The following is a 271,596-nucleotide window of genomic DNA, read 5'->3' as shown; positions in this document are numbered from 1 at the left end:
ACCAAGAGGTACAAAAAAGGTGTTCAACATCACTTATCATGGGGAAAATGCACATCTAAACCGCAATGAGATCTCAGCTCACATTGTTAGAACAGCTATTATCAAAAAGACAAGAGATAACAAGTGTCTACAAGGATTTGGAGAGAAGGGAACCCTTGCGCACTGCTGGTGGGAATGTGAGTGCCACCATATAGAGGCTCCTCGAGAAATGAAAAATAGAAATACCGGATGATCCAGCGATCCCACCTGTGGGTATATATCGAAAGGAAACAAAAACATTCTCTTGAAGAGACATTGGCATCCTATGTTCATTGCAGCATTATTCCTAATGGCCAAGTTATAGAAACAACATAAGTGTCTGCTGATGCATGAATGGATAAAGAAAATGTGGTGTATATGTACTTGTGCGTATATGGTATACATATACTCACATACATACACACAACGAAGTAACTATTCAGCCTCAAGAAACAAGAAAATTCTATAATTTACAACAACAAGGATGAACCTGGAGGGCATCATGCTAAGTGAAACGAACCAGACAGAGGACAATACTGCATGGTACTTCTATGTGAAATCTGTAAATCAACCAGTCAAATTTTTTTAAAGTCAAAATCATAGCAACAGTAGAAAAGTGGTTGCCAGGGTTTGAGGGGTGGGGGAAGTAAAAAAAGGCAGGTTGGTTAAAGGGTACAAACTTTGAGTGACAAGAAATAGACTGTTTCTATTCTTACAGATAATAAACCAGAAGTAGAGAGTTTAAGCCAATAAACCAGAACAGATTTATTGAACTGTTTACTGAAGATGTATTTGAACTGTTGAATAAAGCAAATGTACCTGATGTGGGAAACAAAGGAAGAAGAAAAATGATTAAATTTCCTTACTATCTACAGCCTATTGACAAGTCCTTGAAACAGGCAGAGTGACATTTCTCTTAAGGACTGAACTGCCTCAATGTTAATACTTTGCTAAGGGCAAAAAGCAATCTTAGCCCAACACCCAGGACGCTGTAGGTCTACTTTAACACATAAAAATTTCTTTGGAAACCTCCTTTAGCTCTACCTCCCAAGATACAGGTTGGCAATCATCTCCCAAGCATATGGCCCACTGATATACATCTGAAGGGTCTCATGACTCAGGTTTTACTAGACAGTAATAAATGACCTTTTCCCAACAATAGCTAGCCCCCTCAAGGTCCTGAAAACCTTGCTTACAAATTCTTTAGAGACTTACACTATCCCTAACCCCCTCCCAACTTGAAAGTATATAATCAGGGGCTCCTGGGTACCTCAGTCATTAAGCATCTGCTTTCAGCTCAGGTCATGATCCGAGGGTCCTGGGATTAAGCCCTGCATCGGGCTCCCTGCTCGGTGGGGAGCCTGATTCTCCCTCTCCCCCGCTTGTATTCCCTCTCTGTGTCTCTCCCTCTCTGTCAAATAAATAAATAAAATCTTTAAAAAAAAAAAAAAGAAAGAAAAGTATATAATTAGCCACCCCTCACAAACCCAGGGCAGCTCTTTCTGTTCTGTCCCTGTCCCCGTGCTTTATTAAAACTACCTTTTTTGCACCAAAGACATCTCAAGAATTCTTTCTTGGCCCCCGGCTTTGAACCCTGATGTCTTTTCCTACATCATACCCAGGCAGGAAAACTGGCTCCCAAAGACTTTCCTGTACTCTGAACAAAGTCAAGCCCCTTGAGGCTCCGTCCAGGTATAAATAAATACTAGTGCAAGACAGACCCCAACTTTTCAGTTCTGTTTCTGTGATTTGTGGGAGAACTGGTAGTGCCACATCTTGACCTCAAAAGTTTTTAGTTCTTATTTCTGCCATGTTAAGTGGAAAAGGTAGCTAAATTATTTGGAAAAATAAGACAAGGCCATTCCCTAGTTACTTCTATTTCCTACCTCTCCCTTCAATGCTAACTGAAATTTTTCCAAAAGAAAGCAGCTTAAATAAAACCATAAGAGAAAGAAAACTTTAAAAATCTCTAAGCTCGGGGTGGCTCAGTCAGTTAAGTGTCTGCCTTTGGCTCAGGTCATGATCCCAGGGTCCTGGGATTGAGTCCTGCATCGGGCTCCTTGCTTAGCAGGGAGCCTCCTTCTCCCTCTGCCTGCCACTCTCTCGCTCTCCCTTTTTCTCTCTCTCTCTCTCTGACAAATAAATAAATAAAATCTTTTAAAAAAATTTTTTTAAAAATCTCCAAGCTCAAAAGTAATACAAGCAGATGACTTTAGAATCAGAGTTGCCGTGTAAGGCTGTCCCGGCTGTGCACTGCACAAATCTATGCATTGCTATTCACAGAGGTTAAAATAATCACAGTGTGATGTGAATGGTGCCACCTAGAGCTTTGCAAACTGTTCAGAGCATAGCCACCTGATTGTGCTGGAATTCTTCTCGACAGCCCATAAGCAAGTCTCCTCAAATGTTTCACCAAACATTCCTTAAATTTGCCCCCTTCTACCTGATGAGGGAGCAGAAGGCAAGCTGAAGACAAAGCACAAGCTGACACCCCACAACCTCCCCCGCCTCCTGGGCGGGATTTGTGTGACATTCCTCCAGGAAACTTCCAACTATCTTAATGTTAATGCTTTGCTAGAGGGAAAAACAACCTTAGTCTGATAAAGCAAGGCCTCCAGTAGCCTAAGGGCCTTCTTTAGCATATTAAAGCCCTTTTGGACACCTCCCTTTTTCCTTACCTCCCCCAACCTCACAGAATATAATCAGTCATTCTTCACAACCCCAGGGCAGCTTTGCTTTCTGCCCCCGGTCCTGTCCCCGTGCCTTCATAAAATCACCTTTTTGCACCCAAGAAGTCTCAAGAATTCCTTCTTGGCCGTCAGCTCGACCTCACTAACATTCCGGAACTACATCGTACCCACCCACACATCAGGGCCTCACCCTTTCTCAGCTGGACTATTAACAGATTTCTTGCTTCAACCTCCCTCCCTTTCTCTCAGCCCATCTTCCATGCTGCAGCCAGAGTGAGCTTTCAAAAAAGTGTAAATATGATCCCTTACCTTTGGAAAACCTCAGCAGAACAGGCCTGAAAACCGACCTTCTCTGACCTAATCCTGCACCGACACTGCAGTGTAATTATGCTTTTATCCCCTCTCAACACTTCAGCTATGACTATTACAAATCCCCAGCTCCCTAAAGGTGCTATTTCTCCTGGCTCTGAGGCTAGGCCAACTTTGAACCCATGTGGGTCCTTATTCCCCACTTTTCTGCTTAGGGCATTTGTTTTGCCCGAAAAACGTTCTTGGCTCAGTCTTGCTGACCCCTCCACCGGGCCTCTTTACCTGGAGCCCCTTGATTGTCCCATAATCTCAGCGTATGGTATTTCTTCTTCCCCGCACGGATGGCAGTGGGAATTAACTAGTCTAGAGTGTGTCCTCTCTCCTGGGTTATACACTCCATGAGGACAGAACTGCGTCTCCCCCATTTACTGCCGTAGCCCCAGCACTGAGCACAATTCCCTGCACACAATAAGGGCTCCATAAATGTCAAATGAATGTGTTGTGGTTATGGGTTTACCAGTGTAGCCCAAATTAATTTCAAAAAAATGCCGTTCCAAAAATGTTAACAAGAAATGTAAATCTGAAAGAAAAATGGTTGGCAGGGGAGGGTGTCAATGAAGGGTGTAGAGAAGGGGAAAAATCATTTTCCTTGACTCACCTTGGATTGTCAAGTTGGGGTCCTATAAATCAGACTGACAAAAGACAGGAGCATGTGACTCTTGATCTTGGGGTTGTAAATTTGAGCCCTAAGTTGAGTGTAGAGATCACTTAAAAATAAAACCTTAAAAAAGACTGACAAAAGACAGATTAGCATGAGAAAAACAAATAGAAGTTTATTAACACATAAGCATGAACATGAACACGAGGGAGGACCTAAGGGTGAGTTACCCAAAGGGGTGGTTGGAATTTGGGCTTCGGTACCATCTGAGGTTTAACAAAAAGGCAAAAGGTTTTTGGCCTCCCAGGCAGGATAGGCAAGTTTTGGGAAGGTGACCAGGAGAAGGATCATGAACAGACTTGTTTAGTGAAGTTTGTAATGCAAATTTGTTACTGTCCTCTCCCCCAAAAGAGTTGTTAAATCCTCTTCCTGGTCGGGGGGGGGGGGGGGGAGGTATCTCTACAACTGGAAATTTCCTTTAGAAATGTCAATGTGTGTCCAGTTTATAGAGTGTTTCCTGAGTCAGCTGATTCTCGCTGGCTTTCAGCCCAAAATAATCCGTACACCAAAGAGGCCTATTTTGGAGTGGCATATTCTGGGCACACTGTAGGGGCCAAGGGTAGGCCGACCCAAGGTGGGCCACTTTGGCATAAAAATTATTTTGAGTTAAAAAGCAATCAAAACCCAGGAGATTCAGGGGCGCCTGGGTGGCTCAGTTGTTAAGCGTCTGCCTTCGGCTCAGGTCATGGTCCCAGGGTCCTGGGATCGAGCCCCACATCGGGCTCCCTGCCCTGCGGGGAGCCTGCTTCTCCCTCGCTGCTGCTCCCCCTGCTTGTGCTCTCTCTCCCTCTCTTTGTCAAATAAATAAAATCTTTTAAAAAAGTACAGAGGTCGAACCATGAGAGACGATGGACTCTGAAAAACAAACTGAGGGTTCTAGAGGGGAGGGAGTAGGGGGATGGGTTAGCCTGGTGGTGGGTATTGAGGAGGGCACGTTCTGCGTGGAGCACTGGGGGTTATGAACAAACAATGAATCATGGAACACTGCACCAAAAACTAATGATGTAATATATGGTGATTAACATAACAATAAAAAATTAATTAAAAAAAAGTACAGAGGTTTCCCATATGCCCCTTGTCCCCTCCCCCCCAGGACAGGGACAGGCTCCCCCATTATCAACAATCCCACTGGGGTGGTTGGTTTATTACGACTGATGGACCTACAGTAACAGGTCATAGTCACCCATGGTGTACATTAGATTTCAGTCTTGCTGTTGTGCGTTCTATGGTTTTGGACAAATGCATAATGCATTACAGTGAAGGAGTTGAGGACAACTCAGAATACGCCCCTGTGGCATAATGACTATTTCGGGCACAAGGCACTTGAAAAACAGAAAAGGCAGGGAGAGGCTTTCTTTGACCTCCCCCTTATCTGTCTCCTTTTGTAGTCAGGAGAAACTCCCTTGTCATAAATCCCCTCCCTAGGAGTTTCATCACCCAGGGAGGTTTGACTCTTATCTCAGGAGAGGAGACTAGAAGATGACACCACACCCAGACAGACTTTGTCACACTATCCTACCTCCCATTGATTGTTCCTGAGGGCCCACCTGTCTTTTCTAAAAATTACTCTCCCCTAAGGGACCTATAGCCCCCGTCTTCTTCCCCTGGAAGATCTTATATATAAAACTCAAATCTCACTGTTTTGGGGTATTCACTTTTGTTTTGCGATACCCTCACATACATGACAGTAAAAATTAATAAATTTATATACATTTTCTCCTGTTAATCCACCCGCTGTCAGTTTATTTCGTAAACCCAGCTATTACACCAGAGGAAAGCCTCCCTCCCCTACATATTTTATTTTGAAAGAGAGAACCACATGTTCAGAATGGCATCACTTTGGCCAAGTCACCAAACCAGGGTTATGCCTAATCTAATTGGAATTTCAACCTTTCCCAGAATTGCAGTCTTAACTGGTCAGTCAAGAATTTTTGGCTCAGGGGCGCCTGGGTGGCTCAGTCGTCAAGCGTCTGCCTTAGGCTCAGGTCATGATCCCAGGGTCCTGGGATCGAGTCCCACATCGGGCTCCCTGCTCCGCGGGAAGCCTGCTTCTCCCTCTCCCACTCGCCCTGCTCGTGTTCCCTCTCTCGCTGTCTCTCTAGCTGTGTGTGTGTCTCTCTCTCTCTCTCTCTCTGTCAAATAAATAAATAAATAAAATATTAAAAAAAAAAAGAATTTTTGGCTCAGTATCGGTGAGGTGACCCGCCACAAGGGCCCTCCCCGTTCTCCAGAGGAGGTCATCTGCTTGATAAGACGTGCCCCTCCCGACCTCTGCCCTGAGGGAAGGTGACCTTGCCCGGAACAATCCTTTCGCGCCTCGTCTTCCTTCCTATAAAAACCTTCCAGGGTGTGCCACTCCTGGGAGCCCCACTCTCCTTGACAGATGGGATGGCGCCTGAGCTTTAATGAAGCCAATTAGATCTTCAAATGTACTTGCTTGAACTTTGTTTTTTTAACAGTATCATACAGAGTACTTTCACTGTCCTAAAAATCCTCTGGGCTCTACTCCAAAAGGGGGTCCTGGAATTTTTTTTTCAGTTTGGAGCCACTGCACCATCCTATCCTAGAAGTGATCGCACAATCCCACCCCAGTTTTCCGAATTTCTAGAATTAGCATTAGACTCCAATTCCAGACCCTCAAGGGCCTCTGACAGCATCCCCTAAGCTGTCATTGAAGACCCTCTCCCTATTTGGGTTTCCTAATTTTTCTTCTACTTTTAAGGTCCCTTTGGTCCTTTGATCCAATTTTGTGCATCACCTGCAGGGTACTGCTGCTTCCAGATCTGGTACTAGTCCCTTGAAACTTAAAGGGACTCTTCTGTGTGGCACAGGGGCTGGAGGAGGAAACGGAGAAGAGCCTTCTCACGGGTCTGCCCTCAGGCTGAGCTATCCATAAGGTAACAGGAGCTTTATGAGGACCTGACCCTTATTTATCCTGGGCCTGGTGTGTGCCCAGCTCTGGGAGGAGGAAGTAGGGAGCAGGAAAATGAACCCTACCTCCTGCTCCAGTTTGGCAGTGTCTGGATGGGTAGGGGGTTCTACCCTGCTGTCTCCCTCAACATTGCTTCCAGTAGGGGCTTCCCGCTTTAGTAGGCTCATTGTCCTTAAAGCAAGTGAAGCTCTAGTGCGTGGGGTCTCTCAGGGGTTCTAGAAAAAACTAACAAGGGGCACCTGGGTGGCCCAGTTGGTTAGGTTAAGCTCCCAACTCTTGGTTTTGGCTCAGGTCATGATCTCAGGGTCCTGGAATGGAGCCTGGAGCCTGGCCCCGCACTCAGTACGGAGTCGATTGCCCCTCTCCCTCCCGCTCTGCTCTTACCCCCCCCCCACTCATGCTCCAGTGTTCTCTCTCTCTCTAAAGTAAATAAATAAAATCTTAAAAAAAAAGAAAGAAAGAAAGAAAAACTAACAAGGGGAAAGTCAAAAGATTGCAAGATGCTATCAAAACATCACAGTGAACATCCTTCCAGACGCTCCCTGGACTATAAGTGGGCCTCAGCCTCCTTCCCTTCACAACTGATCTGATCCTTGGCTTTGTGGTTTGTGACCATTATGTGACCCAGGCGACAAACTCCAGCTTCTGGTCTGGTTGCTTTTCCCTTTCTTGGGATTTTTCATCAATGTTTAAAAACATTTTGTCAAGTCCACCCCACGCCTGAGGTAGACCATGCACACGATAGAAAAAAGGTAAAATCGGGGCACCTGGGTGGCTCAGTCATTGGGAGTCTGCCTTTGGCTCAGGCCATGATCCCGGGGTCCTGGGGTCAGTCCCACGTCATCGGGCTCCCTGCTTGGCGGGGGCTCTGCTTCTCCCTCTCCCTCTGCTGCCACTCCCCCTGATTGTGCTCTCTCTCTCTCTCAAATAAATAAATGATTAAAATCTTAAAAAAAAAAAAAAGGTAAAATCATCAGACTCCCAAGGAGAGTTCACTCACCATACAAACCCCCTGGACAAACTCTAGGGGCAGAGCAGAAACTGGCATCTTTGACCGACTCTGGAGTCCCCAAAGGGATTCCCACTTACAGCAGGAGGGAAATAACAGGCCATAGAGTTGCTAAAGGGGCTTATTTCGAAAATCAGAGCCCCCACTGATGGAGGGATGCAGGCAGGGCAGGGAAGGAGGGAGGAAGCAGTAACTCCAGAGGCATTTACTAATATCCCCTCTCTCCCCCATCCCCTCCTTGCCCTCACCCTACCCACGACCAAGAAAAAGGAGTTTCTGGGGCAGCTTGAAAGGAAGGAGACATTCCCAGGGGCTCTGGGAAGTGAGGTCACGGTTGGGAAGGCAGGACATTCCCAGTGGAAAGCATTCAAGACTGCTTTGGGGCTGCAACCCTATAAATACATTCTTGTCTAAGATCTGACACATGGGTTTAGAAGACAGGCCATTAAAAAAACAAACAGTACTAATAATATTAATAATCAAGAGTGTCAGTAGTGTTGAAATTTTTCTGGAACCCTTTCTTGAGTTGCCTATGCCCGGAGAAGGAAAATAACAGTGTTTAGTCATAAATTACAGGATCAGTGCACATAGCTATCAAGATGATGAGCCAGGGCTTGTAAATTGGTTTTGTTTTGGTCTAATTAGATGTTTGTCCTCCGTGTGTGTGTGTGTGTGTGTGCGTGCGTGCGTGTGTGTGTGTGTGTGTGTGTGTGGTTTCATCACTTTTTTTTTTTTAAAGATTTTATTTATTTATTTGAGAGAGAGAGAGAAACAGCATGAGAGGGGAGAGGGTCAGAGGGAGAAGCAGGCTCCCCGCTGAGCCAGGATCCCGATGTGGGACTCGATCCCAGGACTCTGGGATCATGACCTGAGCCGAAGGCAGTCGCTTAACCAACTGAGCCACCCAGGCGCCCTTAAATAAAACCACTTTAAAGAGGTAGGACACGGACACACCCGATCGGTATTAATTTTTTAAAAACTGGCTTACTAAACGTGCTGCGACGGGGAAACTGTTAAGGGCAGTGTTTTTACCTTTATTCAATGATTCATTCATTCAACTGACTTTTATTGATTGCCAAGCCAGAAACTAGGACCCAAGATGAACAAACACATTCCCTCCACTCAAATAGAAAAGTAAACAAATAAAATGTATTGGGAAGAGTTCTGATCACCGAAAATTTTAAATAGAGACTGCCTCGTATTCATACAGACAGATGTAAGATACTTTTTAATTTCTAAAAGGTAGTACCGTTGACCCTTGACCAACACAGCTTTGAACTGCGGGGGTTCACTTATGGGGATTTTTTTACAGCACAGTACTGTAAATGTATTCTCCTTTCTTTCTTTTTTTTTTTTTTAAGATTTCATGTATTTGGGCGCCTGGGTGGCTCAGTTGGTTGAGCGACTGCCTTCGGCTCAGGTCATGATCCTGGAGTCCCCTGATCGAGTCCCACATCAGGCTCCCTGCTCAGCGGGGAGTTTGTTTCTCCCTCTGACCCTCCCCCCTCTCATGTTCTCTCTCTCTCTATCTCATTCTCCCTCTCAAATAAATAAATAAATAAATCTTTAAAAAAAAAAAAAGATTTCATGTATTTATTTGACAGAGAGAGACACAGCGAGAGAGGGAACACAAGCAGGGGGAGTGGCAGAGGGAGAAGCGGGCTTCCCGCCGAGCAGGGAGCCTGATGTGGGGCTCGATCCCAGGACCCTGGGATCATGACCTGAGCTGGAGGCAGATGTTTAACGACTGAGCCATCCAGGCGCCTCCTTATGATTTTCTTTCTTTCTTTCTTTCTTTCTTTTTTTTTAATATTTTATTTGACAGAGAGAAACACAGCGAGAGAGAGAACACAAGCAGGGGGAGTGGGAGAGGGAGAGGGAGAAGCAGGCTTCCCGCTGAGCAGGGAGCCCGATGCGGGGCTCGATCCCAATCATGACCCGAGCTGAAGGCAGATGCTTAACGACTGAGCCACCCAGGCGCCCCCCCCCCCATGGTTTTCTTAATAACATTTTCTTCTCTCTTTCTCACTCTATTGTGCTAATATGGCATATAACATATACAACATACAAAATATGTGTTAATCCACTGCTGATATTACTACTGAGGCTTCCAGTCAGCATTCGGCTAGCTGTAGTAAGTCTGGGGGAGTTAACAGTGGTACTCAGATTTTCGACCACATGGGGGTTGGCGCCCATCACCCCTGCATTGTGCGAGGGTCAACGGTACACTGTACAAACTGCTTTACATCTTGGGTTTGTTTTTTTGTTTTGCTTTTTATTGTACAATATGCCCTGGAGGTCATTCTATCTAGTAGTTGTGCTTTTTTAAATAGATGCTATGACCCGAAGTGAGGGGTGGGCAGGAGGATTTGGGGCTGTGGAGAGGGAACACCAGGCCAGCATGTCCAGGGCTTGGTGCCTGGTTAGGAGTGGGAGGCATCCAGGGTGGTGCTCCACCTACTGGAAATTTCACTCGCCCTCTAGAACTTCTCTCTCTTACAGTCGCTGTAGCAGAAAAGGGCAAAACCTAGAAGCTATTGTATTTATGCTGCGGATATGGTGGGCTAAGTGTTCAATAAATCACTACTGATTTTCCAAATGTGACTTATTGTAAGGCTTCAAATACAGGTGTATAAATCCATAGGAGGATGTGAAGCATCTGTACTTCTGTGATGGAGTGCTTAGAATATTTAAGACCTGAAAAATTGTCATGTCTAGCATTTCCCACCTTTCCTACCTTCAACTCTATGATTCTATAATTCTTTTTTTTTTTTTAAGATTTTATTTATTTGACAGAGAGAGACACGGCCAGAGAGGGAACACAAGCAGGGGGAGTGGGAGAGGGAGAAGCAGGCCTCCCGCCAAGCAGGGAGCCTCATGTGGGGCTTGATCCCAGGACCTCCCCTCTGGCAACCACCACTTTGTTCTCTATAGTTAAGAGTCTATTTTTTGGTTTGTCTCTTTTTTCCCTTGTTCCTTTGTTTCTTAAATTCCACATATAAGTGAAATCATATGGTATTTTTGTTTCTCTGACTGCCTTAATTCACTTAGTATTATACCCTCTAGATGGCACCCATATTGTTGCAAATGGCAAGATTCCATTCTTTCTTATGGCTGAGTAATATTCCATGGAATATATATATCCCACTTCTTTATTCATTCATCTATAGATGGATAAAGAAACCTGGGCTGCTTCTGTCATTTGGTTATTGTAAACACTGTTGCAATAAACATAGGGGTGCATATATCTTTTCAAATTAGTGTTTTCGTATTCTTTTTTTTTTAAGATTTTATTTATTTATTTGACAGAGAGAAAGAGAGCACAAGCAGGGGGACCAGTGGCAGGTAGAGGGAGAGGGAAAAGCAGGCTCCCTGCTGAGCAGGGAGCCCGATGCAGGACTTGATCCCAGGATCCTGGGATCATGACCTGAGCTGAAGGCAGACACATAACTGACTGGGCCATCCAGGCGTCCCAGTGGTTTCATATTCTTTGGGTAAATACCCAGTGGTGGCATTACTGGATCATCTGGTAATTCTAATTTTTTGAGGAACCTCCATACTAGTATCCACAGTGGCTGCACCAGTCTGCATTTCAACCAACAATACATGAGGGTTCCTTTTCCTCCACATCCTCACCAACACTTGTTGTTTCTTGTCTTTTTGATTCTAGTAATTCTGACAGGTGTGAGGTGATATCTCCTTGTGGTTTTGATTTGCATTTTCCTGATGATTAGTGATGAGCATCCTTTCATGTGTCTGTTGGCCATCTATATTCATGTCTTCTGGCCTTTTTAAAAATTGGATTATTTGTTTGTTTAGTGTTGAGTTTTATCAGTTCTTTATATTTTTTTTTTAAAGATTTTTATTTATTTATTTCAGAGAGAGAATGAGAGATAGAAAGCACGAGAGGGAAGAGGGTCAGAGGGAGAAGCAGACTCCCTGCTGAGCAGGAAGCCTGATGTGGGACTCGATCCTGGGACTCCAGGATCATGACCTGAGCCGAAGGCAGTCGCTTAACCAACTGAGCCACCCAGGTGCCCCTTTATATATTTTGGATACTGTTTATCATTTATATCATTTGAACATATCTTCTCCCATTCCAGAGATTGTCTTTTACTTTTGTTGGATGCTTTCTTTGCTGTGAGAAGCTTTTTGTTTTGATGTAGACCCAATAGTTTATTTTTTATTTTGTTCCCCTTGCCTCAGGAGAAATATCTAGAAAAATATTGCTACAGCCCATGTCAGGAGAACTCACTGCCTGTTCTCTCTTCTAGGATTTTTATGGTTTCGGGTCTCACATTTAGGTCTTTAATCCATTCTGAGTTTATTTTTGCATATGGTTAAGAAATGGTCCGGTTTAATTCTTTTGTATGTAGCTGTCCAGTTTTCCCAACACCCAGTTGTTGAAGAGACTGTCTTTTTACCACTGCATATTCTTGCCTCATTTGTCAAAGATTAATTGACCATATAATCATGGGTTTATTCCTGGGGCTCTCTATTCTGTTTCATTGATCTATGTGTCAAGATCAGATCTATGTTTTAAAAAGATAACCCAGATAACTCTAGGACCAGTGTTGAGGATAAATTGGATTAGAGTGAGAAAAACTAGACATGGGAATACTGGTTTCAGACCTAGCTTGTTTGCTTGCTTGCTTGCTTTTTTTTAAAGATTTAAAAAAGGGCGCCTGGGTGGCTCAGTCGTTAGGCGTCTGCCTTCGGCTCAGGTCATGATCTCAGGGTCCTGGGATCGAGTCCCGCATCGGGCTCCTTGCTCCGCGGGAAGCCTGCTTCTCCCTCTCCCACTCCCCCTGCTTGTGTTCCTGCTCTCGCTGTCTCTCTCTCTGTCAAATAAATAAATAAAAAATCTTTAAAAAAAAAAAAAGATTTAAAAAAAATTTTTTTAAAATAATCTCTACCATCCAATGTGGGGCTCAAACTCACAACCCTAAGATCAAGAGTCACATGCTCTAGTGACTGAGCCAAGCAGGCATCGCTGTTTGCTTGCTTTCACTCATTCATTCTGAAAGCATTTAGGAGTAACTACAATGTGCTAGGCACTGTTCTGGGCATCACAAATACAGTAATGAAGAAAACAAATAATGCACTGCTTTTCTGGATCTCCCTTTTGTCTAGGGGAATATAGACAATAGATATAGAAATCTACAGTGATGATTTTTAAAAAGTACTAAGAAGAAAAATGGGGGCACCAGGCTGGCTCAGTCAGTAAGGTATATGACTTTTGATCTCAGGATCATGAATCTGAGCCTCACATTGGGTGGAGAGACTACTTAAAAAAAAGAAAAATGAAGATGTTGATAAGGCTAGAACATGCTGGGTAGAGCTCTCTTTCTTTCTTTTTTTAAAAAAGATTTTATTTATTTGACAGAGAGAGAGCGAGCACAAGCAGGGGGAGCAGCAGGCAGAGGGAGAGGGAGAAACAGGCTCCCTGAAGAGCAGGGACCCTGATGTGGGGCTCGATCCTAGGATCGTTCCAATTTTAGTATATGTGCTGCCAAAGCAAGCACTCGATCTCAGGATCAATCCCGAAGGCAGTCACTTAACCAACTGAGCCACCCAGGCACCCCTCTTTCTTTCTTTTTATGAGGTTTCTGGAAAACCTTTTTATTTTATGTATTTATTTAGAGTGGGGGACAGTGGGGGGAGGGGCAGAGAGAGACAGAGAGAGAGAATCTTAAGCAGGCTCCACACCCAGCAGAGATCCTATCTCAGGACCCTGACATTATGACCTGAACTGAAAGCAAGAGTCAGATGCTTAAACAACTGAGCCACCCAGGTGCCCACTTTCTTTCCTTCCTTCCTTCCTTCCTTCCTTCCTTCCTTCCCTCCCTCCCTCCTTCTTCCCTGTGGTAAAATTGTATGTAACATAAACTGTACCATATTTACCATTTTTAAGCCTACAGTTCAGTGGCATTAAGTACATTCACATTGTTGTACAACCATCACCTACCATCCATCTCCAGAACTTTTTGGGTGTAGTTCTTTTCAATTGAATAGTTGAAGTCCTCTCTAACATGGCAGCATCCGAAGCCAGAGTGAAGAGTGAGAACAGGCTTTGGGCTCAGGGATCATGTTCCTCTCTTTGGAAACAGCTAAGACCATTGCAATAGGCCAAGCAAGAGTTGGTACAGTAAGATTTGGTGTAGCTGAAACCCCACGCCCAGAGCACAAAGGAGAACAGACTTGGGAGTCACTTTTCTCCCAGAAGTAAATTATTTAGTGGAAAGGAAAGGCCAATGCAGATCCATGAAGAGAGACAATTCATTGCTAAGCACAAGCTCTTTAATCACAGAAAGGATTATCATATCTGTATTAAAGAGCATGTGGTATCCTGTGTGTGGAAATTTATGAAGCTGTGAAGTCTACTGAGTTTCCTTTTTGTTATAGGACTTCCTTTCAGATATGAGTAAGGAGTCATGAGTTTGCTCTGGAATGTCCTTTAGCTTTGTGAAACTGAAGAAAGGAAGCTTCATTGAAAATGAAGTTGGCTATTTTTCTGAAGCTGTTTCAAAAAATCGAAATGGAAGGAAAACTCCCAAACTCTTTCTTTCTTTTTTTTTTTTAAGATTTTATTTATTTATTTGAGAGAGGGAATGAGATAGAGAGAGCATGAGTCGGGGGAGGGTCAGAGGGAGAAGCAGACTCCCTGCTGAGCAGGGAGCCCGAAGCAGGACTCGGTCCCGGAACTCCAGGATCATGACCTGAGCCAAAGGCAGTCGCCCAACCAACTGAGCCACCTAGGTGCCCCCAAACTCTTTCTATGAGGCCAGCATTACCTTGATCCTAAAACCAGACAAAGACGTCACTGAAAAGGACAATTACAGACAATATCCCTGATGAACATGGATGGAAAAATTCTCACCAAAATACTTGCCAATAGGATCCAACAGTACATTAAAATGATTATTCACCATGACCAAGTGGGGTTTACTCCTGGGCTGCAAGGCTGGTTCAACATCCACAAATCAATCAATGTGATACAGTACATAAATAAAAGAAAGGACAAGAACCATATGATCCTCTCAATAGATGCAGAAAAAGCATTCTTTCTTGATTAAAACTCTTCACAGTGTAGGGATAGAGGGTACATACCTCAATATCATAAAAGCCATCTATGAAAAACCCCACAGCAAGTATCATTCTCAATGGGGAAAAACTCTCAGTTTTGTTTTTTATCCTAAGGTCAGGAACACAGCAGGGATGTCCACTATCACCACTGCTGCTCAATATAGTACTAGAAATCCTAGCCACAGCAATCAGACAACAAAAAGAAATAAAAGGCATCCGAATCGGCAAAGAAGTCAAGCTCTGTCTTTGCAGATGACATGATATTCTATGTGGAAAACCCAAAAGACTCCACCCCTAAATTGCTAGAACTCGTATAGGAATTCAGTAAGGTGGCAGGATATAAAATCAATGCACAGCAATCAGTTGCATTTATATACACCAACAAGGAGACAAAAAAAAGAGAAATTAAGGAGTCAATCCCATTTACAATTGCACCCAAAACCGTAAGATACCTGGGAATACACCTAACCAAAGACAAAAAGGATCTGTACTCAGAAAACTATAGAATGCTCATCAAAGGAATTGAGGAAGACACAAAGAAATGGAAAAACGTTCCATGCTCATGCATTGGAAGAGCAAATAGTTAAAATGTCTATGCTACCTAGAGCAATCTACACATTCAATGCAATCCCTATCAAAATACCACCAACGTTTGACACAGAAATGGGACAAATAATCCTAAAATTTGTATGGAACAAGAAAAGACCCTGAATAGCCAAAGGAATACTGAAAAAGAAAACCAAAACTGGTGGCATCACAATTCCAGACTTCAAGCTCTATTACAAAGCTGTAATCATCAAGACAGTATGGTACTGGCACAAAAACAGACACATAGATCAGTTGAACAGAATAGAGAGCCCAGAAATGGACCCTCAACTCTATGGTCAACTCACCTTCGACAAAGCAGGACAGAATGTCCAATGGAAAAAAGACAGTCTCTTCAACAAATGGTTCTGGGGTGCGCCTGAGTGGCTCAGTTGGTTGGGTGACTGCCTTCAGCTCAGTTCATGATCCTGGAGTCTCGGGATTGAGCCCCGCATCGGGCTCCCTGCTCGGCGGGGAGCCTGCTTCTCCCTCTGACCCTCCCCCCTCTCATGTGCTCTCTCTCTCTCTCTCTCATTCCCTCTCTTTCAAAAGGATAAATAAAATCTTTAAAAAAAAATGGTGCTCGGAAAATTGGACAGCCACATGCAGAAAAATGAAACTGGACCATTTCCTTACACCATACACAAAAATAGACTCAAAATGGATGAAAGATGTAAATGTGAGACAGGAATCCATCACAATCCTAGAGGAGAACACAGGCAGCAATCTCTTTGACCTTGGCCACAGCAACTTCTTGCTAGACACATCTCCAAAGGCAAGGGAAACAAAGGCAAAAATGAACTATTAGGGCTTTGTCAAAATAAAAAGCTTTTCCACAGCAAAGGAAACAGTCGACAAAACCAAAAGACAACCAACAGAATGGGAGAAGATATTTGCAAATGACATATCAGATAAAGGGCTATCCAAAGTATCCAAAGTATCCAAAACCTATAAAGAACTTATAAACCTCAACAGCCAAAGAACAAATAATCTAATCAAGAAATGGGCAGAAGCCATGAACAGACATTTCTACGAAGAAGACATCCAAATGGCCAACAGACACATGAAAAAGTGCTCCACATAGCTCGGCATCAGGGAAATCCAAATCAAAACCTCAATGAGATACCACCACACACCAGTCAGAATGGCTAAAATTAACAAGTCAGGAAACGACAGATGTTGGCGAGGATGCGGAGAAGGGGAGCCCTCCTACACTGTTGGTGGGAATGCAAGCTGGTGCAGCCACTCTGGAAAACAGTATGGAGGTTCCTCAGAAAGTTGAAAATAGAGCTACCCAAAGGTAGTGATCCGAAGGGGCACCTGCACCCCAATGTTTATAGCAGCAATGTCCACAATAGCCAAACTATGAAAAAAGCCCAGATGCCCATTGACAGATGAATGGATAAAGAAGATGTGGTATATATATACAATGGAATATTGTGCAGCCATCAAAAAAATGAAATCTTGCCATTTCCAACAATGTGGTTGGAACTAGAGGGTATTATGCTAAGCAAAATAAGTCAATCAGAGAAAGACAATTATTATATAATCTCACTGATAGGTGGAATTTAAGAAACAAGGTAGAGGATCATAGGGGAAGAGAGTAAAAAATGAAACAAGATGAAACCAGAGAGGGAGACAAACCATAAGAGACTCTTAATCACAGGAAACAAATTGAGGGTTGCTGGGGGTGGGGTGGGGTGGAAGGATGGGTAACTGGGTGACGGACATTGGGAAGGGTATGTGTTGTATGAGCACTGGGTGTTATATCAGACTGACGAATCACAGACCTGTACCCCTGAGACAAATAATACATTATATGTTAATTAATTGAATTTAAATTTTAAAAGAATTTTAAAAACCCTTTTACATATTAGAAAAATAAAATGAAGTTGGGAGGCCAGTAGGGAGAGCTCTCACACCCTGCTGCTCATTGTCAAGTGCAGACCCAACTAGAAGAGAAGGACCTTGCATTCCCAAGAAAATTTATTACTCCAGCAGGAGGAAGGAAGCACTTCTCCTTGCCCAACAACAAGTTCAGCCAATAAGAAAATACCACAACTCAGCCACTGAGAAAGCATCATCACCCTGATTTCTCACTTTCTTCTAAAAGACTTTAGTCTAAAGTAGCCCTTCTTGGAGTGCCTGGGTGGCTCAGTCAGTTAAGTGCCTGCCTTTGGCTCAGATCACAACCTGGGGTCCTGGGATTGATCCCTGCATCGGGATCCCTGCTCAGCAGACGGTCTGCTTCTTCCTCTCCTTTTGCTCCCCCCCCAACAATCTCTCTCTCTCTCTCTCTCTCAAATAAATAAAATCTTAAAAAAAAAATAATGTAGACACTCTCAACTTAACCCTTCTCTGTATAAAGTAACTTTCTTCTTTGATCTCCAGACTTGCATGTCCCAAATTGCAATTCCTCTGCTGTTCCCAAAAAAACCCATTTTGCTGGCTCTTTTACTTTTAAGGTCAACAGCTTGTTGGTATATATTTTGTCTACGACAGGAGAAATTAGTCATACATTAATGAGTACATTCCATTTTTCTGTATACAGAGGACAATAGGGAAAGGCCTATGTCTCTTCCCCAGTTGGTCAACAGAAATAACTCTAGACGTTAATCCATTAATCCAATCTAATAATTTTGTCATCCATGAAACCTTCATGTGTTCTGTATGCTGCAGCTGATTCCTGTTCAGTTAAAGATCCTGTGGGGGAGGAAAATAATTTTCTCTCTACCCTTCTAAGTTCTTGGCTGAGACCCCTCCCATGTAATAAAAGACAGATTAATGGGAGAAAAATAAACAGAAGCTCAATAACATGTGTATCTATTGTATGGAAGAGACCCAGGAACACTGAGTAACTCTCTGAAATGGTCCAAGCCATCACATTGTATAATCTCCAGTTATACACAAAAGATGTTGGGGGAAAGGGTAGAGGATGGGGGAGGTCACCAGGAAAAGCATAGTAAACAAGGATAAGGTTGTTGTGCAGATTAAAACTTTGTCTTCACTAAGAATTTCTAGAGATTTAGAGACCTCCTTCTCTTCTTGGCACAGAGAGGAAGACAAATGTAAACCCCCCCTACAAAACCAAGTAACTTCTACTCAGTTTTCAGGGCTTCTCTCCTGCCTGCTATTTTTTAAAAAAAATGATCACTCTAAAATAATCCTTATGCCAAAGAGACATACTCTGGAGTGGCCAACTCTGCTTCCCTTCAATCCAAATCATGATTTCTGACTTATCTGGATATTTGAGATTAACTTGCTACGATAACACCGTGCAGAAGTCACCAAACCAAACCATACCCCACAGCCACACAAAGGAAATTAGAGGATACATTTAAAAAACTGAACATGTTCTCCTTTGAGTTGTTCTTCTAATTTGCTTTCCCTGGAAACTTGCAAAGAAACAAGTATATTTGCTCCAGGTGGACACTTGTTTTCTTATTGATATGAAAAGCAGTACGAGGAAATGGAGTTGTTTTTCCTGTAAGGAGGGGCAATCATTGTAAATATTGGCAGAGCCAGTGCAAATTAATAAGGTAAGAACTTTGAGGTGTGTATAATGAGTTTGCAAAATTTTCTACAAGGCTCAGAGAGCGCACAATAGTTAGGGTTGGATAATATATGTTTGGGGAAGGAAAGCCATGGCTCTACAGTTTATAGAGAAGCAATAAATGCACTGTGACCTGCTGAAAACTCATCAATAACGGCTCATCTCCTGGAGGTTTATTTTTCCCATCCATAATCCTTTATCTGAAACACTTGAGCCCTATGTTTTGGAATTCAGTTCTTCAGAGAATATCATGTGCATACTGCATAGCATTGCAGAATACACCCAGTGGTCTGAGGCAGTACTCCATAATTAAACCCATGGATATATCCACAGGGAAATGATTACTTATACCAAGTAGAATAAATAAGGATCATAAATAGACTTAGATCATCAATTCAGGCCAGATTTTGCTGCCAAATTTGTTTAGCGCCAAACTTTTGGTTTCAGAGACAAAACTCTAGAATTCCAGAATTGTGGCTAAGGGATTGTGGACCTGTATGACCTTCCTCTGTGTGATTCCAAAAAGCAAGCCATTGCTTGAACCCATCTCGTGAGTGGCTACACGGCTATGAATCAAGAATCTGGATCTAGGTAGGAATGAATTGCTCAACATCACATCCTTCAACACTAAGTAGATACATCTGTAATAGGAGGCCCTTTTTTGGGGGGGGCGGTATTTAATGTATATCAGTGAGACCTGAAAAAAACACAAGTAAGAACTAAAATGTATTTGCTGGGTGCTTTTATCTGGCTCAGCAGAAGGCAGAAACCCTATGAATCATATCCATGTAGGCAGGTGCAGGCCACAGACAACCGATATCTCCCAAGTGAATCTGAAAGGATCTTATTACCCTGGATCCTAAGAGGGTTGTTGCCTTGTTGCCTTGGAAACCATAGGTAAGGATAATTAACTCAGCTCCTCATTTTAGTGACTCCTCAGCTCTTGATACAATTTCTCACAGACATGGCTGCCTAACAGTTGCCAGACTCACATTTGGGACGTGTTTCTCTTGGACAGTTGACGTGGTACCTGTGGCTGTTCCATCCGTGGCACAGAGTGTGGACCATGCGCTCCAAACAGCCCACATGTTGGACTACTTCTGGTTTCTGTCTCCTGGGTTTCAGATTGGCAAGTGTGATGAAAAGCAAGGTGGATAATGTGGTTCTTAGGATGGCTTGGGAGCCAGGTGAGTAGCTTTTGTCTGTTCCTCACTGTGGATATTCACTACAGAAGGTTCAGGACAGGAGCATTTAGTTACATCGAGTCAAGAAATTAATATTTTACTTTTGATTTATTATTTTATAGGGAATCATACTTCGATGAGGAGACAATTTAATGTTTCAGCTTAACACGTATTATTTGTTGAGCACACATTACGTGTTTCTGTGCCAGATATAAGCTCTGTCTACAGAGTTGAGGTGCTAGGCTACAGTATGTGGGGGGGGGTATGTGTAACTAGGAATAGCCATAGGAACCTACTTTGACTAATGTAAGCAAAAAAGCTTACAGGAAAGCCTGTTGGCAGCCTCAGTTAGCGTGGGCTTTTGCCTACACAATGCCCTAGATGCCTGAAGGTGGAGGACTCATCTCGGACCTATGAGGGTCAAAACCACAGGCAAACATGGCAAAGCAGAAAGACTGGAAAAGGCTTGTCCCCTGTTTTCATGTCAGAGCTGCTATACCAAAACGAGACTGCCTGCCTCCAGATATTTGTGATGTAAAAAATAAAACAACGAAACAACAACAACAGAAAAACAGAGGTCTACCTTGTTTGGCCACTGTGGTTGAGCTTCTGTTCCCTGTAGCTGATCGTAATTCTGAAACCCTATCTCAGAGCTTTTCTCTCTGCATATATGTGTAATTTCTAGCACTAAGAACAATCACTGAGGCAGATAATATTATCCTCATTATTTAAAAATTATGATATTATCCTCATTTTTTTAAAAGGGAAAACAGGGTGCCTGGGTGGCTCAGTTGGTTAAGTGTCTGACTTCTGCTCGGGTCACGATCTCTGGGTCCTGGGATTGAGCCCCACATGGGGTTCCCTGCTCAGCGGGGAGTCTGCTTCTCACTCTCCCTCTGTCCCTCCCCACTCTCTCTCTCTCTAATAAATAAAATTTTTTTTTAGAGCTTTTATTTATTTATTTGACAGAGAGAGACACAGTGAGAGAGGAAACACAAGCAGGGGGAGTGGGAGAGGGAGAAGCGGGCTTCCCGCGGAGCAGGGAGCCCAATGCGGGGCTCGATCCCAGGACCCCGGGATCATGACCTGAGCCGAAGGCAGATGCTTAATGACTGACCCACCCAGGCGCCCCTAAAATCTTTTTTTTTTAAAGATTATTTAGCTGTTTGAGAGAGAGAGAGCGAGACAGAGATAGGGAGGGAGAGCATGAGTGAAGAGGAGACGGAGAAGCAGGCTCTCCGCTGAGCAGGGAGCCCAACGTGGAACCTGATCCCAGGAGCCTGGGATGATGACCTGAGCCGAAGGCAGACACTTAACTGACTGAGCCACACGGGCACCCAAATAAAATCTTTTTTTAAAAATTTTATTTATGCGATCTTTCTCCACCTGTACCAGGGGCCTCTCTCCAGGGTTCTTGGACTAGCAGAGCGGGAGATTCCTCCACGTCTCTTTTAAAAGTACACATTGTTACAGGACCTTGAACCAACCCATGAACATGCACTTGTTAAAAAAAATAATTGAGTTAAGATCAGATCCTACTACTTTTCATAATACTCTTCTTTTATGCACCATTGTTTTCAATCCCTGTTCATCAGCATGCAGAGCCCCAGCTATTCTTTTTTTTTTAAGATTTTGTTTATTTATTTGGCAAAGAGAGATACAGCGAGAGAGGGAACACAACAAACGGGGAGAGGGAGAGGGAGAAGCAGGCTTCCCATGAGCAGGGAGTCCGATGTGGGGCTCGATCCCAGGACCCTGGGACCATGACCTGAGCCGAAGGCAGACGCTTAACGACTGAGCCACCCAGGCGTCCCAGCTAATAGTATTTCTTGATGTTCTTATACATCCCACAATATTTTAAATTGCAAAAATCCCGAATGCAATCTGTAAAATGCTGAAAAGGGGAGGGAAATTATCTGTGCTATCACTACCCCAAATAAAACAAATACACAGTATGCATTTTGGTTTATTTTGTTCCCGTCCTTCTGCCCGTGTGTTTCAGTTTTGCATAGTGGCAATCATGGTACGGGAATTCTGTATTCTGTCATTTACAATGAATATTACACCATAAGTATTATCCGCAAGTTCCATGAGGGCAAAACCTCCATTTTTTGTGCATCATTGTATCACCTGAGCTTAGCATGATATGGTAAAGCTGGCTCAATAAGTATTCGTTGACTGAATAAATATTGCTACATACTCTTCATAGTCAACATATATATGCCCACATAATGTACCTTTTAGTGGATATGTCTTAATTTACTTAACTTTCCCTAATTATTGGATAGTTTCATTGTTTTCCATTTTTTGCTCTTATGACTAATGTGTTGATGAAAAGTTCTGTGCATATAGTCTTCTCTGTATTTGTACTTTTGTCTGAAGACAGGAGCCTAGGGTAAAGTCACAAGGTCAAATGATTTGAACATTTTTTATGAGTCTTGATGCATTTTATGAAAATGCTTTTTGAAAGGGTGGGAGCAGTTTACAACGGCAAGCAGTGTAGCAGTTTCTTCTCACCCTCACCTGCCCTGGTTTGTGTTGTGTTTTTAAATTGTTGGTATTGATTTCAGTTGAAGAATCCCTCAATCAATTAGCATGCTTACATGACCTCACTTTAGTATCACGGGCACAATGTGCCAAATAAGTACTCATTAAAATGTGAGCCCATTGGGGCGCCTGGGTGGCTCAGTTGGCTAAGCGACTGCCTTTGGCTCAGGTCATGATCCTGGAGTCCCTGGATCGAGTCCCGCATCGGGCTCCCTGCTCAGCGAGGAGCCTGCTTCTTCCTCTAACCCTCCCCCCCATGTACTCTCTCTCTCTCTCTCATTCTCGCTCTCTCAAATAAATAAATAAATCCTTAAAAAAAATGTGAGACCATTATTTCGGTCATGTCCCTAATACTCCCATTATTTCCCAGTGCATCATAAGCACAGGTGCAATTCAATTGTATCTCAGCCTTTAATTTCTATGACTGGCCTATACATGTAAATACCAGTTATAATTATGTATTATTATTTTGTTTACATCTTTTTTTTGTTTAGAGCTTTTTGAGCATCACAATAAAAAAGATGGTTTTTACATTAGACCCTGTAAGTAATCATATCCTTGTTTTCTACAAAATTGTTCAATGAATTTATCGCTATCTATATCTACCTATGTTTCTATCTCCCTCTTTCTCCCTGGAAATTCACAGGCAATCCCAGCTCCAGGGAAACTATACTTTTCATGTATGTTTAAAATTAATATTCACCAGAGGCTTAACTGAAACTACAGTAGTCTTTGGACTGTTAACAGGTGATCATCGGAAAGTATTATTTCTTTCTGAGCTGTCTGTCAAAGTCCATCACCGAATGCCATATAGCAGGCAGTGTGCCAATTACTTAAACTGCTGTTTTCTTAGAAAAACTTCCCAAAGCTTTGGCCACAGAAACTATCTAGAGGTAACCCCTGCCTCTAAACAGAGTTTAGGAAGGACTTAAAGTATCATGCCAAAGCCAAGCGGACTACAAAGTGCATTAAAGGGGTTCAGAGTAACTGACGCAGGGATTGCTGAACATAGAGAAGGGATGGTCTTTGGCTACTCTTCTTGCCTTTCTTCTCCATAATCTGACAGGTAGCTACCCGTGAGGTATTTACCTGCCCCATTTCTGCCTCTGCTTGGGGAGAAGGTGGGGCTGCTGCCTGCCTTGCCCCATGGAGGAGGGACCTGAGGTTTCTCCAGGCCCAGGAGCAACCCTGTTCTTAGGCCAGACAGGTGTGAGTGGGGGTAACACCAGGGTAAGGAGTGTTGAAAGAACACTCAGCGGCCACGTGATCCATGCAACTGTGGCCAGGATGTCTCTGAGAGCTGCAGCTGCCCCTTTCAATCTGCAGGACGCACCAGGCCCCATGACCACTACCTCTCATGAAGTCCCCATGAAGACAGGCATCCTCCTTCCCATTAGGATTACTATAAATGTCAGCCAGAAGATAGCTGACAATCGTCTAATTCATCCCATGCATTTATTCTACTTTGCTTTTTTAAAATTTATTTGAGAGAGAGAGAGAGTGCAAGTTGGGGGGCGGACACTCCACTGAGCAGGGAGCCCTGACAGGGGGTGCTTAATCCCAGGCCCTCGGGATCATGACCTGAGCCAAAGGCAGACGCTTAACCAACTGAGCCACCCAGGTGCCCCTTAATTTTCCTTTGCTTTTAATTACATTCAAAACAGTACCCCCGAAAAGCAGAACTGTCTTCACTACCATTTTCCTATTGCCCTAAATCAGAGACTGTCCCACTCACCTTTTCAGTTAGCTTGTTGCCGAGATGCAGAGCATCCTTCTAACCATTTTTCTATTCATTTGCATGTATATATATATACGTACACGTACGTATATATATACATGTATATACATATACACACATATGTGTATTAAATGCATAAAGAGGCCCATACCATATGTATTGCTCTGTACTTTGTTTTCTTCCTTAGCAATGTGTCGTGGACAACTTTGCATATTGGGTCACACAGAGTACTTGTTTTTACCTGATAGCATTCCTCAGAATCAGTGTAGATATACCTTAAAAAGATGTGACTCCCAGGGCGCCGGGGTGGCTCACTCAGTTAAGCCATTGCCTTCGGCTCAGGTCCTGATCTCAGGGTCGTGGGATCGAGCCCCGCGTCGGATTCCCTGCTCTGCGGGGAGTCTGCTTCTCCCTCTCCCTCTGCTGCCTCTCCCTGCTGGTGCTCTCTCTTTCTCCGTCAAATAAATAAGTAAAAATCTTAAAAGAAAAAAAAAAGATATGACTCCCAAATCAAAGTCAAAAAAGGACATACAAAATTCAGTTTATTCGATCCCTCACCCTCCCCACATTTTTATATAGGAAAATTTTCAAACATACAAAATAATGGGAAGGCGAGTACGGTGAACTCCCATACAGAGATTCTCTCTCCCCACTCCCTCTGGCCCTCCCCACCACGTGTACACGCTCTTTCTCTCCCCCTCTCTCTAAAGGAAATAAATAAGTCTTTAAAAAAATTTTTTTACCCAAACATGTACCTCTTCCTAAACAATATATTGTTTGGATTCGTTTGTTTTTGAGCTTTATAAAAATAGAATCACACTGTGTGTGAATCCACTCGATTCAACGGTTGTTACCGCTTCGTTGGCTGTCATTCCAATACCTGACAGACTTGTGTGGTTGTAAAAGGAGAAGCCCAGGAAAAGAAGCAGAATTCATCAAGGCCCAAGGTCTTTTTTTTTTTAAGATTTTATTTATTTATTTGACAGAGAGAGAGCAGGACAGCACAAGCAGCGGGGCGGGGCAGAGGGAGAGGGAGAAGCAGGCCCCCTGCTCAGCAGGGAGCCCGATGCGGGGCTCAATCCCAGAACCCTGGGATCATGACCTGAGCCGAAGGCAGTCGCTTAACCTACTGGGCCACCCAGGTGCCCCAAGGCCCAAGGTCTTAAGAATTATGAAGGAAAGACGTTTACAAATCCGAAGGGCCAAAGGAAAGTGAAAGCCACCCAACAGATTAACCTAACCTGGGAGGAAGATGCAGATTTCAATGAATTGAAGGAAGAATTAGGAATCTAGGCATGTGGGCTAAAAGGTTATCCATTCTTGGGGCGCCTGGGTGGCTCAGTCGGTTGAGCGTCTGCCTTCAGCTCGGGTCATGATCCTAGAGTCCTGGGATCGAGTCCCGCATCAGGGCCCCTGCTCAGTGGGGAGGCTGCTTCTCTCTCCGCACTTCCCCCGCTCATACTCTCTCTCTCCAATAAATGAAATCTTAAAATAAATAAATAAATAAAAGTCTACCCAATTTTGAAATTATGGAGCGACTGGTGTGAATAAAGAGAGGTTTGGTGAGCTGTACTTTGATGCATTTTCTGGTAGCTATGCAACATCAAACATACCTTGAAGGCAAAACCCTCCAAATGACATGGGGTGATATGTGTTTCCTTGGTGGGTGAAATGAAGAAACATTCTTGTCTATAAATTCTGCTCTTGCAATGATCTAACAGCTTTTCTCCAAAAATCACCAAGAAAGTAACTCTTTGCCTAGAGGGGGGATATCTTTTTATTCCAAAGGAAAATTTAGAATCAAATATGGAAATGGAATATTATACAGCAGGAAAATTGGATGAAATACAGCCATATTCAACAACTCAAATAAATCTTAGAAATATAATTTGCAGTGAAAACTTGCTGGTTACAGACCACACACAGTGTGATTCTATTTTTATAAAGCTCAAAAACAAGCAAATCCAAATAATATATTGTTTAGGAAGATGTATATGTTGGGGTAAAAAATTTTTTTAAAGATTTATTTATTTCCTTTAGAGAGAGAGAAAGAGCGTGTACACATGGTGGGAAGGGCCAGAGGGAGTGGGGGAGAGAGAATCTCTAACAGACTCTGTGCTGAGCATGGAGACTGACATGGGTTCAATCTCATGACTCTGAGACCATGACCCGAGCTATAACCAAGAGTCAGATACTCAACTGACTGTGCCACCCAGGTGCCCCTAAAAAAAAATTTTTTTTTAAGATTTTATTTACTTGAGACAGAGAGAGTGAGCGAGAGAGAGCTCACAAGCAGGGGGCACGGCAGAAGGAGGAGAATGCTGAGCAGGGAGCTGGATGTGGGACTCGATCCCAGGACCCCAGGGTCATGACCTGAGCTGAAGGCAGCTGCTAAACTGACTGAGCCACCCAGGTGCTTCCTTAAAATTTTTTTTTAATGAACGCATTATTTTAGGATAATGATTCCCTTGAAATGAATAGGGGCAGTTGAAAGCACATGGCGTTATCAAAAACATTGGTAACTGGGGCGCCTGGGTGGCTCAGTCAGTTAAGCATCTGCCTTTGGCTTGGGTCATGATCCCAGGGTCCTGGGATCGAGTCCCATGTCGAGCTCCCCGCTCAGCGGGGAGCCTGCTTCTCCCTCTCCCTCTGCCCTTCCCCCCTGCTCATGATCTCTCTCTCTCAAATAAATAAATAAATAATCTTTAAAAAAAGAAAAAAAATTGGTAATTGTTCTATTGATTAATTGTATGGTGGGTTCATGTATTCATTTTATTATATGCTTTCAAGGTTATTTAGATGTTACTTACAGTATCTCATTTGGATCAAATATTACATAATAAAATTGTGTAAGGCGAAATAAAGGCTAGACTTACAAAATAGAATAATGAAACACGTAGTTATGGACTGTTTATGCAGCCATTCTTTTAATGGCATTTAATTTTAATTTTCTGCTATTCCAGCACATAGGAATAAGCATTACTGAGTATATTTCTTAAAAGTTTTTTTTTTAGATTTTTTAAATTTTTAAATTTTTTATTTTTTGACAGAGAGAGAGAGAGAGAGAGACAGAAATGCAAGCAGGGGGAGTGGGAGAGGGAGAAACAGGCTTCCTTCTCACTGAGCAGGGAGCCCGATGCGGGGCTCGATCCCAGGACCCTGGGATCATGACCTGAGCCAAAGGCAGACGCTTAACGACTGAGCCACCCAGGCGCCTGAGTATATTTCTTTCATTACTTGTGGGGGTGGGGTAGATACATAGGAGGGGGATTGCTGGGTCAAAGGGTGAAAACACTGAAGTTAAATGCAAAACTAGGGAGGGAGGTGCAGGGAGAGGGACTTGGAGGAAGGTGGTCAAAAGGTACAAACTTGGAGTTATAAATAAGTACCAGGGATGTCATGATGACTTATATAGCTAACACTGCCATATGATATATAGGAAAGTTGTTAAGAGGGTAAATTTTTAGAGTTCTCACCACAAGGGGAACATTTCTTTTTCTTTTTTCTTTTCCTCTTTAAAGATTTTGTTTTAACTTTAAATAAATTCTACAGGACATAGGGGACTTGAACTCACCTCCACTGACTAAGCCAGCGAGGCATCCCCTTTTTCTTTTTTTTTAAAGATTTTATTTATTTATTTATTTATTTGAGAGAGCGACAATGAGAGACGGAGAGAGAGCACAGGAGAGGGGGGAGGGTCAGAGGGAGAAGCAGACTCCCCGCCGAGCAGGGAGCCCGATGCGGGACTTGATCCCTGGACTCCAGGATCATGACCTGAGCGGAAGGCAGTCGCTTAACCGACTGAGCCACCCAGGCGCCCCTCCCCTTTTTCTTTGTACTGTATCTATATAGGGTGATGGATATTAGCTGATTCTGCTGTGGCAGTCATTTCACAATAGATGTAAATCAAGTGATCCTGCTGTGCGTCTTAAATTTATACAGTGATATAAGTCAATTATTTCATAATAAAACTGGACAGAAATACCAAACATACACAGGCAGCGGACAGCAAATCAAGATTAGAAACAAAGCTCTTTCTGGGCTCCGTGGTGCACCTGTTGCCAGTAATGAAAACACCTGTCTTATCAAGGCAAGTGTCCCACTTTAGACTGTGATTTGACCCCTTCCCCATCATCCTGTCTGCCCAGCCTGAAGGTGAAGCACAGGATCGATTTCAGAACCTCAGGACATAGAACACAGAACTCCCTGTCCTGAGAGGCAGCAGAATAGGGCTTTGTCTCCCAGAAAGGCAAGATGGTTTCTGTGGGGCTGCCTTGGGGCCAGTGCAGGAGGGAACCTCTGCTGAGCTCCAAGTCAGAACCCAGAGTTCTTGCCCCACTTTTCACTACTGCCCCTGGGGCCCATGGAGGCGTCTCTTTTTGTTTCTCTGAGCAGATTTTGAAATGTGTAGTCTTCAGAGTGGAAATGTTTATGAGTTACTGAAAATGCTGTTTTGTTGATTACAGGAAAGCACAAACAAAGGAATCCATACAGCATGTACCCAGAATGAAAAAAGTGGGTGGGAAAAAACAAGATAATGTCAGTTACTAGCTATGCCAGCCAGAGTCCCTTTCTTCCTACCTGAACACATTCAAAGATAATCCAAATCCAAGTCTTTGAAATGTTCATTTCAATTCAGATACAGAAAGAAATTAAACATCTATTTTAGTGTGTGTGTGTGTGTGTGTGTGTGTGTGTGTATGTAATATGCCACTCAAACACATGTAGTAGCAACATATACTAGATTAAATCAGTGGCATGTGATTAAAACATTTTAAAACTTAGGGAATATCAAGTTTTGCCCAAATATCTCATCATTTTTTTAGTGGTTGGTTATTCTGAATCGGGGCCCAAACAAAAATCACATGGTATTTCATCGATATTACTTAAATCTTTTAGTTTATAGGTTTCTTCTCCCTTCATTTTTAATGCTTGCTCGTTGTTGTTGAGGAAACTGGATCATTGGACTTCTTGAGTTTCCCAGATTCTGGATTTGGTTGACTGTACCCCACAGTAGTGTTGTTTAATATATCCCTCTCTTTTAGTAATTCTTATAAACTGGTAGTTGGATCTAGAAACTTGTTCAGACACAGGTTTGCTCTTTTTGGCAAGAATGTGCCATTTGTGGTGTTGTATATTCCCATCAGATGGCACATAACGTCCGGTGATCTTTTCTGTGATGTTAGTGGCCATCGATGACTACTGCCTTGATCCACTATTTTATTAGTGCTTTGGAAAATGCTGATATTCAAATTTTGTCAATCCTTATTTGTTGGCTAGAATAATTTCTTCATCAACTATTTAGTTTATCCTGAGTCACAGTTTGTACATGTCTTAGCCTGGATTTCCCAGGAAGCAGAGCCTTGAGTCACGTGCTTTACTGGGGAAAGTGATCGCGCAGAAAAAAGTGAGGGATGGGAGAAGCAGAGAAAGCCAGTTGAAGGGAGACTCACTCAGTAGGCTGCTGCTGTAGACACCTGATTGCTTGATCAGTGTGACTTGATTTCTGAGAAGCAATAGATACTGAGTCTCAGGACAGTTCATCTTGTGGGGGGGAAGAAAGGAATATTCACATCTCAGCTTCTATCCCTCACTGGTAGAAGCTTAGACAATGAAGCATTAACTTCAGGGTGGTATATGCATGGGCATCCCCACCCTGGCACTGACAGAGAAGCACTGGGTGGGAGGGAGGAGATGAGTCTATTCTCAGGTTGTCCCTGCATGAAGCTGGATAGAGCCCACCTAAACCTTGTTGCTGCAGCAGTGGCTAGAGTAAGGGACAGGGGAGGCAAAGAGCATCTGAAGTAGTACATACCTGTTAGATACAGTCCAGAAAAGGCAGGTGACATGTGTAATTCTTTCTCTTACAATTTATCAGCTTTCAAAATAATTAATTAGTTCTATTGCATCTGCAAAGGTAATCAGTTAGGGGTTTTTTTGTTTCTGTTTTTGTATCATTATGACTCCTGGATATATACATACTTGGTATGTCTCAATTCATTGCAGTTATTTTTTCTTCTTCTTTTTTTTAAAGATTTTATTTATTTATTTGACAGAGAGAGAGAGAGAGAGAGCACAAGCAGGGGAGAGGGAGAAGCAGGCTCCCAGCTGAGCAGGACCTGATCATGACCTGAGCCAAAGGCAGACATTTGACCAACTGAGCCACGCAGGCGCCCCATTATTTTTCTTCTTATTTATTTATTTATTTATTTATTTATTTATTTATTTATTTATTTGACAGAGACACAGCGAGAGAGGAAACACAGGCAGGGGGAGTGGGAGAGGGAGAAGCAGGCTTTCCGCTGAGAGCAGGGAGCCCGATGCGGGGCTTGATCCCAGGACCCCAGGATCATGACCTGAGCTGAAGGCAGATGCTTAATGACTGAGCACTCAGGCGCCCCCCCATTATTTTTCTTCTTCTTTTTTTTAAAGATTTTATTTATTTATTTGAGAGAGAGAGAATGAGAGATAGAGAGCATGAGAGGGAAGAGGGTCAGAGGGAGAAGCAGACTCCCCGCCGAGCAGGGAGCCCGATGTGGGACTCAATCCCAGGACTCCAGGATCATGACCTGAGCCGAAGGCAGTTGCTTAACCAACTGAGCCACCGAGGCGCCCCCCATTACTTTTCTTCTTGAGGCTTAAAATTTATCCCACTTTGGCTGGTGGATGCTTCTACAGGTTGGCTCCAGATTCCATTTGATGTCAACCTTAGTTTTTGATGGCTTTACTGCTTCCTGAATTGATAAGATATTCCAGGCTGATTTTGGAGATTTCTTGCCTCTGACAGAAAATCAACCACTTCTCCAAGTAGATCTGATTCTTTTTAGAGAAATACGGTATTTAGAGACCACAATCTGAAATCTTGGAGTCCTTATTCCTACCAGGCTAGTAAATGTTTGGTTGGCATTTTGAGTAAATAGACCTTGGAATTTTTTTTTTAATTAGAGAGAGAGAACAGGAGGGGAGGGGCAGAGGGAGAGGGAGAGACATAATCTTAAGCAGGCTCCATGGATCTCATGACCCTGAGATCATGATCTGAGCCTAAATCAAGAGTTGGATGCTTTACCCACTGAGCCACCCAGGTGACCCTGTAAATATATTTTTTTAAAAGATTTATTTATTTATTTGAAAGAGAGAGAATGAGAGAGAGAGAGAAAGAGGGAGCACATGAGAGGGGGGAGGGTCAGAGGGAGAAGCAGACTTCCTGCTGAGCAGGGAGCCCGATGCGGGACTCGATCCCAGGACTCCAGGATCATGACCTGAGCCCAAGGCAGTCGCTTAACCAACTGAGCCACCCAGGCGCCCCTATTTTTTTTTAAGAAAAGTATACCATAAGGAGCACCTGGGTGGCTCAGTTGGTTATGCATCTGCCTTTGGCTTAGGTCATGATCCCAGGGTCCTGGGATTAAGCCCCACATCAGGATCCCTGCTCAGCGGGGAGGGATCCGCCCTCCCCCAGCTTGTGCTCTCTGGCTCTATCTCTCTGTCAAATAAATAAATAAAATCTTAAAAAAAGAAAAAAGAGAAGTATACCATGAGTTCTAAATGATCATTCTAATTCAAATTTAATATTGCTTAACTACTGGGATGCCTGGGTGGCTCAGTCTGTTGGGTCATGATCCCAGGGTCCTGGGATGGAGCCCTGCGTCAGGGTCCTGGGATGGAGCCCTGCGTCAGGCTCCCTGCTCAGCGGGGAGTCTGCTTCTCCCTCTCCCTCTCCCTCTGCCGCTCCCCCTGCTTGTGCTCTCCCTCTCTGTGTCAAATAAATAATATCTTTTAAAAAAATATTGCTTAACTGCTTTGATTTTTTTTTTTAAGACTTTATTTATTTGACAGAGAAAGACACGGCGAGAGAAGGAACACAAGCAGGGGGAGTGGGAGAGGGAGAAGCAGGCTTCCCGCTGAGCAGCGAGCCCCATGTGGGGCTTGATCCAACAACCCTGGGATCATGACCTGAGCCGAAGGCAGCTGCTTAATGACTGAGCCACCCAGGGCACCCTCTTGATTTTATATTTATTTTTTTATACTAAAAAATCTTGATTCTTAAGGCCATTAACATAATTACTTCTAACATTATCATCACTAAAAAACAGTTTTTGTTCTTTTTTTTAAATTTTTTTAAAGATTTTATTTATTTATTTGACAGAGAGCAGGAACACAAGCAGAGGGAGTGGGAGAGGGAGAAGCAGGCTTCCCGCTGAGCAGGGAGCCCTATGTGGGGCTCAATCCCCAGGACCTGAGCCAAAGGCAGACACTTGACGACTGAGCCACACAGGTGCCCCAGTTTTAGTTTTTTTTAATGTTTTCCATCCTTAGGGTATACACCTAAGGGATGTGGAGTAAGATAATTGTTTTAAATTCATCTGACATAATTTCCCCTTATGTGGGAAATTAACTGTTCTCTTTTTAAAAATTGTCCTCTAGGCTCAATCTACTCACTTGTTATGAATTAACTTGTTGACAGGTATCCCCAGAAGTCTAAACTAAATGAACTTGGGGCTTTATCAGAAGCACTGTCATTCATTCCATTACTTATGGCAGAGGTTTGGGTGGGAAGGAGGGCAGGAGGCTTTGGCAGTCATGTGCAAAGGTATCTTCAATGAAACTTCCTAGGAGGTTTTTCTTTGTGTGTGTGGTAAAATATACATAACATAAAATGAGCCAGTTTAACCATTTTTAAGCATACAATTCAGTGGCATTATGTACATTCACACTAATGTGCAACCAACATTCTCCCTCTCCAGAACTTTTTCATCATACCAAATTGAAACTCTGCACCCATTAAACAATAACTCCCTATTACCTTCCCAGGATTTTTTTTTTTTATTAACATATAAGGTATTATTTGTTTCAGGGGTACAGGTCCGTGATTCATCAGTCTTACACAATCACAGTGCTCACCCATAGCACATACCCTCCCCAATGTCCATCACCCAGACACCCCATCCCTCCCACCCCCCACCACTCCAGCAACCCTCAGTTTGTTTCCGGAGATTAAGAGTCTCTTATGGTTTGTCTCCCTCTCTGGTTTTTTGTCTTGTTTCATTTTTCCCTCCCTTCCCCTATGATTCTGTCTCGTTTCTCAAATTCCTCACATCAGTGAGATCATATGGTATTTGTCTTTCTCTGATTGACTTATTTTGCTTAGCATAATACCCTCTAGTTCCATCCACATCATTGCAAATGGCAAGATTTCATTTTTTGATGGCTGCATAATATTCCTGTGTGTGTGTGTGTGACAACTTCTTTAACCATTCATCTGTTGATGGACATCTAGGCTTTTTCCACAGTTTGGCTATTGTGGACATTGCTGCTATAAACATTGGGGTGCACATGCCCCTTCGGATCACTACATTTGTATCTTTGGGGTAAATACCCAGTAGTGCAATTGCTGGGTCCGGAATTGTGATGCCACCAGCTTTGCTTTTCTTTTTGAACATTCCTCTGGCTATTCAGGGTCTTTTCTGGTTCCATATAAATTTCAGGATTATTTGTTCCATTTCTTTGAAAAAAGTTGATGGTATTTTGATAGGGATTGCATTAAATGTGTCGATTGCTCTAGGTGGCATAGACATTTTCACAATATTTCTTCTTCCAATCCATGAGCATGGAACGTTTTTCCATTTCTTTGTGTCTTCCTCAATTTCTTTCATGAGTATTCTATAGTTTTCTGAGAACAGATTCTTTGCTTCTTTGGTTAAATTTATTCCTAGATATCTTATGGTTTGGGGTGCAATTGTAAATGGGATCGACTCCTTAATTTCTCCTTCTTCTGTCTCCTTGTTGATGTATAGAAATGCAACTGATTTCTGTGCATTGATTTTATATCCTGCCACCCTTCCCAGGATTTTTAATGTGACTAAACGGAAGGAGCACCTGCTTGCCAGTTGCAGGCTTGGGCACTAAGATGTTGCCTTCCAGGCTAAGCAGGGGTTCTCGCGGTGACTAACACGGCTCTCGGGTTAAAGCTCCCGCCCTCACCTATTGTCCCAGCGGGAGGAACCGGTATTTCCGGATTGGGGCCTCAGACCCAGAGATCCCGGCTAAGGGTGAAGTTCATGGGGGAGGGGAACGGAAGCCGATCATAAAAGTTAAGTTTCCACCAAAAGACCAACCTGCTTCTCACCCCACCCCCAAGCAAAAACAAAGACCCCAGCACCACCAAGCACCTACAATAATGGCCCACAACCATCCCTCCCCTGGTCTTTGAAAGGGTACCATAACCGCATCCTAGCCCACACTCCTGGAGAGGATCAGAAAGCTGACCAGAGAACGAATAAAGCAAGCAGCACATCGAATCCCTTTTGCCCTGGGGCAGAAAGAAAGCACAGCGGCAGTTTTGCAGAGAAGGGAAGAGGTAGGGGAATGGATGTACCTACTGGGGGGACTAGGTGGTCCCTGCGGCCACAGTCCCTGCCCCACCGCTGGGTGGCGCGTGCGTGCCCTCCTAGACGTTGCCAACACCCCAAAGTAGAGCTGCAATAAGCTGCGTCTCCTGCCCCAGACTCGGGCACCTGGCACCCTTGGGGTCTCGAGGAAGCAGGTGACGGCCGCTGCCCACCCTACCCCACTCCGGGCCGCGGTTCTCTGGCTCTCCGCCGCCCACTCCCCCTGCCACCACCCTGGATTTTTTTTTTTTTCTTTCTCCCAAACCTCCAAACAGGAAATAGCTTGAGTCCACAATAATACACAGGAGCAGCGACCGAGGCTACTCGTGCCCGCCCACTCCCTGGGCAGCGTCCCGCACTCCGGCTCCGGCCAGGCGCCGCCAGCGACGAGCGCAGGCAGCGCAGGAGATACCCGCCCAGCAGCCGGCGCCGCGTCGGAGCGCGTCCCCGCGTCCCCGGGAGCCGCCTTCGTCCAGCGCGGGACCCCGCCGACTGCGGCCGCCCCCAGCCCGCAGGCGAGTACCCTTCTCCCTCCCCTCCCCGGGCCCTGATCGCGCGCCCTGTGCCCGCCAGGGCTCGGGCGTCGCCGGGATGCCTCCCACCGGTCCGGACCCTGCGAGCGAGGGATTTGCGGGGTGTGGCGGGGCACTGGCGCCTTGGATCGGCGTGCGAGCGGAGGTGAAGGGCAGCGAGAGTACATGCAAGTTGATGCCCCCCCCATCTCCCTGTGGATTCGGGGTGTATTTTATTGGGCACTGATTTTTTTCCTCTCTGGGGGTGCCTAGCGGACTTCTGCCTCCCCGTCCTCCCGGGGGACGACAGCGCATCATAGGGTTTCTCTTGGGGGATCGTTTGGAAGTGGGTTCTGACCCCACCTGTGGCACCTACAGGTGCCTGGGAGCCACCGTCTTTTTCCTACCTGGCCTGGCGCCTTCTCCCCCAAGGAATAGGGACCGTTTCACTTTCTGTTGAGCTTCTCTTTAACCAGGATAAAAGGGCCTCTGAGTTTCTGTTGGCGCAGCCAGCGTTTGCGGTAGTGGAAGGGTCAGGAGCTGGTGCCATGGGGCCGAGGGAGGCGCTGGTTGGTTGCAAGCAGGTGGGGATTGCCAGCAGAGTCTCGGGCGGGTCTCAGCCACGGGGCTTGCAAACCCCGCACAAACGAGAGCCCGGAGCTGCCCGCGGGCCAGACCTACCCGCGAAGCCGCGATCTGTGCCCCGAGCGCCAAAGAGCCTTCGAGGGTTTTAACCCCCTTCCCTTTAACATGCGGGAAGATGTCAGTGTTCTAGGCTGCAGGGCTGTTCTATAGGGAACTCAGTCAAAACCGAGTTGGAGATCTTTCTGTTGGATAAAGGCCACTGAATTCCAGGCATTCTTCGAGCTTGAGTATTCTCAAGACTGTTTTGAAGTCTGCGGGAAGACTTTCTGCGAAACTGCCTCCCTGTCAACTCTCCTTGCGGTCTGTGGCAGCTTCCTAGTCCCGGAGGTGGGTGGGGACACTTGGGAAGCCCCCTGCGTCAGGACGGCTTTCTGTGTAAGTGTCTGAATGCATTTTTACAAACGGTGGTTGGCAAATAATTTCCGTCCTTAACCAGTTCACCTGAGAGGTGTGATCAACCCTCATTTCCCGGTGAGGGGCCCGTGGTTCTTGAAGGTTAGATGGATAGGGGCTCTGGGGCCTTGCGGGTTAAAGTGAGGTCCAGGGCACCAGCGGCTTCACCTGGGGGCCTGTTAAAAGTGGGCCCAGACCTGCTGGTTCAAGACTCCCCCGGGGATCGTTTGCACAATAACGTTTGAAAAGCACCGGCCTAGGGTATCTTGGGGTGAAGTATTCGTCCAGTGTGAAGAAGTTATTTACAATACGAACATTTTCATCAAGTCCTACATTTGAACCTTCATTTTGCCGAAGCAGGACAAACACACTTAAGCCGCATGGGTCACAGCCCCTCCACCTCAGTGTCAGGCTCCTCAATGAGATTTGGACATGTGATTAGCATACTAGCCTGTGAATTTTTTGTTTCTGGATACTTTTATTCTTTGACTGTTACTATTTTTTTCTTTTTTTGAAAATTATTTTAATTCAGTTAATTAACATATAATGTATTATTGGTTTCAGAGGTACAGGTCAGGGATTCATCAGTCTTATATAATACTCAGTGCTCATTACATCACATGCCCTCCTTAATGTCCACCCCCCAGCTACCCTATCCCCCCACCCGCTTCTTTTACTTATTATTATGATAAGATATATATAACATGAAATTCACCATTTTAATCGTTTTATTTTTATTTTTTTAAGATTTTATTTATTTATTTGAGAGAGAGAGAAAGAGATAGAGAGCATGAGAGGGAAGAGGGTCAGAGGGAGAAGCAGACTCCCCGCTGAGCAGGGAGCCCGATGTGGGACTCGATCCCTGGACTCCAGGATCATGACCTGAGCCAAAGGCAGTCGCCCAACCAACTGAGCCACCCAGGCGCCCATTAATCGTTTTAAATGTATGATTCGGTGACCTTAAGTACACTGATAATTCAACCATCCCGACTCTCCATTTCCAGAACTTTTTTATCGTTCCAAACAAAAACTCTACACATTAAACAATACTGCATTCTTCCTCTCCTCAGCCCCACAACTTCTGGATACTTTAAATGATATGTTTTTGTAGGGTGGAGAAAAGGCTGAATCGGAATGTAAAGTAAAAGTAAAAGTAAAATCATGTTCACAGAATATATATAAACATGTAAAGATTCCTGGGCCACTGTCCTGGTGGACATGGCACTATAGCTCCAGGTTCTTAGAGTACATATGCTTTCTTTTTTTTTTTAATATTTTATTTATTTATTCATGAGAGACAGAGAGAGAGGGAGGGAGAGAGAGAGAAGCAGAGGGAGAAGCAGGCTCCCAAGGAGCAGGGAGCCCGATGCGGGTCTCGATCCCAGGACCCTGGGATCATGACCCGAGCCGAAGGCAGACGCCCAACCATCTGAGCCACCCAGGCGCCCATATGCTTTCTTTTAACAAACAACCCGAAACTCATGAGGGTTTCCTTTTTATTTTGGCTGCAAAGGAATGGAGCTACCAGGGCTCAAACTCACTGATTAACTAGATGCACATTAATAACTAGATGCCTGGTGACATTTATCTCTATGTTTCTTTTAACTGGCTTTATTTTAGGTATCCCGTTTTTTTGGGGTTTATTATTATTTTTTTTAACAGTGACTCAACACATTTTTGAAAGTAGTTGGAATAAACCTTAAGGAAAAAGTTGGTGCGGGGCACCTGGGTGGCTCAGTTGGTTTCGAGTCTGCCTTTGGCTCAGGTCATGATCCCAGGATCCTGGGATTGAGCCCCGCATTGGGCTCCCTGCTCGGTGGGGAGCCTGCTCCCTCTCCCCCTCCTCCCCACTCATGCTGTCTCTCTCTCTTTGTCAAATAAATAAAATCTTTAAAAAAAGAAAAAAAAGGAAAAAGTTGCTTGGTAAATATAGGAGGAGGTCACAGCAAGGCTTCAGAAAGCAGATTTCAAATAATTTTCCCAAATACCCCATACTATGTATTTTGTTTCTGCTTTCATGTTAAATGGGTCTAATGGTCCAACAACATTATTTCTAGTTATAAAAATGTTTGTATAATTGAGGAAAGACTTGTAATAATGAAAGTCATTTGCCTGCATCTGCTTAAAATTGGCCAGCTTGTGATTTGGGGACATGCATTTCAGTGAGAACATAAATATGAATTGGCAAACTAATAAAAGTGGTTTCGTTCATGAGCTAAGAGAGTCATTGTTATGGGTCAAGGATGTGGTTTCAGGATGCCTGGCTGGCTCAGTAGGTAGAGCATGTGTCTCTTGGGATTGTGAGTTGGAGCCCTATGTTGGGTGTAGAAATTACTTAAAAATAAAATCTTATAAAAATTACTTTAAGAGGGTGCCTGGGTGGGGCGCCTGGGTGGCTCAGTTGGTTGAGCGACTGCCTTGGCTCAGGTCATGATCCTGGAGTCCCAGGATCGAGTCCCGCATCGGGCTCCCTGCTGAGCAGGGAGTCTGCTTCTCCCTCTGACCCTCCCCTCTCTCATGTGCTCTCTCTCTCTCTCATTCTTTCTCTCAAATAAATAAATAAAAATTTTTAAATAAAAAAAAAAGAGGGCGCCTGGGTGGCTCAGTTGGTTAAGCGACTGCCTTCGGCTCAGGTCATGATCCTGGAGTCCTGGGATCGAGTCCCGCATCGGGCTCCCTGCTCAGCGGGGAGTCTGCTTCTGCCTCTGACCCTCCCCCCTCATGTGCTCTCTCTCTCTCAAATAAATAAATAGATAAAATCTAAAAAAACTATTTAAAAAAATTACTTTAAGAATCTCTAAAGATAAAATCTCTTAAAAAAATCTCAAAAAAAAAAGAATGTGGTTTCGAATACATAAGTGATCAAGGATATTGGGAAGATGTACTAAACAGCTGAGTAGTGGGAAATCCTTCAAATTCTTCCCAGATTCTCTTTTCTTTTACTAAGATATTTGACTTTTCCTGTGTTACGACCTTTATCGGAAAGAAGCTATTGACTTGTAGGAAGGAACTTACAGCTTCCTTTCACTGAAAAATCCCTTTGAAATGATGAATAAAAGATAATTCAAATGGGCAAAATTAGACAAAAGTTCTCCCTTTTGAGGATATTCTTGTATTCGCAGAAATTCAGATTGTTGTCTCCTTGTAATGGTAGTAAGGCAAAAGAGAAAAGGTTTTCCTTCCGCTGCATTCTCTTCTGAAATAGCAATATAATTCAGAGTTTTATTTGGTGAACAAATGCTGTTTTGTAGTCCACACATGAGAAAAAAATTCCTTAGAACGTGTCCAGTGAATGGTTTTTTCAGTGATGCCAGGGGAATCATTTGGAGAGTTTAGTAAAAATGGATGACGTTGCTCATCATTCTCAAGATCTGAGGTTTTAGTAGCCTGAATGTTTGAAAGAACCCACTGGTTTCTGACTATTTGATTTATTTTTTATTTTTTTAAAAGGAGAATTTGAAGTGTTTTATTATTTTTTTTATTTTTTCCCAAAGATTTTATTTATTTATTTGTCAGAGAGAGAGAGTACGCGAGCACAAGCAGGGGAAGCAGCAGGCAGAGGGAGAATTTATTTATTTATTTGAGACAGAGCTAGCACAAGTAGGGAGGAGGGTCAGAGGCAGAGGGAGAAGCCGACTCCCCACTCAGCAGGGAGCCTGACCTGGGGCTCCATCCCAGGACCCTGAGATCATGATCTGAGCTGAAGGCAGACCCTTAACCAACTGAGCCACCCAGGCGTCCCTGGACTATTTGATTTAGAGTCCATGCCTATTGCAAATTAGGTACTTTCCAACATATTTTCGTTAAATCTTTATAATGACCTTGAGAGAGGTATTTCTTTTTTCCCTTATTTTACAGATGAGAAAAGTGAAGCCAGTTGTGGTCTTCCTACTCTAGACCATGGTTCTTTCCACTGTTCTTCCATGTAGAATCAACCCTGTCTACAAATCCCCCTTCACCTCCAAGAAGCTATGTATTCATTAATATCTTTTGGAACATCAGGTACTACATGCACTAGGTAGGTCCTTAGGCAAATAAAAAGATGAGCCAAAACTGAAATAAATTCCCAAAGAGCAAAGGATTTAAAAGTAAGACCTCTGATGAGTGATCAGTTAGATTAGACTTGGCTTGGGGCGCCTGGGTGGCTCAGTCTTTGAGCATCTGCCTTCAGCTGGGGTCATGGTCCCGGGGCCCTGGTCTCGAGCCCCACATTGGGCTCCTTGCTTGGCAGCCTGCTTCTCCCTCTCCCTCTCCCCCTGCTTGTGTTCCCTCTCTCGCTGTCTCTCTCCCTGTCAAAAAATAAGTAAAATCTTTAAAACAAAAAAGATTATCCTTGGGTTGAATGTAGCATTATTGTAGCTGGGCAAGATGTGGGCATTCTCCTTACTGAGATAGTCAGCCTTGCCATCTCTGTACATAGGCCAGTCAATATCTGTGTGGCACCCTGAGATGCTACAGAGTATAGAAGAAAGGGCACAGGATTTAGGTGCAGGAATAACATCTGCCCTGAACACCTGACTAGGGGGAGTAAACCTCATATATTCTGAGTGTCCACATTCCTAAATATAAAGGTAGGGGCATAATTATCTCCCTTTAAGATTATAGTAAGGACTGCAAAGAACCTTATTTGTAAAAGTGCTTGTAAATTTTATTTATTTTTATTTTTTTTAAAGATTTTATTTATTTATTTGACAGAGAGAGACACAGTGAGAGATCCACAAGCAGGGAGTGGGAGAGGGAGAAGCCGGCTTCCCATGGAGCAGGGAGCCCAATGTGGGGCTCGATTCCAGGACCCTGGGATCACGACCTGAGCCGAAGGCAGACACTTAACGACTGAGCCACCCAGGCACCCCAGGTGCTTGTAAATTTTAAAATCATAGTAGAAATCTATCTCTTATTTTCATTTGGGAGAAATTTATAATGCAAAAAAGACAGAAGAAGCTACATATTTGAAGTACCTAATACTTTTTAGTTAACTGAATCTGTAATTCTCTTCTTGCTTTAGGCCATTAAGAAAGTAATTTTATTGGGACCCCTGGGTAGCTCAGTCGGTTAAGTGTCCGACTCTTGAGATCGGCTCAGGTCATGGTCTCAGGGTCGTGAGGTTGAGCCCCATGTCCGGCTCTGCACTGAGCGTGGAGGCTGCTTAAGATTCTCTCTCTCCTTCGCTATCTGCCCCTCCCCCCGCTCACACACACTCTCTTTCTCTCTCTCAAAAAAATTAATAATTTTACTGAGATATAATTCACATGCCATACAATTCACCTATTTTAAGTATACAATGCATTGGTTTTGAGTATATTCCCAGAGTTGTGCAACCATTACCATAATCAACTTCAGGACATTTTTATTGCCAGGTATTCTAAAAAGAATACCACTCCTCCATGAACCTTTTCCATCTCCTAGCTGGCATCTCCCAATCCCTTTCCTTCCCCGTGCTAAAAACCACTAATCTACTTTCCATCTACAGATTTGCTTATTCAGGACCTTTCATATAAATGGAATTACACAGGATGTGGTCCAGTATATCTGGCCTTTTTTTCATTTAGCCTAATGTTTTCATGGTTTATCTACACGGTAGCATGATTCAGTGCTTTACTCTTCTTATTGCCAGTTAATGGTCCATTGTATATGTATGCCACATTTTATCCATTCATCTGTTGATGGACACTTGGGTTGTTTCAATTTTTTGGCATAATATTATGAATAATGCTGCTGTGAACATTCATGTACAGATGTTTTTATGTGGGCATATGTTTTCATTCCTTTTGGGTACATACCCTCAAGTGAAAAACAGATAATAACTCTGTATTTGACATTTTCAGGAACTGCCAGACTACTTTCCAAAGTAGCTGTACCACTTTAGACTCCCACCAGCAATGTAGGACAGCTCCAATTTCCCAACATCTTCATCAACACTTACTGTTTGTCTTTTTTATTTTAGCCATCCTAGTTGGTGTGACTTTTTTTTTTAAGATTTTATTTATTTTTATGTATTTGAGAGAGAGAGTGTGTGTGTACATGTGTGCAAGCAGAGGTGGGGGGCGGAGAGGGAGAGGGGCAAGCAGACTCAGTGCTGAGGGCTGAGCCTGCCATGGGGCTCTATCCCTCGACCTGAGATCACAACCTGAGATCACAACCTGAGACCACCACCTGAACCGAAATCAAGAGCCAGAAGCTCAAATGACTGGGCCATCCAGGCATCCTGTGTGATGTGGTTTTTTTGATTCATATTTTCTGATGGCTAATGATGTTGAGCATCTTTTCATGTGCTTATTTATTAGGCCATTTGTTCCTGACTTTTTTTCCTTTTATTCTTTTTAATTTTTATTTATTTATTATTATTTGAGAGAGAGAGAAAGAGAGAGAGCAGGAGCAGGAGGAGGGGCAAAGGGAGAAGCAGACTCCTGGCTGAGCAGAGAGCCTGACACGGGGCTCGATCCCAGGAACCCCAGGATTATGACCTGAGCAGAAGAGAGACGCTTAACTGACTGAACCACCCAGATGCCCCACTTTTATTCTTTTTTAAAGGAAAACTAGACAGAAAGAGGAAAATCAGTTTTTAATAGATTCCCTAGTTTCCATGGTTTAGAACACTGAAAATGTAAATTGAGCCCATTGCTCTTTTGAAATTTTGAAAGTTTTGGCTCATGCTTTTATTTGCCTTAGAGCCTCGTGCAGGTAGTACCTGATGTTCCAAAGGATTTGAGTGAAGAATTAATGAATATGTAGTTTCTTCGAGATGAAGGGGAGTAAGCAGACAGGCACCTATTATTCTACATGCTGATTTAATGCACACTAAAAAATCATGCTCCTCTCAAATGTTAATAACACACCAAATGTCTGCACATCACACCACACCAAAAAACAGGATTGGTGCTAATAATGGACATTTGAAACACTTTAACTAAAATATTGTTTGATATTGTGCAGGTTAATATTTGTCCATTCTACTTATTAAAATATACAGTAAAATGTTTTAAAAATCCTATTAGTAAATTGTTTATATATACAATATATTGTCTGTATTTTATTGGGGTACTCTTCATGTACCCCCAAATGGAGGATACACTGATAGACATTTTTGCCTGAGTTAGTTCATTTTGGTTTTTCTTTCCCAAGCTGCACGGCAATGTTTTGCTCTGTAGTCATGTGAATTACCTTCACGCTCTACAGTCACAAATTAATCATTTTTAAAAATACCTGTTGCATTTTGGAGGCCCACCATATCGAACTTGGGTTGTGCTGTTTTGCTCTAGTATTACTGGGAAATGTAGGCAGCATTACGAGAAATAGTGAATTAGGCTGGATTTAGAAACATTTGAGAATTGTTTGAGACAGACATAGGATAAGCAAGTGCAAGTGTGTAGTGCAGAGGTTCTCAAACATTAACTGCATCTGAATCGCCTGGACGGCTTGTCCAAACACATATCTGCAGCTGCACTCCCTGAGTTTTTAGCTTCTGATTTGGTAGGTCTGGGGTGGAGCTTGAGAATCTGCCTCTCTAACAAGTAATTAGGCAATGCTGATGCTGCTGGTCTGGGGATTGTGTGTTGAGAACCAGTGGTTTGGAGGCATTTGGAAGTAGTGACCTTGAATTTTACTTTTCTTCCCTTCATGGATTTGCTGTTCAGCTTAATAGCTTTAGGATCTGTGCTACTAAGTGTCTAGTCTCCTTAGTGTAACTGGGCATAAGCCGATTCAGAGCAGGGGTGCTGACGTCTGGGTTATGAAGGTCGGGTTTGCTACAGAAGAGAAAGCCAAGAAGGACGGTGGCAACCCAGCGCTCTGGGGTCTTCTGAAGCTGAGCTGCTCTCCACCCCTCCTGCTGGTTTCATGCAGTTCAGACAAACATCCCCTAATTTTATTTTACATTTACTTTTAAAAGAATCTTCATTGTATCTGAGGATGTAGAGCATTTCTTTTGAGTTTTGGAAAAAGGCCAAATACTGCCCAAGGTGTTCTAGGTTATCATTTGGGGGTACCTGTCGTTAGCAGAGAGGGTTTACTGTCAGTGGCTACGAACTAGCTGCTCAGCTCTGCCTGGCACTTGCTGGTCGGCCAGGAGCTGAGTTAGTCCCTTTACTCTACTTTAGACTTGTCTGTTTGTCCCTGATCCCACTCAGCCAGTTGCACACCTTTGCATTCCTGCTGGGCCCCTGTGGGCTGTCCTCCTGTAACAGACAGAACTGGACAGGAGACATTTCGCAATGCTTCTCCCGTGCAGAGACAGTGTCTTGGCATCCCAGGACCACCCCCAGCTTCAGCGATTTGTAAGATGACTCACAAGACTTAACACAGAGTTATCACTATGATTATTGTAGGCATGGATACAAAGCAAAATCGGTAAGGGGAGAAGGTGCACAGAGCAAAGTCTGAGCCCTGGGCTCAGAGGTGCTCGCTCTGCTTACTGGTCTGAGAACACTCTTTGCTGTTAATGCTTCTTCTGGCTCTTGGGGATACTTTCCTTTCTGCCTGATGCTTCAGATCTTTTTGTCAGCCTAAGGGATATCTGCATATTATTAAGACCTAACCCAAGTACCTTCCCTATGAAGGTTTTCCCAAGCTAGGATGCTCAGACAGAATTGTCCCCTCTCCCTGTTGTCCCACAGTCACTCACATCCCTATTACAGCACACAGTTGTCCCTCTGTTAGACTGGGTGATTCTTGAGGGCGGGGAGGCCTGGGTATTGTCTGTATGTCCAGTGTCAATCAGTGTTGGATAGGGAGTGGTTCAGTGGTTGTCCAGCCAGTGAATGAATGAGTGAGTGTTGGTTGGACTAGAAAACTCAGTAGGAAATCGACATAGTGTCAGCAAAATAGGCCTCCACCCTCAGAGCAGAGCTTACAGTCTGGAGGGGGAGGCAGATGGTAAACAGGTAAATACAAATACGTAATTAGAGACCGAGAAGTGACACAAGACAGCGGTCTGGCCCAGCTGCAGGCACAAGGGCGGCTGGAATAGGGAGACAGACGATGTCTGAACGTTAATGCTCTGAGCAGTGTCCACTCACCTTCTGGAGCCTGGCTGATGCTGGAGGCTGGAAGGACTGGTCAGGCAGAGGGCCCCACCAGGAGAGCCAGGAGTCCTCCGGATGGGAAGACATAGGCAGATCAAAGGCTAGCAGTGCCTCAGCAGCCAAAGGGCAGGACCGAGAGGAGATCTAAGTGGACACTTGGGGAGTCAAAGTGGTTCACTCCAGAGCACTGCAAATGGGTTGAGGAACCCAGGGCTGATTGACGGAGTGGCATCCATTGAGCTGAAAGACCTGTCTGAGCTGGATCTAGGACCTTAGTCCATCCAGGCTTCCATAACTGGATGCCATAGACTGGGGGGCTTAAACAACAGACATTTATTTTTCACAGTTCTGGAGGCCGGGAAGTGCGAGAGAAGGGTGCGAGCAGGGTGGAGTTCGTGGTGAGGGCCCTCTTCCTGGCTTGTGGAAGACCACCTTCTCACTGTGTGCTCCCATGGTTTTTCTGGGGTGCATGAGCGTGGACAGACAGAGTGATCTTGCTCTCCTTCTTCTTGGGAGGGCACTTATCCAGTTATGAGGATCTTGCCCTCATGACCTCATCTAAACCTAATTTACCTCCTGAACACCTCACGTCCCCATACCGTCACCCGAGGGATTAGGGCTTCAATTTCAGAATTTTGGAGGGACATATTCAGTCCATAGAACCTGGGCCAGTAAGTATTTGCTGAGTAAAGAATAATAGCACTTCATGTGGTCCAGGCCCTAAGAGTTTTGCCTATGTTCATAAAATTTAATTCTCACCCAATCTTAACAAGTGGGTGCTACTATCATTCCCTATTTACAGATGAGGAGACTGAGGCTCAGAGAGTTTAAAAGACTTGCCAAGGCCACTCAGCTAATTAAGTATGAAGCTGGGATTCAAACACAGGCAGTCTGGTTCTAGAGTGCAGGGTCTAAACCATTATACCTTGCTGCCTCTTTTTTTTTTTTATAGATTTTATTTATTTGAGAGAAAGAATGAGAGAGAGAGAGAGCACATGAGAGGGGAGAAGGTCAGAGGGAGAAGCAGACTCCCCGCCGAGCAGGGAGCCCGATGCGGGACTCGATCCCGGGACTCCAGGATCATGACCTGAGCCAAAGGCAGTGGCTTAACCAACTGAGGCACCCAGGCGCCCATCCCTTGCTGCCTCTTAATAAGGAAGTAAACCCCAGTATTATTAGGTGTCTGTCATATGCTGGTTCCCGAGCAAGGAGAAGTACTAGAGATACAAAGATGAATGGGACATCGTACCTACCTTCTGGGCCATCATAGAAAGCTCAGGGAGACAGACCTGTAAAAACATAATTTTTCTGAAGCCAGTTAAAATGTGTTGAGCCCAACAAGGAACTGTCTATCACTTTTCCTATGGGACATAGAACCATCAGCGGAGGGAAGTGTTTTCCTATTTCAAATATGTCCAATGGCTGAAGTGCTCACAAAAAAAAAAAAAAAAAAAAATCTATTGTTTAGGAAATAGTGGGCTGATTCATCAAATTAAAATTTGCTCTTTATTTTAGTAGCGTGTACAGTATAATGAAAATAATTACGTGATGGTAACAGGTACCCTAAACTTGATGATACTGTCAAGATACAGGTTGGGAAAAAGCAGAACCAGTTATGTAAAAAAAACTTTTTTAAACAAAAATTTTGGATAATTTCAAAATATTTTACAGGAAATTTGTTTTTTTTTTTTTTAAAGATTTTATTTATTTATTTGACAGAGAGAGACACAGCGAGAGAGGGAACCCAAGCAGGGGGGAGTGAGAGAGGGACGAGCAGGGAGCCTGATGCGGGGCTTGATCCCAGGACCCTGGGATCATGACCTGAGTCGAAGGCAGATGCTTAACTAAACTGAGCCACCCGGGCGCCCCTTACAGGAAAGTTTTAAATGAGAAGCCGATCTTGAGTGAGTGAGTGCTCCAGCAGTTACAGCAGACCCTTGCACTGACTTTCCACATGGGCAGAGTGCTGTCTGCACAGCCCCGGTCTTTCTCAGTTGTGCCTAAGAATTTGAAGTGCGATTCAGCTTCTTGAATTCCCCTTTTAATGGATTCAGCTTCCGCTACCAGAGACCTGCTCATTCTGACACTACCAGACATTGGCGCATCTTGAACACGGAGGATTTTTTTCCTAGCTGGTTTGCTATGGAGCCTGGGCTAGACCAAACCGCAGGCTGGACATGTCCAGGCCACCAGGTACTTCTGGGCTTTTGTCTTTCTCCATCACAGGGCAAAACTTCACAAGAGTTTTACATTTTTTTCCACTTTAGGCAGCGTTATGAGTTGAATTGTATTCCCCCCCCGCCGCCCCCCAAAGTTCATATGTTGGAGTCCTAATGCCTAGTCCTTCAGAATGTGACCTTATTTGGAGATAGGGTCTTTACAGAGGTAATGAAGTTAAAATGAGGTCATTAGGGTGGGCCCTAATTGAATACGACTGGTGTCCTTATAAGAAGAGGACGTTTGGGGACGCCTGGGTGGCTCAGTCGGTTAAGTAAGTGGCTGCCTTCGGCCCAGGTCATGATCCCAGGGTCCTGGGATCGAGTCCCACATCGGGCTTCTTGCTCAGCAGGGAGCCTACTTCTCCCCCTCTCTCCCTCTGCTTGTGCTCTCTCTGTCAAATAAATAAAATCTTTAAAAAAAAAAAAGAGGAGGTTTGGATGCAGACATGTACAGAGGGAAGATAATGTAAAGTCACAGGGAGAAGACAGCCATCTACAAGCCAAGGAGAGAGCCCTGCCTTGTGGTCCTCAGAACGAACCAACCTGTCAACACCTTGGTCTTGCACTTCCAGCCTCCAGAACCATGAGCTGAATAAATTGTAAGATTTCTGCTGGTTAAGCTCCCTAGTATGAGGTACTTTGTTATGGCAGCCCTAGCAAACTAATTCGGGCAGAGTAAGAAATTCTGCCTGAAACCAAGTGAACCGTTAAGACAGCTGCTATCACGACACATTCCACCTTCTCCCCCTGATATCCCGGGAGAGTGAGCCTGGGGCTCACGTAATCGGGTTCTTCTGCCTTAAAACTCCACAGTGTCTTCTGGGTTCATCAGGATGATAGCTTCAGGGCTGGTTGAGGCTCCTCCATGGGGCCCCACTCTGAGGCTCTGCGCCCAGCTCAGCTGCAGCACTGATTGCTGAGCAGGGCTCTGCCTGGAACCAAGCCTGTATCTGACAATCAGGCAGACCATTACTGTAGAGGGTTGGGGGCAGGCCCAGATAGATGGGGAAGTCAACCCCCTCAATTGCCAGGATTCCTTCTTTCCTTTAATTAATCTCCTTCCATGGCCCAGAGGACCTACCCTATCTGCACATGCTTAAACACATAATTTAAACTCTGTGTTTCCAGTTTTGATAGATTTAAGCAGGAAGTATTTGAGAGGCCCAAAGAAGGAGTAACCTAGCCGGGTCTGGGGGCGGTGGTGGGGGGGGGGGCTTCAACCAAAGGGAACTTTCTGGAAAAAATGAAGCCGCAATTAGTTAGCAAGGAAAAGAAAATAACACACACTTTCATGGTGTGCATTACATGTGCTAAATGCTGTGCATTACATGTGCTAAATGCTTTACACATGATGACTGATTTAGTTTTTAAAACAACCCTATGAGGTCAGTGCTATTATTAACCCCATTTGCTATGTAAAAACTGAGGCAAAGAGACATTAAGTGACTTGACCAAGATCACAGAGCTAATTAGAGGGGGAGCCGGACTTTAGTCCTGGGCAGTGTGGTGCCCTCAGTCATGCTGGGAGTGGAGGGTTGTGTCAGCAGTGGGATCGCGGGATTGTGTGAACTACACTTGTCAAAGCTGATCCCTGCATCTCAATGCTTCTGAGCTGGTGCAGTCCCTACCAAGTTCCAGAGACGCTGTCCCTTCCTGAAATTGCAGAGCAGAAGGGACTAATACCCTCCTAACCCAACTAGTGGCCAAGCCCTTCTTGACTTAAGCCAGCTCTTGTCAGTATTCTAAATTCTGTGCATTGCCTCCTCACTCATCTATGCCCAAGCAAGAGAACCGCTAGAATCCTACAACTCTAGGTTCAGAGTAGACACATAATACAAACACAGTTTCTTCCAAAAGCAACAGGGAGCAGATTTCCCGCACATGAGGAGTGGAATGTTTTTTATTTCTTAGGGATGAGGAATCCATGAATTATTATGTATGCACAATATTTGGGAGGAGTAGTTAATTAAGTGATTTTAATGTTGGCTATTAATTATTCCGCAGCAGAGGTTAAAAATGTGGGGACTGTTACAAGGAAGAACTTCTGTAGTTGGTGGGTACCACCTATGTTCTCTTTTTCAGGGTTTCCAACTCTCACTCCAGCCCCTGGGTCCTTGTTCCTTTCAGCCTGCCTGTTTTTTCAGTCTCTGTTTTTTTCCCCACAAAACCACTCAGCCTTGGGCTTTTCTGGTTCTTTCACTGTGTGTTGAAGGAAGTTGTGGGGGCATGGGAGGGTCAGAAGTTTGTAAGTGCACCTTGTGCTTGCCTGTAGAGAAATGAGGATTGAGGAAGGTTTCCTGAAGAGGTCTTGGGAGTGGAAAAAGGACGGATCACAGAGGTGTCAGGGAGGGAGGGAAGGGCGAGATGATAGGGATTGAATGCATATACATCATCCAAAACCACCCCCGTGTTGTGGTCTGACTCCAGTTTTACTGATGGTAAAATAGGTTCAGAAGGGTCAAGGAACTTGTTGGAGATCACTAGGTGTTAAACAGCAGAGGTGGGACTCAGATCGGCCTCCCCATGTACACAGCTCTCTTCCCTTCGTCAGGGGGCTAGTATGAGTGCGCATCAGGGGACCAGGTGAGGAGGGCTTCCAGGTCTCATGCCCGGCGAACCGGGCGGAGGATGCAGGAACCAGAAAAAGAGGCAAGAGGCAGCTGTGGCTGCAGGCTGGGCAGGGGTGATTTCAGACACGTATTGGGTTGGGTGGAAAGACAGGATTAGAATGACAGACTTGGGGGCATCCAGTTGAAGGTAATCGTTTAAATAAAGCCAGGAGTGCGTGCATTCTGAAGATGGCTGTGAAGAGAGCAGGCTGGTTTGGGCAGAGGTGGGTGAATCTAGGAGAGCCACAGCTCATGTTTGAGAACCCTTTGGTGATTCTTTTATACCATGGAGCCTGTTTTTCTTAAGTGTTCTGATAGATCACCTGAGTAGCAAATATGTAAATATATATTATATATGAAGATACTAAGGGGGCAGAAAATACAACCACGTGCATAAAGTCATATTTGCAGTAAAGCTTTAAAAAAATAGTGGTTTCCCTCACTCTTCTACTTTTAGTTAGGGTTTTTCTGGCTCCCTGAAAAGCAGACCACACCCTGTAAAACAGCCCGTTTGGGACATTAGTTCATTTCCATTTTTATACTTCTAAAGCACAGGAACAGTTAAAATACCCAGGGAAGAAGGCTGTCCGCTGTTTTCCTCCAGCAGAAATAAAGTAGAAATAATCAGTTCAAGGGAACACACCACTCTGATCTGTGAATTTTTATGTTCAACTTCAGTCACTCAGACTAAAGTATCCTTGAGTATCCTGACTTAAAAGCTCTTTGGGATCATGTAGACTTAAAGTTGTTTTTTATTTTATTTATTTATTTTTTAAAGATTTTATTTATTTATTTGACAGAGAGAGACACAGCGAGAGAGGGAACACAAGCAGGGGGAGTGGGAGAGGGAGAAGCAGGCTTCCCGCCGAGCAGGGAGCCCGATGCGGGACTTGATCCCAGGACCGTGGGGTCATGACCTGAGCTGAAGGCAGATGTTAAAGTTGTTTTTTAAATAGATCAGCGATTTTGGGCGCCTGGGTGGCTCAGTCGTTAAGCGTCTGCCTTCGGCTCAGGTCGTGATCCCAGGGTCCTGGGATCGAGTCCCACATCGGGCTCCCTGCTCCGCGGGAAGCCTGCTTCTCTCTCTCCCACTCCCCCTGCTTGTGTTCCTGCTCTCGCTATCTCTCTCTGTCAAATAAATAAAATAAAAAATCTTTAAAAAAAATAGATCAGCGATTTTTAATCAGATAGTTATAGTTGTAAAGAATTTCTAGAATTCGGGGCGCCTGGGTGGCTCAGTCGGTTAAGCGACTGCCTTTGGCTCAGGTCATGATCCTGGAGTCCCGGGATTGAGTCCCACATTGGGCTCCCCCTTAGCAGGGAGCCTGCTTCTCCCTCTGACCCTCTCCCCCTCTCATGCTGTTTCTCACTCTCTCTCTCTCTCTCAAATAAATAAATAAATAAATAAAATCTTTAAAAAAAAAGAATTTCTAGAATTCTAAGGGAATTAACTAAATAAATACCTATTTCTGAAGGGTTTCTAGACTTATAAAGAAAATGCCATGTAAGTATATATCTGGATGGGGGTATCTTGGCTAGATTTTTGTTTTCTGTGTTATCGTCCTTAAGTACTCTTACGAAGTCGTGTGCACAAAGAGGACAATTTTTTAAATGGATAAATAAATAAATCATAAAACAGAACAATCTCATTTATGGAAGAAAAGCAAATTCTTTCAAATTATTTGCAGAGACAGAATTCTTTTCCTCGTGAAAGACCCAATTTTAGTTTCGTGTGAGTTCATCATAGATAAGGATCACTTCGTAAGATGTATGTTAAGTGCATAAGAACTTCCTATAGAAAATGGGACTTTACAACGCGCCATTGGTAGAGTACCGTGTCACTTCCGCCCGTGTGAAAGGGTGACGAGGGCTAGACAAGGACTAGCTGCCCGTGGGCGACGAGTTTAAGTTGAGTTTTTGTGTTGCTGCCAGCTCAGCCTTCACTTCTTATTTGAGAGGGCTGTATAGTAGTTTTTATCACACGTCATTAGAAATACAATTTGTTAGAACAAAGACTTGTGTAAGTATAATTACATCTCCCTGTATGATTAAATGAGGGCTGTATTGTAGCTCTTTTCAGCAGTGGCCGCTGTAGCAAAACCAAGGTCAGCCCATAAAAGAATTCCTGTGACTAACTAGTACTAATTGTTTACAGAACAACCAGTGGGAGTAATATTCAGGAATATTATGGAAATGAAATATTCCGAGACCAAGTGGTTTATCCCTTGTTTTCACCACTCTGTTGGGGTTAGATTATATTAACTGTTTAGTCAGGCAAGTGAAGTGGCAGCTCTTAGTCTTTTGTTGTTACTGAAATAGAACTCTGCATTCGTCTGGTCAGGCCTCTCATCTTCTAAATGGGAAACTGAGGCTTAAGGAGAGACTGAAGGGTTGTTTAGGCCACCGACCTTCAAACATTTTTGCTCACATACGCTATTCACTTTTTTTTTTTTTAAAGATTTTATTTATTTATTTGACAGAGAGAGACAGCGAGAGCAGGAACACAAGCAGGGGGAGTGGGAGAGGGAGAAGCAGGCTTCCCGCTGAGCAGGGAGCCCGACATGGGACTCGATCCCAGGACCCCGGGATCATGACCTGAGCCGAAGGCAGACGCTTAACGACTGAGCCACCCAGGCGCCCCCATTCACGTTTTTAAGCACACCCTACAATAGTAATTTATAACTGGCATATCTTTGTAACTTTAAAAAAAATTTTATTTTTATTTTTGATAGTTAACATATAGTGTATTATTAGTTTCAGGGGTAGAATTTAGTGATTCATCAGTTGCATATAACACCCAGTGCTCATCACATCACGTGCCCTCTTTAATGCCCATCACCCAGTTACCCCATCCCCTTGCCCACCTTCCCTTCAGTAAACCTCAGTTCTATAACTGGCATATCTTAATGTAATTTAAAATATATAGTTCTCAAAGTAAATATTATGACTATTTCAAAATAAGCACTCAAGCTAAGTTTTTAATGGATGAGAGAAAATAGGAAACAGATGGTTTAATTTTTTTTTCCATACCCCAAAGACTTTTGGTGTGTACACTCCACTTTGGAGACCACTGATCAAGGCCATTCAGGTTAAAATAAAAAGACAAAGACAAAGAAACTTGATATTGAGGAAAGAGAGAATCTGTAGAAGAAGGGTTCAAGATTTGGCAGGATGGGGAAGAGTTTGGGACACTTATTTACTATGGATATCTAGGTTAATCAGGATTAACCCATAATGCTTCCCTCCTCTTTTACTTCCCTTTTATGTCTGAGTCTGTTTAGACAAGGACTAGCACAACTCCTATAGCATAATCAATGGAAAAAATATAGCTCGAAGAAGTTGGTCAGGGAGGTGGATAAGTCAGAACTTCTGAGGGACAGAAAGGCAACTAAAACGAAATTTCACAGGGGCGCCTGGGTGGCTCAGTCGTTAAGCGTCTGCCTTCAGCTCAGGTCGTGATCCCAGAGTCCTGGGATCGAGCCCCACATCGGGCTCCCTGCTCCGCGGGAAGCCTGCTTCTCCCTCTCCCACTCCCTCTGCTTGTGTTCCCTCTCTTGCTGTGTCTCTCTCTGTCGATAAATAAAATCTTTAAAAAAAAATGAAATTTCCCGAAAGTCAATTATTAACTTGGATAAAAGTATAAGTGGGATCGCCTGGGATGACCGTGGCCTTAGGCATCGCTGGATCCAGAAGCTCAAGTGAAATCATCGCATCTCTGTTGGTACAGTTCTTCCTAAGTGCTAGTGATGAGCCCTGTCACGCGGCATGGAACATGTGCGCCAACAGGCCTGGCATCCTATCTCCCCTGGTTTGCAGCTCGGACTGGAAGGGGGCATTTTGCTGATTGTCAGATTTTCGTCCCAGGAAGACCATGACTCATCAGGTGGGCCGCTGTGATGGACAGCCCGCCGTTAGCCCATGGAAAGAGGGCAAGAAAGGTCTTCCAAGCTGAGGGGAGACATTTGCAACAACAAGGAGGGGGTAGAGTCTGACCATTGTTGTGTTCTAGAGGTATTTGAAAAAGATATTAAAAAAAAAACTCAAACAGAATTGTTTCTCTATTAATTAATTAATCTTTGCTCTTGACTCAAGCAAGGAGTTTACAGCATTTAGAAATGCCTTGCTAGAAAGTGACGACTGGAACTCCTTATTTGTCAAAGCACAGCTTTTTGGGTAGAGGTATTTGTAGAAGGAGCAAATCAGTTTCTGATTTTAGTTCATCCAGAGGCATGCAGGCTTTTTGGACCAATTATTTCCAGACCTTGAGATAATCACCTCCTGTGCCATTAGTACTTGAAGGATTAGCAGCCTCAAAGACTTATGGGCGGATTAATTGGGGAGTGTACTTTAGATTGCTGTGTTTAGAACCATGGTTGTCCTGCAAGTCATTTTCATTAGTGCTTATTCAAAATTCTTTAGCCTTATATAATACTGACGTTGCAGGGAAATCCGAACGAGCCTTTTCTTTTTTTTATTTATTTGTCGCTTGGCCTCAGCCTTGCCACTACCCTCACCCCACACTGTAGAGTTTAATAGCTTGAGCTAGGGGGACACAGAACATCTAAAAATGCAGGGGCTTTGGGCAGTGCAAAGATTCCTTCCTTTGCTTCCGCTGATCAGTGCCTGAAATTTACATTACCTTGCACTGAGAGAGACAAGATGAGGTACAAGAAATACATGGCTATCTTGGAAGCCGCAGTTGGTATCACCCCACTGAATAAAAGAGAGCTTCTTCCTGAGAGCAGAAGACATGTGAACCTCTGGCAGCACCCCGGGTAAGCAGAGGAGGGCAGAAGATGCTTTGTGTGTGTTTGGGGGGTCTCGACGGAGGAAAGGGTCATCCCCGTCTTAAGGGTAATAGATGGTGAGTTCTTCACTGAGAACTTGTTTCTTCCTGGCACATAGGGCCTTGCCAGACTGAATTAAAATAGTAATAAAATTCATGGTAATAATAACTCTAAGAAAAACTCTAGTCTAACAGCCAAGAAGATGCGGTAATAGGTGTTTTTACATTCGGATATTTTAATTTTCTGATTTTGACTTTTTTTTTTACATGGTCTGTACATATAGCAGTTCTTAAAGATGAATTAAATGTGCCTTATTTTTTTCCTACGATGTAAGTATTTTTCTGACTAAAGTGCACATGTGGAATGTTTTAGGTAAATACTTTTTATTTTACTTTACATCTTTTTCTAATGCCCCACTAATTTACCATGCTGAAGAAGGGTTTAGATGTTTTTTTCTGAATGGTTAGAGGCCTCGATCCCTGCTTTCTTGTCTAAAGTCCCTTCTTTTGTGTCTTTTACACATTGAAGAGAAGTTTAATTTAAGGTGTCTATATGGCAGATAGTATTTTTAAGGACTGAATTGAATTTGTTTTTATTTTTACATTGTTTTAAAGATTTATTTATTTGAGAGAGAGAGACGGTGTTTGAGCATGGGGAGTAGGAAGTAGGGGCAGAGGGACAGGGAGAATAGAATCGCAAGCTGACTCCCCACTGAGCAGGAACCCAACATGGGGCTTGATCCCATGACCCTGAGATCACAACTTGAGCCAAAACGAAGAGTTGGATGCTTGACCTACCGAGCCACCCAGGTGCCCCTGAATTGAATTTTTAAACTGAATGAACCACATATTGGCACTCACTCAGGGATCAACTTGAGGCATCTGTGTAGCTAATGATATTTCTTTTTAAAATTATTTATTTATTTATTTATTTATTTGTCAGAGCGACAGAGAGAGAGCACAAGCAGGGGGAGTGGCAGGCAGAGGGAGAAGCAGGCTCCCCACTGAGCAAGGAGCCCCATGCAGGACTCCATCTCAGAACCCTAGGATCATGACCTGAGCCGAAGGCAGACGCTTAACTGACTGAGCTGCCCAGGCGCCCCAGGTCACTAGCTTATTTTTATCATATAAACAATATACATTCATTAGACAAGATTTAGAAAATACAAGAAAGGGGGTGCCTGGGTGGCTCAGTCGTTAAGCGTCTGCCTTCGGCTCAGGTCATGATCCCAGGGTCCTGGGATCAAGCCCCGCATCGGGCTCCCTGCTCAGCGGGAAGCCTGCTTCTCCCTCTCCCACTCCCCCTGCTTGTGTTCCCTCTCTCTGTCTCTCTGTCAAAATAAACAAAATATTAAAAAAAAAAAAAGAAAAGAAAAGAAAATCAGGGGAAATATCATCCGTAATCCCATCTCCCTAAGAGAATTACTATCATCATTTAGGTCAGAAATTTTCAATGGAGGCGTGGGAGGGGGTGGGATTTGCCCCCCAGGGCACATTTGGCGACATCTGGGGAGTTGCTACAGGTATCAAGTGGGTGGAAGTCAGGGATGCTGTCCAACATCCTAAAATGGATAGGACAGCCGCCTTCCCCCCCAACAAAGAATTATCCAGCCCAAAATGTCAATACTGCTACTGTTGAGACATTTGATTTAGGTAGATTTTCTTCCCACCTGTAAAAGGTAGTTTTTATTATTAGAAATACAGTAGCTATTTCTTGAAGAAATTTTAGGGATGCTTTCGAATGGAATCCTGAGGCATCATCATCATTATTATTCATTGTTTTACTGTGTCTTGAGAGGGAAAGGAAGTGTATATAGGCACCAAGAGGGCAAGGGGTATATAGTGACCCTGGGACAGTCCATGTGAGTTAATGTTTAGTGAGGGCCATGGAAAACGTCGTAATGGCCAAATTGTGATTCTTTATTTTTATTTTTTTAACCTTCTAAAAATTTTTAATTCAATTAATTAACATTTAATGTATTATTGGTTTCAGAGGTACAGGTCTGTGATTCCTCAGTCTTATATAATACCCAGTGCTCATTACATCACATCAAATTGTGATTCTTTAAGTAGCCCCTGGAGATGGGACATACCGTAGACTGGACTTCTGTCCCAGAATGACAGAAGTTTAGAGCTGGGAGGACCTTTTGTCAGGGACAGCAGACAGGTTTCCTGTGGCATGCCAAAGTCAGTTGATGTGTGGGTTGCTGAGAGTGTCGAGTTAGAGGGGGCACCCAGGTCAAGTCTGGGCTTAGCAGAAAAGAAATATTGTGATTGGTGAGGGACGTACTAATACAGAAAATTGGAGAGGTGCAACACAAGGTCTATATCTTCATCACTCCCTAATTCTAATTCGGTCTTTGATTTTTACAAGTGTGAAACCAAGACTCATTTGAGTCACCACGACCGAGGGCTTGGCCCTCAGATAGCAACTGAATGTTCTTGGTTTCTGGCTCAGGATCAGTCCTTAAGGGATTCTCCCTAAACAGACCCACACGATTCAGATGTGTAAATGGATTGCCACATTATTCATTTCTTTTAGGAGATAACCTTTTCTAGCTATTGGAATGAGTAAATACCCTAAGTAGAACCACCTTTACTTCTCATTTCCCCAAGTCAAGCCAAACAGAAGTCAAACTATTCACTCCAAAGTGATTCTTAATAAAGTTGAACGTTGTCTCTCTCTCTCCCCTTCTCCCTCTCTTTCTCGTTCTCTCTTTTTTTTAAGAGAACATTCCCTGAAGCCTGATGAAAGAGCACTATGTCACAGGACAACGAGATCTTTCTTTTATCTGTAATACTTTGAGTACTTTAAATACACACGAACTAAACATTGTTTTGCTGGTTCTCATTCTTTTGTTTGCTGACTCCCTTTTCACCTAACAACAGTCTTCCTTTGGACATGGGACTATCCTTCACTAAGCTTTTAGTAAAATCTCTTTTCTGGGTAACCTAGCAGGGGCTCTCTCCTACTGATGAATTTCACTAATTAGTTCTCAATCTTTCAGAGTCACTCTGATGTCTTATTTCTCACATCTTAATGTACGTACGAGTCACTCTTAAAATGCAGATTCTAATTTTGTAATTATGGTGGGGCCTGGGAGCCTGCATTTTAATTAGCTTCCAGGTCCTGCTGTCAGCCCAGGTGATGACTGGTGGATTGTCCAGGTGATGATGATGGTTCAGTCCATGACCCACACTTTGAGGAGCAAGCACCTTGAGAAGTGCTTTCCATGAGCATACTTGCTTTCATCTTGACTTCAAACTTTTTTTTTTTAAGTTTTATTTAAGTAATCTCTAGACCCCACGTGGGGCTCAAACTCAAAACCCTGAGATCAAGAGTCACATGGTCCTCTGACTGAGCCAGCCAGGCGCCCCGACTTCAAACTTTTCTGATCTTCCTGAGGGCTTGCAGTCCCAATACCTCCGCCTCCCCCCACCACCCCGCCCCAAATCAAGCCCATCTTGATTTGCTGGCCATTTATTTATCTTTGGAAGTAATAATAGAAACCATGCATGGGCCGGGCTCTAATCCTGTTGCTTGCTTTGTAGGATGTCCTTAGAGATGACACTGGTAAGAAGGCAGGTGGCTGGCTGTACTTCTGTGGAGGGAAATCTGCCCATGCGCCTTCTGACCAGAGATCCCTATTGGGCTGGTTGACTAAATAAGGAAGCTGATATTTTTTTCCAAGAATTTAGGTCCTTTCATTCTTTTTAAGAAATATTACAATTGCTGCAACGTGTAATACTGCATAATATTCAAGAGCAGCTGCTTTTGCATTTTAAAACATAATTGGAAGTCGGGTCATGATTCAGTTTTCAAAACCTCAAGGAATTCATTGGCCACCGGTGTCCTCTTTTGAGTACTTTGTCTTGCTGTCTGCAAACAGGGCTGTGCCTGGACTTCTCCTCTGTAAACTGTAGGCACATGATAGGCCCAAACCACCAGCTACCCACCAATTGGCTGCATGTTGCAAGTTCACTGAAGCACAGTTTGGATGGCTTCTGCAGGTGTGTGTTTATCCCGATACCCAGCACATGGTAGGTGCTCAGCAAAGATTTGCCTGTGCTTAACTCAGTGTCAGTATAGCCACAAATAAAGAAAAAAAAAATGTTTAGAGGAATTAACATTCAAACACAAAAATACTGATCCGCCTATGGATTTTCCTTTTAAAACTTTGTCAAGTTTTTCATGTTACCTGACATTAATTTTACGTATCTGTCAATACTCTTGAAAACAAAGAATATAATTTAGTTCTTTCTCAAGCTATTTCTAAATTTAAAAGTAGCCCTAAACCAATATTGGTATATTTTAGAAATGGTTGATTGTTATTGGTGGCTCCAACACATGTCAAAAACCTTGGGAATCTTATCAAAGAAAGTTAAAACCAAGATGTTTTAGAAATGCAGAAAACTGATTTAATTAAAAAGCAATCTGATTCAATACAAGAAGCAAGCACTTTTTGGAGCTGATACCTGTAGAAAAATTTATGAAGGCCAAAGCATAACCAAGCCCATCTTGATTTGCTGGCCATTTATTTATCTTTGGAAGTAATAACAGAAACCATGCATGGGCTGGGCTCTAATCCTGTTGCTTGCTTTGTAGGATGTCCAGATGGCCTTGCTTTAGCCAGTGTCTACATTTCCTGCTGATCCTTGTAGGAGAAGGGAAATGTGTCCCCTGCCTGTATAAATAAAATCGACACTATTCTTTATTTCTATTTCATTGTGTAGGGAGTGTTTTGCATAGATACCACAATATCACTTTGTCTAGCAAACAGAAGAGTATGTCCAGAACTGGTGAGAAGCCACATTCTTCCTCCCACTGGACATGACTGCCCTGTGTGAAGCTGCCGGGGCCCAGGCCTCGCCCAGAAGTGAGCTTGCCTTCTTGTGCGGTTTAAAAGGCATATGTAGGATTAATAAAAATGTGCAGAAGGGATGTTTGTTGGATTTCCTTGGAATGAGGGGTCAAAAAAAAAGAGTATCTGGCATCTTTTCGAATTGTGGGCAATCCACAAATATTAAAGTAAAGATGAGCCAGTATCATAAATGCTGTGAAAAAATGAGTTCCCTTTTAGTTTAAAATGTTTTCTCTTTTGTTTACTTTTTTAAAAAGATTTATCCATTTATTTGAGAGAGAGCGAGCGAGCAAGCCCCCCGTGCACAAGTGGGGGGAGGGGCAGAAGGAGAGGGAGAGAAAGAATCTCAAGCAGACTCCCTGCTGAGTGTGGAGCCTGATGTGGGGCTAGATCTCATGACCCTGAGATTTGTGACCTGAGCTGAAATCAACAGTCAGATGCTCAACCGACTGCACCACTTGGCGCCCCTCTATTGTTTACTTCAAAATGGCAAATTTTATGTTAAGTGTATTTTACCATAATTTAAAAAAAAGTTTTCTCTATATTTTCCCACCTGCTGAGTATTTTTTTTTTCACCTGAAAAGTGAATTCTCACAAGATTTTGTTCCTCAGGACACCCCTCAGGTGGATTGGTGGTGCCAGATTTTACATGGGTACTGATTTTCTCCATTTTCTGAAGGCTGAAATTATTAGGAACAGCAGTTCCACTCCTAGATACACACTGAGAGAAATGAAAACTGCCTGTCTAAACACTTGTGCATAATAGCCAAAAAGTGGAAACGACCCAAGTGTATGTCAGCTGATAAAAACATAAACTATAGTATATCCATACAGTGGAATATTATTTGGCCACAAAAAGTTCTGAGACGTGCCAGAGCATGGGTGAAACTCCAAAACATTATGCTAAGTAAACAAAATCAGTCACAAAAGGTCACGTATTATATGAGCTTGTCTTCTGAAACATCCAGTGTAGGTAAATGTGTAGAGACAAAACTTGAATTCGTGGTTGCCAGGTGGGAGGAGGGAACTGGAGTAATGGGGGATGAGGCCTAAGGGGTGCAGGTTTTTTTCTTTTTTAAAGATTTATTTATTTACTTGAGATAGAGAGGTGTGTGGGGGAGAGGGGAGAGAGAATCTCAAGCCGACTCCCCTGCTGAGCAAGGAGCCTGACATGGGGCTCCACCCCATGACCATGAGATCACAGCCTGAGCCAAAATCAAGAGTCGAGGCTTAACCGACTGAGCCACCCAGGTGCCCCAAGTTTTCTTTCTTGAAGTAATGAGAATGCTCTAAAATGGATTTTGGTGACAGTTGCACAACTCTGTAAATGTATTAAAAGCCATGTTATAAATGGCTGAATGGCACAGTATGTGAACTTCAGTGCGTTTCCCAAGATCTTATTGTGCTGGGCGTGACCATGTTGGATTTTTAACCACGCTGTCTTTTTCAGGGTGCAGAGCACTGCATTATTATCATCTCCCTGTGAGTGGGATTGGCACACCAGCGGTGCCTCCTGGCACGAGCTCTCCACGAAGCCCAGACGCGTGCCGGCGCACAGCCTGCTTTACCAGGTACTTGGTTTTTCTCCCATCAACCTGGTTACCGGCTTTCCTGCACCTAAAGTTTGATGTAAATTGTTTCACATCCTAGAGGTAGTCAAGGCCTCCATTTTGAATGTTGCTGATGGAGAAATTGTTCAATATCAGAGAAAGTTTAACTGTAATGTCGTATTTACCGAGGGACAGAAACATCGTACCTGCATTTATGGTCTGAATTGATAGGTAGAACTTTGCCACAATTGGGTGAGAACTAATTGAGCTCCTTCCTGACTAGAGCATATAAATCCACCTCCCGAGGTTCAGAATAAATGCCTGGCAAGGTATTTTAGTGTCTGGGGTTATAGGTCATTCTGGTAAGTCATGTTTTTTCCATTATCTTTGAGGTAGCAGAATTATGTAACAGTGGTAAGCACTTTGCTGAAAATATTAAAGACATCGGTTGCACCAGCTTCTAAAGATTAATTATGCACAAGCTTTTAGTGAAAGAACTAAGAGTGAGTATTATCTATTTACTGATTCAGTTTTAAGTAGGAATTAAATGAGATTTACAAGGCATTAAATTTTATTTTGACAGATGCTGGGATGTATTTTTTCTTAGTTACACTTTAACCCCTGATTATAGGCCAGTCCGTGGTCCACTGGAATAGGGTTGGAATTTTTTTCATGTGCTTGTTTCATAATTCCTGTCTTTTTAAGCTTAAAACCCCTGCCTGAGTGGATTCTAGCTATGTGTCAGAGCTTAAGTTTAATAGAGTGTGAATGGCACACTCCAGGGCAGATAGCAAATCCCAGTGTGCCTGCACGTGCCTTAATGTTTCTGAGTTCAGATCCATCATCTGTGAAAGAGAGCGTCAATATGATGCTAAATAAGTTAAAGTATAGCAGGAGCTAGGCACATGCCAAGCTCTTTCTCAGAGTCTCGTTGTCCAAATGCGGACACTTGTGTGGGGAAGCCCTTAGTTACCACTGAACTGACAGGGCTTGGGGTGGGTTTTGTTTGCTGAGATGCTCTCTGTGGAGCTTTTAAAATTTCCAAACGTAAGAAAACAGATGCTTACCGAGGCTCCAGCAGTAGTTTTCCTGAAACTAGACTTCTGGGTCGGATCTATTGATTTGGTCAAATGAACTGGTGGAGGCAGTGTGGAGTGTGGCAAAGGGGGATGGTGCTGGCGTTGTCTGTAGGAGGGAAGGCTCTCTGTGACTCGAGCAAGTCCCTTCTAATAAACGCTTCCCTGGTTCTGATTCCCTGTATTAGTGACCACAGGTCCTTTGACGTCATTTTGTTTGCCCAAGTCAGAGTCTTGCTCCAAAGCTCTTTCCTGTGTAAAAACTTAAGCTTGGCTTTCTGGGATGACTTAGCCTCAGGTGCTCTTGGGTGGTGAGGATTTTTCCCAGAGCATCTCACATCACCTTAGTTTCAGATACAGCAAACATTTGCTTCCTTCCTTCCTTCCTTCCTTCCTTCCTTCCTTCCTTCCTTCCTTCCTTCCTTCCCTCCCTCCCTCCCTCCCTTCCTTCTTCCTTTTCCTTCCTTCCTTCTTCCTTTTCCTTCCTTCCTTCTTTCCTGCCTTCCTTGTAGAAGAGAAGGAGAGCATGCAGGCTGGGGTGGGCCAGAGGGAGAGAGAAAATCTTAAGCAGGCTCCACGCCCAGTGCGGAGCCTGGCATGGGGTTCGATTTCATGACCCTAAGATAATGATGTGAGCCAAAACCAAGAGCTGGACACTTAACCAACTGAGGTGCCCTGAGTATGCATTTCTAACAAGTTCCCAGCCAGGCCATACTTGGTTTCTCTGCCTGATCTAGTTCTACCATCCAGTTCCTAAAGCATTTTGATTCTTGTTCTAAGTCTTGGGAAAGTATCTGTCCTTCTTGTCACATTTGTTATGCTGAGCTAAAGCCATCAGAAAAGACAAATTTAAGTTTAACATCCTACAAAGACTCTTTCAAAGCATGTTGACAGAGTTAATTATTTTAGTTAACTGGACTTAAGATCTGAAGTTGACTTTTTGAATTTGAGTAATTATATTTCAAATATCAGTATCAAATATTAAGAGTAATTATAATCAAATAATTATGTATATTATTAAAATCAATAATTTTTGGGGCGCCTGGGTGGCTCAGTCATTAAGTGTCTGCCTTCAGCTCAGGTCATGATCCCAGGGTCCTGGGATGGAGCCCCGCATCGGGCTCCCTGCTCAGCGGGAAGCCTGCTTCTCCCTCTCCCACTCCCCCTGCTTGTGTTCCCTCTCTAGCTGTCTATCTCTCTGTGTCAGATAAATAAATAAAATCTTTAAAAAAATCAATAATTTTCAAAATATCAATATAATTATGATTAAGTGGGGGAGATTCTGTCCAGGGTGTTCTGTCTAATCTTGCTATACAATCAGATTACCGCCAAACAAATCAAAATTTGGCTGACCTGAAAATTGCTTTCACCAACCACTCTGTTGATAAAAACGTGACAAAGTACCAAAAACTAGGGATCCAATGATAACACCCCTTCCAAGCAGAAGTTAGTTGCAAATTCTTTGTCTCAATCTTAGCAGGCTAATGGGAATCATAAAATGAGCTGCCTCTAGGTTTCCCCACACAGCCACAGCACCAGGGGCCCGAATCAGGCAGGACACACAGCAACATGACTGCTGATTACAAGTAAGACTGAACTCCTAGCTGGGGAAGAGCCCCTTATCCATGTAAATTTCCCTAGACAGTGCAGTGCCTGGCCCATGGGTACTTGACACCACTACTGGACCCCTAAGTGGCTGGAATAGATAGAGGAGAAAGTGTTGGAGAGAAGGGCAGGTGGTGGTGAGGAAAAGGGTTGGTAAGTACAGAGAATCCTTCTAAGAAACCTGGCTGTGAAAAGTAAGAGATAGATAGGGTTCTGGGTTGGAAAGTGCCTAGTCATCTAATCCCCAGGTTCTGGATTCTTTTAAACATGCACGAGTATGATTAAATTTATGCTTCAGAACCTAGCTTCAGGATTACTCATCTGTGTGCTATACTTAACAATGTCCAGATATCTCAAATTTCCAGAGATAGGCCAGATGACCACCACTTTGTCTTGTTGATTTCACAAGTAAACCACCTGCTCTAATTTTTGTTTGGAAAACATGTCAGACTGTAGCTAAAGCATTCAAAAGTAGGAATAAACCCTCCTTATTTTTATTTTTTCTTTCACTTAAGTAGTATACCAACTTCTTATGATGAAAGTTTGCTCGAATTGCTAAAGTAACAAAGTCTTTATAGATAAGTATTTGGAGCAGTGCTCTTCTATTTTAAATACTTAGGAAAATATGGAATTATTGTGTGGCTACCAACAAAACTCTTTGAATCTTTACAGATAGACAGTTAAGGTGCTTGAATCCCTGAATACTGAAATAATTCCAAGTAAATATACTTACAGTGCAAGTTTAAGGGCTAACACATTGTTTACAAACATTTAGGCTGTTCGAGAAGGACATTAAAAATAAGACAGCTAGGCGCCTGGGTGGCTCAGTTGGTTGAGCGTCTGCCTGTGGCTCAGATCAGAATCTCATGGTCCTGGGATCCAGCCCCGCATCAGGCTCCTAGATCAGCGGGGAGCCTGCTTCTCCCTCTCCCACTCCCCCTGCTTGTGTTCTCTCTCTCTGTCAAATAAATAAAAAAAATATTAAAAAAAAAAAGAATAGAAGAGCTGTATTCAGATAAATTCTGTATTTATAGGTATTTCACATTTTAACAGCAAAAAGAGCACATCATCTTGAAAAAGATAGAGCCTTTCTTTCATGAATTTTAAATGTTTCATATACTCTAATAACTTCCCACAGTCAAGCGGGTAAGATAGAAAACTGAAATCGAAGAATATCTTATCCAGAAACTAACCGGCTAGCCGTTTGGCACCCCGGTCTCCAGGCCACTGCGCTCCCAGGGAACCTTGCAGAAACATGGTAGAAGCAAATGCTAGAAGCCAGGAAAGCCCTGGGCGACAGAGCTCTGCAGTCAGACAGGCCTGCGTCAACAAGCCCCATTCTGCTACTTTCCAGGTTTAACCTATGACCACTAGTCAACTGTTTTTTGTTTTTTTTTAAAGATTTTATTTATTTATTTGACAGAGAGAGACACAGCGAGAGAGGGAACACAAGCAGGGGGAGTGGGAGAGGGAGAAGCAGGCTTCCCATGGAGCAGGGAGCACAATGTGGGGCTCCATCCCAGGACCCTGGGATCATGACCTGAGCCGAAGGCAGACGCTTAATGATTGAGCCACCCAGGCGCCTCTAGGCAACTGTTTTTGACCTCCCCAAATGGCAAGTGTGACTTGGGCAGCTTACTCAAACTGTCTGAGCCTCCCTTTCTTCATCTGTAAAATGGTGTTATGGGTTGTATTGTGTCCCCCACAACATTCATATGTTGAAGTCCTGCCCCTCATTACCTCAAAATGTGACCTTATCTGGAGACAGGGTAGTCAAGTTAAAGTGAGGTCTTCAGGGTGGGCCCTAATCCAATACAATGGTGTCTTTATAAAAAGGGGAAATTTGGACACAAAGACAGACACACACGGAGGCAAGACAAGGCATCTACAAATCAAGGAGAGGGGCCCAGAACAGACCCTGCCCTCACAACCTGCAGAAGGAAACAAGCCAGCCTCCAGCTTGATTTCAGCCTTCCAGCCTCCAGAACTGAGACAGTAAATTCCCATTGTTGAAGCCAGCTGGTTTGAGGTACTTCATTCTGCAGCTCTAGGAAACCAATATACATCGGGAGTATAATTAGACCTACAGCTCATAGGGTGGGTATGAGAATTAAATGAGACAATGCAGATAAAACATTAAGCACCACACCAACTCCATTAGAGTGAGCACTCAAGTAAACATAAAGCTTCCACCGTCACTATCACAGCCTGATGCTTCACTTTGTATCAGAATTATGGTAGGATTCTCCCCACACACCATAACTTTTCTTCTAGCCTCTGCTGCATCTTCAAGCCCAGTGCTGTACAGTCTCCGTTCCCCGAGTTCCTCTCCCCGCTCTGTCCAGGTGGCCAACAACTTATCATCCTCAGGTTGCCTCTCAAATATCACCTTCCCCAGGAGAACCCTCCCCTCACATAGTCACTGCCTCAGGCCTTCTGCACCCACCCACATAAGGCCCGGGGTGGGGGGTACAGGCTTCTTCACACAGCAATGCAGTTACTGATTCCAAATTAGACTCCCAGGTCCCCCACGGATGAGCCTTTATATTCCTTTAAATTTCCCTCAAGTACTGCTGTGTGAGATGCTCATTAAATGTTTGAGGAAACAATCCTTTCACCACAGGTAAGGAAATTGGCTTCATATACCATCTATAAACAAGCCCATGCTCTAAACCAGCTCTTTCTAGGTTAGCGGTTCTCAAAAGTGTGGTCTGGAAACCAAATATGGCCTGGCTGGGAACTTGTTTAGACATGCGTACTCCTGGGCCTCACCCCACACTGACCGAAGCAGAAACTCTGGGGGTGACCCAGGAATATGCTTTAACAAGCCCTCCAGGAGTTTCTGTTGCCCTAAAGTGTGAGCACTACCGCTGTGGGTCTATGCAATTCTGTAGGAGATTTGGCTGCAGCTGTGAGCTCCCTACATAAGCTTTTTTTTTTATTTTTAAGATTTTATTAATTTATTTGTCAGAGAGAGAGAGAGCAAGTGCAAAGCAGGGGGAGCGGCAGACAGAGCAGGCAGAAGGAGAAGCGGATCCCCACTGAGCAGGGAGCCTGACATGGGACTCGATCCCAGGACCCTGGGATCATGACCTGAGCTGAAGGCAGATGCTTAACTGACTGAGCCACCCAGGTGGCCCCCTAAGTATGCTTATAGACTGGGGAGACAGGACTGCAGAGGGTTCCCAGGTGCACAGAAGTCAAAGTTTTAAGTTTCACTTTCAGCTGGCTTTTCTAAGCCCGTATTATGGGGTGAGTCCATGATAACTCTGAGGGGCCAGAATTGGACATAAGGAGTGTCACCAATAGGGTGGTCAGTTTAGGGGTGATATAACTGCCAATCCAGAAAGAACATGAACCAGGGTTTATTATATAGTATTCATATTTTGTTAAATGGGAAATCTTTTTTTTCCCCAAGATTTTCTTTATTTATTTGTCAGAGAGAGAGAGAGAGAGAGCAAGCGAATGCAAAGCAGAGGGAGTGGCAGGCAGAGGGAGAAGCAGGCTGCCCGCCAAGCAGGGAGTCCGACGTTGGGCTCGATCCCAGGACCCGGGGGTCATGACCTGAGCTGAAGGCAGATGCTTAACTGACTGAACCACCCAGGTGAGCTGGGAAATCTTTTTAACAATATAAATGATAAGTTATAAAATATTTTATATTGTTATTATTTTTTAAAGATTTTATTTATTTATTTGGCTGAGATGAGCCACCCAGGTGCCCCAATATTTTATATTATTACTATACATTATATCAAAATAAATACAATTATAACTTATTCATTAAATTTACTAGTGTTTTATTAAATATTATTACTATGTAAGATTTATTTTGTCTTTCCATCTCCCCCTTTTTAAAAGATTTTATTTATTTATTTAAGACAGAGCACAAGCAGGAGGAGGGGCAGAGGGAGAGGGAGAAGCAGACTCCCCACTGAGCGGGGAGCCTGATGGGACTCCATCCCAGGACCCCGGGATCAGGACCTGAGCAGAAGTCAGTTGCTTAACTGACTAAGCCACCCAGGTGCCCCCTTCCATCCCTTTCTAAATAACACTGTCATTTGTTTAAATCTTTTCATCTATATTTAGCACAGAAATGGTCCATTCATTCTGCTTAACACATCTTACAGGTTACTAACTTACTATTTACATTCTACATGTCTTACAGATTCTGCTAGGGTTTTACAAGCAACATACTTCCTCAGTATCTATGTGAAATAAATCTTAGGAGTTTCATCCATCTGATTTTTTTCCTTGTCCTCTATACCAGTTTTTTTTTTTTAAGATTTTATTTATTTATTTGAGAAAGAGAGCATGAGCAGGGAGGAGGAGAAGCAGGGAGCCTGATGCGGAGCTGGATCCCAGGACTGTGAGATCATGACCCGAGCCCAAAGCAGCTGCTTAACCAACTGAGCCACCCAGGTGCCAGTCTGTAGCAGTTTTTTAAAAAGAACTTTAAACAGAAGTATTTATTCAGCAAATCGTAGTATATTCATACAAATGGAATATTACGCAGTTAGAAACATGATATAGATCTATATTGCTGTGAAAAAAGTCAAGCAATATTCTTATGTGGAAATAAAAGTAGCAGAAGTGCATGCCTAGTATGGCCCCAGTTGTGCAAAGTTGTATACGGTATCAGTATGCTTACCTGCAGAGAGGTACCTGGAAGGACACGCATCTAGTTTCTAATAGTTTGCTCTGAATGGTGACAATGTAATTCTATTTTGCTAATTTTTTTTTTTTTTTGAGAGAGAGAGAGTATGTGAACGTGCATATGTGTGCACAAGACAGGAGAGGGAGAGAGAGAATCTTAAGCAGTCTTCACGCCCAGGGAGAACTCCATCTCATGACTCTGAGATCATGACCTGAGCTGAAATCAGGAGCCTGATACTTAACTGACTGAGCCACCCAGGTGCCTCGTGTTTTGCTAATGTTCTAAGATCTCCTGTATGGGGGCGCCTGAGTGGCTCAGTCTTTAAGCGTCTGCCTTCGGCTCAGGTCATGATCCCAGGGTCCTGGGATTGAGCCCCGCATCGGGCTCCCTGCTCCGCAGGAAGCCTGCTTCTCCCTCTCCTGCTCCCCCTGCTTGTGTTCCCTCTCTTGCTGTGTCTCTCTCTGTCAAATAAATAAATAAAAATCTTAAAAAAGAAAAAAGATCTCCTGTATGGTTTGGGTAAATAAACAAGTATCATGTATACAAAAATAATTGAAATACAAATGATATGTGTATATGCAAATATATATATGTAAATAAATATAATAAAGAGAATGATGGGACCAGATCCTTTCTTTTGCAAACCAAAGACAGCATTTTGCAAATGGAGAGAATTATTTTCTGACCTTTTGAATGTTTTACCTGCCTTCAAAATGGTAATCTTCCTGTCTTGTGTCAGAGCATTAAAACAATGTCCCTAAGGGCCCCTGGGTGGCTTAGTCGGTTAAGCAGCTGCCTTTGGCTCAGGTCATGATCTCAGCGTCCTGAGATCAAGCCCGCACAGGGAGCTTGCTTCTCCCTCTCCCTCTGCTGCTCCCCCTGCTTGTGCTCTCACTCACTCTCTCCTCTCTCTCAAATAAATAAATACAATCTGAAAGCAAGCAAGCAAGCAAGAACGAAAGCCAAACCTCCCTGATAATGAGGCTCACTTGTGTGGGGGGAGATGCATGCTCAAAACATCCATTCCCCTGCCCCTTCTCAGACCCCTCTGAATCAGCAACTCAGGGAGGGACCTGGGAGGTCTCAGGTAATTCTTGTCCTCAGAGAAATTTAGCAGAAGTCCCACAGGAACATAAATGTTGTGAGCCACATCTTCAACTTGGGCTGCGCGCCTCCTGGAAGTGCCTTTCCCAGGCCTGGCGTCCTTTGTTTCCAAGACCCGCGCTAATTTATGACTGCCCTGGAAAGCTATCTGCTTGCAATGTTTTTCTAAGGCTCTTCCAGGTCTGAGAATTCTCTGAAAATCTAGGAGACTCTTCAGCAACTTTAATCTGTGCTGATCAGGGTTACCGAATTCTTCAGACTAGAGAGTTCTGGTGATAATTTTTTAAAGCAACTCTCGTGTTGCCAGAGGCCCCTCTGGTTCCCTGGAGGACCTGTGTCCCTTGCAACAGTCCCCTGGGCCTCTGTCACCTCAGGTTCCCTCCCGGCCCTGTGAGATGAGGATCTTTTTACGTGGTCCAATTTTTAACCTATTAAAGTGCTTTTTCTTAAAGTACTTGTTCAGGGAAAGGGTGCTGTGAGTCCAGTTAGACACCAGATCATATTTGTATCAAGGATTCTCACTAACTAGCTCATGGCTGGAGTCAGATGCATTTGTGGCGTTTACCTTCTTCTTTCTTTTCTTTTTTTGAAAGAGAACTTTTTATTACTTTTATGTACAGAAAATTCAACAGCATACACTCAGCCCAGTTTGGCGACCAGTTCTTTAGCCTTTGCCTTTTCCATCTTGGCGATGTGAGCCACCGACTTTGGACCCAGGATGTTGCCTCCCCAGTGTCGGAGGATCTCATCATATCTGTCATTGTCATTGGTCCTGATGGCTTCCACCAGCTTAGCCAGAGATCCTTTGTCTTCCGAGTTCACCTGTGTGATGGCGACAGTGGTGCAGGTCTTCCTGTGGGCCAGACGCCCCAGCTTGGCCTTCCCCTTGATAATGCAGTAGGGAACCCCCATCTTATGACACAGGACAAGAATGAAGACAGCCAGCTCAATGGGATCCATAGCATGTGCTGTCCCTACTAGCTGAGCCTTCTTGTTGTCCATCAAGGTGGTGACAGTGTTAACCCCAGCTCAAAGGACAGGCCTCTTAGTGGGGACCTCCCCTTTGCTGGCAGCTTTCTTCTCAGCCTCGGCCAACAATCTCTGCTTCTTCTCTCGCCTTGTCTCTGGTCTGCACTTGTGGGCCAGCTTAACGCAGCCAAGGAGCTGTTTGGCCGTCCAAGGCCTGGGTGAGCTGGTTCATTGCAGGAGACACTTGCAGACGTTGACAGAGAACAGCCCTTGGCCTGCTGCAGCCGGATGTAGAGGGGCCATTTGACAAAGCGGGTGAGGTCCCTTTTGGGTGAGATGTCCTGTCCGATGCCAAAATTCTTGGGCCTTTTCTCAAACAGGGGATTGACCACTGTCTTGGCCTCCTGCTTCTTCACGACAGAGGCTTCGGGGCCACCTTCTTCCCCTTCCCCTTCTTCCCTTTTGGCATCTTGGATGGCCAGAGGAGAGAGATGTGGAGCCTACCTTTTCAATATTGCATGGAAGCAGTTTCACAAACATGACTCCCCGACACTTGGTTCAGCAAAAAGCCTCCTGAGTTCTGTTAAAAGGCGCCATGAGGAAGACAGCAGTAGCAACACCAAAACCCCACCAGTCCCTGGCTCCGTGAAGTTGTCCTGCTGGGGTAGAGGCAGTGAACACGGGTCGGAGAGCACTGAGGAGGATAGGCTTCGATCCAACAGACCTGTGTCTGGAGTCTCCTCCGCTTCCTACTGGAAGGGACCTCAGGCAGTAGCTGTTTTCCCCTCTCCAAAGCAGTTTCCTCATCGGTAAAGCAGGGCAATAACCCCAAATACACCAAATACAGAGGGGGACGCTGTGAGGACTTACATGAAATGAGCTAAAATCGTGTTTTGAAAGATTTCTGGCACACATAGTATGTGTTTAATCCATCTTTGTTTATCAGGGTTTCTGTTTTTTTGTTTTTTTGTTTATTTTTTTAATTTAAGTAATCTCTATACCCAGCGAACTCAGTACCGAACTCAGTACTCCGAGATCAAGAACCACTCGCTCGCTCCAGGGACTGAGCCAGCCAGGCACCCCCTGTTGGTACTGTTTTTTAATGGAGGGTTAACAAGTGGCATCTGTCCCTGGAAAGAGTATGGATTTTGTATACTCTGCAGTGTAAACAGAAGTTCAGTAAACCCCGCCTCTGAGGCCCCAGGGCACCCTGCCTTTTGGAGGGGAGGATCCTCCAAAGTGTGGAGCACTCTCCCTGGCAGGGCCTGTCTAGACCAAACTGTGCTTCAAAAGGTGCTTCTAGGATCTCCAGGCCTGGAGCTGGATTATGCCCTGTCTCGACCCACTGTCCAGCAGGCTGAGTGTACCTTGACCTTGCCTGCCAGCCTGAGTGCACTCAGACCATCCCCGTAAGTGTCTTGGGAGCGGGCACGTGAGCCTGGCACCACGAGGTCTGCCTACTGTCTCCCCAGCACCAGGCCAGTGCCTCCTCGGACCCGTCACCCATGCGGCCCACAGCTGACTCTGCGGTGCATCACCAATTCTCCCGTCAGTTCTGTGGCTAGCTAAACCCATCATGCCCAGAAACATTGCCAGGAGGGGGGAAACATCGGGAGGAAAGGCTGGGGTTTGGGATTTGTGTCAATGGCCGAAAGAGGAGAGGGTGAATTGAAAGCCGCCATCCACTGAGAACTGAGAATTTTCTCCCCGGACAGTCTGATGTTTTTATCACTTTGGCACTCACTCCTTTTCATCTTTTCATTGTAGTAATAACAGCATCCTTGCCAGTGTCTTACCAGTAGTAATAATAACAATAAAGTTAAAAAGGGAGAGCCGTGGATACTAGGGTCCTTTGCTGTTTTGGGCTGTGGTTCCTCTCTAGGCTTCCCTTAGCACAACCACACCATCCACCACCCTCACCTTTTCACACCCCTGCACTCTGCTCTCGGAAACACTCAGCTGGACTCCGTGTCCTTGCTTCAACTTAAATTTGACTCTCTCCTGAGGGCATCCCTTTCTGGTTGCCACCTCTAGGGATGCTTCCAGCTTTAGATAGAGAAATCTAAGCAGAAGCTGGCTCTGTGGTCCAGGCAGAGAAGCTCAAACGAAGGCTCTAGGGCAGAAATGCGCTTGGCAGGGTCTCGAGAGCAACAAAGAAAGGCCAGTGTGGCTCCAGGATGTGCGCTTGGGAGAGAGCAGGATGAGCTGAGTTTGGAGGGGGCAGCAGGTTCGATTCGACTTGGAGGCTGTGTTAACCAGCTTGTGCTCTGTAACAAAAAGCCATAGACTGGGTGCTTTGAACAACGGGCGTTTATTTCTCACAGTTCTGGGGACTACAAAGTCCAAGATCAAGGTGCTGACAGATTTGGCTCTTGGTGGGGGCCCTTCTCCTGGCTGGTAGGCAGCTAGCTGCCTTCTCCGTGTGCCCTCACATGGTCTTTCCTAGGTGTATGGGCCTGGAGAAAGATCTCTCTCTTCCTCTTACAAGACCACAGATCTCATTATGAGGGTCCTACTCTCATGACCTAATCTAAACCGAATTCCCTCCCAAAGGCCCATCCCCAGATAGCACCACTTTGGGGGTTAGGGCTTCAACCCCTTTGGGGGGCTGGGAGGGACACAAACATTCAGCCATAACACAGGCCAGGACAAGAAGTCTGGATTGGCGACATTTTGAGGGTTTAAAAGGATAGAGTTATGAGATCTGATCTGCCTCATGAAAAGATCATTCTGGCTGTTGGGGAGGATGGATTGGGAGCGGCAAGGTTGAATACAGGGAGATAGCAAAGAGACAAGTCCTGGAGGAAGAAAAACTTTCTAAAATTAAAACATAGTTTTAAAAAAAAGATTATTTATTTATTTGAGAGAGAGAGAGAGCAAACTCACAAGAGCACATGAGTTGGGGGGGCAGAGGGAGAGGGAGACAGAGAATCTCAAGCAGACTCCCCGCTCAGCATGGAGCCCGACTCAGGGCTCAAATGTTCTTGACCCTGAGATCATGACTGAGCCGAAATCAAGAATTGGATGCTTAACTGACTGAGCCACTCAGGCACCTCAAAACATGTAATTCTTTATCAATTAAAATACTAATCTCTTAATGTTTTAGAAGTGTCTTTGGAAACTCATTACTGAAGATTTTTTCGGCTAAGTTAATCTTTACTCTTTAGATGATCTTTTAGGGATAAATATGTTGAAGAAATATTTATCCTGTGCTCATGAATTTTTTTGTTTTATTCAATTTTCTTTTTTTTCTGTCAATATCAAACAGAATTTTATTTACTATTTTTAAATCAAAATATCACTGTAATAAGATCTCATTTTTGTTTAAATTATTCTGGTCTCGAACCATGAGAGACTATGGACTCTGCAAAACAAACTGAGGGTTCTAGAGGGGAGGGGGATGGCGGGATGGGTTAGCCTGGTGATGGGTATTAAAGAGGGCACGTTCTGCGTGGAGCACTGGGTGTTGTATGCAAACAATGAATCATGGAACACTACATCAAAAACTAATGATGTAATGTATGGTGATTAACATAACAATAAAAAATAAATTATTCTGGTCTCTGCGGTAGTCTTGTAGGTAGCCTTTTATCTGTATCTGCAAATGTCTGGAATGTTCACTTAATGTTGAAGCTGGTTATTAGGATTTTAGATGATTTTTACATTTCTTTGTGCTTTTCTGAGCTGCTTTGAATGCTTTTTAATGAGCATCTTATTTTTTTGTAAAAACTCACTGATCTAAAAAATGAACAAAACTGAAAATAGTTTTCTTAACTATGGAACAATATAAATAGTGTTACACACCTCAGTTTCCTGAACAGAAGAATGGCTGTGTGAAAATGGGTATTGCCCTTTGAGACACTAACATGTAGATAAATGGACATTTTGGAAAGTGGCAAACAAGAGACAGCTTTCTGCTCTTCCTACATAATATTAAGATATGGGAACAATCCTGAAGACAGGGACTCTGCAAAGTGCTTGTCAGTGAACCAGAAACATAGTGTTTCCAAAGGTAAAGCAAGAGTCTTGAGCTACCCAAAAGGTTGCGGTGAACCTGAGAGGTTTTCTTGTGGATCATCATGCATTCATCTGTTTGTTTGCAGGATTCCAAGTGCTGGAGGCTAGCCTGAAAATAATTTGCTCTCTCTGCAATGTGTACAAACCTATGACTGTTACACTTGAAGTGGACTTCGTTCCACTGTATCGTATTTCTATGACCATCATAGATCTGGATGAGGAGAATCTCAATCAGAAGTCTGTTTTTCTGTGGGGCTTTGGGGGTCATGAGGGAATATATGGTACTAGGTGCAGTTCCATACACAGGTATCAGTGCTTTCACTAGAAACTTAGGAGTTGGGATACTTAGGGTAGCTAGTCACCCTGACCCTCTCCCGCCCCCCCCCCCCACAAAAGAGAAGACTACTTTAACAAACTTTGGAAAGTGAGCAAGAGTAGTATTAAATAACAAAAAGTAAAGGCGTGAAGGGCAGAGCAGAACTTTCCATGCCTTTCTCCTGGATGTTACTTTAGGGCCTATGGCAGGTGCTGATGGAAAGAGTCTTTTAAGTGAACAAGCATGGTTACTGGGATGGCTGTTTGGACTAAGAAGGGTGGGAGAGGGCAGCAGAGAAGAGGTCACTGCAGGGGAGGTGATGGCAGGCCAAGCCTTTTCTTCTGAATGGTGCCCCTCCCTTGGGCAGAGTGTTAACTGTGGCCTCCGCATGTTAATCATTCCTGTACTTGGGCAACTCTCCCACCTTATCATTTGTTTACTTGGTTACGTCTTCATCATGCTGTGAGCAAGCCCCCCAGTATATATTGTCTTTGTCTTCTCTGTATGTGCCCCAGGGTACATGGGAGGTGTTCAGGAAATGTTTGTTGTGGAAAAGTGTCTCTATGATTGCAGTCAGCCTTTCTGTGTGCAGGCCAACTAAACTGCTCAGTTACCATGTCAGCTTTTCAATGTCAGATCCCTTTGTTCCCACTTAATGACACTTTATAACTATACTGCAAATTTATATGTATGTATACACATATACGTGTATGTCTATATGTCTATGGGTGTGTGTGTGTATCCAAATTTCAATATTCTTGAGGAAATTTGATGGAAAGTGTTTAGTTTATCACATTGATTTGAGGTCTTCTGACCAACTTATTACAAAGATCTTATACATTGTGATGCATACTGAAAAGTATTGAAAAACTGTCCATTACACAAATAACATGGCACAAACAGTAACTACAATTTGAAAAGAGAAAGACACACAGTCTTATCCTGTCATCAGATCATGTTCCCATTTGCTTTCCAGTTCGTTTATATGTTTTTCATAGTTTCTTCATTGTCATCATAGGGTAGATAAGATTTGTGTTTTTTCTTTTTTTTTTTAAGATTTTATTTATTTGAGAGAGAGAGAGAGCTCGTGAGCATGCACAGGTCAGCGGGGAGGGGCAGAGGGAGAGGGAAAAGCAGACTCCCCACTGAGTGGGGAGCCGATGCGGGGTTCGATCCCAGGACCCTGGGATCATGACCTGAGCCGAAGGCAGAAGCTTAACCGACTGAGCCACCCAGGCGCCCATTTGTGTCTTTTTCATTGGTTACTATATCATTATTTTCCTTGTTGCTTGACAGACTTGTAATTTTAAACGACAGCTTGCTATGCCAATTCAGTCGATCGGCTGTAATTCAGGAGCCCTCTATTATTGGACATTGATGGTTTCCATCCTTTGTTATCTGAAGTGCCTCACCTACCAGTCAGCCATGGGAGTCTGACCTCCAGTCTCATCTTCCCACTGAAACAGCTCTGGCCAAGATGAGCACTGGTTCTCTTCTTGGTGAGCGTCTTCTGTTCTTACCTTAACTGACCTCCTCATTGGTGTCTGTTGTTGGCTATTCTCCCCTGCTTGAAATTCATTCTTCCCTTGACTTTGTGGATACTGCTCCAGAGAGGTTTTTTCCTTTCCTTTTCCTCTTTGGTTTCTGCTCAGGGGATTTGAGCTTGCCCCCTAATAATTGGCATTTCCAGAGATGGGTCCTATCTTTTTTTTTTTTTTGCCTATCATAATAAAGGTTATTATGAAAACAGGCTGGATGGGTCCTATCTTTAATCCTCTGCTGCCTCAATCTACATAGTGTCTCTGAATAGTCTCACTTCCTCCCCTGACCTCATCTTTCTTGATACATTGACAATACTCAGATTTCTTCTTCTATCCCAGAGCTCTCTACCCAAGTACTCAATGACTAGTGCGTAGTAGACAACTGAACATCTCCACCTGCATGACCCATAGCCCTTGAAACTCAAGCAGTCCTTAACTAAACTCACCTTCTTTCCTCAAGCCCCTCCCAAGATCTGCTCCCACTCTTGCATTCTCTGGTAAAGATACTGTCATCTACTCAGTTAAGCCAGAAACCTGAGAGTCACCTTAGACTCACTTCCCTCTTCCTTACATCATTTATAATCAGGCAGTCAACCAGCCTGATGATTACTCTCCCTTAATTTCTTGAGAAGTGGCTCCTTTTTGTCTAACACGGCCTGATAGCCATGTCATCTCTCACCTGCCTTACCACAAAAACACATTTTTTGCTGGTCTTGTCATTCTTACTGACCGCCCCCCCCCCCCCCGCCACAACCTGCCACATTCATCTTCCTCCAGAAGCTGACAGAGTGATCTTTACAAAATGCCAATCTAATCCCACTTGTACTGTGTTCATAGGAGAATACAGCCCCTGCCTGCCTGGGCAACCTCACTTCCTGGCACTGAAGAGCAAGTCTGTGGTCTCTTCATTCCTGTTTCTCCACTTGTATTTATTCCCTTCACCTGGAAATCTTTCCCCCTTCTTTCTGACTCACAAATTCATTCCTGTAAGCAACCCCACATCTGGAAAGCCTTCCCTGAACCCCATCTGGGTGAAGAACCCCTCCCAAAAGTCCCCTGAGTCCCGTGAGCTTTCCAGGAATCCCAGCACTTACAGTTTCTTATTATTTACTGGGCATCTGCTGTAATAGACTGAGCTCCCCAAGTTGAGAGCCTAAGTCTTTTATCAGGGGTCTGGCTTGATAGAAGTGGGTCAGTGATTGATAGAATTTCTTCCGAGAAACAAATTCTAGGAGTGGGGTTCAAATGTGCAACCCACATGTGAAAAATATGTACTATGAATTCCTTCTCCAAAGAGTTAGTATTTATTTATAACTGCCACCAGCAATGCTAGCGTACTAACTGAATCATGTTTTTCAACAACTATTTATTGTTAATCTGTGTCAGGCACTGTGTCAGAAGAATAGTATTTCCAGTATACAACTATTTCATTATTTGGAGCAGTGTAGTCCAATAGAACTTCCTGCAGTGGTAGAAATACTCTATATCTGTGCTGTCCAGGATGGTAGCCATTAGCTGCATGTGGCTACTGAGCCCTGGAAATGTGACTAACGTGCCCAAGAAACTGGAATTTTCATTTCCTTTAATTTTAGTTAATTTAAATTGAAATGTATTAAATACCTGCATGTGGGAAGTGGTTATCATGAATCATGGACAGTGCATCTCTAGAGAGAAAAAGGAAATCATTCAGCAGATGTTAGTGCTACATTCTGGATTCCTTTCTTCCTTTTTAAATGCTAATGAAGCTCACATCACTAAGGTGTGACCAGTTCACTCAGGCTATCACTGTTGCTGTTTGTAGGCACTACCTAATTTGGGAAACATTTTTTTAAATTGGTGCTTAGGTCAGGAGAGTAACACCTTACATCAGGAATACTACCCAAACATCTAGGTCTGGAGACTTGAAGGAAAGTGGGAAATGTTACTCACAATGCTTTTTGTCCAGAGGCATGCACTTAGTTACCCCAAAGGAGGCCAGAAGCCTAACACTTTCAGAGCGGCATCTGCTGGACTTGTTTTTCCACATAAACTGCCAAACTTGTTTTGATTAGGCAGGAAGTGAAGCAATTTTTCAGGGAGAGAGCCCAGCATCTGCATCTCGTCAGCGGGCCAGACCAGACCTTTTACCTCTTACCTTCCACTTGTGAGCCTAGGCCGAGTTTTGCTTTAAGGGAAAGCGATTTTAAGGGAAGAGCAAGGTGGTCCGCACTTCTTTCTCTTACAACGTGGTTCCCTTAGATTTCAAACCCAAAATTTTATTTTTAATCAGTGTACCTGTTTTGAGTCTCCGAATAATTTACATGCCTCTAAAATAAGGAAGCTTTTACTTCTCTTGTGCAGTTCTTTGTACATAGGACTCTAAAACGAGTAAACGTACTGAGTTGAATTAAATCCTACTGGCTAAGCATTTGTGACCTACTGGTAGCCTTTTAAAATGAGAGAGGGGTTCCTATCTTTATTGGAGTTGTTGGAAATGTGCCAAAGAGATAACCTGGAGTATATTTTCCTCCTAAGTCATGTTTTATTTAACACCAACATCCCAACACCCTCGGAATTCGGGTAATCAGTTGTTGAGCTGAGAAATGTGGGGTACAATGCCGTGTTTGTGTTGGCTGGCTGGGCAGGCCTCTAGGCAGGACAGAAAACTTTGGGGTTTCCCCTCTTCTTCCTTTAGGAAGAGAGCTAAAGAGGCGCCGCAAACCTCTCCAAAAAGTGTTCGTACCGGATGCGCAACCGACCTCAAAGGAAGAACCCCGGGACAGACAGACCAGCCCCAAGCCTCCTGCTACCCTCCCGGCGTTTCCCCCGCGCGCGCCCGGAGCGGGACCTGCCGGCCTAGTGCGCGCCGCGGAGCGAACCATCGCGCCGCCCGGGACGGGGGGTAGGGCGTGGGGACCGCGGGCCGCTCGGACCCCGCCGTCCCCTTGCCGCCGCCGCCGCCCCCTCCCGCCCCCTGCCCGGGAGTCGCCTGTGAAACGGCCAGTGGCGGGAGCCTCGAGGATTGGCCCTGAGAGCCCTCCCCGCACCCCCCGACCGCGCGGGGGTGGTAGCGGCCCATTTGAGAGTTTCCCGGGTCCGGCGGCCGGCGCAGAGGCGCTGCGCTCCGGCTGGGGGGGTGGTGGGCGGCGGGAGGAGGGACAAAGGGGTGGGCCCGACGGGCCGGCGGTGCCGCAGTCCCGGCTGCGGGTCCGAGGACTAATCGGCTGCGCGGACAACAAGGAGGAGCGGAGCCCAGGCGGGACTTGCGCCCGAGATGCCGGTGCGGGGAGATCGCGGGTTTCCACCCCGGCGGGAGCTGTCAGCTTGGCTCCGTGTAAGTGCCCTCTCGAGTCCGCTCGGTCGGGAGAAAGGTCTCGGGGAATGAGCGTGGGAGCGCGTGGTGGGCTTCCTGCTGCGCGGTAGGTAGCTGTTACTCTCCCACCTGAACGTGGGGCCGAGGGCGGGGGGTACATTTCACCCGACCGGGCGGTGGCTCATGGCCTCCGCGGCTCCTTGATCCTTTTCTCCTCTCTGAAGTCACTTTTCAGAGTAAGTCTCCAGGAGGGAAGGGGAAACTGTCCTGAACTCTGTCCTGGATCTCTGCTACCTTGAAGGCATCTCGTCCTGCCTGTGATGTACCCTGCTGCATGCCTTGGTGTTTTCTTTCTCTGTTTCAAACCACATACTTTTACTTGATGCAGAGCTACAGGCATGTGTGTGTGAGACAAACTGACAACTCTTTGGAGACCAGGAGCTTCGTTTTCCCTTTTAATCAGCTGCCTCTGTAATACCAGTAAAAGTTGTTTTCAGTAGGGACTGGGAGATGGGGTTTTGGAGGAAGCCACAAAAAGGGAGTGATGAGTGCCTTCTACTCTGGTATTATCTTAACCTGTCACCATTCCCTTTCTTTTATGTCTTCATTTGTCAAGTTTCCGCTTTTACACAGTAGTTTAAGTTATAAATAATCAGGGTTTTGACTACAGGGTTTTAACATTCTTGAAATGTGGACGAACTTGGGAGTGAATACTCCAGGGCTTAGTAATGGAATACAGCCTCCCACCTCTATTTTAGCTTAAGTTCTTCAGCGCTGCTTCCCTGGCAGCTGTCTGGTCTGAGTAATAATGGTTGTGGTTTCCCTGCAGTTCCCAGCGAAGACTCACCCCATCATAGAAACTGCCCTGTGATTCCACACGCCCTCCCTCAGCTTGGGGAATCCTAGCAAAGGGGGAAAAGAGGCCCTTTGCTTCAGAGCTTCTGGTGGTCTGTGCTAGGTGTGCTGACAATCATTTTGGGAGAACTACCCGGCTCTGCCAGAATCATTCCTGGGAGGGACGGTGTGTGTATGTGTGTGGGGGGGCTAACATCTACACCCACACCTGGGAAGGATGTGTTTTAAGTGAGGAGCAGGAGTAGTTGCATTTGTAGCATTTAATATCCTGTTGAAGGATGAAATTTGACTATTCATTAAATTTTCCTCAACAGCTTCACTTCAGCGTGGGCAATACCCATGTTAAAGAGCGTGCCTCTGTTACACTGTCTTGTCGGGAAAGCATGCACATAATTAAGAATGATGAGTTCCAGTTAGAAATAAGGGTGCGATGCTGTGGCTTCTCCTTTCCGGGGAGATGGGAGAAGGGGCGCTTCACTCAGGCAACGGTGGCTTTTGAGGTGTTCCTTGAACTTTCTCAGAGCTGCTACCAGATTGATGAAGGGGGATTTCTTTCCTTGAAATGGCTGCCGCCACCTTTTCATGACCACACAGCTAGTAACAAGCACCTCCCTACCTGCGGCGGTCTCTGTGAGGGGTACAAGATGAGCAAGACTCAGCGTCTGCCTTCTGAGTCTGTGAGAGCCAAACATGTTAGACTGTTTGAGACTCTGGACTCTGCTGGGATACCTGTGGCTGGGGTGGGGGGTGGCGGGTGTGCGATACCCAGACATACTTTGCGGTGCAGAACTACGGGCCAGGTGGGACTGCGTTACACACCCTCCCTGTAGGGATTGTTTTGGGGAAGAAAGGGCCGCATTTGAACAGGTACCTCACAGCGCAAGCCAGTAAAGAAGATGGGGCTGATAACACACCCACCTCATAGGGTTGAGTGAAGACTGCATGAAGTGATGTTAGGGTGTTGGGCATGTGTGGGTGCCAGGTAAATGGTAGCTACTAATAAGAACCAAGACAGGTGCTGAAAGTGGTGGGTCCTGGGAGGTGGTAGGATCTAGAAGTACAGGTAGGAGGTACCAGGTAGGTGTCGAGGCAGGAGCCGAGGTAAACAAAAAGTTGCTCACACTCTCGAAAGGCCTTGAATGCCAGCAACAGAATTTGGTGGGGAGGGAGGAGTCCTAAAATCCCTAATGTATTAATGACTGAATTTCCCTACAAAGTGAACCAGCTTCCCGCTAAAAATTTCACCCTACCCCTACACAGGGAATATTACTATTTTTGAGGCACTGAAATGCCTAAGACCAATGAATTTTAACCTCGGCCCCCCCCCCCTGGGGAATTCTGTTTGCAAGGACTTCTGCCTACATTTGTTTAACTTTTGATCTGATTCTTTGTACATTGACAAAAGGTTACAGCCAGCCATTTATCTTTTGCAGAAGTGCCTGGGAATGCAAGGGAGATGTGAAAATCCCTGCAGTGACTTAAGTTTAGAAAGGGTTTCTCTTCTGAAGGTATTCTTTTTTAATAGACAGGTGAGTTCTTGAAACTAGGCGGGGCCACTTGAGTCCTGTGGATAGTAGTAAGTTCTGTAGTTGACAAAGTCATGCAGATTGGGGCTGGGAGTGCCAGGAGGTGTGGGTGGCGGGGGTGGGGTTAAGAGGCAGGGTTAGTAATCACAGCTGAAACTTGCAACATACTCTTACCCAGAATATGAGCTGTCAGGGAATTCCTTGCCTGATCCCTAAAACAAATCCCTTAAGGAGTTGTGGCTACAGATTAATTTATTTAGGTTGAGAGCTGACTCCCTATAAAATGCCTCATTGATTAGATTCTGAGCAGTAATCAGGGGGCCAACAATTGTTGGCCAGACGGCCTTGGAGTAGCCAGCCTTGGTGTTGAAAGGCATTTTCCATTGAAGGTGATTTGGGATGTAGTCACATAGGAGGGTGTGATTGATGTGCATGTGTGTTGGGGAGTACAGTTCGGGGGCAGAATATCTCACGTTTTACTGAGTTAATTTCTTGCTCCTAAATCCAGGGGTTGGGGTCAGAAACAGACTTAGCGGTCAGATTTAACACCTGTTTAGGGGGTTAAAAACGCCAGAGTTTTTGTGAACTTCTCGGGGTTAAAAAAGAAATCTTCCCTAAAACTATTAATGACCTACTTCACCCCCACAGGAATTTTTTTTTTTTTTAAAGATTTATTTATTTGAGAGAGAGAGCGAGAGAGGGAACACAAGCAGAGGGAGTGGGAGAGGGAGAAGCAGGCTTCCCTGCCGAGCAGGGAGCCTGATGCGGGGCACGATCCCAGGACCCTGGGACCATGACCTGACCCGAAGGTAGCCGCCTAACCGACTGAGCCACCCAAGCGCACCCCCCACAGGAATTTTTATGATGACCCTTGTTAGCAGAAGCCGGTATAGCTACCAAATTTATGTGGGTCTAAGGTGATATTACCATTAAATTTTTTTTAAAGACCATGTAAGAGCAGTGGGAAAAAGTTTCCAGGCACTCAGTCCTAACATTAAGTACTGGCAATAGCTAGTTCCTGGTTTGAAGGGTACCTGGGAAATACAGCTGGCTAAGCTTGTACACCACCAATGTTATTGCACACGAAGCAGAGCTTAGAGTTGGCAGGTGTCTGCTCTCACTCTTTCAGCTTGATTAGGAAGTGCACTTAATTTGGCCTCTCACTTCTAGAGCCCAGGTAGGCCTGCAGAGGCCTTTGCATGACGGTGATGGTTTCATTCTGTTTTTAAGGGATCTAGAGCCTTTATCATCCAGCGGCCACAGCATCCAAAGTTTCATCAGCCTTGATAACCTATGAGCCCAGAAGAGAGACTGTCGTATTGAAAAAATACCTGATATGTTAATTAAGCATTTTTTCTGCCTTTTTTTTTTTGCTGTTCCCTGAATAGTGTTATTCTAAAGCGTGCTACACAGACTTACAGGTGGCACGTTATTTTTCAGTTACTGTGCCCGAATACTGTACTCCAAGGATAAAAAATATAAAGCCGGCTACCAAATTCACTTATTTTTAGATAGGTTGCTTAGAACGAGGCACAATAAGTATTAAGTAAAACAGAGTTTGATGTAGGAGAAATAAATTGTGGGAATGAGTGATAGGAAAATAAGGGAAAAATTGTGAACACAGCCCTTGAAATCTGAGACTTGGTAATGCTGTTTATAATATGAGTGTGGTGTTTAGTTATGGAGAGCTCCCTGAACCGTGACCCACCTTCAGGAATGTCAGACAGAGTCTGCTGGTGTGAACCTGTGATAGGATGGACTGAAAATGGAGGAAATACTTTGGCACTGCAGGGGGACATCACTCTGCTATGGAGCACAGCTTGCTCTCCTGATCTAGCAGTGCTGGAGAAGGCAGAGAACCAAATAGCACCCAATTTTTTTTTTTAAAGGTTTAATTTTTAAAGTTATCTCTACACCCAACGTGGGGCTTGAACTCAAAATCCCGAGATCAAGAGTCGCACACTAGTGACCAAGCCAGCCAGGCGCACCGAAATCCATTTAATTTTTTTAAAAATGTAGCTTATGTTGGTCTGTAATGTAGGCTTTAAACAAGGATTGTAGTAGGAATTGGAAGTCTTGAGGTTTAAAAAAAAAACAAACCCTGCCTTGACCTAAAAAAATGAGCAGCTGAAGTTCATGGTCATGGTAGGTAAATAAAACCAGAATAGAAGACACTTTGAGTCACCAAAATCCTTAATCTGTGTGTGCATGCACACCTTTTACGTGAAATCCTAAGCCTTCAATTAGTAACTTGTACTTTAGTCGTTTTAAATCCATGCAGATATTTGTTTAGTGCCTCGGCCAGATGGTTATAGTTAAATCAGGTCTTTAACCTTAAAAACATAATGCAGTCTTTCTTAATCACTTATACACCTTGTACTTTTTGTTTTGTTTTGTTTTTAAGTAAGCTCTACCCCACAACATGGGGCTCAAGATCATGAGCCCAAGATCAATAGTTTATGCCTACCCACTGAGCGACCCGGGTGCCTCCCCACCTTGTACATTTTAGACCATTAGCAATATCATTTTTGTAGTTTATTTTGACTTTCAGACTAATATTTAGCCTAATTAGAATATTCATGGCTTTTAGTTCCTCTTTGTCTTGTCCCAACATTGCATGTGTGTGGGAGAGATTTGGGGGGGTGGCAGGAATGCTAGGAGTGAATAAAATATTTGTGATTTAGGAAGCTGGACTGACAAAAAAATTTCAAATTATACCAATAATCATGGCAAAGATCCCATGTCCCATCCCTGAATGCAGATGTTTTCTAAATTTTACCTATGTGCATATATAAAGATGGGCTTCAGAATTAATTAATAGGGCAGTTATTTTTTGTTGTAGACTTTAATCAGCCATATGAATATATACTTTATGTTCACAAGAAAAAAATGGCATCACCTTTTGAAACTTAATTACGGTATGCCTCATCTGATAGACACCGTGTATGAGACTAAATACATAGTTACACATTTGTAGTTAGTGACAAGCCAGAGGCCTTGGAGGGGGATATACATAATACATTTTGAGACAATTATTGGGATAGTCTTCTTGGTAGGTAATAGTTATTAGGCTGTAATTAACAGATAATGATTAAAGTCCAGTTATATCTTTGCCATTGTATTAAAGAAAAGCTTTGGTAGAGATGAAAGAACACTGCAGATACTCTACATTTTGTCATTCGAGTTGGAGGTGAACAGGGGAAATAATGCTTTCTAATCATCAGTAGGAATAAATGAACTTTTCTCAGACTTGTAGCTTCTAAGACCTTCTTTCCTCTGAGGAGGAAGTAATGGTCCAAAATGGCTTTTTTGGGAACCATTTTGGAGAGCCATTTATTGTCACAGCAATAAAGGCAGTGTTGCAAGTTCTAGGTTGTGGGGTTTCTTTTATGCCTTATGGAGTAGAACACACCTGAGACCCTGAGTCTGTGTTGGGAAGGAGGGTAGTGTATGCTCTGAGAGGCAGCCAGCTCATTCTCAGTCCATAGAAGACGGTTCGCAAATATATATGGCAAAAGCAGAATGAAATTATTTGAGGGAATTAATTAGCAAAACTAACCATTTCTGTTTTTGAAAAGAATGACTTGTTTAGAAGGAATGTCCCTGTGAGCTCATTTTTAGAAGTGTGGTTCCTCCCTTTTACCCTTCTTCACTCAGGCTGAATCAATTTCCTTCTTGCCCATGATTGGTTGGTGTGCACATGCCAGTATTTATTAGAGCCCTTATCATGTCTGCTCCATGCCAGTCACTTCCCGTCTGCCGTGAGCCCCTCCTTGGTCTGAGTCATCTGGGTAACCCCAGAAGCTGACAGGACACCAAACATATCCACTAAGTTTACCACAATTGAACCGACTGGATCTGGGGAAGGCTTCTGTTGCATAAACCAGTAAGAATTGAAGACTCACTGGGAACCCAAGAAGAGTGGATTCTTGACATGTATATAGTGAGTGGATGGATAGTTTGTGAGTAAGGAAAAACCTGTAGAGTTCTGTACTGACCTTTTCTGTGGCAGTGTATTAGCTGTCCTAATGAGCTGGGTGACTGCAGCTAAGGCATGTAAGTGGAAATTTCTTTATAGGGAAATGAGTAGTTGTATTTGAAGGCCTCTGAAGTCTTCTCTAGTGCTTACGGTTCTAAGTAGTTGGGTATAAAGCCGAGAGAACATTCTAAATAATTTCTATTGGTTCTTGTCGTCTTAAAGTGCTTTCATGCTCCTTAAAAAACTTGGGTTTGTTTTCTTTTGTTTTTTTTTTTTCTTTTAAGAAGAGGTCCCAGTGGGTTGTCTCGGAAAGATACTGTTCTAAAGGACAAACAGAACCCAAGAGTGCCAGGAGTTGTTGAGCTCATGAAGTGCTGGGAAGGTCTATTATTCAGTTGCAGCTTCAACAATGTACCACCACGGTGTGTGCCGTATTCTCCTCCTTGCTCTGCCGCCCAAGACAGTATCTGCAGTCATCTCGCATCGATTCCGGAGAATCGTTTTCTCTTTCTTCTTCCCCTCCACTCTTCCCAGTAAGAGCTGCCTACTGGGAGTCTCCAACACCCCCGTCTTTTCCCGTGGCCTTCTCTTTCGGGGGCTGTCTTGCCTGTAGCAGAAGCAAGGTAAGGCCCAGAGTTGAGAGTCTGGTCTTCACAAGGTGGGCTGAAGATGAGCCTCCTGGTTACTGCTGCATGCCCTCATTGTTCACTAACACAGAATCACTCACTGTCGCTTGAGTTTTACCATCACTCAGGCACTTGTGAGTTTTTCAGCATAACTTGAGGCAGAACACTTTGCCTACCTTGGATGGTCTGTTTAGTGTCTGCGTGAGTTTTAAGAGAGGAGAGAGATTTGTGGCATCTTAGACACCCATTGAGATTTTCCAGAAATGGAACTGGAAACATTTGTGCTTTTCCTTCTGGTGTTATTGTTGGAGTCTAAAAACAGGCAAACGGCGACACACTGAAATAAAGAGGCGCTGGGTTCATCTGGAATACCAGTGGCCTTCTTTCTAGCAGACCTAATCTGAATTTTAATCAGAGGTCTGGGAGAAATAATCCACTTATACTGCTTAAGTGCACAGTTTGCAGGTGTCTTTACCCAAGTCAGGAAGAAGCAGGAAAGGTGGACTCAATTTACCAAAGAACTGAGATTAAAAAAATGTGCAGGAAACTGAGAAAAATTTTCCCATAGAAACAGTTGTATCCAGGGTCTGTCCTTGCAAACTTGTTTACTCATAATGAAGCTTTTTTTATATTGTTGTTTTTCTCGTGTCTTAATGAAGTATAACAGTAAAATGCACAGATCTCAAATGGACGGCTTGGTAAATTTGTTTTTGTTGTGGTAAAGCACATAAGATCCACCATTCTAACCATTTTAAAGTGTACAGTTCAGTGGCATGTAGCACACCCACAGGATTGTGCAGACACCACTATCTGGCTCCAGAGCTGGATGAACACTTATATGAATGTATTCACTTCTGTGATTACCACCTAGATAAAAAAACAGGACTTTCCATCACTGTAGAAGCTTCTCTCTTGCTACTTTTCCTGTTACCACCCCACTTCCTCTTTTCTGACTTCTCTCACCATGGGATAGTTTTGCTTGACTTTGGGAGGATCTGGTATAAATGAAGTCAACATTTTGTGTCTAGCTTCTTTTGCTCAACATAACTTCTGTGAGATTCATCCGTATTGTCATCTGATTCCGTAGTTCTTGTTTGTTGCTGAGTAGTAGTCCATTTATGTGAGTTCATCAGTTTGTTTATCCATTTTTCTCTTGATGGATATTTAGGTTGTTGCCTGTTTGTGTTTTCCTATTATGACTAAAGCTGCTAGGGAAGTCACCCACACTTTGCTTTGTGGACTTATGCACTCATTTCTCTTACCTAAATTCCTAGGAGTGGATTTGCTGGGTTGTATGTCAGGGATGTGTTTGGCTTCCCTTCTGTCACCCTGAAGTCAGGCAGACCTGGGTGTGCATCCTTTGTCCTCCCACTTGCTTGCTTTACCTCAGGCAATTTACTTTTTTCATGTTCAGTTTTTCTCAGCTGTAAAATGGGCACTGTGTACCAGATCAGTCAGGGTTTGGTGAGGAAAAGGGACACCATTTTAGCTATTTCAAGGAGAAAGGAATTTAATGGAGAGCATTAATGCCTACAAAACAAGAGGCTGGACAGACAAAAACCAAGGGCCCACCACTGGCTTTCATATTTGCACCCCAGCAAGTTAGAAAGCTGCTGTGGTGCAGAGCCAGGACCCCAAGGTCTTGCTCAGCCTCTGCAGCCCAGAGGTGGCTGAAATGGTAGGGAGCTAAGTGAAAAGTGCAAAGCTCAGGTCTGGCAAGTTCGCCTCGCCTGCAACTGCTGCTATGGAAAAAAAGAAAACGAACGGCATCTGCTTTCCTTCCTCCTTCTAGATCTTAAACAAGTGCACCCTGTTGGCCAGGGGGCTGGGGGTTTCTGGAAGTAAGGGAAGAGGAGTGCCAGACAACAAGAAATGGGATAGATGCCCCCTGGGGTGGCACTGGTGACCTAAGTGGCAGTGGTTGTAATGTACTAGGATCATCATTATTACGTAAGAACATTTGCCAGAGCAACCCTACGACTGCTTTCTGTAATGCACATTCAGGGTCTGTCCTTTGACTTTACAGTCACCTGCTGGAGGACGGATGCTGCTGTAAGACCTACCTGTCACATAATTGTTTCTCTGAAGGGCCTCGGCTTCTTCAGCTACTAATCTGTGATTCTAGGTACTTTTCTTTATGAGTAAGCTTAAGAAGTTATAATTTGCAAGCCTACCAATTAATACAGAAACTGAAAGGTGACTTAATTCTAAGAACACTGCTTTGATGTATACTTTATAAAAATTTATGAGTGTTTTCTTTTTGAAGTCATTCTGATTTGTTAGTTTTTAATAAAGTAAAAGGTGATACATAAATCTTGTTAATAGGTGGGCTAAAAAGGATGTTCCCTTTTTCTGTCTTTATCTTTTGACAAATGAAATGGAAAGAAATTAGATTTTTATCCTGTTTGGTGCCAAGAATCTCATGCTGACAGCACATGCTAGTCTACTAAAACATTTGGCAATAGTGACTGTCCTATTTCTAGCTTTTATTATGAAATGTGAGCTGCACTGTACTGCTCTTGAGACATTTAAACATTTTCAATCAATTGAATCAAGTTTTTACTTCCTAGGGACCTTACTATTATTGCTTTGAGGTGGGCTGGCCAAATGATTTGTTGATTGACATTTTATTTTAGGCTTCTGTCTCTAGTGCTACTTCTGAAGGCTCCTTGCAGAAAAATTTGAAGTGAGAGGAACGCAAATATTCTAAATGCCAAGATAAGCGTGACCAGTAACTTCATTTCAGCCACTGGTGTAGCAGTTAGAATGAGCTGGCTCTTTGCAAAGCTTGCTTAAATTTGATTGTGTGAGAAATATATTGACAGAATCCCATTTTCTCTCTTTTTAGCCAGACTAATCCAGTTGGCCAGGGCTAACAATGGATGTCCAAACAGTTTACAGTGGTTAATACAATGGACAAAGGGTTTCACTGTTTGGAGAGTAGAAAAGAGAGCTGATGGGGAGCTTCTTAAGGGCACTGACCTAATTCACTCCTTCAACAAAAATGATATAAATATATATGTATTCTGATCCAGGTGTCTATAAATATTTCAGCTAGTACTATTACAGCCTCAGGAAGGGCCCTGTGGTGCTGCTTTGTGTGTTTTGTAAAGTATAGCCTTTATTTTTATTTGACAGTGGCCTTTAGTTTTGTTTTTTTTTTTTTAAATAAGCCAAGTTCTGGCATGAACTGCTGATATTCCACGAAAGTTAGGGAATTAAGAGAGGCAGCTGAAATCACACATCACCCTCCTCAGTCCTGAAACCTCACATTCAGGAATTTTAGTTATGCACTTATTTAGAGATAAACTTCTTTGTGAGCCTTTCTTCTGTAAAATGTGGAGAAACAGAACTGGGTTAAAAATAAAGTTAGTTCAGGCATTGTGTTTATGATTTACTTTGTCCAGAAAACATAAATTGCCAATGTTTTTGCTATTTATTACCACGAAATATTTGCAGTCAGTATGTACTGCCTCAAAGAATATCTCTCACCTGTTAATAGAACAGGAGCAAAGGAAGAGTGCACATGTCACTATGGGGTAAAAAGCTCATTGGGCTTAGTTCTAAATTCCAGGTAACCAATTGCATTGTGGGTTTTTTTGTTTGTTTTTTTAAGATTTTATTTATTTAACAGAGAGAGACACAGAGAGAGAGAGAGAGAGAGAGAGAGAGAGAGAGAGAGACAGCGAGCATAAGCAGGGGGAGTGGGAGAGGGAGAAGCAGGCTTCCCGCTGAGCAGGGAGCCCGATGCGGGGCTCCATCCCAGGACCCTGGGATCATGACCTGAGCCGAAGGCAGATGCTTAACGACTGAGCCACCCAGGCGCCCCAAGTAACAATTGCATTGTTGTTCTAAAACAAGTGGTCTTTGAGTGTGATTGGATGATTAAATATAAATGTTGACCTGATTGGATTATATCCCAGCCATGAACGGTCCTGAAAAACTGTAGTAACCTAGCATTAACCTATCACTCTGGATAGTTACCATACATGTTCTTTTGCCTTTATATTTGGGATAATGATTTATGCAGTGAAATATCATAGAAACTGGGGTGCTTTCATATCTGTCTCTTTCATCTGTTTCAAGTTGGATATATTGGCTCTCTTTGTGTAGTCCGCGCTACATGGATAGTCCATTATCTTCCTAAGAAGTAACATAAGCCTTTTGATTGGGATGAGCTTAATCAAAATGAATGCTTGGAAACAGAACTGCAAAAAAGGTCCTCAAGTAGATCTAATCTAAATTTCAGTGTGTATGTTTATCTTTTCAGAAAAGCAGGGTGTTTTCACTGGGGCCTGTGTTCTGCCAAGTGTTGGGAGGGCTATCAGTGTCAGTGTTGGGGGTGATTGTGAGTTCTTGAGAGCGGGTCTAGATCTTTGCTTTCCTAGTCCAGACACAGCGTAGTTGCTCAGGCAGTGGAGGAAGGTGAAAGGAAGACAGTGGAGCAGGTAAGTCTCAAAGGACTGAAATGGGATCCGCATGAGTGTGTATTTTCTCCCTTTTCTTACTATATTCCCAACCCAGCAAAAAAGTATTTTGCAGGTGGCTTGGAGACTGTTAGAAACAGCAACATTCCATCACTGGAGCAACAAATCTAAAATATGCATTCATAGAGCTTGTAGAGCAGTTCTGAGTCTGTGTCCTTGATTTCTACTCTGGGTATGCTGGGGGCAGGCTCACTCTGCTCAGTTCCCAGGTGTGCGGCAGAAGTCCTGATGTTTGTGAAAAATGCCTAATCATGAGGGAGCCCACGACACCAAGCGAGATGCCGTGGGTTTTGCTCTGTACTGTTGGACTTCTCATAACTTTCCTGTAGTGAAGTGAGGGAAGGAGGCGTGTGACTGACAGTGTTAGACCCTTGGTGCAGATCTCACTGACTAATCCTGCCCAGTTGGGGGTAGGTGTTAAAACCTGATTTAATAGGTCAGGAAACTGGCACAGAAATGTTAAGTATTTTGCCCCATGTCACACAGCTCGTGTGGTAGGCAGGGCATTTGAGCCAAGGTCCACTTGACTAATTCAAAAGTGGTAGGTTCTTCCAACTCCACCTGCCTCTGCTTTTTAGAATCAGATGGGCAGAGACATAATAGGAGAAGCTAAAGGCCCTCTGTTGATTTTTAGGAGTTTAAACATTGAAAGTGTATAGAAGTTTTTCTCTCCAGGGAATCATTAGTAACAATAATATATCGATTTTTTTTTTTTGAGAGATCCCATGCGTGCGAGTGGGGGAGGGGCAGAGGGAGGGGTATGAACTCAAGCTGACTTCATGCCCAGTGCAGAGCCCAGTGCCCCAGTGCAGAGCCCAGTGCGGGGCTTAATGCGGGGCTTGATCTCTCCAGTGCGGGGCTTAATGCGGGGCTTGACCTCTCCAGTGCGGGGCTTAATGCGGGGCTTGATCTCTCAACCCTGAGCTGAAACGCTCAGTTGGACGCTTTAACTGACTGAGCCATCCAGGCGCCCCACAGTAATATATCAGTGTTTTTAAGAGATGTTTTCATTTTTCAGTGACTTGTTTGTGTTCATTACTGTATGGGACCTCAAAGACTCAGATGAGTAAGACACAGCCTTATGGGGAAGTAGATTATATAAACAACTAGCTAAAACCACAATTTATTATAGAAATATTAAGAATATGTCTTGTCTGTGAGAGTCTTTCTTCAAGTCCACAGTCTCTAGTTAGAAATGACTGTTATCCCACCAACCTCCCATCAACCCCCCCGAAAAAACCACCCACAATTGTTAATGTCAAGAAAAACTTCTTGTGGCTACAAAGCACATGGGTTGTGGAATTAGAACATCTTAGACTTGCTGCGTTTGGGAATTTGGCTATTACGGGTCAGAATTCCATCATAAGTTGCCTGAGGATCAAAGTACATCTTTTAAAACATCACATACCTCCAAGAAGTTTAGGCTAGCAGATACTCACACTTGCTGTGAAGTAGAACAGTTAAGTTTTCTTTTAATATGTAGCCAAGACCATATGCATGGATATAGTGAAAATTTTGATTTAGGATCAAGATAGAGTGGGAATTTTGGAGTTAGAGCATTTTGGTGGTGGAGCAGATTATAGAGTGCCATGTGTTCACCTTTGGACAGGCTGGGGTAGGAGGATGTTGAAAACTGGAGCAAACAGCCCAAGGGGTAGAAAGAGCTGGGAAGGCTCTAACTACAGACGTTTCTTTCGAATTTCCTCCCAGAATCCTACTAAGGGTGCCTTTTCTCCTCCTCACTGTCTCACCACATAGCTCTCTCCCCCCAGAACCCAGAATTGATGAGTAAGATGCGCATCCATGGACAGTCTGTTAGGGCTGATACTATTTGAACTGTTGATTCTTGGCCCTAGGCTCAGTCAGCCACAACAAATGCTGGCTATATAATTCTGACCAGATTCTAAGTTAGACTTCAGGGTGGACAATGGAAGCTTCCAGTGTTTACACCCTCTTTTCAAAATAATTAAAAAAAAATTTTTTTTAAAGATTTTATTTATTTGTCAGAGAGTGAGAGAGAGCGCATAAGCAAGAGGGAGAAGCAGACTCCCGCTGAGCAGGGAGCCCGATGCGGGACTTGATCCCAGGACCTTGGGATCATGACCTGAGATGAAGGCAGACGCTTAACCAACTGAGCCACCCGTCCCTAAAAGATTTTTAAAGCAGCCTTCGCCTTGGGTTGTGGGTGCCACATCCTTGTTACTTTTTTTGAGGGTGCACAGAGAGCGTTCCAGCTTGAGATCAGGAACCAGAGTTTTTACTTCTGTTTGTCTAACACAGTTCTTCACAAAGTGTCTTGCTCAATGTTGATAATACTAACACATGTAGTTAATGATCTACTTTGAGGATTATCTGAAGCAAGATTTTGATCATAGGCCAGCTTCCCCTGTGGTATGTGATTGGAAATTGTGAACAAGTTCAGAATTTAGCTTAGGTAAATTACAACCAGGTAAGTTCTATTGCTACCAAAACCAAGTGTAGTTCACTTTGAATTGACCTAACTTTCGGATTACGTACCCACTCAGAACTAACCCCTTATTAATTAAAAAAAAAAACAACAGTAAAGAAGCAAACAGAACAGTATTATCCCTCAATAGTGACTGGATGCTAAGGGCAGTCCTAAGGTTTATTGAAGATTAAAATGAAAACCAAGGTGAAGGAAAGCAAGAATCGGGAAGTGTGTGTACCTGTCTCGATACCGGTGTGAGCACCTTGCAGGTAAAGACTGTGTCTTGCTGAACAGGCACCTGCACATCAGTAGGCCATTACTAAATTTTGCATGAGTTGAGACTAGGGGTTGGCAGAGTATAGTCAACTGCCTGTTTGGTTGGTTGTGTTTCCCCCCCCCCCCCCCCACTTACTAGCAAAGATTTGTTCTTACCTTTTTAAGTGGGTACATTCTAAATTGGTTATGTAAGTATTTATGTAATATCCTCTTGTGGCCCTTTAAGGAAACATTGGCTGGGCCATGGTTTAGAACTCTCAGGAGCAGGGTGCTTGGGCTTCTCACCCGTTCTGCTATCTGGAAACAACGCCTGTCGCAGTGCTGACTTGTGAAAGATTCTCGCTTCATGAGGACACTCCTGTCTGACGTCCTTCTTGGCCGTGGAAAAGCGAGAGAGAAGGGGTTGGGCCAGTTTGCTTTCTGGTTTCAGTCCAGGAAGGTGATGGATAATGGGCCAGTTGAGAAGTTTTGAGTGTAGACTTCCTCCAAGTTAAGCAGTAACATAAGCACAAGAAACTGTGGAGAAAGTATACTTCAAAGCACATTTTGTTTTTAGGATGTAGAAAGGCCATGAAACTGAAAGGTCCCTCTACGATGAAACATTTCTGTCTGGGTTTTGGATGTTCTTATTTCCCTGGATTCCAGCCTTGGAACAGTACTGTTTATTGTGTTTCTACATTGTTGACTATTTCAGTTCCAAGCAATCCATTCTTACCTGTCAAGGAAACCTTCAAAATTATAATAAAATGTCCTCATGGGTTAAAAGTCTTGAAGAAATGTAGTGCAGAAAAGGAGTTAATGACGTTCCCTCAGCTTAGGAGATTTGGAAAGGCTTTGGACTGCTATCAGTGACTGACGACTGACGCTGAGCTCTTAAGGCTTTACAGTCACTGTTCTCTGTACTATTCCAGGCCTTCCTACATCCTAAAAACAAGCATCCCTGGAGGGTGGGGACTGTGTCCTATGTTGTTCGGTCTTTGTTTGCAGAGCCTGGTACACAGACTCTTAAATGTTGAATGCAATCTATTTTTTAAATCTTATTAAACTTAGGCCACATTGCCCTTTTTTAGGGTGGGCCTTACTTAATATAGGAAATACCCCTCTTGTGTGGTACTTCAGTATTTATAAAAGCTCCCACATAAAATTCTCAGTCTTCACAAAAACCCTGGGAGATGGGTATTAATCACCCAAGATGCTTATAGAACAGCTGGTTAGTGACAGACTAGGGACTTGAGCCACTTACGAAGTAGAACAGCTAGAGAGCTTAGTGTGTTACTCTGTTTCCCTGACCCCTTTTTCTTACCTGCTCCTCAGTAACAAGCCTGCAACCATGCCTTTGGGACCTGGCTTGGAAATTACAGTTCACTTTAGTCTTTCCTCACAGTAGAAGGGGGTCTTGGCTGGAGCTTAAGCCCCTGAACGGACGCTTCGGCGTCAGCTGCCCTGAGGAGCCACTACTGCACGTGGAATCGGTGTCAGGCCCCGTGCCGTCGTCCTTCCCCCTCCCATGTGCAGTAACCTGCTGCGGCTGTCGACCCAGACTTGTATTTCTTCTCTGGTTCTCAGTAAGATTAGGAATTTAGACTCAAATATATAAAAATACACATTTGCCTGTGCCATTGACCTGCCGCAGACTTTTGACTCACTCATAGATGAGACCAAGATCCTTACTGAGTCCCGGGCTCCCCCACCTGCCTCCCTCTCTGTGCCGCAGATGTGGTGTCTCTCGTTTGCCCTTCAGTGAGCTGCATACCCTGCTTCCACAGGGTAACTAAGAAGAGCCTTCCTTCATCTCCCGAAGAGGCCAGTCCTTTCTATTCTAGACCTGTGTGTGCTTTCCCTTCATAGCACTTGTCAGCGCTTTAGTTTTGCAGCTGCTGACTGACTCCTTGATTTACATTGACCCTCATGAGTCTGTGAGCTCCCCGAAGGCAGGGCTATGTGTGTTACCCTTGTTGTTTAATCTCAAGTGCTCAGGACAAAGCCTGGCATGAAAGAGGTGCTTGAAAAATATGTGTCCAATGAACCAATGAATGGATCCCACCTTTTACGTGGAAACTAACTCCTGTAGGTCTGTCATCTAGAAATTATGTTCCTCTATACTAATTAGGTCCAGTGATTAACAATTAGAAAGTGCTATCTTCTGCTTTCCAGAGGGCTTAAATTCCTTTGACTTTCCCACAGCACCCAGAGCCAGGTTAGCAACTTTGTAGGGTGAGGACGTATTGTAAACACTTTAGTGTTTTTATTATGTTAATGAATGACAGGTAAGTGTTATTTTTTTTAGCTCCCCCATTTGCAAAATTTATCTTGCCTCTTATAAAAGGTATAGTGGAAGGATTTTATTGTAATTATTAAAGTTCATTTCTAATTTCCTCTAAATGGCATTTATTTTGAAATTTTAAATTTAAGGGAAAAGCATTCTTTTTTCTGCATCATTGCGCCACCTAGTGGGCTATGTCTGTTAGTACGCAGTGGCCTTTTCTGATTTCCTGACCATCACCAGTTCCACAAAAGGGAAATGTTGGGTGCCTTTTTATGCTTTTAGATCGCATACAATTTCTACCAGCAGTTTCTGTTACTAGGCAATGATGGATTTTTCTGAGAGGAGCTCAACATTGCTGCCTTCAGAATTTAAAAAAATGTTGACCCATATCTGAGATTTTTCCATGTCACCAATAAAGGACCGGTGCAGAGTGGGGGACGGGGTGTCTGCACACTATATTTTGGACTCAGTTTAGCTCAGTTTATATAATAATGACATATAAGATACTAGACCAAAGAATGAGATCTTTTTCTAAGTTTAGAAACAAAACTGTTTCAAACATCTTAACTTTTTCTTTATTTAATAAATTTGTCATGAGAAGAAAACATTAGGAGAAGCCTAATGTTTTTGTATAACTTGATTCAGTTACATCTCCTGTGTTTTATTAAGTCAAAGTCGTTAGTAAGGCTTGCTGATTTGCATTTTCAGTATTTTTAATAGCTTGGCTTGGTCTCCCACATTGCCTTGGTGTAGGAGGTGGATGCAGGAAACCTCACCTTTCCCCTTCCTGTCTCTGGTCTTTGCCGCCCCCTCCCCTTAATGGAGTGTGTTCTAGTGCAACTGAGAGTTGTTTTTCTCCGCTGATTCCATGCGATGCAGTGGATACACACTGAGCTAAATGTACCATTCAAGCACACTTTCAGTTATCAAGTTTGATATTTTAAATGTATAATAAATACATAGCAGTTGAAACCATAAATTGAAATCTTTTAAATCTTAATAGATTAATGGTTTAATACAAAATTATGTCTCATACTGAGAGCTGCTTAAATTAGTGTTTTCAAAGTATCAAAAAATGTGTCTTGTAAAAAAAAGGAAGTTTAATAAAATAAATTTCCACTAAAGACCTAAAAAAAAGGGCACCTGGGTGGCTCAGTGGGTTAAGCGTGTGCCTTTGGCTCAGGTCATGATCCCTGGGTCCTGGAATTGAGCCCTACACGGAGCTCCCTGCTCAGCGGGGAGCCTGCTTCTCCTTCTCTCTCTGCCCCTCCCCCTGCTCTTTCTCTTTCTCTTTCTCAAATAAATCTTGAAAAAGACCCCAAACCCCCAAGTATCATTTACTAAGTTTTACTAAGTGTTATTTTTCTTATATCTTTCTTATATCTTCTATATATCTTTCCTTATGCCTACATAAGGAATTAAAAATCTTTTTTCATTCTTTTTTTCTCAAAGGAATTTTTTTTTGAAAGAAAAGAGTGCATGGGGGCGCCTGGGTGGCTCAGTTGGTTAAGCGACTGCCTTCAGCTCAGGTCATGATCCTAGAGTCCCGGGATCGAGTCCCACATCGGGCTTCCTGCTCAGCAGGGAGTCTGCTTCTCCCTCTGACCCTCTTCCCTCTCGTGCTCTCTATCTCTCATTCTCTCTCTCTCAAATAAATAAATAAAATCTTAAAAAAAAAAAGAAAGAAAGAAAAGAGTGCATGCCTGAGTGGGGGAGGGGCAAAAGGAAGGGGGAGAGAGAATCTTAAGCAGGCTCCACACTCAGCCTGGAGCCAATGCAGGGCTTGATCTCATGACCCTGAGATAATGAATACAGCTGAAATTAAGAGTCCAGTGCTTGGGATGCCTGGGTGGCTCAGTTGGTTAAGCATCTGCCTCTGGCTTGGTCATGATCCTCGGGTCCTGGGATCAAGTCCCACACTGGGCTCCTTGCACAGCGGGGAGCCTGCTTCTCCCTCTGCCTGCCGCTCCCCCTGCTTGTGCTCCGCCCCCAATCAATCAGTCAATATATATCTATATATATCTTTTTTTTTAAGATTTTATTTGAGAGAGAGAGAGAATGAGAGATAGAAAGCACGAGAGGGAAGAGGTCAGAGGGAGAAGCAGACTCCTTGCTGAGCAGGAAGCCCGATGTGGGACTCGATCCCGGGACTCCAGGATCATGACCTGAGCCGAAGGCAGTCGCTTAACCAACTGAGCCACCCAGGCGCCCCTTGCAGGAAAACTTAAAAGGTTACCAAAAAGAATCCTTAAAGTATGAAAGCAAGTACTGTTTCTGTAAATAAGTAGTATTTTTCTTTTTTCTCCTCAAAATGGCATTTAAAAAACATGGCATTTGACTCATTTTGATACAGCACTTTGAATTGCTGGAACTTGTTTTAAAAGTAATGGGTCAGTACATATGAAGATGCTTGGAAATGTTTGTGGTGTTCAATTCAGAAATACTATAAAATATGGAGAGGGCTCCATGCACTCCAGTTTTGCCACAGTATTTGTTATAGTAGCCAAAAAAAAAAGATGGAAACATTAAATGACTGCTAGGGATATGGTTAACAAATTACATGCTAAATGTGGCTATTTATAAATTTAAGTTAAACTTCCTTAATTGCAGTAGCCGCATTTCAAAAGCTCAGTAGCCAGATGTGGCTGGTGGCTACCATATTGGGCAATACAGGTACAGAACATTGTCGTTACAGCTCAGTTCTGTTGGAGAACTGTTAGACCAAAACTTCTCTGACTTGTGTGTGCGTTAATCACATGGGGGCTCTTGGTAAAATACATATTCTTTTCAACAGGTCCAAGGTAGGGCTTTGGGATTCAGCATTTTTTTTAAGATTTTATTTATTTATGAGAGAGAGCGAGAGAGAGCACGAGAGGGGAGGGAGAGGGAGGAGTGGGCTCTCCGCTCACATGGGACTTGATCCCAGGACCCCGGGATCAGGACCTGAGCCAAAGGCAGATGCTTAACTGACTGAGCCATCCAGGCGCCCCAGGATTCAGCATTTCTAGTAAGCTCCCAAGTGTTAGCAATACAGTATCTAAACATGAGGTCTTTTAAGTTCCTGCATTTATTTCCCAATTCTGATAGAAAAAGCTTGTCTTTGAGGCTTCAGACTCTGTAAGGCTTACTGGCTTTCTGGGAATTAACCAGGGATATTGATATGTGGTGGAAGCATCGCGTCACTCTTCTGTGTGAGCCATCCTCTGATTGTGCCTTGGGTCTGGGAGGGACAGTTTATTCTGTATTTCATTAGGGCCAACCCTGCTATCAGGATTTAGCTGAGCACTCTAATAATTGGTTTTCTAACATGCCTTTTGACAAAGCAGTTTATAATTTTCTTTATCTTGGTACCTGTCATGGGGTGGTGGTTTGTATGTATGTATGTTTTTTTTTAAGTGAAGTTGTGTTTTAATGTTGTTATGTGCTTAGTCACATTCAAAATCATAGAGTAGACAGGCCTTTGTCCCTGTTGCCAAATGAGCACCTTCCTTTTTAGCTTATTAATGGTTTCTATGTAATTACAAATAAGGGTGGTCTGTTTAAATTACAATTATACTTCATAGCTCAGTGTATCAGAACTATGAACATAGAGGTCTGAAATGTAATTATCTGATTTTTTCCCCCCTCATGTCTTATTAAAATTGGACTTGTGCAGATCTGGACTCAGATTGTGACCAGCCACCTACTAGTTGTGGAACTGTAAGTTCCTTAATATTTCCGGTTTTTTATATATATATATATATATTTCTTTTAATTAAGGTTTAATTTTTTTTTTTTTTAGAGCAGTTTAAGATTCACAGCAAAACTGAGGGGAAGGTACAGAGATTTCCCATATACCCCCTGCCCCTACACAGGGTAAAAGCCTTATATCATCAGTATTCCCCACCAGAGTGGTATGTTTGTTACAGTTGATGAACCTACACTGACACATCATTACCACCCGAAGTTCATAGTTTACGTTACAGTTCACTTCTGGTGTTGTACATTCTGTGGATTTGGACAAATGTATAATGACATATACCTGTCATTATGGTATCATGAGAGTATTTTTACTGCTCTAAAAATATACTCTGTGCTCTGCCTATTTTCTCTTCTTCCCGATAACCCTGACAACCACTGATCATTTTATTGTTTTCATAGTTTTCCTTTTCCAGAATGCCATATAGTTTGAATCAAACAGGATATCACCTTGTCAGATTGGCTTTTTTCACTTAGTAATATGCATTAAGTTTCTTCCATGTCTTTTCATGGCTTGAAAGCTCATTTCTTTTTAGTGCTCAGTAATATTCCATTGTCGAGATGCATCACATGTTTATTCATCCATTCACCTGAAGACATCTTGGTTGCTTCCAAGTTTTGGCAGTTCTCAATAAAGGTGCTGTAAACATCTGTTTTTGTTTGGACGTAAGTTTATAACTCCTTTGGGTAAATACCAAGGAGCACATCTGCTGGATTGTGTGATAAGAGTATGTTTCATTTTTTGTTTATTTTTTTAAAGATTTTATCTTTAGTAATCTCTCCACCCAACATGGAGCTCGAACTCAAAACCCCAAGATCAAGAGTCACAGGTGCCACCGATTGAGTCAGCCAGGCGCCAAGAGTATGTTTGGTTTTTAAGGAAACCACCACACTGTCTTCCAGAGTGGCTGTACCGTTTTGCATTCTTGCCAGATCCTATTGCTCTACATCCGCACTGCATTTGGTGTTGTCATTGTTCCAGATTTTGGCACTTCTAATATGTGTAGTGGTATCTCTTTAATTTGCATATCCCTGATGACATATGATGTTAAACATCTTTTCATATACTTATTTGCCATCTTTGGATCTTTGGTGGGATGTCTGTTAAGGTCTTTGGTCTGTTTTTTAATCAGTTTTATTGTTGAGTTTTTCGTATATATTTGTCTGATAATCATTCTTTATTAGACATCTTTGCAAGTATTTTCTCCTACTAGTTTTTGGTTAGTCTCTTCATTGTCATTCACAGAGAGAAGTTGGTAATTTTAATGAAGTCCAACTTATCAATTCTTTGTTTCATGGCTCATCAGACCTTATATTTTCATAAGTAAAAAGGGAGGAATTGGGCTTTTGGACTGTTTAATGGTTAGCAGCCATTAAACACTTAGCACAGTGTCTGGCACTTTGTAATATTCAGTGAGTAATGATATGTTTTAGGTCCCCTGGTTTACACATGTGTTCACAGAGGTGAAGCCCTAAGGAATTTATACTTAGCTGGCCATTGAAAGAGCCAGAAATAAAGTCTGACCCGGTTCCCTTCCTGCACCCTCTCCTTCCCAAGTCACCAGGGTTCTACAGTCACTTGGAAGAGTTGGCTGAGCCAGGTTGACTGGACCCAGACCAACTACTTGGAAATGACTGTCAGGCTTGTCAGAGGGACTGGATCTATCACTGGTCTGGTGCCCAAGCACCAACACCATGGCTTCTTTTTCTTTTTTTTTTGACTGAAAGGCCAGGAACTGAAAGGCTCTATCGGTGTACAGGGAAAGAGGCAGCGTTCTTCAGTGGAAAGGATACAGGCTTTGCAGCCACACTGACCTGGGTTAGATCTGTCCTCTGCTACCTTTTACTTGTATGAACTTGAGCAGGTTACTTTACTTCTCTGACTTAAGTCTTCTTTTCTGTAAGATGAGTCTAATAATTATGATATTGCTAATAGCTAGAAATAATGGAGCATTTACAATGTGTCATGCACTACCCTGAGTTCTCTACATGCATTGTCTAATTAAATTCTCATAACAACCTTAGAAAGGTTTACAGTTGGGGAAACTGAGGCAAAGACAAGTTAATGTAATTTGCCTGAATTAAGTGGTGTGCAGTAGAGACCAGAATCTCCACTTTCTGATTATGGAATCCATTATGCATCCCTTTAAAAAAAAAACAAAAAACTTCTTTTGAGATATAATTCACATACCATACAATAAAAGTGTACAATTCAGTAGTTTTTAATATATTCACAGAATTGTGCATCCACCACCATATTCATTTTAGAACATCTTTATCACCAAAAAATAACTCACACATCCCTTAGTTAAATCACCCCATTTCTCCCTGAATAGCCACTCCTAGGCAACCACCGATCTACTTTGGTCTCTGGATTTGCCTCTTCTGGACATTTTACATAAATGGAATCATATACAGTATTTGTCTTTTTGCATCTCTCTGACATCTTAAACTCTACAAGATTCATCTATGTCACACCGTGTATTGGGACTTCATTCCTTATTATGGCCGAACACTAGTCCGTTGTATGGATAGACCACATTTTGCTTACCCATTTATCGACTGGTAGTCATGTGGATTGTTTTCACTTTTTTGCTATTTTCAATAATGCTGCTATGAACATTGATGTACAAGTTTTTGTGTGGACATATACTTCCAGTTCTCTTGGATTCCATGATATGTTCGTAACTATTAGACTGCGCTCTTCCAGGAGACAGAAAACAGGCAATTCTTATTTGGGAGGGATCTTGTTATATTGTTGCTGCAGGGCCTTTGGTGGGTACCTTTATTGAGAGCGCTAATTCTGTGATGAGCCCTGAGCAAGGCTTTTCCAAATGCTGCTTCTTTCGGTCCTTACAGAGTTTATAATAGGGGAGACATTGTGTGCCCTGTTGTACAGATGAGGCACCTGAGCCTCACCAAGTGAGCTGCTCAAGGTCACAGAGCTTGTAGAATGTGTGGGGAGCTGAGCTTGGACCAGGTGTGTGTGATGGCCTACAAAGCTCTTACTTAACATTATATGGCTGCCATTTCCAGGGCTATATTTATGAAGACCCTGTCTCCCACTTGGAGGTTTGTTGGCCCGGATTTTATAGAGTGCTTTCCACAGGAGTTTGCTTCATTTCACCCTAAGAAGTAGACAAGGATACTCTTACTCCTTATTTGTATCAAGTGGCAACAGAATTCACTGTGTGCCCAAGGTCATGGGTGGGTTGGAGGGTCAGAGTCTTGGTTGTAAGTGTCTTCTTGGAGTCTAGGTTCATTGCTCTTTACATTTCAGCAGAGCTGCTTTCTAAACAACAGTTGGGTCCCCTAGCATACCATCATTGTCTCCCAATTCTTTCTGTCTTTTAATGCAGACTAAACTTTTCCCTTAGGTAAATAAAGGGTGATGGGGTTGAAAAAAAATCTCAGTAACTCTGGTACCTTTCAACAGTGGGCCTAGAATCTAATCATATGAATTCTGATGACCTTTCAGGAAGCCCTCTTGTAACTTGTGTATGTTACTTTTTTCCTAACTGTAAACATTGTACGGTGTGTGCTGTGAGCACGTTGTACCCACGGTTTTCACTGTTGCCTGTGAGCACTTAGCCTCTGGAGCTGTGAAGTGAGGGTCAAGAGCTGTAGAATGTGTGGGGAGCTGAGCTTGGACCAGGTGTGTGGGATTGCCTTGTTATCCCATCAGAAAGTGAAATACTTGTGGAATAAACGTTGGACGATTTTTATTAGTAAACCAAAAATTACTTGAAGACTTGCTTAATTCACTGCTGACTAATTTACTGCTGTAAGAAAGGGTTTACTTTGAGAGACCACAGGCAAGTGGCCCAAAGCCAAGGATTTGGTTTATAATTTTAAAAATTAGTCATTTTAGGAAAAGAGACTGGAGCTCATTTTCTGCCTTCCCTGGGAAAAAGTGGTTCCTGCTTACTTCTTTGATAGGTGTCTTGAAATTGTGCCCAGCGATTGTGACTTTTACTAAATCCTTCACAACCATTAAAATAAGACCAATTTCGTGAGGCAGTAGAGGGGTATGCTCTTTGTAACTGCTATTACCTCATCACTCACCTTGCTCCAGCCCCACATGACCTTTTTTCTTCCTTGAACATAATGAGATTCTTTCTTACGTCAGGGTCTTTGTACCCTCTCCTTGGAGAACGGCTCCGATATTTTTAGGATTAGTGCTTTCCAGTGTTACAGCCAATGGCACTTACTGCTCCTGCGATTATAATATATGTTTATTTGTTTATTATTGTTCCTTCTTCCCATTAAAATCCTTCCTGTGAGGGAAGGACTTGGCTTGTCTCCCACCAGCGTGGACAGTGAGGCTTTATCTTCATCTGCTGTGGCAGAAAGTAGCACTGAGCCGTTGTTACTGCTTACTGTCCTACTTCCTTACTGGACTGTGACTGCCTTGCACAGTGACTTTGGGTAATTTGCCTTTCAGGCCACAGGCCGCTGTTCAGGAAATGTTTCTCGAATATATGAATATGGAGGTTAGACATCTTTGGGAAGGTAAATTGCTAAACTTGATCTTTTCTTTGAGGCAGCTGTTCTGCCACAAAATGTCCTTTTGATGCCCCCGGTAGAACCACTTCTAGGGAAAGGCTGCAGTGGTGCCAATGGCCACTCTCTACACCACTGTCTTTTTCAGGGCCTTCGCTCTGTGCTGTTGTGTGCATCCTGCACAACTCTACCCTTGCCCCAATCCCGCTCATTCTTCAGACCTCATCTCAGTGTCACTTGCTTAGGGGAACCTCCCCCTGCCGGTCAGGTGCTGACTCTTGCCAAGCTTCCCGAGGGCAGTGACGTATCTCTAAATGCCATGCTTTTTATTTATCCATCCATCCATTCATTCATTCATTCATTCATTCAGTAATCTCTGTGCCCAACGTGGGGCTCGATCTCACAACCCCGAGATTAAGAGTTGCATGCTCTTCAGGCGAGCCAGCCAGGTGCCCCCCCCAGTGCCGTATCTATATCATTTCATCCTCAGAGTCTAATAGGCTGCACTTGGTAAACATTTGCTGAGGGAATGAGTAAAGAATTAGTGATAGTGTATTTGCATCTCCATGTTCCACAGTGGCATCGTTCACCATAGCCAAGAGGTGAGAGTAACCCACGTGTTCATCCATGGATGACTGGATAAACAGAATGTTGAATACACATACAATGGAATATTATTCAGTCTTAAAAAGGAAGGAAATTCTGACACATGCTACAAGAATGAACATTGAAAATGTTATGCTAAGTATGCCCCACACAAAAAACCAAATACTGTAAGACTCCACTTATGTGCAATAGCTAGTAGTCGGATTGATAGGAACAGAAAGTATTATAATGGTAGTTACCAGGGGCTGGGAGGAGGGAGCAGTGGGGAGTTGTTTAACGGTGTAGCGTTTCTGTCTTCCAAGATGAGTCGTGGAGACTGGATGCACAACAATGTGAAGTACTTAACACTACTGAACTGTACACTTAGAAATGATTAAAATGGTAATTTTGTTATGCTTTTTTTTTTTTTAGCACAATTAAAGGAATTAGGGCAGAAACTGTGACGTCTGGAAATCACTGTACAAGAATCTGGAATTCTTAAGTGGTAGGATGCCTGTGAATTCTGGGCAGTATGCATAAATTAGGGAAAGAAGTATTTATTTCCTCATCAGGGAAGCTCAGGTATTTTCGGGAAGACTGACAAGAGTCAAGGAGGGAATTGCTTGTGTCTGCCTTCCTTGCCTAGGTTCTTGTGCTTCTCTGCTCCAGGGGCCCAGTGAGCCAGTGAGCCCTGGGATGAGCCTGGCTGGTGTGTAGGGAGCTTGCCTCCATTTGCACAGCCCAGCTGAGTACTGGGCGTTGTACTTCCTGCCTTTCTCGGTGTTAATATTTGAAGCAAACTTCTATTCATTTCCTACCCTATTTTGCTGTTCTAATGCTTATGAAGAGCTTAAGGGAGAGACATGAACATTTTCGAGTGCCTCTTCAGCATGTGCCCTTTGTAGCGGGTATTTCATTTCAGGCTGATGGTGGCCCTCTGAAGTGTAAGTGGTATTCTCTCCATTTTGTGAAGAAGGAGACGCTTTATCCAAGGCCCCACAGCTAAGTGACAGAACAGAGACTGCACCCCAGATCTTCTGCCTTTATAGCTTTGTTTCTGCCTCTGCATCATGTTGTTTCCTCTGTGGTCTCCATCTCATGGTCCATATTTATCAAACGGTTCCAAGGGTGCACTCTTCACATTTACAAACTACGTGGTGTGAACCCTTGGTGTAACATATAGAGTAGTGGCAAGAATGATGACTGGATCCCCAAGACCATGCTTCTGAAATCCCAAACCCAACTTGAAACCCCAGACATCCCATAAAGTCTTTTCTAGATGTTCCAAAAACCTAAAATGTACTTTTCCACTCTCCCCCACCCCCACCATGGGTAAAAACAGAAACAGATGGTAAGGCTCTTTGTTACTCTTTTATCTGCTAAATTTACAGAAAGGTTAGGGAGAAGAGAAAACTCTGCTGAGTGAGCACTCTGTCCCCCAGTTAGCTCCAGGCTTCCTCCCGCCTGCAGACCTCTTTATCTCCAAGGATGTGAAACATCTTATCTTCAGGCCTTTAATTTCTGTGTAACATTTAGCAATTCCATTCCCACCTGAAACTTTCTAGCCAGTTTATACCTTTTGTGTATGTGTGTACGGGAGGGTCTGTATAAATAAACACTTCTCTAAATGTTCATTTCCAAAGTTTTGCTCCAAAATGTCCTATTTGCTTAATAATTTCTACTTTGATACTGAGTCACTCAGTGTGTCTAACAGGAATATTTGCTCCGATTCTCTCGTTCCCTTCCCTTGCACGGGAGAGAGGGAGGGAAAGAAAGCTGTTCAAGTGGTATAAATCCCGACTGCTTTCTTATTTTCCTCACAAGTGGTGCTTTTCAAAGCGTTCCGGCATCCCTGCTGTATGGATGTGTCACTGTGCGAGATGACAACAGGATTTGCTGGGAATGTGGGCCACTATTGTATCTGTCTTACATAACCACGTGGAGTGATGGCAATGGGTGAGCAGCCTGGGGTGTAGGCAGTGGCCTGGCTGATTAATCTCCAGAGGCTATGAAGACTGCTCAGGTCCTCCAGAGGATGTGGATCCAGGCTGTTAAAAAGTTTGGGAGATTGAAAGGCCATGTGAGTCCCTCTGCAAGCTCCCCCGCCTTTTCTTTCCCAGCTTTTCTTTGTGTGAAATGGTTGGGGAGCAAAAGCTGTCTCACAGTGACTTCTTTCTCTTCGGATTTATTTGCGCTTCTGGAAGCTTTCAGTAACAAATTGTGACATGTAGCGTGTGGTCAGTGGTGGGTTTTAAAAATACTTGGCTTATTTTTAACAGACGTGTGAAACTGATAGCCTCTTATGGGACTTAGGAATCAAAGGCTGCTGTTTTCCATGTGTTGGGAGTCTGCAAGCACTGTGTTGCTTCCTGGGAATGACTTAATTTTACTGCCTCGTAGAAGATGTTTGAGTTTGGGAATTTCTTGTTTTGGGGTAAAACTTTTTGCTTCCTTGTTCTACAGAAATCTTTATTCTTATATCTAGGTTCCTAAAATACAGGAAACAGTTTCTCACATGTTCTTTTTTTCCTCTTAGAATCTGAACGGTAAGTACTACTGTAATATGTTTACTTTTATGGCTTGGGGTTTTTATCAGGCAGCTCCCTTAATGGGCTGAGTTTGAATAATCTTTAGCTTTAGCTATGGCCTCCATCTCTGGGAAGCAGCAATTTGTGGACCAAAAGCCTAAAAGTTAGTTGCCTCTTGGGGGAGTAGAGGCAGTGAAGACTTTTGGTTATCTGCCTTCTGGTTGGTTTTTAACATGTTTATGTAAAATGTAGGATTTTACCTGTTTGGCCAAGATGTTTCGGAGGGAAAAAACAACTTGAGGACATTTTAAAAAGACAGATCAAATTTAACTATTTGTCTTTGTCCCTTTCTCTTCATTCTTTATGTAAATACCTTACTGTTAAATAGAGTTTATTTATTGTAGAAAATTAGCTCCCTTTAACTTTCCGTGATGTCTAGGAATGACTCATTATAATATCAAAGGAGTTATAATTAACACAATTTACATGAAAAGTGAAAGTAACGAGGGACTGGGGAGAAGCACACTGAAGATGCTCCTGGTGCATGGGGTGTTGACTGGGGTGGAAAGGAGACCAGGGAGTTGTGCACCCCACTGCTCCCCTAGAGCTAAATGATCTCTCCCTCGCCTGCCTTCCATGCATCTCTCAAATTATTACCACCACCCTCTTTCCCTTTTCCAGTCGAGTGATCACACTTTCTTCTGCTCTTTTACTTTGCAAAGTCTGGGCTTAAAAAATATTTGGTATAATGTCCCTGTCTAGGAATCGGGTACACCTTGATGTTAACTCATATGCCCCCCTCCCCTGTTTTTGGAACTTATAAAATGTTTAGGGCACATAAAGGAATTATGTGTCTAAATCACAGAGCTGAGTTATAAAACAAAACTCGTGACCTTGAGCCCATCATGCACACCATGGAGCCTCACCAAGATGGATACAAAATCCTTTCTCTGCCTCTTCCCCAGATCACTTCATCCTGAAGTTTGTGGTTTTCATTCCCTTGCTTTTTTTTTCTTCATAGTTTTACCACACACATACACATATGCATCCCTAAACAAAATTTCCTTAAAGAAAAAATTAGTTTTGTTTGCGCTTTATTGTGGTTAAAAACAAAACAAAACAAAAAAAAAAACCAAACCCACAGAACATGAAACTTAGCATCTTAACTATTCTCTATTTTTTAATTTTTTTTATTTTTAAAGATTTATTTGAGAGAGAGCAAGAAAGAGAGAATACGAGTGGTGTGAGGGGCAGGGGGAGAAGCAGGCTCTCTGCTGAGCAGGAAGCCCCATGTGGGGCCCGACCCCGGGAGTCCAGGATGGTGACCTGAGCCTGAGCCAAAGACGACACTTAACCTACTGAGCCATCCAGGCGCCCCAGCATCTTAACTATTTTTGAGTGCACAGTGCAGTAGTGCTGAACATGTTCACATTGTGAAACACTGTTTGCTTTCTGAACTATATAAGAATGGTATCACGCTCTGCACATTCTTCTAGGATGTTTATCACCCAACATTCTGTTTGAGTTGCATCTGTGTTGTGGTATGTGTGGCTCTAATTTTTCATTACAGTATATTGCATTTTAATAATATATTACAATTTATTTGTCTCTTCAGCTCTTGATAGGTATTTGGGTTGTTTCCAGGTTTTGGCTGTTGAGAATGTTGCTGCTGTGAATGCTCTTTGTGTGTATCCTCGTCACTTATTCATACATTCCCCTCGGGCCTCTGTCCCGGAGAGAAATCATTGCAGCATGGAGTATGTGTGTCTTTGACTCTGATACATGTGAGTCCTTCCTGGGGTCCTGTATGTAAAGCTCCTCAGAGCTAAACAGCAGCCTGCTGGCTTTCACACAGAGAGTGTCTGAATATTGATAGCATTTCTGGGATCTGGGCATAGCCCAGCACAGGTTGGGTGGGGCCCAAGCCCAGTGGCCCAGTTTGAGAGGCATGAGCTGAAGCCCTCAGCTAAGCTGCTGTGCTGGCAGCCTGTCCCTGGGGGTATCCCCAGAGATGATGTTCTGAGGAATGTGTGACTGTGTGGGGTGCTCTTTGTTTTCCAAAAGGTATTTAGATAGATGAGGCAGGAAGACACTCAGTGATTTTCTTTTTGGGCACAACATGGTTTGTAAACACTCCATGGGCTTTGGTGTTTTTTAATTTGCCAGTGTATCAAAAGGGCCACAAATCACATGCTTGGAGCTTAGTAAACATTTTTGAATGAATGAATGAATGACTAAGTGAGCGAGTGAATGAAGGGTTTTCTCTCCGACCTTCATAAAAAGTCATAGTTCTGTGGGCCAGTAAGTACACGGTTATGGTATATATTAATAGCTTTCAAAAGAGCTATTAAAATGTATTTTTACTTCAGTTTCCTCACCTTTAAAAAAGAAGGTTTTAAATTAATCACTTACTGTAACAGAATATATATTCTTTTAATATTATGTTTAAGTAGTTAATAGTTTATGTCACAGCCCACTAACCCTAGGTAAGGAAGAAGCCACTTGTAATCTGATTAGTTCATACAAGTTGGTGAACTCTTTGGACACCTGGCAAGGTCTGATTGATAAATACTTAGTTCAGTCCTGTTGGGGTGGTAGTGATAGGAATAGGGGTTTAATTCTCTTTCTGATAAATCTAATTTAAATTACTCCTGTGGGCAAGGGTGCCTGGGTGGCTCAGTTGGTTAAGCGTCTGCCTGTGGCTCAGGTCTTGGGATGGAGCCCCACCTGGGCTCCCTGCTCAGCGGGGAGCTTGCATCTCCCTCTGCCTCTAACTCCCTCCCCGCCCCCCGACTCGGGTTCTCTCTCACTCGCTCAGCTCTCACTCAAATAAATAAATAAATAAATCTTAAAAAAAAAATTTACTCCTGTGGGCAGCATAGGAATACATAGATAGTATAATCTCATTATGGAGGAACAGTGAATTTCAAAAGCCAGGTTCATTCCACTTGGGAAACATTTAAAAAATAAAGTTTTGTAGCAACTCATTCATTTGGCTAAATGATAATTTTTTTTTAAGATTTTATTTATTTGACAGAGAAAGACAGAGCGAGAGAGGGAACACAAGCAGTGGGAGTGGGAGAGGGAGAGGGAGAAGCCAGCTTCCCGTGGAGCAGGGAGCCCGATGCGGGGCTCGATCCCAGGACCCTGGGGCCACGACCTGAGCCGAAGGCAGACGCTTAATGACTGAGCCACCCAGGCGCCCATTTATTTTTTTTGAAACCACTAGTTTTTCTTAAATTATTTTAATTTGTGTATTAGTAAGGCCTTTTATTTATATAATTATATTTCTTTGTGTCCTTATGTTTTAGAAATTTCCTATTAAAAAACGTAGCTGGGGGTACCTGGGTGGCTCAGTCGGTTAGGCATCAGACTCTTGATTTCGGGTTAGGTCATGGTATCAGGGTCATGAGATTGAGCCTTGCCTTGGGTTCCACATTGGGCATGGAGCCTGCTTATGGTTCTCTCTCTCATTTTCCCTCTGCGCCCTCCCACCTGTTCACTCATACTCTCTCTAAAATAATTAAACAGCTGCACCTTCTTTGTTTTTAATCCATCCTTACAGTCTGCCTATATTTATTGTGATTACTTTTTTATATTCATCTATATTCTAGTTTATGTTTTATATTTGTGCTGTTTTTTCTAAATTTCCCCTTTTGCCTTTTTTGGATTGACTTTGGTTTTTTGTTTCATTTTTCCCTCTGCTATGTTGGAAGTTATGTACTTACTATAAGTATTCCTATAGTGGTTACCACAGAAAACTTAAGTAGATTTAACTCAGTGAAGTTCAGAATTAATTAGTTTAATTCTGCTCCTGAATAAAACATTTAGAATAATCTAATTATGTTAAAGTCTTCTGGATTTACATGCAGTGTTGCCCAGTGCTTTGGTTCTATCTTGTTTAACCCTAAAAAATTACACATTATTATTACAGTTGAATATAGCCAGTATGTTCAGGTTTACTCACATTCCTTCTTGCATCTTGGGCCTTACTTCTGGTATTATTTTCCTTTTTTCTGAAATATCCTTTGGAAATTGTTTTATTGCTGGTCTAGGGTAGTAATCTCTCCCAATTTTTATTTTTTAAAACATGTCTTTTCTGCCCTTTTTAAATTAACATGTATTGTTTTTAAAAATATTATTCTATTGATTTGGGGCTTCCATCATTGCTGTTTAGAAGTCTGCTGTTAGGGGCACCTGGGTGGCTCAGTTGGTTAAGCGTCTGCCTTCAGCTCAGGTCATGATCAGGGATTGAGTCCTGCATCAGGCTCCCTGCTCACAGGGATTTGTATTTCCCTGATGCCAAGTGATGTTGAGCATCTCTTCATGTGTCTGTTGGCCATTTGTACATCTTCTTTGGAGAAATGTCTTCTGCCCGTTTCTTGATTGGATTATTTGTTCTTTGAGTGTTGAGTTTGATAAGTCCTTTATAGATTTTGGATACTAGCCCTTTATCTGATAAGACATTTGCAAATACCTTCTCCCATTCTGTCAGTTGTCTTTTGGTTTTGTCGACTGTTTCCTTTGCTGTGCAAAAAAGCTTTTTATCTTGATGAAATCGCAATAGTTTATTTTGCCCTTGTTTCCTTTGCCTTTGGAGATGTGTCTAGCAAGAAGTTGCTGCGGCCGAGGTCACAGAGGTTGCTTCCTGTGTTCTCCTTTAGGATTTTGATGGATTCCTGTCTCACATTTACGTCTTTCAGTCATTTTGAGTCTATTTTTGTGTATGGTGTAAGGAAATGGTTCAGTTTCTTCCTTCTGCATGTGACTGCCCAATTTTCCCAACACTATTGTTGAAGAGACTCTCTTTTTTCCATTGGATATTCTTTCCTGCTTTGCCGAAGATTAATTGACCACAGAGTTGAGGGTACATTTCTGGGTTCTCTCTTCTGTTCCATTGATCTGTGTGTCTAAAATTTTTTTTTTTAAGATTTTATTTATTTGAGAGAGAGAGAAGCAGACTCCCTGAGTCGGGAGCCCAAGTGGGGCTCAATCCCAGGACCCCAAGATCATGACCTGAGCCGAAGGTAGATACTTAACTGACAGCGACACCCTGTCCCCTTTTAATTTCTTATGATAAACTTCATATTGTACCTACTTCTCTGAGTCTGTGACTGATATTTCCAATATTTATAGTCTTTGACTCTGAGGTTTTCTGTTTCTTTCAACTCTCATTCATAATAACTTGTTATGTGTGTATGCATTCAAATTGTGAACTCATGTTCCTCAGATACTTACCTGGGGGATTCTCTGAAACCTGTGTTTTAGTATGTTCCTTGGAGAGAATTTGCATTTGCCTCTCTGTACCTGTGTGGCACTACCATGCAGAACCACTTTGAGTGTGTTTTGAGGAGGTATAGTTGTGTCTGTAATATGAATTGTAGTCCCAAACTTGCGTGAGTATAGGTCTTTTGATAGGAATGCTCCAGAGAGATATTTTTAGTTATTTCCACTCTGCTCAGAGTCGAGGATGAGTTAGGCGTGTGTCCCTGCCATCTCCATCAGCCTAATGGTATTTTTTCCCCCACTACATCCAGTCCGATTTAATCTCCACCCTGTTTGGATCCTACATTTTCTCTCTCTTCCCAGCCTCCTGTTCAAATGTCTGCTTCAATGCTGGTTTATCTCTCTGGCTTTGAGCTCTCTTGGTATTTCTAGCCTTTAAGGATTTCTCCCCAAAGGCAGCCTGCATTTAATGGATTATTATTAGTATTTTTAAACTGATAGCTACCAATTTCAGGCCTTTCTAGGCATGTATTTTGGAATATTGTCAGAAACTGAAGCCTCCATTGATTTATGCAGGCATTTTCATCTTTCACGTCCAGCAGTACTGATGGAGAAGAGGTTACCCAACTGGGGACTCTCTGAGAAGGCCAGGGATTCCTTTAGACATAAAAATGTGTAAAATTTGCCTTAGAGATCACCCTTGACAGGAAGGGAGGGAGCAGTGATTTAAAAAAAAAAAAAAAAAAAAGAATAAAAAAAAATCTGTTTGAAACTCTAGATTTCAGGGCGCCTGGGTGGCATAGTGCGTTAAGTGTCCAACTCTTGGTTTCAGCTCAGGTCACGATCTTGAGGTCATGAGATTGAGCCCCAATTCAGGCTCTGCGCTCAGCAGTCTGCTTGGGATTCTCTCTGTCTCTCCCCATGCCTCTGTATGCTGGCTCTCTTGCTCAAGTAAAGGAAGGAAGGAAAGGAAGGAAGGAAGGAAGGAAACTCTAGATTTCTTTTTTGAGGGATTTTATAATGATTGTTTTGGCATGATGATAGTAAAAAAGCCCAACACTTAATATTTATATATCTCTTATGTATTTCACTAATTTTCTAGTATTGTTAAGACTGCCATTTGATTGAAGGAGTGTTTGAAAATCGGTAATACAATGTTCCTTAAAAATACCAACTCTTTTTGGTTTGTAGAATGTATGAACTGGACTTTATATTGAGACATTTTACTTGATAGCTTTATTTCTAGCATTGAAATGTTTGTGGTTTTAATCAAATTGGTCTTACTGTTTTAAAACAGGCTCCAGGCATGGAAGAACTGATATGGGAACAGTACACTGTGACCCTACAAAAGGTGAGTGCGGTACAGTTCATATACGCTACAATTACGTCCTTAAATTTACAGGTCATGGGTCTTACTCATTTTTGCCCAAACAGAGTTATTCCCCCTTAAGGTGGATGATGCATTGTAGCTTGCAATAATTACTGCATTATCAAAGATTTGCATGCTATTTATATTTTTTGGTTAAGGTCTGTATAATAGAAAATTATAGAGGTTATTTAGTGTATTCACTTATCTCTAAACAGAATAGGCTGTGAAAAAAGAGAAAAGGAGGGGAGAAATGGAAATAACTCGTACTGTTTAAGGATGTTGAGGTAACTTCTACAACTTCTATAACTTTTTTTTAAAAGATTTTTATTCATTTATTTGACAGAGAGCACACACAAGCAGGGCAAGCGGCAGGGAGAGGAGAAGCAGGCTCCCCACTGAGCAGGGAGCCTGATGCGGGGCTCGATCCCCAGGACCCTGGGATCACGACCTGAGCCAGAGGCAGACACTTAACTGACTGAGCCACCCAGGCACCCCAATTTTTTTTTTAAAGATTTTATTTATTCATTTGCGAGAGAGACAGAAAGAGAGCACGAGCAGGGGGGAGAGGGAGAGGGGGAGGGAGAAGCAGGCTCCCTACTGAGCAGAGAGCCTGATGCGGGTTCGATCCCAGGATTCCAGGATCATGAGCTGAACTGAAGGCAGCCACTTAACCAACTGAGCCACCCAGGCGCCCCAGGTACCCGAGCTTTGATAATTTTAATTGTAACATATGAAGTCCAAACTAAATTTTGAAACATTGGTTTAGCAGTCAGGAGACATGGTGTATTCCTTGTCCCACTCACGATTATATTAAGAGGTGCTGAGTTAATTAGATTAAAAAAAATCTTCCCCTCTTGCCCATGGTATTGAAAATAGAAGTAGTACCAGATACAAATGTATTTCACTTAATTTTTAAAGTTATTTCACAGGTATTGCTCCTCTTGATTAAATGAGGTAATACAAACAGCTTCTAGTACATGGAGTCCAGCACATAATGGTTGCTTAATATATGTTCTTTTCCTTTTTATTCTTATGACAGCAGAGTTTGAGGTAGGCACGACAGGTGTTAGCCCCACTGGAGATAAGCACAGCCACGGAGAGTCTGTATGTGATCTGTGTGCAGCTGGGCTGACCTGAACAGTCCCAGGGTCTTATTCCTTCAGCTGCCCGGTCAGCATCTCTGTGACTTTTGTGGGCTCCGCTGGGATCTTGGTCCTGCTCTGAATCCCTCCAGGCTCTGGATTCTAAAGTTCCTCAGAGAGAGTTTTCCTTTGACCCATAGAACTGTGAACTTTTCAAACCCTGACTTCGGTGAAAAGTTAGTTCCTGTATAAATGAATTAAATTAATCCTGGCAGAAAAAAACCCAGATCAGTGCTTAGGTGCCGAAACTTCTGGAGCAGTGACATAACACGATTTCTGCTGGTGAGTGGTTCCCCCCTGAGTCTTAATTTTCAACTGTAGTCCTCTTCTGACTCTTTTCTATACCCTGCCTGCAGCATTTCACATACCCCTTGAGTGGCAAAGATGAGCGACATTTTAGGTCTAGTATAGAGGATGGAGCTACCTATGTATAAACTAGCCACCTAGGTGATAGTGCTCCCCCATCCAAAGCCATGTAATTAAGGGACAATCGGCTAGCCTGTTTGGTGTTGCTAACTGTTGGTCTCCAGTTGGCACAGTGGGTCCCATGTGGGAAGTCTTCCATGGAGGCGGCGGGGCAGAGACATGGACTTTCTTTTATTCTCTGAGTACGTATCTGTAGTTATAATCACATATAGCCATATCATCTGGATGAAACCTTGGGAGCTTAGCTTTATTAAAGGTTTTATTTTTAAATAATCCCTACACCCAACACATGGGGCTCGAACTCACAACCCCGAGATCAAGATTCACATGCTCCACCAACTGAGCCAGCCAGGTGCCCCGGGAGCTTAGCTTTTTTAAATACTGAAATGAATTAGGGTTATGTATTATCTGGGTTCACTGTTTTACATTTCTAGACCAATCATGATGTAATTAATCTGTATTTTCTGTCTTATATGCATGCAGGAAGGAGTTTAATGCTTTGCTCTCTCATAAGGTTTTTTAAATATTTTATTTATTTATTTGAGAGAGAGAGAGAGAGAGAGAGCATGAGAGGGAGGAGGGTCAGAGGGAGAAGCAGACTCCCTGCTCAGCAGGGAACCCGATGTGGGACTGGATCCCGGGACTCCAGGATCATGACCTGAGCCGAAGGCAGTCGCTTAACCAGCTGTCTCTCATAAGGTCTTAAAACTATGTTTATCTTCAGATTTTATGTTTAAAGTCCATTTACTTTTTTTTTTGTCACCCTATGTTAAAATGAAACCACCAGTTCGCCTAACTTGAAAGTTAAAGGTATACTTTAAAAATAGGGTTTTAGCACAGATGCAGTTGTGACTGAAGCTGTTGCAGCCCAGGCCAGGATATGAGAACAGGTATGACTGGCGGTTTGAATAGCACATCCCGGTTTGGACAGAAGATGTTATTTCCCACCCCCTGCCAGCTTCTACTGAGACCTCCAGTCTATGCTATCAGTCTTTTATGGCTTTTCACAAGACTGTTTCTTTTAGATAAGGAATTTCCCTTTATAAACCTGTCAGCTAACCATGATGGCTTTATTTTGTTTCTTGTTTCTGGAAGCCCTCTGTTCCTGAGCTGTCTCTGGTTATTGGTTTGACCTTTATTTTATTGAGTGCTTGTAATAAATCCTGAAAGCCACTTACGGAAGGACTTTTATTTTTTAATTTTTCTCTTAACTCCAATGAACAGGATTCCAAAAGAGGATTTGGAATTGCAGTGTCTGGAGGCAGAGACAACCCCCACTTTGAAAATGGAGAAACGTCAATTGTCATTTCTGATGTGCTCCCGGGTGGGCCCGCTGATGGGCTGCTTCAGTGAGTGTCCTTGTGCCCCAGCCCAGCCCCTGCCCGCCCCACTGGTTGGTTCTAGACAGGGTGCTTGGGGGGGCGGTGCACTTAAAAAAAAAAAGAGCTTTTATATAAACAGACGTTTGATGGGAGGATGGGGTAACTGGGTGAAGAACATTAGGGAGGGCCCGTGATGTAATAAGCACTGGGTGTTATATAAGACTGATGAATCACTGAACTCTCTACCTCTGAAACTAATAATACACTATTAATTGAATTTAAATTAAAAAAACCATTTTAAAAAAAGGTAAGTTTTTAAGTAAGAATTGAGACCGTAACACACCATGTTTTAACAATCCCCAAACCTTTGGAAACATCCAAACTTTGGAGGGAGGAGAACAGTCATTTCCACAGGGAAATAGTTATAACTATCACAGCTATCATTCATTTCTGAATGTGAAGTACAAAATCAGCATGTTTTCCCCTTATCCCCAACACGTTATATTTATTTTACCTTATATTCATTCAGAATTTAATGAGGATACTTTGGCTTAATGATGATCTGATATGTAAGAAGAATGTGGAAATTGGGAAAATTTAGTACATGAAAACACAGATTTTCCAATTTCCACCCTTCTGGTCTGAGGAGATTATGCCATTTTAAAAGATGCATATCTGAGTTCCCTTGGGATAATTTCTCAGGGCAGAATCTAAAATTAATTATATGACTGCCTTGGCCAGAGAGCTTAAAAGTTTAGGTTCTGTTGGCATTTCATGTCTGTATGGTCATTTCTGAGTCAGCAGTCTTTCATACAGAGGGCAGTGTAGAATTAAAAAATATTTGGGATGAGATAAGTAAGGTTTTAATGACTTCAAAATTTCTTTAATAATCTGAGGCCAACTCCTGATCTCTTCCCCTCCCCTTAAAAACACAGGTGGGTATCAACCTGCTTTGGGGGCTATTTATAGACTTCCTGAAGCCCACCATGCACCTTGTGTGGGCAGGGAGGGCCTGATGCAGAAGTTCCTTTTGTGCCTAGATCTTGCCACTGCTCAGTGCCTCCTGGAAGAACCCTTTGGTGTGGGTCATCCCCCGCCGGTTTCCAGTAGACAGTGTCAGAAGTGGGCTGAGCCTCTCATAGGTTCCTTCCTAAGAAGGGCTTACAGTGAATTGACTGATTTAGACTCAGGAGTCATGACACTGAATCTTTTAAGCATTTGGGTCAATTTGCTTCTTCTGTGTGTTCCTAAATAAACAATTTACAGTGAATAGATGGGAGTATTTCACATCTTGTTTTTATTTTTTGTTTGCAGAGAAAATGACAGGGTGGTCATGGTTAATGGCACCCCCATGGAGGATGTGCTTCATTCATTTGCTGTTCAGCAGCTGAGAAAAAGTGGGAAGATCGCTGCCATTGTAAGCTCTGGGTTTGCTTTCAGCTTGCCTCAACAGCATCTTGTTTCAATGCTCAGAAGAAAATTACCACTTGCTTTTAAGCACTTGACAGAATTATATAATTTAGGGGCTGCTAATTTCTTGTTTCCTCTACTTTGGGGTGACGTTATGAATGATACTAAGATGTAAGTAATCTCTCCCTGCGTTTTCCTCATCCTTCTCCTAACTTTCAGTGATTCTCTTATCTCAGGAACCGGGCTAGACAATCAGAGGATTAACTAGATTGAGAACACTTGTAAAACAGCATTAATATAGAAAGTAAATTTCAGCTCAAAAACCCATTTGTAAAGGCCCAAACAAGATCTGTCATGTCTCAGTGAACTAAACTGTCTTAGGAGATATTGGCAGTCTGTAGCATTCATTCAATTATTTGCTCACTCATTCATTCAGCAAACACTGGTTGAGAATCAGCTATGAGCCAGAGCTTGGAGCAGGGAATGCTTACTCCAGCCAGGCAAATGGACACATGCAGCAAAAATTGGAATACAGTATGTTTTAAAGGCAGTGCTAGGGAGATGTACCGGGTATGTGGTATTTTTTTTTCAACTGTATATTATGAAATTTTCAAACAAAAAGTTCAAAGATTAGTGTAATAAACAATATATCTTGTACAGTTGTACAGTGTTAATATTCTACCATCTTCACCTGATTTTTCTATGTATACATATTTCTGGTGAACCATTTGAAAGAAAGTTGCAGAGAGGACAGTGTCAATCCTATTTACTTTAGCATACATGTCCTAAATAAGGACATTCTTCTACATAACTATAACACTATCATCCATTCTAAGGACATTAATAGTGATGTTAAAGTATCATCTAATATCCAGTCCAAAATCCCAAGACATGTTTGAGAAAAGACTTTTCTTCCCCATCCAGGATCCAGTCAGAGCTCAATCACAGCTCAATCACTGCACTGGGTCCTTATCTCTTTAGTGCCTTTTTAATCTAGAAGGGTCCTTCTTTCTCCTTGCCTTCCCACGTGCACAGCCACCCCCCCCCCATTAATGACATTGACTTTTGGATGAATCTGGGCAGTTGTATCTAGAATGTCTCAATTTCTGGACTTTTATAACTTAGTGATTTAAAGTTCCTTGATGCTATTCATACTCTTGAGTAGAAGCAGATTTTCCGAGGCACTGTGTTCAGAGTTAATACTCATTGCCTTATACTCAACCCTGTGTGGTATTTTTTTTACCCGAGGAACCAGAGGCTTAGTGAGTCGAGGGGGACAGAGATTTACTGAAAAGAGAACCAGGGCTGGGCTCTTAACCACTCTATTTAATTGTCATTGTCCTGCATTCCCACCGTGTTTGGGTGACAGGTGGTCAAGAGGCCGCGGAAGGTCCAGCTGGCCCCACCCCAGGGCAGCCCACCTGTTGATGAGGATGACCGTGCTTTTGAGGTGATGGACGAGTTCGACGGCCGAAGTGCCCGCAGCGGGTACAGCGAGAGGAGCGGGCGCGGCAGCCACGGTGGGCGCAGCCACAGCTGGGCGGACAGTCCCGAGAGGGGGCGTCCCCACGAGCGGGCGCGGAGCCGAGAGCGCGAGCGCAGCCGCGGCCGGAGCCTGGAGCGCGGTTTGGACGCCGACGGCTACGGGCGGGCCCGGGAGCACAGCCGCGGCCGGAGCCTGGAGCGGGGCCTGGACCACGACGAGTGCGGGCGGGCCCGAGAGCGCAGCCGCGGCCGGAGCACTGACCGGGCCTATGACCAGTATGACCAGGCCTACGACCGGGGCTATGACAGCGCCTACGACCGCACCTACAGCCCAGAGGCGGACTACGGCCACAGGGCCCAGCCCGATGCCCGGTACTCGGCGCCCCGGAGCCGCAGCCGTGAGCACTTGCACTCCCGCAGCCCCAGCCCTGAGTTGAGGCGGCGGCCGGACCACGCAGGCCCCCCCGACTCGGACAGGCCCATCGGGGTCCTTCTGATGAAAAGCAAAGCGAATGAAGGTGGGCATCTCGATGAAGAAAAGCACTATTACAACAGCTAACTTCTTACGTGGCACTTACTGTGTGCCAAGCACTGACCCAAATGCTTGCACTGATTGGCTCATTTCTTCCTCATGACCACCATGTGGGAGTTTCTTATATCATTACATAGACGAGGAAAGTGAGGCACAGAAAAGTTCATTAAGTTGCGCAAAGCTGTCATTACTGGCAGAACCAGACTGCAGAAAGGTGGCTTTAAACTCCTAGGCCAGGGGTTCTCTACCTTGCTGTAAATGCAGATTCTCAGGCCCCAGCTCAGCCCCACAGAATCAGAAACACTGAGGAGAGCCCTTGGAGTCTGTGTGTTAGCAAGCTCTCCTGGTGAGCCTGGTGTAGCTAAGTGGTAAAACCACGGGAGTGGATAGGACTCTAGCTGATCTTGAGTTTTTGCTCTATGTCAGGCCTGTGCTGAATAAATACTCTTACTCCTCACCAGAAGCCTGTGTGGTAGGTAGGAGACTTCATTCCTGTTGTACAGTGGGGAGGACCATGGTGCAGAGAGGTTTTGGCCCACAGATGAGGTGGGCCCTATCCCAGGCTGCCTGTCCCACACTGCATTCCTTGGAGCACTTGCACACCCTTCATTTCATCCAGAATTCACTAAAGTCCCATGTGGCAGCTAGAGAAGCCAGCAGTACCTGTAGTTTAGGTGACAATCTGAAACTCTGAGAAGGGAAGTGACTTGCCCACATCTTGAAGCCAGTAAGTACGTGGTGGAGCCAGAAGTTGAACTCCATCTCCCGGAAGTAGGTATCAGAAAAAAGTAGGTGAATGAACAGGGCTTTAGAACCAGTGCAGGGATGCTCCTTGCATCACTTCTTGGTTCTGACTTTTTAAATTACTTGCAACATATCTTTTCTCTCCTTTTGTTCTCTAATTCTCCTTCCAAGAGGAAAAGAGATGAAGAGCACCCCAGAAGGCAAAGGGAACTTCTTGCCCTTTAGATTGGGAATTTGCATTTCAAATGGCCTGAGGAAAGGGTTTGTTTTGTTTTTACTTCTAATGGAACACAAAGTCAAGTTATAGAACTAGGTGTCCATTACAATACCTGAAGAATAACACAGGGTTGTGAGTAACGGTGCGCAGAGGCCAGTCCCAGAAAACAAAGAAATAGAGGTTGCACTATCTGTGAGTAATATGCATCTTAGGAGGTTTAAGGATTCTATAGAATCCTTCTATCTATAGAATGACATACTAATTCATCAGCTCCCAAGAACTGTACAGTAGCAACAGCTCTGCTCCCAGACTGAAAGGTGGACTGTAGAGAAATTTTGGGAATGACTTGGCATGAGACCTCTTTCAGAGAGGCCTGATGCACATTCTATAGGACTGGTACCCCAGGTTTTTGAGTTACCCAAGGCAATGCTTTTCAAACTTCTCCTCCTCCCCTTTCTCTTCCTCGCCTCCTCCCCCTTTCCCTTCTTCCCTTCTCCTCTCCTTCCACCACAGAAGACCCACATCTTGCAAACAATCATGGATGCACCTCTGTATCAAAAACTTGAACAAGCCTTTCATGGAATAGTACTTATTCTCTGTGATGCATTCTGAGAGGTTCCATTACATGAAATTTTTAAAATGCTGTTCGTAACTAAACTGATTTCAAGACTCACTAATGAGTTGTAACCCAAAATTTGAAAAAATCTTGTCTGTTTTAAGAGATTGCCCAAGTCATGCCTGGTCTTAGGAATATTACCAAGGATAAAAGGGGCTTATGCCTTTGCTGCGATAGCATTTTACTCCTCCTAGGTCATTTTGTTATTTAAACTTGGAATTCATTGGGAAAAAAAAAGTTCCATTTTTTTTTTTAAAGCTATTTTGCCACCGTTTGCTAGGATTCACAATAATTTAGCTATCACAGGCTAGGGCTGCACAAAAATTAAAGAAATCCAGCAGTAGGCAAGACCTATATTTAAGAAAAATATGATCCATTTATATGGCCTGCTGTTACATTTCATGGGCACCAGATAGCTTTGCTGGTAAATATCTTAGAAACTGGTCAACTTATTTTTTCTCCATTTAAGAGATGCCCCAAATAAACCAAAATAACCTATCTGCAACTGTACAGTAAGACTGCAGCTTTTAAGAGGATAGAGGAATTGTTGATACATGAGAAAGAAGTCATCATTCAAGCTGTCTCAGCCTTCTGTTCTGGGCTGTGAGGCTGTTTAACTAGTAGGGAATTGTCATCCATGAAGAAGATGCTGTTTTACCCTTCATTATTCTTTCTTGTCAGCTTCCTAAAGGGGTGGGGGTGGACCTCAACACTTTTAATCGTTGTAGTAAGATCTGATGCTTACTGTAAAGCACTTGAAATTTATCTCAGAGAACTGGTGGTCGCCAGAGGGGAGGTGGGTGAGGGGATGGGTGAAATAGATGAAGGGGATCACTTACTGTGATGAGCACTGACTCATGTATAAAATTGTTGAATCAGGGGCACCTGGGTGGCTCAGTAGGTTGAGCTTCCTTCCGACTCTTGGTTTCGGCTTAGGTCATGATTTCGCAGTTGTGGGATTGGGCCCCGTGTTGGGCTCTGTGCTCAGCTCAGAGTCTCCTTCAGATTCTCTCTCCCTCTCTCTCCTGCTCACTCTCTCTCTCAAATAAATTAATAAAAATAGAATCTTTAAATTGTGGTATCATTGGGGCGCCTGGGTGGCTCAGTTAAGCGACTGCCTTCAGCTCAGGTCATGATCCCGGGGTCCTGGGATCAAGCCCCACATCGGGCTCCCTGCTCAGCGGGGAGCCTGCTTCTCCCTCTGCCTCCCCTGCTTGTGCTCGTTCTCTCTCTCTCTCGCCCTCAAATAAATCTTTCAAAAAAATAGTTTTATCATAATATTGTATACCTGAAACTAATATAACATTGTATGTTAATTATACTTGAATAAAAATGTATCTTTAAATCTACTTCATAACTTTTCTAAATGGTAGAAAGTTACTTTGTTTTGGAATTACAGGATTTTGAGTCGAGAACAATAATAATAAAATTTGAATGTGCCTCTTTTAAAACCTGCTAGGTTGTGGTAGCTTCCTAAAATAACCAAAATTTATGCTTCTTAGATATTTTTACAAGTTTCATAAGTAAAATCAGAAGAGTCTGAATAGTATTTAAAATACTTTTAAATATGCATACTTAGTAAAATACAATGTGTTTTCTTTTGAGAGTAATTCAAAGTTCACAACCCCCCCGAATATGCTGGTTTTAGTTAAATACTTTATTGCTTTGCCTGGCTTACTGACTCTTTTTCTTTGCACACTGAAATTTTTTCAGTGCCAAACCGCACGTCTCAGTCGTTACACATGAAGGGAATACTATTGGCAGTGTCTTCCTGTAGGCAACAGGGTTGTCAGAACATGTTTACTGAGATGTACTGAATTGGTTTTTTTTGTTCCCAATTTAATGTTAAGTGTAGTGTTAATTTTAAAGCAGATATTCATACAGCCTTCACCTAGTTTTTCCATTTGTTAACATTTTGCCACATTTTTCTCCTTTGTCCCCCTTCCTCCCCTCTTCCTTTCCCACACTACTTCTCTCTCAGTGGTTTTTTGGAACTGCTTGAAAGTAAGTTGCAAGGGTGGCCCTTTACCCCTAAATATTTCAGCAGGTATCTCCAGAGGATAAGAACATTCTCCTGTATAATCGTAATGCCATTACCGGTTCTTAAGAAAATTAACATTAATATCCCTTTTAATGTACTGTAGTATGGTTCATTTTGAAGTTGCTTCAAAATAATGTAATCTACCCCACCCCCACCTCTGTCCCATACTGGATCAAGTTCTAGTGAAGGTTCATGCATCACATTTGGTTTTTGTATCTTTTTAAATCTAAAACAGTCCCTCTCTGTCTCTTGTTTTTTATGACACTGACTTTTTCAGTGAGTCCAGCCTAGTTGTCCTAGAGTACCCCACAGGCAAAATTACTTTTTCATAAATATTTTTAAATTCACCTAGAACCCAGACTAAGTGTTCTGCACAAGTGGATGAAATATGTGTATGGTTTGTCCCCTAGAGTACGGTCTTCGGCTTGGGAGTCAGATCTTCATAAAGGAAATGACCAGAACTGGTCTGGCAACTAAGGATGGCAACCTGCATGAAGGAGACATAATTCTCAAGGTGGGAGTACCAGGGTCGAAAACAACTGAATTCCTGTTTGGCTTTCTAGTCCAAATTTCACATCTGAGTGCCGACATGGTGAAGCTTTGTTGAGATGGGAGTCAATAGTAAGACAAAAACTGGGAGGGGCCAGCAGGGTGAGATTTTTATCACAAAAACCAGACATGGAAATTTGTAATAGTGTAATTTCAGTTTAAAAAAAAAAAATGAATACCTTCTTCTTCCCTGTTTAAAGTTTAAGCTCCCATTCCCTAAACTAAGGAAAGATGAGGTGGAGAGTTGGTAGTATATGAATGCTGAATGTTTAATAGTTTTTTAAACCTCTCTAGTCAGGAAACATGTTCCAGTAGGAAACCAACCATTATCTTGAGCTTGGAAGTTAAATAAATTAGCAGAGTAACTTAAGTATACCACAGCTCTCTCATGCCTGTTATTTGGGATCCAGCCATGCAGGGTTATATTTAATTTGAAGGATAATTCATGTTTATTTAATCAGTCATCCTAAAGCCCATATCTGAGTAGTTGAGCAAAAGCCTTTACACTTTTAGAAGGGGAAAATACAAACTTTCTACTTCACTGTGAGTAGTTGTATTGCGTGTAACATGACCGTTACTCACGAACACAGATAAATGGAACTGTAACTGAGAACATGTCTTTAACGGATGCTCGAAAACTGATAGAAAAGTCAAGAGGAAAACTCCAGCTAGTGGTGTTGAGAGACAGCAAGCAAACGCTCATCAACATCCCATCATTAGATGACAGCGACTCAGAAATAGAAGGTAAGGAAGGGGGAGGCTTTGAGCTTAGCTGGAAGCAAGGAAGGCTGTTGCTTTTGCATTCTCTACGGAGTTTAGCATAGCCGTCTAGCTGGAAGCTAAATTTCCAACAAAAGCTTCTCTTTTAAACTTTAATTCCGGGGTGCCTGGGTGGCTCAGTTGGTTAAGTGACTGCCTTCGGCTCAGGTCATGATCCTGGAATCCCGGGATCGAGTCCCACATCGGGCTCCCTGCTCAGCAGGGAGTCTGCTTCTCCCTCTGACCCTCTTCCCTCTCGTGCTATCTCTCTCATTCTCTCTCTCTCAAATAAATAAATAAAATCTTAAAAAAAAAAAACACTTTAATTCCAGTAAGTAGTGGTTATTTTCTTGTTAAAGTGTCTGTTGAAATTAGTTTTCCAGTATGACATTCGGGTGCACTCATGAACTCCTCAGTGGACTGAGGCCACTGAAAACAAAACTTATTAGTAAAAAATGTGTGTATGAGTGGTTCAAAGACCTAACCACATCCATTTGTAAATTGCTCATTATTGCACTTTCTTATAGATTTTTAAAAAGTAGATATGAATATTTCCAACAGAGAGGGTCATATGGAATATAGCTAAGATAGATAGTAAAGAATCCATCAGAGTGGCTGAATATTGTGGTATTCATTGATAAGCAATCTGTATCACCTCTTTTGTCTTAGGAAGCAATATTCATTTCTTGAATATGAATTATACATGGGGTAACATTTTAACCATGTATAAATTACCAATAAAAATAAGTAGGCATGAAAAAAAATAGGCATGATACTTCCTAATTACCTAGTACTGCCTTTGGGCAGAAGAATTTAGAAAATATTAAGTTCTCAAGTTTAAAGACAGACGTGTTGATTTTTTAAAGAATTACTTTATAAAATCTTAAGACTTAGTTTAGCTCCCATTTTATCAAAAGTCTAATCATTTGGTTACTGCTATGAGTGCAGTGCGGAAAACAGAGCATGAGAAATAATCCCAACATGCTGGGTGCTTATAGGTTACTTCCTTGCTATTCCGTATGTGGAGCTCAGCCCGCCAGCTGCATGAACATCTAGGAGCTTGCTGGAATCACAGAATTGCAGGCCCTGCCCCAGAACATCTACATTCTAATAAGACCCCAGGTGATTCATATGCACATTAAAGTTTGAGAAGCACTGTTCTGTGTGGTTAAAAATGAGTGTATACGTATATGATCCAGTAATTGAATTTTGATTCCTCAGTAGCAGCTTTGAAGGAAAGTGTAACGAAAGAGGAACATAAAATTCTGAATTTGGCTTCCTCTTGATTCATTAAAGCCTTTCCCTTTAGAGGCTCAGATTTTCTTCAAGGGAAGACTGTTAGACTAATAGCACAGTTACTGCCTGCCTCTTTTCCATTTCCCATGTTGCCTTACCCAGAGAATAGTATCATTTCTGGTACAGGTCTTAAATATTTTAATAAGAAGTCTTTTCTTATTTTTGAAACCAGATATCTCAGAAATAGAGTCAAACCGATCATTTTCTCCAGAGGAGAGACGGCAGCAGTATTCCGATTATGACTATCATTCCTCAAATGAAAAGCTGAAGGAAAGGCCAAAGTAAGATGATGTATACTTCCCCTCACATGTGACACCGTGAGCATACACACATACATATTTGTGGTGACGTTATGAGACATTAATGTGATATGTGCTTAAGTTCAAGAGAGGACATGCAGAACAGATGGTCCAGGATGGGCGCCACACCCACTCCCTTCAAGTCCACGGGGGATATTGCAGCTGCGGTTGGCACAGAGAACAGCAAGGAACCCAGATACCAAGAGGAACCACCAGGTGAGGGTCCTTTTAAATGTGTTCAAAAGTGTGCTCTTGGTAATTCCAGAGGGTGGCCAGAAGGAGAGAGAAATTTTAAAAAATCATTCTTATACATGGAAGAGGGACTTCAGTCTGTGTCTTTTAATACTGAAAAAACATAAAGAATAACAGCCCTTTCCATATGCCAACAGATTGGTCACATTTTGTTATATTTGATTAGTTATGGTCCTTGTGTCATCCCTGATCCCGACCCAAACTGCTCTGCTCGTAACATTTCTGACTGCAAATGTGTGGGTTTTTTCCCCTACTCAGCTACCAATTCTCAAATTCTCCAGACACCAACTGGTTGTCTGTTCTGTTCAGTTCTGGCACTGTCTACCCAAGATTAGTGCAGACCCTGCAGGTGAAGGATGCTTCCAGTAAGAAGTCCAGTAAGTTGCTTCCACTTCAGACACCACTCCCAATTCCCAGGTGCCACCTGTACTTTTGTCCAACCAGGTCTGAACAAAGGGATCCCACAAGCCCCTCCTCACTCAGGTTTGATAATTTGCTAGGTTGGCTCACAGAACTCAGGAAAGCCCTTTACTTACTATTACCAGTTCTTATAAAGGCTACAACTGAAGAACAGCCAAATGGAAGCAAGGTACACGGCAAGGGGCACAGAGCTGCCATGTCTGAGAGGACATCTCCAGGCATACCACACTTCCCAGTATCTTGATGAGTTCACCAATCATGAAGATATGGAGTTTCTGTCATATGCGTGATCAATGATTACCTCAGTCTCCAACCCCTATCCCCTCCCAGATGGTGGGGAGGTAGGCTGAAAGTTTCAAGCTTCTAATCATGGCTTGCTCTTTCTGGTGACCAGCCCCCATGCAAGGCTATCTAGGAGTTATCTCTTTAGAACAAAAGGTGCTCTACCACCCAGGAAGTTCCAAGGGATGTAACAGTTCTGTGTCAGGAATTGAAGGCAAAGAGCAGAGAGCTGAAGATGCTTCTGGCACCCCTACCACTCCTGAAATTACAGGGATTTTAGGAGCTATGTATCAGGAACTGGGGGCAGAGACCAAATATATCTATTTCTAATCCTGTCACAGTCACATTTTCTCTTAATTGATTAGTTGAAGTCCTTTTGTCTCCTGCCTCTGATCTCCACCCCATCTCCCAGCCCTGCCCCATCACCCTAAAATTATGATTTTACATGCTTAAGTATTTGTTGATGGAAAAGACAGATTTATGTGGTTTTTAAGTTATAAAAATACTCTCTTTTGCATCTGATTGTGCACCTTGCATTTTGGAAGTTTCATTTGTTACCCTGCTTATTTTGAGAAACCATTGGTACCTGCTAATGCCTCAACAATAAACTTCAAGACTTAACTTTTGTTGATGTGATGGCTTATATGTAACATAAGGTTACAGACTTGAATTTTGTGGATTTTATGATCTTTGTAGAGACAGACTTACTCCTGTTAATCCAGGTTGATAATGATAGATTTTTTTTTATTCGCAGCTCCTCAACCAAAAGCAGCCCCAAGAACTTTTCTTCGTCCTAGTCCTGAAGATGAAGCAATATATGGGTATGTATTTCAGTCTCTCTCTTTTCCTTTCTCCTTCCACACACCTCAGTCTCCTTAACTGAAATCCAGAAGAATGGTGTTTTTTAACTACAGATGATGATTTTGCACATACTTAGCCACCTTTAACCTACCTCTATTGCTGGTGTTTACGAGAGAGAAAGAAACAACTTGTAGGAACGTAAAATGTGGAGTTGGGGGAACTTTGTAGTGTTAGCTTTGAATGCTTATCTCCTTATCTGGCTACTTTCCCAGAATGTGATTCTGAGTATTTGAGTTTACCAGATCAGTAACTCCCACATAGGTGAAGTACGGCTTTCGTACAGGGCCTCTGTAGGGGCTGCAGTATCCTGATGATCCTAGTGTGTGGAGGGAGGGGAGAAATGATACAGTGCTGTGCTCTGGATAATGAGAATCCCTGGTTCAGTGGTGGTCAAGAGCAGCAGCTCCTGGAGTAGGATCTGGTCTTGCTGAGCCGAGGCTGTGGTGGCAGCAGGCTTTCCTTTGGAAGAATCCTGAACTGGGAGTCAGATGGCCTAACCCTGCCTTTTATTTGCTTTCCAATCTTGAATGAGTTTATTTAAGCATCTGTTACTTACTAACCAGTTAAGTGGGCCTACTGATACTCATCTCACAGTCCCCCAAAAGATAAAGTGATAAGAAGGAGAACTTTTTAACATGTAAATCTCTGTACAGATAGAAGAAATTAAATCTTTCACTGCTAATGTTGGTTCTCTCTTTACAAAGAAAAATCTCCCTTCTTTCTTTTCTAAAACTGAACTCATTGTAGTCCCAACACCAAAATGGTGAGGTTTAAGAAGGGAGACAGCGTGGGCCTCCGGCTGGCTGGTGGCAATGACGTTGGGATATTTGTGGCTGGCATTCAAGAGGGTACCTCGGCAGAACAAGAAGGCCTTCAAGAAGGGGACCAGATTCTGAAGGTAGGAAAGACCATCCCTGTTTCTAGACATTACTGGGAAGGAGTGGGGTTTTCTGGGGTCTTATGAAAGGGAAGAGAAAGTAGTCTAGCTTGTGAAAATAGACCAGTTGCAGGTTTGTTGATGCCATGTGTAAGGTCTGTTTCCCTCAAATGGGCCCTGTCTTCTTAGTCCTGGAACCCAAAACTCATCCCTATGTCTGTTGGAATTTATAGTGTTCAAGACCCTTGCAAAGATTTTTATTAGTTTGTTTAACAAAAAAAAAAACAGATTCTAACTTAAGGCCTGGGAGGAAGATCTCCCAAAAGGTCTTACTAATGTTTGGTTTTTGTTGATTCCTTGTCTGGTTGTCACTCTTAAGGCCATGTGCTGTACTTGAACAAAGGTGGGTATTGGCTTAGATCTCTAGACTTGAATCCTGTCCCAGCCTCTCATTAGTTCTGTGACCCTTGTTCAACCCTGAGACTCAGGTTTCTGTATCTGTTCAATGGGGATGAGAATACCTGCCTTGTAGGGGCCCTGGGAAGATTAGAATGGATAACATTCACAAGGCATTTAGCAGAGTTTCTGGCACAAAATAGGAAGGACAATGTCTTTTCTTCTCGCCATTGGAAAATAACAAGCTGCTGCCACTCACTATGTTGTTTACATCTAAAATTGACCAGGAACAGTTAATCAGTTAATCATATATTAAGGTAACTGTATGTATGTTTTTTAGAGAAATACATACTGTAAGTATGTATGTTTATATAATCTATTGGTTTTGAAAAACAAACGGGCGCCTGGGTGGCTCAGTTGGTTAAGCATCTGCCTTTGGCTCAGGTCATGATCTCAGGGTCCTGGGATCAAGCCCCTCCGTCGGGCTCTCTGCTCAGGAGGGAGCCTGCTTCTCCCTCTCCCTCTGCCCATCCGCCCTCCTTGTGCTCGCTCTCTCTCTCTCGCTCTGTCTCAAATAAATAACATCTTAATAAATAACTCACCCTTGACATTTCATGAGATACATATATTGTCCGTTGACTTCTGAATAAACATTGAGAATGTCAGGTATCTTGTGATTATATAAAAATATAGACAGTTCCTAGGGAACTGTCTTTACTGGAATTTCTGCTTCTGTAAACTTGCATTTCTTACGAGTTATTAGGGGGGCTCTGGTAAAGCATCTCAGTTCAAAGGAGAGGGGAGAAAAAAACTTGCACAATTCCCAAGGAAGCAGGCAACAGAGCACAAAAATAGGTGGTCCTTTTCCTTCTTGGCCTCATTGCAGTAGTTCAGATTTCATTTCTGGAGCAGATGAAGGGCAAAACTTGATGAGCTTTGCTGAAGCTTTCCAGTGATATTCTAGACCCTCTGGCTCTGGTCAGGGTCCCAGAAGACTAAGTATATCTGAGTGAACCTCGTGGTACCACATGATCCTAGGAAATATCATTTACTAAGTGCCTACTGATAAGAATCCCATCAGAGTGCCAGCTCATACCAATTTACTCTTGAGCTGATGCCAAAGAAGAAAAGCATCATTTCCTAGTGTGGGGCCATAGGAAGTCAGAATTTGGAAGCCTTTGCTTATGAAGGTTCAAGGATAAAATATTTTTGTATCCTGGGGAAGAGAGATTTTCTGAATTTCCATGAAAAAAATAGTGACTTCACCTCCGGGCTTGACAAACTTTGTTAAAGATGGCGAGAGTCATTTCCATGGGTAAAAGTCATGGTATGCAATGTTTATACTTACAAACGTGTCTTGTTTCCTGTTATTACTCTGGTGAAAGACAAGGAAAAAAATATGGGAACTGTCCCCCCATCCCATCTGAAAGTCGGACAATAGATAGATGGTCCTGGTTCTTGGGCGTAAATAAATTTTCTGTTAAAGGAGCCCTCAGTTCTACAAAGGGTTTAAAAATATTGAGTTCGCCTACTGGGGCAGAGAAGCTGCTCTACAGTCAAAAGCTGTAGCTGATACCAAATCCTTTTCAGGATCACAGAAGACATGGCTAGCCCCTGGAGACCACTAAATAGATAATGAAAGAGGGTATTTCTTGGAGAGGACTGTCAACCTAACCTTCCAGTATCAAAGTGCTGTCATAGCCTTTTTTTTTTTTAATTTGACAGTGAGAGAGGGAACACAAGCAGGGGCAGTGGGAGAGGGAGAAGTGGGCCTCCCATGGAGCAGGGAGCCCGATGGGGGCTCTATCCCAGGACCCTGGGACCACGACCTGAGCCAAAGGCAGACGCCTAACAACTGAGCCACCCAGGCACCCCTGTCCTGGCCTTTTTAACTATAATTTGTTTCGATGTTCCTTTTCATGGCCAGATTGAATGTATGTGGTGAAGTCTGTACATTTACTAATAACTTTTTTCTGCTGAGGGTTTTTAAGTGCAGCTCTTCCCTTTGTAAAGGTGGCAGCCTGACAAGTGGAGCGAATGCACTAGTGTGCTGTGGCAGGATGTATGCCTTACCAGTAGCAGAAGTCTGTGTGTTTTCATGTTTGGCTTGATTGTCTCTTTGCTTATAATTTACCTGGTATGGTTCTTACTTCTCTTTCAGAAACTTTTATGGGATGGAAAAGAGAAACTCCTCTAAGTTTTTAAGTAGTTATCACGTGTGACTTAATTTTGACCACTGTATTTTTTGGCTTGATGGAAGGTCTGTCCCACATGGCCATAGGATGGACAAAGGGACCCTCAAGGTCTTCCCTCAAGCCCTATGGCCTTGTCTTCTTCAAATAAAAGCACATACAGTACATATGAAAACATGTGGCCATACACAGATTCAGGTGTAGATAGATAAATGGCACAAGAAAGGATTGGATTCTAAAGTGTGATGATCCCTAACTGGGGGATAGAGAGATGGGAATGAGAGATCTTAAATGCTAAATATTGTTTCAAAGGAAAAGTTAATGAGATTGCTTTAACAAATTACTTCATTTCAAAAGCACCAAGTGTCAACCTAATGCCTATTTTTACTTAATCACAAATTCCAACCTTAAATTAGGCTCAATTATTGACTTTTTTCAGCGATAAAGGATTCTATAGTCCTCAATGATTGAAAAAAATATTTCATAGGAATTTATCTTTTTACTTCATTATTAAAATATTAGGTACTTTAAAATAATTGTTATACTATTTGTAACTGTGTTTTAAAATGGTTTTAAAGGGGCGCCTCGGTGGCTCAGTTGATTGAGCAACTGCCTTCGGCTCAGGTCATGATCCTGGAGTCCCGGGATCGAGTTCCGCATCGGGCTCCCTGCTCGGCGGGGAGTCTGCTTCTCCCTCTGACCCTCTTCCCTCTTGTGCTATCTCTCATTCTCTCTCTCTCAAATAAATAAAGTCTTAAAAAAAATAAAATAAAATGGTTTTAAAGGTACTGAACAAAGATTCCAAAATGTCTTTTTCTTTGTGCCACATTTCAATTTTACTTGCTTTCTCACATCTTTCCAAAGCTATTTACTGTGTCCTCTCTTTGGTCAGTGGGGGATAAATATTGTGGTTCCTTGCCAGAAATAAGTGTGTGCCTGAAGCTTAAATATATAAGTCTATGTATTAGGCTAATGCTCTTCAATTTCATAAACACATATTAAAAACCTTTTAGGTGAGAGAAGCTATAGGAGAAAGGTAGATTGGATTTTTATTTTCAGGCTTTTCTTTGAATCAGTTTAAAGTGTTAATACCTTAAGCTGGGCCAGCGTGTCTGTTTGCCATAAGACCCCACCACTCCCTATAGCATTATAGTTATGTTTCATAATTGTATATTACCTCCCTGACCACCTCTGAGGGAAACTCAAGAAAAGACAGACAAACATAGCAAGAAATTTTAATATGATTCAGTGACAAATCCTTGATGGAATGGCATATTTCTAAGGGACAGTTAGCAGTGTGGGGAGACAGGAAGGTGTGGTGATGCGCACACTGCCCAGGCCCATAGCAGGTACTGGGAGGGCCTGTGTTGGGACACTAAAGACTCTTACATCTGGGTTTTGCTTTGGGCGGGCCCTGATAAAAGCAAACAGATAAAAATCTTAGGTGGCATCTTTTAAAAAATTACTTCTTTTTCGTTATTTGTTTTTGTTTTGTCTTTCTGTTTGACCTTCCTATCAGGTGAACACACAAGATTTCAGAGGGCTGGTTCGGGAAGACGCTGTTCTCTACCTGCTAGAAATCCCCAAAGGTGAAATGGTGACCATTTTAGCTCAGAGCCGAGCTGATGGTGAGCAAATCTGGTCATTAGTTTAATTTGGGGAGTGGGGGAAGGATGAGAGAGCTATCTTGGGACCAGAATAGGTAAGTCTGGGTATTAAAAATTTGAAGTATATCTTCACATTCAATTTCTGGGTCACAGGTATGTGGAGAAAATTTGGATACCACTTAATGTTCTATAGAAATGTTTTCTGTGCACCAAAATAATTTTACCAGTTGTGTCAATTTGGAATAAAACTGCTTTTCTGAATAGTGATCTATCCTTAACTATTGTCTGGAGTATACTGACTTTTCCATATGAAAGATGCAAAGGGCCACATCTTTGGGTCAGCTTCCACATTAATGCTTACTAGTCTGACAAGTTGCTACACCCTTGCAGGCCTCATTGTTCTCATCTGTAAAATGGGGGTTGATAGCATCTTCCCAGTCGGCTTCAGAGGCTGATTGGCAAGTGTATTCGGGTTCTCTAAGAGAAACAGAATCCATAGGGGGTGTGTGTATATGTAGATAGAGGTTTATTATAAGGAACTATCTCACATGATTATGGAGGCTGGCAAGTCCCAAGGCCTGCAGGGTGAGTTGGCAGGTTGGAGACCCAGGAGAGCCAATGATTTGGTTCCAGTCAAAGTCTGGAGGCCTGACAACTGGAAGAGCTGATAGTGTAGTCACAGTCTGAAGGCTGGCAAGCTCACAATCCAGGAAGACCTGATGTTTCCATTTGAGTCGGAAGGTAGGAAGAAAGCTGATGTCCTAGTTCATAAAGCAGGAAGAGTTCATTTTTTTCTTACTTGGAGAAAGGTTCACCTTTCTGTTTTATTCAGGCCTTCAACTGATTGACAAGGCCCACCACACGAGGGAGCACAATCTGTTTTTTGTTTTTATTATGTTATGTTAATCACCATACATTACATCATTAGTTTTTGATCGGTGTTCCATGATTCATTGTTTGCGTATAACACCCAGTGCTCCATTCAGTACGTGCCCTCTTAAATACCCATCACTGGGCTAACCCATCCCCCCCACCCCCTCCACTCTAAAACCCTCAGTTTGGGGGTGCCTGGGTGGCTCAGTTGGTTAAGCGACTGCCTTTGGCTCAGGTCATGATCCTGGAGTCCCGGGATCGAGTCCCGCATCGGGCTCCCCGCTCAGTGGGGAGTCTGCTTCTCCCTCTGACCCTCTTCACTCTCGTGCTCTCTATCTCTCATTCTCTCTCTCTCAAATAAATAAATAAAATCTTTAAAAAAAAATAAAATAAATAAAAAAAAAATAAAACCCTCAGTTTGTTTCTCAGAGTCCATAGTTTCTCATGGTTCGTCTCCTCCTCCAATTTCCCCCCCTTCATTTTTCCCTTCCTACTATCTTCTCGCCTTTTTTTTTTTTTAAACATATATTGTATTATTTGTTTCAGAGGTACAGGTCTGTGATTCATCAGTCTTACACAATTCACAGCACTCACCATAGCACATACCCTCCCCAATGTCTATCACCCAGCCACCCCATCCCTCCCAGCCCCCACCACTCCAGCAACCCTCAGTTTGTTTTCTGAGATTAAGAGTCTCTTATAGTTTGTCTCCATCTCAGGTTTTGTCTTGTTTCATGTTTCCCTCCCTTCCGCTATGATCCTCTGTCTTGTTTCTCAAATTCCTCTTATCAGTGAGATCATATGATACTTGTCTTTCTCTGGTTGACTTATTTCGCTTAGCATAATATCCTCTAGTTCCATCCACGTCGTTGCAAATGGCAAGATTTTGGGTTCTTTTGATGGCTGCATAATGTTCCATTGTATATATACACCACATCTTGATCCATTCATCTGTTGATGGATATCTTGGCTCTTTCCACAGTTTGGCTATTGTGGACATTGCTGCTGTAAACATTGGGGTGCACGTACCCCTTCGGTTCACTACATTTGTATCTTTGGGGTAAATACCTAGTAGGAGCACAGTCTGTTTTACTCAGTCTACCAATTTAAATGTTAATCTCATTCCATAACACCCTCAGTTACACACACAGAATGTCTGACCAAATATCTGGGCACTCTGTGGCCCAGTCAAGTTGACACACAAAATTAACCATCACAGCAACTAATGGAATCTAACTTCTTCCTGTCTGAGTCCTGATTCCCATACGGCCTGTCCACTGAGTTTATTAAATGAAGAGAAGTAAAAAGGGTGATAGAAATAGAAGAAGCTGGTAACTCTTCAAGAAAAGACCTCTGGCTAAGCAGACTGCAACATATAAGAATGCTTTTGTTTTTCAGTGTATAGAGACATCCTGGCTTGTGGCAGAGGGGATTCATTTTTTATAAGAAGCCACTTTGAATGTGAGAAGGAAACCCCACAGAGCCTGGCCTTCACCAGAGGGGAGGTCTTCCGAGTCGTAGATACGCTGTACGATGGCAAGCTGGGCCACTGGCTGGCTGTGAGGATTGGAAATGAATTGGAGAAAGGTTTAATCCCCAACAAAAGCAGGTATCTGAGATCACATACTCCCATACACCTCCCTTAAGCTTTCCCCCCATAAATCAATTACAGTCCCTTTCCTGCTCAGAGAGGAAGCCCCACATGACTTCATCATTTGTCTTTGTGTCCTTTCCCATCACCTACTTCTGGTTCATGAGAAATGGCCTGGGACTGTGAGATAGCCACCAACTGGTTTGCTGTGTTAGCATCATGTCATTGGTTGTTGCCCCTGGCTGGTGTTTTAAACAGTTGGCTATGGAGTGTCTGCTACCTTGCACAGCATACAAGCAGGTGCCAGAGTGGCTGGAGTGTATCGAGACAGCTCTCAGAGACAAGTTGCGCTTGTCCACTGTCTGGCCTTCAGCCTTGGGAGAGGCTTATGCACCCCAGTTAACACTTGTTAGTTGGCTGACTGGGGAAAGTAAGAAAGATAATTGTACTTTGGCAGGGATTTTGGTTATGTTTACTGTATACCAGCCTACCAGAATGAGCCAAATTTATTGTGTTTGTTACTGAGCTATTTCTGGTAGATTTTATGTGCACCCAGCCTTTCTGTGCTTCCACTGGGTAAAGAAAGTTCCCACATTTCCCACTCCGTGAGACTTTTTCCAATCTCAAGCTGCATCTTCTCTAATCCAAGTTCATAAACAACATTGACTGGTTTTGGCTAATTTTAACTTTATTTGTGCATTTTCTGGCTTTAGAGATTTACTACCTGTGGTTTCTTCTCTCAGAGCTGAACAAATGGCCAGCGTTCAGAATGCCCAGAGAGACAATGCTGGGGACAGAGCAGATTTCTGGAGAATGCGTGGCCAGAGATCTGGTGTGAAGAAAAACTTAAGGAAGAGTCGGGAAGATCTAACAGCTGTTGTGTCAGTTAGCACCAAGTTCCCGGCTTATGAGAGGGTTTTGCTGCGAGAAGGTGAGAAAGCCATTTGGGGCCAGGAAATGATCTGACTGGGCTTTGAGCCTGTTTTTCTTCATTTTCAGACTGTAATAGGATCAAACTTACCATACTACTTAAACCAAAGCCAGGCTAGAGTGTTATCATATTCATACATGAAATAAGACTTTAAAAAAGGGAGCTGTGTAGACTCCTACATGGCGGTGTATTTCCACGTCTTCAGTTACTGTTTTTAATACTGCCATTCAGAAGTTTATATATATTACCTATAGCAAAGTTATTTTTGATCCTGGGGAGAGGAGTGAGGCATGTTCTTCAGAAAAGAGCGGGGCTGAATTGGGGGAGGGAGAACACAATTTCATTTAGTCATGTTATCACTAGCCTATAAAATACTTTTGCTTCTTATCTTAGTAGCTGAGGAAATGCGTTTCCATGGCCTTTCTTGTCTCATTTCAGCTGGTTTCAAGAGACCTGTGGTCTTATTTGGTCCTATAGCAGATATAGCACTGGAAAAGTTGGCAAATGAGTTACCGGACCTGTTCCAAACTGCTAGTAAGTCTGTTGATGATTTTTTCTCTCCCAATTTTTATTTTGAAAAATATCTAATACACAGGAAAAATGAAAAAAAAATGAATGCTCATATACCCTGCACATGGAGTCACTGTCACCCATCAAAAAGTTTGCCTTATACATCCCCTACCATAGACATAGACACTTACACAATTTAAAAAATTTCTTTTGAACTGTTTGAAATTAAGTTGCAGACATTATAACATTTTTTACCCATGTGAATCTCCTCGGCACAAGGACATTGTTCTCCTATACAACCACACTACATCATCACAGCCAGGAAATTTAACAATGATATAGTAATACTTAGTATATAGTCTGTTTATGTCTTTCTAGAATCCTCCTTTTTTCTACTTTGTTTTCTGTCTTGCAGAGTCCAAGCCCCTGTCTCACCTGTCAGACTGCCTCCTTCCTCATGGTTAGATTTCATTTAAAGAGGTGGTGTGGGCCCTTCTCATGGTCTCTTCAGGGCGGCTCCTGATGTCAGATATTCCATCATTGCTGATGCTGGGTTGGAGTCTTTGGTCCTGATTTCTAAAAAAATTAATTAGCTCTTTGTTTTTTTTGCTTTTGCAGAAACAGAACCAAAAGATGCAGGATCCGAGAAATCCAGTGGGGTGGTGCGATTAAATACTGTGCGGCAAATTATTGAACAGGTGAGGAAGCTCATCTAAAGGCCATGTTGTCAGAAAGAATTGGGTCACAGTTTGCCGCAGTCCTTTTTGGAACAGAATCTGTATTTTAATAATTATTAAATGTTAATGATAAAAAAATGAATATAAACGTAAGCTGTTGTATTGTGTGGAAACCAGTCGATGTTCAGTGGCAGTGATACACTGTTTTTTTCAGAGTTCTCAACATTATACCAAATAACCTGTTAATTCATTTACTCAGAAGTGGGCATAATGTGGAGGAAAATGTTTTCTTTTTGATTTAAACTGACAAGTTTTACCTGATGTATCCTTAAGACAAACTCTTTGCTGCTCTGTGACTTTACATACTCATTTACATAACTTTTCCCCATTTCTAACAGGATAAGCATGCACTATTGGATGTGACTCCTAAAGCTGTGGACCTGTTGAATTATACTCAGTGGTTCCCGATTGTGATTTTCTTCAACCCAGACTCTAGACAAGGTGTCAAAACCTTGAGACAGAGGTTGAATCCAACGTCCAACAAAAGTTCTCGGAAGTTATATGATCAAGCCAACAAGCTTAAAAAAACTTGTGCACATCTTTTTACAGGTACGTGAAATTTAAAATGTTGTCTCTTTGCTCCACAGTGGGAAATAGAGAATTGAAGAATGGAAGAAATAAGAAAATAATCTGAACAAAGAAGAGTAATCTGAAATCCTATTCATGACTCTTTGAAAAGAAACTAATCTTATAAAATGATAACTAGACTCATGGCATTTATAGATTGAAAATGATGGTAAAGATCCATGACATGCAAAAATTGGTCATTTTGATGGGTTCAGATTTTTGTGTGGGACTGCAGGCCAGTGATTGAGCCCAATGCACCATCTAGCACTCACATCTCTATATAGATTCTGTCACTGTTCTCTATTTACCATGCATGTGTACACTAACAGAGTGGTAGGAACTTGGTTTCATTATTTAAAATGGTCCCCAAAATAGAAACTTGAACACTCTGTGTATTATGATATTGAGGATTTATTACTCTTATTTTTAGGATAATAAATGATACTGTAATTATGTTTAAAAATAGTCTTTATCTTCTAGAAATGTATACTAAGTAAAATATTCATGGATGACCTAATATATATTTATGGATGACCTAATATGATGCCTAACATTTGCTTAAATTATCTTTGGTGAGGAGAGTGGGTGGGGATATAGACAAGACTGGCCAAGAGTTGACAGTTGTGGAAGCTGGGTAATGTAGACAGGAAGTTCATGTTCTCTCTACTTTGTGTATGGTTAAAATTTCAAATAGAATTTTTTTAAGTGCCTGAAATGAAGACCCACTGCTGCTATTCCTTATAAAAGTAAAATAATCTAAGAATGTAGCATGTTTAGTACCTGAATATATGCAATACCTGTATATGTGACTAGTTCTGTGAATGTGGTATAAATCAGGGTTTAAAAGGCTTATATCAAGTGTTTGGTCAGGCAGTTTTGTGGGAGCAGCATGAAGGCACTGTATGGATAGAACATCCTTAGGATAATGATAGCCTTCCGAGTTCAATGCTGCTCTCCCTCTACTTAGGTCATTTTTAGCGTATCTGACACTGGGGAGGGAGGGAGGGAGCGAGTAGATGAATGTATGTCCACATTGGACTCTTGTTTTATTGTCACTGGCTTCTCTTGTTAAAGAGATACACTATTTACCACTGTGGTGAAATTCTGAAACTGACAGGTAATTTAGCCAAATGTACAGGAGAGAGTGGTCTGTAATAAACCAGGTTTTTATGAATGTAGAGTCTTAAGAGCTTGTGTTTTTGATACATTCATACATAATCTTTCCTGTTGTTTTTACTTCTGCTACTACTTACAGTAATAATATTATTACTATTTTTATTATAGCAGTAGCTAACAGTGGTCAGCCTTTCATGTTTGCTTATTGGACCGTAAGAAAGGCCAGCAACTTCTACAAGGTCACACATCTACTGTATGGCCGAGCCCAGATAACACTGGTGTCTCTGTGTCCAATTTTCTATATGTTACAGCACAGATGTATTTTTTAATGCCAGAAAGGGTCATAGAGTGTAATTCCTCCATTTAACAGATAATTCATCCACTTAACCAAGACCTGCAAGATTGTTATGATATTAAACCTACCCCCCTTCATCCCTTCCACCCACCTTTGCTTAATTCCATTGAACAACTAGGGGCTTGCCTTAGAGTTGAATTTGGGGTTCATCTGAGGATAGGAGGGAGATACCAGGAAGGGAAATAAACTTACGACATTTTTTTACTTAAGAGTAGGAAGAATAGAACTGATCTGATGAATACAGTAATTCAAAATCCAGGTTGCGGGTGGTCTCCCCAGGCTCAATATCCTATTTTTCCCTTGTTGCACAGGAACGAGAAGCTCCCGTTTCCCGCAGAGGAGTATTTAATTATGACAGTACTAAAATGACTCCCCTTGCAAACTCAAGGTACTCCTCCATTAAGTGGAGATGACAAGGGAAGCTTTATTCTGAGATCTGCCCCTAAGCGAGTTAAATTTTTATCATTGTAAGTTAAAATGTTAGGCTGCCCTTCCTTACAGAATGCTTTAGTGTGTGCTTGTCACAGTTATTTTTCAAACATAAGGTTTGAATTACATGTTTTCTTGAAATTCCTGAAGTACTCAATTCATGGTTTGAGGACCAATGAAATGGAACTGTGGACTGAGAAACCCAAGCAGGGCCACCATTTATGTGAAATTGTGGGATTTTTCAAGTACCACAGGATATTCTCGCCCTTACCAGCTTCCCCAAGTTTCAGTAATGTGAAATGTTTACAGCTCAGTCCTGGGACTCTGTAAGTCCTAAACAAAGGCTACTGATTATTAGTGATATTAAACCTATTTTATTATCTTTCAATATTACATATTTAAAAAAAAAATAGTTCCGTGTCATTATACAGTCTTTGAAAAGGCTTGAGGGAAAAAGTGAAACTTGTACCACCTGAAAAAACCCCAACTGCAGTAGCCAGTTCTTGGTTTCCCAAGGGAATAGAGAGACTGGTAACCAGAGGAAGCAGATGGAAGGTGCTATATTCTGGCTGGAGCACCTTGGTTAATGGTTGCTCGTTTAGAGGGGGTCCCTGCCACATGAATAGGTTTATTGAGATTTAATTTACATACCCTATAATTTACCCATTTAAAGTGTACAATTCAGTGGTTTTTAGTATATTCAGAGCTGTACAGCCATCACCACAATCAATTTTAGGATGTTTTCATCATTCTATTTTTTTTTTTTAGACTTTTTTTTTTTTAAGATTTTATTTATTTATTTGAGAGAGAGAGAATGAGAGACAGCACAAGAGGGAAGAGGGTCAGAGGGAGAAGCAGACTCCCCGCTGAGCAGGGAGCCCGATATGGGACTCAATCCCGGGACTCCAGGATCATGACCTGAGCCGAAGGCAGTCGCTTAACCAACTGAGCCACCCAGGCGCCCTGTTTTCATCATTCTAAAAAGAAACCCAGTATCCTTCAGCAGTCATTCCACTTTCTCCCTACCCATCCAGCCATATATACCACCTTCTGCTGTTGCACTTGGCACTTCCCAACACCCTCCTTGGCTGGGGAGGGAGTAATGACCATACTTGTGTTGGGGCTGGGAATGGATGCCCTCAGGGTCCCAGGGCTCCCAGCCAAGACAGAGGCTGAGTGCAGATTCTTTAGATATTTCACTGTCTGGAGTTTGAGAGATGCATTAAGCCTATCCAAGGGATTTAGGCCTAGTCCAGAGGTTGGGAGCAACAGGAATTAACTCATAGCATATTAATAATGCTCACAGTCAAAGATTCTGAAAAACCTAATGAGCAAAAGCCAATAGTAAACCAAAGGTACTTGATTGCAAGGGAAGGCAATATCAAGTTGTGCCACCCACGTCTTAAAAGTAGGTCAGGTGCATGAATTGGATGGTACCAGCTTAGTCTGTGTTACCTTTATAGGGGGCTTAAGAAATTAGCTACTATGAGGGTTTGGTTTGGTCTTTTTTTTCCATGTACTTGATTCAGTGTGAATTCAGTAAGGTCTTAATGACTTCTTCATTGTATCAGGAGGCATGAACATATTGTCTACATTTCATAAATGGCCCTTTTACCTTTAGGTTTTCCTCACGATAAATACAGATTATATTCATTTTAAATAACTCCAACATAAAGCTCAAAAAGCAGCTTAATGTATACATTTACTGCAAACCACTCATTTTGTTTCTGGGGTGTAAAATCTCACTTCCATATTTAAATACTCTGGCATCATATTTTAAAACCCAAGAGCACAATAATCTTTGCAAAGTGCAGGGGTGCCTGGGTGGCTCAGTTGTTAAGCATCTGCCTTCGGCTCAGGTCATGATTCCAGGGTCCTGGGATCGAGCCCCGCATCAGGCTCCCTGCCTAGCAGGAAGCCTGCTTCTCCCTCTCCCACTTCCTCTGCTTGTGTTCCTTCTCTCACTTTGTCTCTGTCAAATAAATAAAATCTTTTAAAAAAAAAACTTTGCAAAGTGCAGTGATAAGGATACAAAAGCCCAAGGAATCAAGGTTAATTTTTCTTGAGTTGTGCAATGTATCAGCTTATTCTAATGCTATAAATAACTGATAATGAAGGAAATTCTAAGCCCATTCAGGACTTTCCATGGTCAGGGTTAGAACGTTTACAAATTGCTTTATGGTTCTTTTTTGGCTGTGTGTGTGTGTGCGTGTGTGTGTGTGGCATTACACAGACTTCAGGATAGATGGACCAGGGGGCCTAACTTTTACCAAGCCCCAGTTTTCTTTTGGGCGCTACACATAATGCCATATCCTTTAATAAAAGGCTATGACACAGTTTAAAAAAATATCCTAATTTACCTGCAGTCTGATCATTTTAGGCCCAACTTTTTTTTTTTTTAAAGATTTTTTATTTATTAGAGAGAGAGAGAGAGAGCGAGAGAGCGAGAGCAGGAGCACAAGCAGGGGGAGTGGGAGAGGGAGAAGCAGGCTTCCTGCCGAGCAGGGAGCCCGATGTGGGACTCGATCCCAGGACCCTGGGATCATGACCTGAGCCGAAGGCAGACACTTAATGACTGAGCCACCCAGGCGCCCAGGCCCAACTTAATTTATTATTCTGGAGCAATTTGTTTGACCAATTTATCCCTGTTAGGTCCATAAGTTCATATTGCTGGAGAATGACTGCATATGTTTTACTTGGTTGGTATTTTGTATTTGTTTTTATTTTTATTCTTTTTAAAGATTTTTATTTATTTATTCATGAGAGGCAGAGGGAGAAGCAGGCTCCCCAAGGAGCAGGGATCCCGATGAGGGACTCGATCCCAGGACCCCGGGATCATGATCTGAGCCGAAGGCAGACGTTTAACCATCTTAACCACCCAGGTGCCCCTGTATTTGTTTTTAGATGGGCTATGCTGTATGGTGGCTAAGGCCACAGGTTCTAAAAGCAAACTTCTAAGCTTGTATCTAGGTTTCTTCACTTGTTTGGTGTGAGGCCTTGGGCTAGATACTCTCAATATTGTGCCTCAATTTCTCTTCTGTAAAATGGGGACAGTAGCAATACCTACTTTTTAAGGTTTGGATAAACAAGAAATGAGCTCATCCATGTAAGGTATTTGGAAAAGTGCTTGGTTGATCCATAGTACTATTATATAAGGTATATTTCGTTCTGAGTAGAAAATACATATTCCTTAAGTACACACCTGTAGAGTTTAGTTAATCTGTATATATATTCTAAAATATTTAAGCCTATCAAAATTATATAACTTAAATGTTACCTTTAGTATTTTTTTTGGAGATATCCAACAGTAAATTTGTGTATGCTTTTCTTATTTATAACATCCATGCCTATGTAACGATCTTAAAAATACAGTACTTTTAGGTTTGTTTTAGATGTGTTTTCTTTGCTCCTAAAAACACAGTTGTTAAACATACCTTTTAAAGGTAGCTTTTCTGAAAAACAGACATTCTGAAAAGAAAGTAATTCATTTTTAACTTTAGAACATTCATCTGTAATGTAAACTCCCAGCAGCTAGACCAGTAATGGTTTTAATTACATTCAACTAAAGGGATTTATTGTTCAAATATGTGTGTACTTTCTCTTGGATTTGTCAAAGTTTTAATTCAAATATGACAAAAATGAGTAAAATTATGTAAGGTTAACATTTTTAATAAACATTCCTCTGGAAATTGATGCAAACCTTTTGTTTACATTTCTATAGCTACTATCAACCTAAATTCAGCCAATGATAGCTGGTTTGGAAGTTTGAAGGACACAATTCAGCATCAGCAAGGAGAAGCAGTTTGGGTCTCTGAAGGAAAGGTATGTGGCATACTCTGCTACGAGGTGAGAGTCCATGTTCTGAATCTTTTCTCAGGAGGGTAGTGAATGTAGTCAAACCATGCCCATTTGAAGTGATTCCAGCATATGTGCTAATCAAGTTTGAAATTTTATAAATTCTCTGAAAAAGTAATAAAATGAAGGGACTTTTCAAAGAAAAGTAGAATGTGATGTATGTGACCCTACATTCACTTCCCTTTTACTTTTAACGTAGTAACTAGTGTTGTATTCCAAGCACACTAATCAGAGCTTACAAGATCTTGTGCTGAGCTCCACAGCTTTCTTACTAAGGATATGGAAAAGTCAGCATGGAAGGGAGAGGTGAAGATGAGAGTCATGAAGAATATATTTGAAAATTAATTTTAAAAAAAGAAAAGAAAAGCTAGCAGAGTTGGAATCATTTGAAGATTGGAGGAGAAGGTGTCCTAGGATTTCAGAATTCGAGTAGGTTGGTAAGAGGATGCTCAGAACCTTGTGTAGGCTTTTAAAATTGGCTAGCTTCTCATCCTTGAAGGTAGTTTACCCACAGTTCTACTGAAGGGAGGAAGCAAAGAGATTATACAATTTCCTGTGGTTCTAAGGCTTTGGTGCTAGTATTCTGTAGTCCAGCTGAATTTAAACTAGTTTGTGAGAGGTCAGAGGAAGACTTTGTTGCGAAAGTGACTCAATTACCAATTGGATTGTTGAGCCCTAGTCTTGCCCTTTGGAAACTGCATATTTAGTCAAGGTGTCTAGCATCTTCTGAGTGCTTATAGCCTGCTGAGGTTCTGTGCTATAGCCTCCTTTGTGAGAACAGGTTGAACAGGACACAGCTTCCTTCCTCAAGGATTTGAGAATCTTGCGGAGGAATGGAGAGGTATGCAGCACCAGGCAGTGTATATTATTACAAGAGACAGTATTAGCAGAAAAAGCTTGAAAGGAGCCCAAAGTCTTGAAGAGAAGCACAACAATCTGAGGAAGCATGGCTCAGTATTGGGATACAGGATGTTAGTAAATAGGGTGGAGGGTTCCTAATTTGAATCCCTGCACAAAAAGTTAACAATCTCAAGCCAAGTGATTTAAGGAAAATAAAGATGACTTCCCTTTCTAGAACATGTCAAAGTTTCAGTCACTTGGCTGTGCCCTTGGGAATTTTCTTGAGTCCCCATTCCCAGGAGCCATGTTGACCCCACTGACCCTACGAAACAAATTCCTCTAGATGGAAGGGATGGATGATGACCCTGAAGACCGCATGTCCTACTTAACTGCCATGGGCGCAGACTATCTGAGTTGCGACAGCCGCCTCATCAGTGACTTTGAAGACACCGACGGCGAAGGAGGCGCCTACACTGACAATGAGCTGGATGAGCCAGCTGAGGAGCCACTGGTGTCTTCCATCACCCGCTCCTCGGAGCCGGTGCAGCATGAGGAGGTGAGGCGAGGCAGGCCACAGGCTGTGAGGCCATGAGCAGGAAAAGGAGTTTCTGCTGTTTCACCTGAATTCTTCTGGACAACTGTTTATTCAGGGTGCTGTGGAAGGTATTCCTTAGAGTTGGAACAGATGACTTTTAGGGGGTTTCTGATTCCAAGTCAATGCCTGTACGATAGCATTTGTGGTCCATGGGGAAGCCAGCCAGGAACGACGTGCTGGGAGAGGTTAAGTGATCAGCACTCATCACACTGATGTTCTCGAGCATGATGAATTCACTCAACAGCTTTATGTGCCAGCTGTCAAACTACAAGTGGAACATTATTTTTAAATACAATTTTGTTGTATTTACTTGTAACCTTTGATTAGGTTTCTTTGTACTTTTAGGTATCCTTGCTTTTTCTTATCTATCCTACCTTTAACCTTTCTAATCTTGCCAAAACTCCTGAGTATTTCCCCATCAGTTTCCCTCTCTCTTGTACTTCAATTTTTTAATAGAGTTTATGATCAAATATACATCTGATCATTCCAACAGTGAATAGACCGCTTCTGTGATCCAAGAGATCGTGTCAACAGGCACTAAGTTAGGACCAATTAGTAGTTACACCTCAGAGAATACTAGGATAATGTAGATGAGGTTATCCCTATATTTGAATAATTATTCTTGTGGACTTCTCTTTAGCAAGGCAGCTCATTTTGGGGAATGGCTTTACTCTTTATGAAACAGAAGTACCAAAAAATAAGCTGAATGGGGGATAAAACCCACCAAGGCCAAAAAATTAGTATATACCAGTGGACAAGTTATAAAGAATAAACTCCCTAATAGCTACAGGGAGATGAGCTTATGCTTAAAAATATTAACAGCTGTAAGTGATAAAAGAGATTTTAGACTTCAGGAGGACTTTGGGGGGGATTATTTTAAAGGAAGAGACTACTACAATGGATGCTAGTTAAAAAAAAAATCTCAAGCATTTGCTAATGGGAATATGCTGATATCTGCCTTTTCACTAAAGAAGCACTGGGTCAGTATCCTAATTTATGCAAGTTGTGAACCTCAACTTCTGAATTCTTGCAACTTGGCAGAAGTCCAGCAAAGCAGATGAGTGTTCTCTTCTTTTTGCTGGGATCTTCTTGTTGTGAATGAATCTTTATGTCTTGTAGAGCATAAGGAAGCCCAGCCCAGAGCCACGAGCTCAGATGAGGAGGGCTGCTAGCAGAGATCAACTTAGGGACAGTAGCCCACCCCCAGCATTCAAGCCAGAACCACCTAAGGTATGTGGCTGGGAAGCCCACGATGGGGAGGAAGAATAAGCAAATACCCGACAGCTTCCTGCATAGACAGGAAGAACACACACAATGAGATGGTGTTGAATTACGGTTTTGGCTCACTCTTTTGGTATTAAAACATGTCTTTTGGTTTGTTGGGTGAACCCCAAAATTAGGGAAGAGTGAAAAGAAGGAAAGGCAGTTTTAGGGGAGCATACAGTTTTAGAACTGTTGGTATTTTATTTATTTATTTACTTATTCATTTATTTTTTACTTAAAATTTTCTTTTAGCAAGAATAAAAGTTTGACAAATACTGAATGTCCAGAAGCACCGATCTCAGAATCTGTTTTTCTTTTTCAGTTAGAGTTTTCTGCCCACAGTCTGATTTAGAGATACCAGAAAATCCCTACTGGTGATTTATTATAGAAAACAATCACCACCACTGTTTATGATGTCTCTCATTATGAGGACAGCTTAATTTAATTTTTTAAATTAAATCATTACTCAGAACAGAATCAATAATAAGAACACATGGTGTATGTCATATGATTTTTGACCCCCTTTCTGAATCTAATCTATAAATGGAGGCTTTCCCTAATAACCCAATAAAATTTCTCCATTTAACTCAATACTTTAGATAGGAAGAAAGTAATCACTGATTATGTGAGCTGTCAGAAATAGTGACCTCATAAAATATATCACTGAAAATGTACAAGCAGGCCTAGGATTGAAGTTTCATTCATGGCTGGACAGAGGCCTTCCCTCTGGGCTAGGGCATGCACCCTTGGTATGTGAACTCAGGACCCCACTCTTCGATCCTGAATCCCCCTGACTTGTTCTGAGGTCTTCTCCAAGATACTAATCTTAATCTCCTCTAGTACAAAAAGAGGTCTGATCTGCTTCTACACTTGCAGGCCTCCCAACCCTTCCCCAACACCCTCCTGGTTTCCTAGAGCTCTTAATACTTTTTTGTAGGAAGCAAGGTAGGGCTCAGGATGCCCAACCAGTGGCTGTTTGTCCTACAGTATTTGATTCCTTGTCAGAATGGTATTTGTTGACCATCTCTGGAAACTGATCAGGAAATGGGAGTGTATTAAATCACTAATACAGATTTGAAAATAATCGGAAAGCCCAAGGTAAAAATATGTTCATTGTTCTCTGCAGGCCAAAACCCAGAACAGAGAAGAATCCTTTGACTTCTCCAGATCCCATGAATATAAGTCAAGCCCTTCAGCCGCTGCTGGTAATGAAGTTTCTGGGGCATCTACCAAAGGTTATCCCCCTCCTGTTGCAGCAAAACCTGCCTTTGGAAAGTCTATACTGAAGCCCTCCACTCCTGTCCCTCCCCCAGAGTGTGAGGAGGTGGGAGAGGGCAGTGAGGAGCAAGAAGGCACTCCCAAGTCTGTCCTGGGCAAAGTAAAAATATTTGAGAAGATGGATCACAAGGCAAGATTACAGAGAATGCAAGAGCTCCAAGAAGCACAGAATGCAAGGGTAATTGTTTTTAAACCACGAGATTGCCTTAGCATGTCAAGAGTAAAAAGGCTCAGTTTCATTTCATATAATGATTTGCAGTCCTTTTTTCCCTGGTAAAGACACGAAGAGGATGTTCATGTGCCCAATCCCACGGGCACGTGCTGTGTGTATATCATTTGCAGATGACCAGCTATCACCGTGTCCCTCTTTCTTCTAATCAAGAAAGCCTAAGAGTATAGGTGAAAAAGATTCTGCTTTTCATACCTCAGAACTTTAGGTCAGGTCCTGGAATGGGGAAGTAGGACAAGAAAATCAGTGCCTCTCTCAAGCTATTTTTCCTTAGAACATTTGTTGTATTTGTTTGGTAGCTGAATTTTAATTTGCTCCCAGATTTGCGATAGAAACCAAGCAAACCTTGAATGCTAAAATGAAAGGCCCATAGATTGTACTTTTTGATACTGTTTGAATTTTTGTACCATATACACATCTAACCTTTCACAAGTCAAAGAAGAACGTAAGTAAAGACTCATGGAACATACTCTGCCCAGTGAATATGGGAGGTTTTCTTCATTTAAGACTGTCACAACAGCAGCAGTGCTTCTGAGCATTTTTCTTTTTCTGTTTGTTTTGGCTGTAAAATATACATAACATTTACCATTTTAACCATTTTTTTCCATTTTAACTATTTTTTAAGTGTTCAGTGATATTAAGTACATTTACAATGTTCTCCAATCCTCATCACCATCCATCTCCAGAACTTTTTCATCCCTCCTCATTGAACCTCCCCATCAGCCCCTCCCCCGTCCCTGGTAATCACCATACTACTGTCTGCATGAATTTGACTACTTAGGAACCCCATTTAAATGGAATCATACAGTATTTTGTCCTTGTTGTAGCAGCATGTGGCAGAATTTCATTGCTTTTAAACATTTTTCTTATTTGACATGTAATACTAGGCAATCACATACAACCATAAAAACTAGAGAGTTGCTTCTGTTTTTCCTCCTCTATTTAAAATAGGATTGGAAAGTGGGACCAGCAAGAAACCAGCAAGCCACCCAGCAATCATTCATTCTTTCCCTCTTGTTCTTTTTTTTTCCCTGTAATTACTACAGATTGAAATTGCTCAGAAGCATCCTGATATCTATGCAGTTCCAATCAAAACACACAAGCCAGACCCTGGCCTTTCCCAGCACACAAGGTAAGGGCTGCTCAGCAGTATTAGGTCTAAAAAGGGGGCCTGGACTCCTGAGAAAGAATTTCTTTGCCTACTTTTCAGTGTAACAAGACGACTTTTTTTCCTGGCCAACTATTTACCTTATTGAGTCCAAAAAAATTTTAAAGATTTACTTGAGAGAGAGAGAGAGCACAAGCAGGAGGGGCAGAGGGAGAGGGAGAGAGAATCTCAAGCAAACTCCACACTGAGCACTGTGCCAGACACAGGGCTTAATCCTAGGAACCTGAGATCACGACCTGAGCCGAAACTAAGAGTCAGACGCTTAACCAACTGCGCCACTCAGGCGCCCCCTTATTCAGTCAAATTTAATTGTAAAGATTATAGAGCCAAAATTTCATAGTAAGTAAAACTGACAAAGTATAATCACTACATTTCAAATTAGTCCCCTTTGACACACTGAAGCACAGATATGCTAAACTGTATTGGGATAGCACATGAGCAAAATTCCTGGGTTTAGATGCTAATTGCGGCTCTTATTCAGTATATTCTGGCTCTTAGTCAAGCTCTTTAATTCCTTTGCATCACATAGCAAAGTCAGGCCACTTGTGCTGAACTGCAGTCTGAAGGAAAGGTGACAATCAGTTGACCAGTGTTGGTAAGATGCTTTATATTTAAAATGCTACATAAGCATTAGGAATTATGGCAGTGTCTTTCTGTTGAGGTTTTAATACTGGATTGTCCTGCTTCTGAGAATAGGAAAAAAAAAAAGTCACATTTTCTTGTGGCCAATCTGACTAGAAGCTAGAGTTTAGTTTTACAGCATTAGAAAACTAGAGGCAAATTTCTTCTTTAACAATTGAACCGTGGTACAGCCAACCAGGGGGCCCCTAGTTGACTGAAACTAGAAGAGAAGTCACTCTGCTGGATGAGCTTGTAGCCAAAGACACGGGTGGGGAAGGCACCCTCTGTCCAATGGGGGAATACCTAGGTCAGGGAGCACAGGGCTGGCTTCCTCACTCACTGCCCACGTGGGCACTGGCCTTAACCTGTTACTCCCTGACGATGAACCTGCAGCGGGGCCAAAAGTGGCCCTGGTCTGTCAGCAGAGTGTGGTGTGTGTCTCAGAGGTTTGCAATCAGTCCTGGGCACGTGGCCGTACTTCCACGGGGCAGTCAGAAGCCCTGGATGAGCTGTGATGCATTTAACACTCTCACTTTGTTAGTTCCAGGCCACCTGAGCCCCAGAAAGGTCCTTCCAGACTCTACCAGGATCCCAGAGGAAGTTACAGCAGTGACGCTGAAGAGGAAGAATACCGCCAGCAGCTGTCAGAACACTCAAAGCGCGGTTATTACAGCCAGCCTTCCCGGTACCGTGACACGGAATTGTAGAGGACTGCAAACCGACTGTTCTGTCTCTCCGTGGCCACCGCTTCAGAGCAGTGCTCCCACTGAGCCACGGGATGGTTCTTTCTAGTGAAAACGCACTGTGGAGATGTGGGACCTGAACTCCCGTCCCCTCAAGGGGAGCCTGGGGGCAGCCAATGCAAATTAAGGACTGAAGGCTCTGTGGAACTGGGTCTTGGGAGTTTATGACCTTTTGCTCAGAATTAAGAAAAACACTACAGTCTGATCCTGTTACTTGTTTCAGTGGACCAAATTCTGTATTAATTTGTTTGCATATTTTTAACATGTATATTAAGAAGTGTTAACTATTTTCCCTCATCAATGTCTGACTTAGAGGACTGTTTCAGTGAGAGACAGAATGTGGAAAAGGAATTAAAATACTGTTGGACTCAAACTAAATTCAAAGAAATATTACAATTCTAAGTGCCTTTGATGAGAAGTGTCTTAAATTTTCTTCCTCTGAAGCTTCATGCAAAGCCATAATGGACTAAAACATTTTGACTAAAGTTTTTTACCAGCTTATGAGCTATGGTTTTCTTTGTACTGTGTCATCTTTTCAAGGCATTTGTCTTTGTAATATTTTCCATAAAATCTGACTGTATATATAGTAGCTATACTTGGTAGTTCAGATACCAGTGCTAAATAGCTTGAAGACCAAGAAATTGGTATAGAAATTTTTTGTTCCTTTAAAACCATGTGCTCCACAAAAGCAGATACTTCGAAAAACCGTATTTCCAAAAGTGTGTGAGTTGACTACAGTTTTATAATTTAATAAAAAGGATATTGCAATCAATAATTTGCTTTGTGGTAGATTTCTACACTTGTTTCTATTTCTGAAAGCAACTTTTATTTCAATTAGTGATCATGAAATGAGAACACACTCCTTGCTGAACATGAAAATGGAGACCCATGTGGAAAAGAAAATGAAACTTACCCAGCATCTCATCCTTCAGATAATTTCAGTGCATTTCCTCAGAGTACATATTTGTGGATGTCTGTATGTGTTATAATTAGGGGTATACTGTATTTGTAGTTCTGTTTTCTACTTTTTTTTTTTAAGGATTTTATCCATTCATTTGAAAGAGGGTGAGCACAGCGGCGGGGGGGGGGGGGTTGGGGTGAGGGATTGGGGAGGGACAAGCAGACTCCCTGCTGAGCGCGGAGCCCCATGTGGGCTTATCCTCATGACCCTGAGACCACGACCTGAGCCAAAATCAAGAGTCAGATGCTTAACCGACTGAGCCACCGAGGGGCCCGTTTTCTACTTTTTCTATTTAACATTCTATCATGAACATTTCTCACAGATAGTTAAAACTCAGGTATGCATCATTGCTAGTTAACTGCAAAACAGTATATCCTGTGACTTCATTACTAGACAATTCTGCTATCTTTAGTAGTTTGGATTGTTCCCAGTTTTTTGTTTTTACATGAGATGTACCTCTGTATAATCCATTTATGTATTAAATGATCAGCATTTTAATCCTTTTCTGCAGGTAGCTTCTCAGAAGTGGAATTACTGAGCTAAAGCATAAGGAACATTTTTAAGGCTCTTAATATCTACTGCCATATTGCTTCCTAGAAAAGTTGCATTAATTTATACTCCCACATTCACTCTAAAGGTTGTTTAGATGTTTAGAAGTTAAACAAGACGACCTAGGAATTTAGGCTTGCATGAATCAAAAGTACACTGAATTTAGGAAAGAAGAGTCTCGGTTTCCATTAAGAGTCTTTTATAATATGAATTGCCACAAGGGTGTTTAGCTTTGAGTTAGAAATTCAGCTTACTCAAAACAGAGTTGTATTATAAATATGTCCTCGATTGTGTCTCTATCAATCTTGGTGCTAAAATTTATAAACCATTTAGTGCAATACCATGAATTTCTAGGCAGTCCTGAAGACACTGACTCAAATCTGTGTATTTGGTAAATAAAAGTCACCTTTTGTGGATGGAAGAAGATACACTGGTTATATGATGACTTAGTTTGCTTGTGTCCTTTAACTACCCGAATGAGCCTTTGGAAAGGAGGCTTTTCATCAGGAACTGGGCTGTCATCTGGCTCTAGCACCTTTGTGGTACATTAAGTGGTGCAGACCAGCAGGACCTCTGTTCCCCATAAGGTCCCACGGTATGCCTGACGGACCACTAGTGCCTGCCCCACCCATTTTTCATTAATACTCTGTTCTGGAAAGGATTTAAGGCTGCCTATGATATATGTGGATTGTAATTAAGAAAAAAATGGGCACTAGGCAAATGAGGAAAGAAGGGAGAAGAATGTCAGAATAGGAAAGACAAAGCCACGAGTGAGGGTAGTGTTCACTGTACACATTGTCTGGGGTCCTCTGCTTTCCAGAGGTCCGTGTAGGACACAAGATGACTGCTACCTGATTTGATTCAAAATGTCCATAAGGAGGTGGGGAAATTGTTCTGGAATTCTCCCCCTACTCCCATTCTTTTTATTCTGTGGGGCTTTACACTGTGTCCTGCAACCAAGTCCACTTGCTTGCAAGGATGACTTTGGAGGTCTGTTACTTAAAAATATGTTTTTAAATTAATTATGTTTAAAGGTTTTATCTATGTATTTGCCAGAGAGAGACAGCGAGAGAGGGAACACAAGCAGGGGGAGTGGGAGAGGGAGAAGCAGGCTTTCCGCGGAGCAGGGAGCCGGACGCAGGGCTCCATCCTAGGACCCTGCGATCATGACCCGAACCGAGGGCAGACGCTTAATGACTGAGTGACCCAGGCGCCCCTAAAGATTTTATTTTTAAATAATTTCTACACCCAACATGGAGCTTGAACTCACAACCCCGAGATCAAGGGTCACATGCTCCACTGACTGAGCCAGCCAGGCCCCCGCCAGAGGTGTTTCTTACCGTGTTCTTTCATGTAAGCCAGTAGCACAATTCCCAGGGCCCTTTAGTAAAAATTCTGGAGAAGGCACCCAAAAAGTGCGGGGGAGAAACACCACCCTGGAGCCTGGTCTAATCCAGACATCAATTCTAGAGTATCTGGGGCCAATGCCTCCCAAATAGCCATATGACAGGCATAAAGCCTCAAGAAAAATATATCCCCACCTTCCCGGAAAATCCATTTTACTCAAAGACGGGGCGGTGGGGGGGGGGAAAGGGGGTGTTTAAAACATAGGGCAGATCATGCAGCACAATGCAAACCTCACACGAACTAGTAGAATAAAACATGGCACTTACCTGAACCACTGCATCCTCAGCAGGAGTGCTGCCTCCGGCCTCCACGCCTGACCCGGGCCTTCCGGCGTCCTCCACGCGGTGGTGCGGCCTCACAAGCAGCGTGCTCAGTGTCTGCCGGTCAGAACAGTGCTTCCTAACTCCCCGTCCGTTCCCAAGCTTCCTGGTTCTGTCAACCATGATTTTGCTCCAGGGACAGCAGAAACGGGAGTAAGGGGGCTCGGGGGAGGTCTGAATTCGGGTAGCAGCGCCAGCACCAGGTCTTGAGTATAAAATGCGCGAGAAGTCCCAGATAAGTCCTCAGTGGGAGGCCAGAGCTCAATCCCACCAAGAAACGCCGTCGAACAGTGTAAAACCCGTGCCTCCTAGTTTTCCCACTCAGGCGGCAGGGAAGCCGAGCCACCTGTTCACCGAGCCGGCCTCGGAGTTTTGAGGGCTGCTCCGTGCGTGTGCGTGCGTACGCGTACGCATGCGTCCGTGCGTGTGTGCGCGCACATGTGCGCGTGCGCTCATCGCACGTCTTCGCCTCTCTCCCTCAAGCAAGGGACTGCATGCGGAGAGAGGCTGCTGAAAGGCTGGAGCGCCTAGCGGAGCAAGGCGCCAGGGCACAGAAAACCCCGCAGCATGTGTCAGGATGATGAATGGGCTGTGAATCTACTGAGGCCTCCAAGATGAGTGATGTTTTTTGTATAGTGTTTTCGGATGGGCTGGGAGGGACATTAGAAGAACTAGAGCATTGTCCTTAGGCAGAATGGGGAGGGGAAAGCCTACGTACCTGTATCAGCCAGGGTTCTCTAGAGAAACAGAACCAACAGGATGGGGCGCCTGGGTCGCTCAGTCAATTAAGCGTCTGCCTTCTGCTCAGGTCATAATCCCAGGGTCCTGGGATCGAGCCCCTTGTCGGGCTCCCTGTTCAGTGGAGAGCCTGCTTCTCCCTCTCCCTCTGCCTGCCGCTCTGCCTACTTGTGCTCTCTCTGCAAAAATAAATAAATAAATATATAAAATCTTAAAAAAAAAAACAAAACCCAGGATGTGTGTGTATGTGTATTTATTTATTTTAAGGAATTGGCTCATAGGATGAGTACCTCCAAAATCTGCAGAGTAGGCAGAGGTAGATAGCGATCTCCTGCAGAGGCAGCCCTTAGAGGTTGTAAGCTCAGGTTCTGGAATCAAAGCAGTTTTACGTCACGTTTTGTCAGTTACTAGCATAGAACCTTGGGCAAGTTACTCAACTGTTTAAGCCTCGTTCTTTTCATGTATAAAGTAAGGACAGAAAACGGCAACACTATGTCATATTTGTGTGTGGGGGGCACTTAAATAGGTTGGTGTGCATAAAATGTTTGCAGTAGTAGCTGGCACAAAATAAATGCTCAATAAAGGTAGCTAGTAGCATTATCACTATCAATGGTTTCACCATACCAATTTAGAAACATGAGTGATGTCTTTGATTTTCTTACTCTTCCTCCAAATGATGACCTACTTTATTCAACTTAAGAACTATTTTTAATTTGTCCCTCTGTCCCTTTTCCCACAGCCACTACCCTAGTTTAGATGGTTGTAAACTTTCTAATCCTCTCTCCAGCTAAACAGAATCGTCCTTCTAAAATAGATCTGAGAATGTTTCCTGCTGCTTAAAAAAGGTGAAGACTTCCCCTTGCCCACAACAAAGTTTAATTCTTTTATTTTTTATTGAGATACAATTGACATATAACATTGTGTAAGTTTAAGGTATGCAGTGTGTTGACTTGATACATTTATATATTGCATTATGATTACCACGTTAGTGTTAGCTAACACCTCTATCATGTTATGTAATTATCGTTTCTTTTTTGTGGTGAGAATAAGTAAGACCTAGTCTCTTAGCAATAAAGTTCAATTCTTTATCATAGCATTCAAGGTGGTAGACTGCATCATTGGTTCTAATTCTTCATGCCCTCTCTTTATTTATGTCCTTTGCCATGTGACTTTACAGTTCTTTCCACTAAAGGGTTGAAATGTATTTCCCCACCCCTTGGCTTCGGATTGACCATGTGTTTTTCTCTCTTGCCTCTCTGCTATCCTATGAGAGGAAACTCCTCAGGCTAGCAGCTGTTCTCTGAGCAGGGTGAGAGGGAGCAGAAACATTCTAGCTGAGTCCAGCCTATATCGGCAGAAGTATAGGAAATAACAAACAAGCGTTGTTTTAAACCGCTGAGTTTTGGGGTGGTTTGTTATGTAATAGTAGACCCCTAAATCCTTTTTCAGGTAACTTTCTCCCGCAAAGCCCATGTATCTTCCAATTTCGTAGGAGGACTTGTTCCCAACTGTGATAATGTCATTTATAAGAAATATATAGTTGGTCATTCAGATAACCAAAATATATTTTTCATGTTGGTCTCTGTCCACAGTTCCTGGTTCACAGCCCCCCAAACTCTTGGAACTTCCTAAGTGTTCAGAGTGATAAAGGAATCTTCTGTTATATTAACAAGGTGACTTTTAGTTCCCACCCATGGATGAGGGCTGGTTGCCAAGATAACCAACCATGTGATTAGAGTATTGGAACCTTCAGTGCCCACCCCCCCCAAGTGGAACCAGCCAATGAGCAATGACTTAGTCAATCATGACTATGCATTGGAACCTCCATAAAAACCCAAGAGGACTGGGTTCAGAGAGCTTCCTGATTGGTGAACACGTGGAGATGCAGGGAGAGTGGCACCCAGGAGAGGGCATGATAATTCCACAAAATTACCCCCTACCTTGCCCTATGTATCTGGCTGTTGATTTGTATCCTTTATCATATTCTTTAATAAACTGGTAACATAAGTTAAGTGTTTCCCTGAGTTCTGTGAGCTGTTCTAGCACATTAAAGGAACCTGAGGAGGGGATGGTTAGAACCTCCAATCTGTAGCCAGTGGATCAGAAGCACAAGTAACAACCTGGGGCTTGTGACTGGCATCTGAAGTGAGTGGAGTGACTGAATCTTTAGCCTGTGGAACCTGACGCTATCTCTGGGTGGACAATGTCAGAACTGACTTGAATTCTGCGACACCCAAGTGGTAGTTGAGAATTGCTTGGTGTTGTGTGTGAGGAGCTTCCCCCCAGTCCCCACCCCACACACATTGGAATTTGGTCGGGGAACCAAAAAAAGTTGATATCAGTTGACCAATACATTTCTTGAATTCTCTGCTGTTCCTTCAGCTGAGAATATGCTTCCCTTTTCTTCACCATCTTTCAAAATCCTACTCATCCTTCTAGGTCCAGCTAGCATGTCACATTTTCTGTCAGGCCTTCTCTGATGCCTCTGTGACCTCTGATAACACCAATTCCTTCAATAATCTCCCATAGTTCTTTATCTATATTCTTCAATACTCTAGTTATCAAAGTACACCTATACTTCCCACTCACCTCTAAGCTTCTTCAAGGGGAGCATGTGTGGGACTGACTCATCTTTGTGTCCTCTTCAGTGCCCTGCATATATTCCAGAAATGTTTGTTGGAAAAATGGAATGAATAAGTGAGGGAGGAATAAATTAAAATGTAATGTGTGTCTTCTACAAAAGCATACCAATGACCTAATGATTTGCTGACACAGGACCCAGTTTAAACTTCAATTCTGATACCACTGATATAAACTGGAGAACATTAGTAAAACAAGTCAAGAAAAACTGCTAAGAATTTAGTTTGGCTAGGAAAAGACAAACTCAAAGCATAATTTTCAAGAGGATGAAATTATGATTTTCATGCAAATATAAAATGAATACATGTCAAAGATTTTATTCAGTACATTACTTAATGAAGGAACCAGTAAGGTGTTCATACTGGTTTAAAGAGCATTTGAGGGGGCGCCTGGGTGGCTCAGTCGGTAAAGCGACTGCTTTCAGCTCAGGTTAAGATCCCAGGGTCCTGGGATCGAGCCCCGCATTGGGCTCCCTGCTCTGCGGGAAGCCTGCTTCTCCCTCTCCCACTCCCCCTGCTTGTGTTCCCTTTCTCGCTGTCTCTCTCTCTGTCAATTAAATAAATAAATAAAATCTTAAAAAAAAAATAAAGAGCATTTGAGGGGGGCACCTGGGTGGCTCAGTTGTTAAGCGTCTGCCTTTGGCTCAGGTCATGATCCCAGGGTCCTGGGATCGAGCCCTGCATCGGGCTCCCTGCTCAGCGGGAAGCCTGCTTCTCCCTCTCCCACTCACCCTGCTTGTGTTCCCTCTCTTGCTGTGTCTCTCTCTGTCAAATAAATAAATAAATAATCTTTTTTTTTTTTTTAAAAAAGAGCATTTGGGGAGCTAGGTACATATAAGCAATTAATTGAGGAATATTACAATAAGAATTCTGTTACATAAAAAGCTGGTTAATATCCTATAGAACAGTAAATGATTACTTTTGTAGATATCTTTTTCACAAGACAGAAATGATTTGTGCCTCTATCAGATAAAAATTTACACAGTAACATGTAATTTCACTAAGTCTGGGAACTTTGGTAAATAGTTTTAGCACTAATTAGTCATTGTGCAAATTATGCTTAATAGTCACACCAATTATTTTGTAGATCATTAAAAAGATTAATTCCTGAAATTTGGATTATCGCAGGAATTTTGGCAAGCTAAGTCAATTAAAAGTATTTATTGAGTGTGTCTGTGTGCAGATAAACAAAAGCACTATGTTCTGAATATGATCCATTTTCTGACTTTCAGAAGTTTACACTGTAAATTATTGGTGTAGGAATTTCCTGAATGGATAGTCAGATTGGTTCTTTGTAACAGCCCTGCATGGTGGGAGTGGCAGTTATAGCTCTGCTAATTTTATAAGTAATCCATAACTTCATTATGTAACTTGCTCAGAATCCTTCAGCTTTTTTTTTTTTTTTAAAGATTTTATTTATTTATTTGAGAGAGAGAATGAGAGATAGAGAGCACGAGAGGGAAGAGGGTCAGAGGGAGAAGCAGACTCCCCGCTGAGCAGGGAGCCCGATGTGGGACTCGATCCCGGGACTCCAGGATCATGACCTGAGCCGAAGGCAGTCGCTTAACCAACTGAGCCACCCAGGCGCCCCAGAATCCTTCAGCTTTTAAATCACACATATAGTTTGGATTCAAAACAAGGTTTTCTGTTTCTCAGTCCAGTCTTCCTGTTTCTCCATCTAGAAGCCCCTTTCATAGGATGTCTTGAAACAGATTTTTTTTTTTAAAGATTTTATTTATTCATTTGACAGAGAGAGACACAGCAAGAGAGGGAACACAAGCAGGGGGAGCAGGAGAGGGAGAAGCAGGCTTCCCGCGGAGCAGGGAGCCCAATGTGGGCCTCGATCCCAGGACCCCAGGATCATGACCCAAGCTGAAGGCAGATGCTTAATGACTGAGGCACCCAGATGCCCCTTGAAATAGTTTGTGGATCATGTTGTATGGCTTTCAGTTTACAATTTTTTAAAAGATATTATTTATTCATTTACTTGAGAGAGTAAGAGAGAGAATGAGCAGGAGGGAGAGGGAGAGAGAATCTGAAGCAGACTCCATGCTGAGTGCAAAGGCCCATGTCGGACTCGATCCCACGACCTCGACATCATGACCTGAGCCGAAACCAGGGGTTGGATGCTTAACTGACTGAGCCACCCAGGCGCCCTTCAATTTACAAAAAATAAATAAGTAAATAAAATAGTACTTTAGAGCTGGGCCTGCATATTGCCAGAATCCACAGAACTTAGTTCACAAACTTCTTTGGCCTACACTGGGCAATGAAATTTTCTTAAATTTAAACATCAGCAGATTTTACGCACAAGTTCACATGTGGGATGTTTCTTTACAAAATGGTAGATTTGGCAGTTCTGGGCTCACATCTGTGCATAATTGCAGGCCGGAGCTGGGTGTCTGCTGCCCCATACAGACAGCACCCACCTTACTCATCTGGCCTTCGTTATGGTGGAGTGCACTGAGTTTGCAACCCTAGCTCCCCTCTTCCCTGCATTCCCTACCCCCTCCCATCCCCAAGCAGTGTGCAGCATCCAGGCATCTGCAAAGGAAGCCAGGGTCCTGAATACGAAGAAGGAACTCTGCAGCCCCCTTGGGATGGTTTGCCACTTACTTGACAAGACAGACCAGAGGTTTCATGTGGTTCTCAAGGGAACTAATGAGTATTCCTCTTCAAGTCCTGTTTTCTGTGGCTATTACTGTTGGAATGGGTTGGAACAAGAAAAAGAGATCTGGGGAAGGGCGGCAGATATATTTGTGTTGGTTAGATCTTGAAATTCTGCTGAAAAAGGACCAAATGGGATTTTGGAGGGATGGCTGGCTACCTTTGTCAGTAAGGTGACTGCAGAGTTCATATTTGTGGACCTGGTCTGGGGAAATGCCTTCTGAAAAATTCCCTAAAGAAATAGAATGTTGTTGAGTTTCGGTTCCGGTGCGGGGACTTTCGTTCCTGGTGGTCGGTTGTCGCGGTTGGTGGGTAGTAACTGAGCCAAGATGTGGAATCTGCTGGCTCTTCGTCAGATTGCCCAGAGGACCATAGTACTGCTTCACGCAGGCAGTTTGAAAATAAAGTTCCAGAGAAACAAAAGCTATTTCAGGAGGATAATGGAATTCCAGTGCATCTAAAGGGTGGAGTAGCTGATGCCCTCCTGTATAGAGCCACTATGATCCTTACAGTTGGTAGAACAGCATATGCCATATATCAGCTAGCTATGGCTTCATTTCCCAAGAAGCAGGATTGACTTCAGTTTATCATCTCAGCAGGCAGTTGGTTCAGTTTCATTCAGCTCTCTATGGACCAGATAAATAAATGAATTCTTCTTTGGGGATCAATATTTATTGACTTATACTAACTGCCACCAATAAAGCAGACTTTACCATGAAAAAAAAAAAGAAATAGAATGTTGTCTAGTATATTCCAGGGGATTAGATAATAGTTTTAGGCCCAGCTGCTGGACTTGTGCCTGTGCCTATATTCTTCTTCAGGCCTAAATTAATTAACATTTCATAAATTAGTCATTACTTACCCATCCATAGATTATGCAGGTGACAGAGAAGTGAGGAAGCCAATGCTACACTCTTCTGCTTTCGGACCAACTGGGTTCAAAGAGGGTCACATGGAAGAAGAGAAGTGCTCATTCTGTGGGATGGGAAGGGGAGGCCATGCCTTCAACCTACCCATCATTTTGTTGTTAGCTGCACAGATAATTGTGCTAAGAGAGGAAAAGGGTCCTAGGAGAGGGAGCCCGAGAGCCTGGGGTAGAGCTAGTCACCCCCGTCCTCAGTTCAGAGATCTGGCTGCAGATACTCACTGGTCCTGTGACCCAGGCTACGTTGCCTGAGGCTCAGTCTCCTCTGCAAAAATGGGATAGCAGTAGTTCTGCTCACAAAGTGTGACTGAGAGAAACAAAAGGTTTCTTAAGAATCAGTTTAAGTGACTGGCCCGATGTACTACACAAATATGAGCCAAGCCTACCACCAATGTATGTTGGCTTCCTTTCCGTGTGTGTGTGTGTGTGTGTGTGTGTGTGTGTGTGTGTGTATATTAAAGACTTTATCTATTTATTTGAGTGAGAGAGAGCACAAGTGGGGGGCGGGGAGAAGCAGACTCCCTGCTGAACAGGGCACCCGATGTGGGGCTCAATCCCAGGACCCTGGGATCATGACCTGAGCCGAAGGTAGACGCTTAACAAACTGAGCCAGCCAGGCACCCCTCTTCCCCCATTAACCATTTTAAGGTGTACAATTCAGGGGCCCTTGGTACATTCGCGATGTTGGGCAAACATTTAGTTCCACGACATTTTCATCACCCCACATGGAAACCCTGTTTCCATTAAGCAGTTACTCTCCATGCACCCCTCCCCTAGCCCCTGGCCACCCCTAGTCTGCTTTCTCGACAGAGTGGCCTATTCTGGATGTTTCATATAAATGGAATCCTACAATACGTGACCTTTTTGTGTCTGGCTTCTTTCGCGTAGCATAATAACTTGGAGGTTCAAAAACCATTATTTTGATTATCACTACCTTTTGAACTCCTCTGGCTAACATTCCAGAATTATGAGGATCCTTTTTGAGAGTGAAGAGAAGATATTAAAACCCCAAACAAATAATGGTTAAACGCCTTCTAGGACAAATAGAGCTTCCTTCTCTGCATGTTTAGGTGCCAGATATTTTGGGGTAAGTGGGAGACAAAGCTGCAGGTCACTGCAACCCCATAGTGACACAAGTGACAGGGCTGGGTGTGTCTCCCTTGCTTGTGGGTCATCCCTCACCCATAGCTACTGCTGATGAGGCTGAGGGCAAACACCCACGTTTAAGAACTAGAACGCTGCAGAGCAGCCTGAACCCTGTCCAAACAGACTTCTCCACATACCTGGACCTCAGGCAGGCAGAGAGTCAACAGGCTGTGTGTCAGCCCTGGAGAAGAGGAGAGAAATTCAAAGAACAGCCCAAAGCTCTTGCCTACAGGGAAGGTCTATTTAAGACTATCATCAACAACCAGACAAACCAGTCATAGGCCCTTCCTGTAATATGCACTTAATTGAGTGCCTTGTCTCTAAGGCCTCAAAAATGAACAGGGGCCTGTGGTGGCTCAGTGGGTCAGGCTTCTGACTTTTGATCTCAGCTCTCACGTCTTGGTCTCAGGGTTGTGAGTTTGAGCCCTGAATTGGGCTCCATGCTGGGAGTGGAGCCTACTTAAATAAAGGGGGGGCCGGGTGGCTCAGTCAGTTGAGCGTTGGACCCTTTAATTTCAGCTCAGGTCATAATCTCAGGGTTGCGAGATTGAGCCCCGAGTCAGGTTCACACTGAGTGTGGAGCCTGCTTGAGATTTTCTCTACCCTTCTCCCTTTGCTCCTTCCTGCTCACATTCACATTTGCTCTCTCTCTTTCTAGAAAGAAAGGAAGAAAGAAAGGAAGAGAAAAAAATGAACAAAATGAGGTAAGTTCCTAGCGATCTCTGTGTCATGAGAAACAAGTGAGTAAATCCATATAAAGGGCTTAGACCGGTCTTTGATACATAGTACTCAATAGGAGGTAGCTGTTATTATTGCGATCATAGTGCCTTGTTTGATATATATATTTTTAAAGATTTTATTTATTTATTTGACAGAGAGAAAGACAGCTAGAGAGGGAACATAAGCAGGGGCAGAGGGAGAGGGAGAAGCAGACTTCCCGCTGAGCAGGGAACGATGCGGGACTCTGTCCCAGGACCCTGGGATCATGACCTGAGCCAAAGGCAGACGCTTAATGACTGAGCCACCCAGGCGCCCCTTTTTGATATTTTCTGATTATTAATTATAGTAGAATGGTAGCTGTAGTGGTAGTAAGATGAATGGTTGGATGGATGGATGGGTAGATGTGACTACAGTCCTTTGGGGATTCTGCCAGTTACTGTGTAGATTGAATCCAACTGTGCATTCTTGAAATGGAGGGAAAACTATAGGTGAGTTCAGGGACCTACCAGGGCCACCATGAGATGGACCTGAAGCCCATTGATTATCTGACCTCCATAAGTCCTCCAGCTGGTGGGCAACAGTGGTATTTTGGGTCACAAGAATGTAGAATCAATTCAAATCAGTAATTCATTTTAAATAAATGATCAGTAATCCTCCAAAAGTCTGATTATTTCTTCTTTTTCCAACCCATGGTCATCTGATAAATCACCTCAGGTCCCTTGGAGGAAGGCTGGGAGGTTTAAATTTCTAGTGGTGTAGCAAGTTCTTTCCTCAATGGGCCCAGCCGCCTCCTCATCCAAGGGGTGTTGGGTGTTATGAACTGCTCACAACTGCTCACAATCCATTATAATTATTCACGTCTCTTTACCAAAATAAAAGCTTTTGGCTTATACAAATCAAAGAAGATTTTTGAAGGCTAGCCATCTCTGTAAGTTCTGAGGACACTATGATCAACTAGCCCATGCCAAAGACCTCTGCAAGTCGGACTGATGATTACGGATGCCCTCTGCTGCCCATTACTTTAGCCATGCCTACCACGTCTTTGAGAATCAAGTGCAGCCACTTGGCCTCTACTACCTTGGGATCCTATCATTTCCCTCTCTGAAAAGCCCACCAACAAGGAAAGAACCAGAAATTGCAGCTAAACTTTCTAACTTCTGTGACTGTCTGAAGGCTCAGATCTAGATGTCTGGATATTAAAATCATACAAAAGTGTAGCTTAATGCCTTCAATCTATTCTTTTAAAAACATTATTTCATATCAATAAGGAAAGCTGAAAGCCCAATAGAAAAATGGGCAAAGGATAAACTTTCTTTAAAAAACAATGTACCAGGGTGCCTGGGTGGCCCAGTCGGTTAAGCAACTGCTTTCGGCTCAGGTCATGATTCTGGGGTCCTGGGATGGAGCCTTACATCCAGCTCCCTGCTCAGCGGGGAGCCTGCTTCTCCTTCTCCCTCTGCCTGCCACTCTGACTACTTGTGCTCTCTATCTCTCTGTCAAATAAATAAATAAAAAATCTTTTTAAAAAAGCAATGCACCTAACTAATGAATATATGAAAAAATACTTAGCTCCACTAATAATGACATGAAAATAAAACAACAAAGAGATACTGGTTTTCCTCTGTGGGGCAGGATGTGGAGCCTTAGAGTCTTACGTTTTGTAGTGGGAGTATAAATTGGTACAGACTGTCTGTAAGACAACATAGCAGTATACATCAAAATCCTTTTGGCTTGGATCCACAGTTCCGCTTCAAGAATTTATACTAAGGAAAAATGTATGAAGATGTCACAGAGCTGTTTTTATGTGTGAAGACTTGGAAATAACCTAAATATCCAACAGTAAGGACTTGGTGTAAATAAATGATGGTATATGTATGAAATATTCAGACATTCTGTCATTCATTAAAAAGCACTTATTGAGTACCTACTTTTTTTTTTTACAGATTTTATTTATTTGACACAGAGAGAGAGAGAGGCAGAGGCAGAGAGAGAGGGAGAAGCAGGGCCCCCACTGAGCAAGGAGCCTGATGCAGGACTCAATCCCAGGACCCTGGGATCATGACCTGAGCCGAAGGCAGCCACTTAACCGATTGAGCCACCCAGGTGTCCCTGAGCACCTACTTTATAAGAATTCTGGTTTAAGTATCTGCCTTTGGCTCAGTCATGATCTCAGGGTCCTGGGATGGAGCCCCGCATGGGCTCCCTGCTCAGCGGGGAGTCTGCTTCTCCCTCTCCCTCTGCCCCTCCCCCCCTGCTCATGTGCTCTCTCTCACTCTCTCTCAAATAAATAAATGAAATCTTTTTAAAAAAATCAAAAGGGAGTGTGATTGAGAGTGATGGGGGAGGGGGCTACTTTAGGTTAAGTAGGTCAAGAAAAGCCTGACTGAGATGGCATGTAGGTAGAGATATAAATGGCAAGAAGGACATTAGACAGCATTATTATGTAGGTCTATATTTCTTGACATGAAAAGATATTACAAGCCCTGTTTTCCCATAAAACCCTAAGTGTGGGGGTGGGATGGAGGGGGCTGTATGCCAGAAAGACGTGTGAAGGTATGGATATTGATTAGAATACTTCCCCCACTGCTAGTTAACTGCAAACTTGACTCAAAGCTGATTGAACAATAAAGTAAGTTATTGATTCCCGTAGCTGAAAAGGCAGGCTTTCCGGGGGCTCAGTAATATCCCAGAGGACCTGGTTTCTTTCTGTCTCTCTCTTTCCTGCATTCCATGGAGTTGTTTCTTTTCTCATGATCCCAAGAGAGCTGCCAACAGTCCCTGGGTTATGTGTTTCCTCATTAAAGTCCAGTAGGACCTAGAGAGCCTCTTTGTTTCAATGCCGCAGGAAAAGACATGAACTGTACTCTCGCTGGACTGGCTTGGGTCACATGACCACTCCTGAACCAAATTCCTTGACCAGGGGGAGGGCTTTAATGGTTAGCTGAAATCATTAGAGACCCAGCCATGGAGCTGACATCCAAGCAATCCCTACACCACCAGGCTGAGAACCAGGGGGAGAGAATATGTCCAAGAAGAAGTTTGGGAAAAATTTTCCTAGAGGAAAGTCCTGCTGGAAAAGTTCTGGGTGGCAAATACCAGCTGTGTACTGGAAAACACCAAAAAATGAAAGTGTATCACTGAGCTTTGGATAATGGAATTACTAGGGACTTTTCACCTTCTTTTTTTTATACTTTACTGTAAATCTGAATTTTTTATAGTGAGAAAATATTAATTTTTATAACTACAAGACAACAAAACTATTTCCCTTTTTTTTTTAATCTGGCAAAATGAATAAAAGACAATAAATGGATAAAACTTTTTTTTTTGGCTAGTTTGTAATAGCTCCCTACTTTGCATTTGCTTCTCCTTCCCTAAAGCATTGTTTTTTGCAACAAACTGGCTATTCCAACTTTTTCCCTAGGTAAAAAGGAAGGTGGTGTTACAGACAGGTCCTTGGATCCTCAGTGTTCAGGATCTCCCTCCTACCCGCCCTGTTTCACTTAACAATTGAGCAATGCCTGCCGTCTAGCTCTTCCAGGCTTCAAAGGTGCTATTCTGGGCCACTGTAATTACTCAGCCAGTTGAGAGTTCTCTTTGGCAACAACGGAGATACTGCAGACTAAGAATAGGAACCTGACTGATGAAGGACAGTGACAGCGATGGGGCCATGAGGAAATCTGCTCCCCACCAGGCTTCTGTAACAGACCTAACACTCAGTTTTGTTCTTTGCTCCTGAGTCTGCCACTGGTCTGCGATTTTGCTGTCCACGTGTTTCTTGAAATCTTGTCAGCTGCATATTCACCCAAATAATATGGGCTGGAGAGGTGTCTTCAGGGTCCCAGAGAACATTCCTTCTCAGCCAGTCTTCCGGCTGGGAGCCCTGGTCTATGTTTGCTAGACAATTCTCTCTTGTACACTTGGAGACTTTTTCCCCAGAGGCTTTTGATTTGAGGCCAAAAGGATATATATATATATATATATTTTTTTTTTTTTTTTTGCTTTTTCCAAGAGCTTCTGAGAGAAACCAATGAAACTCTCTGACTTCATTGCACAGAGTACCCGCTCTTGTAAAGGGGCAGAGGATTTTGCAGCTAGAGGGTGGGCCCCACCTTCGCCCAGCTCTGTAGACTTGAGCAGTTTAAGATTATAACCCAATGTTTGGGGCCTCTGCTGGAGGCCTTGGAGGCTGGCGGCTGGACTCTCCTGAGAGCTCACTCACACACATCTAGCAGTTGATGCTGGCTGTTGTCTGGAGTTTCAGCTCTTCTCCGTTTCTGCTTTCCCACGTGGTTTCTCAGAGAGTTGGTGTGGACTTCCTCACAGCATGGTGGCTGAGTTCCGAAGGCTCACACTCCAGAAGAGGGAACCAGGAGGAAATGACATCTCCTCTGACCTAGCCTCACAAGTCAGCAATCATTGTTTCTACCACATTCTGTTCACTGAAGCAGTCATCAGTCCTGGTCAGGTTCAGAGAGAGACTCAATAGAGTCTGCCTTTTGATGAAGAGAGGCCAGGTTCTGGAAGAATGGGAGACTGGAAATTTTGCTGTCGGACACAGTTGCACATAGGTCTCTAAATGAGTATACCAAGGTACTTCCAAGACTCTGGATAATTCTACCTTTTTTTTTTTTTTTTAATTTAGGGAGAGAGAGTGGGGAGGGGCAGAGGGAGAGAGAGAAAGAATCTTAAGCAGACTCCATGCCCAGTGAAGTGTCGGACACGGGGCTCAATCTCAAGACCCTGAGATGGTGACCTGAGCTGAAATCAAGAGTCAGATGCTTAACTGACTGAGTCACCCAGTCACCCCCAGATAATTACATTTTAAAATAGAGAAGGGTGATGGTGTTGGGAAGGAGCATGGCTGGCTGCACTGCCACAAAAAATAGATGCTTGTTTGGTCTGGTTTCCCTGAGCAATCCCTGAGAGAAAGTCCAAGAAACAAGAAAGCCGTAGGAAGGGGCCTAGGTCAAAAACGGTTACCTGGGGTGTCTGGGTGGCTCAGTTGGTTAAGCGACTGCCTTCAGCTCAGGTCATGATCCTGGAGTCCCAGGATCGAGTCTCTCATTGGGCTCCCTGCTTAGCGGGGAGTCTGCTTCTCCCTCTGACCTGCCCCCCTCATGTGCTCTCTCTCTCACTTTCTCAAATAAATAAATAAAATTAAAAAAAAAAAAAACGGTTACCTGGTTAGTCAAAATACCCTGCCCCACTATAGAAACCTTAAGTTAAACAGTTGAATCTCCTGACAAACTTAAAGGATGGAATTCTGTGAAGGCAGAGACCAAGTCTGCCCTGTTCAAAGTGCCTCACATATACAGCTCTGGCCACATGTGTGGGCAAGGGGGCCACGGACAGGGCTGGATTATTGGCAAAGATCTGAGACTAAAGATTGGTCCCGGGTTGACCAGTAAGTTCCATTCTGCATGTCCTAGGTGAGAGCTGCAGTGTCAGCTCGTTGGCATCCAAAGGTACCACAGGGTTGCACATTTCTGAAGCGCTCTATGAAAAAGACCCTCAAGCTTTGTGTGCGCTTTTTCGCCCACTTCTTTTTTCATGCCCATTTCCAAAGGAAGGGGCCTGCAAGTTGCAGGCGACACTGTTAAAAATTCAGTCCCTGCGGAGAGGGAACAGGATCAAGTGCATTGATTCACTTACCCTGAGTGGATTAATTGAGTGATTTTTAAGCCCCGGATGTTGGATATGGGTGAGATGGTGTCTTAGTGACATCATAGCCTAAAGCGTGCTCTACAGTGTGACAGGGAAATGCTAACTAAAGGACGGAAGGATGAAAGAGAGGAGCAGGGTCGAGGAGGCATGGCCTGAAGAGGAAAGAGGGAAGGAGCCTGAGGCGGGAGCTTCTGCTCTCTTCCTTTTACTGTGACTTCCGGGCTACTCCTTAGCCAAGGGTTCACACAGAGGAACCCTCTGGGTCCCACACAGTGACTCTCAAGTAGCAGATTAACAGTAGGTGAGAGTTGATGGATCCATCAACAAGCATATCCTCCTCTCTATTCCCACTGAAACCATGGTGGCTGGAGGTAGAAAATTGCAGCGCCAAGGAACAGAGTCTCAGATTGCTCAGGGCTGCTGGCGTAGTCTGTAGCATTCCTCAGACGTCTTCTAGGTGTCCTCTGTGGTCAGGCCTCTTGCCTCAATCCTTTGTTCCAATGCCTTCCTCCTCACACCCACTCTTTCATGCCCAGACCCAGGTTGAGTATACTTCCTACACACCATGTGCGCATCTGCAGGCAATGAGAGAATCATAGATGCTGGGAGTTCAGAAGACAAATACTAGGACGGGGTAGGGAAACTTCAGGTTTAGAGCATTCCAGCGGAGTAGGGTGGAGACCACCATGTGCTATATTCATGGAAATTTCCTCTAAAACATTTGTCAAGTAGCAAGATCTTTTCATTGCCTTCTTGTCAGCAGAAGAGCAACTTCTCTCCAGTGTTCTAGACTTCTCTCTCTGTGTCTATCTCTGGCTCTTTCTGTCTCCCCTTACCCCTTTTCTTCTTAAACTAAAGGATGTCTCCAAGTCCTCAGATTCCCACTTACTTTTTCTTTTTTTTTAAGATTTTATTTATTTATTTGAGAGAGAGAGAGAGAGAGCACAAGTAGGCTGAGGGTTATAGGGGGAAGCAGACTCTCCACTGAGCAGGGAGCCCGATGTGGGACTCCATCTCAGGACCCCGGGATCATGACCGGAGCGGAAGGCAGATGCTTAACGACTGAGCCACCCAGGCACCCCCCCACTTCTTCTTTCAATATAATCAGTCCTTCTCAGGAGCTCAACCACTCCTACTAGTGCTGTTCTTTTTTGCCTTAGGTATTATCTTAAATTTTGCTTGCTCCGGGAATCCTTCCAAGGCTGGGTTAGGCAGCCCCACTGTAGGTTCCCACAGCAGTTTTGCTTTCCCACTAGCAAATCATTTATCACGTTGCTAAAAATGTTGATTACTTCCCTTTGAATAGTATTTCTCCTCTAGGCTCTAAGCTCTTTGAAAAAAGGAATAACCATTCCTTTTTTTTCTTCCATTTTAGCTCCTGCACTGGGCATAAGGAAGGATTCAGTAAATTCATGATAGGAAAAGATACATTACTTCATTTTCTTCCCTTAAAATTTTCCAGGAGCAAAAGAGAATGAGGAAAAAATTTGGAGATCTTGCTTAAGGAAATGACACCCCCAATATATTTTGTACTTAATACTTGTACCAATATTGGGGATATTATGTTGTGGTGAGATATAGTTAAATTGAAGCAGTCCTCAAGGTTTGAGACATCAAGTTTCTGGGAACAGGGAGTGTGTCACCCTTAAATGGTAAACTGCCCTTCTGATTGTCCTTCTATCAGGGAATAGCCAGGTACACAGCAAGGACAGGAACTAAGAGGATTGGTGTGATAATGTGATTTATAATAAGAAATATAGGGGCGCCTGGGTGGCTCAGTCGGTTGAGCGTCTGCCTTCGGCTCAGGTCATGATCTTAGGGTCCTGGGATTGAGTCCGGCATCAGGCTCCCTGCTCAACTAGCCTGCTTCTCTCTCTCCCTCTGCCCCTCCTCCAGCTCATGTTCTCTCTCTCTCAAATAAATAAATTTTTAAGAATCTTTTAAAAAAAGAAACATAAAAAAAAGAAACATATATTTGGTCTTTATCCACTGTTTCTAGCCGAGCTCCTAAAACCGTTGGAATTTCCTAAGTAATGAGAGCCATAAAAATCTTTTCTTAATAAATTGATCACTGATGGCCAGTGAGTTAATCAATCACGCCTGTGTAAAGAAGCTTCCATAAAACCACAATGACAATAACAACAAAAGCAGAAAAAGAGGGTTTCAGAGAGCTTCTGGGTTGGTGAACACGTGGAGATGCAGGGAGAGTAGTATGCTCAGAGAGAGCTTGGATGCCCCACTCCCTTTCTCCCTACTTTGCCCCGTGCATCTCTTCCCTCGGGCTCTTTCTGAGTTACATCCTTTTATTTTATTTTTTTAATTTTATTTTATTATGTGAGTTATATCCTTTTAGAATAAACAAGTAATCTGGTAAGTAAAATGTTTCTCCGAGTTCTATGAGCTGCTTGCAGATTAATCCAATCCCACAGTGGAGCTCAATTTATAGCCGGTGGGTCAGAATCACAGGTGACAACCAGGATTTGTGATTGGCATCTGAAATGCGCGGGGAGGGGGCAGTCTTGTAGAACCGAGCCTTTCACCTGTGGGTCCGATGCTGTTTCCAGGTAGACAGTGTTGGAGTTGAGTTGAATTGTCAGGTTCCCAGTTGGTACCTGAGAATTGCGTGGTGGTGTGGGAACCCCCACACACAGAATTGGGTGAAGAATCGTAGTTGGTGATTAAAAGTGGGATCAGAGTCAGAATTTTTAACTGGTCTTAAGTTGTGGGAGAAAAGACTCAGATTTTCTGCCCTAAGTTCTGAGTGCTGAGATTCCTAGGGAAATTGTTTTGTGCTTGATTTGCTTATTTTTTTAAAGAAATGAATTTTGATGGTTATCAAAGTAATACATACATATAATAAAAAATCCCAAATATTTTATTAAAAACCTATGGCAAAATGAAGTAGCCCCTGCCTCACCTGCCGCATTCCCCAGTTCCACTCTCTGAGGCAATGGCTTTCAAACTCATTTAGCTGTGTTTTTTTTTTTTTTTAACTTCTCTCCATTTTTATCTATCTATCTATCATCTATCTATTTAAAGATTTTATTTATTTATTTGACAGAGAGAGAGACAGCGAGAGAGGGAACACAAGCAGGGGGAGTAGAAGAGGGAGAAGCAGGCTTCCTGCAGAGCAGGGAGCCCGGTGCGGGGCTCAATCCCAGGACCCTGTGATCATGACCTGAGCGGAAGGCAGACGCTTAACGACTGAGCCACCCAGGAGCCCCTCCTCTCCATTTTTGAATAGTGTGGTTATGTTGTTATTTCTTGACTTATCTATTTTTGACAGTATCTGTCTGGTGACCTCTTATTGGTATTGAGGGTGTGACTCTCTTAACCACATCCCTTCAGACATTCTCTCCCATCATTGCCTCAGTAGTTACTTTATCAGTGAAGATGAGATTCAGTTGCATATAACAGAAAATTCAAAATAACAGTGATTTAAACAGAATTTTCTTCCCTCTTGAGTAAGAGAAACTGGAAAGGCACACTTCTGAAGCTGGTATGGTGGATCCAAGGTATCTGGAAGGAGGCCTCACCATCCTTCCTAGCACTGGCTTCCATTTTCAAGGTCATTGTTGGAGATCCCGCCATGTATGCCTGAGTTCTCCAGGGACGAAGATGGAAGAAGGGGCTGTCTCTATAGATTTGCGTATTCTGGACATTTTAAATAAATAGAATCATACATTATGTGGTCCTTTGTATCTGGCTGTTTTGCTTAGCACAGTGTTTCCGAAGGTCATCCATGTTGTAGCATGAATCAATACTTCATTCCTTTCTGTTACTAAATAACATTCTATTGTATGGATATACCAAATTTTATTTATCTCTTCATCAGTTGATGGGCATTTGGATTGTTTTTAGTCTTTGGCAATTATGAATAATGCTGCTATTATTATTTGTATACAAGTTTTTGAGTGGACATATGTTTTAATTTCTCTTTGGTATATACCTAGAAGTGGAATTGCTGGGTGCTATGGTAACTCTATGATACATGTTTTGAGGAACCGTCAGACCTTTTGGCAAAGCAGCTGTACCATTTTATTTATTTTTATTTTTATTTTTTTAAAGATTTTTTTATTTATTCATTCGAGACACAGAGATACAGAGAGAGAGAGAGAGAGAGAGCACAAGCAGGGGGAGGAGCAGAGGGAGGGGGAGAAGCAGGCCCCCCGCGGAGCAGGGAGCCTGATGTGGGGCTCGATCCCAGGACCCTGGGATCATGACCTGAGCCAAAGGCAGTCGCCTAACCAACTGAGCCACCCGGGCGCTCCTTGAGCATTTTTTAAAGTATTCTTCATGTTTATTTTTAAACTATTACTTGATTTTAATTCCAGTGTAGTTAACATACAGTGTTAGTTTCAGGTGTACAATATAGTGATTCAAAAACTCCATACATCCCTATGGTTATGGAACATCTTTTTATGTTTTTATTTGGCCACTGTTACATCTTCTTTGGAGAAACCTCTATTCAGATCTTTTGCTCATTTTAAATTGGGTTCTTTGTCTTTTTATTGCGGAGTTGTAAAAATTCTTCATATAGTCTATAGTCAAGTCCCTTATCAAATACAAGATTTGTACACAGTTTCTCCCATTCAGGGGGTGTCTTTTCAGTTTCTTATTGGTATCTTTTGAAGCACATTTTAAATTTTCGTAATTTCCAGGTTATCTATTTTTTTTCATTGCTTGTGTCTTTGGCGCCCTGTTTTGATTTTGCGTGTATTTTTGAGTTTTGAGATTTTGTTTTTGGTGGTTGCTCTAGGAATTGTGATATGCATCTTTAACTTAAAGCAATCTGCTTCCAATTGATACTGACTTAATTCTGCTAAAATATAGCAACTCTTTAAATACAGTTCCATCTCTCTTCTTTGTGTTATCATTGTTAGGTATATTACATCCTTATTTGTTATAAAGTACAGCTATTTTTTTGTTTGATGAAATGGCAAATTTAAATTCATGTCAATGATAACATGAAGGGGTGGGAGATGGGTGAAGAATTACTATGTGCCAATTGTGGTGACTTTTTTTTTCAAGTCCTGGAGTAACATAGAAATATTGAGTAACTTCCAATATTTGTGGAAAAAGCTGGATGGCACTGACAGTAATATTAAAAGTACAGAAATGCAAATATAGTGTACAAACCAGCAGAGGGAGAAAGAAAGGGAAAATATAGAAAACTTAATCAGTTCATCATGAGTCTGGAATAGAGGAAAAAATAAAAGGATACTAAAGGGAAAATACACAACATAATGGTAAAAGCAAGTAAAAATGAATCAACAAGTACAAAAAATGTAAATGCATTTAAAATGACCTGTTGGGGCGCCTGGGTGGCTCAGTCAGTGAAGCATCTGCCATCAGCTCAGGTCATGATCCCAGGGTCCCTGGATTGAGCCCCGCATTGGGCTCCCTGCTCGGTGGGGAGCCTGCTTCTCCCCCCTCTCTCCGCAACCCCCTTGTGCTCTCTCTCTCTCAAATAAATAAAATCTTTAAAAAAATAAAATTTCCTACTAAAGACAGAGATAATGAGTTGGGTCTTCAAAGTATAATTGTACTTACAACAGATACATCTAAAACACCACCACTAGAAAGTTGAAAATAGAAGAAGGGAAAACTATATAGCAAGCAAATACTAACTAAAAGAAAGCTTCTTATGGCAGAAAAATTTAAAAAACAAAAGCATTAATGGTAATAAGGAAGAACACTCAACAACTTGAGTACAAAATATGAAACTGATAGAATTATAAGAAGACGTGAACAAATCCACAAACTGGTGTTCCTTACAAGTAGGAAGGAATGGCTTCCTAGGATTGGCTCTATGACTATGTTCTGATCAGTGAAATAGAATAAATATTGTGTGGCAACTTTTGGGAAAGTCTCTAGAAAGTCATCTGCACCTGCCCTTTTTTCCCTCTTCATTGTTCCTTCCAATCAGCTAGCTGGAATTTGGATGTGATCTCTGGATCTGAAGCTGCTATATTTACCATGAAGCAAGAGTCATGTGCCAAAGATAGAAGAACAGCAAAATAAAACAAACCCACATCCCTGATAACTTTGTGATGCTATCATTCCTGTAGTCTGCCATTGGAATTCTTTTTTATCTCAGGGAAACTAATTTACAGCTTCTTGACCCAGTGGAATTTCTGTCAGCTATCAAGAGCACTAAAGATGCACCCCTTCTTAAGGGAGTGCTCAATTATTTGTTAGAGGATTTTTTTTAGTCGAGCTTCTGTTACCCCTTCTAAGTATGTGATCGGTAATTATTTTGCATGCATTTCAGTTACAAAATATAACACAGTGTCATCTAATTTTTTTCTCAGGTCCCATACAGCACAGCTCTACAAAGAAATATCTATCTAATCAAGGTCAGTTCTTCACCAGTGAAAATTTGTTTCCCTGATACCAATTTTCTATCCAACTGATCTGTTTCAGCGCCTTCTGAGATACACAATAACTTCTCATTTTCATGCTGAAATATAGTATAATCTTTTTGAAGATCAATTCACACATGCACGTAACAGTGCACACTCTCCAGCTGAATAGTGATGATAATGTGAACAGCCGTGACCAAGCTCAGTTTTGTAAAGCACAAATATGTTCTGACTAATGCCTGGTGAAGAGTAATACGTAATGCCATAGATTATTAGATCTATGCAGTCTAATTTCAAGGGCCATAAAATGTGTCTTAGAATCAATGACATATACTAAATTTTGATATCTAATAAGGAAAATCCTTCCATCTTGGTGGTTCTTGTTTTAAGTCACTCAACTTTGGGGGTGATTTATTATGCAACAAAAGCTTAGTGATACACTCATTTATAAAGTTAACCACAAAATGCTTCTGTTTCTAAAGTTATACAAATTCCTCATTAAATAAAATGTTAGATATCTATACCGAATCAATTCTTGACCACACATTTTCTGTGTTTATGATAAAAGGAGAAATAACATCTGAGCCATTGCATTTATTTAAATGTCACCTTGTTCTTTCTGTAAATAACCACCTAGGTAGGGAAAGGTGAAAGTCACCTAGAGTTAGGCCAGGGAGGAAAGACAAGTAAGCTCAGAAAAACCACAAGTCACATTGTGGCTGAGAAATCAGACTGATATTTATGAGAAATTGTAGCAAAGATTCAGTCATTTAAAAATATGTGCTTTTAGGTGTGAGTAATAAACCTTTCCCCAGAATCGAAAGGGTTCTTCCTGCTGTTAGCCCCTTTCCAGTCCCTGTAGTCTCCTCCAGAGGAATAAAGTATCAGAATATCGTTTGAACAACCTAATGCCTACATTTTTAAAAGGAGTACCATTTTGTTATTGATGGTTGTTGAAGCTGAGTGATGGGCACATAGGAGTTCATTGTTCAATTTTCTCTAGTTTGTAGTATGTTTGAAAGTTTTTAATGATAAAACATTTCTTTAAAAGGCTGCCACTTTGAACAGTTCCAACCAACGATGAATATTCAATGTGTATTTGCCCAATTTGGTGGTTAGTAATTAAGCACTCACAATGTACCTTACTTCCTAAGAAATATCTAGATCATTTCTGCTCTACGTAGACTCTGAAACATTTATAAATGTAATAATATAGTGTCTGGGATTTGCTTCAAAGGACTCCAGTGGTGAAGGGAGTAGACAGTATGGATGCAACAGGATTGGTCACGGGTCAGTAATGGTTGACGCTGGGTGAGAGGTATGTGGGGCTACTGATACTGTCCTCTCTACTTTTGTGCAAGTTAGAAATTTTCTGCAATAAAAACTTCTAAAAAAAAAAAGAGGTATTTGTGGTCCAGCAATTCCCCTGCTAGGTATATACTCCCAAAGAATTGAAAGCAGAAACTTGAACAGATATTTCCATGGCCATAGCAGCATTATGCTGCTGATGGATGAATGGATAAGCAGAATGTATCACATGTATACAAAGAAATATTTTTCAGACTTAAGAAGGGAGGAAATTGTGACACTTGCTCCAACACCGGTGAACCTCGAAGACTTTATGCTAAGTGAAACAAGCTGCTCACAAAAGGATAAATTGTATGATTCTATTTATATGAGGTACCTAGAATAGTTAAATTCGTAGAGATGGAAAGTAGAATTGTGGTTGCCAGGGGCTGGGGGAAGGGAGAATGGGGAGCTGGTGTTTAACGGGTATAGAGTTTCAGTGTGGGCAGCTGAAAAACGCTCTGGAGACCGATGGTGGTGATGGTTGCCCCGCAGTGTGAATGTACTTGGTGCCGCCGAACCGCACACTTAGGGTCAAAGTGACACATGTTATATATGGATTTTACTGCAATAAAAAGACATTTAAAAAAGATATGTCTGGGGACACCTGGGTGGCTCAGTGGGTTAAGCGGCTGCCTTCGGCTCAGGTCATGATCCTGGGGTCCTGGGATCCAGTCCTGCATCAGGCTCCCTGCTCCGCGGGAAGCCTGCTTCTTCCTCTGCCCGCCCCCACCCCTCTCTGACAAATAAATAAAATCTTTAAAAAAAAAGATATGTCTATTTTTTAAAAAATGATACTAGGGAGAAGTAGAGCGAGAAAAACTGAAACTATATGTGAACACGATAAGCTCTGCTTGATTTCTAAAAACTCTGATAATCCTTTCTGTCCTCACACAGATCCGTCATTTCCTGATACAGATTCTCTGGTTCACTCTCCCGCCCCGACCCTCCTCCCCCAAAGTCCCCGGGCTTCACTGCCAGCACTGATGTGCCTCCTGGAGCCAGTCTCGGACGAAACTGGGATGGGAGGTGCTTCTCAGCTGAGCCGCTTGGCCGTCCACCCTTTCATCCCCTCCCAGGGACTTCCCTGTCTCAAAGCCTGCCCTCCCAGACGGTGTTCTGTGCTCTTCCTGCCATGCTGTCCTCCTAACCAGATCTAACCACTTGGCAACTCTCCTCATTTTTCTGAGGAGAAACCTGAGGCTCAGAGGAGGAAGGGGGATCATTCACTGTGGCCAGAGGGAGGAGGCAGTGGGAAGGATACCGACCAGAGTGACCTGCTCCTACTTTCCACACTTCGCACACATTACTCCGGAACGCTAGGTTCTTCCATTCGGCTGTGCTGCTTTCCACCACTGTCCACGCTTGTTGGTGCTCCCAAGACCTAGCTAGAAAAGTCTGTTTTGTCTTGGAAAGCACCCCCAGAATGCTCTTGCAGAGCTCATTAGAAGCTCTGTATGGCACATCATTTGGAAGTCCAATAGTGAGAATAAATCCAGCAAGTTAAAAAATATCACATTCATTTAAAAATACATTCTACACTTCAATAAGGAAAATGATGGCTTGGAAACACAGCCATTTAAAGGCAGACAAGGCAAGATTACAAAAGAAGTGAGGTAAAAGTATTTTAAAACAAATGATTTCTGTCAGTTACCTGTCTGATGTATTTTCACTTGTTTATACCTTATCTCTCTCCCACAGAGTGTTTATTTTATTTTTTGAAAAGATTTTATTTATTTATTTAACAGAGAGAGACACAGCGAGAGAGGGAACACAAGCAGGGGGAGCGGGAGAGGGAGAAGCAGGCTCCCCCCGAGGAAGGAGCCCGATGCGGGGCTCGATCCCAGGACCGACTGAGCCACCCGGGCGCCCCCCACAGAGTGTTTCAAGTGGCTTGCCGAGACATGTAGAATTAAACAGGATGAAAAAATAATAATAAAAAGGCAATGCCATCAAAAAAGTCTGGTGTAGGAAAGATGTCAGTTTCAGGGATGACTCAGGTGTATACGACACGTGTCGTAGGATCCTGTGCTCTTTGCTGGTGGCATGACACAGGCTGGACTCAGAGCCAGTCAGCAGCCCAAACAAAGTGGGCAGTGCTGCCAGTGACAAGACTCACACAATCGTTAAAGCAAAAATAAACCAGCTATTCACGAGAAGAAGAGCTGTTCCTGGAACTTCCTTTATTACAACTCTCAGGAGGCCCTGTGTGTCGTAAGAGACAATATCCTCATCATCACCCTAACAACTCAAACAGGAGGCAGTTTCAAGGGGCTCTTTCTGAATGTGCGGTTCTCGATGTGACTAAGGCTGAACACAGAAGTCATTCAGGAATCTCCCGAGGTGGCCAGGAAAGTGCAGTCCAGGCGTGGCTCTCAGGAGACCAGACGGCTGTAGTCAAAAAACAATGTTTTAGACTATCAAGTGCATTGCAAATAGCGTGACACTCTGAGCCTATCCTTTCCCATAGCAACCCCCTTGGCAAAAATTGAACAACAGCGAGACATGTCTGACTACCTCAGGGGCTTGTCTCTGAAACTTGTATCTGTTGTCTGTCTGGACCATTTCCCTGGGTGTGGAAAGCCTTAAATTCAGCTTTTGTGACCCTCTGGGGTGAACCCTCCTGAACCCAAAGTCTTGTCCCTATAGTTGTCCTGAGACTGGCAGCTCGTGCATGGCTCTGATCTACTGTTGACTAGATATTCACACACTGCCCAGAGTATGTCCAGCCTCTGTATCTCTTGACTTGACAAAAAGTTTTGTGCCAAGGTCAGATCAACTTCCTCTACTAGACTCTAAACTGCTGTTATCTCCCCAGCAACAGAAGGGATAAAAGGAAAGCATTCTGATTTGGGACTAGAGTAGATTGTTTTTGTGAGTGAAAAACTGTAGCAACTTTTTCTCCTACTATCTTCAGTTTAAACAGAGATGTTCACATGTAAAATCCAGAACAAAAATAGTAGTTTGTTTTCAACTTGTTTTTTTTTTTAGGCAAAGAACTTTATTAACCTTGTTTCAAACTTTATTCCCAGGCTTCTTCAGCTTAAATAGCTGTAAAGAATGAATTGTGTATAAGCAAAAACTGAAAAGAGCTGCAGTGTCCAAGGGGCTTGGGCTTAAAAATATTAGAGATCTAGATTTTATCAGATCCAGGAACAAAATTTTAAAAAGCAGTCATAATATAAAATAGCAGCTCCCAGTAACTTCTTCAAGTTTTATGTTCTTCAGAAGTTGACTCAATTCAGTTTGCTTCATTCTTGGAAGCTTCATCAAAATACTCCACAAGATCTGGAACTTCATCATCCTCCTCCTCTCCGGTAGCAAGTGGTGCTTTTCCATCCACAAATTGTTTGGGCAGAGCTTCAGCCAGTCTTCTTAAACTAGACAGACTGTCTGCACCAAGTTGGTTTAAGGTACTGGATAGCATTTCTGTCAGCTGCTTTGTCTCAGCGTGGCCTGGAATGGTGGAAGTGTTCGCTGCCAGTGATGCCTGAACTTTGGGGTTGTTAAAATGGATCATTGTTCCTTGGTTTGTGAACATATTCACTTCTTCAATACCAGAGATATTGTTTACCCCTAACTTTTTTAAGGAGAACTGAAGTTTTTTATCATCTGCTGTAGCCACTCTATGAACCACCTTCTTCTTTTGGCGAGCAGTTCCTTTCCCACCAATGCGCACTTGTGCTTGCAGTTTGGCGAGTTTCTCCTGGTTCGTGATAGTTTCTTTCATCTTGTTGGAGCGGAAATGGGACCGCGCGGGGGGTCTCGTGCGGACCAGCAGAGATTAGGTGCACACACGCGGGGACGCAAGATGGCAGCTCCAACTTGGTTTTAATCAGTGTTTCATAGATCAGTAGTTGTTAACAAAAGCTCAACATGGGGCCAGACTTGAGCATTTTGTTTTGTGCTGCACACTGGCTATTTTTGTGGGCCTGATTTTGTGCATTCATGTGGGCTCTGAGTGGCAGGGGGAGAATGACCAGACACCATCTGTTACCAGGAGGCTCTAGAAGCAAGAGGCTCTCTGGGTGCCAGGCACAGTGTAGGTGGAACAGTTTCTCAAAAGGATCCTGATACGGGATCTGAGATAGCTGGACCCAGAGCAGAGTCATCAACAGGCATTAACTCGTCTTTGGTACTTCCAAGAGTTGAAGGGAGGGTCTCAAAGGGGAGCTTTGCCTCCCTTCCAACAGACATCGGGTCTAACAAAAGAATACAAAACTGGATACTGGCAAATGCAATGGGCTCACAGAAAGTTCCTCACAAGGAGTGTGGGAGCCACACTATTGCTCTCCTCTTGGCCCCCTACCCGAAGCACTTGAGTCTGGGGACCCACTCTTCATTCCTTGGAAGGGAAGGATGGGTGTGATCAGGAGGGAGTTGTGCAGACATGTGTTTTGATGTATGCACACACTATGAAAGAATCACCATCAGGCTAATCAATACATCCATCACCTCACATACTTACTATTTTCTTTTTCTCTACTTCTCTTTTGTGCCCTCTCCCCATTTTTCTTTCTTTTTCCCCTTTTTTTTTAGAAAGAGAGTGTGTGTGTGTGTGTGTGTGCAAGTGGAGGGCAGGGGGTGGGGAGGCAGAGGGAGTGGGAGAGAGAGAATCTTAAGCAGGCTCCACAGCCAGTGTGGAGCCCCACGTGGAGCTCAGTCTCACAACTCTGAGATCGTGACCTCAGCCAAAATCAAGAGACGGATCCTTACCCACCTGAGCCACCAGGCACTGCCCCCACCCCTTTTTTCTTTTTGGTGGTAAGAACGCTTAAGATCTAACCCCTTAGCAAATTTCAAGGACACAATAGGGTTTTGCTAACTATAGTCACATTGTAATACATTAGATCTCTAGAACTTAATTATCTTGCATAACTGAAGCTTTGTACCCCTTGACCAACATTTCCTCATTTTCCCCTCCCACTAGCCCTTGGAAATCACCGTGTTACTCTTTGCCTTTATGAGTTTGACTATTTTAGATGCCACATATAAGTGAGATCATGCAGTATTTGTCCTTCTGTACCTGACTTATTTCACTTAGCCTCCAGATTCATTCATGGTTAATGTCTTCCAAGTTCATCCATGTTGTGGCCAACGGCAGGATTTCCTTCTCTTTTAAGACTGGATGATATTGGGGGCAACTGGGTGGCTCAGTTGTTAAGCATCTGCCTTCGGCTCAGGTCATGATCCCACTCCCCTGCTTGTGTTCCCTCTCCAGCTGTCTCTTTCTGTCAAATAAATAAATAAATAAATAAAATCTAAAAAAAAAAAAAAAGACCGGATGATATTCTATTGCTTATATATATAATGCCCATACATATATCATCATGCCTGTTATGTAGATAGATCGATATAACTTATATACGTTATATATATATATATATAATGTCTGTCCATTCACCTGTCAGTGAACACTTAGGGTTGTGTCCACATCTTGGCTCTTGTGAATAAAGTTGCTATGAACGTGGGAGTACAGATACCTGATTTCATTTCTTTCAGATATATTCTTAGAAATGAGATTGCCGGATTACAAGGGAGTTCTCTTTGAATATTTTGAGGAAGCTCCACACTGTTTTCCAGGATGGCTATAGTGGTTTGCATGCCCACCAACAGTGCAGAAAGGCTCTTTGCTCCTTTCTCTCCACATCCTTGTTGACACATTCCTTCTGTACTGCTGTCAATTCTCCCTTCCGATCTGTCGATATTTGCTTTATACTTTTAGGTGCTCTGACGTTGGATTCATGTATACTTATAATTGTTATATCTTCGTGTTGAGTTGACCCTTTTAAAATTATGTAATAACTTCTTTGTTTTTGATTTAAAGTCTATTTTGTGTAATACAAATGTAGTCATCTCTGCTTTTTTTTAACTGCCATTTGCATCGCATATATTTTTCCATCTCTTTGCTTTCAGCCTAGGTGTGTCCTTAAATCTAAAGTGAGTGTCTTACAGATAGCATATCACTGGGTCTTGATCTTTTAAAAATCCGTTCATCCATTCTATGCCTTTTGATTGGGGAGTGTAATCCATTTACATTTAGAGTAATTATTAATAGGTAGAACTTACTATTGTCATTTTGTTAGGTATTTTCTGTTTACAGTTGTTTTGTCCCTCTTTTTTTTTTTTTACTGTCTTCCTTTGTTATTTGATGATATTTTATTTTGGTAGTGATTTGCTTTGATTCTTTTCTTTTGTGTGTGTGTGTGTATCTGTTATAGATTTTCTTTGTGGATATCCTGAGGCTTGCATGAAATATCTTGTGATTAAAAGCATCTATTTAAAGTTGATAACAACTTAGCATCAACCCCTTAAAAAAAAAACCATTAAATTGTTGTTTTTCTGGGGGATGAGGGCTTGGATCTTCTGGTCTCTCATCTTGTTAGTGTCACCTTTTTGACATATGACTTTTATTTCCCAAGATGTCTTAACACTTTCTTTCCAGCCCATCCATTCCCCTGTTGAAAAACACATTCTGGTAATTTATATTGTGGCCATTTTATCTGTTCCTCTCCCCACTGCTTTCTATCCCATTCCTTGAGCCTGGTACTCCTTAAGGTTAAAAAATAGAAAGGAGCTTCCTTAACTTGGAGCCCATATGTGTTGGATTACATTGCCTGAACCTGAGTTAAATAACAGATAGAACATTCTTTGAGGTTGTATGTATGTGTGCTTGCCTGGCTGAGAGATGGGCCACTTTTCCTTTCTCAGATCAGCAGTAGATACCTGGATTCCTCTGAGGTGGAAGATAGGGAGGCGGAGAACTGTATGGTGCCATCTATTCAATTTATGGATTGTCTCTCCTCCCAGGGTAGGGTGATGTTGTTTAGGTTCCCAGAGTTGGAGGAGCTAAATGAAGAGATGGAGTTTGGAAAATCTGGGTAGGTCAGAATCCAACCACCCAACCAAGGAAGGAGAGGCAACCTCAGCCCTGGAGCTTTATGTGAGGTGATTGCTTATATTTTCAGAGTGCTTTTCTCCATTTCCTTTTCCCATGGGTGGGAAAAAAACTACTAACTGTTAGACCTGGTCTCAGGCAAGTAATCTATAAATGAAATCTAGGGACATCCAGACAGGGTAACTCCCTGTTCTGTTCCATGAGGCAAAGATTATTCCGGACATTTCTTTCCATGCTATTTCTATCCAGTGAGGTCAGTTGTACCTCACAGATTCATGCCTTTGCTTTTCATTAATCCAGGTGTTTCCTTAACCCTAATCTTATGCATATCAGCCATCATTACGTTTGCCAAAACTTCGTGTTTTGAGATAATTGAGTTCATACACAGTTAAAAAAATAATACAGAGATCCCATACTTCCCTTCACTCAGGTTCTCCCAATGGCAACACCTTGTGTAACTATAGTACAATATCACAACCAGGAAATTGAATTGATACAACTGATCCACTTTATTGAGATTTCACCAATTTTACAGGAACTCGTGTGTGTGTGTGTGTGTGTGTGTGTGTGTGTGTGTGTTTTAGTCTGTGTAGTTTTATCACATGTGTAGATTCTGGAGAACACCACTACTGTTCCATTTCTATAAGGATTTCTTGTTGCCCTTTTTTGTAACCGTATCCCTAAACCCTGGCAACCGTTAATCTTCCCTCCACTTGTATTATTGCAATGAATCTTGAAATGAATACTATATAAATAGTCATACAGTATATCTTTTTGAGATTGGCTTGTTTCACACAGCATAATTCCCTGGAGAGTCATCCAAGTTGTTGTGTGTATCCATAGCTCATTCCGTTCATTTCTGTGGGAGAAGTGCCTAAGAGTGCAATTACCAGGTTGCATGGTAGTTGCGTGTTTAGTTTTTCCACCAATTACCAAACTCTTTTCCAGAGTGGCTGTGCCATTTTACATTGCCACCAGTAATGTATGACTGATCCAGTTAACTACATCTTGCTAGCATTTGGTGTTGTCACTTTTTTAAAGTCATTCTGACAGTTTTGTCATGGGTTTAATTTGCATTCTGCTGATGGCTAATGATGCTGAGCTTCTTCTCCTGTGTTTATTGGTCATGTATGTATCTTCTTCAGTGAAATGGCACTTTGTGTCTTTTGCTTATTCTCTAATTGAATTGTTTGTTTTTATTGCTGAGTTCCTTATATCTTCTACATATTGTCTTCTGTCAGGTAAAGAGTTTGCAATTTTTTTTTCCTCAGTCTGCAGCTTGTCTTCTTATCCTCTTTTTTTTTTTTTTTAAGATTTTATTTATTTGACAGAGAGAGACACAGTGAGAGAGGGAACACAAGCAGGGGGAGTGGGAGAGGGAGAAGCAGGCTTCCTGCCGAGCAGGGAGCCTGATGTGGGGCTCGATCCCAGGACCCTGGGATTATGACCTGAGCCGAAGGCAGACACTTAACGACTGAGCCACCCAGGCGCCCCCCTTCTTATCCTTTTAAGTGATCTTTTGCAGAGCAAAAGTTTTTAATTTTGATGAGGTCCAGTTTTCAAGTGTTCCTGTTATAGATTGTGTGATTGGTGTCAAACTAATAATTCTTTGCCTAACCCTAGATCCTTCAGATTTTCTATTTTTTCTAAAAGATTTATAATTTTATTTGAGAGTGCATGCAGGAGCCGGGGGTGTGAGGGGCCCTGGGGCTCCATCCCAGGACCTTGACATCATGACCTGAGCAGAAGGCAGATGCTTAATCAACTGAGCCATCCAGGCGCCCCAAGATTTATAATTTTATAAATTATAATTTATAATTTTAAATTTACATTTAAGCCTGTGATTGATTTTGAATTAATCTTTGTGTAAAGTGTGATGTTTAGGTCAAGGCTTTTTTTTTTTTGGCCCATGGACCCGTGGATATCCGGTTGCTCTAGCACTATTTGTTGAAATGATCTTTACTTTTATTTACTTTTCGTTTGCACATGGGAGAGAGACAGACAGACAGATTTTATTGACATAATTGGGCCTGAGCTGTGGCAGGTGTAGGAATACTGGGGGGAAACATGATATTAGGTAAGAGGGAAGGATTGTCCAAGGAGGAATTAGCTGAGTCATGTGCTGTTAGAAAGTAAGGAAAATAGGGGGACACTCTCTGGTTACAGTGGGAAGAAAGACTATGGTGGGAAGGACAGGGAAAGAAAAGGAGCCCCCGCTCCGCTGCTAGGGGAAGTAGCGGCGCTGGGCTGCTGTGTGCTTGTCTGGAGTGAGGAGGAGGGTGAGAAGTAAAACGGGGGGCATCCGGGTGGGTGTTTGAGGCGGTCATATGCAGCGGGTCAGAACTCAGGGAAGACAGCATCTCCTTCCAGGTAGCCTCCCAGATGACAGTGGTGACCACACCTTTTGCCAGGCACCTTAATTTCTCGAGGCCATGACCGAACTTGGTTATCTCCCAGGAGAGGAATGCCAGGGCTGCCTCTAACACTCTTCTTGCTGCGTCTGCCCCCTTCAGCCTCCTCGTGATGTTGGAATGTAACTACTTAACGACTCAAGAGCCTCCCACAAAAGACAGGAAGGCTGTGCATTCCATCTCTTCTTCGTTCTCTGCCATGTGGCTCTCTGCAAAAGTTTCTGTTATTTTGGGAGTGGAAAAACCAAACTTGGTATGGCTTCTTTGGAGAAGCAAGGTGATTGCTTTTCAGCTCATTTTCAGAAAACAGACATTGGATGATTCTCTTCAGTAGGCATTTAAAATTCAACAAGGATGAGGCTGGAGGGGAAGAACTATTTTAACACAGTTAATTCTGTGTCTGCACTTTGTTAGTGGTTGTAGTGGAGTTTGGAGCGGAATATAATCAAACATTTTGGCATTTATATGGAAGGAGCAAACAATAGGATGGGTGACATAACACACTTTGAAGTTTTTTGTTTAGAAAAAGAAAAGGAAGCACCACCTGGCTAACTGATTAGCTCTGGGACTGTTCCAGGGCAAGCTATTAACATAAAAGAGAGGAGGATGGGCCGAGATCCGGATGGTGATGGTTTATTTTCTGTCTTCTTTCAATGCCATATGGGGTGGCTCCTGTAACATACATTCGATCCGTGCGCTTTTTTCTCAGCTTTTCTTCGTGATCCTCACATATACTGTAGTGGGTTGAATGGTGCGGCCCCCCCCCCCCCAGTACAGGTGCATTTCATTACCCCCAGAACTTGCGAATGTAACCTTATTTGGAAAGGGTATTTGCAGATGTAATTAGGTTAAGGACGCTGAGATGAGATCATCTTGGATTTTCTGGGTGGACCATAAATCCAATGACAGGTATTCATATAAGACAGAGAAGAGAAACACGCGGAGAAGGCCACGTAAAGACGGATGCAGAGGTTGGAGTGATGCAGCCATAGTCAAAGAGCACCTGGAGCCACCAGAAGCTGGGAGAAGCTTCCAGGTCTCTACCAACAGCTCACCAACACTTCCAAGATGTCAGTAGTGAATGCAAGTCCAGACTTTATTTTTGTACTGAGGAGGAAAGTCTATTGCTAAGGAGGACGCTCCAGTATGACACTTGGGAGATGGTTTTTCTTAACACGTTTCTTAAGTTATTTCTCATGCATTTTTAAAAGATTTCATTTATTTATTTGAGAGAGAGAGAGAGCACAGAGAGAAAGTGACAGGGAGAAGCAGGCTCCCTGCTGAGCAGGGAGCCCAATGCGGGGCTCCATCCCAGGACCCTGAGATCATGACCTGAGTAGAAGGCAGACGCTTAACTGAGCCACCCAGGCGCCCTCTCATGCATTTACTTGATTTAATAACTTGCAGCCTTTTAGAGGCTTGTTTTCCTGAAATCTTAAGATTCTGGTGTTGGAGAAGATTTAATTTAAAACCTGCAATGCCTGTGGGTGTTAAACATAAACTCTAAGGAGCATTTTTTAGAACAGCTTCATTGGGATATAATTTACATTCCATAAAGTTTACCCATTTAAAGTACAGAGTTCAGTGGTTTTAGTATATTCACAGAGTTGTGCGACCATGATCAAAATGTAATTTCACAACATTTTCAGTATACCAAAGAGAAGTTTCATACCCATCAGCCACCATACCCCATTCTAACCCCTTGCTACATCCCCACTCTTCCAGGGCCAGACAGAAAGTAGTTTCTGTCTCTATAATTTGCTTATTCTGGAAATTTTGTGTGAATGGAATCATACAACATGTGGTCCTTTGTGACTAGCTTCTTTTACCTAGTGTATTTTCAAGGTTTGTCCATGTTATAACACGTAATAGTACTTCTCTCCTTTTTATGACTAATATTCCATTGTATGGATAGAACATATTTTTGTTTAGCCATTCATCCACTAATGGACATTTGGGTTGATTCCCTCTTTAGGATTTTATGAATAATGTGTCTATGAGTCTTAGTGTACAAGTTTTTGTGTGGACACAGGTTTTTTTTTAATTAATTTATTTATTTGAGAGAGAGAATGAGATAGAGAGAAAGAACATGAGAGGGGCGAGGGTCAGAGGGAGAAGCAGACTCCCTGCTGAACAGGGAGCCCGATGCGGGACTCGATCCCGGGACTCCAGGATCATGACCTGAGCCGAAGGCAGTCGCTCAACCAACTGAGCCACTCAGGCGCCCTGGACACAGGTTTTTATTTCTTGTATATATAATTAGGATTGAAATTACCAGATCATATGGTAACTGTATGTTTAACATTTTGAGGAACAAACTGTTTTCCAGTGTGGCCACACCATTTTATTTTATTTCTTTTCACTTTACTTCATTTCATTTCATTTCATTTTACTTTATTTTATTTTTAATTTATTTTTTCCTAGTGTTATTGAAGTATGATTGCCAAATAAAGATTGTCTGTATTTAGGTTGTGGGATATGTTTTTTAAAGGTGTAAAACCTGATGATTTTTAACGTGTGCATTCGTTCTGAAATGATTACCACAATCAAGTTAATTCACAGCTCTATCCCCTCACATAGTTACCATTTGTGGTGAGGATACTTAAGATCTACTCTCTTAGCAAATTTCAAGTATACAATATATGATTATATTACAATTATATAATTATTATAATTATATTAAATTATAATTATAATATTAGATATTATAATTATGTAATTATAATCACCATGTTGTATGTTGGAACTCCAGAATTATTTATTTTATAACTGAAAGTTTGTATACTATGACCAATTATTTCCCCCCACCCCCCACCTCTTGGCAACCAACTTTTACTCTCTGGTTCTATGAGTTTGACATTTTTAGATTTCTCATATAAGCGAGATCATGTAGTATTTGTCTTTCCATATCTAGCTTATTGCAGTTAGCGTCATGTTCTCCACATTCATCCATGTTGTTGCAAATGGCAGGATCTCCCTTTTTTTTTAGAGAGGGAGAGAGAGTGGGGGGAGGGGCAGAGGGAGAGAGAGAATCCCAAGCAGGCTCCATGCCCAGTGTGGAGCCCAACACAGGGCTCGATCCCACAACCCCGAGATCATGATCAGAGCTGAAATCAAGAGTTGGACACCTAACTGACTGAGCCAGCCAGGTGACCCAGGATTTTCTTTTTTATGGCCAAATAATATTCCATTATCTATCTATCTATCTTTCAAGAGAGGGAAAGAGATAACAATTTCTTTATCCATTCATCTGTCAGTAGGCTGTTGTTTCCCTCTTTTGGCTATTATGAATAATGCTGCAATGAACATGGGAGTGCAGATATCTCTTTGAGTTATTGACTTCATTGCCTTTGGATATACATCCCAAAGTGGGACTGCTCGATCATAGGGTAGTTCTATTTTCTGTTTTTTGAGGAACCTCCATACTGTTTTCCATAATAGTTGTACCAATTTATATTCCCAACAACAATGTTCAAGGATTTCCTTTTCTCTACACCCTTGACAACACTTATTTTTGTCAACAGCCATCCTAGTAGGTGTGAGGTTATATCTCTTGTGGTTTTGATTTGTGTTTCTCTGATGATTAGTGATGATAAGCACATTTCATATACCTTTTGGTCGTTTGCATGTCTTCTTCTGAAAAATATTCAAGTCCTTTGCCTATTTTATTTATTTTTTTTCTTTTTTTTTAAAGATGTTATTTATTTATTTGAGAGAGAGAGAGAATGAGAGAGAGAAAGCACATGAGAGGGGGGAGGGTCAGAGGAAAAAGCAGACTCCCTGCTGAGCAGGGAGCCTGATGTGGGACTCGATCCAGGGACTCCAGGATCATGACCTGAGCCAAAGGTAGTAGCTTAACCAACTGAGCCACCCAGGCACCCCTCCTTTGCCTATTTTTTTTTATTTTTTTATTTTTATTTTTTTTAAATTTTATTTATTTGAGAGAGAGAGAATGAGAGATAGAGAGCACGAGAGGGAAGAGGGTCAGAGGGAGAAGCAGACTCCCTGCTGAGCGGGGAGCCCGATGCGGGACTCAATCCCGGGACTGCAGGATCATGACCTGAGCCAAAGGCAGTTGCTTAACCAACTGAGCCACCCAGGCGCCCTCCTTTGCCTATTTTAAAACCAGGCTGTTTATTTGCTATTGAGTTGTATGAATTTCTTATATATTTTGAATATTAACTCCTTATCAGTTATTTGGTTTGCAAATATTTGCTCTCATGTGGTTGGTTGCCTTTCACTCTGTTGTTTCTCTTGCTGTGCAGAACTTTTTAGTTTGATGTAATACCTTTTGTCTAGTTTTGCTTTTATTCCATGTGCTTTTGGAGAAAGGACATTCTTTCTCTCTCTGAGTCTTATTTCTTTATCTCTCTGCCCATTGCTCTCACTGTCCATGCAGGCTGGGTTCCTCCACATGGCCTAAGACAAGACTACTCGCAAAACCCTGGACTCCAAGCTCTCATCACCAGAAAGACTCTTATTCCCAACTTGGCTGAAAATTCTAGGCAAGATTTCTGATTGGCCAACTAGGGTGTTCTGGACTATTAATGAAGCTTTTGGTTACATTGAGAGTGGGTTTTACTTGCAGAAAAGAATCCTTAGAAGTTTATTTTTGGTTGAAACAAGTTGCTTTCAATTTATTATGGCTCTAGTTTTTACAGAACTTTTAATTCTATTTATAAATCTAACCATTGTTAACAATCACTTTTTAAGGGATATTTAAATATTATTTGATCTGTTTAAAAACTCAGTTAATTAAACTGCTTCAATATTTCAAACATCATTTATCAATTTAATACATTTTATTTTCTTCTTAAGTATTTTAATTGTTTAGCCCAACAAATAAATCTTCCTGAAGACTTAAATAACCCCTATAAATGCAGTAAATTAACCTTATAAATAAAGGAAACCTAAATTTCTCTTAGAGGTCCCAATACTGTGCAAGAACTTGGTAGGATTTCAATAGAACATCTTAAGTCTAAGTTACTCAATTGTATATTTTACTTTATTATTATTTCTTAAAGATTTATTTATTATTTGAGAGAGAGCAAGCTTGTGGCGGGGGAGGGGCAGCAGCGGGGAGTGGCAGAGGCAGAGGGAGAGAGAATCCTAAGCATTCTCCCTGCTGAGCGGGGAGCCCAATACAGGGATCGATCTCACGACCCTGAGATTAATACCTGAGCCCACCAGGCACCCCTCAATTGTATATTTTAAACTGGAGTTATGAGGATGTCACCTTAGAGACCAAATTGTCTTCAATATTACAAACATACAGGTTATCAAATATTTATAGAGTCTTTCTAAACACCAAAGTATTAACACCATGGTTTTGATCTCCTTAACATTTTTAATACTTAAATTTTAAACCTTCCCAGAATTAAAACCTGGTGCTGACTAAGGAATACTAGTAGAATTCCAGAGAGCTCTGAATATTTTTTTAAAATTTTTTATTGTTATGTTAATCACCATACATTACATGATTAGTTTTTGATGTAGTGTTCCATGATTCACTTTGTGCATAAAACCCAGTGCTCCACGCAGAACGTGCCCTCTTTAATACCCATCACCAGGCTAACCCATCCCCCCACCCCCTCCCCTCTAGAACCCTCAGTTTGTTTTTCAGAGTCCATCGTCTCTCATGGTTCGTCTCCCCCTCCGATTTACTCCCCTTCATTCTTCCCCTCCTGCTATTTTCTATTTCTTTTTTTTTTACTTAACATATATTGCATTATTTGTTTCAGAAGTACAGATCTGTGATTCAACAGTCTTGCACAATTCACAGCGCTCACCATAGCACATACCCTCCCCCATGTCTATCACCCAGCCACCCCATCCCTCCCACCCCCCACCACTCCAGCAACCCTCAGTTTGTTTCCTGAGATTAAGAATTCCTCATATCAGTGAGGTCATATGATACATGTCTTTCTCTGATTGACTTATTTCACTCAGCATAACACCCTCCAGTTCCATCCACGTCGTTGCAAATGGCAAGATCTCATTCCTTTTGATGGCTGCATAATATTCCATTGTGTATATATACCACTTCTTCTTTATCCATTCATCTGTCGATGGACATCTTGGCTCTTTCCACAGTTTGGCTATTGTGGACATTGCTGCTATAAACATTGGGGTGCAGGTACCCCTTCGGGTCCCTACATTTGTATCTTTGTGGTAAATACCCAGTAGTGCAATTGCTGGATCGTATGGTAGCTCTATTTTCAAATGTTTGAGGAACCTCCATACTGTTTTCCAGAGGGGTTGCACCAGCTTGCATTCCCACCAACAGTGTAGGAGGGTTCCCCTTTCTCCGCATCCCTGCCAACCTCTGTCGTTTCCTGACTTGTTAATTTTAGCCATTCTGACTGGTGTGAGGTGGTATCTCATTGAGGTTTTGATTTGGATTTCCCTGAGGCTGAGCGATGTTGGAGCTCTGAATATTTTTTAAAAAGATTTATTTATTTGAGAGAGAGAGTGAGCACGAGTGGGGGGAGGGGCAGAGGGAGAGGGAGAGAAGCGGACTCCCCGTTAAGTAGGGATCCTGATGTGGGGCTCCATCCCATGACCCATGAGATCATGACCTGAGCCAAAACCAAGAGTCATATGCTCAACCGACTGAGCCACCCAGGCACCCTGAAAACTGAATATTTAGCTCTAAATTTTCCCAGAGTGAAAGATGTTCACTCACTAAAAAAATTCCATCTACTCTAAGATGTACTTTTTTTCTTCACATTTTAACAATTCTGAAATTGAGTCTATAAAATTTACTCATTTAATAAAAGTGTATCATTCCATAGTTTTTAGTATATTCACAGATATGTGCAACTATCACCACAGTCATTTTTAGAACATTTAATCACCTCAAAAAGAAACCTCCTATGCTTTAGCTATCTCCCATTCTCCCCAGCCCTAAGCAATCACTAATCTACTTTCTGTCTCTATCAATTTGCCTTTTCTGGACATTTCATATAAATGGAGTCATATAATATGTGATTTCTTATGACTGGCTTCTTACGCTTAGAGAAATAGATGCTGAATTTGGTCAAACATTTTTTTGGAAATATTACAAAGGATATCCTACTTTTTTACTTGAACATTTCATATGGATTTGTCTGACTTGCAGTTACAATGATGAAGTCGTTCTATTGAAATGGACCAATTGATTATGGCCCAGAGGGGAGGAGCTGAAAGGACCCCCTCAGGTTCAGGTACCTGCTCTAGACCCAATCTCCAGGCAAGGGGTGGAGTCAGGCAAGAACATGGCAGCCCTGACTGGGACCTCGTGGTTGGAATAGGGCAGAGTAGTCCTTAGAAATGGGGATGGACAGACAGAATAGAAGATGTTGAAGGAAAAATTCTTCCTCTACCATTTAAGGTCCTACAGCTGGACTAAGAATTAAATTTTACATGAGACAGATTAACAGGAGAAATGAAAAAGTTTTATTGCATGCACACAGAGGCCAAATAATGAAATTGAGACCTAAAGAAATGATCAAGGCAGGTAATTTTTATACTTTTCAGTATAAAAGAAGAGACAGTAAATCTGTGAAGAATTGACAGGATAAGAAAAACTTAAACTTTGGGAGCTTCAATTAGTAAGAAATTCTAAACAGAGTTTGGGCTGGGGTAGTAAATTGGTAAGTAACAAGAGTTGTTTATACAACCCTCTTGGTTCTCAATTTCCTATTTCTGGTGATAAGGATGTCTCTTTACCTCCTGGTATAGGGAGGGGAACTTTCACATGGGAGATTTCTTTCTTGTTTTCAGGGGGACAGAGGAGGGTCTGAGTGTCCTTCTTGCATAGACTGTCTCTTATATTAATTTTTATTTAAAATAATCAATATGCCAAAGTGGCCCATCTTGGAGCGGCCTGCCCTTGGCCCCTACAATATTTCATTTAATCCAGTCACTCGAGAGCCCTCTGCCACACTTTCCTGAGTCCCGAGGAATGTTGTGCACAGAATATTGCTATGGTATACCGGGAAGAAACTGGATTAGAAGTCAGAAGACTTGTGGTTTGACTTTAAAGAAGTCACTCTCTGTCTCTGAGCCTGAAGTTCTTCATCTATCGGTGAGGAAGAATTAACTGCCTGCATGGCTTTTGGTGTATGATATGGAAAGATTTACACAAATGGGAGACCTCTGATCGGTCTTCTCACTCTCTCTGATTCTTCATGTCCTGCATAGTTGCTCCACAGCCCAACACTTTCTGGAGCTGTTTCAGATTCAACTCTGGTTAAGTGTACTCAGTGTTTCTCAGCGTCTGCCCCTCCACTTCATGTTGCCATTAGGGTCTCTGTTTATAAGGTCCATGGCTGGTGGTCTCTAGGGTCCTCAGAGGTTTTCGCCAGACTGTATCCATCCACACTTCCAAGAACACCGAAAACCACTGCTCCCCACTCCCCACCCCTGCCCCCACCTGTGCCTTGGGTTTCCATTCACCCACTCAATTCCAGCAAAGATGGTTTGGTTGTTAGATATGTGAGTCTCCTCGGCCGAGTCTGGCCAAGTGTACCCTAGTCATACCCTCGGCTGAAGAGGGGCATTGCTCCTGCTCTCTGGGGCTAACTTCAGAGGCTGACAGATCATGTAGCTACACTGAGTGGGACACCGGATATTCCGGTGGCAGGTAGCCTGACACCAGGGCTTCAGGGCCCTGGGTTCTCTTTCAGCTTCATTTACTTACACACACACACACACACACACACACAGTTTCTTTGTCCTTTCCCACTGAGATGATTCATAATCAGAATATCACTATTCAAAAGAGACCAAGGCACCTTGAGAAGAGAGCATTTAGAATTGTTAGAACTAGAAAGAACCATGCACATCACCTAGTCTAAATCCTGCCCTGCCCATTCCCACCCTACCTCTGTTCATGGAAAAGACTGAAGCCCTTTGAGGTGATGTGACTTGTCTAAGATCACAGAGCAAGTGAGAGAAAAAGCAAAGACCTTTTATCCATTCATTTAATAAAAGCTTATTGATTCCTATTTACCAGGCACTGTTCTAGGAGATGAAAATGTAGGCTTATTCAACACAAAGTCCCTGTCTTTGTGGAGCTTACATTTGTCATATGGCCATGCATACAAAAGAAGCAACATAATGTCAGACAGTGATAAGTACTAGGAAGAAATCCAAACTGTGGGGATAGGGAAGGAAGGAGGAGGGGAAGTATCACATTTGATAAGGAGGTCAGGGATTGTTTGTCTAAGAAGTAAATGAAATGAGGGGGCAAGACATATCTGAGGGAAGAGCATTCCAGATAGAGGGAACAGCAGGTGCAAAGGCCCTGGTGCAACAAGGAGGCCACTATGATCAGGGTGTCTGGATTCACCATCAGAGCTCCTTTATCAAACCACACTGTCTCTAAAGTCATCAGGGGTCTCTCAAGGGTCTTTATGCCATACGGTGTCAAGGTACAAGGGTGACTCTAAGAACCTAGAAGTCACCATGCTGCCTAGGTTGGAACTTGTGCCCTTCACAGACAAGACAGGGACCAAGAAACTCAATGTAGTGTAACACAAACAGCTCTGACCTGGAGATCAGAAGACCTCAGGGACAATCTTTGTTCTCCTACTGAATGTCCAATCATTGGTCAAACCCTCCTGGAAGATTGGATCATTGTTTTTTAAAATTGTAATTTAAATTTAATTTTTAGTTTTAAAATAAGTGAGTTCCCAATTTTTTTCATGTACCCTGACTTTTTTGCTGTGGTTATTATAACTCAATACAGAAATGTATACAAATCTTAAGTGCACTGCTTGATGAATTTTGGCATACGTATACATGTGAGACTTCATCATCCAGATCAAGATGTAGAACATTCCAGTGTCTCTGAAGGTTTTTTATGATGTGTCTCCCCCTGGGTAATCACTGCCAAAGACAACCATCTGACCTCTACCAGCATACATAACAACTGTTCTTAAACTTCATACAGATGGTATCATATAGGATGAACTTTTTTATGCCTATCTTCTTTTACTCAAAGTTATGTCTTTGAGATTATCCATGTTGTTGAGAGTAGCAAGAGTTTTTTTTTTTTTTTATTGTAGGGCAGTGTTCCATTACATGAATATAACATTTTATTTTTTCTTTCTCCTGTTGATGGCCACTTGGATTATTGCCAGTTTGGAGCTCTTATGAACAAGCTGCTATGAACATTCTTATGCATGTCTTTTGTTGGACATAAACACTCATTTTCCTTGGGTTTATACTCAGGAATCGAATTGTCTGAGCTTTTTTAAAGTTCAAATATTTCTCTGACAATTATATGACAGTAGCTCTATTTTAGTATCTGTTAATTCTAGATGAAGTCAGTAAGGCTTTTAAATGCTTCTTTATCAATTGTGAACATACCTTTGTGCATTTGGAAAAATATCCACATGAGATATTATTTTTTTCAGTCTTCAGATAAGGCATGGTATCCAAATGGTTCTTGACCTCCAAATGGAGAATCACTGCCCTAAAGAATGACTCAAGTGTCCTTGAGATGTAATCCTCTATGATTCTAAAAGGCAGTGCTCCTAAAACCACACATTTGACTTGTTTCTTTTCCTTATTTTTTTTGAAAAATACTTTTCGATATACAAGTAGATTTTTAAAAATTTTATTTTATTATGTTAATCACCATACATCATTAGTTTTTGATGTAGTGTTCCATGATTCGTTGTTTGCATGTAACACCCAGTGCTCCACTCAGTACGTGCCCTCTTTAATACCCATAACTGGGCTAACCCATCCCCCCACCCCCTCCCCTCTAGAATTCTCAGTTTGTTTCTCAGAATCCATAGTCTCTCACGGTTCGTCTCGCCCTCTGATTTCCCCCCTTCATTTTTCCTTTCCTGCTATTTTCTTCTTCTTTTTTTAAACATATAATGTATTATTTGTTTCAGAGGTACAGGCCTGTGATTCAACAGTCTTACACAATTCGCAGCGCTCACCATAGCACATACCCTCTCCAATGTCTATCACCCAGCCACTCCATCCCTCCCACCCCCTACCACTCCAGCAACCTTCAGTTTGTTTCCTGAGATTAAGAATTCCTCATATCAGTGAGATCACATGATATATGTCTTTCTCTGATTGACTTATTTCACTCAGCATAATACCTAACACAACTTTCTCCTGTTGAACTGCCTTTTTTCACTTAGCTGATGGTGTTTAGATATGGAGCTCCATGCTGAAACCGTGTGCTCTCTGACTCACGACATTATTCTAACATTAAGTAGTAAATGTAGGTAGTATCAAGTATCTTATTTTTCCTTTCATTTGGGACCCACCTTCTCCAAATTCAAGTCTAGAGTGCCATGAAAGGGTCCAGTGATTATAGCATGCTGGTTTATTCTTGGGAGTCAGGAGGTACTAGACGCTCCTGTGACCAGGGTAATGGCTCTCAAGAGGATGGTGTGAAGGTTTTGCTGCAGGAAGGACTGATAGTAAACCAAAGTGACAGACAGATGAGATGTGCCAAGGTTTGGTATAGCCATATGGAGGCTATTTGTTTTTTGTTTGTCCAACACATTCCATTCTCCTTTCTTCATTTCCAGTGCAGACCCTACTTCTTAAACACAGAGTAGGAATGTGAGCCAGGATGACCAACTGTAGTACTCAGTTGCCCTGGCTTCAGGGATTGGCTGAAGAATGGACAAATAAGCCACACTGCACTAATCATGATCCTTTTTTCTTTTCTTTTTAAAAAAAGATATTTATTTATTTAAAAGAAAGATCGCAAGTGGGAGGAGGGAGAGGGACAAGCCAACTCCATGCTGAGCTTGGAGCCTGATGTGGGCCTCGATCTCACAACCCTGAAATCATGACCTGAGCCGAAATCAAGAGTCCGACATTTAACCGACTGAGCCACCCAGGTGCCCCAACGCATCACTGTTTCTTGTCTCTGGTGGGCAATATGTACTTCTTTCCATTCAAGCTGGTCTATATTGGGCTGTTGAGCTTTGAGGGAAAGAATGTGAATGAATACACAGCCAACTCTTTCATAGCCAAACCTACTGCTTTGGAGATAGTCTGGGTAGACTTAGTTTTGAGAGGTGGTGAGGAGGGCACCCATGGCTGCTCCTCATTTGGCAGACCGAATTATATGTTCTCATCAGCATTTGCTCCTAGGCCAAACAGGAACAAGGACTTCCAGTGTTTCAAAAAGATTTTGTCTTGACCATGCCACAAAAATTTGAGTGTCTCTCACGTGGGGAGTCTAGACAACAATCGAAACAAGAAAGCAGATGATCACAATATGGTGTGGCGATAACTATGATGGGAAGTGGAGGGTGATATGAGGCACAAAGCAGGCTCACCTCACCTGGTCTGTGGGGCGGTTCATGGGGTTGTTGAGGATGACCTTCTGGAGCAAAGGAGCTCCAACCTATACTCTAGGGATTTGTAGGAGTGTCCCAGGGAAATGCGTGTGAATATAAGTTGGGGACCAAGGGGTAGGCACAGAACAGTGTTTTTGGTAGAGGAAACAGCACATTTGAAAGCCCAAAAGTAAAAATGAGTTTGGCACAAAAGACTGATATGTCAGGACGCCGATTTGTTAAGTCAGAACAAGATGCACAGGTAAGCATGCATAGAACTTTCGAACACACCAAACTCACATCTGCTGCCCAAGGTGGCTGTTTCCTGCCTCAGAAGAGCTGGGAGAGTGATTTAGTATCATAACACTTCATGGAGAGAAACTTTATTTCCTGCTATCCTTAAGGACTATTGAAACTGTGGCAAATAGGGACTATGAGTGCAAGAGGCACCAAGATGAATAATTGTCCTTTCTTTTCTCCTTCTTTCCGGCACAGTTAAGCCAAGGATCAACCTGACATACTCGGTAGGGGTTAGAAATAATGTGTGCAAAGCCCGGTCATGGCAGACTGTCTAGCAATGTGGTGTTCCTCTTCTGGCACCATAAGCCCTCAGTTTCCTCAGGTCTCATTTCCTGCCCCAGGAATGACCTCCCACTGGATGGCTGACAGCAGTCCTCCCCTCTCTTTTTGGAGATACCCCACCTCTTTCTCCCTGGTTGACTCTGTGGTCTGCAGTAGGTCAATGGCTAAGATAGGTCAAATCCAGTGACTTTCTACCTTTCCCACAGTTAGGGTTTGTCAGTCCGGGAACACCCAATAGAGGGGGGCATGCACAGCTTCATCTACATGGGCTCCACTAAGCCCAGGCCAAGTCCCTCTTGTCTCTCCTGCAGCTTGTCGGGCAGTAAAGCCCATCCTCTCTCAATCTTTGGGGGTCTGAGATGCTCTCTTCCATGAATGTTTGCTGGAAAGAAGAAAATGCACACACACACACACACACATACACACACACACACAGTCACAAAGGTATACTGGTCTCTGAAACAGCCCTGGGGAGCTTTTACTAAATATATCTGCATGGGCCTCACCCCTCTGCAGACCTCACGGATCAGTATCTCTGCAGCTGAGGCTTAGAAATTGTATATATTTTTAAAGTCCCTCTGGTGAGTTCTGAGAAGCACCCAGACCAAGGGCCCTTTAGTGGAGGAGGCTGTGCAGCGTGGCTCCCACCAGGCAAAGGCAGCCTCTCGTGCCCGTTATTACACAGCTCTTCCCTAAATATCTTTGTTTCAAAGTGGTCTAGGCTTCACATCTGCATAACCAAAAGGCCTGTTCAAGAGATTTCCCCAGAACAGAGGAGTCATCTCTGCTCAAAGATGAATTGCTGTTTTGACTTCTACTGAAATTTGAACCTGCAGAAAGCTTTGCTATTATGAGGTGTCTCTCTCTTTCTCTCTCTCTAACACACACACACACACACACACACACACACACACACACACACACACACACACACACACCCTCTCCCACACTCTTACAAGACACACTTTATTACATATGTATGTGTAGCTTATCGTCTCTAGAAGTTTATAAGCCATAATCTTTAGGGCAGTTGACTTGGATTGTCTTTTGTGGGATTTGCATTAGAGGAAGCTTTCAGTGTTTCATTTCAACAATGAGGGAAGTATTGCTGCAGGTCTTTGGTTTAACAAATAAATCTGTCTTGAGGCCAGTGGCATTAGGAATCCTCACCATCATTTCAGAAAAATGGAGTGCCCAGTCTGCCCAGGTCTGCTCAGCGCTGCTTTCTTTCTTCTAGTTTCACCCTCTTAATTAAAAAAAAAAAAAAAAAAAAAAAAAAAAAAGTTCTGCAGCCCTTTCTCTGCAAAGGGAATGGTTATAATTGAGGCCACTCCTCATGCAACACTGTACCTCATGGAAAGGTAGGAGACCGCGGAATGCAGGGCCTTAAAGTTTAGAATGAATCTCCGGTTTTGTCCTGGGTATTTTGGGCCTGCAAGTTTAACCATTCCACACCCCAGTTCATCTGCTTTTCTTGGCCCCTGCTCTTTTGATGGTCAGCTGAGAAATCCCGGTCATAGAATGTCTAAACTTCAAAATCGCAGGCCTCACTCAGGGACTCCAGCCCATCACATGGCCCAGCCTCAGGCTGATGAAGCATCACGAACTTGCACTTGACAGATGAAGCAATGGAGAGCTCGAGAAGCTTGGAACTGGCTCAAGATCACAGAGTGGAGGACGGCTGGAACCCAGGATGTCTGCCCTTCCCCTTAGACTGCAATGGTCTACATCCTTCCTGTGCAGACGAGTCCCCTGGGCAACCCATGCCTGGCTGGGGACCCGCGGAGCCCCTCCCCCTGAGCCCATTTACATCTCAGTTTGTTTTCAAGTCAAATCCTCGACTTCCCCCTTCCAACTAGTCCCCTCTCACAGAAAAATCCCCACGTAAAGATTCTGGAGTCGGAATAGTACTATCCACCAATACTGTTGTGAATTTGTTAAAATGCAGGTTCCCAGGCCTCTTATCCAGAGTGCGGGCTTCTTCGGGTGTTTAGGGGAGCCCGTGAGCTTGCAGTTTGACATGCTGCCCCAAACGGTGCTGGTGTCCGTGGACCACACTTTGCGAAGCTGCTCCAGGGCCACCATATTAAATGAAGACTTCTAGAGCCCACTGTGCCTCACTCAGAGAAGCTCTTCTCTTTGTAAAATGCACAAGGCGGGAGCTGGAGGCAGGTGGCCAGGGAACATTCTCTGAAGAGTTTCTGCAGCAGCTCCCACTCCAGCAGGGAGGAGCCACCTGCGATTAGCTGACAGGTGGGGGGCTTCGGAGGAAGGGCGGGAGGAGCTGAGCAGTTTGTGGAAAGGTGTCCAGTGAAACCCGGGGGAGAGAGCTTTAACCCCTGAACACCTTATTAAGGCTTGGAGCGCAGGGAGTGGAAAATGAGGTTCGGGGAAGGGATTGATTGAGATACAATTTACACATTTCAAGTGTACAATGCAGTGGTTTTTAGTAACTTCACAGTGGTGTACAATCATCACCACAATCCATTCTAGAACATTTTATCACCTCAAAAAGTAACCCATACACTTTACTGCTCCCCCTCCCCCCCAGTCAGCCTCTGCCCGCCCCCCCTCCGGCCCCAACCACTAATCTACTTTCTGTCTGTATGGATTTGCCTATTCTGGGGATTGCGTATAAATGGAATCATATAGTATGTGGCCTTTGGTGACTGGCTTCCTTTATTTAGCATAACACTTCCAGCGTTCTTCATGTTATAGCAAGTACAGTACTTCATTCTTTTTATTGCCAAAAATATTCCATTGCATGGATTACCGCATTTTGTTTATCCATTCGTCCACAGTTGGGTTGTTTCTATTTTTTGGCACACGTGAATCATGCTATTGGTGTATCAGCTTTTGTTTTCATTTCTCTTGGGTGTATACCCACCAGTGGAATTACTGGGTCAAGTGATAACTCTATGTTTAACTTTTGGAGGAATTGCCAGACTGTTCCAAAGTTCTCACTTTTATGTCTTTTAAGCCAACCTGAAACCCATGGCTCTGAATCATCCTCTAAGATTCCATTTATATACAGCTCAGCTTGATCAGGTGTAACTAAGGACTAACTGTAAGCGAGTGTTGGGGGATGCAGAGAGTCAAGCTTGGATTACAAAGTCCAACATTCAAATACTGAACAGTATATTTGGCATAATCTTAAAGGTTGAGGCAATGTTACTTGGATTCGTGTTTATGATAAGCAGAAAAAAAAAGAAGCTCACAGCTGCAGATGGGGCCAGTAACAACAACAAAAAAAAGGAAAACCTATAGTACGACAACTTGTAATCAGCAGCTTTGGAAAAGGTTTCGTGGCTTGAAAGTAGGGATTTTCATTACCTGCCTTCTCATCTGTTTCTGTATGGTCGTGCCCCCTTATATGTGGGAAATACGCTCCAATCTGCCCTAGTAGACACTGGAAACCACAGATAGTACCAAACCCTGTATACAGGCCTATGATAAAGTTTTACTTATATATTAGGCACAATTACAAAAGAACAATGATAGAAATATACTGTAGTAAAAGTTACGTGAATGTGGTCTCTCTCTCTTTTAAGATGTCTTATGTCCTGTACTCACCGTTCTTCTTGTGACGATGTGAAATGATAAAATGACTACACGATGAGACAAAGTGAGGGGAATGACGTAAGCATCGTGACCTGGTGTTAGGCTTCTATTGACCTTCTGATGATATGTCAGGAGGATTGTCTGCTTCTGGACAGCAGTTGACCGCGGGTAACTGAAACCACAGAAATTCAAACTGTGGATAAGGGAGGACTACTGTACAGGGAAAGAGACTTTAAAAATTTAAGGGTAAAGTACTTAGAAATACTTTAAAGTATTTAAGCATTAAACACAGAGAAGTATGCAAAATGAAACTGCACGAATTTTCTCAAAATGAACCTCACCCATGTAATGAGCACCTGCAGCAAGAAACAGATGGTTATCAGCTCTCCTGGAAACTTCCCTTTCCAGTCATTAACCATCCAAGGGGAGGGAAGATATCCAACTTCTGGCACCAACATTCCCAGACACAAAGAATACATTTTGATAGTACATTTCAGGTGTCAAGGACTGACCACTGGAATAGATTCATTAAGCTGGAAGAATTTCTCAAGACTCAGTCAGAAGTTTTATATTGCACAGTGCTGAAGATCTTAAAAATTACATACCTTTAGGTTCGTGTATAAAATGAAAGGTATAAACTCAACATACAAGAAGCTTTTAACATTACCTGCAATTTAAGAACATGTGCTGTAAGATGTTTTTAAAGTGCACGAAACAACATGCTTTCAACATTTATTTTAAAATACAGCTCCGTTTCTCCAGAGTTTGAAGTTTATTTCCAACAGCACTTTGTAAAAGAAGTCCTAGGGACTATTAATCACAGGTACTTTAATAATTCAAAAAGTGTATATGTAAACACACATGCCCACTGGCAATGCCTCACATTGTGGGTTGGAGTAAGTAAGGACCAAAATAAATACAGCTTTTGCAAGCAGAGCATAAAAACAGATACACATTTCCCTGGGTTTATTGTGCAGGAGGTTAAATACCCCCACCTTACTGATAAAATGAACTGCCTAATATTGAGACTGACATGCTGCAAAGCGACACTGCCCTGTTTCTGAACCTGGAAAAGAAAAAAACCATTATAATGGGTTCACGTATAAGAGCGCTTTCGAAACATAAGAATCTTCGGAGCGAAGGGCATATACTCTTAGAGAAAATCTTTCGCCAAAGGCGAATCATTTTTGTTTTTAAGCTCTAAGTATGTCTTATAAGTGACCAAAACCAAGTTAGGATTTTATTAGGATATTTCTTCATAAGTCTGGGATTCTACGTTCCACCAGGTGATGCCTCATATAGCTCAAGAGGCAAGGTGAGGCGGACCCCGCGTTACCTTTGCCACACCCTACCCCCCCCCCCCGCCCCCGTTCTTTCTCTCTGGATGCTGGATACTTCCAAGGTAACCTCGTGCTCACGCTGGCTGCTAACCCTGGTGCCAGGAACGCACCCCCCGCTCGCCCGCCCCTTCCCCCCACACCCCCCCTTCCAGGCAGCGGGGCCGCAGCGCCCGGGAGCCCCACGCGAGCGGTGACTTCGCTCTGCCTCGTCCTTTCCCGAAGCCCTGAGGCTTAGACTTTTCCCACCAAGTCACCTACAACCCCTCCCCCTGCCATCCTCCCTTCCTGTGGGGGGAAAAAGTTTAAAGCCGGGCTCCTTTCGCATTACACTTGCCAGGGCGCCTGTCTCGGCTGGACTGCAAGGGGGCGAGGGTCCGCCCTAGCTCGGCGCGTGCGGGACGGACTGTTAGACAGTCCGCTCTCCGCTCCTACGCGCCGGGACTGCGAGGTCCCTCCCCGCGCGAGGGACCTACTTACAGAGTTGGGACTGGGCACCTTTCCCGGACCCCAGGGAGCGGGCGCGGGTTGGGCCGTGCCCCGAAAGCTGCTGCAGCCGCGCGGTGCGGGCGTGTGGCGGGGGGCGGGGGGCGGGGGGGGCGGAGAGCGAGGGCGCGCCCGGGGCCGGCGGGAGGCGGACCCCCAGTGGCAGGTGGGTGCGGCCGGCGGGAGCCGGGGCAGCGGCGGTGGCGGCGGCAGCAGCAAGTGGTTGGGCCGCGCTCGTTTCCTTCCCTCCCCCTCGGCCTCGGGGTCCGCCCGGGGTGCCCAGTGCGCGGCGCCCGCGGCTCGGCTCCGCGTCCCCGCCCGCCGCCACCGGCCGCTCCTTTCCCCGCCCGTCCATGTCCCTGCCCGTGGTGCTCCCGGGCTCCTGCTGCCCTGTGGCCGGGCTCTCGGGCGGGCCGCAGGCCGGGGGCCCGGGCGCCGCGACCGCCGCCGCCCAGGAGCCGCCGCTGCCCCCGCTGCGGCCGCGCTGGCCCCGGGCCGCCCTGCCGCCCCCCGTGCGGCCTCGCTGCGCCGCCACCGCCGCCGCCGCGGGGGTGCTGGCAGCGCCGCCCGCGCTCTCCTCCCGCCGGGCCGCCGCCGCCGCCGCCGCCGCCCCAGGCTCGGCGCTGCTGCCCGCTCGTCCGTTGCTGTCGCTCGGGCTGCTGCAGCTGATCCTGGGATGCTGCATGGTGGCGCTGAGCTTCGGGGCGCTGTCGCTGAGCAGCTCCCCCCAGGTGAAGAACTCGTGTCCGTTCTGGGCCGGCTCCTCGGTGAGTGCCGCGCGCGCCCCGCTCGCCTGGACACGGCCCTTCGGGGGAGCAGGGGCCTCTGGCGGGTCTCCTCCACGGCCCCTGTATTGCGCCCCCCTCCCCCCACCCCAGGGCCGAGGTTGGGGAGCACAGCCCCTAAAGCCAATTGAAGTTTTTGGAGGCGTTGAGGCTGGGCGGGGGAGAAAGGCTCAGAGAGAGTAGTATTTAGGGGTGAATTGGGTTGCATCTGGACAGTGTCTGTTCCTTGCACGCTAAAGGATTTTGTTGTTCCTGTCAAGTTAATAGAATAAAATAGATTTCCAGCTCTGGGAGATTGGAAGAATGGGGGTGGATGGTAGGAAAGTAGGAGAAAAATGATTCAACTTCGGGCCGTTGAGTATTAAACTTCTCTGAAAACGTCGGCGCGGGGAGGGTGAGCATTTGATCTGTTTTGTCCACTGAGGTAGCCACAGTGCCTGGCACATAGTAGATGTATTTGTGGGGTGATTGAAGTGGCAACTGGACTGGGGCACGCCATTTATTTTATTCCACTTGAAGGCACACGGAAATCTGAAATGTACCGGGTAGGATGGCTCCACTCTATCTGGGGACAAGTTCAGGAGGTAATGACAGGGTGTGTGCAAACCGCGCCTGTACCTGGTCATTAAAGGAAGGCCCTAAAATCCCACTTGATTATTGGAGCCAGGCAGGCTGCTGTGCAGAATTTCATTCTCAAGAACCCAAAGTTTCATTACGTATGAGCTCGCCAGAGCCTCAGGAGCAGGGGGCAGCAAATCTGAGATGTCTGCCCCCTGCAGCGACCTGGCCCTGCTTCCTCCAATGAGGAAGGTTGCTCTGGGGCACAAGGTGCCCAGCTTCTGGGGAAGGCTGCCTCCTAAATGTCCTAAATGCCTCCTAAAATGTCCTAGTGTCTAAGGCATCCAACCTCTTGAGCTTTGCTGGGGGCTGAGAGACTTGGAAATAGGTCTTTGTGGAATGATTGTGGAAGATGGGTATTTGAAAGTAAAGGACCTTTTTATGAAGTAACTAACTCTGAAAGTTTAAGTAAGATCCGTAATGAATGTATGGGCCAGTATACATAAAATTGTCCTTTTGCAGGTCCATGCATACCCAGATTCAAGACCAAATTTTAAGCATATAGGGAGAACTAATTGAACTCAAAGTAATCGTTTGAATAAGAACATCAAGAACATTAAGTACTGTGAGCCCGGCCTGACATTTATACTTAAACTGATGCCAGTTTGCTCTCCTTTTGAAATACTTTGACGCTGGATGGTGTGACTGTGGAACAGCCCGTGCTGGGGAGTTCATGCTCTGTTCATGGTGTTTGAGGAAGCCCACCCTCCCGGCCCTGCCACTGGGCTCTCGGCAGGGATTAGATTCATTATGCTCCCTAGTCCACTCGTCAGACTAAATTCAGCCAAATGGTGGATGCATTTCATTTATCTAAATACCATGGGCCAGAAGTGAATCTTGCATACATTTGTAGGGATTTCCCTTTCTAAAATCACAATCTCTTGTCTTCTCAAAGAGAGCAAGTTTAGGATGATTTGAATCTATTTTTTTTTCTCTTCTGAAATCAAAACCCCAAATCAGTGTACTACTGTGAATTATTTCAGAGGCGAATACACTTTAATGTCAGTCAAGCCACAGTTGGATTTGATGAAGTATATATAGCTAAAAAAAAAAGGGCCATCAGCCAGAAGATGATGGCTGTTCCTGGACCTGCTGGCTGGGCGTATCCTTGTTTTCTAGGACCCAGCAAAACAGAGCAGGGAAAGAATCAGTGACTTGGAACTAAATTCTCTTCTGTCGGGTTGTTTTCCACACCCCACCCCACCCCTCAGCTCTATATATGAACCTGCAGTTGTTCATTATGCTTATTTTTTTGTGGCCCGTTTCTGAGGTTGGCCACAGAATTTACAAAGTGACTGTGAACCAACAGAAACTGCGTGTCCAGAATGACTGGGTAGTTATTTGAGGATGACATTAGGCACCATGACCGTGGTGTTTTAGGAAAAAAGTTTCACCAGTAGCATATGCCTTTTGAATTTATGTACACGGGAGAGGCTTTTTTTTGTTTGTTTTATGGGATATTTTGAATTTACTCAAACGTTGTTCAGTGAACCCTCCTATACCTTTCCCCAAGCTCCAATAATTGTTTCATCTCTGCCTCATCCCAACTTTGCTGCTGGCTCTGTGTGTTCTGATAGTATCAGAAGGATGAGTGTTTTAAGCAGGGTAGGAATGAGTCCATCATGCTCCGTAGGCCATTTGTCAGGTCAACTTCCCACATTATTTTGAAGCAGATCTCAGACATCACACCATTTCATCTGTAAAGAGTTCAAAATGTGTGCCATTTTTAAAAGAAAATCTTAAACAGAAAGAAGAAATAAACAGAATAGAGAGACAACATAGAAGTGACCAGGCAGGTCTCAAGAAACCACCCCCCTCCACTTTTCACATGTTATTATGAAAATTTTAAATCTCAGCATATGTAGAAAGAATAGTATAATGAACCCCTTTTTACCCATCATCCAGCTTCAGTAGTTAATCAACACATGGCCACTGGCTCACCCACGCCCACTCCCCCTCCTGGATAATTTTAAGGCAACTCCCTGGTATCATAATTTCAGCCATGAAATATTTCAGTATGGATTTCTAAAAGAAAGCAGCTTAATAGACAAAGAAAGGGCTTAAGAGCACATTGTAATGTACTAATATAAAGATAGCTAAACTAAGGTTTTTATGAAAAAAACTTAAAAATTATGACTGGAGGACGGCAGGGTTTTTTTTTTAATAACAGCTTTATTGAGATATAATTCACATTCCATACAACTCACTTATTTAAGGCATGCAATTCAATGATTTTTGGTGAATTCGTGGAGATGCGCAACCATTGCTACAAACAATTTTAGAAAACTGTCATCACCCCAAAAAGAAACCCTGCACTCATTAGCAGTCACCCCCCATTTTCCCCCTGACCCTTTTATCCTTAGGCAACCACTGATGAATCTACTTTCTGGGTCTATGGATTATTCTGGACATTTCATATAGATGGAATCATCCAATAGTGGTCCTTTGTGACTGGCTCTTTTCACTTAGCATAATGTTTTCAAGGTTCACTCAGATTATGGAGTGTGATTATGGTATACTTCATTCCTTCGTTGCGGAATGAGATTCCACCATATGGACATACGATGTTTTATTTATCCCTCAGAAGTTTCGTTGGCATATGAAACCAGGTAGTTGAGTCGTCGTGCCCATTTGTCTAAGGTTACTTTGGACTCACGTAGGAACACAGTGGTAGGATATCTTCATCTCCCAAGATCTGAATGACCGTGATGTGCCTTAGTCTGCTCTAGCAATTAAATTGGCAAATCTTCTTTCAGCTTCAGTAAAAAATTTGCATTTATATTTGATACAAAATTAAATTCAAGGAACGGATATATTCATTAAAAAGACTTTTATTAACACAGTTTAAAAATCAAGAACGTTTTTCCGTATATACCTCTGTAAGTGTCCTCACATTGAGCCTGAGATTTGGAACCTTCCTTCACTTGTCTGGACCTTGAAGGTATTTTATCTATTTTACTATGTATTTAGGAATTAACAAGTCCTATAAAGAGTATTTTTCCATACTTTACATTCATACTGTCAGCAATTTGAAGGGAGTGTATTTAACGTACTCATTGTTTTTGAGCATTCTGTGATCATTTATTTTCTTCCCGGTATTGGTTAATGGCTCAGTCTACTATTATTCCTGAAAGGCATGAAGCTAAGAGATTAGCCACTTTTAAAAGCATCCTGAAGTTTGACCCCAGGTGGGTGGCAGGAGGAGAATCTCCAAGACCATGTTCAGGTCATTTTGTCCTCATTTTTTATTTGGGGGCACATTTAGTTACTACCACACTGCACTGGATTAATGAAAGAGTTAGAGGATTGCATTGGTTTGTGTCTCCTCCTTCAAAAAACAAAATTCCTTATTCTGATGACATATACTTGGAAGATATTTCAGACAAATGGTAGAGAATTGGTTTTTATTAATTTTTTGTTCTTCTCTGGGAGCCTTAACATCCTTAATATTATCTGCATACATCTCTGCTTTGAGTCACTGACCTAAACTCATGGTCCCCCCTCGAGTCTGTAATTCTTTGTCAAGATTCCAGTTCCTTATAAAGAGACAGACGTTGGTGAACCTTAAGGTAAACCTTTTTCTAAAAAATTGCAGTGATGAAATATAAAAAAGAATGAGTGGTTCAAAGGAGAAACTAACTAAAAAATTCTGAAGTCTCTACCAGTTAAACAACAGTAAGTACATTTTTTCTATCATGATCACCAAATACTACTTTAATATTTATGGGCTATTTTAAATATAATTTTTGTGATGATTTTATATTGATTTTCCTTGGTCCTTTATTTTACATGGCAGCAAAGTGACATTGATAAATTCTTGAGTAAGTCATTGAGCCTCTCAGCCTCATTTACCCATCTGTAAAATGGGTGCAATGATCCTTGCCTCAGAACTGACTTTGTGAGGGTGTAGTTAGAGAACATATAGGAGAACTTGCTGCTGGGCCCTAGTACCAGGCCTGGCATATAGTAGAACTTCTATCAGTGTTTTTTAAACATCAAGGCAATATTTAATCCAAGCATGAAAAGGCCATTTTTTCCTGGGACGTTCTAATAACCATCATGTGTGCATTAGAAATATCCAGGTGCCCACTTCCTCGGTCTTTTAATGAATCATGCTAGACAGATAGGGAAGCATAATACACACCAACACACATGCACACACACATTTTTTTAAATTGCCACTGTAAAATCTGTAAGGCAAGATAGATGGTTGAGAAGTTTGACTATTGTGTGCTTAATTCATAAGGTAAACATGGTACATTTACAGCTTGGCTCTTTTTATCTCTATGTTCAGATATAGCAACTTTTGGCAAACAATCCAGAACATTTTTGCCCTAATGCATGTTCATGGATAGCAAAGGAAAAATAGGGCAGTAAAATAGTAAGCTTTTGATCTTAATAATTTGATTTTTAAGTTGGGAAATTAAGGCACATTAACCATGTATGGTGGGTAACAATGATTCTTGCGTGAAGTATCTTGGAATCCTTCTTTGCAATGTCTTTGAAAAAAGAAAGGTCTCTGCTTTTTCCTATAAGCTACAAGGAATGGGTTACAAGTGAGTGAAACCAAAATTATAATAAATCTCATTATAATAATACAGAGATAACTTAGTGTTAGAAAATAGGTGCTTGCCTGTTCATCCAGGGCAAGTTTCATCTTGCACTGGGTGGAAAGAATGCTGATGAAGTTGCTTTTTGCTGTTGGTATACTCTTTTAGGAAGCACAAGAGTGAAAAATATATTTAGGCTGAAATAGTCACCCCAGCAGGTTCATCCCCTGTTTCTGATTTCATGCATTCAGTTATTCACCGTCCATTCATTCATTTGTTGACTCTGGCCATAACTCACTGAGTGACTCTAGGAGCCTCGGGTACTCACAGATCCAGTGGTAATCCAGTGGGATTACCAGTGAGTGTAAAATACAATCAAACAAGTAATAGCATTGTGGTGTAATGGATACTATGGAGAGCCAGTGTAAAGGGACCTTCTTGTCCGTTCTGATGGAGCTCCAGCTACTGTTGCCACCGAGGGGGATGGAGGTATTGAATGCTCTGCCTCCTTCTCCCCTTTCTCTGACCCTTCTTGCCATTTATGAATTCCCCCCAAGCCCCAGATGAAATGTGAGCATCTATTTCGTAAGTCATGAGCTCTTAAAAATTCATCCCCAGCTACAGCTCTTCTGTTCCACATTCCAGAGGATTCTAACTCTTCAGTCCCTGCCTCACCTCTCATAGGGTTCCATAAATGTTGTAGGGTTTAATTGGGCTTGAGGAATGGAGAAATTGAGTAGAAGTAGGTATAGGCCTTTGTTGCCAGGTTTAGAACTGAGGTGGATGTAACTACAACTCCCACCTGCAACTGGAATCTAATTTCTTAAAGCATCCCTGTAAAGAAAGGTGATTTACAAAAATCCTGTTGGGATTTAATGTGAGTGTGTGCTGAGTCTATAAAACAACTCAAATGGGAATTTATTACCTTCAAATATTTTGCTTTACAATCCATGAACGTGGTATATGTTGATTTGAGTCTTCATTTAATACTGCTTAATAAGGTTTATATTTTAATAAGGTTAATAAGATTTATATTTCTTCCTACTGGGTCTTAAGTATCTTTAAGGTCATATGTATTTTGAGATTATTGATATTTATTATTTGTCAAATACGTTTTGTACATATTTTTTAAATTATGGTTTAAGTTCATTGTTCATATATGCAAAATCTCCTCTCAGAAAACAATAAAGATAGGTTAGTCCCTTTATCCCAGAGACCCTTAATTTTAAATGACAACTATATCTGTCATGACCTATTAAATATATGAATATATATATGTATATATTTATCCCTCTCACCTTAGCAACCCTATTCCTGGGATTTTGTCCAACAGAAATAAAAAGCACTTGTTTTTAGGCATTATTTGGCCATGGATGGTTACCATAGCATTAATTGTGAAGGCAAAAAAATGGAAGTAGATAGACTATCAATGAACATGAAAATGACTGAATGCATTGGGGAAACCGTACAGAGGAATATTATGTAGCTATTAAACCGAAGTGAATGAGAGCCATTCCAGTGGACATGAAGAGATTCCCTTGAGGTATTTATTGAGAAAGAAAAAGAAGAGAAGGAAAGTATCTTTTATGACCCATTTTTTATAAAAGTTTACCTCTGTGCATGTGTGTATGTGCATATGGACATATTTGTCTAGTAATAAGAATTTAAAGAAAAATATGTATATGTGTAAAATATGTAAACACACCAAATTGTTCATGTGGGTGAGGGTGGGGTGATGTGGCTGGTGGGGGAGGTAAAAAGTATAGATGAAGTCTCTCGCTATTTTTATGGGCATTTATGGGCTGGGCTGGGCACCTCATTTTAACAATAGTTTTGGTGGGAAAAATGTGTTCCAAAAAGCTGAACCACAGGGCTCTGTATTAAGGAAGACAGGTGGTCTAAATATCAAACACTACCTGGTAATTCACATCATATTTATATTTTAGTGAAGTGGGCAGTTTGTGTTTCCCTCAAGGGCAGTCAAACGTTTCAGTTACGTTTTTCCAAAGATGGTTCATTTCCTCAGCTAAGTCCAGTAAGCAGCAGGGCGGGCAGGCAGGGAGCACACATCCATGTGGGCACACACACATACACACGTGCACACACGAAGACTGAACACGCACACACACGTGTGAGCGATCCGTGCCCACGCACAGCCTGCAGGTGGAGCCAGCGCTGGATTGAAAGGAATCCGGAGGAATCTGTATCATCACAGCAGGATAAACTTTTGAGTTAGAAGAGAGCCAGACATGGTTTCCTCCACTTACCACATCTCTAAGGAAACGAGAGTGAGGACCAGAACAGTGATCTGACTTGGCCAAGGTTGCGTAGTTACTTAGAAGCCCGGTGGGGAGCCTGGACCCCAAGGTCTCATGGATTTCACGTTCCAATTTGTAAAGTAGATGCGGCCACATGCAGACACATGCCCTGCGTATCTCCAGGCGGAAATCATTCAGAATGAAGAAAGAGCCTGTTGAATTTAAGATGATTGCAAGGATCTAGTGCCTGGTGGGCAGGCAGCTGATAGTCTGTTTAAACATACATGGGATACAAGGATCTGCTGCCTATCTGCCCATATGTGCTTTCTGGTTCTTGATATAAGTGGGTAGACATGTCCTCTGCTGGTTTGACATTGTGGCATGATTTACTCTCAGCCAGTAAATGGAGAACGGAGGGCATGGTAGCAGGCCTGTGAGCTTGCAATCTAAAGTAACACTAAAATCCCTATTGATTTGTAGTTGCTAAACACTAATTGTGAACTGTACATTTGAGGGATTTTGGTAAAAAGTGCACATAAAGGAAAACCCTCATAACAGCATTGAGCAGATGCATGCACACTGTTTCACAAAGGAAAATGAGCTCCAGTGACATGACAACGTCCCTGAGCTGAAGAAGCACTTGGATTGTTCTTTCCCAACGGCTTAGTGAACTGGGATATCCAGAGGGCTGATGGTGATTTCCAGTTTACATTTTGGCCAAATGCTGATTCTTCTTTACCAAGGATTTTAGACTGTTGTTTATCGAAGAGTCATTTTGCAGCGTGAGACTTTTTTCACTGTAATCCCTCCCCTCTTTGTGGAATAAAGGCTCAGGAACATTATTGGTTGCCAGTCATATGACAGGCGCCAGGTTGGGACCCGAAGTTTGGGAGACAAGGTAGGAGTTCACAGTCGGTGGGCAAGGCAGAGATGCACCTCTCAAGTTATTAGGACAGAGAGTGTTTTGGGGGGAACATTGTGTAGAGGGCTTCCCAGAGTGTGCCAGGAGTGTGGGGTGGTGGGATCTGTGAAGGCTTCTCGGAGGAGGTGACTGCTAGTCAGGACCTTGCAGGATGCATAGTAGTTCTCAGGCAGCTATGAGGGGTGCTGGGAGGAGAAGACACTAGTCAAGAGAAGCACAGAGCCCTGCAGCATCTGCCAACCTAATGGGGGACAGGTGTACTGGGGAGGAAGCTAGGTGGGGGGACGGGCAGGGGTGCATAGAAACCAGGGTTGAGAAGTGGGCAGAGGAGGATCCTGAGAGACCTTGTGTACCACTTCAGGGAGTTTACTTGTCCCACAAAGGATGGGTACCCACCTTACGAAGGGAGGGATGCAGCCACGCATATGTCATATGAGGCTGTCAATGGCAACAGGTTAGGTGCCCTGGGGCAGGGAGCTTGGATCAACAATACTGATTCCTTCACTGACTGGAAGGATAGGCTACTCTCTTTGTGTTCTTTTTTTTTTTTTTTTAAGATTTTATTTGTTTACCTGAGAGAGAGAGAGAGCACGAACAGGGGGAGGGGCAGAGGGACATTCAGGCTCCTCACTGAGTAGGGAGCCCGAAGTGGGGCTCGATCCCAGGACCCCGAGATCACGACCCCAGCCGAAGGCAGATGCTCAATGGACTGAGCCTCCCAGGTACCCCTCTTCGTGTGTTCTTAACTGACCTTAAGAAAAAACGTACACAGTCAATAAAAAAGTTTTGGGGGCCTTGGGGAAAGGAGAGTCCAAAGTGGTCTACCAGGGCTCATGTAATATGAGCAGGAATATTAAAAGGTTTGAAATTTCAGGGTTTTTTTGGAAAAAAAATACTTATGAGACTAGGATTAGTTTATTGGAATTGGTCCCTCTCCTAGATTTATGATACTGTTTATCCTTCTAGGTGATACTCTCTGGAATCATAGGATTAACAACTTGGAAACGGCCTATGATACTCCTGGTATGTACTGATCTCATAAATTGTTACCCTTTGTAAAATGTGCTATGTGAGAAGTCTGTTGGAGTCAACCACTGAAGAAATACTGAAGCTTTCTTCTTCATTAAAAAAAGAAGCTCACAATGGATACTATTAGAAATCAGTAAAGCGAGATGATAATTTTGTCAGTTTTCTGATTCATTTTAAACTTCTTATGTACCCAACGTGTTTCTAGTTCCAGGATTAGATCTACTGTAAAGATGTATTTTTAAAAATCGGTTTGCTATGGACATTTTTAAATATACTAAAGCAAAGGGAATAATACAATGAATTCCCTACACCCATCACCCGGCTTCAGCAACTACCAACTCAGCCAAACTTGTTCAGCTAGACCCTCACCCATTCCTCTGCTCCCTGCATTCTTTGTCCCTGAATATTCCTTTGAAGTAAATCTTAGGTATTAAATCATGAATACATAATTTTTTATTATTATCATGCTTTGGTTGGACAACCTCAGAGTTTCATGACTTAGGCTCTCTATATTCTCTCTTTATCACACATCTATCATATTTTCATGGTAATAAAGACATATTGGTAACTTTATCCTTTTCTTTTTTTTTAGTTTTTGAGGTAAACTACACATAATTATAAAGTTAACCTGTTTTGAAGTTCACAATTCAATGACATTTAGTAACACTCCCAATATTTTTTTTTGTTTTGATTTGCTATGACCTTTTATTTGCTACTATAAAAAATAGACAATTGCCAGTGGAATTGCCAGCTTTCAAGGATGAAGTAGAAGGTCTGACAAATGTGATTTGAAGTACATATAATGAAAAAAATTTTTTTCTATATAACGTCTCTTCTGATTTTTCTCCCATCCATTTTGAAATAGGGTTAAATAGGGCGCCTGGGTGGCTCAGTTGGTTAAGCGACTGCCTTGGGCTCAGGTCATGATCCTGGAGTCCTGGGATTGAGCTCCACATTGGGCTCCCTGCTCAGCAGGGGGTCTGCTTCTCCCTCTGACCCTCCCCCGTCTCATGCTCTCTCTCTATCTCATTCTCTCTCTCAAATAAATAAATAAAATCTTTAAAAAAAAAAAGAAATAGGGTTAAATAATTTTCTAAAACCATTTTGTGTATATACTTAAGAGTTCATCTTAAACAGACCACTGTTTGCTGGGTGGTGGGTAATAAATACAAAACTAGCTAAATTCTTAAATGCCCACAAGACAATTTAGGCAACATTTTAGAAGTCCATCATTTATGGCATTTGGTGAAACTCTGTTAATATTTCTGGCAGGAGTAAATTATTGGTGCAGCATTTTAATCTACAAGATAGCAGGGTAGGAGAAAATGAGGCTTCAGATGAGTTTTATGGAATGTGTTATGAGTGGCTGAGGTCTGTTTTGCAACAATTCTCTAGAAAAATGTTGGATGGTGTCCAATGTTTATACTAATATTTGGCTATAGGAGTCATTTTTGTCCTGATTTTTCCATTGGGTCAGTATTGAAATGCTCAGTAATACAAACCTCAGGTATTTAAATTAAAATCAGAAAATCCCTAAAGCTATTTGTACTTTTAAGATTCCAAATGGTGAGAAGAATATGAGCGTGTGTTCTGGGTAGAGGTTTAGAAGGTGGACCTTTTAAGACATTTATTTCTCTAACATTGTTTTCTTTTGGAAAGGTGCCTCATAGATTTATTATGTGAGCTCAAACAACTATAAATGAAAATGACCTTAATAGAGATGTATCTTTATTATTATGCCTTTAGATTTATTTCTCATCTTTGTTGATAAGTACAGGTACAACTTTGTCAAAGTTATAACCAGTTTGTATGTACCATGTTGTGCTCTGCTTTTTCTGCTTAATATTACATTAATTACATCCATATCAGTAAATATTACGTTTCCATATACAAGGAGTCCACATCCCTGCCTGAATGGCATTCTGTCATAGTTCTGTATTACCATCAGTTATAAGCCTGTTAGACACATGGGCTTCTATATTTCAACTGTTAAGAATTACGTATTTAGAAGTATTTAGAATCAAGAAGTATTTAGAATCAAGTAGAGATTGTTTTGAAATGTTAATTAACATCGACTTATAAAGAAGATAAATTAGTTGATAGGAATTATACAAGGGCAAACTTCCTGGGTATATCAGTAGATCATTCGAACCTTATTCAACTTCATAAGTGAAAAATCCTCAGTTCATGTGAATCTTAATAATATTCTGTTATAACTTGTGCCATGTGCCTTTGTTATGTTAAAAAATAAAAATAAAATCATGTGATGTTATGAAAGAAACTGGATATGCCAGTCAGACACTCCTAGTCTGAGTACCAGCTCATCCCCTTTAGAGCTGCATCATGTACAAGCCACTTAACTTTCCTGAGTGTAGTTTTCTTTTCTGAACGGAGGGGATAATCTAGTGACACCAAGGGGTAGGTCTGACTCCCCCTAATCCTCCCCATGATGGCTGCTTCACTTTTTCTTTGGCTTCCCCCAGACCCCTTCCTGAGTTTGGGGAATGTGCCTTTGGATGATTCTGGGTGGGAGGTCACATTTCATCAGAGAGCCAGGAGGCCCTGTGGGTCTGCGTTCCCGCAGACGGGGGCTTGGCTGGTGAGTTCCAGCCTTTCTCCCCTTCATGTCCTGTACTCTACCCAGAGGGGCACCTTCTGACTGGGACACAGCCAGGCTGTCTTAACCAACTTGGGACCTTCTTCTCCTAGCTCTTTCCTTGGCTGGCTCCTTTTCTTCTGGGCCTCAGCTCAGCAGTCGCTTCCTGAAGGAGACCTTCCCTGACCATCCAGTGATAGTGGCCCAGCATCCCTGCTTCTCAACATGTCCCAGCACTGACTTTTGGCTTCACAGTCTGTAATTAGCTTGTGTGCCGTTTGTTTACTACTTGCTTGTCTGTCTCCCCGCCGTAGATAGTTGTATGAAGAAAGGGGTCTTGTCCGTCTTCTTCACCCTGGGTCCCCAGGAGCAGTGTGCTCGATACACATCCATTGTTGACTGTGAAGTTGATTTGGCAGCCAACGAGAAATCTAGGTCCTAGGTTCTCGATGTTTCTTTTTTACTTCTGTCTTAAATTTCTCTCACTTGTTTTTGTCCTCTAGAGTGTTGTTTTCTTCCGCTTTTTACTTCGGAGTGGTTAGGGAGTGTATGGGTGGTGGAGGTTGGGAGGAGGCAGGTTGGTCTTTCCAGGGCCCTTTGAGAGGCAAGCTGTCCTCATTTTGAGTTGTTGGGTGCACAGTCATCTAGAACACTTGACTACTTCCTTTTGAAAACTGTTTATATTTGTGCTCCTTCTTTTGTGATTGTTTCAGTGATTACATTCGGTTTTATACTGGTGTGAACAAAGAAGGCTCATTCTGACCCAATTCCTTCAATTCAAGTTTTCATGGAAACTCGGAGTTGGAAGTGTTCATTTACCGAGTCTTCTTCCTTATACCGATTAAATACTCATGTGTCCAGAACAAAAATAATAATCTTGGAACATCATTTATAAACATTTATAGCTATTTTTGACTATGACTAGGATCAAGCTAGGGCATGTGCACACACACATGATTTCAGGTTGTGTGTTTTCTATCAAAAACAAACATTTTTCATTTTTAAAGAGTGTTCTTATTTCTTCAAGTTATCTCCTTTTTCATTCTAATAAAATGGTTTATAAGTTTTTAGCAATTACAGACTCTGTGCTGGGAGTGACCTCAAAGATTATCCTGTCTTGTCTCGGCACTTCAGTTAAAAAGTGGAATAGTCTTAATAAGATGTTTTTCTTTGGTGGTCCATTTGGTAAGAATTCCCACCGTGAAAGCCTAGCCAGACTTGCGGCCTATAATTCTGGTTATGAAGAGGTCATTTGGACTACTTTTCTTGTCAGTTTGGAAGAGATGGGGTGAATATAACCTTAAAGCTGATAAAGAGATCACTTTATTCTTTAACATCAAGAATGAAGGTATTTCCTCAGTGATATTCTTGGGTCACATATGTGGTTTGTTCTCAACTGTGGGCCATGGGGATTTGCACCCTAGACTGAGAATAGAAGAGGTAAATGAACAGGATACTTAAAAAAAAATGATCCATCAGTTTCTCTTCTAACTTCAAGATTATGGAATTTAGGGTAAAACTTCATTACCCAAAAAGAGACTAAAAAATGGTTTCAGTAAGATATACAGACATTCTGTCCTCTTGCCTAACTGTCCAAACAAGCTAGGCCAGCAAAGATGGTTCTGCTCCACAAAGCCATTTGGGGATCCGGGGTCTTTCCATCTTATTGTGCCTTGAAGGGAGAGTCATGGATCACCCAGACACTGTCAAGAGATTGAGGAATTAGCCCACCAGATAGTCAGAAATAGTTGTAGGTGGCTTAGCTGCAAGAGAGATGGTGGCGCTTTCATTTCTGAGGGGTCAGAAGATCTGCAGGCAGTTTAGGGATCTGTACGTTTATAAAATGAGGTCTGCAGCTCTGGCTTTGTGCATTCTGGTTCTTTCAAGTATATTTCCTGGTTGTCAAAAATTTGGAATGAGCCTTGGTTTGAGAGTTCAAGAAACCTGCATTTTAATGCTGACACATTACCACTAGTTATTGGTGACCTTGGGGAAATCTCTTGGGTTCTGCATCTGTAAAATGATGAACTTACATCAGAGCAATCTTTTAAGAGTCCTTTAGCTCTCATTGTGTAGGTTTCCAGAATCCTTGTTAGTGACCCGGAGGGTGTTTTAACTTTAGATGGTTGTTTTCAACAGGCTATTAAAAGCTCCCTGTGTATAAATACTATGATTATTTCACTCTTGGTTTTTTTAAGGTATAAAAATAGATGGCTGTTCTCCCTCTTCAGAATAATTAATAATACTCTATTGCACGCATATAATGCTTAAGAGTTTATATCTTTAGTCATGTGGTTTATATGGCAGGTGTTTTTCCTGTTTTATAGATAAGGGGCCAGTGGCTCAGGAGTGAACCAGCTTGTCCAGTTCACAAACACATGAACTATTATTAGAAAGAACCGGGGACGTTGACTCCCAGTCCAGTGCTCCTTTCCTGGTACCATTCCTCCGCCTCCTCCATTAGCAAATTCCTAGGTACTTCTCTGTGCTCAGAGAAGTGTGTGTGTGTGTGTAATTTAAATTAATTATTTTCTTATTTGTGACTCTCCAATTCTTTTTCAAGTTTTAAAGTGGCAAGTTTAAGGGTATGTGCTATGGTGAGCGCTGTGAATTGTGTGAGACTGTTGAATCACAGACCTGTACCTCTGAAACAAATAATACATTATATGTTAAAAAAAAACAGAAGAAGATAGCAGGAGGGGAAGAATGAAGGGGGGGAAATCGGAGGGGGAGACGAACCAGGAGAGACTATGGACTCTGAGAAGCAAACTGAGGGTTCTAGAGGGGAGGGGGGTGGGGGGATGGGTTAGCCTGGTGATGGGTATTAAAGAGGGCACATTCTGCATGGAGCCCTGGGTGTTATGCACAAACAATGAATCATGGAACACTACATCAAACACTAATGATGTAATGTATGGTGATTAACATAACATAATAATAAAAAAAATAAAGTGGCAAGTTTATCCTTGATTGAAAAGGGCAAGTGGCAGAATTGAACAAGGCAACAGGAGAGTCAGCTTTGAGTCTTAATCCTGCCACTTACCATCAGTGAGCAGCCAAGGAAATTATCTGATCAGTTTCCTCATCTGTACAGTGGGGATGCACCCATCTCTCAGGATTGTGGGCAGGGATGCATGTCGAAACTGTAAAATGGGGGCGCCTGGGTGGCTCGGTTGGTTGGACGTCTGCCTTCGACTCAGGTCATGATCTCAAGGTTCTGGGATCGGGTCCCGCATCGGGCTCCCTGCTCAGCGGGAAGCCTGCTTCTCCCTCTCCCACTCCCCCTGCTTGTGTTCCCTCTCCCGCTGTGTCTCTCTCTGTCAAAAAGATAAATAAAATATTTTTTAAAAAAAGAAACTGTAAAATGTGAAATGGGATCTAAGGTCAGGCAAGCACATTATGACTCATTTTCATCAGCCATTGAGAAGATCTTCGAGAGGAGATTTGGTCTCTCAGTTTGGTGTGTCATTAGGTAACCTCTAGCAGCAGAATATGCAGGTAGGCATCGTTAAAGCACCCTGGGCTGGGCTCGGGTTTATCTGTGACCACAGTGAGCCTGGCCTGCTGACAACAGAACTTCCATTTCCCTCGTCTGATCACCGGCTCTCCAAAACCATGCATTGGGTAAGAAGCTGGCATCCTCAGGAACTGGAAGGGCTTTGGGTGGTGGCCCATCCCTGGGCAGAATCAAAGCCTGAGCAATTCCTTGCTTTGCAAACCGGCCTCAGCCAACTGGGCATGCGCTCATTAGCAGCTTTAGTTTGTCAGCGGCAGGTAATTGTCAAAGCTTTGAGGTAACCTTCCTGCCAAGTCAGTTATTACAATGCAAGTGAGCCTCAGGCCCAATTCTGCTACACATGCACGCACTTATTAGCCAACAGACAAAACAATTGTTCATGTGCTCTGTTCTGTAAGCCTAAAGGGTAGAGGGCGAAGATTCTTACTGAGCTTACAGAACGGTGTGAACAATTCTTTACCTCTAGTTTTTGTCGCACCCATTTGTGTTGAAAACCATTGCTTATGGCCCGAAATTCTGCTGATGAAAAAGTTTATTGGATCTCCCGCAGTAAGGGAGGACACCTCCTTGCCCGTAGTTCTCAGGTGAAGGGGTGAATCACAGAGAGCATATTTATAGGGTTGGAGGACCCCTACTGGGGGATTGTAAGGCGAGCTTGGCAAGATAAGGAATTGATAGGGTTTGGGCAAAAAGCTTATGACAAAATAGCTTTGGACTGGTGGGCGAATGGAGGGGAGGGCCTGGAAGCAAGATCTGGTGAGTAAGCTGGTGGTTTTCATAAACTATTTTAGTTAGCTCACAGTCTTACATTGGAGGAACAAATATTTCCCGGGGCAAGTAGCTAGGTTATCTTTGCTTGTTCTCAGTATTGTTTACTATGGGGTCAGAAAAGTATGGCCAGCCGCAGAATTGATTAACGTTGGGACAGGAAATTATGTTGGTTTTCGTCCTTACCACAAATTTCACGGAGTACCCATTTTTAACATCCATTGTGCAAATTAGACAAACTAAGAGTTTCATCAGTTGGACAACTCATTTCCACAATCCCTCTGCTAATTTAACAAAGCCACTTGGTTGTTGCTGAGGGATGAAACCAAAGGAAGCTTCTGGAGTATGGCCTGTCTCATAAATGCTGGTTGATTATCCTGGAATTTAAATTGCTGACCGTCCTTAGGGTGTTGTGTGGACCACCTGATATGTACATAGTATTGCACTGTCTGTGCTGAAGTATGTCAGAATGCCTTGCAGACACTGGTGGTAGGTGAGTGTCTGGGTTACGGAAGGGAGCCCTCCAACCAGCCCTGCATCTGGGCTCTCTGGGCCCCACAGCCTAGGGGGATCCATTTCTGATATGCGCTGTCAGAGAACTGCAGGAACCATGAGTGATTTGGGGCAAGAGGGGAGTCCATTTTGAATTGGCGAGCATCTTAAAATCGATACAGTCATGTGGAAAGTTATAACGTGTACGGCATCTCTTGCGGGTGTGTGTGCGTGTGTGTGTGTGTGTTTAAACCTGGGGGATCTATACTTACGTGTACGTAGTCACTTGGACAATTTCTGAAAGGATATAGAGGAGACTGTTTATAGTGGGCATTTCTGTTGAGTGTGTCATGTGAGCAGAAAGGGGAAGGAGGGAGACTTGGACTTCCCACTTTACATCTGGAGAGGACATGCGTTGTGTTGTGGGACCAAGAGACTGCTTTGGTTTCCTTGTTTTGTTTAGGTTTGGTGGCCAGCCTCTGTGTATCAGAACTCTCTTTTGGGGTTTCGTTTATTGGCCTTTGTGTGAATCTCGGGAGGAGGCAGCGATGGGAGCTTCTGAGGCCAGATGCTAACACATCTGGATGCCAAGATGTGAGCCTGCTGACCTCCACTCTGCCCAGGATTCTGAAGCTGGAGTCACTGATGCCAAACAGGCCAGGCAACTTAGACTTCCTTAGGCAAAAGAGGCAACCGGTGTCCAAGGCTGGCCACCAAGGAGGTGGCTTTCCTGGGGCATGACCTTGGTAGAGGTGCCAGCGCCCATCTTCCCTTGGCTCCTTCCCAGGTTTCTGAGCCTGGTTCCTGGGGATTCTGTGAGCTACCTGATAGCCCTGCAAGAAATTCCTTTTCTGTTTAAATAGCCTGAGTTGGTTTCCGTTGTTCATAACATAATCAAGAACTCTGCTGTAGGACCGTGATTTTTCTCTTCTATGACTGTTACTTCTATAACAATTAAAGAAAAAACAATTCAAAAATGAATGAAAGGGATTCATCTTAAATATTTGTTCACTTATGGTAACTCAGGTGAAAAACACAAGTCCAGTGGGTGCTCAAATTACATTAATTAATGGTGAGTGCTTGGTGTTGGGTGTCAGGCCTGGGATGGTGGCAGAATCGGGTTTTACTAGATGTAATTTCTTAATGAGGAAACCAAAGGGTGCCCTTGTGGAGTTCTTTAATGAAAAAAAAAATAGCATAATTTATAAATGGACATTGTCTTTTAGCAGGTATCCTGCAAGTTGATGGAGACAAAAGAGTAGAGATTTGAGTCAAAATTGGATGTGAGCTGGGTCCTCTAATTGCACGATTTAGGGCATAATAAATAAATCACTTCTCTGAGACTGTCTTCTATTTATTTTATGTCTATATCCACAAAATATATTTATAAGTGATATATATGCAGATTATATATATTAAACACGTATATGGCATATACGTTGTATATATTTATCAAACCTGTATATGTTATAAATACATACACACTATATGTATATATATATGACATACACATACACTACACGTATTTTTATATATATGTATATATACATATATCAAACATACCACTGTGACATGGTGACATTTGATCATTTACTAAATGCCTTTTAAGAGGAAGAAAATATTTTTTATTTAAGGAGCTCATTAGCAGCCTTATTCTTATTAAAAATAGTCATTAGATCTCTGTACATTTCTCCAAGCACCCAAACCTGAGCACAGTCCCCAAATTAGCTATTTTAAACTCTTTCTGATTTTAGTGCCCTGATGGTTGTCTCCATCCTAAAGATGAGGGATTCATAACACTCTCTCCCATTTATCCTCTCTTGTTTTGTTTTGTTTTTGAAATAATTTTTATTTCTCCTCTCGGTGACGTTACAATTTTAAATAATTTTTATAAACTTGTTTCTCAATTCATCAACTTTGGATAGTATCTTTTGACTCTTTTTTTTTTTTAAGATTTTATTTATTTATTTGACAGAGAGAGACACAACGAGAGAGGGAACACAAGCAGGGGGAGTGGGAGAGGGAGAAGCAGGCTTCCCGCGGAGTAAGGAGCCCAATGCGGGGCTCAATGCCAGGACCCCGGGATCATGACCTGAGCCGAAGGCAGACGCTTAATGACGGAGCCACCCAGGCGCCCCTTGACTCTGTTTTTTTTTTTTTTATGTTATGTTAGTCATCATACATTACATCATTAGTTTTTTATGTGGTGATCCATGATCCATTGTTTCCGTGTAACACCCAGTGCTCCATGCAGTACGTGCCCTCTTTAATACCCATCACCGGGCTAACCCATCCCCCCACCCCCCTCCCTTCTAGAACCCTCAGTTTGTTTCTCAGAGTCCATCGTCTCTCATGGTTCGTCTCCCCCTCCGATTACCCCCTTCATGTTTCCCTTCCTTCTCCTAATGTCCTCCACGCTATTCCTGATGTTCCACAAATAAGTGAAACCATCTGATAATTGACTTTCTCTGCTTGACTTATTTCACTTAGCATCATCTCCTCCAGTCCCATCCATGTTGATGTAAAAGCTGGGTATTCATCCTTTCTGATGGCTCAGTAATACTCCATTGTATGTATGGACCACATCTTCTTTATCCATTCATCTGTTGAAGGGCATCTCGGCTCTTTCCACAGTTGGGCTATTGCGGACATTGCTGCTATGAACATTGGGGTGCATGCGGCCCTTGTTTTCACTACATGTGTGTCTTTGGGGTAAATACCCAGAAGTGCAATTGCTGGGTCATAGGGAGCTCTATTTTTAATTTTCTGAGGCACCTCCACACTGTTTTCCAAAGTGGCTGTACCAACTCGCATTCCCACCGACACTCCCTTGACTCTTTTTTATAAGACAAAGAAATTAGCCTTTAAATGTACTTTTTTCCTCCTTCTTCCTCCTTCTGATCGTAAAACCATTACTTTTATATTATCTGTGTTTTAACATTTACATCTTGCTTTTAAACTGTATTATACCATTCAAATTTTGTCCATAAATCGTTTCTAAAATAGTGAAAATCACAATAGCATTTACAGTATTTTCACTATGTGAATGTGATTGTAATAGGATGTGAGAATTAGAGTCTTTATTAAAAAAAATTTTTTTTAAGATTTTATTTATTTGAGAGAGGGGGGAAGGGGCAGAGGGAGAAGGAGAGGGATAAGCAGACTCCTCGCTGAGCAGGGACCTTGACTCCGGGCTCAATCCCAGGGCTCTATGCAAGGACCCTGAGATCGTGCCCTGAGCCGAAGTCAGACCTTAATTGACTGAGCCCCCCAGGCATCCTTGGATTCTTTCTTCTCAGATTCACCTGGGGCTGCAGTATTTGAAGCAGATACCAACAGCTCCCACATTCCAGCTTTAGACTGTTGAAGCAGGACTTGTAAGCTTCTGGGTGAAAACCAGTTCTGCAACCCTTAGCTGATCTCCATCCCCCAGCCTATAAAAAGATTAGGGATTAAAGAGACAAATGGTTTGGAGAAAGTTACAGAATTGCTGTGGCATTTTGAGTCCAGCTCTGCGTGGGGGAGGGAATGAGTGCTCAACGATAAGCACTTGGAGAACCTGATACTGTCCGTTGGTTGACTGGACTGGTGTCAGGCGCTTGCCTGGGGAATTTTAAAGGGCCCGTTGGAGTGCCTTGTGGCCTCAGAGTTAAAGACTACTGTTGGGAAGTCATTGTACTTTCCTAGACCAAGACCGAGTGGGGAGAGGCTGGGCCTGCACTGCCGGATGCTTAAGAGTAGGGAATGGTAGGCTCAACAGTCCTGTCTCAGAGGAACCAAGAAGGCCATTCGGGAGAAAGTCCTCTGTAAACACTGGCTGAAAGCAGACTGGAGAGTCCCGTGAACTGTCACTGCCCTTACCTTCTTTACCAACACGGTCTGGTCCCCTCCTTACTCCCTTCTCCCCAAACTGACAGAGCTGTGTCCGGCGGGCTTCAGAGGGAGAAGTGGACCCAAAAAGTAGGGAAACAAAGAAGATCGCAGTCACTCTCTTGCCTTTCCTCGGCAGGCTGGCTCCTTCCCTACAATGATCCGTCAGATAAGAGGGAGAGAAGCGAAAAACGAAGTTCCAAGTTTTGACTGGGACCCAGGTCCCGACATCCTAATTACAGAAATGAGAATTTTTGTAACTTAAGGTGATTGGAGGATTTTTTGCACCTGATATTGACCAGAGAGGTCATGGGCACAGCTCCAAATTTCATCTAAGGGGTCAGGACGAACTAGCCCTGCAATGTGGGCTTGAACAACATTGAGGGAGAGAACAAAGTGGTTTTCTCTTGGCACCCATGAGTCCTGCTTACTCAAGGGATCAGCGACATTATTTTTGGTAGCAGCACCGTGAATGATTGAGGCTAGAGAAAAGAAAATGTAACCCTGTGTCCCTCAGAGGGGGGTAGGTTTGAGCAGCCATGTCAAATCTGTTATTCTTTCTAATTCTCTGTCATTTGCTCGGTACGGTCCCACATTTCAGTTTCCTTCAGTTTTGGACCATGACTTTGACAGATAGGTTTATATTATTTCTGGAGTTTCTAAATGCCTCTTTTCTTTTTCTTCTGGCAAAAAAGGCATCTAATCTCGGAGATGATCTAGCTGCTGTGTCTTCTTCTTCTTTTTTAAAACAGTTTTATTGAACTATATTTGACATACTATAACATTCACCCATGTAAAATGTACAGTTCAGTAGTTGTTACATGTTCACAGATAGGCACAAACAGCTTCACCATCAGTTGTAGAACATTTTCATCACCCCCCCAAAAAACCCCAGTACCCATTAGACGTCCCTCCCATTTCTGGGGCATCTGGGTGGCTCAGTTGGTTAAGCGTCCGACTCTTTTTTTTTTTTAAGATTTTATTTATTTGAGACACAGAGAGAGAGTGTGTGTGAGAGAGCACGAGTGGGGTGAAGGGCAGAGGGAGAAGCAGACTCCCTGCTGAGCAGGGAGCCAGATGCTGGGATGATCACCTGAGCTGAAGACAGATGCTTAACCAACTGAACCACCCAGGCGTCCCAAGCATCCGACTCTCGATTTCAGCTCAGGTCATGATCTCTGGGTCATGAGATCAAGCCCTGTGTCACGCTCCATGCTCAATGTGGAGTCTGCCTGAGATTCTCCCTCTACCGCTGCCCCTCCCCACCCAGCAACCTCGTGGGCAAGCGCACGCATTCTCTCTCAAAATAAATAAATAAATCTTAAAAAATGTCCCTCTCATTTCTTTGCAATACCCCCCAGCCCTAGAAAGCCGCTAATGAACTGTCTGTCTCCATAAATTTGCCTATTCTGGGTATTTCAAATAAATGGAATCATATAATATGTGATCCTTTGTAACTGGCTTCTTTCACTTAGTGTATTTTTTAGCACAGTGTTTTTAAGGATCACCCATATTATAGCATGTATTAGTACCTTTTCTCCTTTTTATTGTTGGATACTATTCCACTGATGGATGTATTACATTTTATTTATCTATTCATCAGCTGATGATCACGGACACTTTTTAGCTATCACGAATAACGCTGCTGTGAACATTAGCATACAAGGTTTCTGTGGACATGTTTTCATTTCTCTTGCCTATACACATAGGATAGAATGGCTCAGGCATATGGTAACTCTGTGTTGAACACTTTGGGGAACTGTTTCCCAAAGCAGCTATATCATTTTACATTCCCATCAGCAGTGTGTCCAGGTTCCAGTTCCTCTTTGTCGATGCTCATTATTGTCTGTCTTTTTGATGAGAGCCAGCTCTATGGGTGTGATGTGGTCTCTCATTGTGTTTTTTGATTTGTTGTTGAGAATCTTTTCATGTGCTTATTGGCCATTTGCCTGTCTTCTTTGGAGAAATGACTGTTTAGATTCTTTGCCCATTTTTCCATTGGGTTATTTGCCTTTTTGTTATAAGTCTCTTATCAGATATATGGTTAGCAATTTACTTTTTTGACGGTGTCCTTTGAGGCACAAAAGTTTTTTCTTTTGATAACGTCCAGCTTATCTATTTTTTCTTGTGTTGCTAAGCAGTCGTATTTAAGAAGGCTGATCTAACCCAAGATCGTGAATATTTACTTCTATATTTTCTTGTAAGAGTTTTATTGTTTTAGCTTATGCTTGGGTCTGTGGTCCATTTTGAGTCAATTTTTGCATATGCTATGGAGGCAGTGGTCCAAGTTCATTCTTCTGAATGAGTGGGTATCCAGTTGTCCCAACATAATTTGTTAAAAAGACTATTCTTTCCTCATTGAATTGTCTTGGAATACTTGTTGAAAATCAGTTGAGTCTAAGTGTGAGGTTTCTTAATCTGGCTTCCTAATCACACTCTCTGCTAGTTGTCCCACGTTTTCCTTTGGACATTTCTGGGACTACTGACTTCCTGTTCTAGTTTGGACTTTTTTCTGTTTTTTTAGGCCTGCTGCACAGATGTCATCTGAATATTTCTTTTCTTTGTATTCCTGGATTACAGCTGTTGTTTCTTAGATCTCATGCCTCATGTATTTTTTCCTTGAATCCCCTTTTCATTTTGCCAGAGAACATGATCGAATAAAAATTGTCAGAAATGATGTGAAGGAAGAGGGGAGCTCTCTTAGAGTTTCAGTGTCTTGATGTGTCTTTGTTTTGCCCTCCCATTTGAAGGATGGTTTGCCTAGATAGAGAATTCTAGGGTCGAAAGGTTTTCTGTCCAGAATTTGAAGGCATTGCTTGATAACTTCTGTCACTGGTGAGAAGCTTGACGCTGACTGATTCTCGTTCCTCAGTAAGCAGCCTCTTTTTTTCTTATCTGGAAGCTTTCAGGATCTTTACCTTGGTATTGATAAAGCTTAATTTTCAAGAAGATGAAATCATGACTCCTGGGAAAATACAAAGTGAACATGTGTCATTAATGAGGAAAAACTGTTTCAAAGAACATTTGAGAAGTTAAGTATTTGTAGGTAATGTTAAGCATGGACTGCTGGGATGGATACAAAATGAGTGGATGTCCAGCAGGCCCTAAGTGGTACCTTCAGAGGTTTTCTGCTCCATTGGACAGAATTTATTCTCATTTCTACTGAAAAAAAAAAAAAAACTACGACATAAACTGTGCCTCTACAGGGCTGTAAAATAGCCAGTTATATAAGCAGATAAGTAAATGGAATAGCCAAAAATCTCCTTTGCTTTCTCCAAGTTTCAGATAATTTTTCTGATGGTCTTCTGAAATTACATGGGGCTGTGTCTAGTCGTGGGTCTTCTTTTCCTTCATCCTTTTTGAGTACTTTTTCTCTGTGAAGCTCTGAGGTCTTTTAATTAGAAGACATGTGTGTTTCTTCACACTGAGCGCTTTTCTTTATTGTTTCTTTCATTATTTCCTTCCCTCCATTGGCTCTTTCTTCCTGGAACATCTAATAGATAGATGTTGGATCTCTTGAATTTTTGCCTTTTTGTTTCTTCATTTTTCAAAGTCTTAGACTTATGGTACATCACTCCTATATACTTTATGAGGCGTTTCCTAAGAATAAGACATTCTTCTACCTCACAATAATAACATTATCACAACTAAGAAACTTATTGGTAATTTCCTAATGCCAGGTAATATTCGGCCCATTTTAACTTTTCCCCAGTTACTCCAAAATGTTGTATAACTTTTTCTTAATCAAAAGCTTTTAACTGAAGTATGATCTGTGGATATTTCTGTATGGTGTAAGTGTATGTGTAAGTGTACAGTCTGATGTATTATCAAAAATTATACCTGTGTAGACTAGCTTTTTTTTCTTTTTTTTTCAATCCATGACCCAATCAAGGGTCAGTCATTTCATTAGATTATTCTGTCTCTGTAGTCTTTTCTGTTCTAGAACAGTCTTCCTGCCACTTTTTCCCCCAGGGATTGACTTAATGAAGACATGAGTCCAGTTGGTTTATTCCTCCCTTTCCTCCCCGCTCCTTTACCTTCTCCCCTTCCCCATTTCCTTTTGTCCTGCTCCTCCATTTTCCCTTCATTCTTCTTTTGATAATGCCCCTAATCTGAGAGAAATAATACAGCTCCTCTGGTACCCACAACCCAGCTACTATAATCACTGACACAAGTTTAGACTTGTCTCATCTACACCCCCGACCATTTCTCTTCTCTTTCTCCTGCCACCGGGTTGTGTTGAAATAAGTAACGGCCTTGACAACATTTCATCCTCAAATATTTTGGTATATATTTATAAATGGTACAGCTGGTAACTCAGCAAGGGCTGTTGACTAGAGCATGAATGTGTGGCTTCCCCACATAACAGCTGCCCAGCATGGTGGCTGGATGCTGCAAGGGAGTGTCTCAGAATGGTGATCCCAGGGCCCAGGGGATGGGATAGGGTGGGAAGTAGAGTGGGGGTGCGTGGAGTGGGGAGGGTGTGCCAGGCTTCCTGGGATCCAGCCTTGGATGTCTGTTGCATTCTGTTTGTCAAAAAGTTCCTAGGGCCCGCCTAGGTAGGGCACAAAATCTGAACCAAAGACACAAAGACATAGATGGTCTTAAATTATACTGAATGAGCGGATGGAGGAATCCATTAGTCAATCAATTAACAAAAGAAAGAAAGCCAATTCTTTATGATAAACACTACATGGAGATATCATGCATTCTTAATAATATTCCGGAACATATACAGAACAGATCTGAAAGGCAAACACTGGATTTACCATCACTGCTTGCATGAAAATAGCTACTACCAGTGCTTCTGGTGGGAGCTACCACTTTCTAGGGAAAGAAGACGGGAAGGGTTGGGACTCCTGTCCCATTATTTCAAAGGAAGTAGGAGTGTAGGTGGGGGAGTGAGTGGGTAGAAGGACAAAGCACCCAGTCCTTAGGATTTAGGTTATATTTTCCCACTGAAACAAGAACGCTATGGGATCAAGCTGGGAATCTAACCAACATTTTAACATTTATGTCCTCAGAGCCGGGGAGTCCAAGCTCCAAACTACTGATTAGTCACTGGTTAATAAGACGAATGTCGTAGGACCTTTGACAGTTAATGTAACTGTTTAGTTAGCTCTTAACATGTAACATTTTAATTCAGTTTGGGGAAGCATTTTAATACAAAAATGTAGAATCATGAGCAAAGTTATCGGAGCACAGCATACAGACGCCGGACAAAAGGTTGAAGACACCAAAGGAATACTTTTCTGAACTAGGTTAGCAAAATGAATGTTAAGATTGACCACCCAGCACCATGGCAACCAACAAAACATAACAAATCACAGCCACTCTCAAAGCCCAGACTCTTGCTGCTTTATACCTATTTCAGGAGTGCACACATGCACTGACTTGGTTTGCCTGTGTGCCTTTAATCCTTGGATCCCAAAAGAACCTACCCTGGGGCTTCACTTCCTTGACATCCTTTAAACTTCTTCCAGAAGCTTGGCAGATATTTTACCAACGTCCAGACTGGTTCTCTTTGCCAACAAGCCAAACACAGGCCCACTGCTATGAATGGAACCAGCTGTCTCCCTTTCCTCTCAGAGATACTTAGGTATCAGATTTATTCACATTATGGCTGTCCCCACATTCTCTTTTTATAAAGTGTTTAAAATATAATAACATTTATTTCCAGTCCCTTTCTCAATAGGCGCAAAAGGCTTCTTCCCATCCCCACCAGAGTAAGACAAATTTGGGACACAGCTTCGAGGTGAGCTTGTAACCTCGGTTAAAGCACTTATAACTGAGAGTTGCTAATTCCTGGTGAAAATGTACAAATCTGGGGCGCCTTGGTGGCTCAGTCTTTAAGCGTCTGCCTTCGGCCCAGGTCATGATCCCAGGGTCCTGGGATCAAGCCCTGCATTTGGCTCCCTGCTCGGCAGGAAGCCTGCTTCTCCCTCTCCCACTCCCCCTGCTTGTGTTCCCTCTCTCGCTGTGTCTCTCTCTGTCAAATAAATAAAATCTTTTTTAAAAATGTACAAATCTCAGGGGTACTTTTGAGGTTCCTTGCTTATGAAGAAGAAATTCTGCCTTACCATGGGGTCCTTTCCCCCATTCCCTGTATGCTGTGCTCCTATAACTTTGCTCATGATTCTACATTTTTGTAGTATTTTTTAAATTGGAAGCTTTTGAGAAGTTTCTCTTCACGAGGAAAGAATTTGTTGAGCTTTTGATATTTATTTATTTATTTTTTAAAAAGATTTTATTTATTTATTTGACAGAGACACAGCGAGAGAGGGAACACAAGCAGGGGGAGTGGGAGAGGGAGAAGCAGGCTTCCCGCCGAGCAGGGAGCCCGATGCGGGGCTCCATCCCAGGACCCTGGGATCATGACCTGAGCCGAAGGCAGATGCTTGACGACTGAGCCACCCAGGTGCCCCGCTTTTGATATTTAAATGGAAGTGTGCACACACACACACACACACACACAATTTCACTAATCCCATTCATGAGGCTCCACCCTCATTACCTAATCACCCGGCAGAGGCACCACCTCCCGACGCCAACATCTTGGAGTTAGGCTCTCAACAAATGTATTTTGGGGAGACACAGACATTCAGGCCACAGCACTAAGTTTTATTCCTTTTATGAGCTTCCTCTGATTTGTTCATCCATTCTCCTATTCTTGGACATTTGGGTTGTTTCCAGTTTGGGGCTATTATGACCCAGCGCTCTGACATGCCTGGGTGTGTCTTTTTGGGGACGTATGCATTAATTTGTCTTGCGCATATGCCTAGAAGTGAATTGCTGAGTCACAGGGCGGTATATGTTGAATTTTGTTAGAAAGAGTAAGCGCCATTCTTCTTCAGAGTGGTTATACCAATTTCTAACTGTTTCTTAGACCCTCAGCCAGTCCTGTTTTTAGACTCACTTTCACCGCGACGCCCCCATTTCTGAACATTTGGAGAGTCTGAGCAGAGGATCCTGTGGTTTTGGCTTCCCTCATTGCTATCGTGGGAGTCTCTTCTCAGCACCCCTGCGTCCAGTTCACACAGGCCCATTGGCTTTCCAGCTTTTAAAATTTTGATGCTGTTTTCCTGTCCTTATGGATTTCTCTATTTAAAACTTTTCCTTTGCTGCTCTTGTAATGGGTTTTTAGGAATTGGTAGCACTAAATACTTATGTTCACTCCACCATATTAAACCTCTTATTTTTAAACCACGCTACCTTCACACGATCTCTGGAACTATTTATTTATTTAAACATGCTTAGGCGAGTTTCAGCTGCATCTTGAGTTTGGAGCAGTAGGGAAGAAGCAGCAAAATACAAGTCCTTAGACAGTAGGGAAAGGTCAGCCTATTTAGGGAATGAAATCTTGTACCAAAAAAGATAGTCAACAATACCAAGCTGTGAGAGGCATAATTATTTAATAAGATTATGTGATGGGGATTATGAGAAATTTTTAGCCGGTAGAAACGGGCAAATTGAAGGAGATGTTCCTTCTTGGTGGGCTCAGGTTCCCCAAACATTCTTTTATTAGGTCATTTGATTGAGACCTGGAAAGGACTGAGGGCACAATTGCAAGAGATCAGAGTGGAGGTGAATTCCGTTATGAAAAACATAATGCCTTTGCATCAAGCTACCTGGTATATACGTATCATAAAATACTCCTGGCTCAAGCGCGTAACAGTAAAACCAAAAGCATAAAAGGCATCACTCACGTTGCCTGTCCCTGGGAGAGGACCAGCTCTTTGGATCTTGGATTTTGCACCTTCCCCTTAAAAGCCCCAGGGTGCCAGTTACAGAGGGCAAGCCCTCCGCTTTTTGGGTCCCACTGTCTTTCATGTCTAAAATCCAAGTTCTAGAAAGACATTTCTGCCTTGACTCTGGGCTTTTCCGTTTCTTGATGGTAAATCCCAATGATGAGTTGGTCTCGGTAGAATTCCGGAACTGTATGTAACCCATGGTGTTCCCTTCGCTGAGCAGGTGGTGATGACTGAGTTGAGAACAATAGGAACGAAGCTGAAAGGTCAGAAAAAAATTAGGTCAAGTATAAAGAAGAAATTTATAGAGACGATGTATCAGTCAAGGTCCTGGCGGGGCACAGATAACAAGAAAATTATATCTTGAGAAGAGGTTAATAAAGGCCTTGTTCACAAAGGAATGCACAAGGTGTAGGGAACAGTGAAGGGGGGACTGTCCCTAGGCCTGACCAGAATCTGGAATTTGGGGTCAGGTACAGAGGACCCCTTGAAAGAAACTGTGACTTTCTATTAAGGGACACAGCCAGCCTGAGGCTACAGAGAAGGAACCCATAGAATAACTAGCCCGAACTCTCCTCCCTCCCTCCCTCCAGTCTTCTGCCAGGGCTCTCCAATGGCTGAACTTCACTTAAGACAAGAGGGCAAAGGGGCCCCATGGATACAGTCTTCGTAGGCCAGCCTCCTTGGGAAGAGCCCAGGAGAGAGGATCAGGAGATCTCTTGCACACAAGTGTCAATGGTCAGCGTGGAGTGAGTTCCTGTAGGAACTTATCTGCAGGCCGCAGGAAGAATTCTTTTTAGAGAAGTTTTGGAAACAGTGTACCTGCAGATTATTCTTACAATTAGAGTACCTCTTCCAGCTGCCATTAACTCAGGCACACAAGTGTTAAGAACAAAATGGTGCAATTCATTTTGTGAAATTCATTTTGTAATAACAAGCTGCTCCCCCGAAGAGGAAGTGCCTATTATTATTAATAATAAAACCTATTGCATAGTATTTTGCAGCATGCAAAGGACTTTTATGTATGTCATTTTGTGTGAATCTCTCATTATTCTTGTGAGGTGGCTAGGAATATAGACCTTTTGATGAGAAAAGTGAGTCTCACCGAGGTTGCTTAAAACATCACAGCAAACGAGGGAGAAAGCCTGATTTTGAACCAGGTGTCTTGATTCCAAATTCAGGTGCTTGTCAGAAAGAGAAATTCAGATCACCTGCAATGACATTTTTAAAGGCAAGAATGATGACAATATAAAAAATGTAAGAAATTCTTCCCCTTTGCTGATAGAGCTGAGTGGACTTTGTGACTATCATGTTCCTCCTTAGTAGCTGATGTTTTACTGCCTTCTGTTTGGGAGGATACCCCCTGGTGATGAGCGGGATGGAAATTTGGGTCTTGGAAGTTACACGATTTTAACTAGGTTAAAGCCAGAGAGGTCTATCCTGAAAGTCCCTGTAAATCCTAAGTGGGTCCCTTATAACTCCAATATTGTACACCATTGAACCCGATCCAGCCCCTGAAGGAGGCATGGTTGGTATCCTCATAGCCCCCATATCTGATACATGCTGCCGTTGTCTACACTAGAATAATTCAAATGACCAAATAGCCAATAAGCTTGGCCAGAGTTTTAATGATAGTAATAAAAAAGCCACACGAAGGAATAAGTTTGGGGGACAGTGCATGGTGATTTTGTACACCGCCTATGTGCCTTGGCTGTGTCCTCATTCTGGGGTTGGCGTTCTGGTGATCTGACTTTGACTTCTCATTGGCAGCCCATCCAGTGCGAGAGAAGCTTAATCTACCAGGCAGTTAATCTCTGGAGCGTTCTCTCAGCTTCTTTGTTATTCTGACATTCAAGAAATAGCCCCATTCATTGTATGATCTCACACTCCTGTCTTGGCAGATGGATTCAGAATTGTCTTTCTTACTTTCTTTTTAATATTGTAAATATAATTTATATAAATCCCTGATCAAAAGTGTTCCGTTAGCTAACTTTTGAGAGTTGGATATACCGATGTAGCCAACATCCCAAACAAGATATGGAACATTTCTATCATTTCAGAAAATTCTCTTCTTTCTTCCCAGTCAATCCCTTCCCCCCACCAAGTAGGCACCACTCTTCTGATTTCTATCACTATGATTTTTTTTGTCTATTCTTGAACTTCATGTAAGTGGAATCATATAATATCTGACTTACTTCACTCAATGTCTTTGACTTCTTTGTGTTGTTGTATATCGGTAGTGTGTTCCTTTGTATTGCTGGAAGTATTCCATTGTTTGAAAATACCACAATTATTTTTTAAAGATTTTATTCATTTATTTGACAGAGAGAGACACAGCGAGAGCAGGAACACAAGCAGGGGGAGTGGGAGAGGGAGAAGCAGGCTTCCCGCTGAGCAGAGAGCCCGATGTGGGGCTCGATCCCAGGACCCTGGGACCATGACCTGAGCCAAAGGCAGACGCTTGACGACTGAGCCACCCAGGTGCCCCGAAAATACCACAGTTTTTTTACTTATTCTCCTGCTGTTGGATATTTTGAGTTATTTTCATTTTTGGTCTAACATGCATAAAACTGCTATAAACATTTCTCTGTAAGTCTTTTTGTGGGTAACCGCACTTATTTCTCTGGGTCTATTCCTAGGAGTGGAATGGCAGGTCTTAAGGTAGGCGTATATTCAGATTTTTTTTTTTTTGCAGTTTTTAAATACACGTTTTACTGTAGAATAATTTTAGATTTATGGGAGTATTTCAAAGATAATAAAGAGAGGTTCTGTATATGCTATACTATTTCCCCATCATTGACATCTTAATATAGTACGTAGTACATTTGTCACAACTAACGAACCAATATTGATACACTCTTATCAACTAAAATCCATACTCTTCAGATTCTCTTAGTTTATATCTAATGTTCTTTTTCTGTTCATTATTCCAGCCTAAGAGACCACATTACGTTTGCTTGTCATGTCTCTTTAGGCTCCACTTGGCTGTGACAGTTTTTCAGACTTCCCTTGTTTTTGAGGACCTTGACCATTTTGAGGAGTACTTGTCAGGTATTTTGCAGCATGGACCTCAATTGGAATTGTCTGATGTTTTTCTTATGATTAGACTGAGGTTATCATCGGTTTGGTAGAGGAAGAACACGGAGGTAAAATGCTATTTTCATCACATCATATCAAGGGTACACGCCATCCACATGACTTATCAGCGATATTAACCTTGGTCCCCTGGTTGATGTCAAGTTTGTCAGGTTTCTCCACCAGAAGATTACTCCCCCTCTCCTATTTCTATACTGTATTCTTTGGAAGGAACTCACCTGGTACAACCCATACTTAAGAAGTAGGGAGTCAAGGGTGGAGTATCTCCATAAATCACAGTTGACCTTTGAACAACAGGGATTTGAACTGCATGGGTCCATTTAAATGCAGATCTTTTTTTTTTTCTATTCTTTTTTTTTTTTTTTAGATTTATTTATTTGAGAGAAAGAGAGAGAGAGAGAGCACACAGAGGGAGAGGGAGAAGTAGACTCCCCACTCAGCAGGGAGCCAGATGCTGGGCTCCATCCCAGGACTCTGGGATCATGACCCAAGCCGAAGGCAGACGCTCAACTGACTGAGCCATCCAGGCGCCCCAGATTTTGTTTCTAGAAAATATAGTACAGTATTGTAAATATATTTTCTCGTCCTTATGATTTTCTTAGTAACATGTTCTTTTCTCTAGCTTACTTTTTTGTAAGAATACAGTATATAATACATATAACATGCAAAATATGTGTTAATCGACTGTTATCGGCAAGGCTTCTGGTCAATAATAGACTATTAATAGTTAAGTTTATGGGCAGTCAGAAGTCATACTCCGATTTTGCACTGCATGCCGGGGTTGGGGGTTGGCACCCCTCAGCCCTGCATTGTATAAGAGTCAACGTATTTAGAATTCTTTGGCATGGAAGATTTATATTTAGTTTTTAAGAGGTGACAGAACCATTTTATACTCAGACAAGCAATGCGGGAGAGTCTGTGTGCTCCTCATCCTCACAAACACTTGATGTTGTCATTCTTCCTAATTTTAACCATTCTAGTTGATGTGAAGTGGTATCTCACTGTGGTTTTAATTTGCATTCGTGATGACTCATGATTTTGAGTAATTTTTCATGGGCTTATTGGCCATTCCTATATCTTCCTTTGTGAAATATCTTGTTCAAGTCTTTTGTCCGATTTTTTTGTGTTGTCTTTTTTTTTTATTGAATTGAGGAGTTATTTCTATATCCTGGATAAAGGTTCTTTGTTTAATATATGCATGAAAGATTTTCTCCCAGTCTGTGGCTTGCCTGTTGGTTTTCTTTTTTTTTTAATTTTTTATTGTTATGTTAATCACCATATATTACATCATTTGTTTTGGTGTAGTGTTCCATGATTCATTGTTTGTTCATAACACCCAGTGCTCCATGCAGAATGTGCCCTCTTTAATACCCATCACCAGGCTAACCCATCCCCCTACCCTCCTCCCCTATAGAACCCTCAGTTTGTTTTTCAGAGTCCATCGTCTCTCCTGGTTCGTCTCCCCCTCTGACTTACTCCTCTTCATTCTTCCTCTTCTGCTATCTTCTTCGTTTTCTTTTTTCTTAAAATATGTTGCGTTATTTGTTTCAGAAGTACAGATCTGTGATTCAACAGTCTTGCACAATTCACAGCGCTCACCGTAGCACATACCCTCCCCAATGTCTATCACCCAGCCACCCCATCCCTCCCACCCCCAACCACTCCAGTAACACTCAGTTTGTTCCTGAGATTAAGATTTCCTCATATCAGTGAGGTCATATGATACATGTCTTTCTCTGATTGACTTATTTCACTAAGCATAACACCCTCCAGTTCCATCCACGTCGTTGCAAATGGCAAGATCTCATTCCTTTTGATGGCTGCATAATATTCCATTGTGTATATATACCACTTCTTCTTTATCCATTCATCTGTCGATGGACATCTTGGCTCTTTCCACAGTTTGGCTATTGTGGACATTGATGCTATAAACATTGGGGTGCACGTACCCCTTCGGGTCCCTACATTTGTATCTTTGTGGTAAATACCCAGTAGTGCAATTGCTGGATCGAATGGTAGCTCTAATTTCAACTGTTTGAGGAACCTCCATACTGTTTTCCAGAGTGGTTGCACCAGCTTGCATTCCCACCAACAGTGTAGGAGGGTTCCCCTTTCTCCACATCCCCGCCAACATCTGTCGTTCCCTGACTTGTTAATTTTAGCCATTCTGACTGGTGTGAGGTGGTATCTCATTGAGGTTTTGATTTGGATTTCCCTGATGCCGAGCGATGTTGAGCACTTTTTCATGTGCCTGTTGGCCATTTGGATTTCTTCTTTGGAAAAATGTCTGTTCATGTTTTCTGCCCATTTCTTGATTGGATTATTTGTTCTTTGGGTATTGAGTTTGATAAGTTCTTTATAGATTTTGGATACTAGCCCTTTATCTGATATGTCATTTGCAAATATTTTCTCCCATTCTGTCGGTTGTCTTTTGGTTTTGTGGACTGTTTCTTTTGCTGTGCAAAAGCTTTTTATCTTGATGAAATCCCAATAGTTCATTTTTGCCCTGGCTTCCCGTGCCTTTGGTGATGTTTCTAGGAAGAAGTTGCTGCGGCTGAGGTCAAAGAGGTTGCTACCTGTGTTCTCCTTTAGGATTTTGATGGACTCCTGTCTCACGTTTAGGTCTTTCAACCATTTGGAGTCTATTTTTGTGTGTGGTATAAGGAAATGGTCCAGTTTCATTCTTCTGCATGTGGCTGTCCAATTTTCCCAACACCATTTGTTGAAGAGACTGTCTTTTTTCCACTGGACATTCTTTCCTGCTTTGTCAAAGATAAGTTGACCATAGAGTTGAGGGTCCATTTCTGGGCTCTCTATTCTGTTCCATTGATCTATGTGTCTGTTTTTGTGCCAGTACCATACTGTCTTGATGATGACAGCTTTGTAATAGAGCTGGAAGTCCGGAATTGTGATGCTGCCAGCTTTGCTTTTCTTTTTCAGTATTCCTCTGGCTATTCGGGGTCTCTTCTGGTTCCATACAAATTTTAGGATTATTTGTTCCATTTCTTTGAAAAAAGTGGATGGTATTTTGATGGGGATTGCATTGAATGTGTAGATTGCTCTAGGTAGCATTGACATCTTCACAATGTTGGTTCTCCCAATCCATGAGCATGGAACGTTTTTCCATTTCTTTGTATCTTCTTCAATTTCTTTCCTGAGTATTTTATAGTTTTCTGAGTACAGATCCTTTGCCTCTTTGGTTAAATTTATTCCTAGGTATCTTATGGTTTTGGGTGCAGTTGTGAATGGGATCGACTCCTTGATTTGTCTCTCTTCTGTCTTGTTGTTGGTGTATAGGAATGCCACTGATTTCTGTGCATTGATTTTATAGCCTGCTACTTGATTGAATTCGTGTATGAGTTCTAGCAGTTTTGGGGTGGAGTCTTTTGGGTTTTCCACATAAAGTATCATATCATCTGCAAAGAGTGAGAGTTTGACTTCCTCTTTGCTGATTTTGATGCCTTTGATTTCTTTTTGTTGTCTGATTGCTGTGGCTAGGACTTCTAATACTATGTTGAATAGCAGTGGTGAGAGTGGACATCCCTGCCATGTTCCTGACCTTAGGGGAAAAGCTCTCAGCTTTTCCCCATTGAAAATGATATTCGCTGTAGGTTTTTCGTAGATGGCTTTTATGATATTGAGGTATGTACCCTCTATCCCTATACTCTGAAGAGTTTTGATCAAGAAAGGATGCTGTACTTTGTCAAATGCTTTTTCTGCATCTATTGAGAGGATCACATGATTCTTGTTCTTTCTTTTGTTAATGTATTGTATCACGTTGATTGATTTGCGGATGTTGAACCAGCCTTGCAGCCCAGGGATAAATCCCACTTGGTCGTGGTGAATAATCCTTTTAATGTACTGTTGGATCCTATTGGCTAGTATTTTGGTGAGAATTTTTGCATCCATGTTCATCAACGATATTGGTCTGTAATTCTCCTTTTTGATGGGGTCTTTGTCTGGTTTTGGGATCAAGGTAATGGTGGCCTCATAAAATGAGTTTGGAAGTTTTCCTTCCGTTTCTATTTTTTGGAACAGTTTCAGGAGAATAGGTATTAATTCTTCTTTAAATGTCTGATAGAATTCCCCTGGGAAGCCATCTGGCCCTGGGCTTTTGTTTCTTGGGAGATTTTTGATGACTGCTTCAATTTCCTTAGTGGTTATAGGTCTGTTCAGGTTTTCTATTTCTTCCTGGTTCAGTTTTGGTAGTTGATACATCTCTAGGAATGCACCCATTTCTTCCAAGTTATCTAATTTGCTGGCATAGAGTTGCTCATAATATGTTCTTATAATTGTTTGTATTTCTTTGGTGTTGGTTGTGATCTCTCCTCTTTCATTCATGATTTTGTTGATTTGGGTCATTTCTCTTTTCTTTTTGATCAGTCTGGCCAGGGGTTTATCAATCTTGTTAATTCTTTCAAAGAACCAGCTCCTAGTTTCGTTGATCTGTTCTACTGTTCTTTTGGTTTCTAGTTCATTGATTTCTGCTCTGATCTTTATTATTTCTCTTCTCCTGCTGGGTTTAGGCTTTCTTTGCTGTTCTTTCTCCAGCTCCTTTAGGTGTAGGGTTAGGTTGTGTATTTGAGACCTTTCTTGTTTCTTGAGAAAGGCTTGTATTGCTATATACTTTCCTCTCAGGACTGCCTTTGCTGTATCCCAAAGATTTTGGACAGTTGTGTTTTCATTTTCATTGGTTTCCATGAATTTTTTAAATTTTTCTTTAATTTCCTGGTTGACCCATTCATTCTTTAGTAGGATGCTCTTTACCCTCCATGTATTTGAGTTCTTTCCGACTTTCCTCTTGTGATTGAGTTCTAGTTTCAAAGCACTGTGGTCCGAAAATATGCAGGGAATGATCCCAATCTTTTGGTACCGGTTGAGACCTGATTTGTGACTAGGATGTGATCAATTCTGGAGAATGTTCCATGGGCACTAGAGAAGAATGTGTATTCTGTTGCTTTGGGATGGAATGTTCTGAATATGTCTGTGAAGCCTGTTGGTTTTCTTAACAGTGTCATTTAATGAGTTGGATTGAAGATTTTAATAAAGAGATTTGGGGACCAGTGCTGGAAGTAATGAACCCTCACTCATTCTATATCTGATGCTGCTAATTTTTAGTTACGAAGATTTATTATTTATTTTTAAAAGATTTTATTTATTTGAGAGAGAGAGAGAGAGTGCAGGGGAGGAGCAGAGGGAGGGGGGAGAAGCAGACTCTGTGCTGAGCACAGAGCCCCGCATGGGGCTTGATCTCAAGACCCTGAGATCCTGACCTGAGCTGAAACTGAGAGTTGTGCTCAACCGACTGAGCCACCCAGGGGGCCCCATAGTTACAAAGGTTTATGATGTGCTGGTGGGCATGAGGATTATAACCACACTTTCTTTTCAAGGCATCTGGTATTGCATGAAAAGATACTTTTCAAAGGAAAGTTAGACTTCCCCATAGTAACAATTGTGTTGCTGGTTGTGAAGACTCCAGATGTGTTAGGTCTCTTTGAGTAAGCTGCTGCCAGTGCATAGGAGCAGCGCAGGTAAGAAGATCATGTTCTGTGCTTGGCCAACTTTGCGTCCTCATTTGGCCAACTTTGTGTCCTCATTTACCAAAGCTTTGACATGATAATGACTGACATAGCGCTCAAGGGGGCTGTGCTGTCTGCTGATCCAGTTAAGCCCTACAGACACTGACGAATCAGGAGAAACAGTAACACAGCAGCTTCGGCCAGCACTTCCCCCAAGATTTGATGACAGAGTGCATAGTCCTTTTACAGATTAACAAAACAAGGAGAGAAGCGAGGCCCTACTACTCCTGGAGAGGCAGAAAGAATTCCTCTTAGGGAGAGGGGCATCATGTGATATTAAATATTGACTCATTACATGGGTTTAGGGGAGACGTTTTCAAGCTTCCTGGAATACCAGCAACAAAAAACAAGCTTTCCAAACTAGAGTTCATATGCAAACTCACATACCAACCCAACTCTGGCATTTGCTACCGAACTGATGCTTGGTTCTAATGCTGATCATCATTAGCTCCAATCTTTTATATTTGCGATAAGATTTGATTTTGATAATAAATATAGTTCTCAAGTTGAAAAGCTGTAGTAGTCCCTTATAGGCACTAAGTAAAATCTGGCTTTTTGGTTGATTTCCATTAATTCTGAATTATTTAGTGTAACATTTGGAACATTTAACTTTGGAGAAAAATATATAGAAGATCACTGTGGACTTGTTCTTTAATACCTACACTGTTTGGAACTGAGAAAAGACTTAGCTTTGTTTTTGTACACTGTCACTTCTGTCCAGTAAGGGCTCTGAGTGCTCTGATTTTCCTGGGTTCCACTTACATGCTAGAATTCTCCATTTGTCTACTTATCATTGATCCTGCAAAACTCAGACAAAAAAATAGCAACAGCTCAAGGAGGAACTGGCCACGGCTTCATGCAAGGGACGGATCAGCGCTGAGGGAGCCAGAACTTCCTTAGATGCAAAGAGAGAAAAAAAATTAGGGACTTGAAATTATTGAGAAGACTTGAGAGTCGGTGGTCTTCCTCAACACAGTTTAAAAATTCTACAATGTGAACAAAAGGTTGGTACATTGAAAACATGGTTCGGACTTCTTTTTTTTTCTTTAAATGTGTGCCCTCTAGGAAGAGAATATGAATTTTTTTTTTCTTTTTACTCAGACAAAACTCTGATTTTAGCTATTGTCTTTTCTAACGGCCTCTTTTCCTGCCACTTCAGGTGAACCTCTTTGTGCTGCTGTCTGTGGTGTGTGTCCTCTTAAATCTAGCTGGATTTATCCTCGGCTGCCAGGGGGCCCAGTTTGTGTCCAGCGTGCCCAGATGTGATCTGGTAAGTTGTCCGAAACCGTCGCTGTGCGCCTGCGCGGACCCTGGCTTTCCCGGGGCGGGGGGGGGGGGGGGAGGGGTGCGCGCACTGTGTGCCCGGCAAGCTCCCTCGAGTGAAGCCTGCTCTTTGTTTCGTTTTCCCACGTCCCCTGACCGACTTCAGGTATTTCTTTTCCAAAGCAGGGACCAGCTAGCAGAGCCCCAGAACCACAGTGAGATAGCGCGTCGTTAGTTAGGGAATGGACCGGTCAGGTGTCCACAAGCAGTATCGGTCTGCACTCATCCGAAGAGGGAAAACGGAGATGATCAGAATACAGGTCAGCCGTCCTTTCTCCAAAACCTCTGGAGGCTGGCTGTGTTTCAGCATTCAGAGTTTCCCCGATTTTGAGAAGATAAACCTGATGCATACGTTACTTACGCTGTAGCAAGCACCCCGCTCGACTCTGGGGCAGCAGGTTGTAATCACAACGTCTGGTTTTCGGGGCTTTTTGAATTTCAGAATTGTGGTTAAGAGGTTATGGACCTGCACCATCTCCGAATATTTTCTTTTAATTTTTTTTGACTGTGGTAAAATGCATGTAGTAGCATAAAATGTGCCATCTTCATTTTTAAGAGTTAAGTTTAGTAGTTGATGTACGTTCACGTTGTTGGGCAACCAATCTCCAGAACATTTTTCTTGTTGCAAAACTGAAACTCTGTCCATATTAAATAGCTCCCCCACCTTCCTGGCTGTGATAAAGCCCCAGCCTCCCCCATTAGGAAGACTCCTCAGGGACTCACCACAAACCCATTGCTCTTTCTAACACTGCTGTACAAGTTTTCTGATTTTGTCACCCCATTGGTTATTAACCGTACGTTACAGGATCCCAGGCTCACAGCGTTTTTTGGCTTTTAAGGCCCTCTGCAGTTCACCCTTGTCCTGCCCACTCCCGGAGGCAGCTCACCCTGTCATTGCTCCAAAGCTTGCCTGGCATTGCCCTACTTTCATACTTTTAACAGCACCTCTCCCCCCAAATTCCCTGTCCCTCAGTCCTTGTTCCTCCAAATGATATCAGTCCTTTACAGACCCATTCAAAGATTACCTCCTTCAGGAAACAGTCCCTAAACTCCCAGGAAAGATAATCTTCCAGAATGTCTTATATGTACCTCTCTCAGGCATTTATCCTTTTCGTTTTTTGGACTAGAGACATTCATACACCTGTCTTCTCTGTTCTTCTGAGCTGGGATCTCCCCAAGGGCAATGTCACCGTCTCTATTAATTTGGGAGTTCCCAATCGTCCCCCTGCACTGCCTCCCACTCCTTCACATACAGAGTTCCCAGGGGGGGGAAATAAGTTGAACCAAGCTTGGTTTTCCAATTACTAATCACACAGCAAATTAGAAGGGGCAAAGAGACCAGACACAGGCTGAAAGTGGTAAGTCCCAGTATCTGGAAAGACAGTTTGGAGAAATTGTAGCATCTCTTATGTCAAGACACTGATTAGAGGCTGCAGAGAGTAGAAAGGAAAGTCAGACCTCGTTCCTGACCTAGAAGTTTATCATGTGCAAGAGGAACAGGTTAAACGCGGCAGATGCTTGAGTGGTGTTTGTGGAGGGAATGAATACGTGCCCAGATACAGGTAGATCCACTGGGTTTGGCCTCAGAGTGAGACACGGCGCCCGGGACATGCAGAGAAAGAAGGGCTTGTATCGGGGGAAGATAAGGAATAGAGGTATTTGAGATGGACCTTGAATGATGAATAGATAAGGAGAGTGGGTAGAGCCCCAGAGAGGCGAGTACTCAGAGGGCAGTGGTGGTGGGAAATGAGCCTTGGTAGCTCTTGGAAAAGCAGAAGCCAGATTGCAAGGGGTCAAGGGTATAGTTAATGGGCTTTCCTGAGAAATTCTGTGGTTCTCTACCCTGGGTGCCCATTAGACTCACCTGGGGGAACTTTGTAAAGAATCCCCTAACTGGGGCCACATTCCCAAAGATTCTCAGTTGGCCTGGCCGGGGGGAGGGGGTGGGTCTAGGCATCTGTATCTTTTTATATTTTAAGTGTATTTTTATTTAAACCTTTTCTCCCCACCACAAAACCAATTCTGTGATTGTATTTGATTATAAAATTGTAAAAATTTGGGCAAGTCATAAAAGTATAGGATAGAACTTAAAAAAAAATCTCACTCTTCTGGGTAAGCACAGTTCACCGTTTGGCGGATTTTGGGGGTGCCTCTTTATAGACATAAAAACACACGATTTCCATCAGTGGGACCGTATCATAATTGTTGTTTTTCATTAGGGAGGCTATTTGACCAATGAAATCTTTTTGGGGGAGGGGACACTCTTCCTCATTCCCTCTCCATCATGCTAGTCACCCCAAATTCCTGCTAACAAGCTGGGGGGTCTCCCTCCATGTGTTCAGATTATCTCACATAAATACGTAGGGGTGGACCTCATCGTGATATATTTTCCAAAAATGGCACATATTGTATCCACTCCCCTACAGACTGTGTTTCTCACTTAGAGATTTAACACTCTTCTTTGTTTAGAACAGCTAGTTCTCTATTGCCTTGTTGTCTGTGGTGGTTTGGGTTTTGGCCGATAAAAACAATGTAGCCACGCATACCATCCTGCACATCCCCCTGGCCAATTTTCGCCAGCCGGAGGAAGCTCCCAGGTCAGACATCGTTCCTGGTAGGGAAGATGTAGTTTTTCTTCTGTTTGTCTCATTTAAAAAAAAAAAAATTCCACGTTCAACCCTTTGGTGACGCTATCCGTTTTTTTAAATGGAGGTAAAATTTACAGTGAAATGCACAGACCTGAAGTGTGCAGTTCATTGAGTTTTGACCAATGTATATATTCATCTTGACAAATGAACACACTCATGTATACACCCCAAACAAGATCTAGAACATTAGTTTTGCCTGTTCTTGCATTTCACCCAAATGGAGTCATAGGGTATATACCTTTTTGTCTCTGTCTTATTTTGCTTAGCACAACAATTTTGAGATCTGTCCATGATTTTGTGTTGTGTCAGTTGCTTTTTTTTTTTTTTTTTTGCACATCAGGATTTCATTGTATACAAATATCACATTTTGTTTAATCCACTCTCCTGTTGATGGACATTTCCATTGTTTCCAGTTTGGGGGTATTATGAACAGAGCTCTTGTAAACATTTTTGTAGAGTCGTGGTTTTTCTTGTGGGTCCCTTCTCATTTCTCTTGAGTAAATAAAGAGGTGTGGGATTTGCTCAGTCACATGGTAAAAGTAGGTCTGTGTAACTTTAAGAAACTGCTAAACAGTTTCCCAAAGTGGCTGGGGAATAAGTATCTTTGATTTAAAATATATGGCCGGTTCCTTTATTAAAAGGTTCAACTGATATTTCTACCGGTGACCCTTTGCCAACTGTAAGCATTTCTGAATAGTGTTTGTCAGTCTGATGGGGCTGGTGTGAGAGCTCCTTGTTATGTTAGCTTGCAGTTCCCTCATTGCAAGAGAAGGTGTCCTCCTTTTTTTGAAAGCTTCCTAGAAGATGCTAATGAGCAGCCAGTGTTGAGAACCATAATCCTGGTGATGAGGAGAGGGCGGGGAGGGCATGGTGGTGTCAGGGAATAGTATCAGGGTGGAAGGGTGGATGATTTTCATGTAGAGGCTTGGACAAGGTTGTTTGTGGATGGTTAAGAGATCGAAGAGAAGTTGGAATAACTTTGCAGAAAGGGATTAAGAAGGGAGATGAAGGGTCAGGAACAGAAAGAACAAGAAATCCAAAACGCACCATTGCCTGGCACCATTTTGTACGGAGCCTCAGGGCTCCCGTGTCAGCTGGGCACAGCCACTGATACCCATTTTTATTTGGACAATGATTAAACTTCCCAAAAGCCTTGTGTAAAGAGATTAACCTTCACCCATCTGGAAAATTGTTGCATCCGGACCAGTTCAGCCCGGAAGTTCCGGATAGATGAGGTTTCCAGGTACATACAAGTCTGGTTGTGTGTAAATAATGCCGCTGTGTGTGTGTGGCCCACACAGGCCTGTTTTCTCTCTTAACTGAACACCTTTTACCAAGAATGGACTCGAGTGGGAGGGGAGTACTTTGTAAGATGACACTGGATATTACCTGCAGGAGGCAGAATCCTTAGGTAAGATTTTGAAGCTTATGTAAGTACAAGAAATGGAAACCTGCACTGCATGGTGTTGAGAAAAGTGAGCGAGCGTGGTTGGTGTTTGGCAAGAGGAGAGCCTTGGGTACATGAACAGAATGGAGCAACTTGATGGCTGCTTATTTGTTAACTACTAAATAGTACTGTTAGTCTTAAATCAGGGGGTTCTCAGCTGGACTTCAAAGGAAGAAGCCCATTAGGAATAACACTTACCTGCTGAATTTAGCCCAGGGTAAGGACTATTATTAATTTATGGAAGAGGGGCTAAGAGAAAGCCAGTGATCCCCGAGAGGAAATAAAATACCCACCCCCCAGACCCTGCCTAGAGAAATCCTGTCTGAATGGCCACAGTAGTTTTCCCTTAGAAGGCAAAACTCTAGTGTAGATTTTAGCAACAGGATGTGCCTTCAAAAAAGTGAGACAGTGGAAGAAAAATTCAGACTCAGACAGTCTTTTGCTTTTGTGTGTGTCTGGGGGTCGGATTGTGGACCTAGGTGTGGGGACATTGTTGAGATAACAGTCTCTGTGGGCAAACCAGGAAAAGACAGAAACCAAGTGGAAATGAATGGATGGAGATGGAGTCCGTCAAGGTAACTCTAGCTGTTGTAATTCTTTGTATCAGAAGCAGAATTTATATCAAAATCTGGGCATCAGTGTTTGATATAATATTGCACCCCTTTCAGTGTGGTTTAGGGATGGAGAATAAGAAATGTTATAGGATCCATGGAGTTTTGGAAGAGGCAAAACTAGTCCTTGTGGAAAAAATTAAAGAAGTATTTGTGGGAGGGCAGGGATTGATGGGGAAGGGCACAATGGAATTTTCTCTGGCGATGCTATGTGCTGTATGTTGATAAGGGTTCGGGGTGCATTGCTTAAAATTCTGCAAATGGTATGCTTAAGATTTGTGTATGTAAATTTTGTGTGTGTGTGTATGTAAGTTTCACATCCAAAGAAAATATGTGATCTTTAGTGGAAATTTTTCCCTTTGCTTCCTAATCAACTTATGTAATAAGGAACTGTATTTTCTCTTAATCTGGAAAAATACCATAAATTTGTTACTAGAGGGTAACTAGAGAGTAAGTGTAGTTAGAAGGTAAGAATCTTAATTCAATAAGAAAAAAGACCCTTCTTCTCTCTTAAGTAACTCTAACACTGTAGACGTTCAGTTATTCTTAAAGATTCCTGAAGAATTTTGCAGCAAGTGCCGTCAAAACTGCCTACTTAACAAGTATGACAAAGGCATGGCTTTCCCTTTTAACCAAAATAGAATAACCAACTTCAACAATTCAAGAGGCAAAGCGAGTAAGAATGAACCTCTGCTCCGAAATTATGGGTCTTAATTAGCCAAAACCAGGTGTTGCTTATTCTCACAACTTGAGTCAAGGGAGACTTCGAAAAGTGGTTGCAAGTTTGCAAAACATTTCACTACAAGTAAGAGATTACTCATCACTGATATTATCATTTCAAATCTGTGACCACATTGAAGATGTCAAACCGAGGGATCTCCTTAAGCCTACATGGTTTAGGGCTACTGTTCACCAAATATACCCTGTGTTTCTCACGGGCACATGGTAGCTTGAACTTCCTTGCCCTCTTGGAGTTAGATAGGGCTGTAAGATTCACTTTGGCAATTGTGAGCTAAAGCGATGAGGGTCATTTGCAAGAGGAAGATTTAAGGTAGAGTTACGAGATTTAGCAAGTAAAAACACAGGACACCCAATTAAATCTGAATTTCAAATAAACAGCAAATAGTTTTTTAACTGGGTGTCCCATATTTTATCCAGCAACCCTGCTTTAAGTGCCAACGTGCATTTTATCATGTGCTCTCCATCTCTCTGGCACAGTGATCATTAATCCTAAAATGGTGTGTGCTTCGTCAACCTGGGTTCCTAATGGACTAAGATGAGCAGAGCACCCTGCTGACCTACAGTGGGCATTCGCATATTCAAGAAATAACCTTCTCGTCCACACCATACCCTAGCCTATCCTGATGGATCCAGACACCACCATATCTCATTCTGTAGGATTGGTGCTCCAATATGTAGCCTGCATATTTATTCTCAATAATGAAATTATGGTTCTGCCTTTCTCCCCCTTTAAGGTGGACTTAGGTGAAGGAAAGATTTGCTTCTGTTGTGAAGAATTTCAACCAGCCAAATGCACGGACAAAGAAAATGCCTTGAAACTCTTTCCGGTTCAGTCTTGTAGCGCTGTTCACCTTCTACTTAAGGTACCTTGAGCGGATCCCACCCCCATCAGTAAATACACTAGAGAGCCCTCAAAGAAGGCAAAGTTACTTGAAATAGCCTTACTCTGTTACCTCCCTCAATCAATTGGGCTGCACATAGGAGCCAACCCTCATCGGTGACCCAGAGGCAGGAGTGACTTCAGGAAGAAGCACAGATTGTGTGTCTCTTAAGTAATGAATGGATGCCTTTCTTTGTGTTCAAGAGTTACAAGATAGCAAAAAATGTAAAGGAGTATACATGTGTTTCCATCCATGCACACGCACAATGTAGCTACACATAGATGATGCAGCTTTTAGCAAAACCTTAACTTTTTTTATTTAAAGTAGGCTTTCCACCCACGTGGGGCTTGAACTCACGAGCCTAAGATTAAGAGTTGCATGCCCCACCAGCTGAGCCAGCCAGGCACCCCTGCTTTGGGCAAAACCTTTCAACTGCCTGCCCATTGGTCCTTGTTGTGACGCTCCTTTGTCAGTTTCAGTGAGTCCCGTGGGCTGTTGGGTGCTGCCGAGCCCAGACACAGAGGCTTAGGACAGATAAGCAGTTAGAAAACGCAGGGGACATTCATGCACCTTACCTCTTGTTTCATAGGCAGCGACTAGAATGAGTGAGAGATTAAAAATAAATGACACCAGTTGCAGAGAAGTACAAAATTACCCTTTGTTAGGGACTTGGATAAAAGTTGAGTCCTGACGCACTGGGGCTCATTAGCCCAGTGAGTGACAAGATCAGTTGGTGAACCGTGAGGTATTAGTTCTTGGATAATTCCTCGCTGAGGGCTTTCTTCAGGTCTTTGTTTTGGGTTTGTTTTTTTGTTCGAAGGAGGAGTCTCTCCGCTGCCAGCTCTCTGAGAATGTAAAAGTGGCCTTCTGTCTTTGGCTTCTGGATTTCTGGTAGCTGAGTCACCCCCAAACTTTGAGTCAAGACCCCTCTTGGGGAAAGCCTCGCCAAGGAGCCAAGACTGTGGCAAAAGAAACTTTTGGAATTGCCCTTACGGCTATTTTGAGACGTGGGTTTGGAGAAGAGATGCCCTCTTTATGCTCTGCCTGGCCTGCCCCCCGCGCTGTCGTAGCTGGGTGCCCAGGGGAGCTCTGCCAATCGCTCCCAAAATAGAATCAGTGGCCACCAATAAAACAGCAGGCCGTCCCCAGTGGGAGGCTGGAATTCCTATCCCTGGGGACACCAACTTCAGAAGAGACGCTCCTTGCTCTTCTGGAAGGAACATTTCCAGACAATGTTCTGATGCTGGCAAAAAGAAAACTTGTAATACCAGGGCTTTCTGGGACAGGAAGCCTCTAAGATAAGTTTTTTAAAATGCTTATATGACTGCATGAGAGCCATATGAATAACCAGTATTTATTTGGCACTTACCACGGGCCAGACATCAAAGTCCTTCGCATCCATCTTCCCACGAGAATTGGTTTATTGTGACATCTTTATTATTATTTAAAACAGTTTTTCTATTGCCTTCTGGTCATCAGCTTTTTTTTTTTTTTAAGATTTCATTTATTTATTTGACAGAGAGAGAGACACACACACAGCGAGAGAGGGAACACAAGCAGGGGGAGTGGGAGAGGGAGAAGCAGGCTTCCCGCGGAGCAGGGAGCCCGACGCGGGGCTCCATCCCAGGACCCTGGGATCATGACCTGAGCTGAAGGCAGACGCTTAACCAGTGAGCCACCCAGGCACCCCTGGTCATCAGCTTTGACGTGCTCAGTGGTGTTACTGTTTCCTTGTCCTAGAAAGTTCTTTTCGCCCTGTGTGCCTTGAACGCCCTGACCACCACCGTCTGCTTGGCAGCAGCTGCCCTTCGCTACCTCCAGATATTTGCAGCCAGAAGACCCTGCATCGTAAGTCCATACAAGGTGGCACCATGACTGTGGCCCATGGAGCCTTTGTCATGAAGGCTGTTGACTAACCAAGGTGCTTGTTTCATTAGGACGAAGCCCAGATTTCTGCCGAAGAAGTGGAAGAACACGGACGGATCCCAGACCCTGATGACTTCGTGCCGCCAGTGCCGCCCCCCTCCTATTTCGCCACATTTTACTCGTGCACGCCCCGGATGAACCACAGGTAGCCTTCCTGAGTGCCCCCGCCCCAGCCATCTGTGAGGTGGCCTCCGTTTGGAAGACTGAAAGGTTTCCAGGACCTATGGCATGAGCTTACTTCTCTCCAAAATCTAGACAGATGGTGTTACTTTTCAGGATTTTCTTTTTTTTTCTTTTTCTTTTTCTTTCTTTCTTCCTTTTTGAAGTAGGCTCCACGCCCAGTGTGGGGCTTGAACTCAAGACCCTGAGATCAAGCCTCGTACACTGTGCCCACTGAGCCAGCTAGGCGCCCGTTTTCAGGATTTTCTATCCCTCTTCCCCACCCTGCTGTTTTGTCTGATAAACGGCTGAAACCAAAGAAAAGTCCCACCTCGAACTAAGGATATACTTTTTCCATTTCAATTAGCTTCCCAGGAAAACTGACACCCAGTGAGACAGTCGCTGTCATGTGACTTGATTGAGAGCTGCGGTTGCCCAGGAAACACGCTCAGGCCAAATTGATGTTCATTATAACACCATCAGCAGGGCCCCAAATCATGACATTCTTCCAAGCCATTAAAAAGAGATTAATTATTCATGACTTCTCCCTGGTCTAGAAAAAATAGACACCACGCTGGTTTCCTTTTTCAAATTCTAGCTCAAAATTTATCGTTTGTTTCTTAAATCTCAGAAATGACTATCCACAGAAGGAAATGATGCATGCGTTCGTCTGGTTGTTATGGACTTCTAGAATTGTACCTCTCTAAAGAATGACTTCGTTTATTCATTCGACAAACATTTAATCAGTCCTCTGCTGCTTACTATTCACCTCCCCCCCCCCCCCAGGGTTGGTGACATTCAAATGACTTAGACCTGCCTCCTTCCCCTCTCAAGGAGCTCGCATCCTGGGTCATTACAGCTGAGTGTTGCAAGGATCATAATAATTCTCAAAAGAGAGATTTTGAGTGCACCGAGGAGGACCACCTAACCCAGGATGGTGAATGGGCTGCAGAGAGCTTTGAAGGAAGAATCAGCCAGTCAGGGTTGGCTTTGTGGGTGAAGTGATCTTAAGCCAAATTTCAAGGATCAGCAAACCATATTTAAGCTTCCAAAAGAAAGTCTCTGAATTCTATAAGAGAGACTTGTGTCTTTAGCTTGAGATTCAGAGGGCCAGGAATTTCTACTTTTAGTCCCCAAGGTATACGTGGAGAGTTGTCAGACAAATGTGGTGGCAGCCTTGGGGTTTTTGGAAATCCTCTTGCTAATGCTCAGGATGGCCACATGTGGCTTTGAAGCAGGTCACCAGTGGGAGCTACCGCCCAGACACTGTTAACGTTCTTTTCCATGGGTAACCTCCCGACCTGTTGCTCAGAGTCATGCCTACACCCCATCTCCACACCCTCCCCTCCTCACCCACCTAGGGGGAGCTCAAGATGGCCACAAAGCTGGAGGGGCGCCCGTGGATGCACGGGGAAATTCAGCCTCCCTGTTGTTCAGGGGGTGGTGTACTGGAATTTTGAAGCTTGGGGGGCTAGGATGACTTTTGTAGTGTATTAGGGAATGAGGCAAAAATTACAGGGGCCAGAGAGACATAGTCTTTGTGCACCAAAGGACACCTTTGCTCATACCTTAGCCCAGTCTCTGGCTGTGTGTAGAGGGCCATGTTGGAAGGCAGTAAAAAAAAAAAAAAAAAAGCCTGTTATTTCGTGGTTGGGAAGAGAAATAGAGAAATGCCGTCTTGGAGAAGAATTAAGCGGCTCTCTGAGATTGTAGGTGAGCCCTTGGTTGACCTAAGAGGAGGCAACAGACAGATTTAATTTCCTGCAGTGGCAGAAAGGGAAAGTGACTCATGCAGGTGTAGGAGTCTCACTGTCCTGTAGACCGCCCCTCCCCCGCCTGCCCTTCTCTCTTCCGTTTCTCTTTTCGGTTCCTCCATAGTAATGCTTATCAGTGTGGGTATTTCCACTCTTTGGGATGTGGGTGCATCCCTGAATTCGCCCCTCTGAGTCCCGAGACTGCCCCTCACCAAATCCAGACAAGCTTCTCACCAAGGGCTTTATCATTCAGAACTTTCGGGAATGAACATGGGGAAGGGTGTTAAAGTAATACATCCTTGTGGGAAAGGAGACACTGCTAGGCCTAAAGTATATACCTGGAGGCCTGGATCATATCTCCAATGGGCAAACAGCCTCATTTTCTGAAATTCTCCCAATACTAGAGGGCGGTCCACTTTACTTGTTAAATGGCTACATTTATTCACTTTTAGATACATATTGTATCAAAGGTATTTTTGCATTTGACCGACTTTGCTAGATTCTTTTTTTTTTTTTAAGATTTTATTTATTTATTTGACAGAGAGAGATACAGCGAGAGAGGGAACACAAGCAGGGCGAGCAGGAGAGGGAGAAGCAGGCTTCCCGCGGAGCAGGAAGCCCGACATGGGGCTCGATCCCAGGACCCTAGGATCACGACCCGAGCCGAAGGCAGACGCCCAACGACTGAGCCACCCAGGCGCCCCTGCTAGATTCTTATATATCCATTTTATAGACACTGTTTGACCCCAACTGGTGATTTTCTTTTTTAGAAGCAGGCAGGCAAGAATAGTAACGAATGTTTTCTTTAGTATTTCCACAACCGGGTACGTGAAGAGTTTTCACACAATGCAAGCTGCCCACTTCCTGCAAGGTATTATTACCTCTCAGAAGGCTTTATTTATTTACCTTCTATAAATACAACCACTTCATGCATTGGTCCCTCCTTGAGAAAGGACTTCTCAAATTACTGCCATAAACAGAAACATGATTGCAGTGAAGGTTTCCATCCAAAGATAGGTTTCTGACTCGTGACTTGATTTGTAAGGACAGTTGGGGCTGTGCACTCCTCCTCCACGACCCCAGGGAGTCTCCCCCCAACCCCCATCCTCAGAAATTGGTTGGAGCTGGGACCAAAAAGGAGAGCATCCCACCTATTCTGTAACTGGGGACCTGGTTGTACCATGGGACGTAATGTGTTACAGAGCACGGAACATTATGGAAAATTGAACACAGGCATTTATTCCTCAGTGGTGAACATAGTAAACTCACTCCTTTTCCTCATGAAGTTCAGAACCCAAACTCAAGTGGTGCCAGGCTCTGCTTGTGGGTGACTCCGTGCCCAGTACAGCCCTGCGTGGCAGCCCCACACGGCCACTTAGCTGATTTTTAGGAGATCACAATCTCTTCTTATCTGTGTGGGCCCCACCACAGGCACTTAGAGCAGAATTTCTAGAGACAAGGCCTAGGTCTCCCATAGTCTGCAAACCTCCCCAGGTGATTCTACTCCCTAGCTAGGGTTGGGGGCCATAAGGGGTCAGGAAAACACCTGCCAGGACACAGCGCACCTGTTTCCCCCGACAGATCCCTTTGTACCCAAAAGATATGAAATAAGGAGAACTGCTTCATAGGAAAGGAACCTTCCTTTTTTTCCTAGAAGCACCTTCTGTCACACGGAGGCTTTCTTGGTCATTATAATTACCACCATAAGAAGTCGTTCATTGTAGTCGATTTAAAGAAAATGTGTCCCCTTCCCTCTCCCCCTTCTTAAAGGGATTCCATGGTCGTGTAAGATCTAAAATGGAAGTGTGTTCCCCCGACCTCCGGGCCCCAAGCAAACCCTCTCTTCTCTGTGAACATAGCCATTGGGTGGGGAACGTCAAGGACCACCGGAGCTAACAAACCAACAGGCAAAGCCGGGGGGTATTTGCTTTCCTGGGGAGGACACAGCAGTGGAGAAATGAGGGGAGCTGGCTGAGAGGGGAAGCCAGGGGATTTGTGAGTGCTGGAAAGATGGCTCATGGGGTCATGCTAACTCAGGTTTGAAGACTGGCCCTCTGGAGAGGACTGAAGGAGTCCCTAGGGCTCACTGAGTAAAGCAAGTCCCCTCGTCCACGGTTTTACTGCTAGGAAATCCAGAGCATCGCATCTTTTTCAACTTTTTTTCCTCCACCATTTGCATTTTAAATGGGCACAGGAATAAAATGAAACACCCATGAATCCACAGAGCCCCTTTCTAAAAAAAGCAGCCCTCGTGTGCCACTGGCCCAGAATCTTTCACTTGTCTCCTTCAGCTTATGTCCATTTTCATATTTGGAGAATGGGCATTAAACTTTTGCTATTACCTCTTATTTTCATTCTCCACTTTCAATTCTCCAATACTCCACAGCCTGAGTACAGGTTTTCTGGTCTTCCTTGTATCTTTTTAAAATGGGATATAATTGACCGAGGACATTCTATTAGCTTCAGGTGTATGGCATAATGATTCCATATTTGTGTATATTGTGGAGTGATCGCCACCCGTAAGTCTAGTTAACATCCATCACCACACAACATTACGGGATTGTTTTTCTCATGATGAAAACTTTTAGGGTTTACTCTCTTAGCAACTTTCAAATAGGGAATACAGTATTATGTATGTATGTATGTATGTATGTATGTATTTGACAGACAGAGACACAACGAGAGAGGAACACAAGCAGGGGGAGCGGGAGAGGGAGAAGCAGGCTCCCAAGGAGCAGGGAGCCCGATGCTGGGCTTGATCCCAGGACCCTGGGACCATGACCTGAGCCGAAGGCAGACGCCCAATGACTGAGCCACCCAGGCGCCCCGGGAATACAGTATTATTAACTGTAGTCACCATGCTGTATATTACATCCCCCAGGACTTATTTATTTTATAACTGGAAGTTTGGTCAAAAGGAACAAGTTTCTGTATATTTTAAACTATCATTTTACAATTTAGGCTCTTTATTATCTAGATTATTTGTGTGTGTGAGTTTTCTATGAACACGGGCAGAAAGTCTTGTGGTTTATTTATTTATTTGCTATGGAGGGTCTCCCACTCACAGGACAAAAGCCCAGTGCCTGGCATGAAGGCAGTGCTCAGCCAGTGTTTGTTGAGTGACTGTATTTAGGAAGGGTCACTCTGTGATTCATCCTGCTTTGTCTTTGAGCTGTGATATTGTTCACTTTCCTGGAAAAAAGTAATTCAGACCTTCAAATATTTATTTAACAAATAGGGAGTTTCTACCATGAATCAGACATTAGGGAAACGCCGGCAAGGATTTTGTCATGTACTAATGTAAGAAATAATTGAGTTGCCCCAAGTCCCTGGTTTTGTTTTTTCTTTCATTGAGGTGAGGTTGACATAACATGAGTTGAACCATTTGAAAGCGTACTGTTGAGTGGGATTTGGTACAATCGAGGTACTGCGCAACCTCCACCACCATCTGGTTTTGCAGCATGTTCATCACCTCCAGGGTGACCCGTACCCATTCAGCAGTCACTCCCCAGGCCCCAGCCCCCAGAACCACTAATCTGCTTTCTGTCTTTGTGGATGATTGCTTGCTTTTTGGCTCATGGATGCAAAAGAAATGATGGTATTGCATTTTATACGTTGTCACTTGCCTCAGAAACTCTGGGCACTCCACCAGCTGAGATTATCCCCCCCAGCTTCTGGGCCAAAAGACTGTCTTGGAAGGGTGAGGGGTCTTCTGCTCTGTCAGCGGATAACCGGCCCGAGGTAAAGGCCATCATCATGCAGAAGTGAGTACGTCAGACGAGAAGTCTGCAGACTGTGCTTCCTGATGCCAAGATGCTTTTCCTAGGATGGTTGGTCCTGATGTTATTCCCCTCCCACACATCCACGGAGCACGAATCAAAGGTGTGGAAGTGTTCTGTCCCCTGGGCCCTCCGCCTCCCTATGAAGCCGTGGTGAGCCAGACGGACCAGGAGCAGGTATGGCCCGTGGTTTCTCATTGCTATGTTGACTGCTGGTAGGAAAAGCAGCCTGGCGTGCAGAGCACAGTGGGACACTGGGCCTTGAACATGCTCCTAAGTTCAGTGGAGTCCAGGTGGGGGATGAGCTGAATATCAACAAATAACCCTCTTTTCTCCTGTGATGTAGGGACCTTCATTCCACATGCCAGAAGGATTAGAAGGTGCCACGAGCCCCTTGGAACCGATCTGCATACCACTGACTCAAGGTAATAAATACACGATTGCTGTCCAAACTCAGGATTCCATCAAGTAAGACATCATGAAATAATGACCTATATGATATTTTGTTGGAGGTCAGATATCTTGAAGCCAGTGGTTCAAATTACATCCTTCTTGGGACGTCTGGGTGGCTCAGTCAGTGAAACGTCTGCCTTTAGCTCAGGACATGATCCCAGGGTCCTGGGATCGAGCCCTGCATCAGGTTTCCTGCTCAGCGGAGAGTCTGCTTCTTCCTCTCCCTCTGCCCCTCCCCCACTGATGCATGCGTGTGTGTGTGTGTGTGCGCGTGCGCACGCGCATGCGCTCTCTCAAATAAATAAATTTTAAAAATCTTTAAAAAACCCCACAAATTACATCCTTCTTTCCAGGTGTAAAAATACTGTCAACAGTTGGCAAGTAGGAGATACTGTGTGAACAGAAATAAAAATATCCTCAGAATCTTTGATGAGTCACCAGACCCTTCTCAGGGACCTGTGAAACGGATTAGAGAGTTTAATGTGGCATCCTTGTGTTTGCCCACCTAAGATTTTCTTTCTCCTGTTAAAATAAGATGGGCCCTTTTAAAGGGAAAAAAAGCGTTTTGTCTATGGCAGGATGATTTGCCGTGAGATTGCGCTGTCATTTATAACGTTGGGTCCAGGTCATGCTGCCTTCACGTGTAGTGAACACTGATTTTTCCGTCCTGCCTCGAAAAACAAGAGTCAGTTTGCAGTTATCCTTGTCATTCAAGGGATCATGATTGCAGCTCTTTGTCTTTGGAGAGGTTTGAAATGGCCTGGAGAACTGTCCACCAGCACAAAATGGCAGGGGTGATAAATAATGGATCAACTCTCCAGGTATTTTCGATGGGGGTGACTTTTCAGCAGCACCATTTGGAATGAGTTTCTGTTCCGTTCACCTTCCATCTTAGAATAATGCAGAAGTGCTCTCTTCCCTAAGTATGTTTGTTGCTTCTCCCATTTCTTAAAGTTTCCCAGACCACACTCAGGCTCGCCGATGACATGATGTGGTTGTCCTGAGCAGAAGTCATCCGTTTCTTGAGTGGTTCTCCCCATCCACGAGGTGGCCACTGGCTCTTTCCTGTGGCCATCAAGCCTTTCACAGCCCGGCCTGTACCCTGGGCCGTGTGGATGCTTCCACTGCCTGCATTCATGGTCTGCAGCCCTCAGGGAAGTCGCCAGAGCTGGGCAGGCATTTCTTCCCCCCCCACCCCCCCAGGCCCCCCACCCCCCCCCGCCCCCCCCAGGCTCACCTTGCATTGCCAAAAACTGGAAAGCCACTAGGAACTTTCTAGTGCTGCACCAGGACGCTTCCCTGGAGAAGATTCTAAGCACTTGCAGAAAAAAACAAAACAAAATAAAAAAACCACCTGACATTTGCAAGGGCTTCTTGATTTTACTCTTGGACTTACAATTTTTTGTTGGCTTCTTTTAGGTGTGGAGGGGTGGTTTGGAGAGGAAGCGTTTCCCATGGTGCTGGGAAATAAAAGCTCACCGGCCAACAGCCTAAGCAAATGTGGTTAACTCTGTTCCCCTGCCCCTGAAGGTTTGGGCTCACGGGCGCTTTCCTGCCCAACATTTTGAAGGCAGCAGCTGGTGAAATAATTTATGTTTCTCTTCTTTAAAAAAAAAAAAAAATCAGGTGAGGACATTCCTAACACACCCAGAGAAGAAAGCACATCTATCTCAACTCCCGATGCAAACCAGCTACCTCCCACGGGAAGCCGGAGAGTCTTCCCAGCCCTGAGGACAAGATCGAGGAGTGACCCTGTGCTCCATCATTCCGCGGAGAGAGGTGATGTCACTCCCCAAGCCTCTTGCACAGCACTGTGCGTGTTTGCCCCAAAGCGGCCAGGTGAATGCGGGTGCCTCTGGCCACCCACCGCCCTGCAGCTTGAGAGATGTCTTGAGAGAGGTTAAGAGGTCTTGGGAAAATACAATATTCTCATGCACATTAGGAATATTCACCTGCCACATTTAAGGCTGGTGGAGTTTTTTCTTTTGAAGTCATTGTCAGCAAAAGCATTTGGTTGCACATGATAGTGTTTGAGGTATGAAATGAAGAAAATGCAAATGTCGTTCTGATTTCTGGGTGCTCACAGTCTTATGGAAATAAACGTTCTCAAGGAAAAAGTTCAAGGGGTATATATTTTTTTTACCCCCTCTTATGACCTAAATTATCTTTTTTTTTTTTTTTTTACTTTGAACGCGTAGTTGAGTTGTTTGAATCTGACCTGTTTTAAGAAGTTTTAGATAGAGTGAAACTCACATTCCCATGCTCTCCCTTTCTGTGTGAAGTTTGTTACAGATGTCATTGGAATAATTTTAAATTTAAAACATGTTAAAGACTTAAAATAACATTGAGTCCTTTTTCTGAATATGTGAATACCTGAACATCTCCAAATAGCTCTGCATGGTGGAAAACTGTAAAAATAAAATAAAGGAAAGAAAGGGAGAAAATGAAAATCTCTAATCCCGCCGCCCAGGCTTCTTCCGGTGACCTCTGGTCAGGGAGCAGGGCCTCTGCTGTCCTCAAGCTCTGTGCAAATACGACTTTGCAGACGCTCTCTCCTTGCTCTCTCTGGGGCCCCGTGTCACCCCCTTGCAGTCTTGGTTCTGTCCCTCTGACATCCTGTGTTGTTCGCTGCAGCCCTGGACTGACCGTGTGCGAGCCAGAGAGAACACTCCTCTTGTCTTCTGAGCTGGGAGGAGTCCCACTGCCTGGGACTGAGCGCCTCTGCAAACCCCCAGGCCGGCAGCCCGGCCCCTCAGCTCCCCAGGCCCATTTCACGGCGGGTCTCTACCACCCGACCTGGCAAGTTGAGGACTCGAGCTGGCCACTCGCCAGCATTAAGAGAAACTTGGCTCTCTGCACAGCTTAGTGAGATCCTCCCAGATCTGCCGTGCTGCAGGGGGGAGGAGACATGTGTTCACCTACAGCGTTGGAGTCCTCTGCTGTAGACGGCCCAGATTGCCTTCCAGTGACTGACTGTAGTCCCTGACTGTCCTCACACACGAGCGTCTGCAGGGAGCCTTCCTGGAAAACTCCGGCTCTCTGTGACATGCACGTGGCAGCCTGGAGGGTGGCCGCTAACCCCGGTTTAGAGCGCCAACCTTTCTCCCGAGGAAAAGGGATGCTCCCCTCCCTCCACCTGCCCTCTCGCCCTCTGCTTCCTTTCTTCCTTGAATATCAGATTCCCGCTTGCTTGTCAGGCCGTCACAGACTGAAACCTCCAGGGTCGTGTACACTGAAGGTTGCTGGCTGGCTTACGAACATGCGGAGACCGGGCCTGCATTCCCCTTCACCCACTTGGTGGTGCAGCCATGTTCTGCCGGTCCTTAAGCCCTTCTGATGCCGCTAGTTGTGGACATTAGAGCCTGTGGCGGTGGATCTCCCAGGCTGCGGTTGACTTCTGGAACGACGTGTGATTTTTCCGCACCTGGTGTTTTCTTTCTGTCAATACTCAGCCCTAGAGCTGCCTCACAGCCATGGTGTGAGCGTGGATAAGTCGGCACCATGCCCTGAGGATGTTTAGGACAAAGGTACAGTCAAAGGGGGTGGAGCACTCCATTCGTCCCGCCGTCTTGTCCCTCCTCAGCCTCTCTCTTGAAGTGGCTCCTTCATCCTCTGCCCTTGGAGCATTCTCGCATCAGGTCCCTCTTTTTTCTGCTCACCCACCCATCCCCACTCACTGGTCATTACCCCACGGCACTGTTGCTGCATTCTTGATGCTCTTCCCTGTCATCTGTCTCCTCCTTCGTGATCATGTTTTATGTGGCACAACAAAATGTTCTGGGGACACGTCCTATCGGAACTTCAGGGAATGAGCTTGTGTCATTGTTTTCTGGTTTTTGGTTTTCTTCGCCGCCCCCCCTTTTCCTTCTGTGAGATGAAAAGCAAGATGTGCATGGTCGTTGACATTTGCAACCTGCTTTCCGCGCCAAGTTCCGTGGCCCGTGCTGTCTCGGGTCCGGGCGTGTGCTCACAGGGGCGTGGCCAACGGGCACGTATTGTTTGTCTCTGCCCACAGCTGTCCCCGTGCTCAGCTGCGAAGCCGCAACGCAGACCGAGGGAAGACCAGATCTGGCCACGGTGACCTTGAGGAGAGGTTTGAGGTGCAGAGCTTCGCGATGCCGGCCTCGGTCCCTGATAGATTACAAGTCCTACATGGACACCAAACTGCTGGTGGCGAGGTTCCTGGAGCAGTCGTCCTGCAGTATGACCCCAGACATCCACGAGCTTGTGGAGAACATTAAATCTGTTCTCAAGTCCGATGAGGAGCACATGGAGGAGGCCATCACCAGTGCCAGTTTCCTAGAACAGGTAGTTTTATTACTGATCTCGGGCATGAGTCAGAGAACTTGTTTCCAGAGCAGCTGAAGCGCCTTCTCTGATTTCCTGTCCAAGGCGCAGTAAGTTCACAGTCAGGGTATCAAGGAAATTGGGGGTGAGGAAGTCTGGGGAGGGAGAGAGAAGAAGCCGGAGCACTTTCTTTTCAGGCGTGATGACTTTTCCACAAGCTTCCTGGCCCAGGGAGAGAAAGCGATTTTCCCCGAATGTAGAACACGCCTGGGAAAAGAAAGCGGTGCCGCTCGGGAATAAAAGCAAGGGGTCTGGGCAGCGTGGGGCACTGTCAGCCCTCCATTTGCCAAGTTGGGTTTCCCTGGATAGGGCGCGGTTTCTCAGCACTCTGGCAATGATGGACGTAACATGAATTTTCATATTCCCGTGAAATGGTGGCAAGACACCTAAACCAATAGGACTTAGAGGAATAAATGATCTTTTCTCCATAGGTTCTAGATGAAAAAGCACAATTCCCTAAGCTGAGGTCACCCAGGGGAAAGATAAAATCGGGCACGTAACATAATCCATTTGGGTGTCAGTTTTCTCATTTTTGTTTACTTTTAAAAAAGATTTTATTTCTTTATTTGAAAGAGAGTGCAAGCGCACAAGTGGGGGGAAGGGCAGAGGGAGAGGGAGAAGCAGACTGCCCGCTGAGCAGGGAGCCCCTGGGCTTGATGCCAGGACCCTGGGATCATGACCTGAGCCAAAGGCAGATGCTTAACCGACTGAACCACCCAGGTGCCCCAGTTTTCTCATTTTTTAAAGTGAAGTGTTAGACTAGGTGGTCTCAACACCTGTACCTCTGAATGGGATTTCCTTCTGCTGAGAACTGGGGATGGGTCACAGCTGTAATTACCCACCTCTTTTAAAAACCGCTGCCAGGGTCACCTGGGGAGCTCAGTCAGTTAAGCATCCGACTCTTGATTTCAGCTCAGGTCATGATCTCAGGGTCCCGGGATCAAGCCGTGCGTAGGGCTCCACACTCAACTTAGAGTCTGCCTGGGATTCTCTCTCTCCCTCTCCTTCTGCCCATCCCCTTGTGCTTTCTCTCTCAAATAAATAAATAAATTTTTTAAAAAGTTGTTACTTTTTAGGCATTTGCTTTGTTGCCCTTGACTGTGGGGTGGTTTCTGTGACCTCGGAGCACAGTGGCTCACAGTGTGACCCGCCCGCGTCTGTGGGCAGTAAACACGTACATTGGGCTGCAGGGTCCTGGGTGAGTTGAGGCCGATTGAGTAAGTTCCTTCTCACTTTCCTTTCCATTTCCCTTTCTACCTGCTGGCCTCCTCTGACAAAAGCCAGAAGCCAATTTCTCTCCCAGCCCCTCAGGTGACCCAGGGGAACAGAAGAGCAATGTGATGACTCGCGTGAAGAGGTACATGAACCGCGGACCCTCTTGGTGTCTGCTTTCTAAAGGAGCGGCCAGCTGGTGGTCTTGGGTCACGCTCTACTTAGCATCTGTGTAAGGGAGATACTTGCATCCTCCTAACCCTGGCTTCCTCCAGAAGTCATTCCCTCCCTCCTTCCTCCGTCTGGCCCCAACAGCCCGCTGCACAGAGCAAGTATTTGGAGCCGCTTGTCGGAGGCTGCCAAGCTCTAGTGAGGTCAGAGTTGGAGTATCTGCCAAGCCATTGGTCTGGATCTTCTGCTCAGTCTTCCCTGGAAAATAGCTTTGGGGAAAATGACCAAGCACTTAGAGCTCAACAGACGCTCTCACTGCAGATGTTGGCTGGGTCTTTGTGCCGAGTCTGGATAAAACTGCAGGTACTGGGACTGTTGCAGTGGACTCTGGGCCATCTCCTGGCGCCTTCCGGGAGTGGACCCCAGTGGCGAGGCCCAGTGCGACATCCTCCCCAGAGAAAAGAAGGTAGAGACAAGCGGAAGGAGAGTCTTTATTCCCGACTCTACCCAGCTTTGCACACTTTCACTTTTCCTAGTATGACTCGAATAGGTTTTAGATCCGTCTCATGTTTATTCCTATCAAAACCACTTGCCCCAACTTACATGTCACAGCAATTGACATCTATGAATGTTGGAATTTTCTTTTTAACCAGGAAATGACAGAGCTTTAAAGACAAATATAATAACAGTGTGTTAGCAAAATTTAACGTCCCATCTCTTGGAGGGATTAACCTTCTGAGGCCTTTAAAAGCTCAGAATAGTACAAACTAAACAAAAAGTCAGCCCAGTGATTGTTCTGTGATGTTAGGGGGTCATGAAACGCTTGGGTTTTTCTCAAGGTGCTAACAAAGGTCCTAGAGCATGACTGGGCAACTTCTGGAAATTGTACATACTAGAGAGTTCTCCCCTCCTCGGTCCCAGCCGGATGAGGGGTCTCCCAAACGTTTGCCATTTTACAAAGTAAGTGATATTATTATATATTTCAAGTTACATATATGCTACATTGTAAAACAGATCTAGCGGTAGAACCATTCTTAAGCATTTTTTACAAATAAAAATGGCCGAGTTTTTATGTTGCTTATTATGTTTTGTTATCGAAGGGTTATCAGATTAACTGGAAGCATCACTGCTTTTGGGTGACATTTTAAAACTCGTTAGCTGGTCACAGTGCCCCACAGGTGGTTATCAACTTTTCAAGAACATTGGTATCACCTGGGTTCGTGTTAGAACTACGGACGTTGCAGCCCCGCCTGTCACACTCGCTGTCGGGGAGCAGGGGGTCCTCGGTAGCAGCTCCCCTCCCCTCCAGAAACCTGCAGACCCCGGTGAGAAGCACTGTCCCAGACCCCAGGCAAACTGGGTAAAAATGACGAGAAGAATGTTAAGTGTAAAGCAAAAGTGTAAAATCACCTGCCACGGACGAATCAGGGAAGTGACGTGAGGCAGGTCGGCAGCTGAAACGATAGCAAATCGGGGGAATGTCTGAGGAACGTTAGGAAAGAGGCAATCTGTGGAAGGTATCTGGAATTCCAAGTGTGTTCCACTTTGGGAAAACACCCTATTTTCTTTTCCAAAGCAACGAAGCTAAGCAGTGCCTGGCTGGCTAGAGAAGGCAGGTCGTGGTGCAGCCTAACGTCTCCCCCACCCTCTTATTCTCCCCAAGATAATGGCCCCGTTGCAGCCCAGCACTTCCCGGACCCACGTGCCGCCCTCGCGGAGACAGCCTGGCTTCTTGCACCTGCGGAGCTGCGGGGACCTGAGCACCTTCGTCCCGGCGGGGGGGCCGAGAGCCGAGAGGAGGCCCCAGCGAGCAGAGGCTGAGCGGCCCCACAGCCTCATCGGCGTCATCCGGGAGACCGTTCTGTGAACCTGTGGGGTTCAGCCTGAGCGGGGTGGGCGGGAAGGAAGATGCACCCCGAAGGCAGAATGATCCCTCCTGACCTTGGAGTGCCCTGGCCGGGAGTCCGCGTGCCCTCTGGGCAGCCCTCAGAAGGGGGGACAGGCACTCTGGAGGACATTTGTTCTCACTCTCCAGCTCCTCTGCTGCTGCCTGAGGACTTTCAGGGGTGGGCAAGCGGCTTCTTCCAGGCCCATTTGGCTTTTGGAGGCACTGATCTGGAGGCCGTGGAGGCAGCCTCCCTCCAGCCTCCACCAGGTCACGTGGGCAGAACCCCCGCTGACGATTCTTCGCCCATCTCCGCAGCCGGGGCTCTTGTGCTCCCCGAATTCCTCCCTCCGTGGAAGGACAGAGCTGTTGGGACTGCTGTGTAGAGCTCCCGCAGCCTCTCGCTGCTCCACGAGGGAGCAGAGGGCCCAGAAGCAGGATGACTAATCCCGATGTTCTGCACTTGTCAAGCTTCGTTTTAGTCACCCCCAAATCACGGTGTCTTTAGGAAGAACGGGAAACTCGTTCAGTGACAAATGGCAATGAAAGATGTTTAGGGAGAGGTTCTTGTTGATTGCATTTATTCGTGCTTGCAAAACTAGTGATGGCTAAGGCCCAACTGAGAATAAAAACGGGTACTTTGGACCTCTGGGCTCCGTGTCCAACATTTGTGTGGGCGTAGGTGGCCAGGCCTTTCCTTAGGAGGGGTTGAGCCCTGGGGGCAGCGGGGAGGCCAGTGGGGAGAGCCTCAGGCTGGATTGTTCTGCTAACAATGAGGTGGCCCCGAAGAGTTTAACACGGGAGTACCGGCTTTAACTGGCATTTCAAGAGATCACGTGCTGCTGGAGACTAGCCGAGGCTGCGGTAGGAGGCTGTGAGCTAAGGGCCTTGCTGGGCCCTCCTGTGCTCTAGCCACCATTAGCGGCCCCCACACTCTCCGCTCGCCGCCCAACAGCCTAAGAGGTGGGTGCTCTTACAGTCCCCATTTTACAGACGAGGAAGATGAGGTTCAGTAACGCCCCAGGTCGCTCCGAAGTTCAGTGGTGGAGATGCCAGGCACCCCCGCGAGCAGCCTGTTTCCAGAACCTCCCAGGCGGCGGGGGGTTGGCATTTCCTGTGTCTGTGACAGAGTGCTGGGTAAGGCTCCTAGCGTGCCTAATGGGCGTGCGGACTGGCCTGGCGGCAAGCCAGCGAACCAGGCCACAGTGGGAATTGCGGAGGGGCCTGGGGACTGAGTAGCCAAGAGGGGACGAGTGTTTGGAGGCGCTGGGGGGCGGGGGGGGGGCGGAGAGCCGGGGCTGGGGAGGCAGAGCTGGAAGGCAGGGAGAGCTGGGGGGCGGGGGAGACGGGCCGGGGGCCGGCCGCTGTGTTCGCGGAGGTTGGTGGGGCTTCCCCGTGGCAGTTTCTCCCTTCTATCGGCCCACCCCCAGGCCCTGATTTTTCCGAGTGAGTGAGCCAGCTCTTGATTTCTCTAGAAGCCCTAGCTGTCTGCACCGGATCTGTGCACTGGGGCTTGGCCCACTTTGCTGGGGTCTCCAGTGTGTTACAAGCCCCTGCCTCACACAGGCTCTCTGGCCTCTGTAAGCTAAGTGTAGCCCACGGAACCCGGCCCAGGTGCTCTCCTCCTGGTCTGGGCAAGAAGGCCCGGCCTTTCTCACCGCTCTAGGTTTATGCTTTGTCCCACTCTGGGAGGGCATTGTTTTTAGCTGCATCCCTCCTCTTCCCCTTCTGAAGTCTGTGCCCCTCCCTCCAGCTGCCACCGCGGGCCTCACCGTGAAGTTTCGGGGAAGGTAGGCGGGCGCCCGCCATGCAGATGGCATCTGTTTCTAGCCTTGGAGAAACAGTCACAGAGGTGGTCTGGGCCATTCTGAGGAAAGGAAATTTGCCAACAGCAACCAGAAGAGGAAAGGGGAGCGTGAGACCGAGGGCATCGCTTGACACCTAGCAGGAGGAAATGGGACCTGTCTCTGCTTTGAAGAGTTGACCTAGCCGCCTGGGGGGTGTCCCATGTACTTCCAAGATCTGAAGGTATCAGTGAAGTCAGGAAACTGACTTCTGTCTTGCTTCTCAGACGTCAAGGAATATTAAAGTAAAGAACATATATATATATTATATATTGCAATATAATTATAATACAACATGTTATATCTATTTGCCCTGGGAGGGAATTAGAGGTTATATTATTCATCTCCCTGTTCTGTGTCTGCGTGTAGTACACAGCATTATAACGTGATGTACACGTGCATCCATAACTGAGTATACACAGTCAGGGCAGCCCTTTTGCATTTGGAGTCCCTTAAGAATCCACAGGCGGTGGATCCACTGAGGTGGTGACAAAGCATCTCAAATGTAGTTACCAAGATTACACTAGAGCGTTGACTGATTAGCATGAGGGGCCTTTGAAACAAGCTTCTGCTGGTGAAGTACAAGATCTCTCTGACCGGGGAGAAGCCTCGCAGAGTCACCATTGCCTTTGCACCAGTGAGGAGGAAGAATCTGGTCCCCAGTTCCTGAGACTGTCATGGGATGGATCAGGACACGGGCTGCTCCTTCCTAATGTTGTCACTTGTACCCTTTCACACAAGCTGTGTGTCCAAGGTCTGAGGCCAGGGTGGGACTCTCCCAAGCGTACGTAGGACTGTTGTGGGCAGACATGCCAGGGCGTGTTTGTGCCTGGCTGGCAGAATTTCTTCCGAGGCCTGCTTTCTTCAGGACACCCTGCCCAATGGTGAGATTTGGGAGAGGGGTCCATGGCCCCTCACTGCGTGAGGCTGCCCATATTTACCAAGAGCAGCGGACATGCGCTGAGCAGCCACGCTGGCAAGGTCCGGTCACTCCACAACCTCACTTTGCAGCTGACCGAGCTGAGGCTCAGAGCCGAGAGCAAAGCAGCAGTGGGGCGACCAGACTTCCGGCTCCTGGACCAGGGCTGTTGGTGCGGGTCACAGCTTCTCAGGCTATCTGGGACGAAGGACTATTTCCCACCCCCTCCAATCAGTCATGGACCAAAAGCTTTTGTAAATTAGAATAAGCTGACTGAAAATTGTGTCCGTCGGCTAGGACGGTGATGACAGCATACCACAGACGGGGGGGCTCAAGCAACAGGAACTTTGTTTTTCATAGTTCTGGAGCCTGGGAAGTCCCAGATCAAGGTGCCTGCAGATTCGGTGTCCGGTGAGGACATCTGCCTTCCTGGCTTGCAGATGGTCCTTCTTGCTGGGTCTCACGGAGTGGGGACAGAGAGGGAGGGAGAGAACTCTGGTCTCCACGTCTTCTTCTAGGGACGCTAATCCCATCATGGGGGCTCCACCCTCATGACTTCACCTAAACCCAATCCTCTGCCAAAGGCTTCACCTCCAAATACCCTCGTACTGGGGCTTTGGGCTTTAACATATGGGTTTTGAGGGACACAAACATCCAGTCCATAGCGCTGATTTACCAGGACAATGAAATAATAGTAATAAAAGGCATACAAAAGGCACCCCCCCCTTGGATTAAATAAGCTCTACTTTTGCCCCAAATAAGCCTTATTTTTTAGAGCAGTTTGAGGTTTACAGCTAACTTGAACAGAAAGTACAGAGGTTTCTCATGCAGCTCCCCACCCCATCAGCTTCTCACACCAGAGCTTGCTCTTGTCAGGGACCGGAAGCAAAGAGCGTTCTTGGTCCAGGTGTGTGGTGTGGGTTGGGGTTCCTACTCTAGCCCCAGTTTCCCAGTGTCCTTTCAGCCCCGAGTCTGTTCTGTGGTCTGGGTCCCAGGGACACTGAAGAAGCCTGGGAGTGAGAAGACAGGCAGACACCCTTCCCTCTGCCCCCACGTGCCTCTGAGGAGGCCCGAGAGCGGAGGTGGCCCTCACAGACAAGTGCTTTGGCAAGTCCCTCAGGGTGAGGGGGAACTGGCAGAGGAAAGATGTAGCTCTGGTTTCCACCCAGCAACTGGGGAAACAGAACAAAGGAGCTCCACCCCCCCACGCCCCCCACCCCCGTCCCGGCCCAACAGGCAGATGCCGAAAACAACGAAGGGAGTGAGGGAGGGGCCTGGACAAGAGCATCTTTGTTTATGTGGGTTTTCTCCTTGGAGCTGCGGCAAGGGAAGCCGAGTCTGGGGCCAAAGGGCACCATGTTTCTTCCATTTCTCTCTGTCTGCAGGAGCCTTCATCCTCGCCCTCATTCAGCAGGTGTTGACTGAGTTACAGAGTATAGGCAGCAGGCCAGGTGCAGGGGAAAGGCAGCTGAGTGGGGAGAGGGGGTCAAGGGCAAAAAAGTCTAAGAATAATAAATGCAAAGTGACATTTCTCTTGGCTGCATCTGAGCTGCTCCCTGGCTCCAAGGGGCAGGAGGATTTGGGACTCTCTTTGGGTCAACTTGGAAGACCAAAGGTCCTGGCCTGATTTATAGGGATGGTTTGAAGGGATCTTTCATCCTGGATTGTGAAACAGGTCCCGGCAGGGATGCCTCAGGGCGAAGCTCGGCAGACCTGGGCTGGTGGCAGTAGGTGGTCACAATCTTAGAAATCGTTAAAGAAAAATTATTCATGACACCTGATAAGGTTGGTAAGGAAGACTACGAAGGAGCTGCCGTGGTGTTCTGCAGTAGGGGAGAGAGATCAAGCTCAACTCTGAGTACAAGCACAAGTGCACAGTGGGGTCAGTGGATGGAAGATGACAAGAGGAGACGTCAGGGCTGGGGGATGCTTGCTAGACCAACTCAATTAGGGCTTTTCTTTTCTTTTTTTTTTTTAAGATTTTATTTATTTATTGAGAGAGAGAGAGAGAGAATGGTAGAGAGAGAGCATGAGAGGGAAGAAGGTCAGAGGGAGAAGCAGGCTCCCCGCCGAGCAGGGAGCCCGATGCGGGACTCGATCCCGGGACTCCAGGATCGTGACCTGAGCCGAAGGCAGTCGCTTAAACCAACTGAGCCACCCAGGCGCCCTCAATTAGGGCTTTTCTGGAGGCAGGCCAAGGTGATCAGCTACCAAGCATGGGGGGATTTTTGTTCAACTGGCCCTGCAGGATTCCTGTTAAAACCAGACTGAGCAGGCCAAGGACAGAGCTCAAGGTTGGAGCTTGGTCAGAAAGAGGACTCAGAGGAGCCAGTTCAAGTTCGGCCAAAGAAAGAGTCTTTGTCAGAATCTGATGAGTACCTTCTCTTCTGAGTGAGAACCTCTTGCCACACTCTGTCCTTGGCCTTAGGCATGTCACTGTCTGGCAGGAATCTTCTTTTCATTCCAATAGCTGGAAAGATCTTTTGTGTTTTGCCCTAACAAAGGAGCTAGGGCCAGATTTTTGGGTGAATCATGGTTCCTCTCTGGGCCATAGGTCCCAGGTGTATAGAAACTTTACAGTGTCTTTAGATAGTGAGCATGAATTCGAAAGGATCCAATGGAGCATTTCATGGTGGGAGTGGGGACACATATCAGGCAGGAAAGGATCCAAGTAAGGAGAGCTGCTGGAATTATTTTTGCTTTTGGTAGGAGCTGTTTCTCCCACTGCTTCTGTATCTGCTTGGTGGAGGTAAGTGGGTTTTTGATAATAAGTTATAAACCACAATATCAGAAATGTCAAGGACAGAGGCTTGCCTCTTAATTTTATAGAGGAGGAGCCCAACATCCAGAGAGGTTAATTCACTTGCTGAA

At 43.4% G+C, this 271,596-nt stretch overlaps 2 protein-coding genes and 1 pseudogene across 10 annotated transcripts; all 3 read left to right on the top strand.

The window, feature by feature from the left end:
• The first annotated feature begins 35,072 nt into the window (after window positions 1-35,072).
• Window positions 35,073-152,538, top strand: TJP2 (tight junction protein 2). Of its 9 annotated transcripts, none has more exons than XM_027615434.2 (24): window positions 35,073-35,272; window positions 61,254-61,374; window positions 114,269-114,322; window positions 117,133-117,257; window positions 118,545-118,647; window positions 120,010-120,643; window positions 124,686-124,789; window positions 125,415-125,568; window positions 127,052-127,160; window positions 127,261-127,394; window positions 128,887-128,953; window positions 129,741-129,891; window positions 133,978-134,086; window positions 136,337-136,547; window positions 137,273-137,460; window positions 137,899-137,994; window positions 138,589-138,668; window positions 139,046-139,256; window positions 144,896-144,996; window positions 146,213-146,425; window positions 147,584-147,694; window positions 148,854-149,183; window positions 150,281-150,366; window positions 151,565-152,538. In XM_027615434.2, exons 3-24 carry the CDS (start codon window positions 114,278-114,280, stop codon window positions 151,728-151,730), a joined length of 3,528 nt encoding a protein of 1,175 aa, XP_027471235.2. In that variant the 5' UTR covers window positions 35,073-35,272; window positions 61,254-61,374; window positions 114,269-114,277; the 3' UTR covers window positions 151,731-152,538. The 9 variants fall into 9 exon arrangements, with proteins under 9 accessions (XP_027471235.2, XP_027471229.2, XP_035579520.1 ...); XM_027615430.2 differs by lacking the exons at window positions 35,073-35,272; window positions 61,254-61,374 and adding an exon at window positions 107,211-107,297 and having other exon boundaries at window positions 148,854-148,932; window positions 149,041-149,183; XM_027615428.2 differs by lacking the exons at window positions 35,073-35,272; window positions 61,254-61,374 and adding an exon at window positions 79,755-79,948.
• Window positions 152,539-161,131: 8,593 nt separating this feature from the next.
• Window positions 161,132-161,833, top strand: LOC113934758 (annotated as a pseudogene).
• Window positions 161,834-205,024: 43,191 nt separating this feature from the next.
• On the top strand, window positions 205,025-266,607 carry FAM189A2 (family with sequence similarity 189 member A2). Its single transcript, XM_027615734.2, has 11 exons — window positions 205,025-205,564; window positions 214,897-214,953; window positions 243,785-243,895; window positions 250,130-250,258; window positions 252,017-252,124; window positions 252,214-252,347; window positions 257,942-258,071; window positions 258,241-258,319; window positions 259,974-260,126; window positions 262,363-262,655; window positions 265,741-266,607. Exons 1-11 carry the CDS (start codon window positions 205,151-205,153, stop codon window positions 265,942-265,944), a joined length of 1,812 nt encoding a protein of 603 aa, XP_027471535.2. The 5' UTR covers window positions 205,025-205,150; the 3' UTR covers window positions 265,945-266,607.
• The last annotated feature ends 4,989 nt before the right edge of the window (window positions 266,608-271,596 follow it).

Source organism: Zalophus californianus, chromosome 13 (genome assembly GCF_009762305.2).
Source record: "Zalophus californianus isolate mZalCal1 chromosome 13, mZalCal1.pri.v2, whole genome shotgun sequence".
NCBI classification, from domain to species: Eukaryota; Metazoa; Chordata; class Mammalia; order Carnivora; family Otariidae; genus Zalophus; species Zalophus californianus.
This window is presented reverse-complemented; position numbering and strand designations above follow the sequence as displayed.

What these genes read in the sequence shown, in the direction of transcription:
- FAM189A2 (XM_027615734.2), top strand. Translation starts at nt 205,151, where the DNA reads ATGTCCCTGCCCGTGGTGCTCCCGGGCTCCTGCTGCCCTGTGGCCGGG. An exon ending in GCGTGCCCAGATGTGATCTG is followed by an intron (nt 243,896 to 250,129) that starts GTAAGTTGTCCG and finishes TCCCCCTTTAAG; the next exon opens with GTGGACTTAGGTGAAGGAAA. An exon ending in CTGCATACCACTGACTCAAG is followed by an intron (nt 258,320 to 259,973) that starts GTAATAAATACA and finishes AAAAAAAATCAG; the next exon opens with GTGAGGACATTCCTAACACA.
- TJP2 (XM_027615427.2), top strand. Translation starts at nt 107,226, where the DNA reads ATGAAGACTGCTCAGGTCCTCCAGAGGATGTGGATCCAGGCTGTTAAA. An exon ending in GAAAAGCAAAGCGAATGAAG is followed by an intron (nt 120,644 to 124,685) that starts GTGGGCATCTCG and finishes TTTGTCCCCTAG; the next exon opens with AGTACGGTCTTCGGCTTGGG. An exon ending in TTTGGGTCTCTGAAGGAAAG is followed by an intron (nt 144,997 to 146,212) that starts GTATGTGGCATA and finishes AAATTCCTCTAG; the next exon opens with ATGGAAGGGATGGATGATGA.